We start from the raw sequence: 288,358 nt of genomic DNA, 5'->3' as shown, positions 1-288,358 counted from the left end.
CTCCCCACAAACTGACTGAACCACCCACACCTCCCCACACACTGACTGAACCACCCACACCTCCCCATACACTGACTGACCCACACACACCTCCTCACACATTGACTGGCCCACCCACACCTCCCCACACACTGACTGACCCACCCACACCTCCCCACACACTGACTGACCCACCCACACCTCTCCACACACTGACAGACCCCCCCCACACACTGACAGACCCCCCCACACTGACTGACCAACCCACACACTGACTGACCCACCCACACACTGACTGACCCACCCAGACCCCCCACACACACTGACTGACCCACCCACACCCCCCCCCAAACACTGACTGACCCACCCACACACCCCCCACACACTGTCTGACCCACCCACACCCTGCCCCCACACACTGACTGACCCACCCACACCACCCCCACACACTGACTGACCCACCCACACCTCCCCACACACTGACTGACCCACCCACACCTCCCCACACACTGACTGACCCACCCACACCTCCCCACACACTGACTGACCCACCCACACCTCCCCGCACACTGACTGACCCACCCACACCTCCCCACACACTGACTGACCCACCCACACCTCCCCACACACTGACTGACCCACCCACACCTCCCCACACACTGACTGACTCACCCACACCTCCCCACACACTGACTGACCCACCCACACCTCTCCACACACTGACTGAACACACAGACTGACCCACCCACACCTCCACACACACTGACTGACCTACCCACACCTCCCCACACACTAACTGACCCACCCACACCTCCCCACACACTGACTGACCCACCCACACCTCCCCACACACTGACTGACCCACCCACACCTCCCCACACACTGACTGACCCACCCACACACCCCCACACACTGACTGACCCACCCACACACCCCCACACACTGACTGACCCACCCACATACACACATTGACTGACCCACCCACACCCCCCACACACTGACTGACCCACCCACACACCCCCCACACACTGACTGACCCACCCACACCCCCACCCCACACACTGACTGACCTACCCACACCCCCCCACACACTGACTGACCCACCCACACCCCCCCACACACACTGACTGACACACCCACACACCCCCACACACTGACTGACCCACCCACACCCCCCCACACACTGACTGACCCACCCACACCCCCCACACACTGACTGACCCACCCACACACCCCCGCACACTGACTGATACACACTATGAATGACCCACCCACACCCGCCCACACACTGACTGACCCACCCACACCCCCACACACTGACTGACCCACCCACACCTCCACACACACCCCCACACACTGAATGACCCACCCACACACCCCCACACACTGACTGACCCACCCACACCCCCACACACACTGACTGACCCACCCCCACACACACTGACTGACCCACCCACACACCCCCACACACTGACTGACCCACCCACACCCCCCCACACACTGACTGACCCACCCACAACCCCCACACACTGACTGACCCACCCACACACCCCCGCACACTGACTGAGCCACCCACCCCCCCCCCGCACACTGAATGACCCACCCACACCCCCCCACACACTGACTGACCCACCCACACCCCCACACACTGACTGACCCACCCACACTTCCACACACCCCCCACACACTGACTGACCCACCCACACACCCCCACACACTGATTGACCCACCCACACCCCCACACACACTGACTGACCCACCCACACCCCCACACACACTGACCCACCCCCACCCCCACACACACTGACTGACCCACCCCCACACACACTGACTGACCCACCCACCCCCCCCACACACTGACTGACCCACCCCCACACACACTGACTGACCCACCCACACCCCCACACACACTGACTGACCCACCCCCACACACACTGACTGACCCACCCACACCCCCCACACACTGACTGACCCACCCACACCCCCACACACACTGACTGACCCACCCACACACCCCCGACACTGACTGACCCACCCACCCACACACCCCCACACACTGACTGACCCCCCACCCCCCCGCACACTGACTGACCCACCCACAACCCCACGCACACTGACTGACCCCCCCACACCCCTCCCGCACACTTACTGACCCACCCACACCCCCCCCCGCACACTGACTGACCCACCCCCACACCCCCACCCACACCCCCCCCCACACACACACCCCCCACACACACCACACACATCCCCCCCACACACACACTGACTCACATACACACACACACTGACCCACCCTGACTGACACACACACACACACACACACACACACACTGATTGACACACACACACACACACACACACACACACACACGCGCGCACTGACTGACACACTTACACACACTGACTCCCATATACACACTGACTGAAACACTGACTGACACACATACACACACTGACTGACACACATACACATACACACACACACACACACACACACACACACACACACACACACACACACACACACACACACACACACTGACACACATACACACACACACACTGACTGACACACATACACACACACACACACACACACACACATACACACACACACTGACTGACACACACACACACACACACACTGACTGACACACACACACACACACACACACACACACTGACTGACACACACACGGACTTACACATACACACTGACTTACACATACACACTGACTGACACAGATACACACACACACTGACTGACACACATACACACACACTGACTGACACACACACACACACTGATACACACACTGACTGACACACATACACACAAGGAATTCACACTTAGTGCAGATAGCTAATACAGGGGATGTGTGCCGAGCACGCGCATTATAAGTCAAATTTATTTGCGTTTTGTCAATGAAATTGTATTTTGATTTTAAATTAAAACATCACCAATACAAATACAATTTCTGTGACAAAGGTCAAAGAAGTTTCACTTACTATGCACGTGCACAGCACACACAGCTTTTGTTTTATTACTCTTTAAACAATATGTAGATTCTAAAATGTAAAATAACATTTCAAAGTTAAAGAATGAAGACATAAAACATCATGATGATGGCACATGGCCAAATGATACTCCTTTGTACAGGGTACTTTTACATTACATATTTTGATCATTCCCATTTAAGTTAGATGATATATTTGACTGAGACAGAAAAACTGCTAATTTCATAGGCCCCGTCAAGCTGTTCCTAGAAAGGTGTTAGAGGTAATTAACTGCTACAATATTTTCTCAGTAATTCAGAGTCTGCAATTAATCAGGAAGCAGAACTTGAATGATTGTAGAAAACAGTAACACTTAGTTTATTATGTAGCACATTCTCATTCTGGTTGTTTCTTACTACAGAACTGATTTATTAAAAAAAAACACACATGCAGGATATTGACTGAACTGCAGCTTTAATCTCTGTGTCTGAACAGCCTTGCTTTCTTTCTGACTGTCCCTTTTGCTCTATCTGGCTATCTCTTAGGCCTGCACTCTAGCTCTGGTAGTTCCTCTTTCTCTGTACTCCCTCTCTCCATTTTGTTGGCTGTTTCCAACTTTCTCTCTCTTTTACAATTTCTATATTTCTCTTGCTCAGACTCTCCCTTTCTTTTTCATGGAAGCTCTCTCTACCCCGCCCTTTGGTACAACCCCATGTAGGTGATGTATGCAGAGGTTTAAAGCAAAAGACGGATTTAGGGGCGGAAAATATATAGGCTTTTTATTAGCTGTTCTTTTTATCAACAAAAATACATCTTGTATGTTCGCATACAAAAAGGAGCAGCCAAAAGAAACATACCTACCTTTAGCTCCATGTGGAGAGCTTAGTTACTATCTGTGGGTCGTGGATCTTAGCTCTTTACGAACAATAATACAAAGTTCAGTATGGGCCAAAGTTTACCTTCAGGGGCCCCAAGCTTCCTCCTGCCTGTAAAGACTGTTTAACCTGCATGAGCACATAACAGGGAATCCGCCCTTCTACACCCCTCACTAACCCCCTCTGGGTTTTCCATGATAATGGGCTGTAATGGGAAGCTCTCTCTGCCCCATCTTGGTACAACCCTCCTCAATCACCTCAACACCTTGCGACTGCCTGGTTGGTGGTGATGAATTGTACTGGGAGGTCCCAACGGCCCCCCCACTTCTGTATAATCCCGGTCAGTCACCCTAACCCAGTCCCCAGTGTGAATGAGTAAACTGGAATTGTACAGTGGGTTCCTCAGCTTGTTGGGTCACAACGGTCTCTAATTGGGTAATCATTTTTCCAAGATCATTACCTAACAACACATTAGCAGTAATTTCATCAATTATTCCCACCTTCCACACATTCTGTCCTGTACCCAAACATACTTTAGGTAACTGGTATACTTGAAGTTAACAGATCAGGAGAAAATGGAAATATATTCATTTTTAACAGGCTTACAAAAAAGTAAAATTGTTACATTATGGGAGAATTGAGTGTTTCTAAGGAAGTTGGCTACACTGATGCATTTAAATTGGTCTTAACTGCTAACATAGAACTGTCCCTTTAAATGTGCTTATTTGCTTGATAATGCCCAGAATCTTATCTGCTGTTGAAGGCCACCGTCCAACTTAAAGAGCAATCATATTACCAAATATCATTGCACACATTCTGTTACTGTATGTTCTCACCTGTCTAGGAAGCTATATTTAAATGTACAGTCATCAAATATACAAATCAGACAAAGGCACAGTAGTGCCATTCTCTGTCTGCTCATGGCAAATTGACACATTTAAAAAAATGAAAGTGTATGAATACTTCTGAGAAAAATATCATTCAGTTTAATACCTTTCCAAAACTTTCTATGATATGACAAGACTAATTCTTAATTCGATTGTTTCTTGGCAGGAGTCGATATATAGATGATAAACTGAATTTAGTGTTCTGTTTCTTAGTGAAAAGTTAAGAAAAATGTCTGTGACATCAAATTTCTGTTTAGCATTTCACACCTATTTATGGTGCAAAATAAATGAATACATACCTTTTTTTTATTTGGATTAACAATTGATATTTTAGGACAAGTTTTCCAGAGTTCTACTCTTTGTGGTTAGAATAATTTCCCAAGCGCAAACTATTTTTCATACTAAAATGTTCAAACATTGTATATTTTAAAAAACAACCTTGATTAAAAAAAAAAAAATTATGTCCATTTTGCTATTGTTTTACGAATGAGAAAGCATAATTGAAACAAACTACTTCTCAACTAATATCCTGATGTAATTTTGAGTTTAAGACTAAGTATTTCAAGACTAAGTATTTGACTCTGTAACTCGTTCATTTAGAGGGGCGCATTCTTTGGATGTAAAGAACATTGCAAGCTGTATTTATTAAAGATGTTTTTCTCAGTATACTTCATGACTAGGAATAAATCATGTACTGTAGCTCAGTGCCAGAGGGAACTTTGAACTGTAACTCAAGGCTGGAATTTTTCAAACGTGTCCTTGGAGAGTCGGCAAACCCTGGAAAAATGATTTTCTATATTGAATGAAAGGCTTTCAGTCATTTGGCTCCAATGGCTTTATTCATTAAGATATCAAATCATTCACTGATTGTTAAAAGTGGCAGCAAACGAACTGATTTTGGAGTTTGGTGAATAGTCCCAAATCTGTCAACAATGTAAGTTTCATATTTACTGTTAGGTATGATTTAAAAATGATGTCTGGGAAGAAAGTATTACTGAGTTCTGTCAGTTAACTTTGGGGAAAATACTATATATTACAAATAACGAAAACAGAAGAACAGCCAGTTCATGAAAAGTAATTTCAACTTCCCAAAACCAATGTGCAAAAAAAAACAAACAACCAAATTAAGTTATTGTAATAAATTCTCAAAAAATAATGTAATAAAACATCACTATACCAACAGGTTTATTCAATTGTTATACAAAGTTACATATTCATACTGTATATCACACAATTCATGGATACAATTAGAAGTAAACAACAATTTATCACAACATTAAATATATAATAAATCGTTCCATAAACAAACAACCATCATGTACAAGACTGCAACAGCAGATATTACAGCCTACAGTAAACTTAAGAAATTATTACTAGTACTGTATGTGAGGTAAACACATGTCCACAACCATGTTTGTCCATCCTCTAATTGGAATTCACTTCTAAACTATTCAAATTGTGCATAGAAGTAATAAAACTAAATTTCAAAGCAGATAGTCATCCATCCGTAGGTGCATAAAGCTGCTGTTTCCAAGGAAAACATTATTGTATTCAAAGGCTCACCTGATTACGATAGCACTTCTCTGTTTTCTGCTCATGTTGGTCGCATTGTGTATCCTCACTACTGCACCGACACACTTTATTCGAGCAAATACCCGGTATGTACCTGGCAGATACCTGGAATGCGCCGCTCCTCACCTCTGACAAGCCCCGTTGCGTTTGCCTTCCCAGCCTGGGTTCATGCCTGGCTGACGGGCGGCTGATCTGTTAAATGATAATGATTAGGATTTAATAGGCTGCAATGCTTCGCGTGTCTACCAGATGGCATAAATTCATGAATTGTAATGCAGTATATATATATATACTGTGCAGTATTGCAGCCAGCGGGAATAAAATGCTTCAATCCCTGCTTGGAAAATAACCCAATGCACTCGGTCAGAAAACAGACACAAACCTCAATACACCCGGGTATACCCGAATTCGTGGGACTAGCCAAGCTCGAATAAAGTGTGTCGCCAGTGTAGCTCCACCTCCTCCTCCTGTGTCTTAATGTTCTCAATAGCATGCTCAGAGTAAAGAAGAGAAAATTGCCCCAAAGGTAGAGCCCGGAATAAAATCATAAATCACATAATCTGCAAGAGACTATAGCCATTAATAAGCAACCTTTGCACCATCTGTTTCCCTCCCCTAGCACATGGGCTTCTTCCATGCTACTCACATCACATCCTTTTGCAGCCTATAGATATAAAACACTGGAAATATTTTGTGAAGCTAATAAATTATTTTTTGCACATTGGTTTTGGGGGATTAGAGTACCTTCTATGAACTTCCTACAGTTCTTATTTTTGTGATTTTTTTTTATTGTATAGTCAGAAGTTTATCTCCACCTCACAAAGATTTGATCCCTTAATAATTTAGTCTGGAGGAGATATTTTCAATATTTAAATTCTTTAGGTTATTTAGCTGTTGAGGCAAAACATGGGGCAGTGAATATAATGAGATGATTTTGGTTCATGGCACATTTGACTCCCTGTAGGCTAGTTAACCAAACTTTTGTGCACGCTGGAAACAAACCAGAAATAGGATTAAAGAAGGAGATTGTTGCAGGGTATATGCAACTACCCACGCAGGTTCTTTGGATAAGGCTTATTTATTTAGCCTTACTTTATACAGCACACAAAACAAAAATAGCTTTTCATCAGAAAACAAAAGAAAAATGTATTTTTCTTCAGCAGACAAAACAGTTTCTCTTTAGCAGACAGAGTCAAAATAAGGCAGCTACTCTTTTCTATGCAGGAGACAGACAGTTCATAAACCATGTACTTTGCTAACAGACCTTGTATCAAGCTGTTCTCTCTCCAGAGTTTCAGGGAATTTTCCTGTTTCAGATAGCATACAATAGACAGACCTTCTATCAGTAATCTCCTCTCTCCTGAACAGCCACCACCCATGTGTCTACAGCCTGGGGTTTTAACACACCTTGATTAGGCAGCAGGGATCCAACTAATTGTCCTGAGGTTCCCAGCTGAAGTAAACCTAGTCACTGCTGCACCGCAGACTAAACATAGGTCTGGCAGGCATATAGCTGGTGGCTTTTATTTACCCTGTCACATTCCTCCCCTGTTAGTGTGTGGCTGGGGCAACGCACGGCTGAAGCCCGACCATCCACCCCTTCTCTAGAAAAGAAGTCAGCATTTGCGTTCTCTTTTCCCGGCCTGTGCTGAATCTCAAATGAGAATGGTTGGAGGGCCATATACCACCTAGTCAATCTAGTATTGGAATCCTTCATACTATTTAACCACTTCAGTGGAGCATGGTCCGTCACCAAAATAAAATGGACTCCTGCCAGGTAATGCCTCAAAGCCTCGATTGCCCACTTTACTGCGAGGCACTCCTTCTCAACCACTGAGTAGTTTTTTTCACTCTGGAACAATTTCCTACTCAGGAAAAGGATAGGGTGTTCAACTCCCTCAAACTGTTGTGACAACACTGCACCTAGCCCTATCTCTGATGCATATGTTTGCACTATAAAAGGGCTGTTGAAGTCTGGGCTTCTAAGGATGGGACCCTCTGATAGACACCTTTTTATGTTCTCAAAGGCTCTCTGACAATCCCTTGACCATACCACTTGTGTAGGGGCACACTTTTTTGTGAGGTCCGTTAAAGGGGCTGCCACTTCCGAATAGTTGGGGATGAACGCCGGTAGCTAAACCCAGCAGAGAGCATACCTGCGTTTTTGTTTGGGGGGTCGGAACTTCCTTCAGGGCAACTACCTTGTCGGCTAGTGGTCTTACTTTTCCACCTCCCACTGCATACCCTAAGTATTTGGTTTCTGCCTTACCCAAGGCACATTTCTTAGGGTTGGCTGTGAGCCCTGCCTCTCTTAGAGATTTGAGGACCGCTTTCAGCCTATTTAGATGGGCCCGCCAGTGTTTACTATAAATGACAATGTCATCTAGGTAGGTTGCGGCATAAGTCCTATGGGGTCTCAGTACCTTATCCATAAGTCTCTGAAATGTGGCTGGGGCTCCATGCAGTACAAATGGCATTGTCACAAACTGGTATAAACCCATGGGAGTGGCAAAGGCTGTTTTGCATTTGGACTTTTCCTCCAAGGGTATTTGCCAGTATCCTTTTGTCAAGTCCAGCATGGATATATATTCCACGTTACCAAGGGCATCAATTAATTCATCCACCCTTGGCATCGGATATGCATCAAACTTGGATACCGCATTGACCTTTAGGAGGTCCACGCAAAATCTTACCTTCCCATCGAGTTTAGGGACCATAACTAGTGGACTACACCACTCACTGCATGATTCCTCAATCACTCCTAAGTGTAAAATTTCTTGTACCTCCTTCTCTACCAGAGCCCTATGACTTACAGGCAACCTATAAGGATGGGAACGTACTTTTACCCCAGGTGCTGTCTCAATTGCATGTGAAATTAAGTTAGTTTGTCCTGGTAAATCAGAAAAAACATCATGGAACTGTGTATTTATTGCTAACAAATCATCTTTTTGTTCAGAGGACAACTGTTTACCCATTGGGATTTTATCGTCACTCACGATGTTCTCCCGTGGAGGCTGAGGACCCAAGTCCGTTTCCTCCTCCACCGGGTGGATGAATAGAGACCGCTGCATCTTCCAGGGTTTCAGCAAATTCACATGGTGTATTTGTTTACCCTTCCTGGACCCTGGTTGAGCGATCTCGTAATCCACCTCACCCGTACGGCGGAGTACTTCGAATGGGCCCTGCCATTTGGCCAGGAGTTTACTCTCGCAACTGGGTAACAATAACATCACCTGGTCTCCTGGGTGAAACACTCTCATGCGAGCATTCTGATTGTAATGTCTCTCCTGACTGTCCTGGGCTGATCTAAGATTCTCCCTGCAAAATGGGCGACCACATCTAGGCGCTTCCTAAGGTCTAGTACATAATGCAGGGTATTCTTAGAAGGGGACCGCTGTTCCTCCCATGACTCCTTTAGGAGGTCTAGGATACCCCGGGCTTGGCGGCCATAGAGCAATTCAAATGGAGAGAATCCCGTGGAGGCCTGGGGAACTTCCCGCACTGCAAACAGCAGATAAGGGAGAAGTTCATCCTAGGCTCTCTTCTCTGAATCTACAAATTTCCTCAGTATCCCTTTTAGAGTTCAGTTAAATCTTTCCACCAATCCGTCAGTCTGTGGATGGTAGACCGATGTCCGAACAGACTTGACCTCTAGTAACTTTAAAACATCCTGCATCAGTTTAGCCATGAAATTTGTACCTTGGTCTGTCAACATAACCTGGGGGAGTCCAACCCGTGAGAACAGTTCCAACAACTTGTTGGCTACTTGCTTCGCCGTTGCTGTTCTCAGGGGGAACGCCTCAGGATATCTTGTTGCATAATCAACTATTACAAGGATAAATCTGTGTCCTTTCGCAGAAGGTTCTAGAGGTCCTACCAAGTCTACCCCAATCCTCTCAAAGGGAACTGACACCAAAGGTAGAGGAACCAAAGGGGCTGGTTTTTGTCCTTTTGGACTAGATAGCTGGCACTCTGGACATGCCGCACATAGCTTAGCAATATCACTATGCATCCCTGGCCAATAGAATCAGGATGAAATATGGTCCAATGTTTTTTCCCTGCCCCGGTGACCACACCCAAGGGACAGTATGGACTAGAGTGAACACAGATTTAACAAACGCCTTGGGAACCAATATCTGTCTGGTGACCTCCCCTGTTTGTGTCTGCCTATTCACCCTATACAGGATATCATTTGATAGTTCAAAATGGGGGAATACTATCACCCCCTGTGCATTTAAAATTTGCTCATCAATATTCACCACCTTGTCATACTGTCGAGCAAGGTCAGGGAGGTACAGGTCTGGTAAATCTCCAGGGCCCATATCCCCCTCCTTCTGGCCATCGCCAGCCATCACTTGTGACCTCTGACTACTCGATTGTCCCGTTGAGACCCAGATTTTTGCAACCAGTCCTGTTTGTCAGAGCGTCTTTGCTTCCGAGTCTTTTGAACCCGGTGTCTACTGGGAAAAGGTCTGCCGAGAAGGGGCACAGTTTGCCGGGGTTCTCCTGAGCCATAGAATGAGACTCCTCGTGAGAGATTGGAGCCATTAGGTCCGAAAACAAAGGCCAGTCCCGGCCGAGCACAACGGGGGCAGGGAGCCAAGGAGCAACTCCTACTTCAAGGTAAGCCTCCTGACCTTTTACCTGTAGCCGGATTTTGGCCATCGGATAGCGTTTTACATCGCCGTGTAAAAATTCTATGCTCCATGGGGAGTCAAAAGAACACGTTAGGCGGTAACAGTTCCTGGAGGAACAGAGTTTTCCCAGAGCCCGAATCTACAAGGGCCTGGACGGTTTTTCCCCCAATCAGGGATGGAAGTAGCCAGGGCTTGTAATTTTCTCCAGTGAAGGCCGAGGCGATGGTCCTGCTGAATGAACAATCCATCAGTGGACAATCCACATGTAGAGGGTTCCCTCGCAGGAGGGGGCTGTGGATAGTGCTCCGCTGGACCGGATACTAGAGACCAAGCATCTGGTGGGTCCTGTGGGCGACGTCCTCGGAAGTTCCTCTCATTTTGCGACGAGCCGACATCAGGAAGAAGATGAGGGTCTCGTCGGGGACAAGCATTTTTACTCCGCCATTGCTGGAACGACTGTTCCTTCTGTTGGACTTGGCGGTTGCGTGTGGACGGGCCGTAGGTTCCCCGTTGATCCGAGCTCCCTCTTTGGGTGTCCGCCGGTGCTGGTGGAGTCGGATCCATCGGGTTCAGGACACTCGCCTGTTCCTCAGCCCCAAGGAATTTCTCCACGAGTCGGACCGCCAAAGCTAGGGTTTCAGCCGTGTGGCGTTTTACCCACGAGCGTGCGGAAAGGGGTATTATTTGTAGGAATTGTTCCAAAACCACCTGCTTAAGAATTTCCTCCTTAGTGCACTCCTCAGTTTGTATCCAGCGCGTAAACAAGTCCAATAACCGCTGAGCGAGAACCCGGGGTCTCATCTTAGCGGTGTACTTCATGTTCCGGAACTGCTGCCGATAGGTCTCTGGGGTCAGACCTAAGCGATCCAGTATGGCGGCTTTCACTTGTTGGTAGTCCATTGCCTGATCTGCAGGGAGGCCCTGATATGAGGCCTGGGCTTCTCCTATGAGGAGCGGGGCCAAAGCAGTTGCCCAGCAATCTGCAGCCCAGCCCTGAGCTTCAGCGACTCTTTCAAATGTCAGTAAAAAAGCCTCTGGATCCTCGTTCGGAGCCATTTTACTCAGGAGTATCGGGGGTCTTCTTGCAAGTTCTGCACTGGCAGACCCTTGGAATTTGGTCAGCAGCTTGGCAATCCGCTCATCCTGTGCTGCTTGTAGTTTTTCATCTCCCTCGGCTTGCAGCCGGGCCTGCTCCTGCATTAACTGTCCCTGCTGTCTGGTCTGCTCGCACAGAAACTCTTTCAAAAGTTCTTCCATTCTTGTGTGTGTGTGTGTGGCCCTTTAACTGCAGGAGCCTTTTGAAAATCCCAGGACTTCTAACACCATATGTTGCAGGGTATATGCATCTACACACGCAGGTTCTTTGGATAAGGCTTATTTATTTAGCCTTACTTTATACAGCACACAAAACAAAAATAGCTTTTCATCAGCAAACAAAAGAAAAATGTCTTTTTCTTCAGCAGACAAAACAGTTTCTCTTTAGCAGACAGAGTCAAAATAAGGCAGCTACTCTTTTCTATGCAGGAGACAGACAGTTCATAAACCATGTACTTTGCTAACAGACCTTGTATCAAGCTGCTCTCTCTCCAGAGTTTCAGGGGATTTTCCTGTTTCAGATTGCATACAATAGACAGACCTTCTATCAGTAATCTCCTCTCTCCTGAACAGCCACCACCCATGTTTCTACAGCCTGGGGTTTTAACACACCTTGATTAGACAGCTGGGATCCAACTAATTGTCCTGAGGTTCCCAGCTGAAGTTAACCTAGTCACTGCTGCACTGCAGACTAAACATAGGTCTGGCAGGCATATAGCTGGTGGCTCTTATTTACCCTGTCACAGAGATAATGGGTGTGCCAATAGTGACAGGATATAATATTAAATAGTAATATCCAATATAGACAGACCAAAAAAAAAAAACACGCAATAGTGGAGTGGGTAATAAAGTGAAGATACGTGAGAAGTCTTATAACTATAATGAACCCTCCTGAAGGTAGCAGTCAGTATTGGCATCCCATACTGTTGCAGCCTCATTGGTGGTATGACAATGATAGTTTTGAATAAGACAACATAACTAACATGTTTCCTTCTTGAATGTGTCCTTTGGAGTATATGAACCCTCTCCTTGAGTTTTTTTGATGTCCTTGTGTGGCGTGACCAGCTTTAGGTAAATAGATCCATACAGGTAATGCAAAAAAAAATCAGCAGCGCACAGCCAAGGGAGCCAGGTTAGAATAGTTATAAAAATAGTTTATTTTGGGAGGCGCATGCGCAAAGGACACGGGTATGGTAGCCTAAGTGACTAGCTCCGTGCCTCGCTCACAGTAAATAGTAATAAAAACTCCCGAAAAGTGCGAAATCTACAACAAAAAGATAAGAGACCCTACATAAATACACAAGGATGGCTCCGAAAAAACCAGTCAGCCAAAAGAAGCAGAAATTGGCAGATGTCAGGGCTTACTTCGGAGGAGCTGGCTCGAGTGGGGGCACAGAGGATATGGCGCCGGCCTCAAATCCCGATACAGACACTGAGATAGAAGGAGAGGAGGAAGGCCTCAGCAGTCAGTCATTGCTACCAGTCAGGCGGTGTGATTTTGAAAGACTATAAACCGACCTAAAGTCGCTTCTACAGGCCGAGATCAGGGAGGTGAAAAGGGAAGTCGTGAAGCTGGGATCAAGAACAGATGACTTAGAAAAAAAAAGTCGATCAAACCATCAAAGTATTTAAAAAAACGGAAAAAAAAACAGGGGACTTACAGCGACAAATAGATGAGCTGCGAGAAAGGCAAGAGGACGCAGAGAACCGAGACAGATGGAACAATGTCCGAATCCGGGGGGTCTCTGAAGAGATTGGTGACTGTGAGGAGTTTATCAAGAGGTGGCTGGAGTCCCTGTTCCCTGACTGCGGAAAGGAAGCTCTGGCCATGGATCGATGTCACAGAGCCCTCCGCTCACGTCCGGTGCAAAATGAGCAGCCACGGGACATTATCATTAGGCTGCACTACTATACTACCAGGGAGGCAATTCTGCGTCAAACGAGGCCCCTACCAACGGTGGAATTTGAGGGCAGCTGAATGCTCATTTTTCAGGATCTATCCCCTGTCACGTTGCTCAGACGCCGCAACTTGCTCCCAATAACGAAGGTCCTACCCACAGTGGCTCATAGTTGTTTTAAAAAGTTTTACAGTTTGGTTTGCAGATACAAAATGCCTGCCTGTCGTGCCGGGGAGCCCTCCGGGACAAGCTGCTGGTTCACCTACAATGCCTTTGCCTGGAGAATATCAAGTTAAAGAAGCTCACAGGCAAGCTGCAGAGGTCCTCCACCTGTCTAGAGGCCCGGCGAGAGCTCCTGTTGAAAGATGAGAGCTGGACATACTTTTGCCTCCAGGCCGGGATATATGGAGAAGATGGCGGTCGAGATGGAGCTCTTCGGGATCCAGCTTGAGGCGCAGAACCCGGAAGAGCCGTAAAGGCGGGAGGAGAGCACGCGCTCCATCCTCCTCGAGGCAGAGATGAAACCAAGATGGCGGCCGCCGGAAACCGGATGCTGTCATCACGAAGAGCCGACAAGAGAGACGCCATCTTGGATGGGGCAGACGGGACCGTCAGGAGAGGAAGACTCATAAGGAAGCGTCGCACGGGTCCGGAAGGCCCCATGCAGACACTAACTAAACTACAGGGCATGAAGCAGGCGGCAAAGGGGGGGGAAATAAGGGGGCGACGGATCTTAGATGGGATAGGAAGGGGGGGGAGATGTGGATGAGGGGGGGGGAGATGTGGATGAGGGGGGGGAGTTGTGGATGAGAGGGGGGAGATGTGGATGAGGGGGGGGATGTGGATGAGGGGGGGATGTGGATGAGGGGGGGGATGTGGATGAGGGGGGGATGTGGATGAGGGGGGGGTGTGGATGTAGGGGGGGGAGGAGGATAGGGGGGGATGTGGATGTGGGGGGGGTGTGGATGAGGGGGGGAGATGTGGATGAGGGGGGGGTGAGGATGAAGGGGAGGGGATGAGGATTGGGGGGGGGGATGTGGAAGGAGGGGTAAGTATGAGGAAGGACCGAAGGCTAAGTAAGAGAGAAGTCCGGGGAACAGATAGAGGAGGGCAGTATAGAAGGTAAGGGGAAAGGAGACAGGAGACAGACCGAGGAGAGGCGCAGGAAAAATGTTTGGGTGGAGACTGGTAATATGGAGAAGCAACAGGAGACAGTGGGAGCAGAGGGGGAGGAGGAGAGTGAGAGGGTGAACAGCCTCCATAGTGATACCAAAGGTGGACTTCCAGGAAACCAAGCTGAGCATGCTATAAGGCCACATAGGCAGGAGAAGTCAGTGACGTGCAAGTGGGCAAGTTGGGTCACGGACGGTTTAAAGTTAAAGTTGTAGATTTAGAATAGTTGAAGTAGAGGGGTGAAAAGAGAGCGGGACACGGGGTGGGAGCGGAGTGGAATACCCCGGGGTCGGCATGAGTCTCAGTTGGGCCCGGGAGAGGGGGGTCCCCCCGGAACCTGATGAAGTCCTTTGGGGATATATATGGGTCGTGGACGGGGTTCCACGAGAACCATCACCCCAAAGGCGCTGTACTTGGCTACAGGACAGGGAGGTCCTGGAGCCGACGACAAATTGTTTTTTGTATACATGTATTCATGTTGTGTTTTCTTTTGTGTCTCCCCTCCTGTTTGTCCCTTATGTGTCACTCCCCCCCACCCCACACCCATCCCCCCCTTCGGTGCAAGTGAGGAGGACAACAACAAAGCCGGTGAAGATGGAGGCGGGATCATCACGCCGTCTGACGGAGGCAGAATGGCCCAGGAGCACATCGACGGAATCAGGTCACAATTAAAGCAAAATGAGTAACGAGGTCCGGTGTATTTCTCATAATGTTAAAGGCTTCAATAGCCCTGCAAAGCGTAAATTGGCCCTTAAGGATTACAAACGACATAAGGTTGACATTCTCTTTCTTCAAGAGACCCACTTCTCCAGGGATAGCTTCCCAAAATTTATAGACAAGGACTTTAAAACAATACACTTAGCTTCCGCTCAGGTGAAAAAAAGGGGTGTAGAAATAGCAATCCATAATAGGATATCTTTTACATTAGAGAAGAAGGTGGCAGATAGAGAAGGTAGATTCCTTATCTTGGTGGGATCTATTCAGGGTCAGCCCCTCACACTGGCATCAATATACGCACCATGCGAACCAGCTGCAGACTTCTTTTCCCTTTTCTTCCGGAAATTGCACAAGGAAGCCAAGGGAAACATGATTATAGCGGGAGACCTAAACAGGACACTGAACCCCAAGATGGACCGATGCACAGCATCTAGCCTCCCCCCCAAACTGGACGTTCAACAGACTACACATGGTCTACGGGACTGCCAGTTAGTGGATATCTGGAGGGAGCAGCACCCTCAGAGTAGAGACTACACCTTTTTCTCCCACCCGCACAACCGCTACAGTCGGTTGGACTACTTCCTGGTATCTAATAGACTAGTTCCAGTGGTCTCCCACTCGGGGATACACGACATTTCGTTGTCAGACAACGCACCCATCGAGCTGCGGTGCACACTAAATTTACTAGACAGGCCGGGAGCAAATTGGATATTAAACGAGTTGTTACTAAAAATTCCAGAAATCAAGAGGGAAATTGGAGAGAAGATCGTGGAATATTTCTCTGAGAACGAGGGTAGTGTGACATCACACGCCACATTGTGGGAGGCCCATAAGGCTTCCCTCAGGGGATCTCTTATGTGCCTAGCAGCTGGACGCAGAAGAGAACAGGAACGTCAGACAAAAATACTTCAGGAGAAATTGCCATCCCTTACGGCAGCTCACTAAAGTTGCAAAAATGACGTTACCCTGAGAGAAATCTTAGACACCAAACAGCAATTAAACATCCGACTGGCCTCCCAGGCTGAAAAGGAAATTAGAAACTTATGGTGTACCCCCGCTTCAGCTTGGGTATGTTACAGAGGGAGTGGTGCTGCAAGGGGCATGTAACTTAGTACACACAAATAGACAGACAGAGCCCCTGGTGGTAGCACTCTATTCCAAAATGATATGGTGATTCTTTAAAATAACTTTATTAATGACAATAACGTTAAAATATTGGGGTCTAAAACAAAGATTAAATATACCAAGTGTGTGCGTCTCTATTGGATAGATGTGTCCAGAAGAGTGTACATAATTGGGTTAATGTCCAGTGTTTGGGTAGTTCACTGGCCCTAGTGTTCCTCGTGTAGAGTGAATTGACTAGAGTACTATTGGATTGTCAGCAGTTTGGGCCACACATGCAGTGCCCCAGTAAAATATACTAGTTGGTGCTCTTAAGTATGGGACCTATGCTGTGCTATTGCGTGATGGCAGCTAAAGCATATTAAAGTTGTTGTATTGAACAAAACTTGGTCAAAGTGCACCTATTATATGTTCCCGTCACCTCCCTATACAATAGATGGTATGTTGAATAGGGTGTATGGTGCTTGGTACATAAACATCTATAGCTGTTGATGTCTGAGGTAGCTGTATACTAGTATTGATGAAACTTGTACTGGTGTATAATATGGCACTGCTATAACTCTGTTCTAGATAGATACCAAGTTAATAGCTGAGTAGTGTACCTTTTGGGGTTGTATATCGGTCAATTGACAGACCTGTCCCCATTTGGCACAGTGCTTAGCATGTGTGGTTGTATTCTGGCACTCTAGAGGTTAAATGCTGGTTTGGTTTGCCTATTGCTAAATCGTATTGTACCCTATGAGCTGCTCGCTGTATCAGGGAATTAGCATTGTGGCTTCCTTACATAATAGATAATACAATGTTGTGCCAGATTTAATGGTTACCTTTATTTGTATGTGACTAGTGAGTCCATTGGGACCCTAATAGTCCTTTAATGTGCACTGGAGGCGCCACGCTGACTCTCTCAATATCGTTGAGTCAGTGTATATGAACTCGAGCACCTCCGCGTGCACGTGGTCACGTGCTTGCCGACGCGCGCGTTTCGCGAATGCTTTCTCAAGGCTGAATAGTCAGTTTTAAAGAATCACCATATCATTTTGGAATAGAGTGCTACCACCAGGGGCTCTGTCTGTCTATTTGTGTGTGAAAAGGAAATTAGTTGGTCTAGGCGCAGGTTCTTTGAGAAGGCGAACAAGCCGGACACCCTACTAGCCAATAGACTTCGAAACAAAATTCCAAACTATCACATACAAGCCATTCGCACGCAGGGGGGAGAACTTACCTCAAATCCTAAGCGGATCGTAGCGGAATTCAAAAGCTATTACGAGATGCTCTACGATCGAGGCAAGGTCATACACAATCAGAGAATGAGGGACAATCTCTGGGAATTCTTAAAAGGGGCAAAGCTGCCGACATTGAGCCGGACGGAGGGGGAAGCGTTACAAAATGACTTCTCTTTAGAAGAGTTAACGGAAGTTGTAAAGTCTCTTAAACCTGCCAAGGCGCCCGGCCCAGATAGCTTCTCAAATCTATATTACAAAAAATATTTGAAAATTCTAGCCCCACATTTGTTAAAATTATTTAATTCGGTCATGCAACGGGCCTCGTTTCCAGCACAGATGCTTCAGGTGTCCATCTCCCTGATCCATAAATCTGGTAAGGACCCGGCAGACAGTAAGAGCTACCGGCCCATCTCGTTAATAAACACGGATATAATTTTTTTTTCCAAACTTATAGCTAATAGAGTGGGTACAGTTCTTCCCAGATTGGTTCATCCAGATCAGGTAGGGTTCATCGGAGGAAGGCAAGCGGCAGACAATACCAGACGAATAATCGATTTGATTGATTTGGCACAAAAGCAGAATATTCCGTCAATGGTACTGAGTCTGGACGCCGAAAAAGCCTTTGATAGGATCGATTGGCCCTATCTGAGAGGGACGCTAGAGGCGTTTGGCTTCAAGGGACGTCTCTTGGGAGCCATTATGGCACTATACGAGGGGCCAGCGGCAAGGGTACGACAACAAGGGTTCCCATCAGATCAGTTTCAAATTCGGAGTGGCACAAGACAAGGTTGCCCGCTGTCTCCCTTGCTGTTCGCCCTGTGTGTAGAACCCTTGGCGGCACATTTGAGAAACAACCCAGATATTATGGTAATATCTATAAAAGAGCAGTCACACAAAGTGGCGTTATACGCGGATGATGTGATCCTGACATTATCCAATACCCTTACCTCCCTGCCCAACGTCTTTTCAATTCTGGGGACCTTTAAACAAATTTCAGGGTTCAAAATTAATCAGGCCAAATCGGAAGCCCTCAACATAAATTTACCTAAACCTGTAGAAAAACTAATTGGACTAAATTTAAACTTTAAGTGGCAACCCTCCATGATTAAATACCTAGGGGTATATATCACGAAGGAGTATAAAGCTTTATATAAAGCAAATTATCCCAGGTTGTTTAAGACTCTGCGAGAGGATCTCAGGAGATGGGCGGAGTGTGGCATCTCGTGGATTGGTCGAATTCATAGTGTGAAAATGAATCTCCTCCCACGGCTGCTATACCTTTTCCAAGCCCTCCCGATCCCTCTACTAAAAGACGACATCCTCGCGTTACAGTCTTTAATAACGAAGTTTATCTGGAATAAAAAAGGCCCACGAATTAAAAAAGAAATCTTGAGGAGGCCGACTTCGAGAGGAGGGTTGGGGGTGCCCTGCTTGTTCGCCTATTACGAAGCAGCCCAATTGAGCCAGATTCTACAGTGGCACGCAGATCCGAACCTTCGGAGATGGGTGGCGTTAGAAAAAGAATGCTGCGCACCCATAGAAATACAGAACCTAATTTGGTTGCCCAAAAAGAGTAGGTCCACAATGCGGACACCGCTGCAGGCCATGGTCAGTTCCTTGAAGATTTGGGAGGCTGTCAAATTCAGATGTTCTCTCACAACACCGAACTCTTTGATGACCCCCATTTGGGGGAACCCAGACTTTGCTCCTGGAATGGATAGCTATAATTTCTCAAATTGGATTCGAGCAGGGTATCTCCGACTAAAAGATCTGGAAGGTAGAAATTATGTTAAAACCTTTGATCATATCAAAGAGGAAAAGAAGATTCCTAACGCAGAATTCTTTACATACCTCCAGATCAGGGCATTTTATAACGAAGCCCCTATTCGGCCCCGGAGAACAAATTTTGAGCAGCTCTGTTCAAGAGGAACAGACACGAGGGGACTAACCTCTAGGATGTACAGGGAAGTGGTCTGCCCAGAGACGGATGACGAACCCAGACTTAGTTATATGAGACAGTGGGAAGCCGACCTAGGGGAGACGTTAGAGGACGAAGACTGGGACAGGATCCTACAGGCAGCAGCCAAAAGCTCTATCTGTACCACGTTAAAGGAGAACGCATACAAAGTCCTGATGCGTTGGTACTATACCCCTACTAAATTATCCAAATTTGTCAAAGGCTATTCTCCGCTCTGCCCCAAGCAGTGCGGACTTATGTCACATGCTGTGGTCTTGCACGAGGGTGGCTCCGATTTGGGCGGAAATTAGGGAGTGGCTGCAACGATTGCTCGACGTGGAGATCCCCCTGGACCCGTGGCTGTTCCTGTTGGGCAGGCGGGTCAGAGGGCTCTCGAACGCATCACACAAACTGATCACACATTTTGCAACTGCCACCAGTTGCGAGATCGCAGCATTATGGAAGCAACCAGATATTCCAATTATCCCCAAGATCAGGAACAACATTTGGTTTGTTTGCCGGATGGAACAGTTGACAAGTCTAGTCAACGACACCGGTTCCAATTTTCTAAAAGTCTGGTCCCCTTGGCTGACACAGACGGACATCCCGGGAGTGGATAGTACCACAATATTGCAATGATAGTTAAAAATGCGTTCTCCGGTGACAAAACGGATCCATGACCACATAGCGACAGTAGGATGGGGGAGTAGGTAGGAACCCTAAAGGTGAGGGACGTCCCAAGAGGAAGAGCTAAGGAGGATCACAGGCAATAAGAGAAAGATAAACACACACATAAACAACTCTATATCTTGAAAAGGAGAACAACCGGCTGGACAGCAGGGGGCCCGAGCAGATGCCCTCCCTTTACCAAGGATGTCGATTCCTCCACGCACCCCCCCCTCCCCTTCTTACCCTATGGTCACGTCTCCCTGTTTGTCCTGTGTGTCCGGTGTGTCAATTTTGTGGAGTAAGGTTAAGAAAAGAGGTGATTATACTGAAGCCAATGGGTTGTGTTACCATGTATGTAATATTTCACCTAAAAATCAAAGTTATAACAAAAAAAAAATAGTTTATTTATTTTGCAGGGGATAAGCAGCATACATTTAAAGCAGTCCTATAATTAAAGCAGCACTTTTTTAAGTAGCATGTAGTGTGGAGTTTAAAAGGGAGTTGGGAAGACTATTGAATTACTGATCACCCTTTTCTTCTCTTCTCAGGTAAAAGCATATTTTGAATTGTCAGTCTCCAAATCATCCCCTCTTGTGTCTGTTTTAGTTGTAACAGCTAGGTAAACCCATATTTTGAATTGTCTGTCTCCAAATCATCCATTGATGAGTCTCTTAATTAAATTCAACTTGTAACACCTAGGCAGGACAGCTAGCAAGGTAGCACTTTTTTTAAGTAGCATGCAGTGTGGGAGTTCAAAAGGAGTGAACAAGTGGACAACACAACACCTACTGGCCCCAATTCCTGAATTTGAACTACGCTGCAAAGGAGGATATTATCTATCCCAGACTGCGCATCTCAGCACTACAATATTGCTGTCATGCTGCCCTTACTATTTATATTTGCTGTGACCTCACTTCTTCTCAAAATACATACTTCTTTCTACCAGCCTCATTATATCTCCAACCCTATTCATATATCTCCATCCTTCATCACTTCTCAGTTCACATGAACTCCTTTCTTACCTGCACCCTCTGTCACTACACAGCTATACCCCCTGCACCAAAACACACTCCTATAAATCATCCTCACATTCTCTTTCTATCCATGCTTCTCCTCCTTGCTTCTGGGGATATATCTCCCAATCCTGTTCCCTGTCTTATTTCTACTTGCTCTTATCCTCGCCTCCCACATACAACTTCTAGTCCTTCTAGTGTCAACCCCTATAACCTCATACCCATCCTCTGCCACCCTCCCCTCTCCCATTCTCCTATGCTCCTTTGGAATGCTCTCCCCCTTTCTAACAATTTCCTCTCTGTTGTAACGATGCGCGGAACATGCCCCCTGCGGCGTGTTCCTTTCTTACCTGTTTACTTCTGATCGCTGCCCTAGCTGCGAGTCAAGATCCTGTGTCTTTAAGGATTCTGAAGCAAGCAACGCCATCTTGCTTTCTGGCAAACCCTGCCCTCTTCCTCCTGACAGGAAGTAAGCCTCTCTTTGACTTTCTCTTTGCATTTAGTCTTTTGCTGCCTGCCCTGGTGCCTGCTAGTATTCATTGCATACTGTTCCTGTCTGGACCTCCTTAGGACCTTTACTTATCTCCTGTGGATTCCGGAAGACTGGGGCAGTCACTCTTATACTACTGAGGTTAGTTTACCGTCGTGTAGTGTAGGTACCTGCTTAGTAGGGTTCACCTTGACGTGGTAGCAGGCTTATAATTCCTTGGCCAATGGATTAGACTAAGAACCCTTATGTTGTGTCTAGTTTCGCTGCACCTTGCTGTTTCTGTCACTATGCCTTTAAGAAGTCTGGACGTTCTCCAAGAAGCAGTCCTTCTCTGGATGTTACCTTGTGCTCTGGACTCCATGTTCCATGTTTCCTGGTTTCCGTTTCCAGACTCCTGTGCTGAAGCATTGGCTTCCCCCAAACCCCTTGTTGGTGCCTGAGAGCGCGCGCACTCCCGCTCTGCTGTCAGAGCGTGCGCGCGTATGCAGCTGGATCACTCGTGTCTCTGAGCTTGGCTCCGCACCTCCGGACGCGTCGCGCATTCTCATGCGCGTGGTGCGGTCACATGACTACGTGCGCCGATCCCCAGCTGCGCTGCAACTTACTCCCTTCGTATCCCCTGTGGCGTCTCCACCTCGATAACGGGTCCATTCCCTTTTTTTCCCTGCGCTTGTGAGGAGAGCACAAGCGTGACATCTGTGCATGACTTCTTTATCTCTCACTCTCTGCTTCTCTTTGCTATAACTGAGACTTGGTTCACTCAGTCTGACTCTGCTCTGGAAGCTGACCTTATGGTGGCCTTTCTTTCTCCCACACTCCATGTCCTGATGGCAGGGGTGGAGGCGTTGGGCTTCTCCTCTCCTCTCTTAGCCATTACTGAACCCTTCCTATTCCTCCCTCTCTTGCTTTTCCCTCCTTTGATGCTCACACTGTCCAGACTATCTCTCCTTTCCCTGTCCACATGGCGGTCATCTATCACCCACATACCTCTACTCATCCCCCTTCTGTCTTTATCTCTCACTTTGAATCCTGGCTCTCTTTCTTCCTCTCCTCAGACTCCCCTGTTCTTCTCCTTGGGGACTTCAACTGCCACATTGATGACCCCTCTCTTCCTTGGGCCTCCCGCTTTCTCTCTCTAACCTCTTCTTTTGGCCTTCAACAGTGGACTGCAGCCAGCACCCACAAGAATGGCCACTACCTAGACCTAGTTTTCACAAAAAACTTTTCTCTCTCTGATTTCTCAATTTCCCCTTTTCCTCTCTCTGACCAACACTCATCTCATTTTCTCTCTCGCTTCTCCCCTTCTCCATCTACCCTTGGTCTCTGCAGAGACCTGCACTCTATTAACCTACCAGCTTTTAATTCCACTTTGCTCTCCTCCCTCTCCTCTCTCAGTTCTGCTCCAGACCCTGACAACCTAGTCAACAATGACAACTTTGCCCTATTATCCTCTCTTGATCTACATGCCCCAATCTCTCTCTGCCATTCTCGCCTTTCTAACCCCAGACCCTGGCTAAATTCCCACATGCGCATGCTGCATTCCTGCACTTGTTCCTCTGAATGCCTCTGGAGGAAATCTCACACTCTCGCAGACTTCCTTCACTACAAATTTATGCTATTCTGTTTCAACTCTGCCCTCTCTCAGGCTAAACAAACCTACTTTTCTTCACTAATACACATGCACAAGTCAAACCCATGCTGACTCTTCTCTGTCTTTGATTCCCTACTCAGACCACCCTCAGCTGCCTCTTCTTCTTCCTCCATCTCACCTCAGGATTTTGCTGACTATTTGGAGGAAAATGTGTAATCCATACAGTATGTTAGGACATCCCCTTTGTTTCCTTCTCCCATCCTACATCTTTTCCTAACTCTCCTCCTGCCTTCCATGACTCTTTTCCGCTGTCACAGAGGAGGATGTGTCACTGCTGATCTCCTCTTCTCCCTCTACCGCTTGCCCTCTTGGCCCCATTCCTCCAATCTCCTAAAACCTCTTGCTCCTACTATAATCCCTATGCGCACACATATTTTTAACTCCTCCCTCTACTCTAGTACCTTTCCCTCCTCCTTCAAACGTGCAAAAGTTATACCATTACTCAAAAACAGCAAGCTTTTACCTACCTGTCTTTGTAACTATCGGCCTGTTTCCCTCCTGTCTTTTGTCTCTAAACTCGTTGAGCGTCTTGTATTCTCTCGCTTGCTCCATTTTCTCACCACCTATTCTCTCCTAGACCCTCTACAATCTGGCTTCCACACTGCTCACTCCACTGAAACAGCCCTCACTAAAATAACTAATGACCTCCATGCTGCCAAAGACAGAGGTCATTACACTCTGTTCATATAACTGGACCTCCCTGCAACATTTGATACTGTGGACCACCCTCATCTCCTTCACATTCTCCATACTCTTTGTATTCGTAACAGAGCTCTAGCCTGGATCTCCTCTTACCTCTCCCATTGTACATTCAGTGTCTCTTCTGCTAACACCTCCTCCTCTATCAATCTATCTGTGGGGGTACCTGTAAAGATCCAGGAGTCACGCTGCCCTCGGCGTGCTCACCACTCACCTGCAGCTCCGCCGGGTCCCCCCGCGGCACGCAGGCAGCCTCCCTCCAGAATGCCGATCGCAGCTCCACGTGGGTGCGCACGCGCACGCCAATGCTCTTCTTCTACTGTTGGGCCGGCGGGAATGCCCGGTTACGCGCCCGCAAGCGCCGCTACATGGAGGCGTGGCCACACGGAGGCGCACCAACCCCTTAAAGGCACAGCACCCCAAACTATTGCTGCAATCAAATGCAGCCTTACTACTGGGCTTTATTGCTCCTCCCCTGGGACTCATGCTGGACCTATCCCTGCCGTAGCCTGGCCCTTCCACACACCCCCACCTTGCTGCGCTGCCATTGGACCCTCTCTCCTATATATACCCTACAGTTTCACTGACTCGTTGGCTGAGCATAGAACCAGTTGTTCTCATCACTCTCTGCCTCCCTAGTCCTGCCTTGTCTTGTTTTGCAGTCTTCCTCGTGTACCGAACCGGCTTCCTCTACGACTATCCGCACCTCTGGCATCCCGAACTTGGCATACGGCAATACGACAATCCGCACCTCTGGCATCCCGAACTTGGCATACGGCAATACGTCTCTCCGCACCTCTGGCACCCCGAACCCGGCAAACGGTAAACGATTACGTCTCTCTCTCTAACCCCGGACTTGGCTAACAGCACCCTCTACCATCCGTACCTCTCCTGTCCCGGCTCGGACTCCCAGACCACTCTACTCTCAAGACGTGCCCTCGTGGCTGTGGGTGGCGTTATATCTTATCCCACCTCAGCACCGCGGTCCCGCCTCGTTTGTGGTGAGCTCGTCCTGACATTATGTTCAGCCCTACAAACATGGACCCCGCTTAGGTGTAGCGTACTTTAAATTCTCACACGAATCTCTTCACCAGGTTAGAGAATTAGCTGGAACAAAATGATAGGCGGATGGATTTGCTTCAGCAGAGCCTTAATTCCCTTACCGTTCAAGCCCGAGCTTCCAGTCTGGGACCTTCACCCATGGCCTCTACAGCCTCCGCAACAGTCTTTGCATCACCTCCGTCTGCTATGGAACCCCGTATTCCTGCTCCCAAATGCTATGCTGGGGATCCCCAAGGATGTAGGGGTTTCCTTAATCAATGTTTCATCCAATTCCGACTCTCGCCCTCTCGTTTTGTTTCTTCCATTTCTAAGGTCGGCTATATCGTGGCTCTTCTCACCGACGAGGCGCTGGCCTGGGCCTCTCCCATCTGGGAACAACAAGGGCCCATCACACAGGACATCGGGACTCATGAGTTCCGAAGAGGCTTCGACACCCCTGCACGGCAATTAACGGCAGCTTCCACTCTCCATCACATAACCCAGGCAGATCGTTCCGTCGCCCGGTACGCTGTGGAGTTCCGCACCCTTGCTGCTGAGACGGGATGGAACAATGAAGCACTATCTTTGGCATTTTGGCAGGGCCTGTCAGAATCCCTAAAGGATGAGCTCGCGGCGCGGGAATGTCCCACAGACCTAGAGGATTTGATCGGCCTGTGCATTCGGGTAGACCAGCGTCTGCAGGAGCGGAGGACTGAACGGGTTTCAAGGTCTCTTGCCCCATCGTTTGTGCCTCCAACACCTCCATCTTTGGACGTTCTGGAACCAATGCAATTGGGAGGTAATAAGCTGTCTTCTGCCGAGAAACAACGCCGGCGCAGTGCCGGTCTCTGCATGTACTGTGGCAATTCCGGTCACTTAGTGCTCCAGTGACCCCACAAGCCGGGAAACGCCAAGTCCCAATGAGATCCCGGAGAGTCTCGTTGGGAACACTGCCCCTCTCTCTCATCATCAAAGACGTCCTTCCCACCAGGATACTGTTGCCAGTGACGCTGTCTGGATAGGGGTTTCATACTCAAGCACGGCATTCGTAGACTCCGGTTCCGCAGGCAATTTCATCGATCAAACCTTTGCCAGACGGAACAATATTCAACTTATCAGCAAGAGGATACCAATGGGTCTGGAGGCCATTGACGGTCGACCTCTACAGCAGGCATTCATCACGCTACAGACGGTGCCTCTCCTACTGCAGTTCGTCGACGCTGATACGGAGATCATTACCCTCGATGTTATCCACACTCCCTCCGTTGAGTTGATTCTGGGTCTTCCTTTGCTCCAAGTCCACAATCCTCGCATCGACTGGACCAATCGGGAACCCATCCAGTGGGGTGCTCAATGTGCCAAGACCTGTACCAGGATATTCCAGAAGGTTTGTGGTTTGTGTACCTTGCCAGAGAAGGTCGACGCCTTGCCTTCTGTATATTTGGAATTCCGCGACGTGTTCGACAAAGAAAGATCCGAGGTGTTACCTCCGCACCGACCTTTCGACTGTCCGATTGACCTGCTGCCCGGGGCAGCTCTTCCCAGGGGACGATCCTACCCACTCTCTCTCCCAGAGACCAAAGCCATGAACACTTACATTGCAGAGAATTTAGAGAGGGGTTTCATCCGAAAGTCCTCCTCCCCAGTCGGAGCGGGCTTCTTTTTCGTAAAGAAGAAGGACGGGTCTCTTCGTCCATGCATCGATTACCGGGGTTTGAATAACATCACGCGCAAAAACCGCTACCCGCTACCCTTGATATCGGAACTCTTCGACCGCCTTCAAGGAGCTACTGTTTTTTCTAAACTGGACCGAAGAGGCGCCTACAATTTAGTAAGGATACATGAGGGGGACGAGTGGAAGACTGCTTTTAACACCCATGACGGCCACTATGAATACCTGGTCATGCCGTTTGGTCTGTGCAACGCACCAGCAGTCTTTCAGGACTTTGTCAACAAGATTTTCCGGGACATTCTTAACAAATTCCTTATCGTTTACTTAGACAACATCCTAATCTTTTCTAAATCCACCCAAGAACACATCAAACACGTTCAACAGGTGCTGTTACGCCTCCGGGAAAACCATCTCTTTGCAAAGTTGGAGAAATGCCAGTTCCATCTGACGTCCGTAGCATTCTTGGGATACATTATCTCGGACTCTGGCATCAATATGGATCCAGCGAAACTAAAGGCCATTCTGGACTGGCCCCGTCCGACCACCCTCAAAGCCGTGCAACGCTTTCTAGGTTTTGCAAACTATTACCGTCGATTCATTCGTAATTTTTCCACCACGGTATCTCCCATCACCGCTCTAACCAAGAAAGGTACAGATCCCTCATCATGGTCCGAACCCGCCATGCGGGCATTTAATCTTCTCAAAAAGACTTTTGTGTCTGCCCCTATCCTCACACACCCAGACCCTAAACTTCCATTTACTCTGGAAGTGGATGCCTCTGACGTCGGGGCTGGCGCTGTCCTGTCTCAAAGGACTTCCCCCTTAGCCAGATTACACCCATGTGCCTACTTTTCGAAGAAATTTTCTTCCGCAGAACGGAATTACGATGTCGGTAACCGGGAGCTCTTGGCAATCAAGTTGGCATTAGAGGAATGGAGACACCTCTTAGAAGGCACGGAGACACCCATAACCATCCTTACAGACCATAAGAACCTCCTCTACTTAGAAGGGGCACGTTGATTGAGCGCTCAACAAGCCCGCTGGGCACTAATCTTCTCACGGTTCAATTACCTCATCTCCTTCATTCCTGGCTCCAAAAACTTGAAGGCGGATGCCCTGTCTCAACAGTTCCTTGCTGAGGATAGGTCTGAAGAGCAGCTAGAGACGATAATTCCCTCTAAATTTATTGTGTCCGCCAACTCCTTTGATATCATGGACAAGATTCGATCCGAGCAATCACAGGCTCCTATGGGGTTCAAGGTTCCGGAGGGAAGACTCTACACGGCACTGCAACATCGCAAGAGAGTTCTCGAGTGGTGCCATTCCTCTAAATCGGCAGGACACCCAGGGATACGGAAAACAAACGACCTTGTCCAGCGAACCTTCTGGTGGCCAGAGAGGTCTAAAGATGTGGAGGAGTTTGTAAAAGCATGTGGCACATGTGCTCGCAACAAAGTACCCCGGGTCAGACCAGCAGGTCTTCTCCTTCCTTTACCCATCCCAGACCGGCCTTGGAACCATATTTCTATGGATTTTATCGTAGAGCTCCCAACCTCCAAAGGGATGAATACTATTCTTGTGGTAATTGATCGTTTTTCCAAACAGACGCACCTTGTTCCCTTGAGGGGTCTTCCGAATTCCTCCAGCTTGCGGATGTTTTCATCCAGGAAATCTTTCGTCTCCATGGAGTGCCCTCAACCATCGTTTCTGACCGAGGGTCTCAATTTGTGTCAAGATTTTGGCGAGCCTTTTCTCGAAAATTGGGTATTTCATTACAATTCTCCTCTGGATACCACCCACAGACCAATGGCAGACGGAGAGGGCCAACCAAAACCTGGAACAATACCTTCGATGTTTTATAACCGATACACAGGATGACTGGGTGGATCTGCTTCCTTGGGCCGAGTTTGCTCTCAACTCCCTTCGTAATGACTCCACTCAAGAATCTCCCTTCTTTATAAATTTCGGTTTTCATCCTTCCCGCTTACCCTTCTCACCCCTATCCTCTGGAGTACCAGCGGTTGACAAGCGTATCTCCCGGCTGAAAGACTTATGGAGGAGGATTCAGGAGAACTTAAAGGTGGCTACTGGGAGACAGAAACTCCAGGCAGATCGCCTCCGATGCCAAGTTCCAGAATTTGCTCCAGGGGACAGGGCTTTCGTCCAGGAATATACGACTAAAGGTTCCTACTATGAAGCTGGCACCCAAGTTCCTCGGTCCCTTTTCCGTGGTTAGGAGGATTAATCCTGTGACTTATCGCCTGCACCTTCCACCCTGTATGAGGATTTCTCCGGTCTTTCATATATCCTTGCTAAAACCAGCATTTCAGAGTCCTCGTTTTTCCAAGACCACTTCTCCTCCACTCCCTTTGCTGATCCAAGGCCAACAAGAGTACGAGGTCCAGTTTATCCTGGATTCTAGGATCTCCAGAGGAGGAGTACAGTACCTGGTCCACTGGAGGGGGTTCGGACCTGAGGAATACTCGTGGGTTCCCCACCGAGATCTCCACGCTCCTCGACTCGTCCAGGCTTTCCACAGTAGGAATCCCTCCAAGCAATATCATGGACGCCTGGAGGTCGCCCCTGAAGGGGGGGGGGTACTGTAAAGATCCGGGAGTCACGCCACCCTCGGCGTGCTCCCCACTCACCTGCAGCTCCGCCGGGTCCCCCGCGTCACGCAGGCAGCCTCCCTCCAGAACGCCGATTGCAGCTCCACGTGGGCGCGCGCGTGCACGCCAATGCTCCTCTTCTACTGTTGGGCCGGCGGGAATGCCCGGTCACGCGAACGCAAGCGCAGCTACACGGAGGCGTGGCCACACAGAGGCGCACCAACCCCTTAAAGGCACAGCACCTCAAACTATTGCTGCAATCAAATGCAGCCTTACTACTGGGCTTTATTGCTCCTCCCCTGGGACTCATGCTGGACCTATCCCTGCCGTAGCCTGGCCCTTCCACACACCCCCACCTTGCTGCCCTGCCATTTGACCCTCTCTCCTATATATACCGTACAGTTTCACTGACTCATTGGCTGAGCAAAGAACCAGTTGTTCTCATCACTCTCTGCCTCCTTATGTCCTGTCCTGTCTTGTCCTGTCTTGTTTTGCAGTCTTCCTCGTGTACCGAACCGGCTTCCTCTACGACTATCCGCACCTCTGGCATCCCGAACTTGGCATACGGCAATACGACTATCCGCATCTCTGGCATCCCGAACTTGGCATACGGCAATACGTCTCTCCGCACCTCTGGCACCCCGAACCCGGCAAACGGTAAACGATTACGTCTCCCTCTCTAACCCCGGACTTGGCTAACAGCACCCTCTACCATCCGTACCTCTCCTGCCCAGACTCGGACTCCCAGACCACTCTACTCTCAAGACGTGCCCTCGTGGCTGTGGTTGGCGTTATATCCTATCCCACCTCAGCACCGCGGTCCCGCCTCGTTTGTGGTGAGCTCGTCCTGACAGTACCCCAGTACTCCTTCCTGGCACCTCTCCTCTTTTCTCTGTACACACTCTCTCTAGGTGACCTAATCATATCTCTTGAGTTCAAATATCACCTCTATAATGATGACACACAACAAACTTATTTTTCAACCCCTGACCTTACACCTCCTGTATAGACCAAAGTTTCTGAATGTCTCTCTGCGATATCATCCTGGATGGCTCTCCGTGGACTAAACTTGTCAAAAACAGAGCTCCTCATATTTCATCCCAAACCTGGCCCCACTACCTCCTTCCACATTACTGTTGGAAGTTCTGTCATATACCCAGTAGCGCATGCACGCTGCCTAGGGGTCACACTTGACTCCTCTCTCACATTCTCCTTTCACATTCAAAACGTATCTAAAACCTGTCACTTTTTCCTCTGCAATATTACAAAGATACGCCCTTTCCTCTGTTGCTCGACTGCTAAAACTTTGACACATGCCCTCATTCTCTCTCGTCTCGATTACTGTAACCTCCTGCTGTCCAGCCTCCCTGCCTCTCACCTGTCTCCCCTACAATCTATCCTAAATGCTGCTGCCAGAATCACTCTACTCTTTCCTAAATCTGTCTCAGTGTCTCCCCTGCTGAAATCACTCTTCTGGCTTCCTATCAAATCCCGCATCTCACACTCCATTCTTCTCCTCACTTTTAAAGCTTTACACTCTTCTGCCCCTCCTTACATCTCAGTCCTAATTTCTCACTATGCACCATCCAGACTCTTGCATATTGCTCAAGGATGTCTTCTCTCTACCCTCTTTGTATCTAAAGCCCTCTCCTGCCTTAAACCTTTCTCACTGTGCCCCACACCTTTGGAATGCCCTTCCCCTCAATACCCGACGAGCACCCTCTCTATCCACCTTTAAGACCCACCTTAAAACACACCTGCTTAACGAAGCATACGAGTAGCTCGGTGGCTAATACTATAGACCTGATACATAAAGCTTGGCCCCTTGCAGACGCACTTACCAGAATGCCCTCCTACTTTCTCTGTACTTCCTTCCTACCTACCAATTAGATTGTAAGCTCTTTGGAGCAGGGATTCCTTTTCCTAAATGTTACATTTGAAGCACTTATTCCCATGATCTGTTTGTTATTTGCCATGTGTATTACTAGTACTGTAAAGCGCTACAGTGTGTGCATTTATGGCGACAAATAAATAAAGACACATACATAAATACATATTTAACCATTAGACATCACCAGAGGAGGTTTAACAAACCTCCTAAATGTTTTACACCTTGCATTGCTTTATCACTGCAAGGTGTGTACATGTAAGAGGTTTCTTACACCTCTTCTGGTGATGTCTAATTGTTAAATAATCTATTTTTATTACTATTCTAACCTGGCTCCCTTGGCTGTGTGCTGCTGATTTTTTTTGTATTACCTGCTCAAAAATATGATTAAAGTGTTAATGCTCAACTAACTGTGTGAATTGACTGCTCTATCCCACGTGCCAATATACAGGTAAGTATTAGTTTAAACTAGACATTTGTACACATATAGTGAGAAAAGAATTCTCACTTAAGAATCCCTATAGTTGCACTCTAAGTACATTTATTATTAGAGGAGATATAATAATCTCAGAGAATGTAATTATTCTCGCATAGAATGTGATTAATCACATTGTAAATAGTTAAACACAGCAACAAAGATTTTTTGTAATAAAACTTTATTGTTTTCTTGTATTATCAGTGGTACTAAGAGAACCATTACATCATAATAGTGTTCTCAATGCAAGAATAATTACATTCTCGGAGATTATTATATCTCCTATAATAATAAATGTACTCAGAGTGCAACTATAGGGATTCTTAAGTGAGAATTCTTTTCTCACTATATGTGTACAAATAAAATGTTAATGCCTCAGATTGTATTCTTGCCCGGTACTGTCTTGTGAACATAAAAATAATCTGGGGATGGGACATTTAGGTCCTTGTTCTATATCTGCCAAAGCAGTTGCTCGACCTGTTTGAAGTCTATGGGGATTTTCCCCCCAACGGTCATTTTGGTAGATAAAGAATTACCCCCTTAACTTTATTTTCTCTCCTAAAGTTTTGGTTGGTGTTGAATACACAGGAGTAGCCACTTATTCTCATTCTGTGTGAGTCACGTTGGGGTATATTTATGAAAATATGCTACAACGTTTATATAGCAGTTTAAACAATCCACCCTCTAATTCCAGATGAACGAAGACTCAATCTTGTGTTGCATGCTCTTTGGTTTGGGGAAAAACTCCATGTACAATATTATATATAGAGACTCGAGTTAAACGTGATGTAAAATGACCTGCACTGTTGGGGCTAGAACAGGAGGAGGAAAAAGAGAGACCTACAGTAATAAGTCTGCCGGAACTCACACTCCCTGATTTCAGGTCAAGACAGAGGGAGGACAAAGCTCTGGCTAAACAGTACAAAAAGGTGGTAATATGTAATGAACAAATAATTTATGAGTTTTGGGCATTTTATGATAAAAGATATCTTGTTCCAGGTGACCAAGGGTACACAAACAGGGGAGATCACCCGACAAATTCTGGTCCCCAAAATATTAATAAAAACGGTATTCAAATTAGCCCATACTGTACCTTGGAGAGGACACTTGGGGTGGGACAAAACTTCAGACCGTATTCTGTCCCAGTTTTTCTGGCCTGCGGTACACCCGGATATTACTAAATTCTGTTCAAGCTGTTCAGAGTGCCAACTGACTAGTCAGAAGAATCAGAAACCGGGCTTGTATATTCCCTTACTCTTGGTAGACATTCCATTTGAGAGGGTGGGAATGGATTTTGTATGTCAGTTAGAGCCCCCAGCGAAGTGATATAGATTTATCCTGGTGGTGGTAGTGGATTACGTCACCTGATATCCGGAGGCTTTTTCCTTGAGAATCGCTACGGCCAAGAATGTGACCAATAAGTTAATAGAATTGTTCTTTAGGGTAGGGCTTCCCAAAGTGATCTTGACAGATCAAAGAACCAACTTCGTGTCCAACTGATGCGGAATGTCCTGAAGTTATTGGATGTTAAGTCATTAGGAACTTCAGTTAGTGGGTCACTTTACAAGGGATAATGTACAGAACTCACAGCATGCTCAGGAGAGAAACTACAACCGGTATATCTGCATAAGTGTATTTCTTTTTTTTTTTAATTTCAATCTTTTATATTGGTTTTGCAGGGTTTTACAATTTTTATTTTCCACATTACATTGGTCATCAGATTTTCACAGCAAGATATTTCTTATATTATACAGAAAACTTGTACTGGACGAGGATCACATTACATTTTGTGATTCTTTCTTACATATAGAGAATATCCTACTTATCTTTTGTAATCATGTGGTTGACAACTGTTTTTCAAATCCCTTTAAAAGATTGAGAAAGGACGGAAAGAGGCAAGAGAGAAAGAAGGGGGAGGAGGTATTGGGTAGGCAAGAACGGGGGGAGGGATTGAGCTGCTCATGTTAGTTGAGGTAGAGAGCAGGACAGGGGGGGAGAAGGGTGGAGATGAACCAGGACACCCCCCCCCATGGAGCCCCCACCCAAGCCCGCCAGCATCACCCACACTCCTGAGGTCCAACTCTCTTGCTCTTGCACCAGAATTCTCTTATCTTCTTCTTATTTCAAGACTTTTCTAGATCTGGAGCCTTGGCTCCCAAATTTTATAGAATTGTTCCATAGTTTGTTTTAGCTGGGCTGACAGTTTCTCCATGACCATGACCTCGTTTACTCTTTTGATAACAGTGCGTCTAGATGGGGTGTTTATTTTATTTCCAAGCGCGGCTATAGAGCAGCGTGCCGTGGTTAGAATAAAAGAGACCAGCCGTCCCATGGGAGCCGTAGGTTTTCTATGGGTTTAGCCAGCAAAAGGTCAGCGGGTCCAGCGGGACTCTCAGTTCTGTAACCTCTTGGATCATGTTTTGGACCATGGTCAGAAGTTCTGAATCAGTGGGCAAGTCTACCATATATGGGGCATATCTCCTCTCAGGCCACACCCTCTCCAGCATAGATCGGGTGTCCCAGGGAAGATTTGGCTCAGCCTACTGGGAGTTAAGTACCATTGAAATAGAATTTTATATATATTTTCTTTAATTGTCGTGCAAATTGAGGTTTTAGCTGCCGATTCCCAGATATCCTCTTAGTCGTCTCTATCTATCTCTACATTAAGATCATCCGCCATTTTCAACATATAGTTATGATTTTGGGCAGCCGCTGATGATGCTTTTCCTGTGTATATTCCCGATATCAGGCCCCTCTGGTTGGTGCCCTTTTTGCACAACTTTTCAAATTTTGTTAAGATTAGGGAAACTTGCTTTCTGTGAGATTGCGAACAGAAAGTGTCTAACCTGGAGAAAGGTAAAAAGCTGCAGATCCTGTGTTTGGTGTTTCTTTTGGAGTCCCTGGAAGAACAAGATCTTCCCCTTCTCCACCAGGTCAGCTGCTATTTCAATATTCAAATTCTTAAACTGTGTGAAATATTTTTGTGAGCATCTAGGGGGGAACTCTGAGTTTTTAAATATAGGGGTTAACAGAGACGGAGATGAGGCTAATGAATATTTCCTCTTGTTTTTGGACCATATATTTCACGTGCACCTCATCGATCCAAGGTCAAACCTTTCTGTTAGCATCTCCTGTCCCTTTGGGTCCATAGAGCCGCTATGAGAGATTGAGGACTCACATAAAAAGTTTCAATCCCCAGTCAGCAGTAAATTGCTGGATCATTATTCCAAATCACTACTTGTTTTAGTTGGGCCGCTTGATAATGTTTAATGATATCCGGAACCCTCATGCCTCCGCTTGCTCTTGGGGCTAACATTACCGATCTCGCCACTCTCGGTCTTTTGTCATTCCATATGAATTGAAAACCCCGATATTGAATATTTTTAAGCTCAGGAAGGTGGTATGATTATCGGGAGGGTTTGGAAGTGATATAGAAGTTTTGGGAGGATGTTCATTTTGACTGTGGCAATTCTTCCCAGCCATAATATCTGGTATTTGTTCCAAGTCTGCAGATCTTTTTTGATTTTCTCAAAGAGGGGCGGATAGTTACTCTGCTAAAGGGAATTATATGAGCTCGCTATCTTAATTCCTAGATATTTGATATATGTGGAACTCCATTTATAATTAAAATTTGCTTGAAGAAGCTTAATTTCTGGGGCTGGAATCGATAAATTTAAAGCTTGCGATTTGTTGTTGTTGATTTTATAACCTGAGACTTTTACAAATTAGTCTAGTCTAGAAGGGACGTCAGTGGGTTAGCTAGCATTAATATATAATCGGCAAACAAGGAAATTTTATAATTTGTCCCCCCAATTGGAATTCCCTGTATGTTGACTTCTTCTCTTATTGTTGCCGCCAGGGGCTCGATTGACAGTGCGAAGCGGAGCGGGGACAGGGGACAGCCCTGCCTGGTTGAATTTTTAATTTTTATGGGGTTCGTGTCACCTCCAGGAAGCTTGACATACGCTGTGGGTGTCCTGTCAAGGGCTCTAATGCCTTCCAGGAACAGGCCTGAAAATCCAAATTTTAACATAGTTTGATCCAAGAATGCCCACTTTATTCTATCAAATGCTTTTTCGGTGTCTCAGCTCAATAGAATAGCCTTCATACCGGTCAGGTGCACATGGTCAATGATATTTATGATCTTTTGGGTGTTGTCTGAGGCTTGTCTGCCCGAGACAAAGCCTACTTGATCTATATGAATCAGTCTTGGAAGAATCAGGTTCAACCTGTTCGCCAGAATCTTACTATACATTTTTAGATCCGAATTGAGCAGAGATATTGGCCTATAATTTCCACCCTGGAGAGGGTCTCTGACCTCCTTGTGGATGATGGCCAAGTTGACCATGGACATTGAGGTAGGAGTAGTTGCGCCTTCCAGGAAAGCGTTGAATGTTTCGGCCTGGTGTTTAATCTATTTTTAGAGATTTGATCGCATCTAATAGCTCTTCCTGTGTAATTTTCTTATGTAATGCTTGGGAGTCTTTCTCCTTTAGAACAATTGTTTTGTCTTTTTATAGGTTCTCTATTCTTAGTATTAAATAGCACCAGCTTTTTTCAGCTATTCTGTGTTATGTGAGTGTGTGGTTGTGAGTTGCTGTGGTCATTTTTTGTTTTATTGTTATATACCAGTGTTGCACTATGATTTTTCTTTGTGTTTATTTCCACATGTCATGAGACATCAATCAAGATCTATCTGGACATTGATTGGACACTAAGGACTGGTCTGATATTTGGTCTGAGATCACCTTAGGTGTTGTATGGCTTTATTAATCTAGGCGCCAGTTATATTGTGTTTTTTATATGTTTATGTTGACTTGTATCGGTCATAGTTTCTAGGCAGCCTAGTCCTTTTATATAGAGGTTTTTGAAATCACTTTAGTATTAGATTTCACTATATTCGTTTAAGCATTAGCGCTGTATACACTTCTCTTTTTTTAGAACAGGCAAGTTACACTGTTTTAGATATTCAGATATTGATTCGGACCCTGTATGACGACCATTTACCGAATCTAAAGGATATAATTTTGCATAAAAGTTTGAGAATTCCTGAGCTATCTCTTTCTCATTATATGTGGTTAATCCTGATTTAGTTTGAATAGTGGGGATTTGAGATTTAACTCTCAAACCTCTAAATTTGTTAGCTAATAACCGATCTACTTTATTGCCCTTATCATAGTAACGTTGGTTTGTCCATTTTAGCGCTCTCTCCACTTCATCGAGTTGGAGCTGTTTAAGTTCAGTCCTGGTTTTGTTTAGAAGTTTGAAAAGTTTTTTTTGAGGGGTTATTTTTGTGTTGTTGTTCTAGTGAGACAAGTTTGTCAGATATTTTTTTATATTGTTTTTGTTTGGCTTTTTTCCTGTAAGACGCTATGGATGTAAGATCTCCTCTAATTGATTCATTGTGAGCTTCCCACAACATTGCTGGGGAAGATGCAGAGCCCTTATTTATTGTGAAATAATCTATACGTTTTTGCTTGATTGTGCTCTCTATATCCGGCGAATTCAATAGAGAGTCGTTTAGTTTCCAATTGTATCGATTATTTTTGCCGAAGGGGAGAGAGAGAACCAACTCGATAGGGACGTGGTTCGACCAGGATATTGGGTCTATGTTCGACTGGTGCATAAGTGTATTTCAACCCAGGGACAGAGTAAAGTTGCTACTTCCCAGTAGTGAGAGTAAACTTTTGGTGAAGTGGCAAGGACACTTTGGAGGTTGTATGTTGCACAGGTGAGGCGAACTATGAGATTGCTCAGCAATGTTCCAGGAAGGTTAAGCAAATGTACTATGTGAACCACCCGATACCCTGGAATACTGAGGAATCCTTGTTCTTCTATCCGGTCGACATGAGTACTGATTTATGTCCCCAGCTTCCTGTAGAAGGGAAGACAGTCATAGATCAGGATCCAATGGGAAAACAGTCAACCACAGAATGACAGGAGCTATTAGAGTTCGTTGTCCAGTTTAAGGATGTTTTTTCAGAAAGGGCGGGAAAAATTAATTTGATTTCCCATAAAATCATTAGTGAGCCTGGGGTGAGAGTTCGGTTTCACCCATACAGGCTACCTGAGAGCAGGAAGGACATAGTCACGAAAGACGTCCAGGATTTTTTTTAAGACTACGGGTTATGGAAGAATCCCATAGTCACTGGTGCAGTCCCCTTTTTTCTAGTACCCTAGGCAGATGGGGAAAGTATGGTTCTGTGCAAACCTAAGGAAAGTTAATGCTTTCTCAAAGTTTGATGCGTACCATATGCCAATAATGGATGAGCTACTTAACCCCTTAGGAGGCGGACTACATAACAACTATGGATTTGAGGAAACGTTATTGGAAAAATTCCTTTGGAAAAGAGTCCAGACCTAAAACCGCTTTCACCCCTCCTATGGGTGTTTACATTTGTGAACAGGCTGTATGGCTTACACAGGACACCAGCAACATTGCAGAGGTTGATGGACAGGGTGTTGGGTCCTCACCGGGGCTATGTAAAAACACAGGATCTCTTTATTTGGGTTCGTTTTTCAGCAGTCACAGATCACAGAAGCTCTTAGGGTGTCCACCCTCAGGATGTCCCTGAATCCACTCCCAGCCAAGGGCACCGAGAGCGGTGCTTGCTCTTCCCCTATCCCCTGGTGGAATAGGAGGTATGGTTAACCCACACTCCCTGGAGGGAGGGCCTCAAGCCTGCCAGAGCCCTGACAGCTTAGTACGGTTAACCTGTCTCTCTCAAAGGTAGAGACTAACTGCTAAATCAGGAAGTGCAATGCAATAAGTAGCCTCCAGTAGGAACCACCCCTGTGCCTCTGATTGGGCAGAAGGCCTGATTACACTACTTTCCTTTACTCACTGCACGAAGTGGGGAAAACCCATGATTGCTCCTGGAGCAGATGACGTCACTTCCGGTTTCCGGTCAGGGTGAGACGCACCGGTGACACGCACGCCTGCCGAGGCAGAGGGGGGACAGAGAACAGCTCATTCATTGCTGAGATCCAACCTGTGTGATCTAAACGCTTGTTACCTTTTAAAACCATGTGAGTGTATTGCACATATACTTACTTTTAAAGATATTTTGTACAGTCTGCACTATGTCCGTTTTATTATTCACTTAAGGTCTCCAGCACTTACCATTCCACTTACCTGTCTGACGGTCCAACGGGCTGACACACATAAAGAAACCTTTATGGGAACATTGCTCACTCTACACTTGTGAGTATCCAGCACACTGCACCTTGATATTTATCACATATCAATCACAATACTGCACCATCAGGGAATTTTCTTCTGTTTTTTGCATGACATTGCGCTTCCTGATGATCTTCACTTCTTTCCTGGCAAACCTGCCCTTACTAGGTATTACCGCCAGGAGTAGGGCAGACCTATAGCCCAAAATTACCCAGGGCTCAATACAGATAAAAGGAGTATCATCTTTTCAGTCAGTGAAAGATCTTCATTGGTTTTATCAGCCTGGCTGATACAATCTCACTTTCTGTAACTAAAATATTGGCATTTCTTGTCTGTACTGTACAAGAAATATGTGAGTTAAAAAAAAAAAAAGATGTTTTGGTCTACATTCTCAATTATTATGGAACCTACAATATTATGTAGCCAGGGTCCCTCCGGTCCCCCGGTTCCTTTCCCCCTTATGAGTGCTGCTGCAGGGGCGAGCGCGTCACCGGGGGCTCCCAGCGACATCAGTGGCAGAGCGCCGCCATCTTTATTGTGTCCGCGGATGCGCGGAGGCTCGCGCATGCACAGAAGTGACATGGCGGCCATCTTGAGGTTGGCGATAGACTTGTACATGCGCAGACGCGATGCGGCGGCCATTACAGGGAGTGAGAAGTGGGAGAAGAGGCGCTCCATAGTCAGGGACATCCCCCAGTTTGCACATGCGCAGTTAGCAATGGCGGTGGCCATTACAGATCGCGCACGCGGCCCCAATGATAGAAAGCTCTATGTGGAACTACAACACCTATCAGCCTCTGGGGACTGCCCTATGATCCCTGTCACATGCAGCCAGACAGATAATAGGGCTTGCAGCTTCTCCTGCTGGAAAAAGATACATTGTTGCGCACAGACCATGCGAGTCAGTTGGTACTGGGATAAGGTAATGGTAAGCAGTGTGTGTAGGGAGCAGTGCTCCTACACTAGGCCAGGTTACCTCCTAGGCCCAACTCACCTTCAGTTTGTGCTGCTGTAGGGACGGCCCCTTAGGTAGGGACCCTGCCCTTAGCAGAGTGTAAGTTTAGTCAGGGACACAGCTGCAGTGCTGAGTGCTCTGACAAGAAGGGTCAGTGGTGCAGTGAATCATTCTCTGCAGAGCACAGACAGTCTGAGCGGTGAGCTCGCTCAGAAGGAGACCATCCACCAGGAGGAGGACACCATCGCTGAGGCTTCGGCGCTGGACAGATGGGTCCTCTTCCATTTTTCTGCAGTACCCGGGTGCAGGAGCACCGGGCAGGTACTATCCAAACAGTCATCAAGTGCACCACCTATACACCTCATCTTAGTGGGCAGCGCTGTTCCACACTTGGGTGGGGTTGTGGGACACTTGGGACTTTTGGGTACAAGGTGTTTGCGATTGGGGTGTGGGGTACAAAGCCCTGCGAGGTGACCAGGTAGTTGTGCCTATGAGTGTCATAGAAGGACACTGTCAACATCATGTTGTTGATGTATGTTGTGTTTTGTTATTTGCCCATATAGTAAACCTGTTTTATATGTAACACCTTTCCCCCCCCCCCCTATCGCAGATGGGGACCATGTGGGGAAATCTACATTTATGTTACCTGGTGTGGTGCGTTACCTGATAGGCTCACAGAAGACCTGAACCTCCGCCACTGGGAGCCTGGGGTTACCTGATTCGTCGTACACAGCGCCTCCACCTGTAAGGGTTCCCACCTGAGTGGGATGGTCCTCTTACAAGAACCACAATAATAAGACACGCACACAGTGTATGCTAATAACTGTTTACTATTGCTAATACTAATAACTTCGGTACCTGTACCACACAGAATAATGCATATAGCCGTACACATAGAAGTGCACCGGGTGCACACATCAACATAAGTATTCCCCAGAATACCTTATGTCCAAACCCACCCACGTGTGATGGAGATAGCGCTATCCCTGGACGTGTTGGTGCACTATTTATAGATACCTGCCCGGGGCTCCAGCTCGCGGGTACCGCTATACAACCGGTATGGATCCGTCTGATCTGATGTGATGTCCTCCTACGCGTGGGGTGACTTCCAGCGTGGATAATATCACCACAGCTCCACACCGTCTGTACCTTGACGGGGATCCACCTGTAGCCGGCAGGCCACAGTCACTGCTTGGCTGGGCCTCCACGAAGATAGTCTCTATGTAACTGAGGGGTCTGAGCCCAGACCCAGCAATCAGGCTGCTCGACAATGAGGGTGTCCTAACTTAACCAAATAGCTAAAGGGGCAGATCTCCTTACGTAGGGCCTGTCCCTGAAGCAACCACAAACTGGGGAATGGTAACTTATCTGGGACCTCTGGGGGTAACTAGGCCTAGTGCTAGGGGCTACTGCTCCCTGCACACACACCCTATCCCCCCCAACTCCCAGCTTCATCTGCTAACTCTTTTTTTAAAAGCTGTCTAAACTGTCATCTCTCACAGCTTCACTGGTTGCCTAGCAACATGTAACTGCAGCCTCTCTTACTTGTCCCTATTCAGAACTGCCAGCGCAGGCTCCCTTGCACTGAAAATGCCTTAATTGCAAATGCAGCCGCCCTACTGACTAAGCCGCAGCATGTGACAATCCCCTGAGGGATACGGGGGCTATATACTCCCCCTGGTAAAATCCAATGGCCTCGCTTGGGTAGCAGACATATAACAGAGAGTTATATAATGAAAAATGCATTGCATAGGATACACAACAAATCATGTTGATACCCGAGGCCAGCTGAGTCTCATAGTGGGGTACCCCTAACTGATTGAGTGATTGACTCCTGGGAGTCTTTTTTGGAGCTCATGATCGGGGGCTAGTGTCTCTGATCCCAAACCATCTCCTCCCCCTGGTAGAAGGAATAGTAAGGGGTCTTGGTGCCAAACTTTTACCCAGCCATCCGCGACATGGACGAGATGGGCAAGGAGATCTTGCCCTTTGCCTCGGTCCACCACATGGTGAATGAAGCGCTCCAGCGTGCGCATGAAGGAGGCAATAATTACCAGAGCGGTCACAGCACAGTCTTTGTTCACTCCAGCAATCTCTTTAGTGGTGACATCTTCTGGGGACATCTACATGCAGGTCCTTGTCTTGAGACGAGAAGGATTGAAGGTTCCTCTTGTAGGTGTAAGTGCCGCGCATAGCCACTGTACTGGATACCTTGACGGGGTCAAATTGGTTCTCTGGTCTTCAGAGATCTTCTAGGGGAGACACCTCCACCAGGACGCGATGACGGGGTGAGCCCATCGCCCGGGTGACCCTACCTTTGGAGCCACCATGCTCCACGATCACCGGAGAGATCACACCCGACACCCCTGGGGCAGTCAACTCACCCCTGTCGTCATTGGCAGGTACTGATCCCAAGCTTGGGACCGATGGTACGATCGTTTAAGGCCGGACAGGCCGTGGCAGGGCCCACGGGCCCACAGCAGAGTCCGCAGTAGGTGAGTCAATCAGCCCGTTGTCTTCAGCGTCACTTGAGTGGTCCGCCGGCAGGTGCATAACCACGGCTGATTGGATACTGTTGTCAGTAGAAGAGAATGGGTGTAGGAACACCTTACCCTTCGTTGGTTCGAACATCTGTGGTTCCGTCATTGGAACCGAATCTGGAGTTGAGTCTGGAACCGCTGATAGGGCGCACGGGCCCTCCAAAACCTCTGCTCTTGAGGTAGGTAGACTAGCAGCATTGACCGACCCAGTAGAGGGGTCTGTCGCATCTTTCTCTGCGGTTTCCGTGGGCCGCAGCAGCATGGGTTGCAGGAACTGTGCTCCGCAGCATGCACTCTTGGGTCCCCAAGTCAGTTCTCCATCTGGAAAATCACATTTGCTGCAGAAACATCGTACGCACCCCTGCCTGTCCACTTTTGCCACCAGAAGTTCTACTGGTAGGTGATAAGGGTCAAAGTCCATACCGCCATACTTATTCAACTCCTTTTGTAAGCACGGCACACAAGATAGGGTGCTTTCACTCCTTTTACTCGCCAACCTCTGTATAACTGAGGGTGCAGTTCGCTGCATCCTGTTTCTCCCTGCCGGGGAACAGAAGTGGTGGACTGAGACTCACTTACGTCACGGGGGTGGAGCTCTGGTTCTCGCGCCAGACCCGGGCTGGTTACTGTAACGCATTGTGGTGCAGCCTGCCCGCCATTAGCACGTGCGCTCTCCTGACTTGGCGGGAGACGCCATTTTAGGTGGGACTCATGATTAGCCTCCCCAGATGAGGGAGCCAAAGAAACTGCTAGGTAAGGGTAGATAATTGGGCACCCATTGGTCGGACCCTCAGGCAGAGTTAGGAATTGGGGACCGTCTTCCTCGCATATGGCATGGCCTACCCTTAGTATCATGGCACTCCATTGACGGAGGGAATCAAACTTTCGCCCTATGACCCATGCTTGTGCCAGTCCAGGGAGTTTGCGAACATGCGCCTGGATGTCTGACGCGAATGCGCATGCAGGAACTCCGCCCACAACGACCAGGCAGTTCGGGGTCAGCTAAGTTTTGTGGCCCATGCGTGGACCTCCTGCCTTGAGGGCACCCACATAGTGGAAAAGTAAATTGGACAATTTGCATGAAAAATAGGACAGGGCACCCCAGGTCTGAGATCTCAGCAGCTGCCTCCAAATGTAACACCTTTCCACCCCCCCTATCGCAGATGGGGACCTCTATGTAACTGAGGGGTCTGAGCCCAGACCCAGCAATCAGGCTGCTCGACACTGAGGGTGTCCTAACTTAACCAAATAGCTAAAGGGGCAGATCTCCTTACGTAGGGCCTGTCCCTGAAGCAACCACAAACTGGGGAATGGTAACTTATCTGGGACCTCTGGGGGTAACTAGGCCTAGTGCTAGGGGCTACTGCTCCCTGCACACACCCTAACTCCCCCAGCTCCAACTGCTAACTCTTTTTTAAAAGCTGTCTAAACTGTCATCTCTCACAGCTTCATTGGTTGCCTAGCAACATGTAACTGCAGCCTCTCTTACTTGTCCCTATTCAGAACTGCCAGCGCAGGCTCCCTTTCACTGAAAAGACCTTAATTGCAAATGCAGCCGCCCTGTTGACTAAGCCGCAGCATGTGACAATCCCCTGAGGGATACGGGGGCTATATATATATACACATACCCCGGTGTATTGGTTATTATATGTGGGTCCTGTGTAAGGGCTCATTCTACACCTATAATCCTACACAGGTGGAGGCGCTGTTAAGTAAGATCGTTCCACAGGATACACCCCAGGCTCTCACTAGCAGAGGTTCAGGCCTCCTGTGAATCTGATACACATTACAATTAATAAAGGAGAATGGGTCAATTTATAACCAGCACAAATGATGCAACAAAGGGAAGTAATTTATTTAGACTCAATTCAGTTTCATTTTTGCTGTTTGAAATTCGGACTTTTCCCATTACAACTTTGTAATAATTTGGACTATACTTGCTTAGGTTGTGGCAGCTCAGTCAGTATGAGAACTTAACATTTTATTTTTCTTGCATCGCCCAGAACAAAAGCAACATCTTGTGACAGACGTATGTGCAACACACTTGAATGCATCAATGTTAGCACTGATACTGCTTTACATGTAGACCTTTTTTTGTGTCCGTGTATAACGACTGTAAATGAGTGAGAAGCTCATATCAAGAGATTTGTATAAGAAAAAAAATATATATATTTAAATATAATTTGGGACGTTAACAATCTAGCCGTCGTGCTCCAGTTTGCAGCATTGCACTAGGCAAACGTTGCCTCACTCACCACTCACTGCTCAAGCCCAATCTGATCCACTGCTCTAACCTAGCTCAACCACAGACACGTTGATGGAGGTGACGTGTCACCGATGTAATCACCCATTGGTTGCCTTCCCGGAAGTCCGCGTTGACCTCGCCGTGCGTTTCATTGGAAGCTCTGTCTGCGTTGCACTGTAGAGATAGAAAGAAAAAAGAAAATAGGGGATTTGCAGCGGAGGCGAGATGGCTGATGTGGAGGTGACCGGCAATACCGCTTCCCAGAGCACCAACCCACTGTCCAGAAAACTCAACAAGATCTTGGAGACCCGGCTGGATAATGACAAGGTGAGACCGCTGCTGCTGAGCTTTATTGCTGTATGAAGCAGGGACAGGAAGTATGTGATGCTGGAGAGAGCTGATCTCCACAACACACACAAACCCCATATACACTTAACAGAACAAGTTGGGGCCATGCATTGGCTATATAATCCATTCTCTGTAATACACTGAGGAGCTGGGTTACATTTGTGTTCACAAAGTTTGGGGCAGGGCTGGCTAAGGTTGTTGCAGTCATGTAAAGGGTGTATGATATTGTCTATCAGCAAAGGAGGAAATATTGATGTTGCTGGCTTATATATCATTGTCATGTGAGAGTGGTAGATTGCACTGACACACACACACGCACTGACACGCATACGCACTGACGCACACGTACTGACACACGCACACGCACTGACACACACGGAATTCACAGCTACAATAAATATAGACGTGCATATAGCTAAAACACGAGTTCTAAGTCAAACGTTTTGGCACTGAAATTGTGTTTTAATTAAAAACATCATGGTCACAAATACAATTTCAATGACAAAAGACAGAAGTTTCACTTAAAATGTGCGTGTTCGGCACACACACTTCCCCCCCCCCCCCACGTGCAGCAAACAGTAACATTTTGCTTATAAATTTCAACGTTTGTCTCAGTAATTATTTGTTTTCCATAGTCAAACAAAATGGATACTGAATGACATAAACCCCATTTACAAATCCAAAGTGGCTGCAAAGTAACATAATGGATTCTGAGTCACATTTACACTACTCTTTTTTTTTTTTTTGTAATAAATCAAACAAATATGCACAAGATTTCTGCAAGCCTATCTTTCTAATAATATTAGCTGTGTGCACGTTCTGTGGTTTTCATGCCCTTTCTAGTCTAAAGCAGGGGTGTGCAAAGTTTTTTTTTTTTTTTTTTTAACTTGCAACCTGCCTCGCCTCCTTACCTTATGCCTCGCCTCCTTACCTTATGCCTCGCCTCCTTACCTTATGCCTCACGCCCACTCTCCTCCTCGGTTCCGGCATCAAATGAGGTCACGGGATCATGTGACGTGATGTTACCATGGCCACGTGACCCTGCAATGTCATTTAACGCCGGTTACAATGGCGACACATCGCTGAAGATCAGGTAAGGCTGCGGTCCCAGTCATCACTGTGACACGCCCGGTCGGGGGTCGTCGCGTGCACAGCGCTAACTGCGATCTGCGGTCTTCAGGAGAGAGGGAGAGGTTGCGACAGGAGGGAGCGTGGTCGGGTTTTTGCGGGGGCGTGGCCATGACCTCACGCGGCTGGTTCGCCCTCATTGGCTGAACCGCCGGCGGGGGCGTGGCCACGGTTCCGTCACAAGTTTCACGCACAATTTTTTTGAGTGTGTGGAATCTTGTAGTACAGCGCGGCTGCTGAATGTGCGCCGACGCATGTACTCGGCCCTGAGTGACTGGGGTGCCGGTGCTTGTTCGCACAGTGCACGCCGAGGCAGTCACTGGGACCTCAGCCTAAGTGAAGCTGCAGAGGCCTCACATGGTCCCCCCGACATTTAATTTAAGTGCCTTGGGGGAAAGCGCGGGACCTCTGTAGCTGCCGCGCCCCCCCTGGAAATTCTCCCGCCCCTCACTTTGCGCACCGCTGGTCTAAAGTATACTAGGTGTAAGAATGCTTTTGAGATGTGGGCAAAGCATTACTAGATGTTAGAAATAAACCAACATAAAAAGATTGAATCTATCACTCTTGAAGCCCAAAATAAGTCACAGCTAGAGTCTAGTCACCCACTTAATAAATAATTTCACCACTTATGATCTCTTAAAGGTATGTGATACATGCATATACAGTATGCACTTTGCGCATACAAAATCATTTAAATTATTTTTACCGCTGGAAATTCTCAACATTGAAATAAAATAAACATACAAAGCAGCATATCTGGGATGTTTTTCATTATTTGTTACGTTCTATGTGTTTGCTTTATCTTTACAGGAAATGTTGGAAGCCCTTAAAGCCCTCTCCACTTTCTTTGCCGAAAACAGTTTGCGAAGCCGGAGAAATCTACGTGGGGATATAGAGCGGCGCAGTTTATCTATAAACGAAGAATTTGTGGGCATTTTCAAAAATGTTAAAGAGGTAGGCCTTTCTTTTGAGGTTAAACATACACCATCTATGCAAGCTCAAAACCCAGACCCACAATATTATACAGATAAGCAAAAATAGAACAAAGTCCCAAATACCAGTGCTTCCGAATCTCAAGTGGAGCAAATGGCAATATAATGTAAGCCAAATAAATTGTATTTCTCCTTGTATCAAATAATATTGGCACCTGTGAGAGAGAGTGTGTCACAATTTATTGTAATGGCTCATAGATTGGGTAGTGCAATAAGTATCGATCCTCTGTGACAGGGAGAAAAATTGGATACTGTGTATATACAGCCCCCACTAACTCTGCTGTCTAAGTAGATACACTCCCTAGAGCTTAGTAGTACACTGTCTGTGTACAAATGTGACAATGAAGCATGATTGAAACAACTCACGATTGCGGTGCCATTTAAGATATGAAGCGTGCCTCACATAGAGAGTATCAAGCAGGATTCCATGGGTAGTAACAACGGAGCACAGCAGGCAGGAATATAGATATAGATTATATTTGTATCAATTGAAGTATCACTGGGAAAGAGACCAATTATACTACAAATAAACAAAGAAGCCCTGATGCACATCCAATTGACAAATAATTGAGTACATTACTATATGTTTTTCTATATATTGTTTTCATCATATGTATGGGTAATTTAGGGCAATCCTTTGGCCAAACATTTTTTTCAAGCCTGCAACCTCTTCACGGTAAATCCATTTTCTTTTGAGGATCCAGGTTGTTTTCTCGGCTTTTTAGCCCTTGAACCCTGACCGAGGGAGCGTGTCATCCATGTAAGAGCTCTGTAATGTGTAGTTGCTTTCAGTTGTAGATGAAAATTTGTCCCATTGTCTTGACTACTTGTCTTGTGCTACAAAATAAGCATGTTACAGTATGTATTGTATTGTATTGTATGTCTTTATTTATATAGCGGAAGTAGAAAGATCCAGGGCAACTTTTGGATTTGTTTAGAAAAATTTATTCAGCACAAAAACACAACGTTTCATCCCTCCTAGGGGACTTTATCAAGTGACTGGCTTGCAGAGACTACAAAAAATGTCCAGTATAAATACTCACAAACACCCAGATGAAAACACTTAAAACACCACCAATTACCTCCCAGTAGTCACATGATTGTAAGCAGGCTTGATCCTCCATGCGATGTGTTCTCCGGTCCGGTCGCGCTGACGTCATCAGTTGGTTCCTACGCGTTGACGTCATCTGCAGGGCCCTCTGCGTGGTGTGTTCCGGCTGCCTGAACAGGCATAAGGTCTTGCTGACGTGCTCCCTCTGCTCCTCCTCTGAATGTTGTCCCTCGTAGTCTCGCGATATTTCGGGATTGCGGTGATGTCATCAATGACAAGCATAGGTCTTCTCTGTCTCCCTTGCTGGTGATGCCGTTTCTTCACACATGCGCAGTGCATCCGCATTTCAGTGAGGCTTTAATACCAGGGGGGAAAAGAGCTTAATCTAGCTCGTGGATAGAACATCAGATCTGGGTGGAATAATGAAGAGAGGAGAGAGTTCAATGTGAATACATCAATAAAGTGCCACTATACCCTAGAATAAAAGATTTAAAATATGGATCATATCTTTCTTGATTTTTGGTTGTTCAAAAAACAGCAGCAGCAAGAGTAAGTATCTACTGTGGAAGAGAAATTCACAAAATATTAGCGACTATTGAGGAAACAACTAAGGGACAAATAGTCATTAAGTCCCCTGGGGGAGATTGTATCAAGTGTATACGTCCAGAAAGCTTCTCTCTGAAGTAATTCTATGTCCCTCTCTGAACCTGGAGTAGATGTAACTACTGATTCTATCCCCATAACCTTCAAAGACGCTACTGTATATTTATGATCTGTACAATGTGTAATCAATACAGTCTCTTCCTTCTTACTGTTAATTTTACTGCGATGCTCTATGAACCTTGTCTTAAGCATGCGGCTCGTCTTTCCTACATAAAGCAACCCACAAGGACACTTAATGACGTAAATGATGTTCGTGGAATTCTACTGTGAATCTTGTATTTTTGGCCACTCCGTGGGTGACAAAAAGTATCTCCTGTAGTGAGGCTATTACAGACTGAGAATCCAAAGCACTTATAGCAACCTGATTTTTGTACACTCAGAAAATGTGGTGCTGCAAGATATTTATCATCATTTGCTTTTATGAGCATGTCTTTTAGGTTTTGCCCTCTCTGATACGCAAATCGTGGGGGCTCACTGCATAAAGGGCCTATTAGGGCATCAGTTTGAAGAACCCTCCAATGTTTACAAATACTGTTTTTGATTTGTTTACTAGCTGTAGTATACTTGCTGACTATATTGATCCTTTCTGTTACTGTATCACGTTTCACCGCTTGAACCTCCTTGCTTAGTGCTTTGTCAATATCAGATGATTTGTGCCCTCGTGAGACAAACCTCTGTTTAATGTCTGTTAAGGTCTCTTTTAAATTTTCAGGCCTACTGACAATCTAGGTAGCCTTTTTTTTTGAGAGAATGGCAACATTGCCTTAAGAGGTTCTGGATGGAAGCTTGATGCGTGAAGTGTTGCATTGCGATCTGTAGGTTTTCGATAGAGGTCTGAATTAAGACCGTGCCCATCATAAGTGATGAGTACACCTAAGAATGATATCTGGGTGGGACTCCAGTTATTGGTGAACCGAACTGGGGTCTGGAGCCTATCTAGGTATGTAAAAAAAATCTATAAGCTGTTCATCCGTTCCATCCCAGATAAAAAACAGATCATCTATGTAACGACAGTAAAAGATCATTTTGTCAGAGTAAACGGTGTTAAAAATGTATTTAGCCTCAAAATCAGCCATGTATAGATTTGCATATGAAGTGGCAACATTGCTACCCATGGCAGTACCCATGATTTGAAGATAGAATTTCTTCTCATATTTAAAATAATTTTTATGCAGAATGAAATGCAACAAAAAAAGAATGAAATCTATGGGTGGCTGTGTAGTGTGTTCATTTTCCAGCGCCTGTCTCACTGCATTCACACCTTGCTCGTGGGGAATAATAGTGTATAAACTGGTCACATCCATGGTGACCAGCAGAATGTTTTTATCCTGTAATGGTAGTGCTCTGAGTTTGCTCAAAAAATCATATGTATCTTTTTATATATGATTTGCCCTTTGTTACAAGTGGTTGTAAAAATTGGTCTACAAAGATAGCCAATGGCTGATTAATAGAGCGGGTTGCCGAAATAATGGGCCTTCCAGGGGGGTTGTGAAGACTCTTATGGACTTTTGGTAATAAGTATAGCACAGGACGTCTCGGATTGACCATTGTAATAAACTCTAATTCTGATTTCAAGATCCATGCATTACGAAGTCCCATATTTAGAATCTCCACAATATCTCTTTGATAGGAGATAGTCAGATCCCTATCCAATAGCGTATAGCAATTGGTGTCCTCAAGTTGCCTAAGGGCCTCCATTCTATAATTAGCATAATTCTGTAGCACCAGTGCTTCCCCCTTATCAGCTCTTTTGATTATGATGCTAGGGTTATTCGCCAGATTAGTAATACACTCCTTTTCTTTTAAAGTCAGGTTGTGGTATGTATGATGTTTTTTCCGAAAGATGTTATCAACATCTGCTTTAACCAGATTCATAAAAGCCTGTACACTGTGGTTACGTGACGGCGGAATGAATTTGGATTTAAATTTACATACCTGCATATCCGTTGTTGATACCTGAGTGTTTTGTGGCTGCTGTTGCTGCTGCTGTTGAAACTGCAATCCAGAGGCCCTGTTAGAGAAAAAAGATTTCAATTTGTTTCCTCTCTAATTTGAATAATTCTACTTCAACCTTAAATCTTTTGGGTATAGTAGTCGGCACAAATGAGGGACCTTTTGCTAGAACCTTCAGCTCCATCTCTGAAAGAGGATAATCTGAAAGATTAATAACTATATTTGTGATCTCGTTATCGGCGGTGTCCTTGGAATGACTTCTCCCCTCCTGGTCTTTTGTCTTTTCCTCTGGCTCCCGTCCCTTTGCCTCTCCCTAAAAAGGCTTGGATGTCCCTGGATTTTGTGATGAAGCACCGTCTGCAGAAGAACTAGCTTCTGATTCACTTGTATTATTGTCTCCTCTGCGTTGGTTTTTCTTGCTCTTTGTCTGGTATCTCGTACTCCGTTCTGGTTTGGTCCAAAGATATACAATATTATCTTTATAGTCTGAGAACTTTTTTTTGAATTTTTGTTTCTTGAAATGAATGAGGTCACCTTTATATTTTTGCAGACGTGTTTTTAATTCGTTTAACAGGTTAACCGTTATCTCACTCTGATGTGTATGCGCTATGGTTATTTCCAATTTTAGGATGTCATGTCTCATTTTGGACAACTGTGTCCCGACTTCTATTACAAGTACTATAAGATCCAGTGAGGCCTTATTCAGTATCTTACACCAATTATCACAAAAGTCAGTGTTATCAATTCCAATAGTGGGATGATTTTTTAATCCTAAAACCTCTGGGAATGAGGCGTTGTTTGTAATATTCGGTTAGTGTGTTGCCATGGGAAAATAGCTCTATTTCTTTGCGTTTCAGTTTTTCCAAGTCCTTAATATAATCTGTGGGCCTGTCTGGACCAAAGGCCTCCTCAGGAGTAGATTTAAACAAAATATGACTTATCTCATCATCATTAAATGTCTTAGTTTCGGCTTTATTGAGCAAGCATATAGATAAATTAGCAAGTCCTTCCATATGGGTTTAAAAAAAGCACAGTATATCACCTGAACCAATTCCCAAATGATGGGGCAATATGAGGTAAGTAATAGTCTTCCTCTTAGGTCAAAAACAGAACTCTAGTGTGTGCAGAAAAATGCATAAGCAATCTGCAACTAAATGCACAAGCCAAAAGGCTTACAGCTTATAGATGTTTTTACATACCTAAATAGGCTCCCGACTCCAGTTCGGTTCACCAATAACTGGAGTCCCACCCAGATATCATTCTTAGATGTACTCATCACTTATGATGGGCACAGTCTTAATACAGACCTCTATCGAAAACCTACAGATCGCAATGCAACACTTCACGCATTAAGCTTCCATCCAGAACCTCTTAAGGCAATTTTGCTGTTCTCTCAAAAAATAAGGGCTACTAAGATTGTCAGTAGGCCTGAAAAATTAAAAGAGACCTTAACAGACATTAAACAGAGGTTTGTCTCACGAGGGCACAAACCATCTGATATTGACAAAGCACTAAGCAAGGAGGTTCAAGCGGTTAAACGTGATACAGGAACAGAAAGGATCAATATAGTCAGCAAGTATACTACAGCTAGTAAACAAATCAAAAACAGTATTTGTTAACATTGGAGGTTTCTTCAAACTGATGTCCTTATAGGCCCTTTATGCAGTGAGCCCCCACGATTTGCGTATCAGAGAGGGCAAAACCTAAAAGACATGCTCATAAAAGCAAATGATGATAAATATCTTGCAGCACCACATTTTCTGAGTGTACAAAAATCAGGTTGCTATAAGTGCTTTGGATGCTCTGTCTGTAATAGACTCACTACAGGAGATACTTTTTGTCACCCACGGAGTGGCCAAAAATACAAGATTCACAGTAGAATTACGTGTGTTTCCACGAACATCATTTACGTCATTAAGTGTCCTTGTGGGTTGCTTTATGTAGGAAAGACGAGCCGCATGCTTAAGACAAGGTTCATAGAGCATCGCAGTAAAATTAACAGTAAGAAGGAAGAGACTGTATTGATTACACATTGTACAGATCATAAATATACAGTAGCGTCTTTGAAGGTTATGGGGATAGAATCAGTAGTTATGGGGATAGAATCAGTAGTTACATCTACTCCAGGTTCAGAGAGGGACATAGAATTACTTCAGAGAGAAGCTTTCTGGACGTATACACTTGATACAGTCTCCCCCAGGGGACTTAATGACTATTTGTCCCTTGGTTGTTTCCTCAATAGTCGCTAATATTTTGTGAATTTCTCTTCCACAGTAGATACTTACTCTTGCTGCTGCTGCTGTTTTTTGAACAACCAAAAATCAAGAAAGATATGATCCATATTTTAAATCTTTTATTCTAGGGTATAGTTGCACTTTATTGATGTATTCACATTGAACTCTCTCCTCTCTTCATTATTCCACCCAGATCTGATGTTCTATCCACGAGCTAGATTAAGCTCTTTTCCCCCTGGTATTAAAGCCTCACTGAAATGCGGATGCACTGCGCATGTGTAGAAACGGCATCACCAGCAAGGGAGACAGAGAAGACCTATGCTTGTCATTGATGACATCACCGCAATCCCGAAATATCGCGAGACTACGAGGGACAACATTCAGAGGAGGAGCAGAGGGAGCACGTCAGCAAGACCTTATGCCTGTTCAGGCAGCCGGAACGCACCACGCAGAGGAACCTGCTGATGACGTCAACGCGTAGGAACCAACTGATGACGTCAGCGCGACCGGACCTGGAGCACACATCGCATGGAGGATCAAGCCTGCTTACAATCATGTGACTACTGGGGGATAATTGGTGGTGTTTTAAGTGTTTTCATCTGGGTGTTTGTGGGTATTTATACTGGACATTTTTTGTAGTCTCTGCAAGCCAGTCACTTGATAAAGTCCCCTAGGAGGGATGAAACGTTGTGTTTTTGTGCTGAATAAATTTTTCTAAACAAATCCAAAAGTTGCCCTGGATCTTTCTACTTTCTCCAATGCTGGATGTTCTAGGCAGATATCCCTGAACCAGGAGCACCGGTATCAGCAAGTATTTTATTTGTTTTTTTTGTGGTGTGCAGCTTCTTTTGTGATATTGCATTTATTTATATAGTGCCATTGGCGCTTCACAGTAGTAATACGCAACAATCATATAAATAACAAATAATATAAATAACAGGCCATGGGAATAAGTGCTTCAGACATAAAAGTAACATTTAGGAAGAGGAGTCCCTGCCCCGAGGAGCTTACAGTCTAATTGGTAGGTAGGAAGAACGTACAGAGACAGTGGGAGAGCATTCAGGTAAGTGCATCTGCAGGGGGCCAATCTTGATGTATCGTGTATAGTATTAGCCACGGTACTACTCATGCTTCTTTAAGCAAGTGTGTCTTAAGGTGGGTCTTAAAGGTGGATAGAGAGGGTGCTAGTCGGGTATTGAGGGGAAAGGCATTCCAGAGGTGCGGGGCAGTCAGTGAGAAAGGTTTAAGGCGGGAGAGGGCTTTAGATACAAAGGGGGTAGAAAGAAGACATCCTTGAGAAGAACGCAAGAGTCGGGATGGTGCATAGCGAGAAATTAGGGCTGAGATGTAAGGAGGGGCAGAAGAATGTAAAGCTTTAAAAGTGAGGAGGACAATTGAGTGCGAGATGCAGGATTTGATCGGAAGCCAGGAGAGGGATTTTCGCAGGGGAGACGCTGAGACAGATTTAGGAAAGGGTGGAGTAATTCTTGCAGCAGCGTTTAGGATAGATTGTAGGGGGGATAGGTGAGAGGCAGGAAGGCCGGACAGCAGGAGGTTACAGTAATCGCGACGGGAGAGAATGAGGGCCTGAGTCAGAGTTTTAGCAGTCGAGCAACAGAGGAAAAGGGCATATCTTTGTAATGTGCTTCAGTTCTACCTTTTTATTAAATGTGGAGTCCCAAGTACTCGGGCAGATTTTTTTTTTTTTTTTTACATATTCGAATATAAAAGACCTAGATTTTCTTTTTGTAAAACTTTTTTTTTTTTTTTTTTTTAAATAGCATGGTCACCGGATTACTTCTGGTTTTGTGAAGCTTTGAATTAATCTGTTTTGAGAATAGCTAAATATGTTTATAGTGCTGACTGGGTGTCCCTGTGGTTTGTGGCGACCTACCTTACTTGGTTCATTTACGATGCAGCAAGCGTGCTTAATACAGGCAATCTGCATTTATTTGAACTTACTGGGACATGCAGTGATGCAGATTTAGCCCACATTATTGCACCAGTTATCGTGGGGTATAGAGCCCGCACATCCATCGTATGGAGTTGCAAGTCAGGAAAAAAAATGCAATATGAAGTTGTTGTTTTGATCACTGATATTAAATGAATTGTGTTCACTTCGCAGGATCTGGAAAGTATAAATGAGGATGTGCAAGCGATGAGCAGCTGCTGCCAGGACATGACCAGTCGTTTGAAGGTAAGAATGACTTATCTGGCACCTCGAACAACATTTTGACATCACTTGTATTATTAGCGTTTGTTCTAGCACTTGTATTTGGTTCTCTTGAGAGATGCAAATGATCAAATGTTACGAGGCGTATTATACACTTCTCTGGGAGGAACGCCACAGGTGTAAGATAGATGGTACTGTGCAGTGAGAGTGTGCTGTGCAGTGAGAGTGTGCTGTGCAGTGAGAGTGTGTGCTGTGCAGTGAGAGTGTGTGCTGTGCAGTGAGAGTGTGTGCTGTGCAGTGAGAGTGTGTGCTGTGCAGTGAGAGTGTGTGCTGTGCAGTGAGAGTGTGTGCTGTGCAGTGAGAGTGTGTGCTGTGCAGTGAGAGTGTGTGCTGTGCAGTGAGAGTGTGTGCATTGTGCAGAATTTTTTTTTTTTTTAAACGGGAGCCACGTGAAAACCGCGTTATAGGAAAAAATACAAATAATTTTAGCTTAAATTCTGTATAATTCTCACCACATACGGCACACCTGTGAGTATGTGATCTGTATATGGAACAAGGGTTAAATCACCGCTATCTAGCTGACCCACTTTTTTCACCTTCCTCAAAGGTCCATCTAATGAACAATATCTCCCCTCACTCCGTCCTAATGTACCATCTGTCACGGACAGCACTTGTGATCATGTGACATATATGCAACCAGAGATAATGCACACGACTACACTGGCCGACTCGCCTTCGCAAAGTACTTCAAATGAGTAATATTTACCCTTACTCGGTTGCAGTCTATCAATCCGCTGCTGCCATCACCAAAGATAAACACACCAAAATGTATTTCTGCAGGGTCTTCGGACCCTGTTTACTAAAGAAAAATTATACACACCACACACCACACACACACACATTATAGCAAAATGTGTCTGAAAAATGTAATTTACTTTCTCCAAACGTGCAACAGTTTAATCAGAGCCCAAAGTATTACTTATTACAAGTAGACTTTAATATACAAATAGACAGGGTTTATGTCACAGAAAAGTGATTATTACAAGAACATACAATTACAATAAATGCAGGCAGTTTCTTAAAATAAAAAGATAAACATTCAAGAATCCCATGTCATACAGTAGGTTCTTCCCAGAGCACTGGCAGAGAAAAAAAAATACAAATTTACGTGTTCTATCCCAGAACACACCTCTGTTGAATTTTGATTTTCATAAACCTTTGATAAGACCTAATATACCGTATTTGCCCATTGAGACCAACATAAGCCCCGCCCCTGTCGTAAATTAGCGCTTGTTGCCATTTTTTACTTAAAAGGAAAAAAAAAAGTCTTGGTGACTTAAATTTGCTTTAATATATAAAAGGCTTCAGACCTTTGTTTCCATAATACTTAGACACATGCCATCTTCGCTGTCGCGTCTGTGTACTTAATATGCACGTTTGCATACAAAATATAATCATATAACTTGTATTTTTGCATGAGAAACAAATACCTGTGTTTGGCACCTCCTTAATCAGGAAGTGTTTGGTATCATGTAATTCATCTCATTGCAACGGTTACAGATATCTATTTGTTATTCCTGTCAGGCCCAGAATTACATATGGCAGAAAACACAAAGACAAGGGGAGCGCGGATGAATAAATAGTAAATCGTATGTAGAATTAGGTTGCTGGTTAAACATACAGCCAGACTGATAAAGCCTCACCTCAGTGCACAAGGGTTCAGCCCGAACCACAGTCAATGCACATGGGGGAAACTTATAACGGGGATGGTATAGATGTAAAATAAAAGTGATAATAAAAAGATACTCACACGGGCTTATGTGAGTATATATGCATCAAGGGGTCTTTGTCCTGGTGTGTGGGGAAAGTCACTCCTCCTCCACCCAAAACGTTCCTATAGGGTCTTCGATTCGTCTCTGGTCACCGGGTCAGCCTTCTCCTTACAGCGTAGTATTTAGGCTCCTTTTGATGGGTCACCTTTTTCAATCAAAATTCACCTCACAGGGAAAGTGGAGTGGAGATAGTGAGAATGCAGTTTATGTAACCAACTTCTGGGGTTAAAGTACAGCCCAGAATTACATATGTCATATTTTTTAACGGTAGGGCTAGTCACGCTCCTTGACATTCTGTGGAACCCTTCCAGGAATGCTTTTCAAGGGGTAGTTAAAAGGGTCTATTTATTCTGTGTCGGCAAACCATATTTTAATCCCATCTCTGGCAAAGCAGATTCTGATTTGCGGTAACCTCAGTCCTATACAATACAGCCCTGGCTTGACAGGCCATAAAAACAATTATTGTAGTTTTTTTTAGACAATTTGAAACCAACATTAACCCCATGTGCGACAGATTGATTGATTTAAAATACCCAATATCTTCTGCCATGTACGATACAATAAATATGAGGCTACATTTTGAAAAGGATTGGCTCCTAAATACTGCCAGCCTACCTCCCTCCTTATCGTCCTGACATGTCTGAAAAGTCAGCTTTTATGAAGCATTTCCAAAGCACTGTAATATAACCACATGATCCAGGGCATCGACACTTACGTGCTTGTCCCTGCCCTTTTACATTTTCTCTTACATATACCCTTTTCCCTCAACATTCCCTGATCACTCGAAAACAGTCACTCGCGACTCTTAGCGGTGGATCACTCGGCTTGTGCGTTGATGAAGGAACGCAGCTAGCTGCGATAATTTAAACGTATGCATTCTGCGCTAAGTTTTATTCTTCCCTGTATCATGCCTTGATTTCCTCAATATCCAGGGTTGCCACCTTCTACTGAAGGCCAACCCAGAGAAAAATAAAAAAAATTAATTCCTTACTTTGTGCGGCCGTGTCTCCCGGTATCCTGCTGTAACTCCCCTCCACCTGCAGTGAACATGGCTGTGCGGCGTCAAATGATGGCGCGTTGCAATGACAACGGCAGGCTACGCTGCGCCACGTTGCCATGATAACGTGACGCCACATAGTGTCATGATATCACGTAGCGTCCCATTGTCCTGGCAACGCAACGTCATTTGATGCCGCACAGCTATGTTCACAGCAGCTGGAGGAAGATTTGCAGGAGAATGCCGGAGATGCCGCTACCATCTGGAGATTGACAGGCTGAATCCGTAGCCCGGAGGTAAGTGCCCGAAACCCGGAGTCTCTGGGTCAAACCCGGAGTCTCTGGGTCAAACCCGGAGAGGTGGCAACCCTGTCAATATCTCCTGTTATGTCCTGCATACATGGTTTGGTGCAATATGCATAAAAATACATTATACCATATATTATGAATAATATTATTAACCTTTTCTCTGCTGAAAATCTATGCAACACAGGAAATATTTTGGGACTGGGGAATCACCGCTGCTTACATACCACACACTCCTTTTATTTGAGACACTTTTGATGTCTCTCGATCCAGTCTTGGTTTCATGGCAAAGAGCCAAGGCAAGTGTTGCATGTGTGCAGAACACGGAAAAAGACAATAAAAAAAGCCTGCACATCTATTTGGGAATTAAGAGGGGCTTGCAGAAATTCCGTTTGACAAATCCCTTTATGCTAGAAAGTTGGCAGCTATTAGTTAGGGCACAGTTTGTAGCTAGGGTGAATAACAGTAAAGCATTGTGGTGTGCTAATGTTCTCATTGTGCATTCATTTATACCTTTAGTTATGTAAGCTATTTTTAGGGTATTGCAAATGAGAAAGTGAAAAAACCTCACATGGCTGAAATTGGAACATAAGTTCGTTGCCTGGGGCTTTTTTATTTTGGCAAGTTGGGAAAGTCCTCTTAATTTCACAGGCAATTACTCCATAATTCTCTGGAATCTCATTTACTATTGTGTGTTCCCTGGCCTTATTACATAGGCATACTTGCTTAGCTATGCTAAAGTGTCCTTTTTTTTTTTAACAGCTAAAAGGAATAAACTGCTTTTGCTTCAAAATACCTTTAGTGACATGGAGCCCAGTAATGACTTGGGCATCATTCATTCCCCTTGCGTTAATGTGCTTTGTTCATTAAGGCAATACTCCTCTGCTACTAAAAAAAAATGCAGAAAGAAAATAAAAACATTTAAAAAAAAAAGTCAAACTTGTATTCCAAATTTAAAAGAGAGCCTGTGGATGGATGTTTAAAGAATTGAATACTCGGAAGCAATAGTTGTCGTCATAGCTGTGAAAAATAATGTGAGAAATGTATCAGGGACTGTTCTATAAAAATAACCAACATTCTTTTGTGTAGCTGTGATTTCTGTTGTAGCATCTTTATTTTCTGGTCAAGTTTAGTTTTATTAAACATTTTCAAATACTCACTTTACTATATATTAAAAAAAATACATAAAGTATAGGAGGCAGTACAGACATCCAATATTTCAAGAACGGGGGACTGTTACTACACACAAGCATAAAAAAGTGTAATACTGTATAATGACGAACATAAATACATTCATTACATTTATGAGCAGGTGAGGCCAGAGACATGAGTTTGTTTGACCTTCTGAACAAATGGGCATCAATAGCTGTTGGCATAACATACAGCAAACATGGTGAATGCATCGGCACATTGAATAGTTAGTGGTTTTTGTGTAGGTTTACCTTTTGCAGGCGTTGCTGCCATATTAGATCAATGGTAGTTAATAATTTGGTAGTTCCAAATTGATGGTTTTTCAAAATGAATATTTTTTTATGATGTTCTTCAATGGTAGTTTACAATGTTTTCTTTAAAATGGGCACACACAGGATTATCTACATCTTAAACGATCCAAGAAATATGCAAAAAAAATGCACTAAGCAGCGCACTGCCCAGGGACACAGGTGTACAAAAATAAATAAATTTATTGTCAGTCAGACATGACAAACAAGGAGGTAAAACAACCTTTACTCTCCTATATTGAATTATCTACATCTTATTTATTATTAATAATTTTAGTTTCTTTCTCGATCTTTGTAATGCCTTGCATACAGTACTGTGTTCAGTTCTGGTGACTTTATGTGCCGCAGGACATAAATATGTTAGTAATATTGTGCAGAGAAGGGTTACCAATATGGTTCATGGTCGTCTACATAAAACATTTTAGGAAAGTCTGAAGAACTTGGGGATGGGAAAGGAAATGGGGAATATGACAAACTTTGAAATATACTATCCCCCTGAACCTTGTACCTTGTTAAACCCACTACTATGTTTGAGAGAGCGAGAGTAGTGCAAGAACTAAAGGTCATTGTAGGGTGGCAGGTTCTGGGGAGATGTGAGAGTACTATATTGCAGATAGGGTTGTGGAATAGTCTCCTAACAGAGGGGGTAGAGGCCAATACAGCAAGGTAATTAGAAAATGCTTGGAATAGACATAAGGCGTTTGTAAATATAACGGAAAGCCAAAGGATGAAATTTGAGGCCAAGGTTTTAATACGGATCGGAACATGGGCTGTCTAGGTGGACCCAGTGGTTCTGATCTGTCATAATATTCGAAGTTTCTATGATCAATCCTCTAATTAAAAAAATCATGGATTATATATTCTGTGAAACTTGATATTGTATTTTTCACAGTAGACTTTTGGCCTTCATTTGCAAAACACTATATAATTGTGCAACAAATATTAAAATAGTTGATAAAATGTTAAATGTTTTCACTTTATTGCTGCTTTAATGTGTGAATAATTGAATTGTGCATCTAAGATATCATAAAACGATGCTAAGAACCTAAGCAATGAGCGGTTATTGATTTTAAATGTTGCATATATTTACTATGTGAAGGGTCTGTAAGAGGTGTTAAGTCTTTGGAACAGATCTTATGGCTTAGCACCACTTGGTAAATATGGCCTTATGTCTTTCTCACGTCAAAAATGAATTGCTGCTTTAATTAGTTTTTATACCGGAAATTTCCTGTAATTAATTAAAAAAAAAAAAAAAAATGTATCCTTTCTACTAAGAATCTTAACTGTATTCTGTATATTTTCTAGGTTGTTTTCATTTCAGTATTAATAATAAAAATAAAAATAGAGCAACAGGGTCGTCACCTTTTTTTTAAAGAGACTTTTTGCAATTAAATGTACATTTAAAAAAAAAAAATATGTATTTATATATTTAGTTCTCTTACCTTCTCCGGCGGCGACATCTCCTCCTGCAAGGTCCCGTCAACGTGGCTCAGCAACGCCAAATGGTGCCGTGTTGTCATGACAGTGTGACGCCTCATGGCACAGCAGCGTCACGTGACGCCCCATTGTCATGGCAGCGCAACACCATTTGATGTTGCGGAGCCATGTTGATGGGATACTGCAGGGGGAGATGTTGCCGGATGTCGCTGCTGCCGGAGAAGGTAAGAGCCGAGGCCCTGGAGATTTCACAGGTAAACCCGTGACCCGGAGAGACGTGGCCGAAACCTGTAGTCTTCGGGGAATTAGAATAAAAAAGTTCATATATCTAATCTAACCATAATTTAAGAAACTTAAAAGTGAAATTCTGTAACTTCTGTCATTTATTAAAATCTAGGTGGAAACAAGAATGATTATTCATCTGATAAAAGGACACCTTGAGTACGTAAACTTTAGCCCACACTTAAAAACCAGTCCTTGGTGAAGCTTTCTTGAATTAACCCTCAATGTGTTAAAGTTAGTCCAACGAATCTCAGTAAATTACAATGCAATTTCAAATGGACAAACAGGGAGAAAAAAAAGAAGAAACAGAAAAAATGCATATAGTGCAGTAGTTTTTTTTTTTTTCTAAAATGTAAGAACGTGCTATCATATTGCACTAACAAAATTACTCGACCGTTAACTTATCGCTACATACGTGTATACCCGAGGCTAGTATAGTGCGCTGTAAAATGCTTTTAGTGCCTCCTAACGTGTTCGCCTTTCCAACAGACTATCAGTGGATGAACATAGTCCACTGACTATATTTATAGATGTATTGACTGTATGTGTTCCGAAAGTGGAGCCCCAGTGGGGCGGATCCGGTGATAAAAGTTCAAATTAATCAGAGAGTCTCTGTATACTCACTCCGTGCTGGTAATGGATAGTCTTCCCGTTCATCTATGTCAACCACACAAGGTTTCAATCAGACGGGCGTGGGGACTCAGAACTTCAGGCGATAATCACCTCCGCTGTGAGTATTGTGAACCGTCTGAAGTAAACTGGGAAACTGGACCGCTGGGAAACTTGACCGCAATGCGGTAGTTAGCCGTGCACTGACTCTGTGCATAAGATCACTGTGGTAACTTACCACGGATGCGTGATGACCGATCTAGTTATTGGAAACAGTCAAGTCCCAACGCGTTTCGTCACAACCCATTGCTTACAGGCATACCCCGGTTTAAGGACACTCACTTTAATACACTCACGAGTAAGGACATATCGCCTAATAGGCAAATGGCAGCTCACGCATGCGCCTGTCAGCACGTCCTGAACAGCAATACCGTCTCCCAACCTGTGCCGAAGCTGTGCACAAGCGGGGAGACTATAGAGCCTGTTACAAATGCGTTATTTACATCAGTTATGCCGTATATGACGATTGCAGTACAGTACATGCATCGATAAGTGGGGAAAAAGGCAGTGCTTCACTTTAAGTAAATTTTCGCTTTACATACATGCTCCGGTCCCATTGCGTACGTTAATGCGGGGTATGCCTGTATATAGGCTAAACATCATAAGGCAATTGGTAACCATAACATCAATCGAGTCAAAAAGTATACAAATAGCATTCTAACGTAACACCTATGGAGCCCATAAAGGATTTTACTAAATAAACCTTGAGCGAGATTGACGCAATAGATACAAATGGCAAACAATATAACATGAAAAGCTATAACATGTAATTAGGACATAAGATAAATACGCCTAAAAGATGTGATGAACTTGGTATAGTATATGACATGAAGATGAACATATTGTGAAGCGTAGCTATGCACCCTAATAGAAGAAGTTCAGGCTTGCAAATTCCCAAACATTGACAGAATTTAATATCTATTATAAGTACAGACCAGTAAAAAAAAAAATTCATTTGGAACAGTACACCTGGGATATAACAAAGGATACTGGAGCAAAGATGCATTAATCATTAAACAATAGTACTGGTATATCTGGTTCCTGAAGCACAGGTGCAAAATTAAAAACCGAATGTTAACTCTCTGTATTCTGTGTTTTTATTTTGAAAGGTTAAAAAAAAAAAAAACCCAGAAGGTCTCAAACTGATGGGATTGGAGCATGTACCCCCATCAATTGTGGGTTGGAGCAGGTTAAAATACTTTGTAAACAAGAAACATACTGGATTTTTTAATTTAAAATGTATTCCCTAATGGTTTAAATGAAAATATTAATACCAGTACTATTATTTAATGATTTAATGCATCTTTGCTACAGTATCCTTTGTTATATCTCAGGTGTACTGTTCAAAATCCTTTTTTTTTTAATTACATTTTTTTACATATCTGTACTTTTAATAGATATTACATTCTGTCAATGTTTGGGGATATACTAACCTGAACTTCTATTAGGGTGCATAGGTACACTTACCAACATGGTCACTGTTATGCTATATACCAAGTTCTGTTCATTAGACTTTCTCATTGGTTTACATGATTGTCACATCTTTTAGGTGTATCTATTTTACGATCTAATTACATATTTATAGCTTTTCTTTTTATACTGTTTGCTATTTTTATCTATTGCCTCAATCTCTCTCTCTCGGTTTATTTGTAAAATACTTTATGGCTCCATAGGTGTTACGTTATAATGCCATTTGTATACTTTTTGAATCAATTTTATTGATATGGTTCCTAATTGTCTTATGATGTTTAGCTTATATAAGCTATGGGTTTGGAGCCCTAAATCACACCAACACTGATGAAGTCACCACATCTGGTGACGAAACATGTTGGGACACATGACTTTGTTTCCAGTAACTAGGTCTGTCATCACACATCCTTGGTGAGTTGCCACAGTGAAGTTACGCACACAGTCAGTGAACAGCTACCTAACGCATTGGAACACTCATCAGCTGTCCAGTTTCCCAATTTACTCCAGACGGTTAATACTCACAGCTGAGTTGATTATCTCCTGAAGTTCTGAGTCCCCACGTCTATCTGATTGAGACCTTGAGTGGTTGACCTATATGAACGAGAAGACTATCCATTACCAACGCGGAGTGAGTATACAGAGACTCTATCATTAATGTGGACGTCTTATCACCGACGGCCCCACTGAGGCTCCACTTTCTGGATTTTTATACAGTCAATAAGTCTACTGCTTGGTAAAGCTTGCTTTTGTGGCCTTATTCCCTAAAAAACTATTACACAGTGGCACCTCTTGATATATTCATTTGATGTGAGATTATCCATTACATACCTGTTACTTCTTGACATCATGTATGGATACACTTTTTTTAATACTATTTTTGTCTTTAGTGAGACTATTGTCTCTTTATGGAATAAAAATTAGATTTTTGTTGTATTTTTACCTTGAGTGTGCGCTTCTTCTTTTTATTTTTATCTATCTTTGGATGTGGTTCATCCCAAGGCTGCGGCATCGCGTGTGGCTCTAACAAAATGCAGTAGATCAATGAGACCGGCCATAGTGCAAGGAAGCGCGACGGGGCGGGAGATTTTTCTAAAGACAAACTATTTTATTGTTTTGGGCGAAGGCTGCGTCACGTGAGCGGTTCAGCCAATGAGGGCGAACCAGCCTCGTGATGTCACAGCCATGCTTCCCCAACCCTGTCGCGAGTGATCTGAAGTCCACAGATCGATCAGGCGACAGGCACCCACCTGCACTATATCCGAGGCCTAAGAAGCAGCCCTAGACTCCGCTTCAAGTATTTGAACTGTCCTACAGATGCAAATAATTTTTTACATTTATTATTTGCACGTTTTTCAGTACACACATTTTATTTTCTCTTCGTGAGATTTTCTTTTTAATATTCACATTATATAAAAACATTTTTTCACATTGTTGGCATTTTCAGTACAGTATTTGCTTATATTTAATAGACACTTTTTACACTAATTGAAAAATGTATTCAATTATTTTATATGTATTTTCACAGTTATTGCAACACATTGATCCTACTGTCTGTGGGATAATTACAATACACACATCAGGTGGACCCTTATTGCTATTATAGAATCACATTGGGATATTTTATTTTATGGTAAAACCATTAGTGTGAGCGCCAACCTTTTTTCCCTCTTTCTTTCTTTGTGTATACTAGCTGAGAGACCCGGCGTTGCCCGGGATGTAATGTTCCTGCTCTCCTCTCTCTCCTCCCCCCTCTCTCTCTCTCTCTTTCCCTGTCTCCCCCCTCCCTCTCCCTGTCTCCCCCCTCCCTCTCCCTGTCTCCCCCCTCCCTCTCCCCTCTCTCTCTCTTCCCCTGTCTCCCCAACCTCTCTTTCTCTCTCCTCCTCCCTCTCACCCCTCTCTCTTCCCCTGTCTCCCCCCTCTCTGTTTGTGCCCCGTTCCCATCAATCCAGCTCCCCCCCCCCCCTTTACAGGTCCGGTCCCTCCCCCCCCATTTACCGGTCCGGTCCCCTGACCCCTTTCCAGCTCCGTTCCCCCCTCCTTTACAGCTTCATGCAGTGTGTGCGCATCAGTCAGTGTGTGTGTGCGCGTCAGTCAGTGTGTGTGTGTGTGTGCGCGTCAGTCAGTGTGTGTGTGCGCGTCAGTCAGTGTGTGTGTGTGCGCGTCAGTCAGTGTGTGTGTGTGCGTCAGTCAGTGTGTGTGCGTCAGTCAGTGTGTGTGCGTCAGTCAGTGTGTGTGTGTGTGTGTGTGTGTGTGTGCGCGCGCGTCAGTCAGTCGGTGTGTGCACGTCAGTCAGTGGGTGGGTGTGTGTGTGAGCGCCAGTCTGTGTGCGCGTCAGTCAATGTGTGTTTGCATCAGTCAGTCAGTGTGTGTGCGTCAGTCAGTGTGTGTGCGTCAGTCAGTGGGTGGGTGTGTGCGTCAGTCTGTGGGTGTGTGTGCGCGCACATCCGGCTGTGTCTGTGTGTGCGTCAGTCAGTGGGTGTGTGTGCGCGTCAGTCTGTGGGTGTGTGTGCACGCGCTCGCCAGTCTGTGTGTGCGCGTCAGTGTGTGTGTTTGTGTGTGTTTGTCAGTCTGTGTTTGTTTGTCAGTCTGTGTTTGTGTGTCAGTCAGTGTGTGTGTGTGTGTTTCAGACAGGCAGTTCGTGTGTCAGTCAGTCAGTTTGTTGTTGTTGTTGTTGTTGTGTGTGCCCCCCTTCCCCCCCCCTCTGCTTTTTCCTCTGCCCTGTCGCGAAGGGGGTGTGGGGGGTGGTTGTTGATACCTGCTCGCGCTCCCGGCTTCCCGGCCTGGCCGCTGGTCCGGGCGGGGGGGTCGATACCTGCTGGCGCCACCTCGGCCGTGGGGGGGGGGTGGTTGTGGGGTGGTGATAGCTGCTGGCGCCACCCGGCTTCCCTGCCCGGTCGCGGGGGGGGTGGATGATGAGATACCTGGCAACTTGTGAGAGGCGGCGGCGTCAGTTACGGCTTCCCGGCCCGGCCACGTGCGGGGGGGATGATGAGGTACCTGGCAACGTGTGAGAGGCGTCGGTTACTCGGTGGGAGGCGGTGTGTCGAGAGGTGAGGTGGAGGAGGGGGGGTGTTTGAGGTGAGGCTGTGGCGCCGAGGAGCGGGCGCCGCTGGCCCCACGGTGCAGAGACTGGGGTTTGGTGTGGGGAATGTGGGGAGAGGTGAGGCTGTGGCGCAGAGGAGCGTGCGCCGCTGGCCGTGGGTAGCGGTGCAGAGGCTGGGGTTTGCTGTGGGGGGGGGGGGGGGGAATGTGGGGAGAGGAGAGGTGAGGCGGCGGCACCGAGGAGCGGGCAGCGTGGGTGAGTGTGACCAATGAGGCGTGCGCGGCGGGGCCAGAGGGTGAGTGACAGACTGATTGGCCTTATCAGATTGGCCTTTGGAACAGACATACAACGTTTTGAAAAATATATAGATAGATTATACATTACATACATACATACATACATACAAATCTTTGATATCACACTTAGATTTGAGTGCAAAATATATTTTAAGGGAAGATGTTTATGAATGGAATGATGAAAATGTAGAGACCTTGTGGATAGAAGTTAGCAGTGGAGGTAAAAGTATAAAGAAAATGTTTGTGGGAATATGCTATAAACCACCAAATATCTGTGAGATTGAGGAAGCCAAAATACTTTTGCAAATGGAGAAGGCATCAAAACTAGGTCATGTTTTTCTAATGGTTGATTTTAATTATAGAGACCAACTGGGGCAATGAGATTAGCATTATAACAAAAGGAAACAGGTTTTTGGGGGTGCTTAAAGACAATTATACGACCCAAATTTTTGAGGAACAAACCAATAGAGGGGCAATACTGAATTTGGTAATATCAAACAATGTAGAAGTAATAACAAGTATTCAAGTCCAGGAATATTTGGGTAACAGTGATCATAGACCATGTGAATGCGTAATGCTAAAGACCACAACAGTGAGATAGGTAAATGAGTAAATAACCAGATATTCATGGGGGGACCCCTACATGTAAGCTTGATAGGAGACAGGTACTGGGTTGCAAATCCTGGATAATGAGCTCACTAATAAGTGACGCTGATATAAACAGTAACACCAGGAGCAATATATATAATCACACCCTAAGGCCGAGTCCATGCTACCTGCTTGCTCGCTGAGGCGCGCTGAGGCTCAGGGAAAGCGGGTGCTTTCCCTGGCCTTGCGGTTGCTTACCGCACGCGCTCTCAGGAGGCCGTCAGGGGGCCTGCCCCCGGGCCAGTGACGTCACGGAGCTGGTTCGCCCTCATTGGGCGAACCGCTCACGTGACCGGCCTGTCTTGCCGGCAAGCGGGGGAATTTTAAATTCCCCTAAGACCTGCGCTTCCACAAGCACGCGGAAGCGCAGGTAAGCCCCTACTAAAGCCGCTGTAATTGCGGCTGTAGGGGCTCAGTGCTGAGTGGGAGCGCGCGTCAGCACGCTTCCGCAAGCAAGCAGCAAACATGGCCGAGGCCTTAGATGTACCAAATGTCTTAATAAAGTCCTGAGCAGGAAAACATGTAGCAAGCGGTTAACTCACTCTGAGTGCTGCAACGTCCATGCGATCCGCAGGTAAGGGGTCTCAGTGACATGTGCACTTAGGGCATCATGATGACGCACCTCCCCCGCGTCCCGCGGCCTCCATTGACATAGAGGACTTTCCCTTAGTTGATTACTGCGCAAGCGCGTACCACTGGGGGCTGTCAGACCTCATATGCCTCCGGATTGGTAGCTAGGGGCGGAGCTAGTCGTCGTCAGCCCTGTGCACGGACACAGGATATATGCATACACCAGGAGAGTATTAGCAATTAGAGAGGGTGGGCCACACTGAGGCTGTGAATATTGGTTGATTATGTTATCTTGTACATATATATATGTTAATAAAGTTGTGATATGTATACCTTGAGAAAGCGCTCTGAGAAGCGTGAAACGTTGGTGGGGCTCTCCTTTGCCCTTTTTTCCATGACCAATAAATAACTTTTTTATGGGATACGCACCCTCCTCTTTACTTTTTTCTGGATATCTATAGTAGTGCTCTGCCAGTTCTCTTCCTCTCTAACAGTGATCATAACATGGTCTCATTTTAAATAAATTATCAAAAACAGATGACTGTTTTCCATACAGGATTTGGTAGGAAGCCATGAGAGTGATTTCAGCAGGAGACGCGCTGAGAAGGATTTAGGAGAGAGTAAAGGGATTCTAGCAGCAGTATGGTTTAGGATTGATTGAAGCGGAGGAAGGCCGGACAGCAGAAGATTACAATAGTCGAGACGGGATAGAATGAGGGCCTACATTAAGGTTTTAGCAGTAGAGCAACACAGGAAAGGGCGTATCTGTGCAGTTACAGAGGGAAAAAAACAAGCGATTTTAGCTATATTGTGAATGAGAGGAGAATGTGAGAGAGGAGTCAAATGTGACACCTAACCAGCGTGCTAGGGATACTGGGTGTATGATAGTGTTAGTAACAGTAATGTAGAAGGGGGTAGTAGGGCCAGGCTTTGGAGGAAGTATGAAGAGCTCCGTTTTTGACATGTTAAGTTTGTCGATGGAGGGCCATCCATGACGATATAGCGGAGAGACATTCAGAGAGTTTGGTCTGTGTAGTGATTGCAAGGTCAGGGGTTGTGTGTCACCAACATAAAGGTGGTATTTGAACCCAAGAGAAAAGGTCCCAGGACAGAGCCGTAGGGTACCCCCACAGAGAGATCATCAGATGAGGAGGTGTTGGCAAACAAGGGACTGAAGGTTCGGTGGGAGAGGTAAGAGGAAATCCAGGATAGACAGTGGCGAATTTAAAATTTTGCTACCAATAAACTCCATCCTGGGTTGCTCTCCCTCAGAATAAGTGGGGAAGAGAGCGAGGCCTCTGTACAGGCATACCCCGTTTTACATACACCCACTTTACGTACACTCGCAAGTACGTACATTTTTTTTTAGTTACACCATACCCCTGTGTACGTACACGTGCTTCGCGAGTACGGACACCAGGGGGCGGCGTGCGTGCGCACCTCCAATACAGCAACCTCCTTCATTGTGGTCCCTAACTGAGTGGGAGTGCAGTTAAAGGGTAACGGGGAACGGGGCCGGATGGCAGGGGGAAGGGGGAGATCGGGCGCGCCATCAATCAGCTGCTATAGCAGTGATTCCGCCCGCACTGCAGCTCCTGGCTTTTCTCCCTCCGTTCTCCTCCTCCCTCCTCCCTCCTCCCTCCTCAGATCTCGCTCTAGTCTCCTGCTGCTGCAGCAGAACGGAACTTTGCATGTGAGTTACAGGCTACGGGGGAGGAGGAGGTCCTCTTCTACTGCATTCTGTGCTTGTGTGTGTGTGTGTGTGTGTGTGTGTGTTTGTCTGAGTGTGTGTGTGTCTGCCTGAGAGTGTGTGTGTGTGTGTGTGTGTCTGTCTGTCTGAGTGTGTGTGTGTGTGTGTGTGTGTGTGTCTGAGTGTGTGTGTGTGTCTGAGTGTGTGTGTCTGTCTGAGTGTGTGTGTCTGTCTGAGTGTGTGTGTGTCTGTCTGAGTGTGTGTGTGTCTGTCTGAGTGTGTGTGTGTCTGTCTGAGTGTGTGTGTGTGTCTGTCTGAGTGTGTGTCTGTCTGTCTGAGTGTGTGTGTGTGTGTGTGTCTGTCTGTCTGAGTGTGTGTGTCTGTCTGAGTGTGTGTGTGTGTGTGTCTGAGTGTGTGTGTGTGTGTCTGAGTGTGTCTGTCTGAGTGTGTCTGTCTGAGTGTGTCTGTCTGAGTGTGTCTGCGTGTGTGTCTGCGTGTGTGTCTGCGGGTGTGTGCGTGTGTCTGCGTGTGTCTGCGTGTGCGTGACTGAGTGCGTCTGCGTGTGCGTGACTGAGTGCGTCTGCGTGTGCGTGACTGAGTGCGTCTGCGTGACTGAGTGCGTGTGCGTGACTAAGTGCGTGTGCGTGCGTGATTGTGTGACTGAGGGAGTGCGTGCGTGATTGTGTGACTGAGGGAGTGCGTGAGAGATTGTGTGACTGAGGGAGTGCGTGAGAGATTGTGTGACTGAGGGAGTGCGTGAGAGATTGTGTGACTGAGGGAGTGCGTGTGTGACTGAGGGAGTGCGTGCGTGTAAGCCAAGCTGATCAAGGACCTGAGTAAGGCCGTGCGTATAGTGCCGGCGATGCCGCCCAAAAACAGACACATTGCCGCCGCCGCGTGCGCTTATAGTAAGCGCGAGAGCGGCAATGCGACGGAGCGGACTTTGGAAGCTGGGAATATTTGATTTTCAAGGGCTGTCACCTCATGTGACAGCCCCTGAACAAATCAAATGCCCGGGAGTCTGCAATGCCGCCGCAAAGCGAAATATAACTTTCGCTAGCGGGGATGGGTGACGTCGCCGGTCGCGGGCACTATACGCGCGGCCTACGGAAGCACAGCATTGTAAAACACTGTACTGTACAGTATTGTACTGTACTGTTTTCACCAAAGTCACAAAATATAAGTCCCAAAAATATATCAGTCAGTCAAATAAATGCACCTCACCTTCCTGCCCTTTCAGTAAAAATACTGTACAGTAGAAGATATGCCCTCTCCTTCATCCTTCCTACATATTTTTAAAATAATTTTCCATTCATCCATGTTGTATCTGTCAGCACATAAGAAAAATCAGCTGACATTAAAGATTTTATTTCAATAAAGCCTACTGTATTTATTTTGGTTACAAATGCGTTATTACATCAGTAATGCACATATATGATGTTTACAGTACAGTACATGCATTGTAAAGTGGAAAAAAGGTAGTGCTTCACTTTAAGTACATTTTCACTTTACATACATGCTCCGGTCCCATTGCGTATGTTAAAGCGGGGTATGCCTGTATATGGTGGGGAGAAAAAACAGAAAATGTGCTACCTCAAAATTTTTTGCCGTCCGAGGCCCAGACTAATGGGAAACCTGCCACTGATAATATAGCTTTCTTATGAATACCAAGAGTATGGAAAATGTGAAGAGGGTGGTCCACAGTATCAAAGGCTGCAGAGAGGTCGAGCAATATGAGCAGAGTATAAAGACAATTTGTCTTTGGCAGCATTGCGCTCATTATTTATCTTAGTGAGGGCTGTTTTGGTGGAGTGAGCAGTGCGGAAGCCAGATTGTGGAGGGTATAGGAGAGCATTGGATCAAGCGTGCTGTTTTAATGGTATACTGTAACTGTTGCGTGTTTTGAAGGAGGAGGGAAAGGTACCAGAGTAGAGGGAGGAGTTGAAAATATGTGTAAGCATAGGGATTAGAATAGGAGCAAGAGGTTTGGGGAGATGATAGGGAATGAGTCAAGAGGGCAATTCAGAGAGGGAGAAGAGGAGATCAGTAGTGACACATCCTCCTTTGTGACAGCGGAAAAAAAGTTGAGGTAGGCAGCAGTAGTTAGGAAGAGGTGTAGAATATGAGAAGGATACAGAGGGTAAGTCTTGATGAATGGAATCCACCTTTCTCTTGAAATAGTCCGCAAAGCCCTGAGGTGAAATGGAGGACGAAAAACAGGTGACAGAGAAGAGTTGGCGTGGGTTTTACTTGTGCGTGTTGCTTAGTGAAGATATATACAAGATAATATAGCAGACGTGCTATAATTAATGTAAAATGAAGCAACAATAAAATTATGAAAAGAACAGGATCTAAATGTGTGTAATATGAGATATACATATATATTAAATAAAAAATCGAAATATAAATCTGGTGATTAGTGATGAGGTAAGCAATAAAAATAATTGTTTTATATACCCACAGTAGTTGAAGTGGTTACATAAGCTGTCTGTGGGGTTAGCACATGGCCGCAGAAGTGGCTAGAAGCGTTCTTTTTAGATTAAAAGAGCCAGTCGTACTGTATGTGTTTACTGCTGCTTTTCAGGGTGGTCCAGTAACCAAGAGGAATGTGTAAATATCTAGAGAGGGAATAAAAAAGTGCAATGCAGCCCCTACTAGTGCATTACATGATTAATTTATTAGCTGTGTAAAAAAAATAAAAGTGCACAATCACAGATGTGTGGCTTATTCAAGCCTTGATAACGTCTCCTTCTTCAGCATCCAATTGTGGCTTACTTTGCCTGCTGCGGCGACTCTCTCCTCACAGGGTCCCATGGGGAGTGGATAGTGCTAAATTTTTTCATGCACTGGTAGCGGCTGCTTTGCACTCCCCCCACACACCCCTCTTTTCTTGCACATACTATATACATGAAAAAGGGGTGGTGTAAAGAAAAAAGTCTCATGTGGTATAGGATTTATAGGATACCAAAAAACTTACCATGAAAACATTAAAGTATTTCAACATATCCAGTCTGGAAGAAATAACATAGTGCCTTGTTAATGTGGCAGGAGATAATATTGTAATATTATACTGCTATATTTTTCCGTAATTATGTAATGGTTCATCGAAGTCGAGACATGCTGTTCATGTTTTCAAAGTCTGATCCGCAAGTATGTGTTTTTGGTTGGATAAACTGATGGGATTTATTTTCTTGCCTTGATTTGATAAACACCTTTTCTATGTAATTATGCTCAAAACATTTTAAAATGTTCCAAGCCTCTCTGAATAAACTCCAACTAATCAAGACTTCTTTTTTTGTTCTTCCTAGGCAGCAAAAGAACAGACCCAGGATCTGATTGTGAAAACAACAAAACTTCAAGCAGAGAAGTATGTACTGTATACATAGACACACAGTGAATCTTCATTGATTGTTTTCTTTTGGCAGAGTGTGTAGCGGCTCTGATGGAAATAATCACTGATATATTATTACAAATAAAACTCAAAGGAGATTCGCTAACCTCCAATTCGGGTGTCACATCACAGGGTATCTCGCTGCCAAAGGTCCCCAATCTGTGCCCTGATGGGTCACTATCTGCTGCCACCATAGCCTGTAGGGTAACCTCACACATTCACCCAGCTTTTCCCCTAGGTGAGGCTTCCCCGAGACAGAAGTCACTAGTCAGACACATGGCGCTAATAAGTTTTAGGATTTGTTAGGAAACATACAGCAACAAGTACCGCAACACCCCAATTCAAGACAATATACACAGACGAACACTCACAAACAGAGCTGGTCACTTTCCTTCAGGATGGTGATAAAGCTTGGCGATCCTGGGCACTACAGTCAAAGTAGGATTGCTCCAGTGAGCCCAAAGTTATGTCCACGATAACAAAAATGGGTCTTCCAGCCTCTTCCCAAACTTCAAGGGAACAATGACCAATGTAGCTAGTAGTCACTTGTCTACCTAGCCCTGTGGAGTGGGGACCACCAACCACCGAATGCTAGATGCCACAAGCAGAAGAACCCCTCCCCCCCACTCAGAAAGTCCCTCTGATGGCTGCTTGGGCTTGGTTCTCCAGGTAACCCACCTCTTTGGCAGGGGATGAAGTCTCCAGAAAATAGAACTCCATCTGCTATTGGTCTCTGGTCCCGAGACGCAGCACCTGCCGTATGAAATGCGTTGGGGATTGTTCAAGCCTTTTCAGTTACGTAATTTCCAGTTTTTGCTGGCTGAGCCTCATGGACTGTATGCAGCTGCAGTGGCGTCCATTACTCTATCTGCCATCTGAGATTTGCACTTGGCTATGTTGCAATGAGTGAGCCGATTTGTTTTCTGAATTGTAAATTCAGATATTCTCCCTCTTTGTACATAAACCTGATATTTTACTTACTCGGTCTCCTTTGTTCCCTACTTTGTTTCCAAGCATGTGGAGTGGATCACTTCACCGGAGGCGAGCAGCAAGAGGAAGTACAGCTACGTTTGATAATTTGGATCTAAAAGATTTGATAAGAGCTGACTTGCGCAGAGGCACTTATTTGTCCTGAGGCCGGCATGCAAAAGTTGCGTAAATCTAGGTGTAAAGATGCACTCCTGCGGGGTCTGCACACCCAGACCGCAGGCTCCTTGCACTATTATTCACGGGGGTCTCTCTCTGATGAAACTTGCTCCCAACTGATCCTGTGCTCGGATGGGTTCCAGCGGGGCCTGCATACCCAAACCGCAGACTCCCCACACTGAGGATTGACCCCGAGAGCTCTCTACTAACTTCCGGTATTCTGCTCTGGCTCTCAAGCATGCAGCACCGCCGAGTGCATCAGACCCTTGCACCAGGTCCCCTTAAGATTCTGTGCCGAGTTCTTACAACTCCTGATCAGCCAGGCAGGTATAGCCTCCCTATTTAAAATTATGGAAGGTGTGGCCTCCGACATTCAGGCGTGTCCCTTTTAAACTTTCCATAAATTAGGAACAAGATGGGAGGCTATGGGAGGCCAGTCACATTGGGGGGTGGGGAGGAGGATGTGTCTACAGTTGAAAACCTGCCAGGTGGGAGTGTCACAGGGGGGAGGAAAATACAAATATGACCAATCCGGTGAGTGTTGTTTCGGACCCTTCTCAACCGCAACAAGCCAGTTGAGGGCTCTGTCTTTGACGCCATACACACATTGTCACAATCTCCTAAACAGAGCGGTATCACTGCTTTTACAGTCCACAAACCATCCAAAGTTACCTAGGCATTTCCCATGTGCCCAACATTAACCTTTGCTAACTGTAATATTGACAAGAATGAGCAGATCAGGGCTTCACCTTTTTATTTTGGGAGTTGTGCTGCCCATTTTGTCTCAATGGCACATTGCACCCTTACAATCCCATATAAACTGCTATTCAATTCAATGGCGGTTAATGCAAGATCGCGATGACTCTTATCGGAGGCTAGTGAATCCTCACTCGATTTGCAGATTAGGTCTAGCTGACCCATAACGCAACTGTCCAATTCCTACAACATAAGATAGGAAATCACAGGAAAAAAAAAACAGTGAAATATTTATTGATAAGTCCGATGGCCAACATTTGGAAGTAACAACCGATTTAGAAGGAAACTTAGTAAGTGACGGTAAAGTCAATGTAAAAGGTTAAGGCAACTTTTCTTTTAGTGTGGTTTGTAAGCAGTCAAACTAACAGATTGACCAAGTGAATTCTGGGGGAAAAAATGACTTGATAAAATTAAAGTACAGGATTATTTCACAATATTTTATTGTCCAGTCTGCAACACTTCAATGTACTGCAACAAATGTAATCATCTGGAGGATTTACAACATTTTGACCAACAGGAAGACCACATCTTGCATTGTTATTCTAAACTACAATCAACAGTGAAACTACATTTCTAAATGTTTAGTAATATGTTCAAAGGAAGTTTCAAATTATGGAGGGTCACAAAAAGGAAAAACGCTGACAACGATTGTGTATAATATAACAGTGAAATATTGTCCATCACTTTAAAAATGTAACTTTGCAGTCCTACTATAACCATAAAGAGATACATTTCCTTAAATAAACCTGTACAAACATCCTTTTGTGTTAGCTGGTTAGGGATATCGGAGAAAACTATCTATTGTGAGATTTGACTCCCTGTGAAGTGTAATGTTGGAGGGGTTTAGCTTACCTCCTGTTTAGTGAATCTTCTGTGAGTATTAATTTTGAGATTGTGTTCCTTCACATGTATGATTGGTGTCTTCAACTTCCCAAGAAACCAGACATTTGCAGTGAAACAGTCATTTATCTGTTTAGTTACTCTAGCGTACATGTACATGAAACTGCATCGTGTAAAGCACTTACAGTATGAGGAAGTTTGAGTAACTTATCCCCTTAAAATATTATGAATATTTGTGTCTAGTTGGCTTTATCCTGATGATTAAATTAACATCTTTCTGTTTTTTTTTTGTTCCATCTGTACTTGCTTTCTGATTTATATTGGCTATATCAGATATCAGTGTGGGTATTTGTATAGAAATTAAAATGATTACAAATGTAAAACCTAACAATCTGAATAAGGGTAACAAGCGTGAGTAATGACATTATCTTGGTTGAATGTCCTCTACAGCAGTATTAACAGGATCAATAGGTTTGAAACAACAGCCCGTTCTCCTAGTTGAGAAGAATTGCCATATCTCAGCCTGACTGCTCAGTGCAATTCCAATAGTTTGTTGAGCTCTTAAAATGTATTTATCTCACTAACGGCATATGTGCCATTCATTTTCTCATTTTTATTTGCAGTAGTATTCATGTTTTATGGTTCACATGAAAGTATCGTTCATCTAGCTCATGTAATATACCCTCAAATAGTTGTACTTGCTGTTGGCTTGTAGAAGTCTTGAGTAACAAATGAATTCTAGACATTTGACAGTATGGCCATAATTGAGATTTAAGAACAGCCCGGTTTGCTCAAATGTGCTATAGCCATGATAAAGCGGTTCTAACAGTGGCCAACTTTCTACGACCCCAGAGGTTGTACCAACATTTTCTTAACTGACAGTTTATAATACACACAACTGAAGTTTTATGTTTCATTTGTAAAAGTAACTTGTATAGGTGGCTTTTCTGTTACATTAGTCTCCATAATAGTTATTTAAAAAAAAAAATGGAACTGCCATTTGTCATTTTAGTCACTTTGGGAATGGCATAATTGCTTAGGATGGCTCATTAAGCTTGATTTATACTTACTTTTTTTTGTAATTAGGGCATATCATTCACTTGCTGTAACTACAGTTCATGTTACCAGAATGAAGTTGTAGGCTGTTAGGAAGGTGCACTTTCTGTGCTTCATTCCAGGTATTCCTATTTGTAACAAAGTACTACAGCAGCCACTCCGGCAGGAAACACAACTATAAGGGTTATGTATAAAAAGGTAAAGTTGTTTTCACCTTGTGTATCAAGGCACTTTCACGAAATTGCAAGCTGATTCACAGACTGCAAATTTGGTGTCAATAGTAGAACCGGGAGGAGTTGGTTTACATGAAGCATATACAGGCATACCCCGGTTTAAGGACACTCACTTTAAGTACACTCGCGAGTAAGTACATATCGCTCAATAGGCAAATGGCAGCTCACGCATGCGCCTGTCAGCACGTCCTGAACAGCAATATTGGCTCCCTACCTGTACCGAAGCTGTGCGCAAGCGGGGAGACTATAGAGCCTGTTACACATGTGTTATTTACATCAGTTATGCACTTATATGACGATTGCAGTACAGTACATGCATCGATAAGTGGGAAAAGGAGTGCTTCACTTTAAGTACATTTTCGCTTTACATACATGCTCCGGTCCCATTGCGTATGTTAATGCGGGGTATGCCTGTATTGGGCCATCTTTGCTAAGCAGTGCCGGCACATAAGACACCTTGCATGACATCTGCTTGAATAGACAATAAGGTGTCTTCTGGTATTGCACCCCTTAATAAATATGGGCCATTAGGCAAATAACATTCTGCGTTCCTGATGGTACAAAATGACAATTTTTTTACTAGTGTAAATAAAATTCCCCAGGTTTGAGGTTGCATGTACTGGATTACCTTCTGCATGTAATAAAGGCAACTCCTTATTTTTTTAAGTACACTTGACACAAATATCCTACAGGGCATCATTCATACGTGTGCCTCATTGCATTATAGAAGGGCTTTATATAAATGATGCCTGTTGGGACTGTATACCTTAATGATTTCGGCATTTTGGAAACTACAGGGAATTCCATTCATGCGCTCTTTTTATTTTCGGGTATTTATCTTGTATAGTGACACATGGTTTTAATTGAGGATCAGAAAAAAAGATTCTTAAAGAATCATATCTAGGTTCACGCTTTATTTTATTTGGTAATGGAACCAATTTTAATTGAATATTTTTATCCTAATACCATATTTCTAAAGAATAATATTTTGTTAGAACGACAAACACCGTTTCAGTTGCTGTTTTTTTTTTTTTTTTAATACAACGTTCAAAATTATTTCTTCACTAATTAGCAGTTGAATTCTAAATGTGTGGAATATTCAGCAGTTATGTTCACAGATCCGCAGGGAGCAATTGTTTCTGCATAAGGAATCAGATAGGATGTACTGAGACACAGACTTGTCGACCTCCAATTGTATAGTTGTCCCATTCTTAAATTGACATGGTAAGAAAGGAATTGCTGAATTATGTAAATGCACTCGACCTCTAAGTCAGATTGTCACGCTAGCGGCAAGTCGATGTGCACCCAAGTAAATTGAGGTCAGACTGCTGCATACCCTAAAACTGAAACATTAGGCGAGTTAACTTTTCCTCTTACTGGGAAAAAATGTAAATGTTTTATCCCCTCCAGTCCCAGAGGCCCATAATGGCAGTGAAGGGAATGTGTAATATAACATACATGATGTCTCCCAAAGATTACTAATTAAAAATAAAAACAGAATTCAAAAGAATTGCAATTCTTTAATGTTAAGTCTCTTGTTTCTGGCCCTTGGTATTGAAAGAGTTACATTTCATATTTGGGACTCCCTGAAAATTATATTGCTACTTTTATAAAAGTATCTATCTATACCTACACATATAATCTACGAATCCTAAGAAGAGTTGTAGATCGTATTCCTTACTTTGGGAAATCACTTCTTGTATGACTTGGGTGTGGTCCTTTGTGTTATATCCACTGTTGAATCCCGTTCTTGTTCTGTATGCTGGGCCAAGTCCAGGGTCTGCTGCTGATTAGCGAGGATCTTCGTTAAAATCTTGTAAGTGATTGGATAAAGGCTGATAGTCTCTATTCTTATGAATAAGGATAACTATGGCATTTCTCCATTGTTCTGGAATTTACCTGTTCTTGAAACTGCATGTAAAGAGTTTTGCACCTATCTCCTCTACTTATTCCCAAGCTTCTCTAAAGATTTTAGCCATAAATTCATCTTCCATGGGGGTCTTCCCATTCTTCATGGATTTTATTGCTTTTGCCACTTCTTCTGGAATGATGCATGGTACATCATTGGGGGTTTCTTTTTGCTCTTCCTCTGCTGGATTATGTCCTGTGTTATGTGTTCTTGTACAATTTGATGTAGAAGTCCTCAAGTCTCTTTATGATAAATACAGTCTCTTATTGTTGATCCATAGTCTTGTTTGAGTGCAATGATTTGCTTCTCCCTAAGAAGTCACTGCTTTATCTCCTTTAAGTATTAGTTATCTTCGATAATCTTCTTCGCTATTTTTTTTTTAAATTCCAGCCTTCTAGCCATCAACAACCATGTAATATCATTGAGGAGGATATTACCCTGGCAAATCCCACTGTCATTGCAAATGCATTCAATGAATACTTTGTGGGGTATGCTGCTAACTTATAAACAAAATGCAACCCGAACTACATACATGAGCCTCATTTTGGAAGTACCTCTATAGCCCAACCCTCTCCCCACATTGCCCACAGTTTTGATTGTCCCAGTATCTGAAGAGGAGATTACACAAGCGCTCCTCAAATTAAAACTCAGCAGCCAATGTGCACCTGACCTACTGCAATCTAAGTTCCTACGACTTGGTGGCCCAGCCATTGTTAAACCGCTTGCTTCCCTAATCAACTCCACCTTGTCTTCAAGCCATATCCCTAAGATATGGAAAACTGCCAGAGTTGTCCCAATCTTCAAAATTGGGGACAAAAACACTGTCTCAAACTACAGGCCAATCTCCCTTCTCCCAATCCTATCCAAAGTCATGGAAAATGTGTTCACTCCCAATTAAGCGATTTTATACCAACACCAATTTCCCTAGCCAATTCCAATCTGGCTTTCGCCCCAAACACTCCACCGTAACTACCCAGCTAAAAGTTTGCAATGAAATCCAGTGTGGAATGGAATGGAGACAACTCACTGGTGCAATATTCCTAGATTTTGCAAAAGCTTTTGATTCTGTTGATCATGTTTTCTTGCTTAACAAACTCCAGTGCTCGGGAATAGGGAAGCATGCTTTAAACTGGTTTCATTCCTACATATCAGGTAGATCCCAATATGTCTATCTCAGGCTCTAACGCCAACCCCTTTGATATCACCTCTGGTGTCCCGCAAGGCTCTCTTCTGGGGTCCCTACTCTTCTCAGTGTTCAATATATTAAGTTCTTGTGTCTTGGGATGTCTTCATTTGTTGTTGTTTCCTCAGTAACTGCTTTGTCTCATCTGATACAGTATTTTTTTAATCCTGTTTTTTGTTAGCGATTCCTCCAGTTTTTCTGCGCTTTCAAGTACAATCTTCATAAGTGCTTCTTAACTCTGTTATAGTGCCCCATAGATTTTGAGCAAGCTGAAGCGATCCTTCAGTTCTAGTTGAAATTCTCTGCTGTTATTCTTGATGTATTTCATGTTGATTTTGTTTTTGTCTTTTAATCTGTTTTCTTTGCATTCAGATGTAATTTGCAGCGGACCAATCGGTGATCGTTCCTTGTGTCAAAATGATTAAGGACTGTGCAGTCTTCAATCACGTATTTCTTGTTAGCTAGGATACACTCAATTTAACGTGACTTAATTGGGTCCATTCCATGTCCACTTTCCATTTAGATTTTTCTTGAAGAATTAATTTACAGTATGTTGTAGAAGTTTTCACGTTCTTCAAATTCTAGTAATCTGTCTCCACGTTCATTCCGGTTGCCGTAACCATATTTACCAACTGATGCTTCGTCTTTCTGCTGGGCACCAATCTTTGCATTGAAATCTCCCATAATTATCTTGAGGTGACAATTTCCTTTGTTTAGTTGGTTGATTTGATGGTAGAAGTCTCCACTTCATTGCTTATGTGTGACTTGGGTTAATTGAAGCCTGTATCTCTTTGTCAGTTTAATGACCACTCTTGCTGCTCTTTCCGATGAGCTTTCATACTCCACTATGGTGTCTCTCTCGGTGTCTCGGTGTCTCTCTCGGTGAATCTCTTAGATTCAGAGTAGGTTATGATACCTTTTACTGACTCGGCATTAGACTTTTTTTTTCATTTATTTTAATTTTTTTCAAGTGAACGCCTGAAGAAAAAACCTATCAGGTTTTGAAATCTCTGTACACTTTAACTTTATCAGGGAAAAATTGTAATGTTGGTTCACTAAAAGGTATTACAATCTACATTAAATCTAGTACTGGATAAGAGAGCATTAGGGTTGGCAGCACAGAAAATCAACGTGACTGATCTTAAAAGGGTTGTCTGTTCATTTACTTGTTGAACTGCAGCATATTTGAATTGTGGAAATATTGTCCTATGAAACAGGAGGTTTTACTTTAACCCTTTGGGTGCCAGAGTTGCCGTGGCACCAGAGTGCCAATCCAGCAAGTAGTGATTCATATTACAGCGGCACCCCTTAGCCCGGGAAGGTAGTGGACGTGGCCTTATCTACCATTTTCCTACAGTTTTGATTACGTCGAAGCGCAGGACACAATCTCCCCTACAAAAACGAGCACTCTGCAGGCATGACGTAGCCTCTACGTCATGGAGCCCCTGGTGTACCAGACCCCATGACATATTGGCTTAATCTAGGTTCACCCAAGTGCTTAAAGGACACGAAGGGCACATTTCCAAATAGCTTTACATATTTTTGTAGCAGCTGTTTTTATCTTAACCAATGCCTGAGCAGTGAGCTGGATGTCATAAGCTAGTGGTTAACTTGTGCTCCTTGGAATCCTCGTATTCCAGAGACTTTACGAAAATAAACTTGGCCAACACAACTACTTTTCAAGGCAACTGTAATTATTTTTTTCCATTTTTTTTTTGCTTATTAAATATTGCTACTAAGGATGTTGTACTGCAATGTTCTAAACTATATACAATACAGCAATATATTTTCTTAAAAAAAAATTGGGAAATATGTAGTCCCCTTTCCCTGTGACTAAGGGAAACTACCCATGCTGCTGTTATCTGCGGTGCTTTCTGGAGGCCTAAGCCTCCGCCATTAGGAGCCTGGGGTGGTCTCGCTTCTCCAGTTGCAGCGCCTCCACCTGCAAGGAATCCTAGCATAGTTGGATAACCCCTCACATGAACAAATTCAGTAAATACACAAAGTGTGTGTGTGTGTGTGTGTGTGTGTATCTCTATCTCTCTATCTAGATATATCTAGATAGAGAGATATATCTCTATATAGATATTGTGCAAGGCAGGAAACACTGTAATTCTCTATATGGGGTTTATTTACAGGGATTAAATCATACACCAACAGGCCCGCCGTCCCTTTAAATCAAAACAACACATAAAAATAACACCTATTCCCTTTAGGGAAAGCTAACTACACCGTAGCTTTAGCCCTTACTAACTGGATGGCCAGCTAAGCGGGTTCCCACCCAAAAATAGGTAGTATTATATTTAACATATATTACAGTCATTATATTGTATTCACGATTTAATATATTTTTTTATTTACTGTTTGAATAGCACAGCACGTCCTTTGTTCACGATTATATTTAACATACATAGTCTCTGTACACAGCAATAAAGGGGTTTGCTTATCTGTAAGTCCAGGTTTTGAGAAGACGTCCCCGCTTCAGTGCGGCCTTGCTTCCTTTTTTCCTAGAGGAACTCAGCCCCACGTGAGCTCAGAGAAACTCTCCTCTGTAAATGCCAAGGACCGGACATCCCCGCTTCAGCAGTCTGCCATCCTTCTTCTTCCCTCTGGGATTCAAACCCAAGCAGTCCCAGCAGACTGCGACAACTGTTCAGTTGGTCTAAGGAACTGTGCCAGCCTCTTCAGCTGGGGAGCACTGTCTATCTCCCCCCCCCCCTTCTCTGGGGAAAACAGTCTCTCTGGCAGAATGGCAGATTTGCTGCAGTAACTTCCTGACTATTAAAAACTCCATGAGTAATCAGGAGTTCAGCCTTCTCAATTGGGCATCAGCTGAACTAGCTTCTTCTAAGGAGGATTAACTCTCTGTGAGCTGGAAAGCACACTTACTGAACTGTTCCAGCACCTAGAGATACCTGGTGTGTGTGTGTGTGTGTGTGTGGAATCCATTCCGTGTTGAACCGCGGAGGAGCAGGGGGAACAAGCAGCACGCAGCACGATCCCATAAAGAACAGAGGTAGGAAATTTTCAGCATCTGTCCTATTCAATTATATTCTTCTGCTGTATTTGGCTGCCAGTTAGTGGGTTTGTGATTTGTCTGAAGTCACATGTCAAACTTCCCAAACTCCAGGTAAAAGATTCTCTGCTGTGGAGACCTTTGCATTGAATTCAACTTTGTTTTTATTGATTTTTTTTTTTTAATTGATTTGTGGCACTATTATAGGGCTACAGTGAGTGAATGTACTAGAGTACAGAGAGAACACATCTCCTTTGTGGGGTTGTGGTAATTTACTAGGTTTTGCTACAATGTCGGTCTGTTGCCTGATACAAACCAAAATGGTAACATGTAGGAATGCACTTCCTATTGATGAATTATAGAATTATGTTACAATGAAGCCAAGCCTCAGTGTATTGCTTCAATGAATGAAGTAGTCTTGACTCCTCTAGTGGCTACTACTACTGAGTTCATGTATAGTGTACTACTGTACCTCTTAATCTTATGCAGGTATACTGACAAAATTACCCTAGCAGCAAAGCCTTTATTAATGTTTTGCCCCTAGTTTTGCCCCACTTTTTAGGTATATGGAGTATTGTAGACCTAAAGATTAGGTATATTTGTTCCTTTGTCTGGATCCAGAGTAAGTGTATTCAACCCTAAATGGGTAAGGGGGTTAGGGCTGGCAGAAAAATACTGTATCTGTGTATTCTGTTTAGCACATTCTGCAATTATTGTGTGTGTGTGTGTGTGTGTGTGTGTGTGTGTGTGTATGTGTGTGGCTGGATCCTGGAAATTTGCTATAACGGGGTTGAGCTGTATTTACTAAACACACACACTATCACAGTACAACACAGTAACAATACAGGGTATATAACACCAGTGTACTTGGGGTGCGGCGGCACCAATATCCCAGGTGTCCTTCTCCAGTGTCAAGCCCACCCAAGTGTAGGGAGTAGCGCTACCCCTGGGGACCGCTGGTGCACGTTACCTCACTGGGCACTCCTGTACCCAGGTAACGCTGAATTAACCGAAGGATCCGTCTGTCCCAATCTTGAGGGAGCTCCAGCCGGAGCGTCTCCCTTAATGTCTCTTTTTAAGTAACCTCAGGCCGCAACTCGCAGAGTAGTCGTCTGCCACTGATACAAGGCCTGTCACTTCAATGAGCTAATAGGGAGCGTCCCTATCTGGGGGCCTTCCCTACAGCACCACAAGCTGACAGTCAGGGGCCTAGCTGGGACCTAGGGGGGTGCCTGGCCTAGTCTGGGAGCCAAATGTACCCAGGCACTACCTTACCCCTGGCTGATTTACCATTTTTATACAATTAAATCAGCTACATTTAACTACAGAACATGCCATTGTCATTGGTTCACTAGGGTCCTTGGAGCAACTGCCCTTCTAAAATGATTTGTGCTCCTCAAATTAAAAAAAGACGGTGGTCCATGATTTATATATTGTACTGTAGGTGGAGAGAAATATGTGAGTATGTTGGCAGGGAGTCATCCCTGGAACTAGTTAACAGTTAGTCAATTTGCTTAATGAACTATAGTGAACGAGCCGCAACACTATAATAAGACGTTTTTGTGAATTATAGTACTTGTCTGTGATTTGCTGTGTAAGATCTCTCCACACCCCAATAGCATGCATTGCTCAGATGTTCCTGCACTTTACATATTACTTGTGGAATAACAGCTGACGTATCCAATCCTATGCAAAGTAGCATTTACAGTAACAATAAATTAAAATCTGCCTTTTGTATGCATAGGTACAGGGAATAAACTGCACTGCAGAAGATCAAAAGAAACAAAGGCAGTGGGTCTCTGACTGGATTTTCCTAGTGCATTTCTTATCCAGTATGACCTTGTTACATTTATCTGCCTGTAGACAATGCAGTCTGCCTTTCTTACATACATTTGTCTGCTATTTCTGTGTTAACTATTTAGTTGCTAACTACAGTATACAGTTAGTGTGAATACAGACAATATGGCATCTCTGTTCTTCAGGCTTGAAATTGTCTGATCTTCAGTATTGAGCACCCAGCCAAGCAGATGTTGTTGGAGTGCGTCTGTCTGTCTTTCTGTCCCTCTTTCTCTCGATCATATATATATGCAAAACACTTGTCGTTACCTTCCATTGATTACAAGATCAGAAAACATTTCAATGTGCAATACTTGCATATGTTGGCATTGTGATAACATGAAACTATTCAGTTATGGTATAGACTTCTTTCCGCATTTCCTTACCAACTCAAGAGGGCTGATTAAAGCTTGTACATTGCTTGATTATGCAATAATCTGATTCTTGGTTTCTTGTATGAGTTTCAACTTCCGCCATTGCCACCCCTCAGAAGACAGATGACGTGTCACAAATCCTGAGTTCTTTGGTACTTTGGACTCTCACCTTTTATATCATACATTAGCAAACCAATGTATTTATTACTAAAATTTGTTTCAGTAATTGTAGTTATGGAAGATCTGTGCAAATTACTGATATGATGATATCACAATGATAAAAAAATGATGTTGATATTGACTTTTTAAAAAAAATTATTATTATTATTGAGATACCACTGGCAGGCAACCATGAGCCGTTGATATTTAGTGACATACAGTTTGACACAGCAGCCTCCATGTTCCCCTGCTTCAAACTCAGTGCTAGTCAGTGTCTTTACTTACTGAGCCACTCGTTCTCCCAAATCGAAACCAATGGAGGCCTATGCGCATGTGCATAGTGTGCGCCGAGGTGACCAATGCATGGCGAGACAAAAATGTTTGTTTCTACCGCGCGACGGCCAGGTCACGTGAACGGTTCGCCCAATGAGGGCAAACCAGCTCCGTGACATCACGGCCACTCCCTCGACACGCCTCCTCATCGCCCACGTCTGAGTTTTGAATGCAGTCCGTCAATTGCCGGAGAGGTAAGCTGGTGGGAGAAAAGACGTGCACTTACCATGGACAAGGTTTTAGTCCCTGCTTCAGCACCGGTAGCTGTAAGTCAAATACTGAGCTGAAGCAGGGATATCCTTAAAATCTGACCCTTTGTAGGGTCTTGAGGACTGGAGTTGAGAACCCCTGCTGTAGAGAGAGGGATTCCTATGAAGCCGTTTGTCAGCACTAACACAAGATGGGGAAGCTTGCTCTGCCCTGTTCCATTGGCTACAACTGGTTGTTTGATTTAGAAGATGTGTGATCATTTTGGTATTGAACAACTTGCTCTTGTCAGGTATTTTTTGTAAGCTTGAGACCATGTGTGAAGAATTGTCATGATGGTCTTTTAAAAGGCATCCCAATTGATATCAAATCAGTAGTTTACAGCGACAAGGTACAGGTCATGGTGAACCGTGTAGATATACATGCCTAATGGCTCTTCCTGTATGTGACTCTATGAATATTTGTTACTATTATTATTATTGTGCACATCCTAAATGTCATGGACTTTGCTGTGTGACTGGTGCTGTGTTTAATTAATTTTCCCCCTTTCCTCCTTGCTGGGCACCTAGCACTAAATATTTGTTTGATGGTTGCATTTGCAAACAGATTCCTTGGTTTTTAATTGCTCTCTAAAGCATGCAGCCATGCCCTGAGCGGGTGCATTCATTAATACTGCCGGGAAACAAGATGAAACACTGGGTGTTAAGACCTTTTTCACTTTTGCTGGAATTGTATTATTTGCTGCTGGTGAAGATTGCTTCACGCGGAAAGTATTTATTGCCTTAAACCAGAGAAAAAGCAGGTTTGGAAAGTATGCATGTGAAGGAAAGCTGAAACTTGCTTATTTCATCTAAACTTTCATTCACTTGATTACTTGAGAGCTATTGGAAAGTAAAATGAGGCAGAGGTGAGAACACAGTATAATGACTCTAAAAATGTGTTTTTTTTTGTATATATTGCTGTGCCAAACCTGAAAAGGGGACCTGTGCACGTAACTAATTCAATTCTGAAGAACACTGAAAACCGTTCCTTGTTATCAGTGTTTCCACTTTCAAATTACAGATTTCCTCGTCAAAACCTTCCATTTCCATTTTTTTCCTGATCTAGAGATCAAATTTCCTGGTCCAAAAATGTGCTTAAACACAGATTAAGTAGATTTAACAGCTGTTTTTACTTCTAGGAGGACAAGAGATGCCTCTCGGTGTGATTTACTTCTCTCTGTGTGGTGTTCTGCAGTGTGTGTGTGTGTGTGTGTGTGTGTGTGTGTGTGTGTGTGTGTGTGTGTGTGTGTGTGTGGTCTGCAGAGTGTGTGTGTGTGTGTGTGTGTGTGTGTGTGTGTGTGTGTGGTCTGCAGAGTGTGTGTGTGTGGTGTGCAGTTATTAAACCTGCTGCAGTCAGTGAGCTAGTGTCTGTGTCTCCCCTGTGGGCTGGCTAACTTTAAAGAGGCAATCCAAGCGGGCAATCGTTTTTTTTAAACAGGATAAAAACAGGGGGTCTCCTGAGCTGAACCCCATTCATTTGAGCTCCGGGGACCCCCTGCTTTCGGAGATAGATCCTGTAGGGAGTGCCGGTAGCTGCTCAGCTAGCAGGGAACATGTAATGGCGGAGTTTCAAAGCTCTGCACGCCAGAGACACCCTGGTTCAAAGTTATGTTAAATAATAAAAAAAAAGGATCATGAATTGCTCTATTAAAGGGAGCTGACATGTAAGTGCAGCCCCATCATCATGGTGATGTATCCTGGGGCGTAGCCAGGACAGTGGAGCATTTTGATGTGGTGGTGCAGTACTAATTATGCGCCACAAGAACAAGTTAGGACCGCAAAAAGCGCTCCGTGCCACAGAGGTGACCAGGCTGTATTGGTGTAATGCCAGATTGTATTCCGTGTATATAACCAGAGCGCACTACACAATGACCCAGAGTATATACTGTAACCAGACCCCACTACACACCAGCACATAGTATAAACTTACACAGAATACAAGTCTAAAGGAGGGGCAGAGGGGGTGACACGAGGGGGAGAACAGGGGGTCACGCATGGGGCAGTTGGGGATTGATGGGCGGATAACTGGGGCTGTGGGGAACAAGTGGGATGATGGGGGCAGGAGGAAATAGGGGGGCAGTTGGGTGATTGTCCCAACCTTGGTCTGCAGTCCATAGCAGCACCATGTGAGCTCCGCAGGGTTTACACGTACCTTGCTTGAGAGCCAACCAGTGGTTGCTGGTCTATAGGAGCTGCTAGGGGGTGCTCTGGCCTCTCCTCTTCTTTCTCTATGGTTCTTCTGCCTCAGCCAGCCAGGAGTTCACTTTTTTTCTTCTTCTCACAGTTCTGATTTTCCGGTATGTCCCGATTTCCCGGTGTTTCAAATTTGATCCCTGTCAGTGGTAAAATTTCTCGGGAATCGGGAAATTTCCCGGGAAGTGGAAACACTGCTTGTAATGCATTGCAGGACTATTCTACATTTGAAGGGGTTACATTGTAAAGATTTGCAGATCACTTGTCGTTATATTTTGTTAGTAGCCTGGTCAATGATTCTGTAACACAGAGAATGGATAAGTCAGATCTCACTCACAAGCGTTTTGCATAAATAACATTGTTCATTGTCAGGCAACCTCACCTATTCCCAGCAAAAGTAGCACCATAGAGACCTCCAGTACTTTGTGTCTGTCGTCTTCCTACTTTTTCACCTTGGCAACTTTTACTTTTGTTTGGTTCAGTAGTTTTTCCAAAATGTTCTCCCAGCATGCAAACAAATGTTACCGTTCTGCATAGGACAGTGGTTTTCAACCTTTTTTCTATCGGGGAAGCCCTAACCACAGTGCTTAGTTGCTGAGGCACCCCTACAACAGGACAGGGTCACAGAAAACACAGGACAGAGAGAAAGAGAGACAGAGGGAGCAGAAAGTCACATAAAACACACAACAGGACAAAGACACACAGCTTCACCCATCTACTGCCCATGCTGCTTCCTCCTCCTGCTTGGCCACACCCCACAGGCTCCTGACACCTCCTCCTGATTGGCTGCATTACCCAGTATCAGCCAAATCAGGATAGGAAACTGTCCTGCGCTCCCTGCTCTGGGAGATCGGGGAAATCCCGCAGCACCCTTTTAATGCTCTCACGGAACCCCAGGGTGCTGGGTTGCTGGTTGGGAAACACTGGCATAGGATATAACTGGCCTCTTGTTACCTGAATACAAAACTAAGACATAAGAGGCTATTATCAAATATGTATATATGATATGTAGTCAATCAAGAAGCATTATATTTAGCCATATTAATTGCTGCAGTCTGTCCATAAGTACTTGCCAGATTTAAGGACTTTATTCACTATGATGTAAGGAGGCCTTCATCCCTCGTGCTGGAGTGCAGTTCCATTCAAACTATTGGGACTTAAATCATTAGTAACACATGCACAAATTGCAGATTACAGATGTCTTGTCTGTCTTCAGTAAAACTTCCATAACGTGCTTAGTGTTTTTTTGTGTCGAGGGTACCTGAAGGAATTATCCCACAAACTTTAGTATATTCAATTTGGTATTGGTACATGCTTTACTGTAAGTTATTTTGTAGGTGGTGATACATTTTTTTTAATGGACCAACTTATCTTAAGGATGTCTTGTGCATAAGGTTTCAAGACTGCATAGTTCTCTTCGTTAGAGACTTATTCTGAAGTAACGTCTGCAGTCTCAAGCTTATGCACAAGACGACCTTGAATTATTTATTTGTTGGTCCATTAAAAGGTATCACACCCTACAAGGTATCTTACGGTTTCTGGGACCAGTACGACTACTAGTGTTTCTTCAATAGATATTACTTTGATATATATGGTGCTGCTTACTGTGTCTGAGTAGGTGGCTTTGCTGTTATATATTTATGTGATAGGCTAGATTCACTTTCTAGTTCGATAGTACTAAAACTTCAGAGATTGGAGTGGTATAAGCACAAAGTACATTGTAAATATGTAAGCTACAAAATAGTGCAAAAGATGGATTACCTCGTGTTTTTAGGACTTTTTTTAGAGGCCAGAGCTTCTTTGGGATAGGATAGCTCGGTAGTCATTGAAACCTCATTACGTTACCCTTTTTTTTTCTTGATCACATTGCAAAATCCATTAGCGGTTTTCAGTTTGGAAAAATACTGATAGAAAACAACAATGTAAGATACCTTGTAAGTCCTCTTACATGGTTACATAATTGATGAGGTTGGAAAAAGACATCCATCGAGTTCAACTTATGTTAAATTTACCGTATATTGAGTCAAAGGAAGGCCAAACAAACCCCCCCTGCAAAACATTATCCAATGATGTCTCATAAGGGGAAAAATTAATTCCGGACTTCAGTAATAGCTATCAGATTTCTTCTGGATCAACATCCTTACCATGTTTACTTATTTGGTATATCCCTGTATACCTTTTCCTTTTTCTAACAAGATGACAAACTTTTTTTTTTAACATATCTATTCTATCTGCCATCACAGTCTCCATGTGTAATGAATTCCACATTGTAACTGCCCTTGCTGTAAAGAACCTTTTCATTTGTAGTTGGTGAAACCTTAAGGTATGAACCAGTGTAGTTTGTACTGCCCTTGGGATGAATATTTCTTTTGAAAGTTCCCTGCATTGACCCTGAATATATTTGTATATAGTTATCATATCCTCTCTCATACTCCTGTTAATGCAAGATAAGATCTTATTCGCCTTATGGGCACTATGGCTAAGCCTGCTGTCTACAAGCACTCCTAAATCCTTCTCGATCAAGGATTGATGTAATGTTATACCATTTAACTTGTAAATTTCCAGTTTATTATTGTTTCCCAAATGCATAACCTTACATCTATCTGTATTACACCTCCTCTGCCATTTACCTGCCCAAGTTTTCAGTTTATCTAAGTCATTCTGGAGAGAAATTACGTACTGCTCTTGATTTTACTACCTTACACAATTTAGTGTAATCAACAAAGATGGAGACTTTGCTCTCTATGCCAACCTGAAGGTAATTAATAAAAAAGTTGAAAAGCAGGGGTCCCCGTACCGATCCCTGAGGTACTCCACTAACAACTTTAGCCCAACCTGAAAAAGTTTCATTTATGACAACTCTCTATTTATCCTTCAACCAAGCTTAAATCCAGGTGCAAATATTTTTACGATGAGAAATTTCCAATTTTTTTTTGTACACTAACCTCTTGTGTGGTATTTTAAAAGCTGCCTTGTTATTTAAATAACATAATTTGATGCTTTTGCTTCATTCTTTACTTAATCATCTTTGGGGCGGGGGGGAGTTTCAGCCTCTAATGAAACCATCATATTTGGTATATTCCATGATATTTGGTAATATTGTTTTTACAGCTTTTAGGATTAAATTCGCAAGCTATTAAATCCATATTTAATCGTCAAACACTTGATTTGTATGTTCTAGATATTTAACTTTATTACTATATATAATGTAATAAATATTCAATATATTTGACTGGAAGTTAAATGAACGACACCATTCCTCCCCTTTCATTGATGTTTCCAAACCTAACAGTACTAATAGCAAACATTTATTTTAGTCAAGTAAAGCAATCAGATTAAACAAATAACTATTCTAAAGGCTGGGTTCTCTCTGGATTTTTTATTTCTTTCTACAAAAAGGTATTACAAGAATCAAACTTTTCCAATAAAAGCTCTCTAGTTTGCTTTGAAATCTTCAGTTCTAGTTCTTCTAAAGCTATGATGAAAGAATAATCGTTTCCTTGGCAATGACCAGTAGTTTCACAACATGATGATATACCAATTTTTGGATCCACACCTCCTCAAACATTTTTGTTGATTTTCTATTTGTCAGACATAAGAATTACAGAAATAATCTTGTGATGCTGCCATTGTTATGATGAGCTAGGATTTGTTTTGTATCTATGTTTGCATTTTGCATCCTCACTCAACATTTGGCATCTGCTTTCCATTATGGATATTTAAGTGGCAAGTTTTACCCCTTCAAATTATATTAAAGCCCAGATTTACAAAACTCTGTTAAATCACTTAATCATTAATTTACACAACCCCTGTAAGCTCAGAACCCAAATCCACCAGTGTGTGTGTGTGTGTGTGTGTGTGTGTGTGTGTCAAAAGGAGTGCTACTGGGATTGTGACCTCGTGTATATAACAAAAGACAAAATGCTCCAGTGCTACATCCAATATGACAAATTATATAGTTTGATACTTATTTGTGAATGACTAGTCTAGGAAGATAGTTCTCCCTCCATTAGAGAGGTTAGGAGAGCTTTTTACAGTCTTAGGCGTGGCAGGGGCGTGGTGAACGCGTCACGAAGCTGGTTCGCCCTCATTTCCTGAACCAGCTCGGCTTCACACGACTGCAGCCCAAAATGACAAATTGATTTGTCTGGCCAAAACTTAGCAGTGTTGACACGCTACTTCGCCACCAGGGGCAGCGGGCACTTGAGGAACTGCAATAGGAAAACAGGTAAGAGTCCCGGACGTGCGCACGTAGCGACGACACCACCATGAGCTGAACGTCAAGTTTTTGGAAGATAACGCAGCCCTATACTACAATAACTTGAAGTAAAGCCTATTCAAATGCAAATGAGATATACTGTAGAACAGCCTTTCTTTTTGCATATACAGGTAGTTCACTTTGAAGATGCACGTTAACCTCCAGAAACAGGAATGTAATCTTTTTGTTGATCTAGTCTTAAATTTCCAAACGTAAGATTGTGCATTGTTATTGCATTTACATGCTACCTGATGAAGAGAATAATACCTCTTGTGACATTAAAGACAGCTTGTAAAATGTAATACATTAATCCAATCACCCCCAAAATGTCATTGCACGTGTTTAATCAGAATAACATATGTTTGATATGTTTCACTTCCATTTATCAACCTGTCAACATTGATTAAAAATTTCAGGCGAGAGAACAGTCTGTGTATTTTATCCTCTGTTATCCATCTGTTGCTCCTATTTCTTAACAGCCTTTCAATTCTACTCTTTAAAGTGCTGATGATTCTTTTTTTAACCTCCGGTCCTTAGGATAAAATAATTTACTTTCTGTCCAAAATGTGTCCCTGGTTTTCTGTTGCTTTTCTTTGTCGCTGGCATGGGCGTCCGCAGGGGGGGGCAAAGGGGGCGCTTGCACCCCCCTGGATCTTGCATTAACGTAATTAAATATGCTGGGCCGCGGTCCGGGATTGGATGGGAGGCCGGGGGCGGGGACTGCAGCAGTCACGCAGGGGTGGGGGCCGCCACGCTCTCCCGCGCTTTAACTCCCCATCCTGCACCTCGAACCATCTGCAGTCCCAGCCTCACCGTCCCTCCTGTCCGTCTGCTGAACCCGTGGCCGCCGCCCGCCGGCCTGAGGTAGGCAGCTACATACGGGAGGGACCCGTGGGACCAGGGAGAGATGGAGATGCGGGGGGAGAGATGGAGATGCGGGGGAGAGAGGGAGATTGGGGGGGCAAAGGAGATTGGGGGGGGGGCAAAGGAGATTGGGGGGGGGGGCAAAGGAGATTGGGGGGGGGGCAAAGGAGATTGGGGGGGGGGCAAAGAAGATTGGGGGGGGGGCAAAGGAGATTGGGGGGGGCGAGGGAGATTGGGGGGGAGGTTGGGGGGGCAGGGGTGGGGGCCGCCATGTGCCCTCCCGCTCTCCCACGCTTTAACTCCCCATCCGGCACCCAGACTCTCCCTCTGGCCCTCCCGCTCTCCCACGCTTTAACTCCCCATCCGGCACCCAGACTCTCCCTCTGGCCCTCCCTCCTGCACCCCGGCACCCCTAATCACTCTCACCGTGAGATGGGAGATGCAGGGGGGGGGGAGAGATGGGAGATGCAGAGGGGGGGGGGAGAGAGATGGGAGATGTAGGGGGGGGAGAGATGGGAGATGCAGAGGGGGGAGAGATGGGAGATGCAGGGGGGGAGAGATGGGAGATGCGGGGGGGGTAGAGATGGGAGATGCGGGGGGGGAGAGATGGGAGATGCAGAGGGGGGAGAGATGGGAGATGCAGAGGGGGGGAGAGAGATGGGAGATGCAGGGGGGGAGGGGGGAGAGATGGGAGATGCAGGGGGGGGGAGAGATGGGAGATGCGGGGGGGGGGGAGATGGGAGATGCAGAGGGGGGAGAGATGGGAGATGCAGGGGGGGAGAGATGGGAGATGCAGGGGGGGAGAGATGGGAGATGCGGGGAGGAGAGATGGGAGATGCGGGGGGGGAGAGATGGGAGATGCAGAGGGGGGAGAGATGGGAGATGCAGAGGGGGGAGAGATGGGAGATGCAGAGGGGGGGAGAGAGATGGGAGATGCAGGGGGGGGGGGATGGGAGATGCAGGGGGGGAGAGATGGGAGATGCGGGGGGGGAGAGATGGGAGATGCAGAAGGGGGAGAGATGGGAGATGCAGAGGGGGGGAGAGAGATGGGAGATGCAGGGGGGGGGGATGGGAGATGCAGGGGGGGAGAGATGGGAGATGCAGGGGGGGGAGAGATGGGAGATGCGGGGGGGGGGAGAGAGATGGGAGATGCAGGGGGGGAGAGAGATGGGAGATGCAGGGGGGGGAGAGATGGGAGATGCGGGGGGAGGGAGATGCGGGGGGGGGGGGAGAGATGGGAGATGCAGGGGGGGGGAGAGATGGGAGATGCAGAGGGGGGAGAGATGGGAGATGCAGGGGGGGGAGAGAGAGATGGGAGATGCAGGGGGTGGGAGAGATGGGAGATGCAGAGGGGGGAGAGATGGGAGATGCAGAGGGGGGAGAGATGGGAGATGCAGAGGGGGGAGAGAGATGGGAGATGCAGAGGGGGGAGAGAGATGGGAGATGCAGAGGGGGGAGAGAGATGGGAGATGCAGAGGGGGGAGAGAGATGGGAGATGCAGAGGGGGGAGAGATGGGAGATGGTCAGGCTCGCTCGCCACGGTGCACTCACCACCACTTTTACGCCGGGCACTAGCCGTTAAAATTATGCCCCCCCCCCCTGAAAAAATGTCTGCGGACGCCCATGGTCGCTGGTCTGCTGGTCTCAGGTTGTCCCCTGAATCGTCCTTACAGGTCTGAGCATAATGCCAGGTTTGGGCTTTGTGCTCTTACAGTTTAGTACTTAAACAGTAAATGTTGTCACGTGCCACTTATTCGTTTATAATTTCTTATTTTATTTCTTATTTTATCCATCTGCACTAAAGTAAGCTGAGTTGCAATTAAAGGGCAGGTCTGCCTAGAAGGAAAATGAACAAAGGACAGGGACATGTTTAGTAGGTTAAATGTAGCTCATGGAGACCTTAAACAATTAACAAGTATAGCCATGGCTGGTCCAGACTATCTTTCTGCCCTCCTGTCACATAAGTCCTTGTAGCTACAGGCAGTGACAGTCTATCCTGTTGGGTTTACCCCCCCCCCCCTCCAGACGCAGCCTCCCTGAGTGGATGGAAAGGTGGTGACAATGGGTCTGTGTTGCAGCCAATCATGGTGCAGACCTTGTGTCCTCCCCTTTTGTATTAGGGAGGATGCCTTCCAAATTATAGAGTGAGTGCCTTCCCACCCAGGGAAGGGTGTGGAGCTGAGCCCCTCCTGGGGCTGATTGAACCAAGATCTGTGCATAGCACAAGGCCTCAACATTATCTGCTGGCCAGCAACATCCAAGGGCCTGAAACCCATTCTCCACTATATGCAAACGCTGTTATACCATCTGCAGTGCCTGCATCAAATAAAGACCCTTTTATATACTTCTGGCTAAGTCTATTGGGCAGAAGTATAGGAGAAAAGAGCTGTCATGGTAGGGACTGCCTGCAGCTCTGCTGTAGCCTACAGTGACTGGAGGCGCTGTCACCAAATGAAAAGAACCTGAGGATCACCTAAAGCCTGTTCTGTTCCCCACAACATCGCGGAAGCTCATCTCTCCTGGACCCTCACAGGTAACAGGACACCACACGTACCAGTAGCCTGGGCAAAATCTCCCAGATGGGGGGGGGGGGGGGAAGCGGTGTTATATGGCAGGCATAAGCTTATAGGGGTCCCACGTTAAAATGGACCAGAAGCAAAAGGTGTCATTTGCGTGTCATTACCCAGAATCCCCGGCTGTAATGGAAGCATTCCCTGATAATGTGGAGAGACTGGATTGCAGAACTGTCTTGAGTAAGGTGACCATATTTGTCCTGGGAAAAAAATGGGCGGTAAGCAAGCGCCAATCGTGTATGCAGCAGGCAGACAGCGCCGATTAAAACTGGGACAGTGGTCAAAAAAGTCGGGACCCGGGATAAACGGCTAAAGAAAAACAATCAGTCTGGTCACCCTATGTTCTATGTCTGAGACTTGCAAATGTACTCACAAGTGGTATTTTTATTTATTATTCTTTGTTTGCAAAGTAATAAAGAAGACATCATTAGTCATACAGATAAACATACATAGCTGACATGTATAGTATTCCTGAAGAATCACAAAGCATATTCCTTTTTTTTTCTTCTGAAGTTATATAAGTAAACCAATTACTTTCTAAGGAATTCCGTTACACTGATCATTAAACTGCCCCTTAACTTTTTTAACTCTCCTGCAAAAATGATCTGCACTGTATCCTGTCTAGTTCTTTTTTTTTTTTTTTTTTTTAAGTAAAGCCGATGTGATTTAAAGCCATCTCAGATTGCCATGGCAACTAGCAATATGATCACTACACTTTACTTTTTGAGTTATCTTGATAAAAATATATATTTTCATTGATTGACAATAAATGAAAAATAATTTTTTTTTGTTAACTATAATTTTAAAATTCCCTCTTGTTTTGAGGCCCATCGTACATTTAGTTTCTCCTATAGATCCAAAATATTGCAGCTACATATTTTGCTTTTCTTATTTTAATTACAATAATTTGTGTAATTATTGTTGCACTTGGGAACAAGAGATTGGTATGTTTTTCAAAGATCTGTACACTCTTACATCTTTGAAGAACTTCTGTGGATTCTTTATAAGGTATTATAGCTTATGACCAGGTAAGATGTAAATATCAGCAAGAACAATTCTTTATTTCTATTATAGAAAATGAACGTTGATTTTAAAGCAGCAATCCCCTCTAACTATACTCCCATTATTTTACAATATGGGAACTGAGGGGCCCACTGCAGCTTAACTGTGCTATTTAAAAATATTTGTACTTCTTTTTTTTTTTTAGCTCCAAGGACCCCATTTGTTCCCGAAATACTTGCGGTAAAGTTACCAGCATTTCTTCCTGATATTTAGAGGCAATTTAATGGCTGTCCAATAGAAAGCCAGCACCTTTGATGTGGCTTCTTATAGGCCATTTTGTTTCAGCTGGAGGGAGATTTCAACCCAGTATCTTCATTAGTAGGTATCCCAGGAACCGGGGGATCCCTAGAGTTGAAAATAGTGGGGTTCAGCTTCTGGGGTCCGCTTGATTTGCTAGAGGTTAAGGAAATCATGATTTAAAAAAAAAAGGCTATGGTAAACATTTTTTGTTGAAAGTAGAACTTGCTTAGGAGCTAAGATACTAACAAACATTAATAATATCTATTGCATATAGCACTTTTTTCCAATTTCTTTTACTCAGCACTTCACAATTACTGTTTAATGCATGGTATGCAGCTGATGAGAATTTTACAGACACAGTTCCTGCCCAAATGAGCTTACAGTCTGTTTTTAAAGCTAATGGTAGCTTATTATATAAGCTAAAGTCATGTAGGCTTCTGAGTGGTATTTCTGCTTTAATAAAGAGTCCAACATTAGTGCTCTTTTGCTCCATTCCTTAAAAGGCTTAACTTAACATGGCAAAAACAGAGCTCCTTATACTTCCTCCCAAACCTGGCCCTACTACCTCCTTCCACATTGCTATTGGAAATATGATCATTCACCCAGTAGCCCAAGCACGCTGCCTAGGGGTTACACTTGATTCCTCTCTCTCATTCTCCTCTCATATTCAAAACGTTTCTAAAACTTGTCGCTTTTTCCTCCGCAATATCACAAAGATACGCCCTTTCCTCTGTTACTCAACTGCTAAAACTCTGGCACAGACCCTCATTCTCTCACGTCTCGATTACTGCAACCTCCTGCTGTCCGGCCTTCCTGCCTCTCACCTGTCTCCCCTACAATCTATCCTAAACGCTGCTGCCAGAATCACTCTACTCTTTCCTAAATCTGTCTCCGCATCTCCCCTCCTGAAATCCCTCTCCTGGCTTCCGATCAAATCCCGTATCTCACACTCAATTCTCCTGCTCACTTTTAAAGCTTTACACTCTTCTGCCCCTCCTTACATCTCAGCCCTAATTTCTCGTTATGCACCATCCCGACTCTTGCGTTCTTCTCAAGGATGTCTTCTTTCTACCCCCTTTGTATCTAAAGCTCTCTCCCGCCTTAAACATTTCTCACTTTCTGCCCCACACCTCTGGAATGCCCTTCCCCTCAATACCCGACTAGCACCCTCGCTATCCACCTTTAAGACCCACCTTAAGACACATCTGCTTAAAGAAGCATATGAATAGCACTGGATAATCATGGACACATGATACATAAAGCTTGGCCCCCCTGCAGACGCATTTACTAGAATTCCCTCCTACTGTCTCTGTACGTTCTCCCTACCTACCAATTAGATTGTAAGCTCCTCAGAGCAGGGACTCCTCTTCCTTAATGTTACTTTTATGTCTGAAGCACTTATTCCCATGATCTGTTATTTATATTATTTGTTATTTATTTGATATGTATTACTACTGTGAAGCGCTATGTACATTTATGGCGCTATATAAATAAAGACATACAATACAATACAAAAGCATCAAGGTTAATTAGTATAGGCTAATACTGCTGTCTGAGGAGGGAGGATTTAAAGTGTACATAATAGATCTGTAGAGAGTGAATATCCAAATGTGGACATTAAATAGAATATGAACTAGGGCTGTTATGTTTGAGATCTGCTAAAAGATATCTGAGTGAGCATGTAACCTAGAAGTCGATCCGTTTTGTGTCCTTAAAGTCCACCAATAAAGCCCAAAGTAGCAACCAGGATATCCTTCCTTCACAGAATGGTCATTCAAATGAATTCATGGAGTGTCACTGCAAACATTCTGATCTCTCTTGCAGAGGCGCTGCAAAGTCATTAGTCTGCTTGTTTACTCAGCTTGTACAGCTTAGCCTGGGAATGAAAGTTCAAATCTAACAAAGTAAGCTGCAGACAGCTGGTTTGCCATAACCCACTTCTGTGTTAGATGTTCAAAGCATCAAATATTCAAAAAATTGTGGCAGTGTTCACCACTGAAGGTGGGTTCAACTTCACGTGAAGAAAATATCATCTTCACTGTGAGCTCCTCTTTCAAATAAGGGCAAATAATAATATTAGTATTAAGCATTTTGTGGCAAGTCCCTCTAAATACTGTAACACTAAAAAGATCACAAATTGTATTGTATGTCTTTATTTATATAGCGCCATTAATGTACATAGCGCTTCACAGTAGTAATACATGTGTTAATCATATAAATAACAAATAATATAATATAAAAGGTCATGGGAATAAGTGCTTCAGACAAAAGTAACATTTAGGGAGAGGAGTCCCTGCTCTGAGGAGCTTACAATCTAAATTAACACACATCTACACATTGTCTAATCCACACTATCATAGTACTGTATTTGTGTTATACTATTTTGTACTTAACGCCTATCTTAAGTTAATTGTCAGCAGCAATAGATGGTAGAACAAAGAAAATACTCTGCTTCAGTGTTTTTTCTTTCTATGCCGCTTTAAAAGTAGAGAAACTTGAGGAGAAATGCAAAGATATCCAGGCAGCGTGTGTAATAAATAGTAAATTCAAGTAGTTGGGGTATCTGTATTGTACTGTTGTGCTCTGTTCAGGGAAAATTGGACCATCATTTTCCTAACAGCGTGAGTGCACTTCCAGAGGAGTCTGGTCTCCATGGAAACAAGTAGAATGGGGAATAGGCCTTTATTAGGGCCTTCCTGAGATCAGAAAGCGAGGCTGTGCAGTGAAACATTCCCATGATCTGTTAGCTTTGTCTTTCTATACCATGTCCAACTTTTCAATGGGACTTTTGTTTCCTGCATTCGGAAGGCCCTACTTTATACTCATATTTGAGTCAAAGTAATACATTTTAATATACTTCGCATCACAACAGGCAGTAGATCTAAATAAAGATGTGGTTTATTTAGAAAACACCCTTTATCTTTTCACAATTCTGATCTCCTAGCCTTTTAAAAGGAAATGTAAATGTTCTGTTGCCACTAAGAAAAATAAACATTGCTGTGAAACTCCAGATTCCCATTGTTTATTGGCTGCAGTTGCAATTGTTCATGTTTAATACTAAGCAATGACTGGACTTCAGAGGTTCATATCTCTCGAGCTAGTCCAGGCTTCTGGTGGCGAGAGAGAGTTGCTGCCTCAATGGTCTTTGCTGCAACACATTGTAATATGTTTCACTGGTCATCCCTTCTGTCGCAGCAGTAACAGGGACATTTTTAGGTTACTATTTCTAAATATCTTTTGTAGCAATCCACTATAATCAAGCTTTGCGGTCAGTGACCGACTCTTGGGGGGGGGGGGGGGGGAAGAAGTCTGTCAAATTGAATGGTGTTAGCATTGGACAAAATGGTTGTGCCAGTTGAAGTTTTGCTGCCACCTTCTGTCCGCAGAGCTATTTGCTTTACTCATTTGTTACACTGCAAATTCTTCCACAGCACAATATTATTATACATACATCAGCACTCTCTGGTTTGAGGTCACTTTTAAAACAAGTTGAATAATTACAGCTCGGTGTAACATACCCGAGGGGATGTTTGCATGATTATATAGCAGGTCGGGAAGCAATAAACGTTATAGGAGCTATTGACAGATCGATGGACCTTTGTGGATGATACAGTATATGCATAGACACATAATTAGAAGCGTGCATCTTGTATTACATGTAATAAAAACTTTTCACTTTCGAATGAAGACTTGACTGATGAAAAACCTGATTGATTATTTAATAACTGAAGCAGGATGTTTAGATTAAAATTGATAGATGCTACTGTGTCAGATATTGTTGGCTTTGGAAGTCACAGATAAGTTGATGTAAATAATGTCTAAGGCTAGCAATATCCAACATCTTTATTATAACATCCTGCTACGTTTATTAAATAATGACGTTTTTCAGCAGTAACGTTTTTTTTTGGGAAAAGGAATTTGTATTATTTAATGCAATGTGTAAAACACCTTGTGGTATCGTTCTCCCCACCACTATTTGTAATGTTTTTTTTTTATAGTCCATACAACACTATAATCTTGCCGTAAAAATACAAAAATAATTCTAATTTGTTGTACTATTGATGGGGCAATACAGAAATATTACTTTCTATAGACTTTCAGTACTTTTTATGATGCATGCTTAATTTTTACATACATTTAAACTACAAGTCGGTGATATCCACAAAAAAGCATTACATGGTTTAATAAATCTGAATTTTTACACAGAGTCTCAATAGCAATACTGCGTCAGCTCTATCACAAGTGGTAAAGCCACTCTTATCTTCAGTACAGTTACGCCTGTTTTGTCAAAAAGATCATGATATTAAAGTGGGCGAGTTATAAAATGTATATTCTGACAATGTTCCTATGTTTTTGAATGTAGTCAGCGATTGGAGGTACGAGCCCAAGTTGCAAATGCCTTCATAGCAAAATTCCAGCTGACTTCTGATGAAATGAACATCCTTCGAGGCACTCGGGAAGGACCCTTAACCGAGGTATGTCTGAAAAGCGGCTTCACCATCCTAAAAAATAAAAAAAAGCTGCAAGTGCTATCGAAGGATTATATTATTATTAATGTCATAGTTATGTTTATAATATTGATGTAGAAGTGAACAGATATTCTTAGCAGTAAATTAAGCAGATAAGCTTAGCAGGAAGCGGTGATACCACTTTATATTATACGTCACACTCCATGTCTAGTTACAGCTCCCACTTCTGGACATGGAAATACATTACAGTACCTTGACCTGTTACACCACCAATAAGAGATCGTTGTATATAGGAGTCTGACATGATATTTGTCCCCAAAGCAATAACATTCTATGCAGATGTTACATCTATAAAATACAGTATCTGATGATCTTGTGAACCTAACATAGTATGTCACATTTCCAAAAATAATTGTAGTATTTGTATTACAAAAATCCAAATTTCCCAAGAGTGTCCACCGCTGTCCTTTTTGTACTCAAAATTATACCCATAATATTTTTAACATCTTTGCCATCTACAGTATAGCTGTGTGATTTTTACTATTGCTTTTATTTATGATTTGTAGGATTTTTTTAAGGCATTGGGAAGAGTTAAACAAATCCACAATGATGTAAAGCTGCTTCTGCGTACAAACCAACAGACTGCAGGGTAAGTTGGTTCACCTCAATTTAACATGTCCTGTACATTCCATGTAAGTTATATTGCTAGCAGAACATACATAGGGTTTTTTCAATGAAGTGCGATCATGCCGATTCGGTGCTACTGCATGAAAAGACGGGAAGGGGAAACACAAAATGGAGATGCCCCCTAAAAGAATTCACTTAAATGCACACCACCCAGGTGTAAAAATTAGCTTTTAATAAATCCTTAAAACATATATTACCAAAGTAACGTGTGATGTGGATTAAAAATGTATTAAATCATAGCTATCAAGCAACCGTGTCATTGGTTATTCATACTATCCCAATACCAATAAATATGGTGGGATGTAGAAGACAGGGAATGCTATGAGTAGGGTATTAACCCCTCTGGGGCAACGATGAGACCAAGTGTAGAGTTGAATATAAATATATTCAGGTAGGTGGCCACAGGATTCAATATCCTATTGCTGCTAAATATAGCTCCCCTGCACATTTACATAGAGATTAGTCTAAATAATAATGCTGGCATGTGATGGAATAGTGGCTATACGATAGAACTTAGCTCCTTTGCTGGAGGGAAAATATTATTTGTCCCTGAAGAAGCTCCTTTGCTGGAGGGAAACGTGCGTTGGACGCGCAATGTTGTCAGTCTCCTACTTGGAGCTGTTTTTAATGTAGTGTTTGCAGTATCCTGGGTGTAACTGTGAAGACCATATGAGTTAACTATTTAATAATTCAATTCCTGGTCAGTGTGCCTGCTATCCTTGCACTTTATGTGAGGCGTCTTCACATCGCATCGCTGTGTATTCAAGCCAGCACTGCTGTGTTTGGAAGTTCTATGGTACAGCCACTATACCATCACATGCCAGCATTATTATTTAGACTAATCTCTATGTAAATGTGCAGGGGAGCTATATTTAGCAGCAATAGGATATTGAATCCTGTGGCCACCTACCTGAATATATTTATTTTCAACTCTACACTTGGTCTCATCGTTGCCCCAGAGGGGTTAATACCCTACTCATAGCATTCCCTGTCTTCTACATCCCACCATATTTATTGGTATTGGGATAGTATGAATAACCAATGACACGGTTGCTTGATAGCTATGATTTAATACATTTTTAATCCACATCACACGTTACTTTGGTAATATATGTTTTAAGGATTTATTAAAAGCTAATTTTTACACCTGGGTGGTGTGCATTTAAGTGAATTCTTTTAGGGGGCACATCCATTTTGTGTTTCCCCTTCCCTTTTTTCTGATTCACTTTCAGTTCACAGTTTGCACCCACCTTTTGATTACCTCACTTATGTACTTAAACACTTTATTCAATTAGTATGGTCCTGTGATCACTCCCTACTCTGTGTTGTCTCTGCATGAAAAGACCAATTTTAGTCAAGGGGACCTTCCATGCCGTAGCAGCGCAGTGTTGCTCTCGTAATTTAGTAAATACGGGCCATAATGTTTATAATTTTAAATAAAAGTAATCTGGTGGTTATAGATGTCAATGATAATTTTGTCTAGTACATTTGTTGTGTATGAGGGATAAAGGCCCAAAGTGTCAAGGTAAATGTGTAGGGCCGCTGTACCAGAGGTGTCCACCTTCAAGGATCAAGACCAGTGAGGCTGACTCCAGATCAGTGAGTGTTAACAAATCTGCTTTAGTTTCGTGTATAAACCCCTTTTTACTTTTTTGAAGAATAAGTAAAGGAGGTTGTAAAAGCGTCAGACAGCGCTCTTACCTTTTTAATAAAACCATGATGGATTCAGGCATATTTAACCCGAAATAAGTAGGAAACGGTACAAGTACACCCCACAACTACTAAAAAATACAGTGCAGCTATTTTCTTCAAAACAAACGGCTTGTTACCTGTCACCTATATAGGTACAGTCCCTTCTAGGACCAAACTGAATGAATGCTAGTGTGTTTAAGAAGTTACATATGGGTGAATGGTGTGTTTTTTTGTTTTTTGTTTTTTTAACCAAAATCTTACACCTTATAAAGGGGCAATCCAAGCAATCGCCTGTGTTTAAAAAAAAAAAAAAACAGTTCTGTAGTATTCGATAATACATAGTTGAAAAGTGAAAACTGTGCAAAAGCGCTAATGCATAAATTAATATAGTAATAATATTACTAAAAGTGATTACCAAAAAAATTAATTATAAAAAGGCTAGGCTGCCTAGGTGATTAGGATCGATACTGATCACTAACAAAATACACAAAAGAACACAATATACCGGCGCCTAGAAAAAACCCATAACCCTAAGGTGATCTCTGACCAGAAGATGATACAGTCCTTAGTGTCCAAACAATGTCCAAATGGATCTTGATTGAAGTCTCATGACATATGGAAATAAATAAAATGAAAGATCATGGTGCAACACTGACACAAAATAAAATAAAAAACTAACCACAAACACTACATAAAACAACATGAACCACAGAATAGCTAAAATAACCTGGTGCTATTTAATAAACACAACACAAACAAAACCAATGTCTAAAAAAAGGAACACAAGCTGAGGGAATCCAATCCGGATAATGTAAAATTGGAATCCTACTCACGACAATATATAAGTAAAATGGCGTGGTCTGCAGCTCAATCACTCCCTTGGTGCAAGATTCCAAGGAGGGCACTCCACGAGGTCCTTCCACGGCTCGGACGCCGCCACCACGTTCACTGCTGCCTAAATCCCAGACCCGCTGGTCTCGTCTCACTCTGAGGACATGCCTGGAACATGCGCCGTCAGCGGGAGTCCCAAGACTGCACCACGAACACGGAACCTGGCCTGAAGCCTCTCCAAGCTCCACAAATGTTCGATTTGCAAACTATAGAGGACACTATAAGAGGACAGCAGTGTGGACTTTGTGTAGTCTTATCCCCTATCGAACATTTGTGGAGCTTGGAGATATATATATGACACAGACACAGACACAGACACAGACACAGACACAGACACAGACACAGACACAGACACAGACACAGACACAGACACAGACACAGACACAGACACAGACACAGACACAGACACAGACACAGACACAGACACAGACACAGACACAGACACAATACCACAAAGGGAACTTACATCCAAGAGACGGGAGTTGCCGGAGGAACCTCCAAGGTCTAACACCACTAGAGAGGCGTGATGTCAGTCCGGAGCATACCCAGTGGAGCAGAGGCGCCGTGGCGACAAAACACGACGGGTCGGAGGATGAGTATTACTCATACAATGCTTTTTATATTTGGAAACTTGTGAGTTTTGAATCGTGATGTCCATGTTTTTATTAAATTTTATTTACGTTAATACACGAAGATTGGGCACTTTTTCTTCTTTTTTTCTGATATATATATATATATATGTATATATATACACACACACACACACACACACACACACACACACACACACACACACACACACACACACACACACACACACGTTGACAAATCACCAAAAAATCTACTCGCCACACAAAAAAATCTACTCGCCACACAAAAAAATCTACTCGCCGCCTAGTACCAAATGTGTGCTGCTTGGGCCAATATTTACTCGCCCGGGGGTTAAATCCACTCGCCCGGGGCGAGCAAATGTATAGGTTTGTTGAACACTGTAATATATATATATATATATATCTTTATATCTATAGATCGATAGATCGATATATATATTAGAGAGAGATATACATAGATATATATATAGAGAGATATATATATAGAGAGATATATATATAGAGAGATATATGTATATATATATAGAGATATATATATATATATATATATAGAGAGAGAGAGAGAGATATATAGAGAGAGATAGAGATAATTTTGGGGGTTTAAATGAGCTTCCTGGGTATCTGTGTGTTTGATAAGCCTCTAAGAAATAACATATGTAATTAGTTTCCAAAGCTACAAAAGCAGGCACATTTTTGCCTTTGGTTACATGTGTTTAATGAAGCCATTCTAATTAAATTGTTACATTATTTACAAATGCATGTAATACACAGTGTTAATAACTAAGATTTCAAATGTCTTGCTGCAATGCCATTTGATTTTTATTTATATCGTTTTTGCTATATCTAAACGGTCTATTTTTAGGTCTATTTTTTGCACAATGACATTATATGCTCATGACAACTGAACTAGTGGTACATACATTGTTTTGAAGGTGTTGTTATTAATTGAAATACTTAAATGTAGATTCATGTAGTGGAAAGATATAACACACACACACACACACACACACACACACACACACACACACACACACACACACACACACACACACACACACACACACACACACACACACACACACACACACACACACACACACACACACACACACACACACACACACACACACACACACACACACACACACACACACACACACACACACACCCTCTCTCCTCCCAAACCAGGCTACCTGTTCAACTGCAAAAGAAAATAAATTATAAGGTTATTCATACCAGTGCTTAGATCTATTACAAGATGTCACTGACCGAGTACTTATGACACATGTATTGAGATACAAGAGGAGGTTTATTATGAGTATCCTGTCATGGAGTATCATATTAAAAAGAACTGTCTTGTTTGAACACACATGCTATAGGGAAATACAACTTCCTCTTGTAACCTTGTATCATCAGTGGAGCTTTTTCACCTCTATATTTAGAAATGTGGTAGGAATTCTTGGTGCAAAATGTCCAGGGGCTTAATTTATTCACCTTGTAATTTAGTTATACGGTATGTACAACTAAACATGTCAAGTGCTGGAATAAGTAATGTAATTTGGAGGCTGCAAAAGTTATACTGTAGTGTCTGGAAGAATGGCCATTCCAGTAGAGCGCAATCTAAACAAACCCTTTGGGCTTCGCCAAATATGACAAAAGTTTGGAAATGCAGAATTACTGCTCTCTAATGCATAATCCGGACCCCCTTCTTTTTATGATTAAAGGGAAAATTGATATATTCCATATCATATTTTGAAATGTAATTCTTAATATTAAAATGTACATATTAACATCAGATGCTTTCAGTACAGAATTTTAGAAATAGTTTGCATAAAGTACTTAAAGTTATTTAAAATTGTAAAATTTTTAGGGTCTACACTGGAAACAGGATCATTTGGGGGCGTAAGTAAAGCAAGATAATTACAAAGGCATTAGGGATACAAAACCAATTAGTCATATTGCAGGGAAGAAAAAAATTGGAGACAGTTAACAAGAATTCATTACAAGCATTCCAGGTTCATAAACATTAATCAACTGTTAATCGTGCAGATAAGATGACTAATGGACAAGGTGTCATTGTCATACGCCATATGTTCCAGACTTTGTCAAATTTGGAAGTACTGTAGAGTTCTTAAGAAAATTGGCGATCCGCTTTATTTGCAAAATAAACCCCAGCTTTTGAAGAACCTTTGTCACGGGACGAGACGCGCTAATTTCTAGCTATAATGCATTTTGCCGTAACCATTATGTGCATAACTAGTCTGTCAGTCTCTAGGGGAATATTGTCTATTGACTTGTGTAACAAGGCTACCCATGAGTTCTAGGGCATGGATGTATTAAACGGTGTATATATATTTTTTCCAATATACTCTTATTCTGAAAAGAACCACCAGCTGAGAAGGGCAGTACTGGGAAATGCACAATTTTTTTTTCAACAATATGGAGAGGTTAATAAATATATTGCTTGCAACTGAATAAGCTTTAAGTACGTCCTTATCTCCAGTTCTAGTTCTGAACCCAACTTTGGCTCCCCATTTGCTATAAAAGCATGTATGATACCGATTTAAGGAAGAAGACGGTAAATGGTTTTCATTGCCCAATAGCTCTGTTTATATTGACCTTTATATGTATTCAGTATGTCATTTAATTTTCTTTAATTGGGATCAAATGTGCCTTTTTTTCAGGCTTGAAATTATGGAGCAGATGGCTTTACTCCAAGAAACTTCTTATGAACGGCTTTACCGATGGGCTCAAAGTATGTGCTGTTTTCTACTTCAAAACATAAAGCATAGCAAAAACTGTTTTCTGATGCAGCTATTTTTCAAGCATTTCAATATATTTCTTTGTGCTTGTTGTATATTAGCAGTTTTTTTTATCTGTGTGGATATGTGTATCTGAGTTTTTGTTGCACAAACTGGAATTGATGTTGTATTCTTTCTAGTTTGGTATGAGCAGTGTGTATTGTATATACTTTAATATGTCATTTTATTGTGCTTTTTCAATGAACCCCTTCACTGGTCAAGCAAGAAGCATCAAGGGTTTAAGCTTTTGGACCTAGCTTTGGAAAGCTTTCAAAAACCTTTAAATAGCACAGAAGTCATAAAGTGTCTCAATACTTCCCCTTTATTGCATGCCCTACATGCTGGCTCAACCAGGGCCGCAGACAGATTTCCTGGGGCCCAGGACTACAGTTACGACCAGACTACCCCCCCATGTTGGCAGTGCTGCGAGCCCCCTCTATTTCCCCCCTCTTCCCATGTATCTCCCTCCCTCTCTTCCTCACTCCCCCCACTCTCTCCTCTCACTCCCCCCACTCTCTCCTCTCACTCCCCTCACTCTCTCATCTCACTCCCCCCCCCCACTCCATCAATTACCCTACTCAATCCCTTACCACCCCTGTATGTATTTTTCTCCCTTCCGTCTCACTCTTGCTCCCTCTTTTCCTCACTCTCTCCTCTGACTCTCCCCTCTCCATCAAATAACTCCACTTTCACTCAATCCCCCCATCTCACACTCATTCCCTTTTCCCCGACATTCTTCCCCACAAAATACATATAAAAGAACCCACCTCCATCAATTATATATAAACCCCCCACCCCCAAATACATATAACCCCCACCACATATATATATATATACATATATATGTTTGTGTGTGTGTGTGTGTTTATATTTATATATACACATACACCCCCAAATACATTTATCTACCTTGGGGATGGTCAGGCTGGGACTTGTGGTTGCGGGGGGCCCGACAAACACTGCATGTTGGACCCGGTGAAGATTTGCTCATTAGATGGATGAAAATAAATGTTCCACCTTTCAATATATTTCAAATAGTCCACTGTCCAGTTCTTATTTCAATTTATTCAGAGACCATAGAAAAAATCTTTCACAGCATAATTTCAGTCGGTTACATCATTCAGGCATATAGAATGTAGTTATTGAGTGTAGAATCTTTAGCTTAGTTGTTCTTAGGCCTCGTCCAGGGTGGCGCTGAGCGGGCGGGCACGCTCACGCTGGCCGCGATGAAACATATTGCGGCAATGTGTGTGGCCAGTGTAAGCAAACGTCTGTGCCCGCTCGGCGCTTTGAGCAAGCAAATTTAATTTTGCCGCTCGCTAGCGCGTCACGTCAGCGGTTCGCCCAATGAGGGCAAACCAGCTCTGTGGCGTCGTGGCCGCGCCCCCAGACGAGCCCGCGCCTAGACGGCCACAAACCGCCTGGCCGCGCAGGGCACAAGCGCCAGCACGTCCGTTCCCTGCCTGGCCACAGCCTTAGCTTGGATGGTAAATGATTCTGATTTCTATCAATCCAGATACACTCTTTATAGATTTCAACAATACATGTTTCTCTTACTGTCAACCCAAATATTCTTAGTCAATCATCAACGTTAGAACACTGTTTCTTTCTTTAGCAATATTTACCCTGATTCAGAAATCCCTCATTGTTCTGTCACTAAGTAACTACAGTTAATCCTATGTTCCTTATCTTTTTATACCCGTCTTTTAACAATATTTAACAAACCTTTTATTTCAAACTCTTGACCATATACTATTCAACTCAGCAGTCATTAAACATACCAAGTTTCTAAAATCACATAAGCATTTCTACACCTGCCTGTCTTCAGACTGATTTATCTTCTTATCTTTGCAGAGGCAGCTTTCCAATATAATTTCTACCTTAATACTAAATTACTTATTTTAACCAGTTCCATGCTGAATATATATGTAAATAGAGAATATAGCATAATTACTATTTAGTCTTGAAATCATCTTCACACAGCTGCCGGTCCTATCGTCGCCAGGCCCTGGCTCTCCCCCAGCTGCGGGTCTCCCTCACTCTCACTCTGTCCAACACTGAGCTGCTGGCACACGCCTGGCCTCCCTCTCAAGCTAGTGCGCGCCGGAAGCTGAGCCCAGCTTGCTTTCGGCACGCATCGACGTCAGAGAGGCCGGTCGCAAACCAGCAGCTCGGAGTGGGAGTGAGGGAGGCCCGCAGCTGGAGGAGAGCCGGGACTCAGCGGCGAGAAGAACGGCAGCCGGCGGGCCCAACTTGCAGCACTGGCCGGCCGGGGTCAGCTGTACAGGCTCGCCCCCGCCTCCCCCCCAACCCCGTGGGCAGTCCTGGTCTCAACTAAGGAAAAGCAAACTATTCCACTGGACCTTGTATGAGAAGGGCTTGTCAGTCTTACATAGCAAAATATTGCTTGATGGGGAGTTTTTCGATCTAATTAACCATTGTTCATTTGATTTTTCTGACAGATGAGTGCAGGACACTGACTCAAGAATCTTGTGACATTTCTCCAATTCTTTCTCAGGCAATGGAGGCCCTGCAAGATAGACTCGTTTTATATAAGTCAGTACTATTTTATTTACTTTAATTTTCAATATGACCCGTGTAACAAACATTTAAAACTAATCTTGGCTTTATGGAGAAACCAATACATTGCTGGGTAATCTATTTTTCATACTCTTAGAAAATATTATTGTATATACAAAATGTGTCATCTCTACCCTATGAATGTTCTTTTCTTTTGGCTAACAGTGTAAATCACTCTTGGTTCATGTAACTGTCTTTTTTTTCGCGATGTTGCATCAGTTTTATTGTGAAGTGCATTTCATAGGAATAATGTAAAGCTGTTTTGTCATGTTTTACTCGAATATTTAAACAACGATTCAGCAAAGAAAACCATCATTATGTTTGATGCCTTTACAGTTAAACCAACTCTTCAGAAAATAATCGTTCTTTTATCTTGCAAATGTTATGTGCAACACAACTGTCCCATGGAAATATGGGAAATGATATCAATAACACTACTACATAGGCCCAACTTGTATCCATGTAATTTATATAATATAAAAATAAGTAAGTAATACTTTGACAATGCTAGCAATATTGTGTTCAATGCTTCACAATGTCCATATTATTTGTAAAAACCATAACCCTTAAATAAGTTTATGTATTAGCATTATATCCCATATTCTGCCCAAGTAATTGTGGCTGAAGGAGTGACTCGGTGAGTAAAGACACCGATGCTGATAACAATCCTAAGTTTGAAGCAGGGGAGTCTGGTTAAAATCCTGGTGATCTTGGGCAAGTCACTTATGGGGCAGGTACTCGTGCCTGCAAAAATATCTATGTACAGCTCTGCGTACACTATCTGTGCTATACAGTACCAAAAAACTATTAAATTATTGTTATTATGGTGAGGCAACAGATTATTGCCTGATGGTAATTATGATATATTTAGTATCTGGTTTAGTAATAGGGTGACCATTCGTACCGGTTTTACCGGGACAGTCCCGTTTTTTTGTGCCCTGTCCCGGTTTTAAGTCGTCCCGATTTTTGTCCCTGGTCCCGGTATTGCGGGGCAGCGGTGGTGAGGAGAATGCGGCGGCCGGTAAGTATTTTGTATGTACAATGTGTGTGTGAATGCTGCCGGGGGAACTGAATGAAGGAGAATGCCGGGGGCGGGACTTAGAATGCCGCCGGGCAGCAGGGGATTGGATGGAAGATGCGGGGGCGGGACTTTGAATACCGGGCCGCAGGGGATTGGCTTAAGGTAAAAGGATGCGGGGGCAGGACTTTGCCAAAAAAAGCAGGGGCGACCGTCTGTCTGCCCGCTCTCCCCGGCTCTCCCTCCCCCCCCCCCCCCCGGCACTCCAGCCCCTTCAGCCTTTCCCCGGCTCTCCCTCCCCCAAAACTCCAGCCCTCCCCCCAGCACTCCGGCCCTCGGTCACCGGTTCTCCCTTCGGTCCCGGCACTCCCCCTGGTCCCCGGCACTCCGGCCCTCCCCCTCGGTCCTCCTTCCCCCCCCGGCACTCCCCCCCCCGGACCCCAGCTCCCCGGCTCTCCCCCCCCGGTCCCCGGCTCTCCCTCTGGTCCCGGCACTCCCCCCGGTCCCTGGCTGTCCCTCCCTCGGTCCTCCTTCCGGTCCCGGCACTCCGGCCCTCCCCCGGCACTCCGGCCCTCCCCCCTGCTCTCCGGCCCTCCCCCCCCAGTCCCCGGCTCTCCCTCCCCGGTCCCCGGCTCTCCCCCCCCGGTCCCCGGCTCTCCGGCCCTCCCCCCCCGGTCCCCGGCTCTCCCTCCGGTCCCCGGCCCTCCCTCCAGACCGGCACCCCAGCCGCTCGCTAGCAGTGCGGCACCTCCGGTGCCTACTGTTAGTGAGCGCGTGCCAGAGCTTGCCGCCTCCTACCTGAACCCGCCTCCTACCTGAACCCGCCTCCGCAGCCACCTCCGCCGAACACCAGCCACCAGAGGTAGGCATATGGGGGAGATGCAGGGGGGGAGAGACATGGGAGACACATGGGAGATGCAGGGGTGGAGACACACATGGGAGATGCAGGGTGGGGGGAGATACACATGGGAGATAGGTGGGGGGAGATACACATGGGAGATAGGTGGGGGGAGATACACATGGGAGATGCAGGGTGGGGGGAGATACACATGGGAGATGCAGGGTGGGGGAAGATACACATGGGAGATGCAGGGTGGGGGGAGATACACATGGGAGATGCAGGGTGGGGGGAGATACACATGGGAGATGCAGGGTGGGGGGAGATACACATGGGAGATGCAGGGGGGGGGAGATACACATGGGAGATGCAGGGTGGGGGGAGATACACATGGGAGATGCAGGGGGGGGGAGACACATGGGAGATGCATGGGGGGGGAGACACATGGGAGATGCAGGGGAGGGGGACACATGGGAGATGCAGAGGAGGGGGACACATGGGAGATGCAGGGGAGGGGGACACATGGGAGATGCAGGGGAGGGGGACACATGGGAGATGCAGGGGAGGGGGACACATGGGAGATGCAGGGGAGGGGGAGAGAGAGATGGGAGATGCAGGGGGGGAGAGAGAGATGGAGATGCGGGGGGTGGGTATATGGGGATGATGATGATGATTTTACCTGTGCGGCCCAATTTTTTTTAAATATGTATGGGGGGTGGGGGTCTTTAAAAATGTATTGGGGCGTCGAGGGTCTTTTTAATATGTATTGGCGGGGCAGGTATTTTTATTATGTATTGCGGGGTTTTTGGTATGTATTTTGTGGGGGGATTGTGTGAGCAGAGTGTGGTAATTGATGTAAGGTAGGGGCAAGTGAGAGGGGGAGTAAGACACAGACGAGATAAATACATGCGAGGCGGGAGGGGGGGAGAGTGAGTGAGACGGAGGGGAGATAAATACATGCGAGGCGGGAGGGGGGGGCGAGTGAGTGTTACGGAGGGGAGATAAATACATGCGAGGCGGGAGGGGGGAGAGTGAGTGAGACGGAGGGGAGATAAATACATGCGAGGCGGGAGGGGTGGAGAGTGAGTGAGACGGAGGGGAGAGAGAAATTCATGGGTATAGTGTGGGAGATGGAGGGGGCTCATGAGGTGTGAAATGAACCTAAGGCCGCGCTTATAGTGCGCGCGACAGATGATGTCACCCGTCACCGCTAGCGAAAGTTGTAATTCGCTTTCCGGCGAGGTCGTGGGCGACCAGGTCTTTGATTGGTTTAGAGGCTGTTACATGTGGCGACAGCCTCTGAAAAATCAAATTTGGCTGGCTTCAGAAATTTGTGCCGCCAGCGTCGCGTCGCGCTTACTATAAGCACACGCGATGGCGGCAATACATTTGTTTTGCTGCGACGTCGCGTCGCCGGCACTATAAGCGCAGCCTAAGGCCGCGCTTATAGTGGTGACGTCATGCTGTGGTCACTGGAAAAATCAAACTGAAGTGACTTCCAGCGATTTCCAAGTTGACATGACAACGGGATGCATTATGGTGACGAGGCATCACTTGATGCCACATTGTCATGGCAACATGTCACCGCCTGACGTTGATGTCTCGTTGTCATGGCAACGGGGGGCGTGACGTTCATTGTTTTATTAATAATTTTTTTTAAGTGTCCCGGTTTTTCATTTTAAAAATCTGGTCACCCTATTTAGTAAGCTCACGTATACTTAATGATGCATAGAAGACTGCAGTTTGTGCAGCATTACAGATGCAGTGCTATCTAAGTTCCCTATGGCATGAGTGAGCTGCTTATGAACGAGGCCGACCCCGGCCTGATCGCAGCTCCCCCGCGCAGCTGGCTACCCTGTAGGGATGAACGCTGCAGGGGTCCCTGTTTCTGAATAGGACTCCCGCTGTGTTAATCCTACCGGGCCGCCACCAGTCTAAGAGCTGCGCAGAGAAAAGCAGTCCTTCCCGCTGCCTCCCTGCGCAATTCTTACAGTAGATCTCATTATTTTTATTATTGAAGTGAAACTTCTTTGGTGACACCTAGTGAATTTTGATGGGACATATCTCATTGATGGGGACGAAAATACATTATGGAAGTGACGTAATGGCATTGTGCTGGTCGCACATGTGCAGAAGCAGCAGTCGCCACGTGCGCATGCACAGAGGTGGCCGCTCATGTACGCATGCGCAGAGGTGGCCGCTCATGTACGCATGCGCAGAGGTAGACACACCTGTGGGCACATACACAAACGAACAAAAGGAACACTGTGATTAGAGGAATTCTTAGTGCAAATAGCAAAAATCTTAGAAATCTATCATTTATCATAAAAAACCCAGAAGTGGAAAAGATGCAAGGTGTGTAAACATTCAACACATTAATTGTATATAGATTAATATAAAATATAGAAACTGTAATGATTATAAAAAAAAAAGAAAAACAGGGTGTGTGCGCCGAGCAAGCGCATTCTAAGTCAAACTGCTTTGTTTTGTCACTGAAATTGTGTTTTGATTTTTATGATTTATATTGAATTAAAGGCTTGTGAGAGTAATGGCATTTAGATACTTTACAATCCAAAATGTATGTATCTTACTTTAATTATCATAAGTCAATTATATCATGTATTCCAAGTAACTCTGTGCCCAGGACATACTTGAAAACGAGGTTTTACTTCCTTGTAATTTTTTTTTTTATAAAATAAATAAGTGATCGTATGGAAATTTTGACACAAAAATAAATAAAATAATTTATACTATCAAATCTCTTTCATTGTATTTGTGATGGTGATGTTTTTAATTCAATTTCTGTGACAAACCCGTGACAAAACACAAGAAGTTTCACTTACAATGCGCATGCTCAGCACACGCAACTTTTTATTTTTAGTACATAGGATTGAAGCAGGGTGTCTCCAGAGCTGAACCGCATTCATTTCAGGTCTGGGGACCCTCTGCTTGCCGCATCACGGCCACGTGACCAGGACATTTAAAAAGCTCTAAGACAACGTCACCCTATACCGTGAGGCCTGTACCACAGGAAGAATATTTTCCTAACTTTTAAAGAGTTGACTTTCACCACAGGAGGGCAGTATCAGAATATAATTTGGAGAAGCCACCTAATAGGTTGTTCTTGCTTTGAAATCTGTACTGTGGAGCTGCAACAAATTGCAGCAATAAAGGGGCTAAGAGTACTATTAGTATGTGGTAAAATTAGTTTAGGCTTCCTAACGACAAAACAAACAGTAAAATCGCACACTTGCAAAACACATTGCTCAACTTATCAGTGCTATTTAATTCATGTAAAAATAGCCAAGGACGTTGGGTTATTTTCCAACTTTCACAAATTTTCCTGGAAGCTGCAGGACTTTTCTCAACGTTTGTAGATTGCACTAACCATGAGTCTATACAAGTTAACAATATTCTCTATTTATAGTCACGGGTAAGTAATAGAATTTCGATTGAATGTGACACAGACGTCGATTTAGACGAGCATTGAATAAGATTCTTGTTTTTCTTGTGTGAATGTTGCCATTTTTGTTACATTTTCACAGCATGCAAATATTTAATGTTCAGCACTTTTTGCAGGAATTTCTGTATGTTTACACCTCTCTATCATAACATTTCCCCAGACTTTGCAGACATCGGAACCAAGTATTTTCCCTTTTCTTTCGTTTTTTTAATTTTGCCGATTCTTATAAAACCTTGACCTTGCAAATAGTTAAGTAGAACAGGACCAGTAGTGATTAGTAGGGTAAATTGTGATAATACTTACAAATGAGGTCCAATTTAGGTCATACTTGTATACTTGTGTACATATTGTTAAAAACACAAAGATTTACTGATTCCAGGCAGATGCATTAAGTTCGTCGCAAAATGCAGCTCAAAACACTTGGTAGACCGTCCACCAGATGTTTTTGTTTGGTTAAGTAAAATTACTTTACCAATGATTACCGTACAGCTGTGCTTTGTTTGATTATGGGAGAGCATAATACAGTTAAATGAGGGGATGAAGCTCTTTGGATCTAATTTTTTAAAAACGTTTATGCTATATTAATGCTTTACTAACCAAAAATAGAGATTTAGTAACAAAAACATGTTCGACCTGATTTGCTGAATGACCCAGGAAGGAAGAGTCCTGTTGTTTTAGTTCTGTTCAGCATTCTTCAATTCCCTTACATTTCCGATCTCTCCACTTGCTGCTTATCTCAGTTGAAGATACTGCAAAACTGCTATAAGCTCTCCTTTACTGTGGTACTGTACAGGAAAGGTAGAAACATGCTGTCAGAAATGGAAACAAGTAAAATAAGCAGGAGCTGAATCATATACATTTGCCTGTTAAGTAACACTTATATATTCTTTTTCTTCCACAATAGTGTTCATATAACATTTGTGAGAATTGCTAATAAATGAAATGTCCTAAAAATACAAAAATATATAGAAATCTAGTTTTATAAAAGCCAAAAAAAACTTTGGTTGTCAATCTCCAAGAAAGATAGTGTCAATTGTTGCAGATATTTTAAAGGCTTGTTCTGGTCTGATGACTACGTAATATACACAGTGTAAAGAGAAAAGGGTAAATGTTTGTTCTCAGGAGAACTAAAGCTAAACATGCCGATAAGCTAAATGTTTTTGTACCACAAAGGTAAGGTCCCATGACCCTTCAGTTTATGGTGATTTACCTGGAAAAGAACAGGGGCTTACTGTTTTCAAAATAAAACATTGTCACTAAAATTTAAGTGACATACGATTTGTTCTTAACTTTTTAATGTAGGATATTACTTTAGTAAGTATTGCTTCTTCACACTTTGTAAGCATTGCAAGTGTCAAATGAATTTCACTTATGTTTAAAAGGTTTTAGCTTTCTTGATAGTACACATTTAAAAATGTAGTAAAGGCTAATAAAGATGATACCATATTTACAAAGCTGGGCTACTCAATATGGCGTCTTCTGGCGTCACAAAGGCGTCTTGCAGAGTAGGATCATATAATAAGTATGGTCCTAAATGTATTCTGTGCTCTCTGCAATATGTGTTTCTTATCTGCTCAAGGCGAGAGCAACTGTGTTATTATATTAATAGGATATATCGCGCTCTTCTTATATAACACAAAAAACGTTAACTGTTAAAATCGGGTGAAATCTTGACAAAAATGTGTTTGCACAGCCAGACCAAATTGTGGCCTAAAAGGCTGCTTTTGCACTATTTGGACATGCAAGAAGTTTTTGATGAATACGACAAGATGTATTCCAATGCGAAACTACATTTTTGCGTTGAAATGCCAGTCCTCCAGTTTAATGAATAGACTCCTATGTCTTGATGTCACTTGGTAAGAAAAAATGCTTTGGAAACAAAATAATTAGGGGAGCATTTGTTTTATAATTCCTCTCGGGTAGAGAAAGTTAAGTAACAGATAACATAAAAATGATTTAAAGAAATTAAAATAGCACTAACTTGAGAACGTAGTACTCTACCTTTCTTGATTGTAGCGTGTGGTAAACCAGAGATGGGCAATTATTTGGGCTGGAGGGCCACTTGGCAAGCTTTGCTAAGCGACAATGTAGATTCTACCGTACATTAAGAGTGTGGCCTGCAAAGCTTACCAAAGCTCCCTTCCTCACTCTCTCTGCCTCCCTTTCTCGCTCACTCTGTCTCACTGCCCGCCTCTCTCACTGCCCACCTCTCTCACTGCCCTCCTCTCTTGCTGCTCTCGCTGCCCTCGGCTCTCGCTGCCCTCTCCTCTCACCGCCCTCCTCTCTCACCGACCTTGTCTCTCCTCTCTCACCGACCTCGTCTCTCCTCTCTCACCGACCTAGTCTCTCCTCTCTCACCGACCTAGTCTCTCCTCTCTCACCGACCTAGTCTCTCCTCTCTCTCACCGACCTCGTCTCTCCTCTCTCTCACCGACCTCGTCTCTCCTCTCTCTCACTGACCTCGTCTCTCCTCTCTCTCACCGACCTAGTCTCTCCTCTCTCTCACCGACCTCGTCTCTCCTCTCTCTCACCGACCTCGTCTCTCCTCTCTCTCACCGACCTCGTCTCTCCTCTCTCTCACCGACCTCGTCTCTCCTCTCTCTCACCGACCTCGTCTCTCCTCTCTCTCACCGACCTCGTCTCTCCTCTCTCTCACCGACCTCGTCTCTCCTCTCTCTCACCGACCTCGTCTCTCCTCCCTCGCTGCCCTCCTCTCTCCTCCCTCGCTGCCCTCCTCTCCTCCCTCGCTGTCCTTCTCCCCTGGCCCCTACCTGTGGATTTAAGTATCTCCGGAAGCTGGGGTCCCCTAAGCTTAAATTAATGGGGGTTTGCTCCGGAGAACCCCCTTCTTCAATCCTTTATAAAAAGAAATTAATAAAAGAAAAACACCTTGGATTGCTCCTTTTAAAGCTTAAGAACAATACGACCCATAGTTCTGTTTAATGGTTTCCATTTTGGTGCCTTGAAAGGTATCAACGCCTACAAAATAATGTTCTGAAATTAGAATAGTAATAACATGTATATAGTGGCATCAGTTCGATACGTTCTGCCCTTTGCTCTTTATAAAGGTGTGGAGGACAATAGATACATAAGAGTTAAGAGATTTGATATCAGTAATTTAGCTTGTCCTTGTTTTATGATAAATGCACAAAATGGATTTATTGTCTCCTTTTATCTTTTCCCTTTGTCTCTCAAAACACAGAGACTGAAAATATTGTCTTTTTTTTGCCACTTTGTACAGTACATGGAGAGAGGATTTGCGACTCTTGAATCGATCGATACAAGTCAGAATCCAATGGCCTTTATATGCACTGTTTTAGTAAAAAGCTTTTCAAGGCCATTTCTTTTTAAATCTTCTTTTATCCAAAGTAATAAACTGCATTTGAGTACAATAGGTTAGCTGTATATTAAAACGAAGTACTGCAGTTAATGTAACCTCTAAAATGTTTATTAACTAAATGAAGTATGAAATATGGACATATAGTTGTTTTGCTTGTTTACTGGCTTTTTTTTTGGTTTGGTCTTGCGATGATACTGTACATTTGGTTTAACGTTAGTTATGTTTTACTATTAGATACACCCTGGATGAATTTGGAACAGCAAGGAGGAGTGCAGTGGTCCGTGGGTTTATTGATGCTTTAACCAGGGGGGGCCCAGGAGGTACCCCTCGGCCCATTGAAATGCATTCCCATGATCCTATGAGGTACTGCAAAGCCAAATATTTAGTTAACAGTGTATACTACAGTATGTTTTGTAAGAGATTGGAAGGGACTTTGACACTTTGCCTAGTATGTTGCTCCTGCATACTTCACATTCCTGTTCAGTTTTCACATTGGGCATTGACAAACTTTCTGGCCTTTTGCAAATCACTTTATTTCCATTTGCCTCAGTTTGCACACCTGGGATATTGTCCCATGCTACACTTCCTACTGCTCACTGCCCTTTTGAGGCAGCAGAGTACTGTGTAATACTGACATTGAGTTGCTGAAATTCTATCCCCTGGGTATCTTGAGATGTATCACTGTAAAATGAGAGCTGTTTTATTTTGTATTAGGTATGTTGGAGATATTCTGGCCTGGCTACATCAAGCAACGGCATCAGAGAAGGAGCACCTGGAAGCACTGTTAAAACTTGTAAATATTCAAGGTATGGTCAGAAGTACTTGCACACTTGAAGATTTGTTGTAGGTTGTGGATACCTTTACGGGATCAACATTAGGGTTCTTCATAGATTAAATTATACAATCAAGCTAAAGGTTTTGGATCTTGCCGCACTCCTTTTAGATGAATGTAGCGGGTGCACTTTTTCTTTGCAAGGTGCAGGCAGTTGAAGAGTGGCTGGGATCCCACTTCTGCCACAACGTTTCGGGGATCTCCTTCCCACAGGTGCAAGATTAAATTATACTGTACAGACCTTTTAAAAACTGTTTTCGTCAAGTGTTCAGTTGCAGCTCAGCGGAAAGTAAACACGCACATATGGAACACGAGAGAAAAGAAAGTCCTTATATGATGCACTCTGCCTCCAGTAAGAGTAAAAATAAATGTTATTTGGAGCATATAAAACCTCTATTGGCGCAAAATAGGTGGCAGTAAACCTATAGTAGGTTCAAGGAGGGGGAGGGGGAGGGGGAGAGGGAAACGGCATAGAACGCTATGATGTCATTGGCGTTTAGATGTTCTTAAGTATACCGAGAAGTACCGGACGTCCATATACTCCAGGGATCCAAGTACTGAACAGTCCCTGTTTAATAGCAGGCAGACTTAGGCCGAGTCCATACAAGGACAGGCCGTGCTGAGGCGTGCGGACGCTCAGCGCTGAGCCCCTGCATCCTCAATGAGGATGCCTTGAGAGGGGGCTCGCGCGAGCGTCCGCAGGCTTTGGAGTTTTCAGTCGAGCGCCAAACTGTTTTTCAGCGCGCTGTCGGCTGAAAACCTCCAATGAGAGTGGGGCTGCGTCAACGTCACGGCGCCGTGACGTCGGCACCGTGACGTCGACGTCAGTGCGTCGCGGGCGATTGGCCCAGCGACGTCACTGCCCCGCCTCCCTCAGTCTCCCCCCACCTCCGATCGCGGACGCTGGCTCGCCTGTATGTGCATGGAATCGCACAGCTTCTGCAGGCGAGCCTCAGCGTCAGCGCGGTGCAGCACGGCTCCCCCCTCTATGGCCCGGGCCTTAGTCCTGGTCTCTAAAATGTATAAACCTTTGTATTGAAGGGTAATGCCTACAGAGGTCTGCCAGACAAAAATTGTAGTAAGTACGTGCTCAGTGTAATATAATTTGAGCTTCAAGAAAAGTGTTAAAGCTGCAGTTTAAGAAATAAATACATTTCCCCATTCAATATGTGCATCACTACAATCTGCACACTGACAAGTGATTAGCTAAGTGCGGATTGATCCGTTCTCCTGTAATCAATCGCTTGCTCCGCGGTTTTTAATTCAGTTCTTGCACAGCAATTTGGGCAATGTAGTTCCTGGAATATGATTGACTGGGCAGTTACTAGATTCAATGGGTTCACTGCTAGAGAGAGGGCGGCGCTCAAGAGCTAGAGCCTATCAGAAGGGGAAGGGCTGTCACTTTGGAAATGCTTCCTACATTAGAAACATTAAAAATGTCTTTAAAACATTTTTAATTTTTTTTTCATTTAAATGCTACAAGTATTTTCTCATTAGTACAAAACTGATTTATTAAAAAAAACACATGTAGGATAATGCTTGAACTGCTGCTTTAATACCCATTGCAATGAAGAATGGTGTGATAAATTGCTATAGCCGCCCTCTCCCAAATGTATAGTTTAGAGCAGTGATTTTCAACCGGGGTTCTGCCGGCACCCCTTGGGTTCCGTGGCTGCCAAGGGAGGGGGGGGGGAGGGGAAGGAGACCTGGGACATCTGTCCAAGCGGCACCCTGTATAGAAGTGAACCGGTGACTGCCCAGCTTAGCCCGGTCAGGCACTCCATACAGCAGTGACTCGGTGACTGCCCAGCTCAGCTGCAGCCCGGTCACTGCTATCCTTCCTCTCTGTCCTCCTGTCATAGGGGGTGGGGTTATTGTGCGTGTTTCTATATATGGGGAGGTTATTGTATGTGTGTATATGGGGAGGGGTTGTTGTGTGTATGGGGGGTTGTCATGTGTACGGGGTTGGTTCTTTGTATGGGGGGTTGTGTGTGTGTGTGTGTGTGTGTGTGGGGGGGGGGTGGGGAGGAGAGAGAGAGTGTAAAAGGGGAAGAGGGGCAGAGTGTGTATGGGGGGAGGGAGTGTATAGGGGACGACAGGGGGAAGGAATGTATGGGGGACGACAGAGGGGGAGGAATGTATGGGGGACGACAGAGGGGGAGGGAGTGTATGGGGGGAAGAAAGAGAGGGGGTGGGATTGTAAGGAGGGGGCAGAGTGGGAGGGAGAGGAAGGGAATTTAAGGGGAGCACAGAGAGGGAGGAACTGTAAGGGGGGGGACAGAGGGAGGGGGGAAAAGAGACTGGGAGGGGAGAGACACACGGGGGTGAGGGTTGGAGTTCCCCAGAATTTTAAATTATATTTTTAGGGTTCCTTAACTAAAAAAAACTTACTTGTTGAGAGAGTATAAATAACTAACTAACCATAAATGGGAATTTTACATTCTGTATATCAAATTTCTTCCACAATTGATCAATTCCGTTACAGTGACATTCCGTATATTGAGGGAGGTGTACGTGCGTGCCGTGTTACCTTTGCAATTTTTTTTTAATGTTTTCTGTTCTGAATTAGGGTTGCCAGGTGTCCGGTATTGAACCGAGATTGGGGGAGGGGGGAGGACATTACAGTATGTAGAAGGGTAGTCTTTTATAAAATTACATGCAATGTACGTAAAACTTAAATGGTTTCACATTCAGTCATTTTAACCCAGTCCGTTTTACATTTTGTATTGTCCTAATTGAGTTTAGGACATAGACAGTAAAGTACAATATGGGGCCTATTTACTAAGTGGTGCTCTGCAACGAGACACCTACCGGCTCCAGTTCATTTTCTTGAATGGGCCATAAGATGTCTTTGGATGCTGCTACTGTAGACGTCTTGTGGAAGGGCACTGCTTATTAAATATAGGCCCATGTGGTGTATTCATTACAGTGTGATGTGTCTATATCACTTGAAAAAAGCCCTTGAAGTCAATAAAACTTGATGAATGATAATGGCTTTCACACTTTTGTGAATACAATCTTGCGTGTCAGATGCTACGCAACCTTACGTGTATTCGTTTCATTGCCCCTATATTGTAAGCCACATTTTGACAGAGCACGAAGTGGAGCTGGCACTTTCATTGTTGTTACAAAAGGTCTTGACACTAGGATTTGAAAATCATTAAACATCCGGCCTAACAGAACATTTATCACGGAAGCCAACGTGGCCTTGATGTAAAATATCTTGTTCTTTTAAAATAATTAGCCAGCCTTATCATTCATATAAAACATTGTGTGTTACCACATTGGAATGCCCAATATACAGATGTAGCGCATGATATTGTTTCCCCAGACAGCACAACCCTTACTGTTAGAACGCAGAATATCAGACATACCCTCGGATTCAATGGCAGTGTTAGTGCACAATATGACAACATATCCCCTCATGTCACACAGCGTAACTGTTTGTTCTGTAGAAGCGGGTGAACAAACAATGGCAACTCTATTTGTTTTAGATCCTGATACCTTACTAGTTCAACATGAGTTTTGCTCACTGTTGTTGTTGATATTCCATGATCATCAATACAAAGGGTAACAATAATTATCTTGGCGTTATTGCTATTAGCCACAAACATGCAAATCCTGCTGTGTAGGTCAAAGGACATATTATGACAAGTTGTCACTTGCTATGTGCCCTCTTATGTACTATAAGACAATACATGAATCTTTTTGATCACGCCTTCCAGGCTGCGGATTAATGCCCAGGTTGGTGTTATATCTGCAGGCTGCGCCATTACATAGACAGAAAGTTGATTCTAGAACAAAATAATTATTTAGTCACTCCATTTTTCATTGACTATTTGTTAATTTTTGCAAAGCAAACAAGTTTTGTGCTAATTATTAAAAAAAAATATGTGATGACAATTGAATAATGAAATTTAGTTCTCACTACATTAAGTATTTTGTCCAGGAATGGGCCGCTTGTCCATTTCGGCCAGTGTAGTATAAGCCCCTTGGTCAGTGGGGAATGTTTAGTGTCTGATACCAATCATTCACATTTTATTACATTGATTGTTAAACATGCTAGTGGAGTTTAGTGGATACTAAGGACAACATGTACATTTCCTCTGTAAAATACAGCTATTTGTGATTTAATAATGAGGAAGACAAGCAACTCGGCATATATTTTTTGTGTGTGTGTATATATATATATATATATATATATATATATATATATATATATATATATATACTCTGCTTGTTTTACTAGTTATAAATTATACATTCTTAATTTTACTAAATTTAGAGATAATTAAATGAGGGAACCTTTGCTTTGAGTCTCCATCCTAGTAATGTAAAGGAAAGCTTCCAAATCACAACATATATATATTTTTAGGCTAAATATTTTAAACATGGAAAAGTGAAATGATTTGGCAATAACATTTTAAAGGGACTGTCATCCCATGTTTATTCACAGGTGTGGAAGACAATATCCAGGAAGTAGTCGGTCACATTACTGAGGGCGTCTGCAGACCATTGAAGGTTAACTATCATTTAATTACTTTCTTTAATGCTTTTTGTTTTATTTTTTAATTTTTTTTTGTTTCAAATTTTCTTCAGAAAACATGAACGTTTATCATGGCTATTGTGTTACAGCGGTCTTCCTTTTTTACTTTATCATTTTAATTTTGTTGCTCAGCACACATACACTGAATTATCAATCACTTTTTTGTTTCCAGTCCAACAATAAGATCATAATTATTATATTGATAAAGATATAAGTGCATCAAACATATATACTTAGATTGATTAAATAGTACGATACCTGGAGGCCCATTTAATTTGGTTTCAAGGTATGCTAAGGCTCAGCGTCATTATGTAAAATTAGGCCTTAACCTCTTTTGTTCACTAACCCCATTGTTCTGTATTAGTTTGCTAGCCTTTCTCATAGGAAAAGCGATATTGTAGTTCATATATAATGATAGACTAAGCTTTTTGAATTCTGTGATAACAAGCACAGTATAATTATGCTTATACAGTATCTAAATTTACAGATTGGACAAGGTGCTGTTATTTGAAATGACTTGTGGGAAAGGCTAAGCACTTTTTGTGTGTGCGATTCTAAAAAGAGGATTCATTTGAAATGTTTTTGTTAGAGTTCCGGGAAGAAGGACACATTCTAATGTTATCATCATTAGTTTTAATTATGATTTGTGGTTATAAAAATCAGGAAAAAACACAAGTATAATCTAAAATTGTTTCAAGGTTGTATTTTTGCAGATCTATGTACATATATAAACATAAATGGTTATAACAAGAAAAACCCACATACAGAACAAACTTGCCAAAATGCGGACTAACCATTGTTGGTGAAGATAAAGTAGTATGGTAGGAGCATAGTCTTTGCTAGTAGGTCAGTAGAGCTGATTTTTTAGTAACTTTACCATCGTTTTGTGGTAAAATAATGAAACCTAATGAAACAGTTGATGTTTGTCAGTTTAACTCGTGGTTGTTGGGGTTAGGGTTGTTCTTTCTTGTTTAGCCTCAAAAAGCTCCATATAATTGAGAGGTTAACTCAGTTTGAAGTCGCATAATAAAAGAATGTGTATTTGTACCTTGTTTATAGCCACGATTAGCGTCACAATGCAAGGCCAATGGCTTTCCTCTCACTGATGAGGTCCAAAAGTTGTCCTGCCCATGCTTTTCTTTAGAACAGGCATTTTTGGGGCCGCGAATGGCAGTGGTCACGTGAGGCACTAGCTCCGCTCAATACAAACCTTAAGAGCCTAATGAAAAGCCCCTGTCATGGCACAAAAAAAAAACCAAACCCAGTAAATCCGCATCGGAACTCTCACAGACCAACCACCATGCCACCAAAAAGTAAAAACCAGGCAACCTCGAGTGACGCCACAGACTTCTTTAGGAAGCGGGTTCCGCAAGAAAATGGCGGCTCCTCACAAGAACAGGAGGCAGGCCAGGCCCAGGCTTCGGAGGAGGTATTCCAAACCACTAGAAATGCAGAGTTGAGTGAGATGTACCAAAATACTAAGGTACTATTTCAAGAAGCACTGAAGGAAACTAACAGAGAACTAAATGCTCTGGGTGAACGCACAGGTGCACTAGAGACCAAGGATGATGTCATGATAGAAGCACAGATAGCCATGCAGAGCGAACTATCAGAAGCTAAAGCTCTTGTCACAGAATTAAAGAGAGGATTTAGATAACAGATCCAGAAGAAACAATGTGAGGATAAGTGGAATTCCAGAGAGGGTGAATGACCTTGTGGCATACCTACACAAGCTGTTCCTTTTACCTGATCCCAAAATACAGAGCACGACATGTTCCATCCACAGAGCGTACAGGGCCCTACGTCCGATGCTAAGAGCAGGTTAGAAGCCGAGAGACGTGATCCTCAAATTCCACTACTTTAGAGTAAAGGAAGACCTGCTAAAAGATCCATATGGGACCTGAAACATTGTCTTTCCACTGTTCTTGGATGTCACATTAAATGGAGAACTTCATTATGAACTTTTGAGTAGAGCTCTACTTTGTATTTCTGTCTTAGAGGACACCTGCACATTGAAGTAATTTTTTGTCTATGTTGTTTTGGCTGCGCAAGCAGGACTCTCCTCGCCTGAAACTGTTTCCCGCACTTTGGAATTGTGCTAGAATAAACTATTGTCATGGGCGACCAGTGCTTTTAACACCTTTCCCTACTGGGATCATTCACTAGGCAAAACAAGGTAGTGGAATACAATGAAGTTTATTCTGATGAGACCAGCAGAGATACAAATGATACACAAAATACAGAGAATATACACTTACTGGGGGAGACACTAGTCTAACTAGGTGCAGGGCGTCTGCTTCAGAAGGCTTACCCTGTCCACTCCTGGTCCAGAAACTTCATTATCTTCAACTTCACCTCTGGGAAGATACCAGGCAATATCCACTAACCGCGAGCAAAGCGGAAAATAGAACGTGGCCGCAAAATACAGGACTTGGTGTCAGCTAGGCAGGCTTCTCCAGCTAAAAACAAAGACGGTTTTTCTGCTATTCGCAACAGAGCAACTTTGAAAAGCCCGCCAGCGCCTCACCGACCTACGCCCTGAACTCGTCTGGTTCTCTGATCAGCCAGTCCCCTTACATAGACCTCGGTGTTCTATGTCTAACATGCAGCAGTGGCTGACGACCAAATCAGAGAACAGATCGTAACTCCACCGGCCAATCAGAATGTGGACTCATCTGACTGCTGATGTCAGTGGAGGTGGTGTGTCGAGCCGACTCGAAAAGCCAGGTGAGCGGGAAATATGAATTGGCCAATGGGAATCGTGCCTACAAGCAGCGGCTTCCCCCAGCCAACCCATTGACTCTCGCTGGACAGCCACCACCAGGTCCGGCAGCTCAAATAACTTCCCCTGTGGGAAGCCCTTGTTCTCCGGACCCAGTACTCTGCCCTTCCCCACTCACCAAACTGTTCCAACACCTCTGGACTTCCCTTCTCCTCTTTGATCCATGATGTCTATGCAGAAATCCCAGCACCTATGTAGATGCCCGGGCTTACTGCATAGAGATTAATACAGACAGTATAAAACATAATACATGGTTTTGTTAAACTTCTAACTCTTGGGGAACCTTATACATATGGGGGAAATGGGTCTGGGATACTTGTGGTCGAAAACTAGGATTCTGGGGGACACTGTGTAGCCCCAGTGTAATTTACCTTGCGTACCTGCATATCCTGCCTGCACGCCGGTTAGAATTACAGAACTACCGGTAACTTTGTCCCCTGAACTCCTACACAAAATCTAGACACACTTTGACCCAAATATCCCCCTTGAAACTCCCAATCCTGAAATCCCGTGTTTATTGCATAAGGGAAAAAGGGATAACACATAATCAGGACAGGTTGTTGGTATACATACAGCGTCCCTGGCTTATGGTGCTATTTAGCTACCAGAGACCCACGGTTTTCAGGGATAACCAGTCGGGCTTCACCTTTATTATGAAGACTGGCTACCCCCTACCGTCACAACTATTACATACTTGGGGGAGAAACTGACTTTGGAATATAACAGGCTATACCGGGCTAACAACCCATACATGTTTAAAGCCTTAAAAAAAGACCTAGAAACATGGTCAAAATACCCAATTTCATAGACAGGGTAAATAGACTCCGTTAAAATGTCCCTGCTTCCAAAAATCCTCTACTTATTTAGAGCCCTTTCGATCATGGTTAAACAACAAAATATAGAAGACCTGAAAAAACAGGCTATGGAAATTTATATGGAAAATCATAAACCAAGAATGTGGAAGAGGATGGTCTTTCAACCTAAGAGAAAGGGTTTTTAGCAGTCCCAATTTTTCTGGATTACTTTAGGGCAGCAAAACTGGCCCAAACGGTCCTTTGGCATACCCCACCAAACCCACCCAACACCGTACGTTGTGATGATATAGAAAATAATTATACAGACCTAACAAAGAGATAATGTGGGTTTCCAAAAAAATGCAGAGTCAGAGGGGGACACATACTTACAACCACTTACCTTTCCCTTAAAATGTGGGACACCACAGGGGAGAAAAAAATGTTCATACAAACTAATCAGAACATGACCCCTATTTTCCGCAACCCGTGTTCGCACTAGGCCTGGAAAGGGATACCTTCATATGGTGGAGTGACCGGAGGATCACCAGAAGAAGAGACATGATTGGAGATTAAGACCTTCGACTACCTAAAAGAGACCCAAAGCATCCCAAATTTAGAGCTTTACCACTATATACAAATTAGGCACTTTGCGCAGAGCACACTACATAAGGGTCTTCTGGACTCCAACACATATTTGGAACAGGTGTGCAGATGTGTCCCACATTCCAAGGGCTTGTTTTCCAACATATATCAGGGCTTGTTCCCGGAAGGAAATGGACTGGAGAAAGTGTATATTAGACAATGGGAGGTGAACTTATGGATGCCCAGAGACCCAGGAACATTTGGGAAGCCACATCGTTAGTATCCATGAATATGATTATTAAAGAGAACCGCTAGAAGCTGCTGTGCAGGTGGTATCTGACCCCTTCCAAATTGAACAAAATCTGTGGTTGGGTGTCTCCCTTGTGCTTTAGTGGGTGTGGGTAGATTGGCACATTCCTGCATTCTTGGTGAACCTGCATACAGGTGGAAAAAAGAGTGTTTGTGCCGAACACTCGCATTTTAAGTGAAACTTCTTTGCTTTTGTCACTGTTTTGTCACAGAAATTGTATTTGTGTTTGTGATGTTTTTAATTAAAAATCAAAATACAATTTCACTCACAAAATGCAAAGAAGGCCCCCCCCCCCGTATTAGCTATTTGCACTAACTGTGAATTCCTCCTGTGTGTGGGATAGTGTGTGTGTCTGTGTGTATGCGATACATAGTGTGTGTGTGTGTGTCTCAGTGTATGTGTGTGTGGGTGGTCTCGTCTCCATGTCTTCTTCCCATGGTGTTGCTGCTACCTATGCAGAACGCGCTTTTGCTTTGGGCTAGCTCCAGAGCCCTCTTGAGTGCCGGCCAGACTATTCTTCTGTACATGCGCCAAGGCCCGAGGACTGTTATGTGCTCTGCGCATGCGCTTGATCGCGGCAATTGCCACATATGCGTATGTGTGAGCCAATATTGTTGTGACGGAAGCTTCTGCGCATGTGCGACCCGACGGCCTCATCTGCCAGCAGATGCCCTTGATCGCGACGGTGGCCGGATCTGCGCATGTGCAAGCCGACAGTGTTGTAAGGGCAGCTTCTGCGCATGCGCGACCCGACGACCTCATCTGCCAGCAGTGATGTCACTTCCATAACCTACTTCCGTCTCAAGAAAAAGAGATTTGGTCCCAGCAAAGAAGTTTCACTTAAAAAACAATGGACCCATGTCCTCCAAATATTGAACAGGGTTTTAGGAACCTCGGCGACACCAGATCCGTGGGTGGCATTACTTAATAACCCAATCGAGAACAAACCTAATAGAGAGAGAAAACTCTCCCTCCATATTCTGTCAACCACAAGATGCTGCTTAGCGGCCACCTGGAAAAAACCTGCCCTAAGTCTTCAGAGGGCAAAGTATGGCGAACTCATTGCTATTAAAAAATGACAGTGATTCTTAATGATACCGTAGAGAGGTACTTGGCAGTCTGAGAACCCTGGGCGAACGTGATGAGAGGAACAGGAATTGACACGAGACTTTGAACTATATTGATGCTGTTTATCACTTTTAAAGCTTTACACTCTTCTGCCCCTCCTTACATCTCAGCCCTAATTTCTCGTTATGCACCATCCCGACTCTTGCGTTCTTCTCAAGGATGTCTTCTTTCTACCCCCTTTGTATCTGAAGCCCTCTCCCGCCTTAAACCCTTTTCACTGACTGCCCCACACCTCTAGAATGCCCTTCCCCTCAGAACCCGACTAGCACCTTTAAGACCCACCTTAAGACACACTTGCTTTAAGAAGCATATGAATAGCACTGTGGATATTCTGAACACATGATACATAAAGCTTGGCCCTCTGCAGACGCACTTACCAGAACTCTCTCCTACTGTCTCTGTACGTTCTCCCTACCTACCAATTAGACTGTAAGCTCCTCGGGGCAGTGACTCCTCTTCCTTAATGTTACTTTTATGTCTGAAGCACTTATTCCCATGATCTGTTATTTATATTATCTGTTATTTATTTGATTACCATATGTATTACTACTGTGAAGCGCTATGTACTTTAATGGCGCTATGTACATTAATGGCGCTATATAAATAAAGACATACAATACAACTGCTGTGTTAATAATGTTACAGCGTGATACTGTTGTACTGATCAGGGAGTGGGAGTGGCTCAGTGAGTAAAGACTGAGTGGCTTTGGTAACTGACTGGCACTGAGAAGTTTGAAGCAGGGGAGCCTGGTTCAATTCCCAGTGTCTGCTCCTTGTGACCTTGGGCAAGTCACTTTAACTCCCTGTGCCTCAGGCACCAAAAACATAGATTGTAAGCTCCACGGGGCAGGGACCTGTAAAATGTCTCTGTTTTGTGCTACGTAAAACTAGCAGCGCTATACAAGAACATGTTATTGTTTATTATTATTATTATTATAATGATGCAATGCGATTTTCTATATGCTGTAAGTGGTATCCATCCCCACTTTACTTTCTGTACCCCATTTCTATATATGCAAATAAAAAATATTAAAAAAAACAAAAAACCCATAGGCGTTGTGGGAAAACTTGGCAATGCAGCAGGCATATGCTTTAAGGCAGGGGTGCGGGATTTTTCTGGGGGGGCGTGGGTGGTGGCAGAGGCCCTGCACGCTTCCCTGAGGCATTTAAATTAAATGCCAGGGGACCGCGCGAGGCCTCTGCAACCTCAACTTACCAGGATTCAGCCGGCTTCATGACAACGCGACGTCAAATGACGCTGCGGGGTAATGTCATGTGACGCGTCAAATGACGCTGCAGGGTGTCATTTGGTGTCATTTGACGCCGGGTCACTCGAGAGTGGGGGGTTGGGGGGGTCGCGTGAGCGCAGGTACTGGAACACAGGGGGGCGTAGCAAAAAATACTTGGTGCACCCCTGCTTTAAGGGATTCATGTAAGGTGGATAAGTAGCATAAAGTGACGCAATATGAGTGGACGGTTGCATGTCATTTCCTAGAATGCCAAGCTGCAATACTGTGTACTGTAGGATTATGGGGTAAAGCAGGATTGGGGACCTGTGAGGCATGTGTAGGTGTTCATAAGTGGTCTTTATCATTGCTGTACTGTGGAGGGTCAACACTTTTTTACTCGCCATAACTTTTGTGGGGTTTTCTTTATTGTAATGTTTGTAGAGGATGACGCACCAGTAAACAACTGCCATTTTCTTATATATCAATAGTAAGCATTTAAGCATAATAGTAAGCATATATCAATAGTAAGCATCTATTCTCTGCATATGAAGATATTGTTGCTACTGACATTTCTGACTTGTCATCCAATTAAACGTGAATGTTTGTTTTGTTTTGCCCATACGAGATCTGCTTTGTCCATAATTTAAAGCCGCAATCTGGCCCATACGGATACATTGTTTAAACTATATATTTTTTTTTTTACATAATTGGAACCAGGAGGTCCGCCAGATCTAAATTATTTTCAGCTCCAGGGATTCCCGGCCCCAAGATATTTACCAGTGTACTCACTTCTGGGAAAACGATTTGGCCACCACTCTCTAGTCACACTGGCCAAGGAAGCCACAATGTTATCTGTAGCAGCTTCCTAATGGTCGATAGCGGTGGCCATGTGAAATTCTCCAGGATGAGCACGGAAAACTGTAATTATCTTGGGAATGGGCGGTGGAGGAAGGTTTCTCAGAGCTGAAAATGACACATTTCAGGTCCAGAAGCTCCCCCCCCCGTTCCAATTATGTAAAACAACCATTTAAAAATGTGCCAGGATTTAAACATTACTGTCAATTTAATATCTGCTTCTCGGTTTTAAACATTTACTTGAGGTTCATACCAAAAATGTCTTTAGTACTTTTTCTTCTGTGTAATCAATAACCCTTACATAAAAATAACAATATCTGTTCCATGTTAATTGTGAACCGGAGGAAAATAACAAACATAATGTTCGTATGTTTTGATTAACGGAATCTACTTGTATTACTAACAGGTTCGTATTGAGCAAGTTATCATTGCCGAGCCAGGCGCAGTTTTATTGTACAAGATTTCCAATCTTCTGAAATTCTACCACCACACGATAAGGTAACCACATTAATTTCAAGGCTTGACCCCCAGGTCAAAGATCATGAATTTGGGGTTTTCTATATTGTTTTGATGAATAATTATGATTTAAATAAATCACTTGAGGGACCAAAGAGTGTGTTTTTTGTTATATTGTTACATATACTGTATTGAATGCCAGTGGATTGGTTGCCAGCTCGCATAACTAGTCAAGTAACTCCCTACAATATCTTTTATCCCCAGTATGTGGTCTTGTAATATTTTTTTTTATTTATAACAGTTGGTTAATCAACCATTGTTGGTAGAATTGTAATATTTATAGATATTGAAATCTATCCTTTCTATCTTTAACATGTTGGTGTCCCCTAATGAATGCAAAAAAAAGCTAATCTATTTTATAACCTTTTTCTTTTTAGTGCAATTGTTGGCAACAGTGCATCTACTTTGCTGACTACAATTGAAGAAATGCACTTGTTAAGCAAAAAGATATTCTTTAATAGCCTGAGCCTACATGCAAGTAAATTGATGGACAAGGTATATACTAAACATAAATTACTGTCATGCTATGTTTATCTTGTTAATTTGATTGCACAGTTACAATCTCAATACACCTATTGCATATTATCCAGCAGGTGGCAATGCATAGATCTAAAAGGGATACACCCAGCTTTTGATCTTGGTAATACAACAGTTACCATTGTACAAAATGCATAAAAACGCTGTGCCTCTCCTTCCTCCTGTGCTTTTTGATCTCCAAGCCCAATGGAAAGAAGGATGACTTGGGTTGTCTTGAGTTTTAAATGGTGACGGACGACACTACCCTTGAATTTCTTTACATTGTTAACACTTTTATCCCTGGGTCCTCCTGCCCCTGAAGCAGGAGGTTTGTGGGTGTTTTCATTCAGTTTTCAGCTATAGGGATCTTGAGGTTCTGCCTCCACTCCCCCTACCTGGAAGCTCTGCCCCCTTGGGTGCAAAGGGGACAGAATGATCAGCTGCAGAGGTGAAGGCGGCACAGTCTGCAGACCGGTCTGACTGAATGCAAGGTGCCGGGAGTGCATCCACTCTAGCCCTCAGGAGCCAGAGAAGGTCTTAAAGTTGCAGGAGAGCGTCCCACAACCCAGCAACCTCTGATTCCCTCTCCTTGCATGGAGTGGGGTAATCAAAGGGAAGAGGGAGTAGGAGAGAAATAACTCCTCTAGGATTTTTTTATATATATTTTCTTAAGCAGTCTTGAGCCCAGAGGAGCGAATATAGCCGGTATAGGCACAATCAGAACTCCAGCCGCTGCAATAGGGTGTAAAAACCCTGACCGTGTTCAACAATATTATAAGAGCAATTTAGATATTGATGAACATCCTAAGAGCAGTGAAATGGTTAACAAAGAGTGGGGTACCTGTTCATTTACTAAACGGGTGTATGGAGAGTACCACATCTTATGGTTATCACCTTTTTGTTTTTAACTAAAGAAACATAAGTACTTATGGTAGTGGTATGGCTCCACAAGATGTGCTTCAGAAGATGTTTAATGCTAAAGCGTGACATTGCTTTCTATATGGCAATGAGCTCTTTATGAAAGGTACAGTATCATATGAAATACATATTTATTGCCGGAGCTATAAGACGTCTTCCAGAGCACCTGCACTGACTAGGTCATTTGGACTAGTAAGAAAAAATTTAATCTGTAGTCTCACCTATAAGCAAAATAAAATAATCACACAGCTTTGATTAATAGCTGAAATCTGGCGTATTGTTGGTTACTGTTACGATATTAAAGAAGTATGTAAATAACATTCACATTATAATATGAATGCTAGATTGATGTAGATTAGTTAACATGAAAGTATGAAATGAAAAAATGAAATCCAAAACAGCTTTGAAAAAAATAGAGACTAGCAATTGTTTTTGCAATGTTTTCCTCACCTCTATTGAAGTGATGGTTTAATAACTTCATTTTGAGCTCACTTTTTGTTTTGGTAAATTTCCTGCTGCGTATGAAAGTGACGTCTTTTCACAATAAACACTTCCATTGTCAGGAAGTTGACCTATGTGCCTGGTGCTGCACCAGCAAATCTTATCGCATTGTACGTGTATTTCCATAACTCATGGTTTTGATTGCATTAAGAAACTGTTGTAAATACAGCGGTGTAGCATGTAGAATGCCACACCACTCCATATGACACCTTCTCCATATGACACCTTTCAGATCACTGTGTTTGCCTACATCTTTGTCATAGTGTCCAAAATTTGTCACACGGTTAAACACGGCCAGTTGTGAACAAGGCAAAGTCCATGACTGATTTGAATAAGATGAGTCTTTGAGGAGATTGTTGATTCTTTTTCCTCAAGCCAGGCTAAATCTATAGGAAAATCAATGGCAACACAAGAAAGAAATGAAACACACCCAGAATCTGTATTTCTGCCATGTAAAGAAAGTGTGACTGAATAATATGTGCGAACCTGGAGCAGGCCTGGAGAGGACCATTGATGGGCATGTGTGAAGTTGTTGTGCATTGTTTGTTATTAAAGGTGTTTTTATTTATTTAGGTTTTTTTTTTTAAAGCAAAGATTTTGTTAAACTTTTTTTTTTTTAACCTTTTTCTTCACTAACAATTTTGAAGTTTTGCAAGAAAATAATTGTGTAGTTATTATTTTTTTTTTCTTATATGAACATTTACATCATTGTCCAGCTTCACTAAAACTGACGTGAAGGGTCCATATTCACCACATCGCAAAACTTGCGCAAACATGTCACCCCTCTCTAATTAATTTAATCAGGGTCATCAAGGAGTCAACAGTTTTGTAATAATTGCATTATTTTTGTAGGTTTACTTTGGTGTACCCAACTTTCAGATGAATTATTGCTTACTCACTGTGGCCAGGTGATGGTCAGTTGGACGCTTTACTTGCTGTTACTAATTTGACAGTTGATGTATTATTTCATTTTGAGCCATCTAATTTGACATCTGGATTTAATATTGCATGTTTCCCCACATACCTAACATATCAAAACAATTATCTGAAACATGAGATGATGTGGAGAGCCCCTAATACAATCATCTTGCATGGCATCATATATTACAAGACTATATCAAGGTATAAAATAACATCATTATATCATAAGTTTTGAATATCACAAGAAATGTAGTATAGGGGGTGGGGGTGCGAGGAAGAAACATATTTTGGTTGTTGAGTAAACATTTAATAGTAACATAGTAATATTAGCTGGGCCAAATAGTTATGCTGTCAAATTCTAGCGCAATCATTTTGAACCAGGGTTTACCCATCAGGGGTTCCACAGCTGGTGGGGGGGAGGAGGAAGAGCTGGGATAACTATCCCAGCTGTTCTAGACCCAGCTGCACCCCATGCAGCAGCTGGGGCTCGGCGGCTCCCTAGCTCAGCAGCAGCATAGCCGCCTGATCACTGTGATCATTCCTCTCCCTGCTCCTGTCTGCGCCGAGGGAGAGGAAGGGAGGGAGCTGTGGAATGGCCCAACGGTGTGTGTATAAGAGAGAGGGGGAGAATGTAAGGGGAAAAGAGCAAGGGGGGAGAGTGGAAGGGGAGAACAGAGCGAGGGAGTTTGAGGGGGAGAGAGCATATAAGAAAGAGGAAGGGGGGATTAGCGAGAGGGGGCAGTGTAAGATGGGGGAAGAGCGATGGGTAGGGAAGGCAAAAATGGATGGGGGGAGGGATAGGGTTGGGGTTCCCCAGAATTTCACAATCTAATTCTAGGGTTCCTTTACCAAAAAAAGTTGAATATCACTGTTTTAGACCGCTTGTCAGGTGAAAAGACCAGCTGTAATTAAGTTATCAAATTGGTCATATAAAGCAGAAAATATACAAGAACTTGCTCTTTTACACGATCATGTAATAATATTTAAGTGCACTTTTTACATCAGAAGTGCAAAATCATTTATATGCCAATTTAACTGTAGATCATTCATATACTACTGTACAGTAGCAAGTCCCTATTTGTATATCGGGAAAGTTTATTTTTTTACTGCAACCACGTAATCATGTTGAAACAACTCTAAATCACCCCCCCTGAAAGTTGTATTTCAATACCTAGCACAAGGTAAATGGTAATTTTAAATTCAAATTGCACTTATGCTTACTATTATCTATATTTAAACATTTTGACTTGGTCTGCATATAGTAAATGATACTTGCATTATAGCGCTTTATATTATAACGTACTTCTCATATGCTGCGTAATGAGTTTGCCTGCAAGCTGTCCTCGCTATCTGTCGTTTCACTTTACGTCGAACGGCATATCCGACGCGGTACATTCTAATGGGCCATTTTCCGTTGCCGAAACGCCTTATCTGCTGCTCAACAAATGGGGTTCGATTTACGCCGTTTTCACTATCCGAACGCTAGTTTCAGGAACACAATCTGTCGGATAACAGAGGATCGTCTGTATTTCTTTGCTTCTTATTCATTTTGACTGTATCGAGATTCCATGAGGGTGTCCCCCTGTTGTTAATGGCGTCCCCCTGTTGTTAATGGCGTCTGCATTGGAGTTGTGCTTCAATGTTTAGTCTGTTTGGATTTCTGCAGAATTGAGACTCTGCATTTTGCCATTGCATTTACGCCCATCCATTTTTCTTTTATGTCTTATTTTTATCCTTACCGTGGAAAGTAGTGCAGTACCGTCCAATCCATGGGAAACAAAATGGTGGTTTAAATCTCCTGCGTCACACGGGCTTCTAAGAACCTGCAGCATCACATGCTGCAATATCCTAGTGGCCCACGTAACGAGAAGTAGTTAAATAAACAGGAAGTACTGATATTATGTTTCCCGGTACGTATTTCGGGAGACAGCGGGCCTCCAGAACTAAATTGTATTTAGTTTACAGATTCAGTCGGCCTTACTGTTCCCGGTGCCGTGGTCCCGTGACTGTGCCAATTGTGACCTGATAGTATTGCCACTGCAATGTACCCCATTCAAAGTAATGGACCCCCCACAGCGCCATCGCGGCGTCCACCTCCGCCTTTTATGAGCGTTACTGTCACAGTGCCAGAAACATTAAGGCTGACTACATCTGCAGCTTCCCACCCGTGTCAAAGCCGTGTACAGTATATGAAGCCGTTCTATTTTCAGCCTCACAACCATGATTTGCTGCACATTATACATTGCTACGCACCTTTCACAAGTGCTACAATCCTGAACTGTTATTGTTACTACAATACTATAATGCTTAATGTATACTCCTGTGTTATTTTGAAATGTTAGGTTTTTTTTTTACATGTTGAACAAGATTGATATTGGGATTTTATTGCTTGTTTCTTCCTTGTTCCTGGTTTTGGAAAGATGAATTACTTTCATTTATGTATTCTGACAAGATTTGTATCAGTATGTAATGTAAACACATTTTCTTTTGTTCCTTTACTCCGTTGCTTAAGCAGTTAATAGTGATTTTTAGAGATGTCTCCTGTCACATCTGAAGTGATGAGAATGAAGCTAAAATGTAAGCTGCACAAGTCATTTTTTATGACAGCAAATATTGTTGTGGAATACTAAAAAATGTTTAGGTATATAATATATGGCATAGATTCAGTTTTAGCAACGTCGGTGTCTCTGCTTTCTTTGTAGCGTAAAAATATAAATCCTTCTTGTGGTATAGTCTGACTCTGTGCTAGTGGGTTGGATAATGCATAGCATGGAATGAGCTTCTTCTTGGGTGGTTATTACAGTAGTATTGATTTGCGCTCCGAACAACCTGTTCTTAGTTCTAAACTGTGCCGTGTTCAGGGATATTTTGGCTTTAATTTGAACCTGAAGTGTGTTTTGATGTTTTCACGTCTAAATTGCACGATGCTCATATCAGACGTACTTTCTAGTTTTGCTTCTCTTGTATTTCTGTTTCACTTTTACTTCCACTTGAGGAAATCCTGCCAGTAAGGAATACATTTTGATATGAAGTTAAGTTCTGCAATTAGACAAATGACGACTGATTGGTATCCAAGTTTATATTTATTTAGCCTTTTAGGGATCATGGAACGGTGCTGATAATATACACAAATAGCATATCACTTTTCTGTTATGATGTACTAAGAATAGACCTATAGACATTACAAATAAATATAATTGAATTTCACTGGTTTTTTTTGTTTATTGTTCAAGTGATGCTCAGTCTCTATTTACCTTTTCGGGGTGCTGACATCCGTGCGTGCAGGGGTTATAAGCAGTGATGATAAAGGATGGGCACCAGGAACTTTTCTTTCTCAAACATATATACTTTATTTATAGTTGGCATCATAAATACTTCATTTTTGGGTGCATGTGCATCCCCAAAGAGGCTCTTTCCTTCTAATCAATGCTATAATGCTTATTCTGGATATCCCTTGTATAGAGGGGTTCTCCTTCCGCCGGGGCCCTGCGGCACCCTCTTGGGGATCAGCGTCCCGTCACCCTGTGCATATCCCTCCTGGTCCCCTACCTAGTGGATCGGATGTAGCTATGCTTACAGACCTGTTGCTAAAGCAGCTCCCATCCTGTAGTCAGAAGCCCATGTTTGAGGGACTTCATCTTTAGTAAATGGCACGTCCCCCCTGTATTTTGCATTTACCAGACTTGGCCCCAAACATGGCTCTATCTCTAAGAAGGGGCACATTCCCAATATGTCAAAATAATAAAGTGACAATTCCTTTACAACTCTGTTAACTATACACAGTGAGATACCCCATCTCTTACTCTCCTCCTGGGAACCTGAATCTAGAATCTTCTTCTCTCGGTGTATACCTACTATGGACATCACAGGTCACCATGCCTACAGGGAGTGTGGCTTGGATTATGCTTGGTATCCTGTACCAGATGACAGGCTAGACACCACCTAGAAGGTGGGCGTGGCTAGGTTTCTGGCTAGTCACCCTGTATTATGTGATGGGAGAGGGTCGTTACAATGTCTAAACACAGTGTTAACCCTTTAAGGCCATCTCAAACAATCCAGGGGGAGCATAAAAGGAAAAAAAGACAAAGCAACCAATTTAAGTGCAGATGTAAGTATATATATGAGATAAGGCACTCTATATATTCTTGGCTCGTCGAAGTGGCTGACGTCATTTTCGCTGGGGGAAACGCGTTTAGTGGCTTTTTGGACCTCAAGAAGATCCGTATCCAATTATTCCCACAGCGAAAGTGACGTCAGACGCTCCGACGGACGCGACGGAGCAGAGACGGTCTCCGCAAGCATCCCACGAGTGGTGGGAGAAAGCAGACTGAAGGGAGGCGGTGAGCGGTGCGGTGATCCATCTAGTCACTATTGTAGTGATCTATGCCTGTATTTTATCTGCACATTGCGAGTGCGCATTTTTATATTTTTTACATAAAGACACAGTTTATCATACTGATCTGTACTATGTAGTCTTTCTATCTCTTCCTACACTCCTCTCCACCAACGTCTGTGCCATTCATGGGAACCCTTGTCAGCACCTAACCATCACACCCCACGGGTAGCAGCCCTTCTTGCGAGGGCCTTTAATTCATCTGTATCCTGTGAGTAGGCTGCACATACGAGCCAATAATATATAGAGTGCCTTATCTCCTATATACTTACATCTGCACTTAAATTGGTTGCTTTGTTTGTCTTTTTTTCCTTTTATGCTCCCCCTGGATTGTTTGAGAGATATCCATACACCTTGGAAACCATGAAGACAGGTCCCACCAGAGGGTTTGAGCAGGGATATTAGACATATATATATATATATATATATGAGAAAAAGAGAGGAGAGAGCGCACGCCCCATAGCGTAAAATAGTAAATTTAATGAGGGGAGGGGGAGAGGGGGGATAAAAATGCACTTACAAAAGTACAAATAAAACAGGCATTGCGTGATATAATCACCACCATCCGGTTACTTGTCTCTGTCCTTATGGTGAAATCCGCTCTCAATGCAGGATGGGCAACGTCCCTGCAGAAGTCTCCAGCAGATTTCCAGGGCCAGTAGAAGTGAATCGTTGATTTGAGAGTCCAAGAAGGTTAACTCCGAAATGCCAGGCCTCTGTAACACCAGCGCATGGATCGGTCCACCAAATAGAAGAGAATGCAGCGCACCACGATCCAAAGAGAAGAACAGGTCTGGCCAAAAAATATTCTTTATTGAAGAGTCATAAAAATAAGGGATGCAGCCCTTCTACGCGTTTCGTGTCTAGCACTTTATCAAGAAATGCTAGACACGAAACGCGTAGAAGGGCTGCATCCCTTGTTTTTATGACTCTTCAATAAAGAATATTTTTTGGCCAGACCTGTTCTTCTCTTTGGATCGTGGTGCGCTGCATTCTCTTCTATTTGCTGGACTTCATCTCTCTTCAGCAGCACGCGATGGAGGGGAGACTCTGGTTGCTGAGTGAATACTGTGAGTACTCAGGGCCAACCCAATGAGGTAGGGGAGGCTGTTTCTGGACAACCTACCCCAACCTTCAGGGTATCTAGTGCCCCATTGCTTTATGCCCAGTATATACACTAATCAATGCATTGATATCCAGAGTGTGCTCCCCTCCTCCCTATATATAGTACACTTTGAGCACCTTACTTCACCAAACATGGATCGGTCCACACCTGCGCTCTATGATGACGTAGTGTCAATGCATCCTACGTAATGACGCTTCCCTGACGCGTTTCGTCACTCTCGGGCAACTTTCTCAAAGGGCAGTATGGAGAGGAGGTGCGGCTTGCATTTAAATACACAATCTGATGCTATTGATTGAAAAGCACGCCTCTCCTCACCTGGAAGGTGCTAAGCGCTGATTGTAATGTTATTCACAGTTAAATATAAAAAACAAAATATGCCTTGTTGTAATATTAACCACTTGAATTGGAGAAGATAGAATAAAAGGATTAAACCATAGATACTGAGGATACTCAACCTTGGAAAAGTTATAAACATCTTATAAATTAATTGAATTAATTGTAATAATGACTCTATAAGCTAAAAATATATAAAAAAAAAATATGCAGACAAACCCATTAACCCTAATATATCACATATAAAACATATTACATGTATAAATGAAGATATACATTAAACATTTACAGATATATTAAGTGTTACATGAAACCTAAATAGTCTAAATAAAGAAATGAATAAATGAACATTAAATCTAAGTGATATACTAATCGATCTGTATTAGATGATGAATATGTCAGATGGGGTATGAAGAGTATAATTATACATGAACAAGTCATATAAATTGGGAGTGACCATGCCACGAACAAAGCAAAGTGTCAGGAGGGGAGTGTGTTGATATCCACATGAACCTTGATGTTGAATAAATGTAAAGTGATAATAACACCTGTGATATGATAATGGTCTACTGTTGCTCTGTCAGGCAGAACAGATCCTAGATGGGGGTCACACTTGAGGATGGGCCAGTGATCATTGAGAATTTTATTAATAGATCCATGAGACTGGTTGTAAGTAGTTATAAACCTCACTTTGCACCCATCAGATATTGTAGATTCCACAGGAGTGTCATAACTCAAGCGTACTCGCTGATTCCCTTTCTTTTTAGATTTAGTTAATAGGACCGACCTGTCAAAGGAGCTTACCTTGCTGAGGGCTTTGGAAATCAAATCAGGATCATAGCCTTTGGATATGAACTTGGTACCCAATAACTCAGATTGGCTTTCAAATTCTATATCCCTTGTGCAGTTCCTACGTAATCTATGGAACTGCCCCAAAGGGATATTGTCGAGCCATTGCTTGTGGTGGTTGCTGGACGCATGAACATAGCTATTAACAGACACAGATTTAAAATGTGTGGTGGTGATAATATTAAAGTCTGTGTCTGTACTAAGGACCAAATCAAGAAAGACAGTGGACACCGCATCAATTTCGAATGTGAATTTCAATCCAAGCAGATTATCGTTGAAGGAACTCAAGATACCAGATAGAACAGACTCTTCACCATCCCAAATAATAAGGATATCATCTATGAAACGACCAAAGTATACGAGACCCGCCCCAAATTTTATATATATATATATATATATATATATATATATATATATATATATATATATATATATACACACACACACACACACACACACACACACACACACACACACACACACACACAACACAGCAGCTCTACACACACAACACAGCAGCTCTACACACATACAACACAACACACACTGCTACTGCTATACCCATAAACACTGCTACTGACACACACACACACACACACAATCAAAAATGCAGCCACTTACTAAACTTTGCAGACACTCTCCCCCCCCCCCCCCCCCCCCAATTCAACAGAATCTGCTCAGAAAATCTGTCAGCTTGGGAGGGGGATGAGTCAACCCGTGGCTGATACGTCCTGACCAATCCCCCACCCTGTCTCAGAGCTGTTACTTCATTCAGACGAATCCCCTGCCCTGTCTCAGCTGTTCTGAAAGCTAATTGGCTGGAAATAAACACATTGAAAACTACACATTGCAATCTGCTTAAATTCCGGGCATTACTGATTGGTTAAAATTCCGGGCATTATCCAATCAGAGAGCAGGGTTTTCAATAATGCCTGGAATTTTACTGCTTTAGCCTATAATACTGTATAAACCACTAAATATCCATTAGAGAGGAAGCCAGAATACTTTTGCAAATGGAGAAAGCATCACACCTAGTTCATGTTTGCATTATGGTTGATTTGAATTATCCAATCAGACTGTGGGGCAATGAGATCAGCACTACTATGAAAGGAAACATGTTTTGGGGGTGCTTAAAGACAATTACTTGACCCAAATTATTGAGGAACCAACCAGGAAAGGGGTAATACTGTACTTGGTAATATCAAACAATGAAGAAGTAATAACAAATATTCAAGTCTGGGAACATTTGAGTAACAGTGATCATAACATGGTCTCATTTTAAATAAATTACCAAAAACCATATTATACGGGTTCAACAAAGACTTAAAATTTAAGAAAGGCAGATTTTAATTCACGGAGTACTAATCTAAAAGAAATAAATTGGGATGACGTTTTTGCTGGGAAAATGTGGAAGATAAATGAGCAGTACTTAAAACATTGTTAGAAATGCACACTTATCAGTGTATAGCCTTGGGTAATAAGTATAAAATAAACAAGTCTAAACCAATGTGGCTAAATAAACAAGTTGGGGAGGAAATGGAAAAGAAGAGGCAGGAATTTAGATTCTTGAAGTCAGAAGGGGTGGCGGAATCATATCAGAATTATAAGAAATGTAACAGAAGTTGCAAAAGGACAATCAAATTGGCAAAACTGGATAATTAAAAAAGAATTACAATAGAAAGTAAGATCAACCCTAAAAAGTTATTTACCTTTATAACAACAAAATAGAAAAGAAAATATAGGACCCTTTCATTGTGAGATTAGCAGGCAAATTAATGGAGATAAGGAAAAAGTAGAGGTATTACACAAATTATTTGCCTCTGTATTTATCAGGGAAGAATCAAGTGCAATAATAAAATACCTGTTGGACTGGACTTGGCACACCCCTGACTTAGTGATGTGCTAGTTAGCTTATTAACCTCCAAAAAGTTAAGAATGAAAAAACAGTCATTCAGTTCATAAAACATAATGAATATTAAAGAATTTTGTGTATAAAATAAAGGAAATTTGGCTCGGTAAAAAATATTTGCACCTGAATTGAAAACTGGTTGAAGGATAGACAAAAGAGTTGTAATAAATGGAACTTTTTCAGGTTGGGCTAAAGTTTGAGTGGAGTACGTCAAAGATCGGTACTGTGACCCCTGCTTTTTAACTTGTTTATTAATCACCTTCATGTTGGCATCGAGAGCAAAGTCTCCATCTTTGCTGGAGACACTAAAATGTGTAAGGTAGTAGAATCAGAGCAGGATGTAATTTCTCTCTAGAAGGATTTGGATAGACTGGAAACTTGGGCAGGTAAATGGAAGATACGGAATTAATACAGATAAATGTAAGGTTATGCATTTGGGAAACAAGAATAAACAGGCAACTTACGAATTAAATGTGGATAAATAAGGAGAAACCTAAATTGATAATGATTTATGAGTGCTTGTAGCCAGCAGGCTTAGCAATACTGCCCAAAGTCATTTAGTACTGTAGCTGCAAAGGCAAACAAGATTTTATGTTGCATTAAACTGGCAATGGATGGAAGGGAAGTAAATATAATTATGCCCCTTTATAAAGCATTATTAAGACCACCCCTTGAATATGGAGTCCAATTTTGGGCACCACTCCATAGAAAAGACATTATAGAACTAGAGAGTGCCGGGACGAGTCACCAAATTAATAAAGGGGTTGGATAATCTGATTTGAGGAGAGGCAAACTAAATTAGATTTGTTTACATTAGAAAAGAGGCGTCTAATAGGGTATATGATAACTATATATACAACTATTTTCAGGGACAATACAAGGAGTATTGAACCCATGAATACATTTTATATAATACACACGCAGGAATCTAACCCATGACCCATCATATGCTGGTAGCGATTCTCTAGCTGGTGTGATGAATCTGACTCTCTGAAGAAACTTAACATCTCCCTGGACTGTATTGTGCAGTAGAAGTTAAGTTTCTTTTTAGAGTCCGATTCATCACACCAACCCTGTGGTGTAGCCGCTAGAGAATCGCTACCAGCATATAAAGGGTCATTGTCACGGTAACTTATGACAAGATATAATTTACACCAAAATACCTGGGTTGAACTGAACGAGGCTTAGATATGATAAAATATAATTTATTCCTTGAAAAAGGTGAACACACGAGATATTCAAATAACAGACAAAATATAGACACTTACTTAAGATGGAATGATGAAACAGTCAAATCTGGACTGGCAGTTCATACAGCAATCTTGAAAATCACAAAGACAATAGCCATAGGCTGAGCCTGGTTTATATACAATTATTTCCCATTGAACACAACCTAAACCCAGCCCCTCTCATAAATCAGTGGTGAGGTTGACAGTCTTCCCCAGAGTAAAACTCCTCCCACCCAAAGACGTTGAAAAACTGCTTTTCCTATCTAAATAACTTCATAACTTCAGTTCAGTAGTACTTACTGGCACGTGAGACATATTAATACATTCCGGCACGCGAGACATATTAATACATTCCGGCACGCATGACGCTCCTGATAAGACTAAATATTACCGTGTAATACTAAAATTAAGAGAGATATTAATATCTGTCTCTTAGTACCTGCTAGATATCATGTGTCTGTAATCATTATTCGCGGCTCGGTCCCACGGATACACATATGTAATTTTTAGCATGTTCAGCCGAAGACATCTCATAATATTCTTATATTTAATAAGGTCACTCATTCTGATATCTCCTTCTGTAGCCGCACCCCTGGCCCCCATAAACCCCTTGTCAAGAAATCATTTGAAGCTGGGCCTCCTGGTTAGAGAACGTTTGTCACAGGTGCTATATTTCACACCCAATGCTCCAGACCTGGGTCCTAGCTGTCTCTGCCAGCAATATACCCTTGGCCTGCAAATTAGGTATTAACATATTGTACACTGAACCCCCTCTGTACTTTTCACACCCAGCTTCAATCAAGCCTTTTGAAGCCCAGATATTTCTGAAAAGACACCACACATATTTGTATTTTCCTAAAACTGTAGCTCATTAACCCCTTAAGCCTCCCCCATCAACCCCAGTGTATGTGTTGGTGCAAACACTGGGATGAGACAATACATTTTTACAGGGGAATATACATTAGGATGCTGAAGCAAGGTAAAACACATTACTGGACCACGGTCCAGTTAACCCCTTGCTTCCCAGGTGAGAGTAGGGGGTGGCCAAATGGGGTGTAACCCCTTTAATCCCGGGCCAAACCCCCTCTCCCATGACAGTCATTCACTGTTGGGCTGTCATTGGTCAGAAAATGGTTATGTGACCCTTCTCTGCGCTAGAAAGGTACGTGCGTGGATGCAGACTGGTGATGCAATTAGAGGAGATAGCTGCAGAAAGGAGAGAGCCGAGGTAAGTCCTCGCGCAGCGGCCGTTTATAACATGATCCCGGTTATAACACAGTCTCATAATGTGGACCCCGAGCACCACTTTATAACGGGTTCAGCTGTATTCATCCCAAGGGCAGTACAAATGATACTGGGTCATCCCTTAAGGTTGGAAGAACAGAGATTTCACCAGCAACAAAGGAAAGGGTTCATTACAGTAAGGGGAGTTAAAATGTGGAATTCATTACCCATGGAGACAGTGATGGCAGATACAATAGATATTTTCGAAAAAAAGGTTGGATATCTTTTTAGAAAGGAACGGTATACAGGGATATACCAAATAAGTAAACATGGGACGGATGTTGATCCAGTGTGAAAAAATCTGCCAATATTTGGAATCGGGAAGGAATTTATTTTTCCCTTTTAGGAGATATCATTAGATTATACTTCACTGGGTTCTTTTTTTTTTTTGCCTACCTCTAGTTCAATATATTGTAAGTACAAGTGTAGGATAACGTATCTGTTGTCTAAATTTAATATAGGTTGAACTTGATGAATGTGTCTTATTTCATCCTCATAAACTATGTAACTATCACAATGCTGCACTGAAATCTTTAAAACCAACAATTTTTCACGTTGTCTTCCTCTGTTACCCATAGTATTTACAAGGTTGAAGACTCCTACTGGTCTGTATTTACTAAACTACTTTTCTTTTTGATGCATTCAAGTGTATGGGCTGCAAGGTGTTTTCCAGCGCTTGTGTCCTATGGAATTGCACTGCTTAGTCAATATTGCCCATTAAGGTCTGATTATATCAACTACCCTATTTCCTCGATTGTAAGACGCCATCAAGTCTAAGACGCACCCTTGATTTAATAAAAAAAATTGGGGAAAAAAAATATCTCACTGTATTAAATGTGCAGAATTTTTTTGTTTGTTTTTTTAACTAGCAGGGTCACATGACACTTCAATAACTAATGGGGAGAGAGAGGCAGACAGAATGGGGAGCGACAGGCAGAATCAGGGGGGAGAGAATGGGTGGGGGGGAGAAGGGGAGGGGGGGAAGAGAATGGGTGGGGGGGGGGAGAGAATGGGTGGGGGGGGGGGAGGAGAATGGGTGGGGGGAAGAGAATGGGGGGGAGGAAGAGAATGGGGGGGAGGAAGAGAATGGGGGGGGGAGAACACAGACCAGAGAGAGCGAGAGATATGGCAGTGGCAGTGTGGGGGGGATTTTAGCTATTTACATTTAGTGGCCCCTTTTTATGATGTTACCAAGTACCTTTTTATTCCTGTACTCATTGCTTTCCTTAAAGTAAAAAGAACATGTTCTTTTTAATCTCCTCTCTTGCTTTTGATAGCAGAGAGAGAGACACAGACACAGAGAGAGACATACACACACTCAGACAGAGAGAGACACACACAGAGAGACACACACACACACACACACAGAGTGACAAACACATACACACACACAGTGACAAACACATACAGTACACACACACAGAGACAAACACATACAGAAACACATCCAGAGAGACACAGCTACCTCTGCACTTCCTGCATTTCACACACGGATTCAGGGCAATGTTGATGTGCCCTGGCAGGCATTTCCGATCTCTGTGCACCTCATGGGAAAGGAAGGGGAGGGGGCTGATCGCAGCCATGTGGTTTTCATGCACATTGTGAATATCCCAGCCGGCATCCGCAGCAGCGCCCCCTAGCTGATTTTTTTTTAACACATCGATTCTAGAACGCAGACCTATTTTAGCAATGTGAAAATAGGAAAAAAAGTGCGTCCTAGAATCGAGGAAATACGGTAGATCATACTAGACACGAATATATTAGACATTATAGGAATGAAATATGCATAAGAATTAGGTAGGATGTCCTCATGCCAGATCATTTGTATGGGTGTAATGGCCATTTCAAGTCAAGTATGGTGTCGGGTTACTTTAAATCACTGCTGCAGATTTTTCTCTGGCCTCTTTATAAACTCAGCATTAAAGTGAACTGGGTGGCAGCCAGGAAGCACAGGAAACTCAACTGCTCCACTCCTGATTTGAATGGTATTATATTGAAGGTTAGATGAGCATTTGTACTTTGCTATTGCATGTACTGATGACATCCAATCACACTTAAGTTAATAAAATTATGTTTGAAAGTATTGTATATGTGGATTGAGTTTTTCATGATGTTGGTTTCAGCTCTACTTCCACTAAGTCAGGCGTGGCCAACTCCAGTCCTCAAGGGCCACCAACAGGTTAGGGGTCAGATTTTCAGGATATCCCAGCTTTAACACGTGGCTCAGTCGAAGGATGAGCCACCTGTGCTGAAGCAGGGATATCCTGAAAAACTGACCTATTGGACTGGACTTGGCCACGCCTGACTTAGTGATGTGCTAGTTAGCAAAAAGATACAAATGAAAAAACAGTCATTCAGTTCATAAAACATAATGAATATTAAAAATGACATGTAGGCACTACATATATTTTTGAGTAGTGATATATATATATATGCTGCTGCTTTAAGGAAGTTTATGTTCCTGTTTCATTGAAATAGAGCAGGGGTGTGCGAACTGCGAGATTTTCTGGGGGGGGGGGGGGCGGGAGGGGCGCGGCAGTTATAGGTAGGTCCTGCACTCTCTCCCAAGGCATTTAAATGAAATGCCAGGGGACCACGCGAGGCCTCTGTAACTAACTTACCTTGGCTTCCAGCGATGCATCGTCATGGTAACCAGGCATCAAATGCCGCAGCGGGGGTCATGTGACGTTGCATTGCCATGGCGACGTGACTTCACATGAACCCACAGAATCATTTGACGCTGGAGCCGAGCAGGGGGTGGGGGGGCAAGCGGGGGAGGGGCACGAGCAGGGGAGGAGAGCAGGCAGGGGGGCACAGGGAAAAGATTGCGCATCGCTGAAATAGAGGAACAATTAGATGAATTACATGATTCATAATTCATAATTAGAATTACATGAATTAGATCTCTCCTGGCTCATGTAATATCATAACTGAAAGTTCAGTTCTTTGGAAAGATTGCAGAATACAGAATACATTTTGAATGGAAAGGGAATGCTTACTGTGTTCCGACATCAATAACCCACTTGTATTTTTAATTAAGTTGTTTCCTAAAATTAAGCTTGTATATTTTACTGACATTGTTGCATTTCCTATTTGTTTTGAAATAAGGGTGCAAATAATAATTGCATTGTATAACAGTGTATGGCAATGTATAAGTTACAGTGACATCAATAGGGAAACATGCTTTAAACTGGTTTCATTCCTACCTATCAGGTAGATCCCAACATGTGTCCATCTCGGGCATTAACTACAACCCCTTGGATTGTGTCCCGGAAGGCTCTGTTCTGGAACCCCTGCTCTACTCAGTCTTCATCAATGATCTTCCTATAGCTTGTAAGGGAGCTTCAATACACATATATGCGGATGACACAATCCTATAGGCACACAGCTCTTGCTTCTCTGACCTTTAACATATACTTTCATCTGATTTTTTTGAGACTTCAAAATTGGATTTCCCAAAACAAACTGTTTTTTTTTTTTTTTCCTTTCACCTTTATCCCTCCAATTTTTATTATTTACGGATGAGACAAAATTGCATACAGATTAGCCTTCTTTTAGCAAACACATCTGTTTTCCTAATGTGCCAATTCACCCGACACTAAAAATGTGTATTGATCAAAAATAAAATCCTGTCCAGATGTCATATAGTTCATTGCACATGGACCCAACATTCTGCCAAGTAATGAAAGACGAGTTGTTCCAGATATAAAACGGGAAGCATTCTGTGCTTGATTCACCCTCAGAAATGGTGTTACCCTCATCCGCCAGCTCTGCTACTCAGCTGCTCCTCTTCCTAGGAGCTCTGAGCCTGACTGATGGGGGGAAGCTGCTGGTAGTCCCCATGTATGGCAGTCCCTGGCTCAGCATGCGCCTAGTGGTGGAGAGGGTGGCACAGAATGGACACCAGGTTGTGGTGGTGATTCCTGAATGCAGCTTGGACATGTATAGGTCTAAACTCTATACTACAAAGACATATCCCGTTCCTTACAGCAAGGATGAAATCCACCATGCGCTACTCAAATTTGCAGGTGATCATTTCATAAAACAGTCCGTCCCGGGAGTCATCCTCACCATGTACACAAGTATGGGCGATGTATTCCAACTCCTCTATTCCATGTCTAAGAGCTTTTTTTTTTTTTTTTTTTCAAAAGTTTTTTATTAGGCATTGCTCAGAATACGTTGTATACAAAATAGACATCAAGTTGCCTAATACAGATTTTCTTATTTTAAAGACAGAGAGAAGGAAAGACTCAACGCGCCCCCGACCTTCAAACGTGGGTCGGTAGGGTTGGTGTGAGGGTGGAAACAGAATGTGGGGGGTGGGGGAGGAAGGGAGAGAGGAAGGGGATGGTGGGGGGGGGAGGGAGATCCTTCCCCCTTGGTCCATTACACGTTGCCCATCCAACATCGTTGTTTTCTATAATATGAGAAAACAAACTGTTTTTAAACACTAACAAATTAAAAAAAAAAAAAAAAAAAAAAGCTTTTTAACACTGGCTAAATTTCTAAAGCTGCCAATGATGGTGCTTCAGATCATGGTCCTAAGGTTCAGCAAAGTATCCGGCTGCTCCTCCTTCTCTTACCGTGCACCCCAAACTGGAACAATCTACCGGAGACCCTCACAGCCACCACCAGTCTTAAGTTCAAAACTTTAACTGTCTCACATTTTAATCTGGTCTGTAATTGTTACATATGCCTATAATATATATTATCCCTGTTCACTTATGTAACTGCATTTGTAACCATGTATTATTTGTCATCTTAACTCTAAGCCCTGGACATACTTGAAAACGAGAGGTAACTCTCAATGTATTACTTCCTGGTAAAGCATTTTATAAATAAATAAGATCAGAACCAGCACTAATATTATCATAGCCCTTGTTACTAGTTTTAAATATCTGGGTATATGGTTTGAATCCCACTTAACATTTGGGTTGTACATTGATACCCTGACATCCTAAACCTCTGCCAAACCTAGGTGTACTTTATAGGAACAAATTATCCATAAACCCGCTGGTCAGAAAGAGTATCGCACAGCAGATGCTAATGCCTATTATAGACTATGGGGAAATAGTACTGTATATGGTACAGCATCCCAAACTCACCTTGGCAAACTACACACACTCTACAATTCAATATGCCGCTTTGTCCTCCAATGTAACTACAACACACATCACTGCGAAATGCTCAAATAACTAGATTGGTCATCACTTGAGTCTAGGCGCAAAGTTCATCTTTCCTGTCTTGCCTTTAATTACGGTCTGGGCAAGCTACCCGTCTATCTGAACAATCTCTTTGCCCTTACCACACGCAGCACTTATCATCTGAGGTCTGTCTCTAAATGATTGTTCGCGGTCCCAAGGTTTAACAAAGTATCTGGCCGCTCCTCCTTCTCTTACAGAATACCTCACACCTGGGACAATCTACCTGAGACTCTCACAATATTGATAGCAGGCCATAAAAAGATTAGGTCATTGTTGAATAAGACTGACTATCTTAACCGTGCACTTCCAAAATAAAATACAAATGACCAATGGTTTAGTTTGATTGCCCTAATTTTTGTAGTTGCCAAAAAAGTTTTGAAAGCATTATCAGTTGTAATTCTCTCTAGGTGGAGTTACCCCCTCCGGATCTTGGGCCGAGTTCTGCATTAAATCAAACCCTTACGTTATTACGTGATGTTCTCGTTTCCCATGACTCCTCTGTTGTTCCACTTGATGCTCGCCAAGCTGATTTTGTTCAGGTACAGATGAAATATCTCTTCATACAATTCTGCTGTGTATCTTCTATCTAATTATTATGTATGTTTGTTTTATTAAAGCCCTACATGTTTCCACCTATGTGTCATTTAATAATAACTACAATATTGCTATTATATTTATTTTTTTCCTAATTTTTGCTCCCTTTTCTTATGCCAAAGTAAAAGAGAACCTCTGTGTTTTTATATTATGTCTGCATCCAGTCTTCCTTTAAATTACATGCATATAGTGGGAGGCATGAAACTAACCTTTATGTTCTTTACTTTGCTAATTGTGGTTTTAGGTTCTTTCTTGTGTGCTGGATCCATTGCTGCAGATCTGCACTGTGTCTGCCAGTAATTTAGGCACAGCTGACATGGCCACGTACATGGTCAATTCTCTCTACATGATGAAGACAACGCTGGCTCTATTTGAGTTTACTGACAAGCGACTGGAGATGTTACAATTCCAGGCAAGTCTTATCACTTATCAATAGAGGAATTAGTTTAGGTAACATCTGCTATTAGTTAAGTATTACTCTACATATAAGTATTATCCTTTCATCAATAAATAAGAGGACTGATAAAATGTTAATCCCAAGAGTTAATTTCAGTCTAAATTGCAGATGACAATTAATAGCATCTACCCAAAGTCATAATTGTTGATTCATACATTATAGTTGAGATGTAGAGATCAGTTGTGAATAGTTTGAAAATAGCAGAGGCTGTTCAGTGCTGTTAGGACCAAAATAAACCATTTATTATTTTTTTTTTTATAAAATATTTGACCAGAAAATAATACATTGAATTACGTCTCATTTTCTAGTATGTCTTAAGCTATGTTGAGAATAGATTAAAATGTGAGATAGCTGAAGTCTTGAAAGAACTTAGCCTGGAGGCGTCTTTGAGAGTCTCTCGTAGGTTGTTCCAGTCGTGTGAGCCACGGTAAGAGGAGGAGCGACTAGATTCTTTTTTTAAACCGTGGGACAGTGAACAGTCTTTTGATGTCAGATCTCAGGTGATAAGTGCTACGTCTAATAGGGGTGACGAGTTTGTTCCGAAAGTATTTTAAGGCAAGACCGGAAAAATGTACTTTGCGTCTGGACTCAATGGATAGAAAATCTATTTCTTGGAGCAATATGTAGTGATGTGTGTTGTAGTTACATTGTAGGACAAAGCGTCATATTGAGTTGTAGAGGGTGTCTAGTTTGCTAAGGTGAGTTTGGGGTGTTATACCATATACTATGTCTATAATTGGCATTAGCACCTGCTGTACGATGCACTTTCTGACTAGTGGGCTTGGGAAGGATTTGTTCCTCTAAAGTACACCTAGTTTGGCATAGGTTTTGGATGTCACAGTATCAATGTGCAGTCCAAATGTTAAATGGGAGTGAAGCCATATGCCCAGATATTTAAAACTACGGACCAGGTCTAGGATGTTGTTGGAGTTGCTTCTGATCTGTAGGTCTGTAGTTGGTAGCTTTAGAAATGTAGGCTTCATCCCAAATACCACCATAGTTGCAGTTTTGACAGTGTTTCAACCATTTGGCCAAAGTGTCTTAAGCCTGCTAGCTACTTCAAGGCATGACCGTTAGCAGGTCCTAACACTCACCAAGTTAAAATTCTTATTTACCTCTATAATTAGGGGAAGAATGATCAGCATTGGATCTGTCGTAACCCAGCAAAATGAACGGTCATGCCTTGAAGTGGCTAGCAGGCTTAAAACGCTTTGGCCAAAGGGTTGAACTAAATGACCCTTTTTCAAGAGAATATATAGGTATTGCACTGTGTATTTTTGTCACATTGGAAGTAGCTTTGGGCATCTTAGTTTGTTTTTTGTTGTATAAGCTGTAGATAGATCATTAATGAAGACTGTAAAGAGTAGGGGCCCCAGAACAGAGCATTGTGGGACCCCACAGGGGACATCCAAGGGGTTTGAGTTAGAGCCCAAGAGTCACATGTTGGGATCTGCCTGATAGGTTGCAGTGAAACAAGTTTAAAGCATGTTCCCCTATTCCAGAGCACTGAAGCTTGTAGCACAAGATAACATGGTCAACAGTATCAAAAGCCTTTGCATAATCTAGGGAAAATAAAAATATAACAAAATTAATTAAAAGCACATATATAGTACACATAAAATTGCCCCCAGGGATAGAAATTCAATATCTATAGGCATTAAAAAAAAAAAAAAAAAAAAGACGCTTATTTGTAAACATGGTGGGACGTGGTAGGAGTTTAATGCTATTCTTGGTACTTGCTTTTATGTGAAGTCAATGTGTGTTTATTAATAGTTTGCAAGGCAAAGTCTCTCATATCTCTCTTTACCTTCCTTTTGTTGCCTTGCTGTTAAGGACAAGGTGGGGAGACCATTTAATTGACGGTCTCCCTTTCAGAAGCCCCAAAAGAAGAATCTTTTGTGCTTATTTTCCAAAAAATCAAAAGCACCAAAGAAACTTTGTTTAAGGAAGCCAGATATTCTTGTTAAATTGTTTACTAAATCTTTTTTTGCTCAGCTTCTAGGGATTGCACCTTTAAAAAATTATTGAAAGTCTGCGTGAGCCCTTCGATTCTGAGAGGGCCTGCAACACACTTCTGTGTATTTGAGTTTAAATATTTGTACTATTTAAACATTATAGCTCTTTGCAGACTATTGATACCATTTTTGCACCGTCTCTTTTTGCAAATCTTATTCTCTCTTTCTCACTTGTAGTTGCTTCACTCTTTTTCCTTTATTTTGTTGGTGCATTTCAGGGGCTTTAGCATAAATAAGGATCACAAACTTATGAGCTATTAGAAGACTGCTTAGCAGTAAAAGTATAGGCATGATTACCAGGTGCTTCGGTTGTGTGGATTGTATTCAATACATTTCATAAGATATTGCCTTTTTTCACTTGTTGCTGTTTTTATTCTGAAGCCATACCCCTCCTAGGTGTGAAGCACGGGGAGCTGAACCGTGTTAATTTCAGCTCTGGGAACCCCCTGCTCCCTGAGATACTCACCTCCATAGTGGGTGCCGGTAGCAGCAGGTTTAAATGTCCCGGTCACACGAGCCAAAAGGAAGCCGCAAGAGATGACGTCACGACTTCTTGTTTGCCAGCGTGACGTGGGACATTTAAACTGCCATTATGATAGCCCCAACTAGCCCAGCCGTAGCTGCTACCGGCACCCCCTACGACAGTAAGTATCTCAGGAAAGCCGGGGTCCCCGGAGCTAAAATTCAGCTCCGAGAACCCTGCTTCAATCCTGTTTAATAAAAATCACACATCAAACCAGGAGTCTTGCTTTCAAAAATAAAAGGATGAAAAACAAATTTGGAATGGGACAGCTTTAAAGATTTTTCCTGAACTACCAGTCACGGGATAGAGATGTAAATGCAAACCAACAAAAATGAGATAATAGATACGGTTAGGGAAGCAAATTCAAGTATATGTATTGTGAAAATTGCTTATGTTGTCTGTACAGCTAGATTTGAATCCTCAGTAGAAACACTTGAATGTATTGACTGTAGAGTGAGCTCTCTGTGCTGCCAAACAACAACAAAGAAAGAAATGTTCAAATGTTTGCATTGAAGTCATCACTTACAGTGGCGAGAAAAAGTTTGTGAACCCCAATGATAATTACGTACATTCCATAGTTTTCCCATGATAACCTTCTTGAATCAAAACCAGTCTTTTCTTAAATAGCCAATAGGGTTTATATTAACCAATTCCATGTCTTTTGTAACAAAATCATGTATGAATTAGACAAACAATGAGTAATTAAGAGTCCGGGTATGTGCAAAAGCAAGTGCAACCCTGGATTTATCAGCTAAATTAAAGGGGATAATTAGGTGTTTAAATAATTAGGTAGATCTTCAGGTGTGAGTTTGGGAGGCCCTACCCTATATAAAGATCAGAATCTTTGTGAGTTTGGTCTTCACCATACAGGTATGTGTAAACCCGACATTCCACGATCAAAAGAAATCTCTTAGGACCTCAGAAAAGCAGTTATTAATGCTCATCAGTCTAGGACTACAAAACCATTTCTAAGGATTTGGGGCTCCACCAATCCACTGTCAGACAGTCTAGAAATTGAGAAAGTTCAAAACCACAGACACTCTACCCAGGAGTGGTCATCCTACCACAATCTCTTCAAGACAAAAATGGCACATCATCCAGGAGGTCACAAAGAACCCTAGAGTAGCATCCAAGGATATGCATACCACTCTAACCTTGGCTAATGTGAGGGTTCATGACTTAACTATCAGAAAAAGACTGAACAAGAATGGTGTTCATGGAAGGATAGCCAGGATCAAACCACTGCTCTCTAAAAAATAAAATTGTTGCCTGCCTGAAGTTCACCAAAGAGCACATAGATGATCCACAAGACTTCTGGAACAATGTTTTATGGACAGACAAGTCAAAGGTAGAACCTTTTGGACTCAATCAGAAACGTTATGTTTGGCGAAAACCAAACACTACAGTACGTTCGAACAGAAGTACCCCATTCCAACCGTCAAGCATGGTGATGGGAGTGTGATGGTTTGGTGCTGCTTTACTGAATCAAGACCTGAACAGCTTACCATCATTGACACGGCCATGAATTCTGCATTGTATCAGAAGATTGTAGAAGAGAATGTCAGGCCAATCTGCCGGTGAGTTGAAGCTGAAACAAAAGTGAGTCATGCAGTAAGACAATGATCCTAAACATACAAGCAGATCTACAAAATAATGGCTGCAGAAGAAATTCCGTGTTTTAGAATGGCCTAGTCTAAGTCCGGACCTAAACTCCATCAAAATGTTGGACCTGAATCGAGCTGTCCATGCAAGGAAGCCCTCAAATGTCACTGAATTGAAGCAGTTCTGTAAGTTCCACAAAACTAATATGAGAGACTGACCAGCAGTTAGAGGAAACGCTTAGTTGAAGTCATTGCTGCTCAAAGGGGTGCCACCAGGTACTGAATCTAAAGGTTCAAATACTTTTTCATGTATGTATGTATATCTTTATTTATATAGCGCCAAAAGTGTACTCAGCGCTTCACAAAGAATGCAGTACAGGGAATTATAATAATACAATAAGCGCAGCAAAATCAGACAATAGGAAAGGAAATCCCTGCCCCGAAGAGGTTACAATCTTAAGTGGTATGATGGGAGACTTACAGAGACAGCAGGTGAGGGGGAAAGGTGTTTAGACAGGTGTGGCAGTGCTTGGCCACAATGGATGGTAGGGGTGACTGTGGGTGCGGGACAATAGCCATGAGTGCAGGCTATTGGGATGCTTGATTTGTGGGGCGAGTTTTAAGGTTAGTCAGTATTGAATCAGAAGGTTAACATCATTTGCAAGGGAAGAGATGGCAGGGAGGCGTGGGTGAGAGCAGGTGGGTTTATGTCTGGATTCAGGATTAAGAGAGATCCCCAGCAACAGGAAGGAGTAGATAAAGGGTGTGAATAGAGGATTTGTGTGGGTGCTTTTTATTGAGGGGTGAAGAAGTTGTTGGGAAAGAGGTGTATACATAATTGTGCAGTGTATGGGCCCATGCATAGGTGGAGGGGAGGGGAAGAGAGATGAAGAAATGTGGATAGGAGGGGAGTGGGGAAGTTGGAGAGAACAGAAACGTTCACAAAGGAGTGAGGAAACAGCAAATAGAAAAAGCAATAGGGAGGGTCAAGTGAGATGCAGAAGGAGAGACTTCCCAGAGCAGCGGTCTGCAAACTGGGGGGTGCGAGACTGACTGCGAGGGGCGCGGAGTTTACAGAGGCCCCGCGCGCTTCCCAAAGGCACTTAAATCAAGTGCCGGGGGAGCGGCAAAGGCCTCTGTGAACCTTACTTACCTTGGCACCGGCTGCTTCTTAGTCGTGTCGCCATGGCAACGCGGCGAGGTCATGTGACGTCACGTTGCTATGGCAACATGACGCCGGAGCCCAGGTAAGCGGCGGAAGGGGCGCGGAGAGAACGGAACTGCCGGCAGGGGGGCGCAGGGAATAAGTTTGCGCCCCCCTGTATTAGAGTATATAAAGAGTACAAATAATCACAGCATTTAGAAAGTCAAGTTCTCACAGTTGCAGAGTTGTTGTAGTACAGAGTCCAGATTTTCTTGTAGTATTCACCTCCAATTTCAACTCCAAAATGAACTCCACAGACACTTTATATGTGACACTTTTGATATTACACACAGCCATAATGGATATTGAATGTTGAGTGTCATTTGTGGATAAATAAATATTTTAAAAAGTATCATATTTTTGTGTAATTTGTTTGATCAGGTTATCTTTAGCTATTATTAGGACTTCGATTGAAATATGTGAAAATCCTAAGGGATTTACAAACTTTTTCTCGTCACTGTATTTGATTTTAAAATCTGCATTTATATTTATATCTGCTTGAAAGAAGGTTGTTGCCATTTCCAAACCTCTTCTTTCCCTCTTGATTTGCAGATTGAAGCACATTTGGATACACTTGTAAATGAACAGGCCTCTTACGTGTTAACAAGAGCTGGATTAAGTCAAATATACAGCTGTGTGCAGCAACACAAATCAGAACAGGTGAGATCTTAGTAGGGAACATACTACAGTACTATAATACATCATATATTTTTCTTGTATAGCATAAACAATGTTCACAGAGCTGTATGTAGAATTTGTCAGGCTCAGTGTATCACTGTCCTGCAGAGCTTGCAATTGAACAAGTCACTTTATCAGGCACCAACAATTCAAAGTCACAGGGAGATCGGACATTGGAATTGGGACTGGGTTCAGCTGCATTGAAGGCATTGTTCTGACCGTTCCCTTATAAATCTAGTAAAAGAAAATCGAAAAAAATGTAGTACAGTAATAAGCTTCCCATGCTTATTGCTACAGCAAAGGTCGTCACCACCTCTCTCCTGGGGAAGAAATCTCTCCATAGATTACTCATTCATACGTGTGCACTTGGACCTGTGTATTAAATAGAAGTGGGATGTGTGCGCTTAAACCAGGGCTGCACAACACGCGGCCCGCGGGCCGCATGCGGCCCGCCTGGCCTCTCTGTGTGGCCCTCGATGAGATTTAAAAAAAAAAAAAAAAAACTTTGAAAAAAAAAAATTTTTGAAAAAAAAATGGCGCCAATTCCCTGCGGTCCCGGCGCGCATGCGCTAGGCCCGCTCCGTCCCCCCCCCCTTCCCTGCTCCCAACGCGGGGCGGAAGGGGAAGCAACATGCAGCTCCTCTGCGGGCCCGCTCCCCCCCTTGCTCCCAACGTGGGCCGGAGGGGGAAGCAACACGCAGCTCCTCTGCGGGCTCGCTCCCCTCCCCCTTCCTTGCTCCCAACGCGGGGCGGAAGGGGAAGCAACACGCAGCTCCTCTGCGGGCCCGCTCCCCTCCCCCTCCCCCTTCCCTGCTCCCAACGCGGGGCGGAAGGGGAAGTAATAATTAAATAATTCAGCTCCTCCAGCGGCCTGCTTCTCACCGCTTCCCTCCGCGGCCAGCTTCTCGCGTCCCCCACGAGCTCACCTCCCGTGCCCTCCTCCCCCCCCTTCCCCCAACCCGCGCCCCCAAGCCCACCTCCCGTCCCAGGCAGCTGCCGCAGGGATATCGGGGGCAGGAGGAGCAAGCGTCCGGCGGCAACCTGCACCCACCCGGGTCAAGGTAAGTCACTGTCAGTCACTGTCACCCAAGTCACTGTCACCCAAGTCACTGTCACCCACCCACCCAGTCACTGTCAAGTCACTGTCACCCACCCAGTCACTGTCACCTACCCACCCACTGTCACCCACCCACCCAGTCACTGTCACCCAGTCACTGTCAAGTCACTGTCACCCACCCAGTCACTGTCACCCACCCAGTCACTGTCACCCACCCAGTCACTGTCACCCTGTCACCGTCACCCACCCACCCAGTCACTGTCACCCACCCACCCACTGTCACTGTCACTGTCACCCACCCACCCAGTCACCCACCCACCCACCCAGTCACTGTCCCACCCTGTCACTGTGTCCCACCCTGTCACTCTTCCCACCCAGTCACTGTGTCCCACCCCGTCACTGTCACCCACCCAGTCACTGTCACCCACCCAGTCACTGTCACCCACCCAGTCACTGTCATAGTCACTGTCACCCACCCAGTCACTGTCACCCACCCAGTCACTGTCACCCACCCAGTCACTGTCACCCACCCAGTCACTGTCACCCACCTATCCACCCAGTCACTGTCACCCACCCAGTCACTGTCACCCACCCAGTCACTATCACCCACCCACCCAGTCACTGTCAAGTCACTGTCACCCACCCACCCAGTCACTGTCATAGTCACTGTCACCCACCCAGTCACTGTCACCCACCCAGTCACTGTCACCCACCCAGTCACTGTCACCCACCCAGTCACTGTCACCCACCTATCCACCCAGTCACTGTCACCCACCCAGTCACTGTCACCCACCCAGTCACTGTCACCCACCCACCCAGTCACTGTCACCCACCCAGTCACTGTGTCCCACCCAGTCACTGTCACCCAGTCACTGTCACCCACCCAAGGGGGAGAGTGATGTGAGGTGCAAGGGGGGGAGAGTGATGTGAGGTGCAAGGGGGGGAGAGGGATGTGAGGTGCAAGGGGGGGAGAGGGATGTGAGGTGCAAGGGGGGGAGAGTGATGTGAGGTGCAAGGGGGGGGAGAGGGATGTGAGGTGCAAGGGGGAGAGGGATGTGAGGTTCAGGGGGGAGAGGGATGTGAGGTTCAAGGGGGGAGAGGGATGTGAGGTGCAAGGGGGAGAGGGATGTGAGGTGCAAGGGGGGAGAGGGATGTGAGGTGCAAGGGGGGAGAGGGATGTGAGGTTCAGGGGGGGAGAGGGATGTGAGGTGCAAGGGGGGAGAGGGATGTGAGGTTCAGGGGGGGAGAGGGATGTGAGGTGCAAGTGGGGAGAGGGATGTGAGGTGCAAGGGGGGAGAGGGATGTGAGGTGCAAGGGGGGAGAGGGATGTGAGGTGCAAGGGGGGAGAGGGATGTGAGGTGCAAGGGGGCAGAGGGATGTGAGCTGCAGGGGGGAGGGATGTGAGGTGCAAGGGGGCAGAGGGATGTGAGGTGCAAGGGGGCAGAGGGATGTGAGCTGCAGGGGGGAGGGATGTGAGCTGCAGGGGGGAGGGATGTGAGCTGCAGGGGGTGGTGGGGTGTAGGGGGGTATTGTGTGTTTGATGTGGAGGGGGGTATTGTGTGTTTGATGTGGAGGGGTGTATTGTGTGTGGGTGAGGGGGAGAGATGGGGGTATGAGAGATAGATGGGGAGTATCGCAATGGTTGATAGTGTTGGGTTCTGGGGGAGATATGAGGATGATGATGGGTGCTGGAGGAGAGATGATGATGATGATGATGATGATGATGATGATGATGATTTTACCCGTGCGGCCCAATTTATTTTTCCTTGGAGCAGTTCGGCCCTTCGCACTTTACGAGTTGTGCAGGCCTGGCTTAAACTAATAAGGAGGGGTCACAGACCTCCCAAACAATTTACAATTAGACAAACGGTTTGAGCTGGCTATGGTTGTGTATGTCTAATAAGTCAGAGTGTTTTTTTGTTTACTAGGATTGCCACTTTAAAGCGGCAGTCATTGCTGATCACCACTGTTTATTGCATGTTATGTATATTAAAGCAGCAGAACATGTGTTTTTTCTTAATTGAGGGGTGGAGGGGTGTCTGGAGCTGAACGGTGTTAATTTCACCTCTGGGGACCCCTTTCTTCCTAAAATACTTACCTCCGTAGTGGGTACCGGTTGCAGCTCTGAAGATTTAATGGTCCTGGTTACGCGGGCCAAAAGGAAGCCGCAAGGGATGACATGACGGCTTCCTATAGACCCGTGTAACGCGGGAGCTTTAAATCTGCCTGTCAGAGCTTCTACCAGCGCCTCCTATTGAGGTAAATATCTTGGAAGCAGGGTGTCCCCTGGGCTGAAATTAGCGTTGTTCAGCCCCAGACACCCCCTGCTTTAAACATATAACTATAAAACAGTTAAAAAGCAGGATTTGCTGCTTTAACAAATACCTTCTTTCCCTTTCCAATGCTTTATTTATTTATTTATTTTTTTAAACCTGATGCTTTGTGAGGGAGATAGGTGTTTGAAAGTGTTGAGAGGTTAAAATGGAGCTCGCCCAGTGCAGTGTAAAGGTTACCATGGTAGTATCAGGCGCTTGGGATTAGGGAAATCACAGATTTTGTTACACGCTCTTTATAAAAAAATTTTTTTTAAAGAGCAGGACATGCCGGGTTCAAGATACTAACATTCTACCGTAAGAGTAAAACTCATCTCAGCTTCTGGTGGGGCAGGGAGCTGCTGTTTCAACTGACCCCTTAAAAAAAAACAAAAGCAGCACGTGTTCTATTTTCTGTAGCGTATAATGCAGGGGTGGGCAAAGCCAGCTCAAGGGCCACCAACAGGCCAAGTTTTAGGGATATCCCTGCTTCAGAAACAGGTGGCTCAATCAGTGGCTCAGTCGTTGATTGAGCCACCTGTCCTGATGCAGGGATATCCTTAAAACCTGGCCTGTTGGTGGCCCTTGAGGACTGGAGTTGCCCAACCCTTTTCTAGAGATAAGAGTTTAGGGGTTAATCTTTTTGGCCAACTCGAAAATGTATTAAACGGATTTTAGCCATTGAAAGTTACAGAATTATTAGAATTGATGCGCAAGAGCTTTCATCTTCTTGCAAATGTGATGTGTTCCTAAGTGGGACTAGAGCATTAAAAGGCAATCCAATACGTAATTAACAGAGAGCAATTGAGATGTATTCCCAAAAAAAAACCATACACATGATTGTTCTAAAGCTTTTTATTTTTATCTTCCTTTCGCAGGGCCCATTAGCCAATTTACCCAGCATGGATTCGGTTTCACTGAAGGCTGCAATGGTACACTCTTTATTTTCCTTTCAGCTTGTGTACTTTTATCTGTTACACAAGGTTTAATTGGTTTAATCTAATCTTAGGTTTTTGAAATATCTTGCTGAAGGTCGTAATGGGAAATGTCTTCATTTGTATCATAATGTTAACCATCTGACTACACTTTGTATTTTAAATGCTTTTTGTGTAGTTTACATTATAATTACAGAATATTGCAACTATATTTTATAGCGCAGGTGAATTGTAATTGCATATCTATATTCTAGGAATTGACCGGTAGTTAAGGTATTTACAGTATAATTATATAGATGACCAGCAAACAATGAGAAACTGTGTTATAAGAAGCTTCTCGCTTATGTAGTTGCATCTATGCAATCTTAATGTGTTAGTAGATCATAGAATAAAGAATTCATCAGGATAATACTCCTTCTACTTAGCTCAAGTTTGCAATTTACTGTGGCCTCATGGAAATGTTACTCTATGCACTTTACTTTTCAACCCCTGACCTTACACCTGCTGCACAGACAAGAGTTTCTGAATGTCTCTCTGCGATATCATCCTGGATGGCCATCCACCGACTTAAACTTAACATGGCAAAAACAGAGCTCATCATACTTCCTCCCAAACCTGGCCCTACTACCTCCTTCCACATTACTGTTGGAAGTACTATCATTCACCCAGTAGCCCAAGCACTATGGGTCACACTCGACTCTTCTCATATTCAAAACATATCTAAAATCTGTCGCTTTTTTCTCCGGAAAATTTCTCTGTTGCACGACTGCTAAAACTCTGACTCATGCCCTCATTCTCTCCCGTCTCGATTTACTGAACCTCCTGCTGTCCGGCCTTCCTGCCTCTCACCTGTCTCCTCAACAATCTATCCTAAACGCTGCTGCCAGAATCCCTCTACTCTTTCCTACAGTATATCTGTCTCAGCGTTTCCCCTGCTGAAATCACTCTCCTGGCTTCCTATCAAATCCCAATCTCGCACTCAATTCTCCTCCTTACTTTTAAAGCTTTACACTCTTCTGCCCCTCCCTACATCTCAGCCCTAATTTCTCGCTATGCACCATCCCGACTCTTGCGTTCTGCTCAAGGATGTCTTCTCTCTACCCCCTTTGTATCTAAAGCCCTCTCCTGCCTTAAACCTTTCTCACTGACTGCCCAACACCTCTGGAATGCCCTTCCCCTCAATAACCGACTAGCACCCTCTCTATCCACCTTTTAAGACCCACCTTAAAACCCACCTCCTTAACAAAGCATATGAATAGCTCCGTGGCTGATACTATACACCTCATACATCGACGTGGCCCCTTGCAGATGCACTTACTAGAACGCCTATGTACGTTCTTCCTACTTATCAACTAGATTGTAAGCTCTTCGGGGCAGGGACTCCTTTTCCTAAATGTTACTTTAATATCTGAAGAACTTCTTCCCATTATGTGTTATTTGTATTATTTGTTATTTATATGATTGTCACGTGTATTACTGCTGTGAAGCACTATGTACATTAATGGCGCTATATAAATAAAGACATACAATACATACAAATGAATGTTCAATGTCCTTAGGGCAGAGTGAGAGCATGTTCATTGCATTCAGTCTGTTCTCTCATTATTAGGTGCAGTTTGACCGTTACCTGTCTGCTCCTGACAACCTGCTGATGCCACAGCTACATTTGTTTCTAAGTGCTGCAGTAAAGTAAGTTTTCTGTTGTTGTAAATAACCAACTTTGTTATACCTCTACACAGCAATGATCTGCAGATGTTTCTTGAACATGACAGCCAGACATTGCAGTACGTCATTAGAACATCAAACAGATATATTTACATTTGGGATATAATGTGCGCAGTGTCAAAAATACAGGTAAATGTGAGGATGAAAGGAAGTTTTTGCCCGCTTGACTGCTATTTTGGGATATTCGATGATACAGTAGGGATAATCGAAAGTTCAGTGGTTAATAGCACAGAGTGTTTGCATTGTTAACTGTAGTTCTGATTTAAAGGTGCAATCCCATGTAGCCGGCGAAAAAACAACCCTTTAAAAACAATTTACCAATCTGATTCCCTTTCTTCCACTAATCTAACCATGCTAAATGTAAATATTTGATTTCGCTGGAAATTAATTAATTGTTTCCATAGAACCCCTAATTAGCAATGTAATATCATGGTCCTCTTTTGTTGTGTGAAACTCCTACTCATTTAACCTATACAGTATGTGTAAGAACTGTATTATCAGTTGATGAGAGTTCCCATTTTTTGTTATACAGTATTTGGGTGTGTTAAATGTTATCTAATTTATTTTTCTTGTAGTAAAAACATATATTGGCCCTTTCATTTTAGTAGGACTCTGGGACATAGATGAATATCATTACTATAGAAGATTAACAAATTCCAAAGAACATTCAAAATGTTAACCTAATGCACACTCCTAGAAATGAATACCTAAAACAAAAAAAACACAAAGCACAGATATATTGTAAAAACTTCATTGGGGTGCTTTAGGAATCCAAGCTCATATCAGTAAATCGCTGTACAAAGCACTGCCAATAACAAAGATTAAATAGACACGCAGCAGAATAATAGTTACATAATGTCAATGACGTAATGGCATGCCGAGGAACAAGCTGTTGTGGTTATAAGACGTTTGCCCCTCCACATCAAACCCAAGGAAGATCCATTGGGACAGAAAGGATGGCAATTTAAAGGCACTTAAAATTAAATATGTATTATTCTGCTCATATGAAGTGCTCTTGTTTGATCCTGATTTTGGTACCACAATAGATAACTACTTTCTCTAAGCACAGTTGTGAAGTAGCAATAACGTTTATGATTTGCTGAGACTAATGTGTTTGAGGACTCTATTTGGTGGTTACATTTAGTGTTGTAATTCACCAAAGTGCAGCATGTAACAATAGTCTAGATCAACAAAAGGATCATAATGTGACGTTACCCCAAGCAGGAAAGGGCATTATGATATTCTCAAAGCTTATTATATGCAGAAACACGTCCGAACGACATCTCATTCAAATAGGCTTAATGTCACATTATTGTAGTACAGTAGGGCCCGCTTTACGGTGTTCCGCTCATACAGCAGTACTGGTAAAGGGGACGCCATGTCTGCACATGTGCAGAGCGGTGGCTGACCAGGTCGCGCATGCGCAGAACGGGGGGTGCAGAAGTTGCGCAGAAGGGGAAATTGCCGGTGTGCTCATGCACAGAGGCCAAAAATCGCTGGTTCCGCTTTTCGGCGATTTTCGCTTTACAGCGGGAACATAGAACGGAACCTGCCGCATTACTGAGGCCCGCCTGTATAATATTGTGTTGTGTTCCAGCAACTGGAAGTTAAGTATATCTTAGTGTTACTCCTGTCGAAACCTTGAAATAGGCAATTAACTCATGTTGAGAAAAAGTAGAGGGAAATCATGCCATGTTAGTTACATCATATTGTATTTAGCTTTGGTGTTATACTCATACATATCCTGCAAAAGCTCTATTTCAGGGAGTGGTCAGGATTAACGCCAGGTTTAGGTATGACCTAACGTAAAATTCAGTCCCTGTGATAACCTTAATGTACTATTTTGGCTATGCAATGTTGTGATGATGCCTTATTTGTATATCATTTGCATTTCATTATCACTAACGTCCATTATACTGTAGTTATTGCTATAGTCTTTATGGGAGGAAACACAGCCTAACATTATCTTATTGTCCTTTGAAGATGCACTGTTCAATTTAACGTGACGTTGGGTTAATGTCACGTTAAGTGACTTAAGTGTTCATGAAATATGTCACATGGGCAAATAGCCTTTCCATTGTCAGTCATTAGGGTCCAACAGTAAACATTGACTACAGCTGCAATATTTACTTTGTATAATAGACACAAAAATAAAATGTTGCGGTGCCCAAGCTTTTAATTTTTTTCCAGTAGATGTTGGGCACATCTGTACAAGATGACAAGTAGTTGCCTCTTTAGTGGAAACCTTTAGGACAAATGTCACGGGAGACCAGAACTTAACTCGGGCATGAAGACACTAGACACGTCAAAGCATTTGAAAAAACAATTTTTTTCCAGCCGGAAGCAGCAAGCACTACACAAAAACACGAATCAGAGCTGTACTCAGTTAAACAGGGACATACGGGGGAATCCTAGCTGGCTAGGTACTGAGTGCCACATTGAAGGCTTACCCACGGTTTCCTTCCACACACTGAGGGGTAGGGACTGGCCAGACCTCTCTGGTGCAATTCGCAGCAGAGCTATTTCAAATCTGCTGCTTAAAAGTCCGGCTCTCCTTTTCTCCAGCACAGCTACAGTCCAGTAGCATAAAGCACATTTACATTTCCCACAGACCAGTGTCTCTGTGTCGTTTTCGGGTATCTCTGGTAAAGCCTCGGAGCACAACGCTTAGTCCGTCTGCACGTCAGGATCCGAATCAGCTGTGCAGCGCTGATCGGGTTCCCCTTTTTATATATGTTCCCTGCTTCCATAGGAAAACATGGTAGAGGGGCTGGTGACCAATCACAGTATGAATGCTACTAACGGACCAATAAGGATGTGAGGACTTTCCTGCATTGACCAATCGGGGCTGGGGTGGGGTTAGAGAGTTATAGGGCTTGTGGAGGGAAACACAAAGTGGCCCACTAGAATGTTAATGAGCCAAGAATACAAATAACTTTGTATTAACAGCTGCATTGAATCTCAACCACCCAGTGTACATCTGTGTTGCCCGAAAGGCAGACAGCTTTTGGCGCAGTCGAAGGGCAGCTAAAGGGTGTGAGCCGTTTGCTGCCGTTCCCTAATGTTTGGTGATGTTAAAGCTGCTCTATTTCAATCTGAAACTCAGCAGCCCTTTATCCCTTGTATACAACATTCCAACTCTATCTGTCCATGAAATGTTTGTGAAGTGACTGTATAACCCTGTTCTTTTAATGTAATCATGTGTTTTTATATCTCTGTGCCCAGGACATACTTGAAAACGAGGGGTAACTCTCAATGTATTACTTCCTGGTAAAACATTTGTATAAATAAAAATATGAATAAATAAAAATCGGAGCAGTGCTTACCAAAGGGACTCGGCAACTGCTTCCCCCGGCCAACAGTATCTCCTGCTGGGCTGGCGCTGCTCTGGCTGAAGCAACCATTTGCGCTGCTTTTTTGGTGGATGGCCCCCTGGTCCGATCTCCACCCCTGGACCTCTCCTCACCCTCCAGTCTCCGCAGCAGCTATTTCCTCTGGACATGTGGGCTGCACAAAGGGTTTCTTAGCCCTGCATATCCAGAGACCCTGGCTCTGCTTTATGGTTGCACAGAACACATTTTTATACTTTCAATACACTTTCACAACAGTCATATTAGAATCACAGTTACAGGGCTACACAGTATACATTAAAAACAAGTAGATCCGGGATCTGGTGGCCAGATGAGTCCCAGTGAAGGACGGACAGAGCTTAACCTTTTATTTAACAAATTTCCTAGCTGCTAAAATGGATTGAGTGAGCACAGCTTAATGTGTGCATTATTCAGCAATAGCATTAGTGAGAAATGGAGACCACGGGCACTGTGTCCAAGTATGTGTTCTAAAAGCAATGTGATGGTGAGTAGGAATTGGTCATTACATTTTTTCTCGTGGTTATGGGAACTTAACCTTTTAATCGCTAACTATGATGACATTTGCGTTCTGGATTAAACATAAATATACAGTTATACCCTTAGTTTCTGCACTCCGTGTTAAATAGTTTTTGTATGTAGCCAGGTCCCCCAGACTCACCCATATATCTATGTATGCGGGGAGAATAGGGAAGGTTACAGCGAGTGCAGGGAGCGCTCCGGTGTACCGGAGGCTCCGCAGTGATCCGAGCGATCAGGGCGCCGCCATGTTGGATGTTCGCGCAAGCGCGGCGGGCCGTGGAGGTGGCGATGGAGCAGAGGTTGCGCATGCGCAGTCCGAGGTTGCAAAGCCCGCGAAAGAGGAGCGGCTCCTATAGGGTGGAGCGCACGGGACTACGAGTCCCAGCAGGCATAGCGAGACCAGGTGACGCCAGGGAGCCAATAGAGCAGCCAGGAATCGGTAGGAGGTGGTTAGAAGGTTGCGCAGGGGAGCACGGAGTCAGAGCCGAACCCTGCACTAGGCCCCATACCCCGGCCCAGTTAGGCCCTGAGTCCCGTTGAGTGGAGCGGAAGTAGGGACCGGCCCTCCGATAGGTTACAGTTCCCCTTAGTGTTCACCGGAGAGGTATAGCCCACAGAGACCGTTGCAATATCCAGCTGGAGGTTTGGGCTCAGACCTCAACAGCCGCAGCAGCAGCCGACCGGGTGGGATCGCCCCGGAAGGTAGTCCTGGACTTCATCCGTCGACTGATCCTTTGTGAAGTTCCTTGGCAGGCCCGGGCGTTGGAGCACCCGGCAGGTAACACCATCAAGTTCACCAACTATACAATATATCTACATCAGGACATAGTGGCTGCGCAGTCACATACACATATCTCACTTGAGGGTGGGGGAACACTGAGTGTGGGTACTGGACACGGTGTGGGAGTACACGGTGAAGGGGTCGCGTCCTGCGAGACGCAGTAGTATAGTGTCTCCTCTAGGGAGGGACACCCGTTGATTATATGCAAGGTTATGGTTGCGGTAGTAAAGTCATTGGTTATTTTACATGCTGTGTGTGTGGAGTTATATATATATATATATATATATATATATATATATATATATATATATATATATATATATATATATATATATATATATATATATATTAGTGTCCTGTGAGGAACAACTCCCACTCTGTTGGGAGCCATCGCAGGTGGAGGCGCTGCACCAAGTAAAGGTTATCACTATTCGTACGTGTTGCCCCAGGCTCTTCGTGGCAGAGGCTTAGGCCCTGCGAGCCTTCAGGTACACAGCATTGGTAGCGTACTGCATTCACTAGGAAGCAGGGCTACATATACAATAAGTATAAATTCTAAGAACTTTGAGAGAAAAAATAAGGCATTTGTTTCTAGATTTCTTACCACACTTGAGTTGGCACTACTGAGAAATGTACTATTTACTATTTTTAATTGAATGATGTACATTCATTTCTGAAAATGTTCAAACGTTAAAGTGTAGTAAAGGTATTTTGCTCTAATTATACTCATCATGTGTTTGTATCAAATGAATTCATATTATTCGTGTAAAACGATGTCATTAAAAATAGAAGACAAGCAATCTCCTGGATGTTCAGTTGCTGATCTTGTGTAAAAACTGGAATGGGTAGTTCTTCTTACAAAATAATCAAAGCTAATAAGTCCCAATAACACTAGGTTTGAAAAGAATAACAAGTATTTCAATTTATAAAATGAAAGGTTGCGCCACTGTTCTCTAAGGCTGGGTTCCTCAGCTCTTCAGGTCCCCACCATGGACCCCCACATAAACAAGAAGACAAAAGGACAAGCGCAAGCTTTCCTTCGTAAGAGATCAGTATATTAAAGCTGCAGTTCAAGCTGTCGTTTAAAAATAATAATAATAATAATTTGTTCATTCAATATGTGCAGCATACAATCTACACACTGACAAGTGATTAGCTAAGTTGCTGATAGATCCGTTCTCCTGTAATCAATAGCTGAAATTCAGCTGGGGGTTCACTAATGCATCTTGGGTAATCTTCTGCTGCACTGACAGCCAAAGTTCTGTGAAGAAGATCATGTGACCAGGCAGGCACTACATTCAATTGGTTCACTGCTAGAGAGAGGGCAGGGCTCAAAAAGGTGATGCTGTTTCAGAAGGGGAAGGAGATGTGACTTTGTATATGGTTGCTAAAGAAACAAAAATGCCTGTTACATTAGAATACATTAAAAATGTCTTTAAAATAGTTTTTTCTTTTTCTCATAGTGCAGAACTGATTTATTAAACAAAACACATGTAGGCTATTGCTTGAACTGCAGCTTTGAAAGCCACAATAATCCCCAATCTCACTTAAATCTAAGGTAAGAAAAATATACACAGCAGAGGGTATTTTCACCGCTAGCCAGACACACAGTCTATGGAGCACGGATGGCACATCGGAGTTTTTTTTCTCCGTTTCAGTCCCATTACAGCTGTCACATCGGGTACCTTTGGTGTCCGTGTGTTGCCTGTTCTCTTCCTCAGATCACTTCTGCCTCTTGCTTAAACAGATGACTGTTTGCTCTGTACATTTTTCTTACCTTCGATGTAAGTGCGATGTTTAGGTTATTGTGGCTTTAAATATACTGATCTGTTACTAAGAAAAGGTTGTGCTTGCCCACCTTTTGTCTTTTTTTGGTAGTTCTTCTTATCAGATGGAATGTAGCTGACCTCGAATACAGTACAAAGCTATTTGGCTTAAAACAGTTTACTGGCGGCAATTTATTATTATTTTTTTAAAATATATGCAGCATTTAATTAACTTTAATAATGAAAACTGATTACCTAAGCTGCCGATCGATCCGTTCTCCTGTGATCGATCCGCGAATATCTCGCTTTCTGGGTTCACGTAATGACCAACACTAAAGTAATCAGTGGAATGCCTCAAATACAATGTAACATTATATTACTAAGGTAACATGGTCTATTGTTGCAGCTCAAACAGTCTCCTGCTGGGAACACTGCAACTTTCCTGATTGTGATCATTTGTTGCCAAATATCTTCACTGCTGGGGAGGTGGGCTAAAATCTGCTATAGCAACCAAAGGATACTCAGTTAGAACGCATTAAAAATGGCATTGAGTTGATTTTTGTTTTTTTTTAAATAAAAATGCAGTAAGTATTTTCTGATACTACAGAACCTTTTGCTGCTTTAAGACCAAAATCACTTCTACTAGAAACAGCAAAATTAGTGCTTTTCATTGCATTGTGTTTTGGTTTGCATCAAGCTTTTTAGAGAACGTTTTTTCCGTTAAGGAAGCTACTTGAATGATCTCAAGCAGACTTGAGCAAGATATGTTTATAACCAAATATAGCAACTTTTCTATTGTTTGTGATCTCTCATTAATGGACTAACAATATTTTTACATTGACAAATTATAGTCAGTGCAAACTGACTTTCAAGAAGGATTTCAATTCCCCCCTCCCCCGGTGTTTTAGATCAGTCCGGAGTAAAGCTCAGATCCACAATTCTCCATTAAAGCTGCAGTTCAGTCAATATCCTGCATGTGTGTTTTTTTTAATAAATCAGTTCTGTAGTAAGAAAAAATACTTTTAGCATTTTCTGTTTTTAAAAAAACAACATTGAAAGACCAATTTTCTTGTATTCTATTTTAACAACCATTTGCTAAGGCACTGCCCCTTCATGTCCTGTCACAAGCCCTGGCACACCCCTTTGTCAGCCCTGCCCTCCCTCTAGCACATGTCAGTGCAGGAGTGCTCATGAATATTCATGAGTTTCCACTGAGAGACAGAAGCAGAAGAAAAACAGATCCCTTCACTAATTATGTCACCAAATTTCGCAGATCAATACATGGAGAACGAATTGACCTGCAGCTATACAGTTCTTTAGGTAATTAGAGATTGCACACATGAAACTATTGAAGTAAAAAAATAAATAAAAAAAAAAAAAAAAGACTGAACTGCAGCTTTAAGTCAGGGCTCATAATGGATCATAAATTTTACCTAAAACCGGAAGGATGTTATGTTACCTGACTTCACATGGTATCCTCAAAACAAATTGTCCAACAACAACAGCTATACTACCTCCCATGTGCATAGGCTTAACGTTGCTTTACGGTAGCATAACGTTGTTATCTTCCAATAATCTGATGGTATGCTAGTCTTGGTGTTACAACTATTGAGATACCGAAAGAGAAGAGGGGAATAATGCTGGGAATAAACGCTGTTATTTTAATTTACTGTAGTGTTACACCCATCCAGACACCGCAAAATCCCTAAGTCATGTTCTGGATGGGAATAACGGCAAGTTTAGGTATGACCTAATTTACGTAACACTAAATCCCCGCATTAACCTTTAGGCCTGGGTCCCGCTGTAACCGGCGGCGCGCGCAGCCGCGTGCGCGCCACTCACCAGCTCCTGATGTCCTCCCGAGTCGGCCCCAGTCCCTCCTCAATGCGCACTGTGACGCGTCAGCCGGCAGGGGATGCAAGAGGTTTGTAATCCAGAGCTGCGACGCGTCACGTGAGAGCCAATGAGGAGGGAGCTGTCTGGAGCTACGGGGGGGGGGTGGCTTGGGAGGGAGGTCTGTGTGTATGGCAGCCTTGCTGGGGCTCTGTGATGTGAGGTGAGTGTGCCCAGCATATATACCCTGCACTGTACCCTGTCTTGTATTTGTGTATAATAACACTCCAAGCTGTTTCTGTGCTTAAGATGGATATCCTGCCTGTGACATGACTTGTCCGCTGCCCAGCGCGCTCTGCTCAGCATTGTTACCCCAGGAGCAGATAACAGACTGACTGCTGTTTCTCCCTTACGCCCACCCTCAGCATAGACAGGACAGGCAAGAACAGGAGATCTGCAGCCAGGGCACAGATCTAAGCAGGAACTAGTCTGGGTGCGGGCAACACATAAACCTCTGTGTGCTGTTATTTTATTTTTTTTGCCTGGCGTCGTGTCCCCGCCCCCCATGTCATGACCACGCCCACCCGACCCATTTTTCCACGCTTCCCCCCCACCCACCGCGGCAAAAACCATTGCTCGCAGTGCAGTGACTTGCACGCGGCGCCGGCAAGCAAGCCAGCCGTGCGGGCGCCTACAGCGGGGTCTTAGCCTTACGGACTAGAGTAGCTATGCAAAGGTAGGACTGCCTTATTTTCTGATCATTTGCATGTCATTGTTACTAATGACTGTTACAGTTAGCACTATGCTATTTACTGAAAAGAAACAAACATGGCTTAATGGAAGGTTATTGTCTTTTTTGAAGATATACCGTTTGTGTTAACTTGACATTAAGTTAGTTTAAAGTCACAATAATTAACTTAACATATCGGGCCTGGATCTGGGCCAAAGAATTCTACAGACACAAGAGAAAAGCTGGGAGGTCCCGCAAGACAAGACCTACAGAAATTCCAATCTGGGGCACTCTTTAAAGTGGGTACAAAATAATTATTTTATTAGATAAACAATGGCCGAGGAAAAATACTGACAAACAAGTATAAAAACACTAAAAAAAACATTTATTGGACCGTCACTGGCACAATATAGACCCGATGGTACAAGTAAAATAAATGTGGGTAAGTAGAATAGTAACATGTAAATATGTCTAATATCTGCCCACAATATGGCTGCACTAACTATCATCAAAGATAGACCGCACAGTAATAACAGATATCAAAACACTCCCACCCAGCTGCAAGCACAGCTAGTAATAAGAATAATGGGCAGCAGAAAATTGAAACATGGGAAGTGTGGTATAAGCAAATAGCTGCATGCCACGCAAAACAAATGCCTACATAAAAGTGAGACAATGAAGAGTCAAACATATGCAAGAGACCTATAATAAAATCTCTGACTTGCAACAGAATCGTGGCTCTATACCCAAAGCAAGCTAACTGTGGTTTCACGTTACACTTCACTAGTATAGCTACAAATGAGCTGAGGGTGGATAGAAGAGGAGCGGTGAGTGAATTGGAATCCTAAAATGCTACATAATAGTAACCAAGTGGAAACACACATTTCAGACTCCAAAAGATACAAGTAGCTAGATGCAAAGTCATGGAGAGTGACTAAATGCTACATCAATGCTCAGTGTGTAATGGCAATGAGCAACTACACATCTAATGAGATACAGAAAAAGTGTTAACCCCACTGCTGCCATGTCTCAATTTGAAAGGCAAAACATATCATAAATAAGGACCTAAGCTCAAAGTATGTGTCCTTACACTGATGCATATCAGTGTGCCAGTGTGGGGGAAGGGTTTGGAATATACTGCAGTCCTGCATATGTTACCGCAATAGTCCCTGTCACTGCTGGTTAGAGCTGTCCATAGTAAATGTGTGATTGCTGCTGTTCTCCATGCTGTGCCAAGAACAAAGTGTCCAAAGTGAAGCTGGATGCCTGAGTGCAGTGGTCAGTGTCAAAAGACGATCGTAAAGGAAACCCTATGCTGCGTTTCGCCGGAAGTGGCTTCGTCAGGGGCGTCAATTTTCTGCTGCCCATTATTCTTATTGCTAGCTGTGCCTGCAGCTGGGTGGGAGTGTTTTGATATCTGTTATTACTGTGCGGTCTATCTTTGATGGTAGTTAGTTCAGCCATATTGTGGGCAGATATTAGACATATTTACATGTCACTATTCTACTTACCCACATTTATTTTACTTGTACCATCGGGTCTATATTGTGCCAGTGACAGTCCACTAAATCTTTTTTTAGTGTTTTTTATACTTGTTTGTCAGTATTTTTCCTCGGCCATTGTTTATCTAATAAAATAATTATTTTGTACCCACTTTAAAGAGTGCCCCAGATTGGAATTTCTGTAGGTCTTGTCTTGCGAGACCTACCAGCTTTTCTCATGTGTCTATAGTGTTTACTCTTACTCCAGGGAGCAGCGCCTAGTATTTTACGGGTGCATATTGTGGTTACTATTAGAGTGGTAGTAGTGCTTTTTCAGACCCTTTGTGTTAGTCGTCCAAAGAATTGTACGTGTGGAAGTTGAAGGGGAGCGCAACTCATTCAGTGGTGGATATGCAAAACGAGAAAAAACACAATATAGTGCAACAAAGTCTCTCTAGGTATATCTCCAGATTCAGTAGACTTCTATAAATTCAGAACTCACATTTTCTCTGAAATAAACGAGCATGTAACCCAAACTCAGGTGGGTAATGATGATGGGATATAATTGTGTAGATCCTCCCTCTCTCTGTGTCCTAAGATTCTTGGGGATGTCTGGATGTCACTCAGAATGATACGATGGCAGTCATGTATAGATGAAAAAACGAAAAGCCAAACATAGTGTGTACCAATAAAACGTAACAATTTAATCACTAAAACCATAAAGATGTATGCTTACATCAATAAAAACATATACTGAGCACATAGGAAAAGCGAACACTGCTTCCAGATTCTCACCCCCTCCGCACGAATCTCCTGTCGCGTCACTTCCGATGGACTCCTGACGAAGCGACACCTGCGAAATGCGTAGAGTCGGAAGCGCCCTGCTGACGCCACTCACCTGCACCTGCCTGCACCTGGGATCCCCTCAATTTGGTGAAGTTCACCCGCGCCGCGATACCGGAAATGAAACGCCGGTAAACCGGAAGTGACGCGACAGGAGATTCGTGCGGAGGGGGTGAGAATCTGGAAGCAGTGTTCGCTTTTCCTATGTGCCCAGTATATGTTTTTATTGATGTAAGCATACATCTTTATGGTTTTAGTGATTAAATTGTTACGTTTTATTGGTACACACTATGTTTGGCTTTTCGTTTTTTCATCTATACACGACTGCCATCGTATCATTCTGAGTGACATCCAGACATCCCCAAGGATCTTAGGACACAGAGAGAGGGAGGATCTACACAATTATATCCCATCATCATTACCCACCTGAGTTTGGGTTACATGCTCGTTTATTTCAGAGAAAATGTGAGTTCTGAATTTATAGAAGTCTACTGAATCTGGAGATATACCTAGAGAGACTTGGTTGCACTATATTGTGTTTTTTCTCATTTTGCATATCCACCACTGAATGAGTTGCGCTCCCCTTCAACTTCCACACGTTTCAGCAAGAGGGATTCCTGTGGACCATCCTTCCAAGGGTTTTGAGCAGCATTTCTTTGTTTTTCACTTATTTGCACGATATTGTATATATATTGTTTATCTACAGTCACCTTTGAAGTCACATTATATATCCATCACTGTTTATAATCTCCTTAGAGCGCTGTTAGAGGTTTTTTCTCAAAGAATTCTACGTCTGATCACTGACCAAGTGTTTGTTTTGCTCCTGCTATGTGACTGTAACGCTTGCGATCACCACGAACAAGGCGGGGCCCCGGTACTGAGGTGGGAAAGTACAAGACTGCTCACCCACAGCAGCGGGAACACGCCTGGAGGGTGGATAGTCAGCGTAGCCGGGTCTGGGTTGGAGAGAGTGGGTTAGTATGAGTACTTGCAAAAGTCCAGGGGTGGAGCCAGTGGGGTGGTCAGTGTCCATTGTTCCATGGTCTAGGGTAGGAGCCAGGAGAGTGGTAGATTGTCCATAAGCCGAGGTCGGGGATGGAGAGGTGCAGGTAGTCAAGTACAAGCCGGGGTCTTGATCCAAAGGAGGTCCAATAGTCAAACCAGGTCGGTACAGAGGAAAGCAACAGAGAACACCGCAAGGCACAAGCAAAGCAAGGCAAGGCAAAACAAACGCAGGAACACAAGGTCACAAGAGTTATGCTCGGCAATCAGAAAGTGAAAGTATAAAGTAGCACACAGGAACCAATGATACTGGGTGTGGAACGGAGGCGCGGCCTCCGGAGTTCAGGATAGGCTGCAGGAGACAAGGGGCACTCAGGATACTTGCCACGCAGCTGGGGAGCGGTGCACGGCGTCACGTGAGCGCGCAGCTCGAGAGAAGCCTGGTGCATCCGGGGGGCGGAGCTAAACTCCATGGCACGGGTAGAAGAGCTGCGTGCGCGTGCTCTGTAAACAGAGCGGGGATGCACGCACAAACAGCAACCAGCGCAGAGGGCTGTTAAGAAGCAGGTAAGGAGGGAACACTTCACAAAGGACGTGTTCCCTGATTCCTTACAGTGACGGATACATTGATGCTTGTATAAATTCAAATAAACGTTTTTTTTTTATAGATTGGAGGATGAATTATGCAGATCCAAAGGAGGAGTTGCTTAATACACATTGCATATATTCATTACTCCATCTTTTATAGTTCTATTTTGGCTTTTTGTGCACAAGAAAGGCTAGGACTGAGCTGAACAGATCTATATCGAATGTGAGAGACTTCATTAACAAGTTTCTTTCATTTGACAAGGATGTTATTGAGTGTTGCAGTATAAAAAAAACAAACACTTTACACACTGTTAAGTGATATATATATATATATATATATATATATACACACACATATATACACATATATATATATATATATATATATATATACAGTGTTCGACAAACCTATACATTTGCAATGCCCCGGGCGAGTGGATTTAACATCGTGGCGAGCTCCTATTGGCCCAAGCAGCACACGTGTGGTACTAGGTGGCGAGTAGATTTTTGTGTTCGGCGAGTAGATTTTTTGGTGATTTGTCGACCACTGTATGTGTATATATGTATATATATATATATATATATATATATATATATATATATATATATATATATACACCACACCACACTTATTAAGGGTATGGTTGGTAAAAAAAAGTGACAAAAACTCTCCAGAGTAAAGCATATAGCTAATAGAAATATTACTGTATGTTCATTTGCATGTCTTAGACAGGTCTGCAACTATATATATATATATATATATATATATATATATATATATATATACAGACATACCCCGGTTTAAGGACACTCACTTTAAGTACACTCGCGAGTAAGTACATCTTGCTCAATAGGCAAACGGCAGTTCACGCATGCGCCTGTCAGCACGTCCTGAACAGCAATACTGTCTCCCTACCTGTACCAAAGCTGTGAGCAAGCGGGGAGACTATAGAGCCTGTTACACATGCGTTATTTACATCAGTTATGCACGAATATGACGATTGCAGTACAGTACATGCATCAATAAGTGGGGAAAAGGCAGTGCTTCACTTTAAGTACATTTTCGCTTTACATACATGCTCCGGTCCCATTGCGTATGTTAATGCGGGGTGTGCCTGTATATATATATATATATATATATATATATACATATACACATACACACACACACACACTCACTCACACCTGCATACCACGTCGAGGTATAACCAAAATTAATGCAGGTCCTACACTACACTGGGAACACTTCCCTTTACTTTTGTATGAGGGGAAGCAACCATAGTAGATCCTGTTCTTTGCAGCAAAGTGAAAAGACCTCCCAAGTTAAAAAGGTGAGGAGGAGTGAGCTCTGGGGGGAGGTGCCACCTACCTCCATTACAACTGTTACCAGTCAGAAATACACACACACACACACACACACACACACACACACACACACACACACACACACTTCATTCACAGATTCACTTCTTAAATATTGTAGCTTTAGTAAAACCTTTTTGTTTGCAGGACCATGCATTAGTTTTAATTCGGTATTTAATCAGCGTAATTAGAGAGAATATGGGCTAATTTAGTGCATTCTATTTTGCACACAGGTTTTATTTTCTATTTTACGGACTTCATTAACTGAAGAATATATATCCATCATATGCAAAAAACGTTTTCATTAAAGTATTTAAACACATTTTTCTGACTTTTTAAAGGCACTGTAGACATCTGTAATGATATATGAAACTTCCTTCTCTCATTTATCATTAAGTTACCAGACATGTATAATTTTGTGGCATTATAATGTGGGAGATGCAGAGTGGAATCAAAAGGAAGGAGGAGAAAGCATTGAGTGTATATTTATAATTTGGAATGGATGAAATAACATAAGCTGTAACTAGTATAAACAGTATGTACTCTCTCTTTAAGTATAGCATTTATCCTGAAATAGAAACCAGCTTGCATGTTGAGTAAACCTCTGGGTATAAATAGAAGCATTTATTTTCATCACTGAAACATTGATCCAAAGAAAATATTTTGGAGCTACTTTAACAATTTTGTGTGGCCTAAGCAGAAAGCAGCTTTCGGGGCTTTATGGAGGCATTCCTTACAAAGAATAACCTACTTACTTTAGGCCACAATTTAGCGCATTGGATTCCTTCTGCAACAACATAGCGATCATTTGGGCAGTACGGAGATTTGACATGTTCCTGCCATATATTTTTTCATGGTGCACTAATGTACAGTCCGTACTACTGTAGCTTACTGATTTTACTCTTCTGTCTTAACAATATCTTCAAAGTGCAGGTCTCCTCTAAGGCCTCGGCCATGTTAACCGCTTGCTGGCGGAAGCGTGCTGAGGCGCGCTCCCGCTCAGCACTGAGCCCCTACAGCCGCAATTAGAGCGGCTTTAGTAGGGGCTCACCTGCGCTTCCGCGCTTGCGGAAGCGCAGGTCTTAGGGGAATTTAAAATTCCCCCGCTTGCCGGCGCGACAGGCCGGTCACGCGAGCGGTTCGCCCAATGAGGGCGAACCAGCTCCATGACGTCACTGGCCCACCCCCGGCCAGTGACACGCCCGCCCACCGGCCGGCCCGCTGACGGTGCGTGCGGTAAGCAACCGCAAGGCCAGGGAAAGCACCTGCTATCCCGGAGCCTCAGCGCGCCTCAGCGAGCAAGCAGGGAGCATGGACTCAGCCTTAGAGAGATACAAAGTAAATCTTTACTCACAAGTTCATAATGAAGTTCTCCATTTAATGTGACAACCAAGAACAGTGGAATAACCATATGGGACCTGAAACTTTGCCTTTCCACTGTTCTTGACTGTCATATTAAATGGAGAACTTCATTATGAACTTGTGAGTAGAGCTTAAGGCTATGGCCCCGCTCCCTCCGTCAGCGCGCCAGCACTGCAGACAGGCGGGGCGCTGACAGACACAGACCGCGATATGCGGTCTGTAGGGAGCGGGAGCCGGGGCTGGAGTGGGAGGGAGGGGGGCATGGTTTAAGAGAGGGGCGTGGTTTAAGCGGAGGGACCCGCTACTCTGGGAGAGGGACACTGTATCCGGCTGCAGCAGGAGACACGCTGACACTCATGCACTCACACACAAACACACACACACACACAGGCAGGCACACACATACACAAACACAGACATGCACACACACACACACAGGCAGGCACACACATACACAAACACAGACAGGCACACACATACACACACACACACAGGCACAGACAGGCTCTCACGCTGCTTTCTCTCCACACTTTCCTCCCCGCTCCCCGAAGCCTCCCCTCCTCCCGAAGCCTCCCCTCCTCATTGGCTCCCAGCCACACCACGTGACGCGTCGACGCTAGGAATTACAATTCTCTTGAATCCCGTAGCGGCTGACGCGTCACAGCGTGTAGTGAGCTGTGCAGCCAGGGGGGACCGGGACCGGCTCGGGAGGATTCCCCTGCTGGTGGGGAAAGCTCGTGCAGCCGCCCGCGCCGCCGGGCGCAGCGGTTCCCAGGCCTTACTTTGTATCTCTGTCTTAGAGGAGACCTGCAATTTGAAGGAATAGTTTGTCTGTGTTGTGTTGGCTGCACAAGCAGGATTCTCCTCGCCTGAAACTGTTTCCCCGCACTTTGGAATTGTACTCTTCTGTCTTACCCATGGGTTATTATGAGGGGTTTTGTCAATCTTGAGGCAGACTGTAACAAGTTATTCGATCAATGCCATGCAAAGATGGTATTAATGTGTCAACAGGTTGTGCCCTTGTATGCAGGTTTCTGATGTCAATGGGTACCATAGAATATTGTATAAAAAGACTAATATAAATCCTTGTTGTCTTGGTAGTAATATAATCCTTTGTACTCTGTTCCAGCGATGTGAATCTGTTTACCTGCTCACACCATCCTTCTTCTTTTTTTTTTTTCTTCTGCACCCTCAGGCCCAACGTACCCACAAAATGCTATTGTATGCAATAAACTTTAAAATGTAAAAACAGTTCTACAAAATAATGTACAGGATAAGATTGGTTCTATGAGAATTTGGTTGATGTTCAGTAGCTAATATTCATGTGGGAGGGTGCATCAAATATATAGCTGTATAAGTAATGCAACAAGAATATTATCATAGGACTATAAACAGTAATACAACTGACAAGGGACACAACAATTAAGGCTTGACATAAAAAAGGTACCTAGAATACCCAATAGAAATGTTTATATGTAATAGAAATCCCAAAATAATGTCACCACATTCTCAACATACTTACACTGAATAATATTGTTGACCACTACAACTAGGCATTTTGGCACAGATTCACTAAATTCTATTAAATCGGTGATAATATTTTGTTACATTTAATAAAATGTAGCGTTTTTGGGGAAGTGGAGATGCACACCAACAAAGGAAAAAAACGTGCTGGGTGCTGGGTGCACAAACCTCCCAGTTCCTGCTTCTGCTTACTGTACATTAGCCAAATGTCAGAAATCGGACAACACACCAGTCTTCCATAAACAAAATATATAAAATGTATTGTGTAGTCAATGTTTCAGTGTGTAAAAACACCTTCATCAGGACCAAAAAAAAGAAATGAAAAAATACAGTGTAATTGCCAATATATAGTGGCAAGAAACCCAGAAACACTCTGTCAAACCCCACCCGTCCAGGGCACGGGAATTTTTTTTCAATTTAACTCTGTATTCATAAAGAATTATATATGCATATATTCCTGTGCGTTAATAAACTTATTTGCATATAGCATTTCGGCAGTAATTCAGAACTGAGATGGTCACTATCACAATTTCCGTAATAATGCTAATAATCCACATGGAAATATCACTTTTTTTCTACCATACAGACTTTTCCCCACACATTTTTATTTTTGGGTGCCCAGTGTCCCAGGGCAATAAGACCACGGACCTCCTTGCCAACCTGCTCCTGGCATTAGCCAAGCTGGCCATATATAAGACCAGGAAGCAGTGCTTGGAAGGGGAGGTCCCAATGAACATCGTGGAGATGTTCCAGGCACTGGTGCACTCCCGTATTCGGGCAGAGTATGCTCATGCTGAGTCCACTGGGACGGTGTCAGAATTTGCCTCTCAGTGGGCAGTAGATGGAGTGCTCTGTTCGGTATTCCCTAATTTGGATTTATTGAAACTCGCCTCCCTAATTTAGTGCACTTTATTTATTTTACAGTGCACTTTGACGAGGTTTTTTTTATATTTGTAATGGGATTTATTAGGAAAGCCTATGGCAGAAAATAAATTAACCCCTTTGATATCTAAAGCTTCCAATGCAATACAGATGCACTAAAGGGGTTAACATACACTTCAAATAAATAACACAACTGGAAACATATATACAGTATTGTATGTCTTTATTTATATAGTGTAATTAATGTACATAGCGCTTCACAGCAGTAAAACACGTGACAATCATATAGATAACAAATAATATAAATAACACATAAAGGAGAGAAGTGCTTCAGACATAACAGTAACATTTTGGAAAGGGAGTCCCTGTTCCGAAGAGCTTACAATCTAATTGGTTGGCAGGAAGAACGTACAGAGTTAGTAGAAGGGCATTCTGGTAAGTGCGTCTGCAAGGGGCCACGCTTTATTTATACAGTATAAAACAATCACTCATAGAGCTACTCCTATGGTTCCTTAAGCAGGTGTGTTTTGAGTTGGGTCTTAAAGGTTAATAATAAAACCATGAGCGACACATGGCTGGCTGGCCAGTACATGCTGCCCAGGTGTTAATAGATACAACTTGACTAACTGCCCCCTCTTGCACAGCAAAAAAGCAAGCAAGGCATTGTTTGGCAATGCTTTACTAACCCCATGGGGCAAACAAGAGATTAACCCACATTCTCCTCTCTTTGAAGACTTAACCATCACCCCCCACCCACCCCATTGCCCCCATCCAAATAAACCAAACACCCCATCTATATGAAAACCTTAAATCCCTAATGGGATTCTGTAAGCCATTATACAAACATAGACGGGGGAAGGAAATTCCTGCTACAGCTAGGGTGTAAAATATAATATATTGTAATCGCTTCCTTGCTAGGGTGTAGAGGTGTGCGTGTGCGTGCGTACGCGTGCGTGTGTGATCATGTGACCAAAAACACAAGAGGAAAACTTCTATGTAAACTGTACTAAAACCCTAAAATTATGCAGGTAGTATATGGTATATAGGTTCAGTGTAGCCGACACATTCTGAGAGTTCTGTGTGAGTGCCAGGCGGGTATACTGTGCTGTGTAGTTCCTCAAAGAGGGAGGTGACCCAGTAGAAAGTGATCCCAGCACAACAGAGGATCCAAATAATGGGTGATTTAAAATAACATTACTAGAATAGGTGCTAATAGCAAAAATGAAATACATAGTACTAGTGGTGAGGAGACGCAAACAGACAGACAACCTTCAATAACGCATAATAAAATATATACATACACAAAGATCCAATGGGTGAGGTGTGGATATAAATATTAACACCTCTCTCAAAAATCCCATGGTCCCTTGGGGATCCCCTGGTATGTATGCCCAGGTGGATTATCATACAAACACCATGGGCAGTGAATGGAAGCTGGGTAAAAAAAAAAAAAACATTCTCACTGCTTTACTATTGACAACATGACTTGAGTGAAAAGACCATTAAAAAAAATGCCTTTGAAAAACGATAAAGTTAATTTTCCATTTATCGACTTTTACTGAGTCTAAAGTGTGATGGTGAAGAGGTAGCCAGGCTCACTAATAAAGCCTGTTTGGTTACCACTGATCCATGTTTTGTGGTTCAGGAGTATCAGCTCTTTGACCATCCTAACATCTCAGCCCTATTTTCTCACTATACGCCGTCCCCAGTCTTGCTTTCTGCTTAAGGTTGTCTTCTCTCTATCCCTTTCGAATATAAAGCCCTCTCCCACCTAAAATCTTTCTCGCGCACTGCCCCGCAAATCTGGAATGCCCTTCCTCCCAACATCTGACAAGCACCATCTCTAACCACGTTTAAGACCCATTTAAAAACACACGTCTTTAACGAAACATATTGGTAGTTCCGTGGCTGATACTATGCACCTCATACGTAGACCTTGGCCGCTTGCAAACTCACTTGTCTACCGTTCTTCCTACTTACCATTTAGATTGTAAGCTCTTCGGGGCAGGGACTCCTTTTCCTAATGTTACTTTTATGTCTGAAACGCTTATTCCCATTGTGCTATATTTATTATGCCACATGTAATACTGCTGTGAAGCGCTATGTACAGTGGAGAGGAAACGTTAGTGAACCCCTTAAGATTTTCACATATTTCAAACCTAAAATGTTATTAGATCTTAATCCATGTCCTAAAAATAGATAAAGATAACCTGATCAAATAAATGACAAAAAAAAGATACCTTTTCAACATTTATTTATCCACAAATGGTTCAACATTCAATATATATGTTTGAAAAGGTATGTGAACCTTTAGATTCCGTACTGTACATGGTGGCACCCCCTTGAGCGGCAATGACTTCAACTAAGTGTTTTCTGTAATTGCTGGTCAGTATCTCACATTGGTTTTGAGGTATTTTGGCCTCCTTACAGAACTGCTTCAGGTCACTGATATGTGAGGACTTCCTTGCATGGACAGCTCATTTCAGGTCCTGCCACAACGTTTCAATGGGGTTTAGGTCCGGACTTTAACTAGGCCATTCTAAAAGGCGGAATTTCTTCTTTTGCAGCCATCCCTTTGTAGATCTGCTTGTATGTTTAGGATCATTGTCTTGCTGCATGACTCACTTTCACTGAGGTTAACAGGAGGATGGCCTGACATTCTCCTCTAGAATCTTCTGATACAATGCAATAAATTCATGGTTTTGTCAATGATGGCAAGCTGTCCAGGTCCTGAGGCATCAAAGCAGCACTTATTTTCCTTTTAGAGAACAGGGTTTTCCTCCTGGCTATCCTTCCATGAACACCATTCTTGTTCAGAATATTTCTTATAGTTACAGTGGTGTGAAAAAGAAAGTACACCCTCTTTGAATTCTATGGTTTTACATAACAGGACATAATAACAATCATCTGTTCCTTAGCAGGTCTTAAAATTAGGTAAATACAACCTCAGATGAACAACAACACATGACATACAGTATTACACTGTCATGATTTATTTAACAAAAATAAAGCCAAAATGTAGAAGCTATGTGTGAAAAACTAAGTACACCCTTACTGCTTCCATAGGAATTAAGAGGCTAAGTAGCAGGCAGGTGCTGCTAATCAAATGCCCTTGATTAAGTGATCATCAATGGATTTGATTCAAGAAGGTTATCATGGAAAAAATATGGAATTGATGTAATTCTGATTGGGGTTCACAAACTTTTTCTTGCCTCCGTAAATAGGTGTGTGAGTGTGTGTATATATATATATATATATATATATATATATATCTATATATAGATATAGATATAGATATAGATATATATATATATATACATATACATATACATATACATATATATATATATATATATATATATATATATATATATTAACACAGATACCCAGCAAGCTCAAACTCCCACACCCACCACAAAGTGAATATATATTTATGTCAACCAGAGAGCTACTGAGCGTGGCAATTGTATATAACAAGAGACAGGGGGTGCCCAATGCTGCATCCAATTGACAAAACATATAAAGTAAAATACTTCAATAATAATAATTGGTTATTTAGTTAACCCTTTGGCCAAAGGCGTCATAAGCCTGCATACCAACGTCAAGGTATAACCAAAATCATGCAGGTCCTACACTACACTGTGAACCCTTCCTTTTACCTCTGTGAGAGGGGAAAAAACCATAATGGGTCTTGTTCCTGCAGCAAGTGAAATGACCTTCCAAGTTAAAAGGGTGAAGGAGGAGGAGTGAGCTCTGGGGTTATACCTTGACGTTGGTATGCAGGCTTATGACGCCTTTGGCCAAAGGGTTAACTAAATAACCAATTATTATTATTGAAGTATTTTACTTTATATGTTTTGTCAATTGGATGCAGCATTGGGCACCCCCTGTCTCTTGTTGTATATATATATATATATATATGCATATATATGTGTGTGTGTGTATATATATATATATATATATATATATATATATATATATATATATATATATACATATATATATATATATATATATGTATGTGTGTGTATATATGTATGTGTACATATACACACACATATTATTTACGTTATGGTGGGTGAAAAGTGACTAAAAGCCCTCCACCATGGATCATATAAAAATATTACTTGTGAGCACATTCACAGGCCTTAGACAGGTCTGCAACCCTGCTTTTCGCCGTTATCACCTAGCATACAGTGCTCCCACTGTAGCAAGGGATTCTGGGAAATGACATGCAAATGAGCACACAGTGCCACCTTTTGTCTCAAGACCACATTACTTGGAAAACCCTTAAACCAATGCATTCTGCTATAAACACAGGTTTTAAACATAGCCTGGGATGAAATGCAAAGCCAATAAATTGACCCAGCAGGCACACACAGACAGGAAAGGTAATGAGGGCCCTGATTATGAGATTTTACAATCTAGAAATTATGATGGTTTATCTATATTTTCTTTGTTTCTTTTTCCTCTTAAAGTGGCAATCCAAGTGCTGGGTTTCTTTTTGTTTTGTTTTTTCCCCCCATCGGATTGAAGCAGGGGGTCTCCGGAGCTGAACCCCATTAATTTAAGCTCCAGGGACCACCTGCTTGCAAAGATTCCTACCTCCATAGGGGGTGCCGGCATCCCACCTCTGTTTAAAGGTCCTAGTCATGCGGGTCAATAAGAAGCCGCACTGGATGACGATATGAAGTATCTTGGTAAGCATGGCATCCCTGCATCTGAAATTAAAGGGGTTCAGCGCCGGAGACCCCCTGCTTTAAACCCATGTAAAAAAGAAAACTGTGCTTGGACTGCCTTTTTAAGGACCGCGAAATACTGTACAGCAAGAATCACGTTTTATGGTCTTGTGACAATGGCCTTTAGTCAAATGTAATTTTGCAGATTTCAATGTGCTTCAATGCTCTACTATTGTGTGCTACCTGCGGAATCCAAGTTGAACTGCTACGCTCTCTATTCAGTTTCCATGCTGAAAAGCCATGAGCAGAAGAGCATATTCATTACAATCACATACACAAGGCCCCTGATTTGCCTATAACAAAGAGCTCCCCTCACAGAAGTGTGAAACAGGTGAAGGTGCCAGGCTTTCAATTCATCAATTTGAAAGCTTACGGTATGTAACGAGCTGTGCATTATATATTGGCTCAGTGAGTGGCTCACTGAGTACAGACACTGACTGGCACTGAGTTTGAACCTGGTTCAATTCCTGGTGTCGGCTCCTTGTGAAGTCACTTTATCTCCCTGTGCCTCAGGCACCAAAAACATAGATTGGAAGCTCCACAGGGCAGGGACCTGTGCCTGCAAAATGTCTCTGTAAAGTGCTACGTAAAACTAGCAGCACTATAAAAGAACATGCTATTGAGAGGCGCATGCGCGACGACAAGGAGCATGGACGCATAGGTTAAGTGCTCCGTGCCCCGCTCTGTAACTACAACGGATTAAAACCAATAAAAACGAGAATGTACATGCACAAAACACCCTAATAAGGAAACTAAACACACAGGATGTCTCGGAGAGGAGCGAAAACAACTAAGAAGAAGGGGCTGCCGGAGTATTTCGGGAGAGCCAGCCTGAGTGGAGCGGGAGCAGAAATGGAGCCCAGTTCAAATGCTGGCTCTGTGACGGAGCTGGATGGAGAAGAGGAGGACCTGGACAGCCAAGCGCAGATGCCTGTACGGCAATGTGATTTTTCAAGGCTGTATAAAGACTTGCGAACACTGCTACAAGCAGAAATAAAATAATTAAAAAAGGAAGTAACAGGGCTGGGAGAGGGAACAGGAGTCCTAGAGACCAAAGTGGATCAGTCCATTAAAGCGATAAAACGATAGGACAGACGGTCAGCGGACCTGCAAGAGCAAGTGAATAAACTGCGAGAAAGGCAGGAGGACGCTGAAAACCGGGACAGGCATAACAATATACGGATCAGGGGAGTCCCAGAAGCAATCATGGACTGCGATGAATATATATCCCGGTGGACAGAGAGCATGCTACCTGACACACCGAAAGAGTATCTTTCAATGGACAGATGTCACAAGGCCCTAAGGGCTAAGCCTCTCCAGACGGAACAACCTCGGAACATTGTTGTGCAAATGCACCCCTACCGGACAAAGGAAGCAGTGTTGCAAAAAAACAAGGCCACTACCAGCGGTAGAATTTGAAGGAGCCCGGTTGCTGATTTTTCAAGACCTAGCACCGGCCACTCTAGCAAGGAGACAAAGCCTGCTGCCATACACCAAAACCCCAAGAGACAATGGAGTCCGGTACAGATGGACTTTTCCCTTTGGCCTAATGGTGACTCGTGGTGGGAGATCGGTTACAATGAGGGAGCCTGAGGAGGGACCCTCCTTCCTGCACAAACTAGGGCTGGGGGAAGCTCCCACTGGTGCGGAGCCCGTGGAGACACCTCCAGATCCCATATGGGTACAAAACCCCAAGTCACCCAAAACACAAAGAGCCAAGAGCTAAATATATGTGGACGATTAAACATTAAAGTTTCAAGTTAAGGCGTTAACAAGTTTCCTCAGTGAAAAAGTTGAGATAAAATTTCAGCAGTTCCAGGAATTCCAAAATAAAAGCCACAAGCACCTAAGGTGAAGCAGAAGGCTCAGCATTGGGCTAGCAGCCACGACTTGCCAGAAAAGGAAATAAAGACTCTATCCGCTATTGAGGATTCACCTTACCTTGGCCTGAAAGCATGGTCAAGCAAAGAAGATGGCGGCAGCAATGGAATACTCCTAGATCCAAGGTGAAACGCAGAAGCCGGAAGGTACAGGGTGGCGAGAAGCTGGAGCGAGGACGCGGACCTCCACCACGACTCAAAGGGTGATCCAAGATGGCGGCGGACCGGAATGACGTCATCCTATGGAGACGATCTGACGGACGCCATCTTGGAGGTGGCAAAATCAAAGAGGCCACACGGATGACGTCAGCAAAAGAAGCGCGTCAGGCAGAAGACCACAGAGGCGGTCTAACAGCACAGGAAGACACGCAGGGGAAGGGTAGGGGGAGGTAATAAGACAGAGGGACGGAGCACAGTTGGGTATACAGGGTAAGTAGTGCAGGGAATAATATCCGGAAGGAGAAAGTAAGCGGAAGTGACAGAAGAGGGAGCATAAGCAAGTAGAAAGAGGGAAAGAGGAAGAAATAAAAAGGTATGAGGTAGGAGGTGGTGCTGGGACAATGAGTGGATACACAGGAAGAAGAGGGTTAGGGAAGTGATGGAAGAAGACAAAGAGGCAAGTGAAAGAGATAGGGGAGGAATGAGACAAGAAGAGGAGAAAGATAACAGAAGCACAGAAAAGACTAGGATGAGGAAAGGAAAGATATGATAGAAGAGAAGGCAGGGGGGGAGAGAAGTAGTAGGTTAGGTGAGGAGGGAGACCAGGACGAATTTAAGTGGAAGGAGCACAGACTAGGTAGGCAGAGAAGGGAGCGGAGAGAGTAGTAGAGACTCGCAGAGCGGATGTCTAAGGGAAGCCTTAGTTGCAGATACGCAGGAAAATACGCAAGCTATCACAGAAGGAGAAGAAACGGGGGGTGGGGGAGATCGCAGTAGAGGGGCTGAGCAATAGGGCACAAATGAAGTGGCACAAAGGGAAAATACACGCGAGAAGGAATTCAGTTTAATAGAGAAAAAGTTCAATGGTTTTAAGTTTAAAGACACTAGAAGAGTGGGGCAGGAGCTCAGGGGGGAGACCAGCTCCAAAGTTCGTATGGGCCAGAGGCTGGGAGTGGAGAGACGGGCTCTTCAGTTCACCAGCGAAGTCCTTTGGGCATAAATAAAGGGAGTGAGATCCGTACACTCCAAGATGGGAGATGAAGTCCAACGCGGATGGAGAGAGCCCAAAGGCAATGGACTCGTGCCAGAGGAGGAGTAGGAAGGCGCCGAGAACTGTTATTTTCTGTTATGCAGTGTTTTGAGTATGTTCGTTCTGTGTTTGTGTACCCCCAGGTTTTCCCTTGTGTGTACCCCCTCCCCTCTGTACCCTCAGGTAGTCAAGGAAAGAGCGGGCGTAGAAAGAAGAGGGATAAAGTAGCAGGTAGCGGCTCCAAGATCGGACAAACACCTCAGCAAATCAGCAGGACTTGGCAGGAAAAAAGACACAAATTCAACAATGAGTAAGGACATAGTATTAATCTCACACAACGTTAAGGGATTCAACAGCCCAGCAAAAAGAAGGGTTGCCTTTAAGGATTACAAGAGAAAGGGTGCAGAAATCCTATTTCTGCAAGAGACACACTTCTCACAAAACAACTGCCCCAAGTACTTTGACAAAGATTTCAGGTTAAGCTTCTTGTCCTCGGCACGGGTCTAAAAAAGAGGCGTGGCCATCTTAATACACAACAGAATACCTTTCCTAACTGACAAAATACATATTGACAAAGAGGGTAGATACATTATAGTAACAGGAACTATACGTGACCACCAGATCACACTAGCAGCAATATATGCCCCATGTGAAAATGCTGCAGACTTCTTTAACAGATTCTTCAGCAAACTACGAAAAGTAGCAAAAGGAAACATTATACTAGCCGGAGATCTGAATAGGGCACTAAACACTGACTTAGACAGATGTACTACTATTAACAGAGCCCACAGACAGTACTTACTAACAATAACAAACGGGTTAAAAGACTGTCAACTACTAGACATCTGACGGGAGCAACATTAGGGAGTGAAGGAATACACTTTCTTCTCGCACCCCCACAATACATACAGCAGAATAGATTACTTCCTTGTATCCAATAGACTGGTCCCGGGGGTCACTCGCTCAGAGATCCATGATATTTCATGGTCTGACCACGCATCCATAGAGCTGCGATGCACTTTAATACCTCTAGACAGACCTAGAGCGAATTGGAAGCTAAATGAGATTTTATTGAAAATACCGGATTTGGAGAGGGCGGTGGGGGAAAAAATTAAAGAATATTTTGAGGGGAGTGTAGCTACACACTCCACGCTATGGGAAGCTCATAAAGCAACTCTCAGGGGGATATTAATGAATCTGGCTGCCGAAAGAGAGAAAAAGATCAGAGATCTAGAACAACAGTTAGCAGACTTCTCATCCCTCCATAAAGCAAATAAACAGGATCATATTCTGAAACAGCTATTAGACACCAAAACAAAACTCAATCTCCTCCTTTCCTCCCAAGCCGAGAAGGAAATGACTTGGTCTAAGCATAAATTTTATGAAAAAGCGAACAAGCCAGATACCCTACTTGCCAATAAGCTAAAAAACAAGCTTCCAAATTCCCACATTCACGCTATTCGTACAAGGAGTGGAGACCTCACATCCATTCCTGGGAAAATAGTAGAAGAATTTAAAGCCTTACTATGAAAAATTATATATTGGAGATAAGGTCATCCACAACCTAAAAACGAAAGAGATGTTAAAAACATTTCTGAAAGAGGCAAAATTACCCACCTTGAAAAGGGGTGAGAGAGAAGCACTACAGACAGACTTCACTCTAGAAGAGTTATCAGAGGTAATCAAGACATTAAAACCAGCCAAAGCGCCAGGGCCAGATGGCTTCTCAAATTTATATTACAAAAAATACCTCAAATTACTAGCTCCCCATATGTTAAAATGATTTAACGAGATTCTAGCGGGGGCTCCTTCCCAACACAAATGCTACAAGCTTCAATCTCTTTGATCCATAAACCTGGAAAGGACCCGGCAGACTGCAAGAGCTACCGCCCCATTTCACTGATCAATTCAGATGTTAAAATTTACTCCAAACTAATAGCAAACAGGGTGGGTGTCATATTCTCTAGCCTGCTGTACCCATGCTTGGCCACCGGGACTGCTGCCACTCTCAATGTCTTGTTCTAGCCTGCAGTACCTATACTTGTCCACCGGGATTGCTGCTGCTAAACTAAGGAACATTCCAGACTCTGATACCTGACACCTCTGCACCTGTGCTCCACCTCCCAGCCTGCCTATATAAACCTCCCATTCCTGTTCCTCCCTTGCCTCTGTTCCAAGTCAGACTCCTATGCACATGCCTCTGATCCTGATCTGTTCCTGTACCTGTATTTGAGTCTGTTCGCAGTAAGGCCCTTGCTGGTAATCTGGCTTGTCCCTGTTTGTTCCCGTTCTCAGTCCCTGCTCCCAGACCTTTCCCTGCTCGCCTGTCCTGTTCCAGTCTCCTCGTTGCCGACCTCTGCTTGTTACCTGACTTCGCTACCTGCCGCCTGCCTCGGACCCCTGCTTGTTATCTGACATCGCTATCTGCCGCCTGCCTCTGATCTCTGCTTGTGACCCCTACTACGCTCCTGCTGTTCCGGCCACCGAGATCCTACCCGCCACAGGAGTCTCCCGTGACAGAAAACAGAGGCCACTTCTGGATCTCGCTGGAACAGATTCTCTGCCTTCCTGCTTCAGCAGACCCCATCCGCTTGGAGGAAGATAAGTACTTTTTTTGTTTTTGTTTTTTGAAATCCCAGTTGGGATCCTGAAGATTTTGTTGCTGCAAAGGTTTCTGCAGGGTTTTTTGTGCCACTTTCTCCCTGAGAAGAATTCCCTTTTACAAAAAAAAAACCCCTCCCTGCAGTACCTGTTTTTGCTATTTTCAGACTTTCATTACCTGGACAAGAATTGTCTCTGCATTGTGGGTGGGCCACTGCAGATTTTCAGACTCACATTTCTATTTAAGACACATTTCCTCTTTACTGGTTTCTTGGGAAGTGTGGTTTCCCCATGTCTGAAATTATGGCTCCCACTGAAAAAACAGTCTTGAGCAGTAAATGTGAACACAGTACCACTGATTCTTCAGAACTTCTCAAAGCAAGGAAGAAGAGGAAAAAGAAGGGAGGTATTACTGTGGAAGTTGAAATTAAGGATGAACCTTTAACCACAGAGCCTGCATTTGATGAAAGGGATATGCTGCAGTTTAAGGCAACTCACAGACTTATCCCAAGAATAGTGGAAGAAAAGAACGATGTATTTAATCCAGGAAAAGATGCCCTAACTCAGACACTTCAATCTGCGCGAAAAGAGATTGATTGTCTTCATGGACGTTTAGATAAAGCGCAAGAAGCCAAGGCTGCACTACAGAGCTGTCTATCCTCAGCAATTGCTAAGTGTGTTATCCAGGAAAAAGAAAAGCACCAGTTGGAGAGTGACCTGGATGTCATGTCAGGTGAGCTGGAGAGGGCATATGCTGATGCTGCTGAGGATCAGCGCCTCGCTTCTAAAAGTAACGAATTCCTGGAAATCTCTATGAAGGAAATTGAAAGGCTTAATACAGAGCTTAAAGTCTCCCAGGAGGAGATTTGCTACTTCAAAAAAGAGATGGAAGTCGTTCGGGAGGAGAGATGCTACTTGAAAACAGATACGTTCTATGAGAGACGCCTCCGAAGAGTTAAATAGTAGGTTTGAAACTATAAACCAAATGAGTAAGAACTTCTCTGTCCAAGCCAGTGAAGGAGATAAAAGACTCCATGAATCAGAAGAGGAGAAGAGACTATTGATTGAAGAAAAGTCAAGGATGCAATTAGCACTGGAAAAAGCAGAGGGTGACTGGGAAAAATAAAAATATCAGTTGGAGAATGACAGGGTGATCTTGTCAAGTAAGCTGGAGAAGGCCTACGCTGATTCTGCCCAGTACCAGACTTTCATGGCTCAAGTTGACGCAGCACTGGAAGCATCTCAGAAAGAGATTCACAAGCTTACTACAGAGCTGGAAGCCTCTAAGGAGAAGAGTTGCCACTTCAATACAGAACTATGTTCATTGAGAGAAATTTTCGTAGGGTTAAATATCAGTTTTGAAACTGTAACCCAAGAGTGCAAGAATCTCTATGTCCAAGTCAGTGAAGGAGATAAGAAACTCCATGAATTAGGAGAGGAGAAGAAACAGTTGGCCCGGGAAAAAATAGATGTGCAGACAGCACTGCAGGATGCAGAGAGAGTGCTGCAAGAAGAACGTGTCTCCCTGGAGCAGCGCACACAAGCAGAAAATATGCTACAGAGTCAGCTGCAAGAACTGCATACACATCTGCAGGACACGAAAGAGAAATGGGTGAATGCTGAGGAAAAGCAGCGAATTCTGCAGGAAGAAAGTTTCCAGACTGCCTACAAGATAAAAATGCTGCAACAGTATCTGAGTACCCAGTGTGTCCCCAAATAGCAGCATGAGGAGCTGAAGGCCACACTGAGCATAACCAGAGCCTCTCTGGAGGAGGAGCTTAGAGCCCAGGTAACCCTGTTTGAGAGGGAGCACAAGGCGGTCCAGAAACTGAAGCAAGACTTAGAGGAGCAGAGACACTGCTCCATCCCTAACAGCCAGTACACCCAAGAGAAAGAGACCTGGAAAAGACAAGCTGCTGAGATCATAGCAAAGGAATTTGCAGAGCTCCAAGACGTGATGAGGGATGCATGGAAACTAGTTCAAAATGATCTCAGTGAAGAGATGAAAGTCCTGAGAAGAGAATTGCAGTATGCACTTAACCAGGGATCTCTCACTGAGGAGTGGAAATTGCAACAATACCTTAAAAAGGAAGAGCTAAAGCTGACAGCTGAACACACATCACAGCATCTCACAGCGCTGCTGATCGATGAGCTCAAGACACAGCTTGCCAAAAAAGAGAGGGAGGAGGGGTCCGTCAGTCAACTGGTTGGCCTGACACTGCGCTATCAGGTCAAGATGGCTGAGGCCTGCAAAGTGTTGAATCACACAGCCCATGAGAAGGCCCGGCTGCAGCTGGAGCTGGACAAGGTCTGGGAGGAGTACCGGCAGCTACAGGTCAGAAATAAAGAAAACGAAATACATTTAAGCCTTGTTCTAAGTCAGCTGGGAGATATGGAGTTGCGACTCAACTCCAAAGAAGCTGAACTGACAACTGCTTTGAGTGGGAAAAGAAGTGCAGAAGGACAGCTTCAAGAGCCGAAAACTCAAATAGCTGTTCTTTCATTCGGTGATGCCACGAAACGGCAGTCGCAAGAGGAGACCATGGAGAGCGAACTCTGTGTCCCCATTGACTCATGTGGAAAGGCTGCACCCGTCCTTGATGCCCACGTTCCTGATGTCTCTGCCCCTGCTTTTGGGTTGAGCGCACCCATTCGGAGGTTCCCTACAGCACCCAATGTACCTGTGGAGTACCCTCTGCCCGCTGACAAACCACCAGAGGTGGGTCACCTTGAGTCCACTTTTCATCAAGGGCTCCGGGAAGAGCCTGGAGGATCGTCCGGAGAACGCTCTTGGGAGGGGGGAGTAATGTCATATTCTCTAGCCTGCTGTACCCATGCTTGGCCACCGGGACTGCTGCCACTCTCAATGTCTTGTTCTAGCCTGCAGTACCTATACTTGTCCACCCGGATTGCTGCTGCTAAACTAAGGAACATTCCAGACTCTGATACCTGACATCTCTGCACCTGTGCTCCACCTCCCAGCCTGCCTATATAAACCTCCCATTCCTGTTCCTCCCTTGCCTCTGTTCCAAGTCAGACTCCTATGCACATGCCTCTGATCCTGATCTGTTCCTGTACCTGTATTTGAGTCTGTTCGTAGTAAGGCCCTTGCTGGTAATCTGGCTTGTCCCTGTTTGTTCCCGTTCTCAGTCCCTGCTGCCAGACCTGTCCCTGCTCGCATGTCCTGTTCCAGTCTCCTCGTTGCCGACCTCTGCTTGTTACCTGACTTCGCTACCTGCCGCCTGCCTCGGACCCCTGCTTGTTACCTGACATCGCTATCTGCCGCCTGCCTCTGATCTCTGCTTGTGACCCCTACTACGCTCCTGCTGTTCCGGCCACCGAGATCCTACCCGCCACAGGAGTCTCCCGTGACAGTGGGTAGTGTTCTTCCCAGGTTAATTCACACGGATCGAGTAGGGTTTATCGGAGGTAGACAAGCGGCAGACACCAGGAGAATAATTGATTTAATTGATTTGGCTAAAAAGAAAAACATACACTCCAGGATGTTAAGTCTGGATGCTGAGAAAGCCTTCGATAGAATAGTCTGGCCCTACCTAAAAGAAACATTGGGAGAATTTGGTTTCGAAGGACGCCTGTTAAAAGCCATTCTTGCGCTATACGAGGGCCCGACAGCAAGAGTGCGACACCAGGGCTTCCCCTCAGATCAATTTAATATACGAAGCGGAACAAGACAGGATTGCCCGTTGTCCCCAGTGCTGTTTGCCCTCTGTATCGAGACATAGCCCCGACATAACAGGAATCTCAATTGATAACCAGATGCATAAAGCAGCCTTGTATACTGATGACGTCATATTAACATTGTCAAAACCTCTCACATCCCTGCCCAATGTTTTTGGGATTTTAAGTAAATTTAACCAAATTTCGGGGGTTTAAAATCAATCAGACCAAATCGGAAGCCCTCAATATAAATTTACCCAAAGAAGTGGAAAAACTGATAGAAATAAACTTTAATTTTAAATGGCAAACCTTCACTATCAAATATTTAGGGGTATATATCACAAGGGACTACAAAACATTATACAAAGCCAATTTTCCCAGGCTGATTAAGATGTTGGGGGAGGATCTCAGGACATGGATGAAAGGTGGCATCTCATGGATTGGGAGGATACATAGCGTGAAAATGAATCTCCTCCCAAAGATACTATATTTATTCCAGAGTCTACCTATACCTATAGTAAATGCGGATATCTTCTCCCTACAGTCACAAATTATGAAATGTATTTGGAATAAGAAAAACCCAAGAATTGCAAAGGGTATCTTGAAGAGACCCACCATAAAAGGAGGACTAGCGGTACCTTGCTTGTTAGCTTACTACAAAGCGGCCCAATTAAGTCAAATTATCCAATGGCACACGGACCCAAGCTTAAGGAGATGGGTAGAATTAGAGAAAAGCTGTTGTGCACCAATTGAACTACACAATTTGATTTGGCTACCCAAGAAAGGGTTTATTAGGATGGGAATGCCGCTCCAGACCATAGTCAATTCAATAAGGGTATGGGAGGCCACTAAATACGGCTGTAATCTAACCTCCAAGGACTCACTTATGACACCGATCATTGGTAAGCCAGATTTCGCTTCAGTGATGAATAGAAATAATTTGTTAGTTTGGATACAGTCGGGTATGATCTGGACGGAAGAAAATATATAAAAACATTTGAACAAATTAAGTCCACAAAGGATATACCAAACAAGGAATTTTTTAGATACCTCCAGATCAGAGATTTCTATAACAAAACCCCAATCAGACCTGTAAGAACGAATTTTGAGCAGCTGTGTTCTAGAGGAACGGACACAAGGGGACTCACATCTAGAATGTACAGGAAAGAGATCTGTCCTGAGACCCCTAATGAATCAAGACTTAGTTACATCAGACAGTGGGAATCTGACTTAGGAGAGACTTTAGAGGACGAGGAATGGGACAAGATCCTACAGGCAGCAGCAAAAAGTTCAATATGCACCACATTAAAGGAGAACGCATATAAAGTCCTTATGCGATGGTACTAAACCCCATCAAGATTAGCTAAATTTGTCAGGGGCTACTCCTCGCTCTGCCCAAAGCGGTAGGGAGGTGGCGGATTTGCAACACATGCTGTGGTCCTGCACAAAAGTGGTCCCGGTTACAAAGGATACTCAATTTGGAGATCCCCCTGGACCCGTGGGTGTTCATTCTGGGCAGGCGGATCCAGGGTCTATCAAATGCGACACATAAATTAATCGCGTATTTTGCAACAGCCACAAGATGCGAGATCGCAGCATTATGGAAGCAAAATGAACTACCAATCATCCCTAAAATCAGAAACAGGATTTGTCATGTCTGCCGGATGGAACAATTAACGTGTCTAGTTAATGACACCGGCCTAAATTTTCTAAAAGTCTGGACGCCTTGGCTGGCCCAGACAGATATCCCAGGGGTGGAAGCTGCCGTAATACTTCAATGATAGCCACAAATGCGTTCTCCTTTGAAGGTAAGAGATCCGACACCACATAGCGACGGACAGGTAGGTTTGACACTGACGACAGCCCCGAGTACACGAGGGCAAGAGTAGAGCAGGGAATAGGATGAAAGTCCCTTGGAGAATTATAAAACAAAACGATTCAGGAACTAAAGGTGGAACCAAAATCCAAGCAAAAGATGCACCGGTTCCCCCTCGCTCCACTACCCCTCCTCCCCCTCAAACCCCCCCCCCCATGTCTGTTGTCTGGTATGTCTTGTAAGTCACGTCCATTGTTGTAGGTAGTCCCTAATATATGTCATGTACGAATATTGTAATTGTATTTGTTGTTGATAAAAAAGAGAAAGAGATGGTGTACATCACAATGGTTTGTGGCAAATTGTATGTATAAGAAACACCAATAAAATTGAAGTTGAAAAAAAAAAAAAGAACATGCTATTATTATTATTATATATTCTTTTGAAAATCTAATCATCTTTGTTTGTACAGTATTTTGTTGCAACACTGCTAGATTTCTTAGGGTTAATTTGACATTGATTCATGCTTAATGTTAGGAACACGGTTTCATACAATCTTCTATTCACATCCCTATCATGTAATGGTTAATTGTAGAGAACCGAAGGTCATAGTCTTTACTTTTATTAAACTGTAACTACTACACAATTTACAGTATGCAAATCACGTGAATGTTTCTACTTTAAGATGATGCAGTAGTTATCAGTCTGTGGCAGTTTTAAAGACTGCTGTTATAATCAATAAAATCTAATTCTTCAGGAAGCAATATTTTTTTTAATTGCTTCTGTTTTGTCCGTCTGTCAAATCAGAGTACATGTTGTTTAAAGGGGCAGTACCCCTGCATCATCAATCAATGGCAATATAGCAAAAAAAAACACTTTTTAATAGTTTGTCAAATTCATGACCCAAAGCACAACAAATGTTACTCAACATAAAGTAGGGGTTATGCCTCCAAGGATGCAATCCAGGGATGCAAATCATTTCTTTGATGCTTGGAGAGAGGCATTTTGAATTTTTATTAACATCAGTGTGTCAAGGCCGTTTTTTCAAATATTTTCCTTTCTTTGCATTAGCTATTGCTTTGAGTAGTGCTTGTAGAAGTAGCTCCCTGATAATGGGATATGATTCAGGTTAATGCAATGCTTTTTTCCCTTTTATAAACGACAGTATGCCACGTACTGTATGACTTCCTCTGGCTAGAAAGAGTGTGAGATGTAGCCTCACTATGTATTTGGAGGCTATTTATCAGTCAACCCAGGCTAAAACAGATCACCAGTTTTATTAAGAAAGCCCTTTAATTGAAACCAATTAAACATTCTTGTTTGATACATTTGGGGCAGTATTTTTGCACCCGTTTTTTGTCTTGGTTTTGCAGCAGTGAGCCTTTTATATATAACCTCCCTTGCTTTCTAAAGAGGCTAGTTAAGAGGGAATTGAACTTAAAGTCCAAAATCCCGCAGCTGATTTCAAGAAGCGCAGACAAAAAACATATTGCATCTGTATTTCTCCAAATCTGAAACAAATGCACGATTGTACAGTATTAAATGTTATGGGGAAAAAAGCAGAACATGTTGAAATGAAAGATAAAAGGAGAAACACAATAACAGTGGTTGGATTGACCAAACACATTCAGAGCTGAGAAGGGTTGTAGACGACAGACCTCAATGAGACGCTAACAGCCCAATAGAAGGAACAGTGTACTGTAGAGCTACAGACTGAAATGGAGAGTGATGTAAAGCATATTATAGTGAGAAACTACAAATGACAAGAGCTAAAACAGAGTATTGGTTTATAATCTTGTGTTTTGTGCATTTAAAACTTTTTTTTTCTTTTCTTACGTCGATATTGATTTCTAAACCTAATTGAAAAAAAAAAAAACACTTGTGGAAAGAAGCTGTTTGTTGAGGTTATTGCAAGTTGTTATGGAAACAGTTGGAGACAATGCCTGACACAGAAATTGTGTAATAGGCTAATTCAGGGTGAAAAAGATTTAAGTGGCACTGTGGAGCCTGTATAGTGTTGACTTTTTTGTTGTCTGGCTTGTAACCAAAAGTTAATTATCCCTGTGGTGTTCAAGGCCGTCGCCTCCCTCGTGGTATTAGAATGATTGCCTTGCTGTTTTACTGGACCTGTAAGTCTTACCACATCTTGCGCACCCAGCTAAGAATTGCCATCAAAACTATACTGCTTGAATTTACCAACCAAAAACTATTAAGGACATATTAGGTATCCCCAGGCAACATCACAAGGGTTTACAAATGCAAGTTATTAATCTGCCTGAAACATTTTATCTTTAAACATCCCCCCCGTGTGTAACAGCGTGTTATCTGCCGAATACATGCAACAGCTCCTTTAAGGCAGCAGTCCGTGCAGATCACCATTTTTCCCCCCCACATTACATTTTTTTACTTTAAAAGATCTTCTCTTGCCCTTTCCAGAGCTGTTTTTATTTTTTTAAACTTCGTTCAGGAGATATAAACGTTTTGAAATATTAATTATCCTCGAGAACAAAATGAAGCTCGCCGCATAGCGTATTGCAGTCTAACTTCAGAAGCTAGAGTTTAAAAATCATGTTTGTTAACACTAGAAAAACCTGTTTTATTTATTTTTAAAGAGCAGGGCATGATCCGGGGGCACGATACTAACATTATGTAAGTTGAACTAAGATAGGCTTCTGGGAGGGATTGCTGCTTTAAATCAGGACATTGATGTGTAAAGTATTATTTGCTCCAATCAAATAAGCATTGCTTAGTTAAAGCAGCACTACATGCTGCATTGTTGTTATATTTATTTTTATTACAGGATTGAAGCAGGGCGTCTCCGGAGCTTAACTGTGTTAATTTCAGCTCTTGGGCCCCCTGCTTCCTGAGGTACTTACCTCTGTAGGGGGTGCCAGTATCCCTGAGCAGTTTAAATGTCCCGGTCACTCTGGCCAATAGGAAGCCACAACTGATGATGTCGCAGCTTCCTATTGGCCCAAAGGATGCAGGACATTTAAAGCCGCCATTTCATTAGGCACACAGTTCCCTGGCTGCAGAGATACCAGCACCCCCTACGGAGGTAAGTATCTCTGGAAGCAAGGGGCCCCCGGAGCAAAAATGAACACAGTTTAGCTCCGGAGACTCCCTGCTTCAAACTTGTAATTTAAAAAAAAAAAAAATATGTAATTAAAAAATGCAATGCAACATGTAGTGCTGCTTTACGTTTTTAGGATGAGGAAAATATGTAAATAAGGATTTTGTAAAAAATATATCCATCTCTACATTCACACATCTTGACTAGAACCTTACGACTAAACTACATTAATTCTTGTCTCAATTTTTTTCCCCCAGAGAACAGATAATTAAGCAGTCCACTGAGCTTATTTGCAGAGCTTATAGTGAACTGCATGAGGCAGTTATGAATCCAGAAAACGGATACAAGGATCCCTCGAGCATTCTCCATAGATCTCCACAGCAAGTTGAAACGCTACTGTCATAAGCATTATCTGGCACGACAGATTTCCTGGAAATGTTTCTGTAAAATATGTGACATGATGGAATAAATGTGATTATACTTATAAAGACTGTGGTTACATCTAGACTTATTGTATTGTGTATGTCAGAATTTTGAATGTTTCAAAGTAAGGTGTTCATTTTGTTTGACAAGATGTACATTTCAAAACTTTGTATCCACATTTGTATAGAGTTACTTGTTGACTTTATCACAGTTCTGTTTTATTCTTTTAGATATTCATTGGCGATCTTGGCTGAAAATATTTGTGACGTGATGATAGTGGTTACAGCAAAGTATTCCAGCCTCATTCCCCATTAACTGGGATACGATTAGCTCAGACGAGCAGCCTCCACCTTATTTCTTTCAGCAAGAATACAAACAATGTAAATACATGGTTGTGGGGTTATACCCTGTGTACTAGTATCGGCACATACAAGTATTAGCAGTAACACATTAAAAGGGAATGCCTGTTCCAAGCAGCAGACCTCTCAATCTCACATTTCCTTCCAATCTCCCTGCAGCTAAATTCAAGTCTATACTTTCAGTTCAGTATCTCTCAGCTGCTCCTCTTTCAGTTTCTAAACTTCAAGTCTATTTTCTTTCTAACCCCTGGTATCTACCTTTAACTTTTCCAGAATTACTTTTCTAATTTTCACAATCAATTTTGTATTTGCTCAGCACTAATATGTTGTGTTACCCTTATAGTCGGGCACATCTATGCTCCTTTCAAGCTCTTCACTGCAGGACTGCTTTGTTTTTTTGTTTGTTTTTTTATCATTTGTATTGGTAATGTATTTTGATCTAAAGACTACTAGTGATATTTCAATATTTAACAAAAAATATAACTAGCGTTATGACTTACAATTACTTGAAAACATTTTTCAATATTTATTAATAAGATGATGCTGTCCTTTGTTCACTTCCCACTTTTTACTATATACCGGTCCCTTTTGAAGACCAGTCTCTTGCTAACTGTACAAGCTGGAGAAATACAGTATCTGCTGAACTTTCCTTTCTACCGCAACACTTCTTACACTTTATATGCATGTATATGCTTATTTAATCCAACCCATAACAAATATTATTTGATTACTCTGCAAATGTTTACTTTGGATAATGTTTAACTTTGATAATAAACATCTTGCAAAGAGTCCATTTTTCTCCAGGAGTCAACTGCTATAACTTTAAACATGCTGTAAGCCAGTGTTTTAAATAGGGGCTTCTAGGAACACATGGGTTCCCCTGGCATCTCTAAAGGGTTCCCTGCAATCTTCAGATCATTTGAAAATTAACCAAATACAGAAGAATTTACAATGCATCCGGATCTCAGACTCGCTATTAGCGAGGGTTGGGGTTCCTTACAATGCATCTGATCTTAGACACGCTATTAGAAAGGGTTTGTATTCTTTGCAATGCATCTGATCTCAGACGCACTATTAGATAGGTTTAGGGCTTTGTACAATGCATCTGATCTCAGATGTACTATTAGAGCGGAATTAAACATTTGGTTGCGGCCAACCTGCCATGGCCAACTCCCCGCCGGTGTGTAGCCTTTGGGGGACCCTCTTCCGCAGCCACTCTGTACGGGATTCATTTTACGTTTTGGGTAGGCTGTTAGTTTTAGGGTGGGGGTTAACTGAAGGGGTTTTAGTGGTTAGGGTAGGGGGTTAACTTTAGGGGTTTAGCAGTTAGGGTAGGGTGTTAATGTAAGAGGTTTTAGTGGCTGGGGTAAGGGCTTAGGGTACAGGGTTTTAGGTAACGGGTAGCGTTAGTATTAGGAGTTAGCTGGGTTTTAGGGTAAGGGGTAAGTTTAGTCACTTACCTTAGAAGTGAAGCAGCCGGTAGCAGTGTCCCGGTGGCGGGGTGAGTCACGGCGAGTGACCAAATGTCCTAGACTGCTTTAGAGAGGGTTGGGGCTCCTAAGAATTTCACAATCTAATTATAGCGTTCCTTGACAAAAAAAGGTTAAAAAACTGCTGTGAGCCAAAGTAACAATATATATTGCTATTTCATTTTAAATTGTACAAGCCATGCTTTACAATTCATTCACATTAATCATTTGAAATATATGAAGTGATGCAGTATGAAAATGAAAGTGCCAGACATGAAAGTAAAACGAAGGAATTGTTTGCTAAATGGGCTTGCAATGTAAGTAACATAAGTACGATTAAGCATACGCAAATTAGACAAGTGTTCTTGGTGGAATCTGTTCACATATTGAATTGTTATTGTCATAAGGAGACCCTTTCATTTGTGGTTTGATGATAAAATGCCCCTTAACTAAACTAAAAAGAAGAATAATGAAAGAGGGAGAAAGGTGAAAGTTAATTAGATGGAATTCATGAGATGTGACTTGCAAAGAAAAGCTTTAGGTGTGAGACAAAAGCAGCACATACGGCAGGAAAGGAGAAGGCCTTGAAAAACCCCACACGTTCAGTACTGTAGTGCTTCTCCAAGTTCAATTACGGTTATATATATTGATAGCAAAAACTATTTGGTCCACCTTGCTCACCTAGTTACTGTATATTAAAAGTTTCTGTTAAAGGGGCAATTCAACTTAGTAGTTCACATTTATTTTGTTTTTAACATTTCTCAATGTATTTAGCGTCCTGAGAAAGATTGAATTCCGTGACTAGAGATGGCGAGTCTGTCGGATTCCGCTCCTCTGATTTTTCACGGTCTTTTTAGGGGTCCGTTCCTCGTAATGAAATCCGGAGTTGGATTGCGTCATCTTAAATCTGAGCAGGATCCTCGGAATCCGCAAGCGGGCTCCGGCTGCGGCACTTCTGCAGAATCCATGGTCGGATACAAAAATATTTTGGTAGTAGAACGAGAGATTAGAAAGAAAAAATGTACTAGATTTTTGTTTTTTAAACAATATTTTTATTATGAGTGGTTGCAGCCAGAGCTCTGCCGTTGCTCCTACTGTGAGACTGAGGAGGAATGTTTCTGGCCCAGTTGGTAGTAAGGGCTGAACAGCAAGATCGTCGATCAGCGTACCAGTAGATTTTCTTGCTGGTACCAGCTGTCGGTGTAGCTGTAGTACTATTGCTACTGCAACCCCACTTGTGCATGTGCCTCAGCAACCTGCTGTTTAGCCTATCTCAGAGGAACAGTTTGTGTTGGCAAGTAGCTTTGTCTTAGAGGAAACAGGACAAAAGATTTGTAAGCTATTACAATGCCTATATGTGGAAAGTGAGTTTCTATCAGGACCACCTTTGTCACCAGCTACTTCCTCTGTCATTGACCTCACGTGATTATGTCTGTTTACTGACAGACTGATCATTCTTTCTGTGCCCTGGCCTAGCAGTTGTTTTAACAGGTGTGCGAGCAGGACATGCAGCAACATGTGTTGTGTATGCAAGCATGTCATACCGGTGTCAGAATGCATAAGCAGGGCCCAGTTCTAGCCTGTCGTGGTCCGCCATGACGGATTTTGAATCAGTGTCCCTGGAACTGGTTTCAGCTGCACCTTCTGAGTCTGCTGCGCCCAGCGCTTATACTGCGGCTTCAGCTTCGGCACAGGAAGCGTCATCAGGGGTGGGTTCAGGAGGTGGAACCACAGGTAGGAGTGAGTAGGGTAGCAGGGAGCGTTACAAGCAGTGAAGTCGCAAATGTTGTAAGCAGGTCTGATCCATGGAGTGGGTGAGGGTGACATTGGTGGTAATGGTGGCTCTTCTGATGAGCTTAGCGAGGAGATTCTGAAGAAGGTGAGGCGTAGTCCCCAGGTTGGCCTTCATGGTATTCCAGCCTCCTCCCTTAGCTCGCAGGCATCACATTCATGCAAGGCAATACTTCGGTCCCTGGAGTTCTGCCTCTTCAATACGTAATGATAGAGATACTTCATCCTCTCCATCGTCGCCCTGAATGCAATTGGCTCTGTCCCAATTTAATTTCTCAAACCTACTTTTTCTTACTCTCATTCCTTGACGTTGTCCTTTCCTGTTGGGGTCTGACACTGTACAGAACATGGAATATTTGATAGTCATCATGACACAAATGCGTACTAGTATGGACACTGGCAGTCTTGGCCATTTTTTACATTTGGGGTTGTGTTGTGGTGCACTATCATTGATTTTTCATGATGGTATTTGATGTTATACAATTCCTTACTATTATTCTCATCTCAACAATCAAATCCTCATTCTATTTGTTTTGTCTGCTTCCTACATGGCCTCTTCCTCTGACATGGTTTTTCTAACACTGCTGTTCTGCAGTGTTGCTGTTACTGAACCTACCCTCCTCATTTATTTTAATAAAACATGTATGTTTTTTTTTATAAAATACAGAACAGAAAAAACATTTAAATCAATACTCCACATCACTGACTGCAGTAGCAGCAGCTTTCACTTGTCTCAGTCTCACTCTTTCATCACTACTCGCTACTATTTTTCATACAATGAAGTAGTTGTCAATATGAATTTTAAAGCTAACAGGAAAAATGCCTTAAATGATGAAGCATTTTTCATCATAAGGTATAAAAGGTGTATGTCCTGGCCTGGTGAACATTTGCTCATTAGATGGGTGCAAGTAAATGTCCCACCTTTCAATATACAGTATATGAAATAGTCCATGGTCCGGTTCTTTTCTCAATTTATTCAGAGTCAATAGAAAACATCTTTCACAGCATTATTTCAGTCAGTCAGTTACATCATTCAGGCATATAGAATTTAGTTATAGAGTGGAGAATCATTAGCTTGATTTGTTCTTAGCTTGGTGGTAAATGATTCTGAATTCTATCAATCCAAATGCAACCTTTATACATTTTTCCTTAGCCATTCTAAACATAGCAATTCCTGCTTTTCTCAGTGTCAGCCAAAATCTTCTTAAGGCTGTTCTATAGTGGGCGCGCTTGCTGCACCGTGCGCGCGAGCGGCAGTTATAGTTGGCTGAGGTTAGTCAGCCGTTCTATAATGGTGCCGCGCGCACGGGAGTGTGCGTGGAACCGGTCGACAGGGGGGAAGATGAGGAAAAGAAATAATTGGCGTAGTTACCGCCGCTGAAATATGTGTGTGTATATGTATATATATGTGTGTGTGTGGACAATGTTAATAAATATTTTATTCACCAACGTGTCTTTTTTTAATAATAATAAATTACACACACACACACCACCTGTCGCTCCCGGCAGCACAGATCACCATTCACACAAAAAGTGTGCGTCACATGCATGCGCATTCGCACAGGCACACGCGCGCACACACCATATTACTGGCCTTAGTCACTCATCAATATTAGAAATTCACTTTGATTTGAAAGAATCTTTTTGTTCCGTCACTAAGTTAATATAGTTAATTCTCTATTCCTTATCTTTTAAGACCCATCACTATTGTATTGTCTTTTACTACTACAGTAACTATCTATTTTACTAACCTTTAGTTCAAACTCTTGCAACTCAGTAGACAAACATTTCTACACATCCTATCTTTAGACTAATTTATCTTATTCTTGCAGAGGCAGCTTATCATTTTCCAATATAATCTCTAATGTAATACTAAATGACTTATTTTAACTAGTTACATGCTGAATATATATAATATATGTATATAGAGAATATTTATTTATAATTAATATTTAGGCTTGAAATCGTCCTATCTTCACCCGGGGCCTCCCTCCCACCTGTGCATTACTGAGAGATGGAACAGTAACTGTGGTTTAGGACAACAAGCCAAGCACTGTGCTAATGCCAACCTGGATGTTACATAATTGGTGGCTGGTGCTGGTGGCCTGCCTACAGTGCCAGTTGCCAAATCCAAACTAGATTTTATGGTGTGCCACTGTCTAGCCTATCACTGCCGTTTTGGTGCCAGCTTGTTTGGACCGCCATTAGATGGTTAGTCCCAAATAAATGCAACAGTCTAATTGTTGATGTCACATTTTTAACCGTTTTGCTTTCAAAATGAAAATGCAATAAATATTTATGAAGGTTGTTGCATTGGTGGTGGTTTGAACACACAAGCCACTGACAGTAGTGACAGTGGCAAGAAGCCAGTTTGTGGCCAATTATGCAGCCGCAAAACTTACAGAAGTGTATTTTACATCAGACCGTCAGATAGTGAATGAACTTTACTAATCAATAATATACTTTAAGTATTCGGTAACTCAATGCTACGCATACTAAAGACAGTAGAGTGGACAATACAATGATTCATACAGATTTAAAACTCTGAGTGCTGACTGTGTTCACAAATGTAATTATTTTGTGAGCATAATCCAAATAAAAATAAAAGGAGTTTAGCCTTGGTCCCCCCCTCCCACCTGTGCGTTACTGAGAGATCGAACAGTAATATTGGTTTAGGATACTGTTCATTCACGAAACACATTAACAAGCCAAGCACTGTGCTAATGCCAACCTGGATGTCATGTAATTGGTGGCTGGCCATCCTGCATTTTTAGGTGCCAATTGACAATACTGACAGATGTTAGGAACGGGTGTAGCACTGCTTGCCTGGCATAGCATGGAAATTTGCTTGCTGACTTGTTTCGGCTCCCACTACATGGTCAAAATAAAATATAAGAAAGAACAATAACAGGAATGTCCAATACAGTGCTATAGAGCCTGTGAAGAGCAGTGTCAGTGTTATTGCCAATGTAAAAAACACTCTGTAAGGAAAGATCTTCTGGAGAATATTATCTGCACACACACCAGCGACTGGAGATTCCATAATACAGTACACTCCTATGTGTGGGTCTATAGCCCTGGGGAAGGTATGAGGAAACCGCTTGCAACCTGACTGGTGAGAATAGATGGAAGCGGATCCCCTCCCCTCTTGTCAAACGAGCCAGCCCTGGAGGAAAGGATCTGTGTGACCGTCGGTCAATTCAGTTCTTGTGGTAAATCCAGTGAGCCGATCAGGCAAAAAGAGAAAAGTACTAACGGCTTGGTTGTGCAGAACTCCAGCGTCCTGCTAAGGTGATCGTGGTAATCTTGAGAAAAAGTTATTGCAGTGCACTGCGGAAATTCCACTTTTGATACTTTTTCTTAAAATATAAGAAATATGATGCCATATTTGCAAGTTTTGGTTTTGCTAATAAGGTGATGGTAGATGAACAACACACAACAAGTTATGGACACAACAGCAGGCATGCAGTGACACTGACAGACTGTCTGTCAGACTGGCAGACATGTCAGTCTCAGATTGTGACCAATTATGTGGCCGTTAAGCTTAGAAATGTTTTGTTTATCTCGGTCAGACTCTATGACCAGTTGTGTTAATTAATTATTGTTGTTGTTACTCAATTACTCAACTCAATCAGAATCATACAGTCACTCAATGCTACTAGACGTGTGGCAATTGAGTGGACAATGCATTTTTTCACACAGGTATAACATTTGAGTGCTTACTTAGTTTTCTCAGGTTATTACTGATCATTGTTATGAGCAAAATGTATCAAAAAAGGTGTATGTTATTGTTTGTAGGGCCCTCCCAGCCGTGTGTTACTGAGAGAGAGAACAGTAACTTATTTAGGAGTTGGACATACATATATTAATAAACACAAGCAGCCAAGTGCTGTGACTATGCCACACATTGCCAGCGCCACCACTGGTCGAAGTTGTCCTAATTTACATGTCTGCCATAGTCAGTGATACTAGAGATGGGCAGACATCTATTGTTCCATGGTCTTTTTGAAGAGCTATAGTAGTGGTTGTGGCACTGGTAGTGTTGTAATAATCTTAGTAATAATTAGCCTCCTCCTGAACCTGTTGAATGCTGGGAGCAAGGGCCATATATTTCTGAAGAATCAGGTGTTGATTCATCTTTATAAAAGTGAGCCTTTCTATCGCAAATACGAGGCCATCGGAGGTAATATGGAAACTCTCAAAATACAAGACTGGAATAAGTAAAAACTGATAGTGTTTAATGTTCACACCAAAGTGAAAACAAATGGAATCTTCAAAATCTGCAGAGCCACTTATCTAACTATAGGCACTTGATGTGAGACTGAGAGGAAGAAAGCGGTGATAATAACCACTGTGTTGTTGTCGGTTTCTGTGTACAATGTATGCCCACTGAGTCTCTCTCTGAGAACTTTCACTGACCTCCTTCTTTGACTATACTTTTTCAACACTGCCTGGTCACAATCAATTAGATTTTCCTTGCAAATTGGCCACAGTCTTTGTGACTCTCCCTCTTCTTCATCTGACTGTTTTAACAGCTATTCAGAGTCTTGTGCTATGAATGCCAGAGATTGTTTGGCATTTAGGAATATTTTTGAATGTGACAAGAAGGATGTGCCTTTTTCAGATGACTTAATAGTGGGCATGACAGCAGCAACAGCATCAGCTGGAATAGCCTTTATATAATGAAAAATCCTTTTTTTTTTTTTTTTTTTTTTTTAAAGCTCAACGTTTCGGTCCATTCTTAGACCTTTGTCAAAATATATAGTGGTGGGGTGGGGCTGACTTATCCTTAGAACTGACCGTTTCATGAACATTTTCAATCTGCTTCTCCACATTAGCAATTTTCGTTTCAGAAGTACTGCTAGTACCAGTATCTGGGACCCTTGGCAAACTTGAATTTCCATTCCCATTTTAAATCTCTTAACGGGAGGATCAAGGTCTATGCAAGGGGTGGGCGGGTGGACCTTCTGCAATTAAATTGGGATTCCGTAACATTATAATTGTCCTGCCACTTATACTTGCTATGAGTAGTAGGTGTACCAGCAGCACCCCTTTCACTGATTTAACTATACGATTCACCACCACGACCAAAACAATGTCCAACTCTTCTTGTCCCACCACGTCTACTTGAAAAACATTTCTTCAAACCACTAAAACTGGGATTTTTGAGTAGAGATGTTACTGGTTAACTTCATTTGTTATATATACTAGTGCTTTACTGGGCTTTCTATTGATGCTTGCTAGCCTAGGGTTAGATAGACTCCGATGATCAACTGATAAATACTGCCTGGCAGGTGGTGGCAGCAGCAGCACACAATTCTCCCCTTCACCCATACTCCTCCCAAGTCTCCAAATCAAAAGAGAATATTTGATGTTATAAAACAGATGGTAAAGACCTTTGTGGTAAACTGTTGAGTTATGCCACTGTTAATCTCCCACAACATCATCAAGCTGACAATGATGCTTTTATTTTCAGCATAATTCTCAGACTTGGTAATGTGTCATTTTCAGGAATGACTTCTCGTCAGAATGACCGCTCATTTTTAGAGTTTCAATTTAGAAGACTGTTAATAGAAATTGCATAAATAGGCCTAATCTGCCGAATATACTGTAACTTGGTTCATGATTGATCACAGTGGCCTCTGTTGTACGTTTTTAAGTGAAACAAAGGGATATCTGTTTTCATTGAATACAATTAACATTAAAGTTACTTGTTTGCTAATGAGAAGGTTTTATAAAAGGTGGTTTAATGTGTTATACAATACATAATATATTTTTACTTCGTGTAAATGGAGTCATGTATATCTCTCAGTGGGGTTTTTTATTAAAGCACTGGCCTGCAAAACTGTTACAACAGTACTGTACATTTCCCTCTATAAATGGTGTGCAGTTTGCTCATGGTTTGCAGCTGGAAGACTTTTATATATTTCCTCCAGTGTGTATAATAAACTAGCTCTCTGAATGTATACCCACTGGGATTTATCCAACTGAGCTAATTCTCACATGAAAAACACTATAATACAACAGGATTCAGCAAATCTTACTGGTCTACAGATAAGTGCTACGGAGCTGAAGGTGAAAACATGGCAGTGGCCACCTCTTGCAGTGACCTGCTCCAAACGTGGCACTGAGCAGAGTAGTGGGGGGTACAGCAAAACAGCCGCAAGTATAATGTACTGTAGGTCTCTTCTACCTGAACTTTATTGTAGCAAAGGTGACGATTATATCTACTGTACACACCTTTCTTCATGATGATGATGTTTTCTTTTTTTACATACAGTATAGTACATATTTTTGGGATGGACTATGACATTTTTATTTTACAAAGAAATAAAATTACTTTATAGTCATTAATACATGCGTAAGTGTGATCACTATTTTTCTTGTTTTGATACTTGTTGCTATCTCTAACAAGCTTCAAATGACCTGAATACAAATAATATTAGGCTCACCTAAATTTCATTAATATGCCAACAAGGCAGTATCTCGCCCCAACCCAAGCCCAACCACGTTACCTGGCTCCTATTCTGAAACCCAACTGTATACCATACAAATATTTGAGTGCTCTTTTTGCTGACCCATTATCCATACAGTAAGGGGGATTTCCTGGCATAATACTCTTACATTAAAAACCAAACAATAGTTGAGGCCTAATGTAGGTTTTGTAGCGCTAATAGATCCGGCGCCCAGTCCTTTTTTTCCCCTCTAACGAAGGCCCAGATGGGCTGCCTAATTTAGAAAAAGAACGATTTCTGCACTCCTACCAATTAGGCTAAAAATCACTATTTTATTTTTAGCCTAATTGGTAGGAGAGCAGGAATCGTTCTTTTTGTTTTTCTATGTAGCCGTGACCCCTGATTCACCCAAAAGACGGGAGGTTGCGCTTGCAAAGAGTAGTTGCAAAAGCCCGCGAAGGAGGAGAGTGCATTTGGCGGGAGAGAAGCAGTCCCTTGACCCAGCAGCCCTGCGGGGAGGGTCAGGTGAGAGCGTCTAGCCTATGGGCGGAGGAGTTGCCAGAGATATAGGCAGTGGTTGCGCGCACGTGGAGTAGAGCTGATTGGAGAGGCGAGGAGACGGAGAGACTGCAAGGGAGAGGTTGTACCACCCCGGCGCAGGCCAGGTGCCCCAGGCCCAGCTGGCCCTGAGTCACCTTAGAGACAAGCTGAGCTAGGGACCGCCTTAGTAAGGTTCCTGCCCCCGTACTGTTAGTTTTGCCCGGGACTATTCTGTCGAGAGGGAGGTCTGGGCTCAGACCCGTTGTGAGTTGCCAGAGTCCGAGAGGGAGCGCCCCGGACCCTAGGGAGAAAAGAGAGAGATAGAGCGGTGTCGACACACAGAGACCCTTTTCGAAGATCGTGGCAGTTCCGAGCACCGGAGTGCTCGGCAGGTATTTCATCAAGTGCACCAACTGTATCTTTCATTCACCCGAGACATAGTGGCTGCGCAGTCACCCATACACACACATAGGGCCGGTTGTGAGCGGGAGGACTGAGTAGTAGAATTGGACACGGGGTGGGCTCACCCGGTGGCGGGATTGGGGGATTGTTGTTGGCGTCCGCTGAGGCGCAAGTTATTGTTGGGGTCCGCCGAGGCGCAAGTGATGGTGACGTCCGCCGTGGCGTGTTATATAATGTGTACCTGTATACTGGAATTTCATGGCATGTAATGTACTGTGAGTTTGACCTGCCAGTAAAAGAGATTGGTTTTAGAACTTGGCTGTGTAAGTGTAATTCTTGCATATACGTCCTGTGAAGACACACTCCCCCTTTGGCGGGATCTGTCGCAGGTGGAGGCGCTGTACTTGATATATATATTGCGCGCACCCCAGGCTCTCCATGGCAGAGACTTAGGCGCTGTGAGCCAGCAGGTAACACAGCACATAGTAGCAGCTTGCTAGTGATAGGAAGCAGGGCTACATTTGGAGGCGCTGCTGAGATTTCAGACCTGGGGTGCCCCTCGAACCTAAATTGTGATCACCATGGCTTTGCCCACCCGCCACGAGATACGAGACTGAGCCCGTCAAGTACACATGTTTACGCGTCGCGCCTTGGCGCTGGCCCGAGTGCCCATGGCCTTACCCTTAGAGACTTTACAGACGGCCTTGCGACAACTCCCGGGTTTTGCCAAAGCTCGTCTGGTAGATGTAATGGTAGACCACGACTCCAAGTGGAATACCTTACTTGTGGACTGTCGGCGTAACCTGTTAGTGCTCGAACCTGCCGTCCCGCAATCCCTGGTTTTGCCTGATGCACCGCCCGGCGGTAGTCCTTTCGTTTACCCCCTCCGAGATCCCCTCGTACGTCCGTTGGATGAGGATGACCCCACCCTCCCGTTGATCCACTATGCCGAGAGTGAGGTCGGTAGCTGCCGCTCCATGTTCAGTGACCCGGAATCCAGCGCATCCATGGAGGCTGGAGTGAGTAGTAATATGCTAAAAAAAACTAAATGACAAAATAGACCTGCTATCTAGCACCCCCAGTTTGCCGCCGCTAGTCGAAGCGCTTACCTTAGCTACCCACGCCCAGAACTACCGGAAGCTAAAAGCCTTCTCGGGAACCCTCCCTGTACCTACCGGGGAAGATGGGGTAGAAACGTGGAAAGAGCACACTCGGGAAGTGATGGAAGAGTGGTCGTGCACCGATGTAGTAAAAAGACAGAGACTCATGGAGTGCCGGCGGCCACTCTGATCGGACTACACCACGAACAGTACCCGATCTAACCTCTCGCTTGATGATAGAGTTCCTGGCCGAAGTCTATAGCGCGAAAGAGGATGACGGGGCCTTGTGGGCCAAGTACTATGCCGTAAACCAGAAGGAGGGGGAAGAGCTATACGCCTATATACACCGTGTGCAAATATCTCTCGGACCGCTGCTGCATTATAAATATGTACTACCCTCCCAGATGAATGAGTATCTCCGGAAGCAGTACCTCAGCGGATCCAGTCCTTCTCACCCAATAGCCAGCATGATTCGTGATCACCTCACCCGGGGCCCCCCGCCTTCGTTCATCCAACTACTGCAACAGGTGAAGGAACACGAGACGCATCTAATGCTTCACTACCCTCAGAGGCCGAAAGTTAGCGGTAGTGCTAAATCCAGAGGAAGTACAGAGAAGAAAGAGGAACCACCGGACCAGCCTGGCTCCGAGAAACCGCCTTTCGCGGGACGGTCGTCCCCTCCGCCTGATCGCCGGGCTACCCCCAGAGATATGTCCTGCTACAAGTGCGGGAAGCGGGGGCATCTATCCTACGATTGCCGCCTGGGCACTTCTTGACCCCGGAGCCCCTCACCCCCGAAGTTCCCGTCCCAGGCTATGGTCTGCGGGGTGTATGCGACGGATGCAGATACAGACGGAACCCCGTCCGGAGGGGCCGAATCGGTAGAAGATGGTAGTCGAGTGGGACCGGTAGCGTTGATCCGAGTTTTAGTGGATGGAATCTACTCTTCTGCACTACTAGACACCGGATCCCAAGTCACCATCATATACAGAGGGTTCTATGATCGTCATCTTCAGAAGCGTCCGCTGTGACCGGCGGACCACATCAAGGTATGCGGGCTGAGCAACGACGACTACCCCATCGACGGGTTAGTGACAGTGGATCTGGAAATACAACAGCTCAACACGGGAAAATCTCACCCCATGAAGGTGGATGCCTTTGTGTGTCCGGAACCCAGAGACACCCCCAAGTACCCTATTATCCTCGGCACCAATGCCGATATTGTACAAGCGGTCATCCGGGCCTATCTACACGAAACTAAAGAGTTCCCCATGTCCAGTCTACAGCTGCAATTGGTTCAATCTGACCCAGCCCAGCCTTCCTCTCCTCCAGATGACTACGGACTATTGTTCTGTGGACAAAAGGGGTGGACAAAGCTTTTTCCCGGAAAAACGCAAAGAATTTCCGCTTGGTGTGCTTATGCGGAGCGTCTAGCCGAAGATCAGCAATTCTCACTCGAGAGTACTCCCGGAGAGGATGTGAGGCGAGGGTATCGGCTCGTACCCGAATTCCGCTATTGACAGGGCGCCATTCCTAGACGGATTGATGTGATGGTGCAGAATCTATCACCCTTCTCCCTGGTCATCGATGTGGGGCAGCAGATAGGAAGAATCTATCCTGTTAGTTCAGTGGAAGATGGCCCTGGACTTCGATTTCGGCTCGGCCGAATTGCCTGGAACCTGGAAGGACCAGTTACGGGTGCAACTAGAAAAGAGATGATCCGTATTCTCTACCGGGGAGATGGATGTGGGGTGTAGCCGCAACGCTCAGCACACCATTCGCATGATGGATGAGAAGCCCTTCAGAGAATGTTCTCGCCGATTTGCTCCCCGGGATGTGGAGGACGTGAGGGCCGCTATCCATGACATGGAGACCGCAGGGATTGTCACTGAGTCCCGAAGCCCCTACGCCTCCCCTATAGTGGTGGTTAGAAAGAAAAATGGAACTGTGAGGCTGTGTGTAGATTATTGGATGATGAACAATCGGACATGCCGTATCAGTATAACCTCCCTCGTATAGAAGAGATCCTCGATGCCCTACACGGGAGCCAGTGGTTCAGCATACTGGATCTACGGTCTGGGTACTATCAAGTCCCAATGAGCCCAGAGGATCAAGAAAAGACAGCCTACGTCTGCCCCCTGGGGTTTCATCAGTTCACCCGCATGCCCCAAGGCATATGCGGGGCGCCCGCCACCTTCCAGCGATTAATGGAGAAGACGTTGGGTGACCTCAACCCCCGAGAATGCCTGGTGTACCTAGATGACATCATTGTCTTCGGGAAAACCCTGGAGGAGCATGAGAATCGTCTCTTGAAGGTACTGGATAGGCTGTCCGCAGAAGGCCTCAAACTCTCTCTGGACCAATGTCGGTTCTGCCGGACCTCAGTAACGTATGTAGGGCACATAGTGTCCGGCGCCGGAATCGCCACTGATTCCGCTAAGATAGAAGCTGTCGTTAACTGGCCTCGCCCCGAGAATGTGGGGGAGCTACGCTCATTCCTGGGTTTCTGCGGCTACTATCGGCGATTTGTGGAGGGGTATTCACGTAGGGTCAAAGCCCTCAACAGTCTGCTCCGCATATACCTGTCTGAAACGGGCCAAAAGACCCACTCTGCCAAACAGCACTTCGGGGATAAATGGACCCCGAGTGTGACCAAGCCTTCCACGACCTGAAGCAGAACCTGATGGCTGCTCCGGTCTTGGCCTATGCCAATCCCGACCAACCCTACATCCTACACGTGGATGCCAGCCTGAGCGGCCTAGGAGCCGTGTTGCATCAAAAATATCCCGAGGGGTTGCGACCCGTAGCATATATCAGCCGCAGTCTCTCAGCCAGTGAACAGAACTATCCAATTCAGAAGCTCGAATTCTTGGCCCTTAAGTGGGCCATAGTGGATAAACTTCGGGACTATCTGTACGGGGTGTCGTTCGAAGTACGCACCGACAATAATCCTCTAACCTACATCATGACCTCAGCCAAACTTGATGTGACCGGACATCGCTGGTTGGCCGCGCTCTTCAATTACAACTTCACCTTGAAATACAAACCTGGGCCATTAAATATTGGAGCTGACGCCCTGTCGAGGCGACCGGGGTTGATCCCTACCACCGACGAAGATCAGTGGGAGGAGATCCCCGGGCCCGGAATAAGAGCCCTCTGTGGCACGGCAGCCATCATAGATGAGCAAGTAGCCTTTTCGGAATTACGAGTGGCTGACTCCCTAGGGTGCACCCCTACCGCTATACCTGAAGCCTATCGTGACCCGAGTGGGATGCATGTTACCCCCGATCAGATCATTGCTTGGGAGGACATGGTACGTTACCAAGAACAAGATCCGGTCGCAGGGACTATCCGGGATGCCATTTGACAAAAGTGACGGGGCCTGCTTCACCAGACTCCGGGGGATGTTGGAGGTATACTAATGCGGGAGGCAGACAAATTTGGAATCCAAGATCGGCTGTTGTACCGAGTGGTGAAGTTTCATGACCTTCCGGGTCGCCGCCAACTAGTGTTGCCAAAACGACTACAATACTTAGTGTTGAAAGCTCTCCATGATGGACACGGACATCTGGGGGTAGACAAGACTTTCGGACTAGTAAGAGATAGATTTTTCTGGCCAAAAATTAGAGAATCCGTAGAGCATCACTGTCGTAGGTGTGTGCGGTGTATCCAACGCAAGACTCTACCCACCCAAGCTGCCCCCATGGGCCATCTAAAGAGTACGGGACCTATGGATTTAGTCTGCATGGACTTCTTGTGCATCGAACCCGACACCCATGGTATAGGGAACGTGCTGGTCATCACTGATCATTATACCCGCTATACCCAGGCCTTTCCGACCAAAGATCAAAAAGCTATTACGGTGGCTAAGGTTCTCTGGGAGAAGTATTTCATGCATTATGGGCTACCTCAACGTCTGCACTCCGACCAGGGACGGGACTTTGAAAGTCAACTAATAAAAGAATTGCTGAACCTCTTGCACATTAAAAAGGTCCCGTACTGCTCCTTACCACCCAGAAGGGGATGCTTTGCCCGAACGTTACAATCGCACTCTGCTGGACATGCTGGGCACGCTAACAGGTGTAGAGAAGACTAAGTGGAGTCGCCATGTGGAAACTCTAGTCCATGCTTATAATTGCACCAGACACAAGTCTACCGGGTTCTCGCCCTACTTTCTTATGTTTGGCCGTGAAGCCCGTCTACCAGTGGATATACAATTAAGAGTCTCCACCGATAGGGTGCACAATTCCACCCATTTTCGCTATGTACAAAGATTGCAAGAGAATCTACAGAAGGCCTATGGGCAAGCCGAGAGATCCACCGAAAAATTGAATGCAGGGAACAAAAGGCGCTATAATCACAAAGTAAAACATAAAGACATTAAAACTGGCGATGCCGTACTGCTCCACAACCTGGGAGTACCAGGAAAACATAAGTTGGCTGACCGTTGGCGGGAGGGGTGTACGAAGTAGTTTCTCAAATGCCTGGCCTTCCAGTCTACCGGATTAAAGACTCAGAGGGCCGGATAAAGACGTGGCATCGAAATCATCTGCTCCCTATTCCCCAAATAGAAGAAGGAGAATTAGAGTGGCCTACATCTCCCCTGAGTGGGGAACTGTCATCAGGACAGGAAAGTCTGGACGATTCATAGGAAGTAACCTCTCAAAGGGGCCTTCCGGCCACGGGGGCATCTCCCAGAGGAGCCACAGGCAAAGAGCCCCTTGGCCCCAGGACAGAGAAACTGACTCCAGTGAGTCCGCAGCTAGATCCCCAGAGCCCGTGCTTTGTGCCACAAAGAGACTGTACTGACATACCCCACCCCTCAAGGGCCGAGTTGTAAATACCCGATGAGAATTGCTACTCTCCCAAAGAGGTAGCAGAAGAGCCAATTCGCAGAAGCCAAAGAGCTGGCCAACCTCCCACGAGGTTGGCTTATGATGAGTTCGGGGCACCCCATTATGAGTCTCAGCAGTGGGCTCGCAGCCGGGTTCAATCAGTGATTATCATGTTCAGTGAAATGTACAAGTTGATAGAGAAACCAATGTATTAGTGTTTTTCATTATATAAATGGTTGTGCTATTATCATTTTCCAAGCAGGGACGTTGGAATCCACAGGGGGGAGGATGTAGCCGTTACCCCTGATTCACCCAAAAGACGGGAGGTTGCGCTTGCAAAGAGTAGTTGCAAAAGCCCGCGAAGGAGGAGAGTGCATTTGGCAGGAGAGAAGCAGTCCCTTGACCCAGCAGCCCTGCGGGGAGGGTCAGGTGAGAGCGTCTAGCCTATGGGCGAAGGAGTTGCCAGAGATATAGGCAGTGGTTGCGCGCACGTGGAGTAGAGCTGATTGGAGAGGCGAGGAGACGGAGAGACTGCGAGGGGAGGTTGTACCACCCCGGCGCAGGCCAGGTGCCCCAGGCCCAGCTAGCCCTGAGTCACCTTAGAGACAAACTGAGCTAGGGACCGCCTTAGTAAGGTTCCTGCCCCCGTACTGTTAGTTTTGCCCGAGACTATTCTGTCGAGAGGGAGGTCTGGGCTCAGACCCGTTGTGAGTTGCCAGAGTCCGAGAGGGAGTGCCCCGAACCCTAGGGAGAAAAGAGAGAGATAGAGCGGTGTCGACACACAGAGACCCTTTTCGAAGATCGTGGCAGTTCCGAGCACCGGAGTGCTCGGCAGGTATTTCATCAAATGCACCAACTGTATCTTTCATTCACCCGAGACATAGTGGCTGCGCAGTCACCCATACACACACATAGAGCTGGTTGTGAGCGGGAGGACTGAGTAGTAGAATTGGACATGGGGTGGGCTCACCCGGTGGCGGGATTGTTGTTGGCGTCCGCCGAGGCGCAAGTTATTGTTGGCGTCCGCCGAGGCGCAAGTGATGGTGACGTCCGCCGTGGCGTGTTATATAATGTGTACCTGTATACCGGAATGTCATGGCATGTAATGTACCGTGAGTTTGACCTGCCAGTAAAAGAGATTGGTTTTAGAACTTGGCTGTGTAAGTGTAATTCTTGCATATACGTCCTGCGAAGACTCACTCCCCCTTTGGCGGCATCTGTCGCAGGTGGAGGCGCTGCACTTGATATATATATTGCGCGCACCCCAGGCTCTCCGTGGCAGAGACTTAGGCCTTGTGAGCCAGCAGGTAACACAGCACATAGTAGCAGCTTGCTAGTGATAGGAAGCAGGGCTACATCTATATGTAAGTCCTATCTTTTTACCAGCAGCAAAATTATATAGGGAGGAGCGCAGTAATATGTACAGGCTGCTTTCGATCTATGCCTGTGCCTGGTCCACTCTTTTGATCTTGTTGGCGTCCCTTATCATAGGATACGCTCTGTAATGACAAGGAATAATTTTACAGTTACAGTAAAACCACACTTTTCCCTACTTTGTCACAGTAAGACACTTACTTTACATGTCCATATTACCATCCCAATTTGCGTCTCATCTGCCTGATGCTGGTCTCAGATGCTCTTAAATTGTGGGTTTTCTCCAGAGCGTTCTTGACACTTGCTGCACACCATCATTTTCTTCACTTATTTGGTCCACCAGAAGCGTTGTCGTCCTACAGTGTAAAGGAAAACAGAACAATTTGTTACAGTAGGCCCCACATTTTCTATAAAATAAATTTAATACTGACTAACTTTAAAACTTACCCAACAAATCAAGCATCCCAATAGCCTGCATAGATGGTACTGTCCCACACTCAGTCACTCCTACCACCCATTGTGACCAAGCACTGACATCTACAGCACTTATTCCCTTTTATAACCTATGGATTGTAAGCTCTTCAGGGCAGGGATTTCCTTTCCTACTATCTGTTTTTGCTGCACTTATTGCTTATTTGCTGCACTTGTATTATTATACTGTAATTCCATGTACTGTATTCTTTGTGAAGCGCTGAGTACACTTTTGGTGCTTTATAAATAAAGACGTACAATACAATATGCAATGCAGCCTGAAAAAGAATGAGAATATGTGAATGTCTTGTATCGCTCAGGTGGAGGTGTTGATAAGCTGTTGAATGTCCTTCTGCTACAGTATGCTTTTTGAGGGGGGAAGGTGCACCTTTGCCAGTACGAGTGTGCAGGATAATACACTGTACAGTAGTTCAAAGACATAATTTGAACAGTTTTACAATAAAGGTTCACTGCAGTAAATGCTGTAAATAACCCCCCACAAAAAAATTAGACTATGCCACCTCATACAGTACATGTACAGTATACAGTCGAAATAAAAAGTAAGTGATTTAAAAATTGATAAAATATTATAAACATGCATCAAAATGTTATTAGAGTAATAGGACAATTATTTTTCTCTGAAATAATTGCTAGGAAAAAAGTACTGTAAAACACTAATACATTTTACCAGTAATAGTGTAATTACAGTACATACTGTACAGAAAAGAAAACAAAAATACTTACTCTGTAGTGACTTTAGGATTCCGCTTTACATTTTTTTGCCTTACCATGGGCATGATAACTGACTGCGCTTGTTGTTAAATCGAGCTCCGAAGCAACTAGCCAGCGTTGGATCTGTAAAATTCCGTATCCATTCTTGTACATATCCTGTATTCTCATGCTTAGATCCTTTGAAATCTTTTTCCTCGTCATCGCTGCTTTTAGAAAAAAAATGAAGCACAGAGGAATCTGTATTGAATGTGTATTAGATGTATATTCAATGTGCATTGAATAAACAAAATGGATGGTGTATTTATACTTTAATGGGCCTCAGCCTCGCTCGACAGGTTTAGTACACAGTATGCCCACTTTTAACACATACAGCTCGTGTCCATGCCCGCAAAAAAATTCAAATAGGGACACAGTGTATAAAAGGTGACACAAATTGCATAGCCTCCCACACGCTGATCTCTATCTGAATTTGCTCTTGTCCAGATACTGCATTCTTCCATCTGTTTCTATGGATCTCTTTCACGATCAAATTGGCTGTCTGATCTGCTGAAGGGAGATTCTGTGTGGCAATGAAGTGAGCCATTTTTGTAAGTCTGTTCTCTACTACCAGAATTGTATTATGTCCGCTTGATCTGGGTAGGTCAACAATAATATCCATTGACATGGACCCCCAAGGATGAGAAGGAATCAGAAGAGACTGCAGCAGACCCATATGGGATGCTCGAGGAGTCTTGGTCTTAGCACAGGTCTCACAGGAGAGGACATAGTCTTTAACATCTTGTGCTAATTTGGGCAATCAGAAAGAGCGGGACAACAGTTCCTGTGTCTTGAGGATACCTGGGTGTCGTGCATTAATTAGAGCACCTGTAACCTTACCTTCTTGTGGACGAACAGATGGTCTTTACAGTTCCACAAGCCATCACATAGAAATAGTTCAGCATCTGGTGGAGGTTTATTAAAAAAAGCCGTTTGAGTAGGTTCCCTTAATTCATGTTAGGAGATCGGCAGAAAACGTAGCACCCAGAATATTTTTCTTTGGAAGAATAGTTTATTCTTACTCTTTATCTGAACTAGGATTAGACAATAACCATAACAAGGCATCAGCTGTCCCATTCTTGGAGCCGTGGCGGTATGAGATGTGGAACTGAAATCTTGCAAAGAGAGCCCACCTGGCTTCTCGCACAGACAGTCTCTTTGCGGATCGAATTAATTCTAAGTTCCTGTGATTCGTAAAGACGGTAACAGGGTGATTGGCCCCCTCAAGTAAATGTCTCCCCTCTGAGAATGCGGCTTTTATAGCCAAAAGTTCTTTGTTTCCGGTCATAATTTCTTTCAGCTGTTGACATTTGGTACGAATAGAAAGCGCATAGATGAAGGAGCATCTTGGATCCAATTCTTTGTGACAGAATGGCACCAACAGCGGAATCTGATGCATCCAATTACATGACAAATGGTAGTTAGGGATTCGGATGGATGAGGATAGGGGCAGTACATTTTCTTGGGACGACGAAATCTTATGTATTCTCACACACTCTGGTATAGGAGTTTTAGGTAGGCAGGCTAGCTGCCAGTGCTCCGATGGAAACGTGAGTGTCTTGGTCTTCCAGTGAATTAGTGAGTTGTTGATCATGAGCCATGGAATTCCCAGAATCACTGGAAGCAAAGGTGAAGGAATGAGACTAAATTAATCTTCTGGTGATTGGGCTCTACGATTTGTGTTAAGTTACTTGTTTCATGGGTAACAGGTCCAGAGCTCAAAAGAGAACCGTCAATGACTTCCATTTTTTCTGGCGATTCTTGGCTATAAAAGGTACCAAATGGTTCTTGCCGAATTCTATGTCCATAAAATTCCCTACCGCCCCTGAGTCGACAATTACTGTGGTTGAAAAACGATCTGTTCCCTCCTCGATTTATAATAGGGTGTAACGGAGTGCTCACCACAAATAAGCCGTGACTGCGAGGCCGAGCTGGAGATAGATATATAACGCCACCCACAGCCGCAGGGTGCGTCTGGAGTGTAGATTAGTCAAGGTTGCTGGGTTGGGTTTGGAGAAGTGAGGAGTTCTGGGTTGGAGAGGTGTGGATCGTTGCAGGTATTTTAGACATGGTCAGGATTAGAGAGATGCGGATCATTGTGGTACTTTGCCGAGGTCGGGGTTGGAGAGGTGCGGATAGTCGTTGGTAGCCAGTGTCAGGAGTATAGAAGATCGGAGTCCAGAGAGAGAGGACCGAGGTCAAGAACAGAGAGCTACTGTAGGAACCGAAGGGCAAGACAAGACTGTGGAGGCAAGAGTTGCAGTGAACACATCAAAACAACAAAGGTTTATGCTCAGCCAATTTGCCAGTGGGCCGGCTAAGCATATGTAGGGAGCAATGACCAATGAGAACTGCAGGCTGTGAGGAGACACATCAGTAAGGCTGTCTGTAGTAGGCTTTTCAGATGCAGGAGACAGGTGTGGGGAGAATCCCTGATGAGGACAGCTGATGCGGTGCTTGCGCGCGTTGAACACGCACCACGTGTGCACGCTGCGTGCCAGTGACATCACCGTGTGGCCGCAACCTGGAGGTAGGACCAGAAGAGTCAGTATTTACCTCTGTGAAGAATGCGCTCGCCCGTAGTACAGTTGACGTTCCGAACAGAGTCTTTCTGTACTCAGGGCCCAGTATGCTCATTCACTTGGTCCCTTGGTAATTTCCCGAGGCAGGTTGAGAGTGGATGAGCTACTTCACTACCTGAGGTAGATTCTATGTGTTCCAGAAAATGACTGGCATTGTGTCCTTCCCCACATCTATAGCAGACATCTGTTTTTTGGATCAGGATTTCTCCTCGACTTCCTCCCCCACCTGGGGGTTTGCTCTTTATGGGGTGACCACTTCTCCCTGGCGTTTCTCTCTACTATACACACTAGCCAGTTCTCCCATTTGCTTGGTGATCAACCATTTTGCCACCTCTTCTATGTGCTCACCTGTTTGGCCCGTGCTCAGTCACACCTCACAGTGCCCGCGTCGGTCCTTCCTCAAGGGCCAAACACAGCTGTATTATCTCCTGATCCCCATTGGCTAGCTGCTGCTATGCTCTTAACTGACCGCCTGCAGCAGGGCGGAACGCCATCTGTTCTTCCTCATCCCATATTTCTCATAATATCTCTGGAAACTTTGAAGGAGACTCTTTCTGTTATCGGAGTCACAAATAGAGGGTCATTACATCTCCGGATAGTACCCCCCTGATCAATTGTTCTACACATGTGATCCACCCAATCACGGGTAAACCCCTTCTTCCTTAACATCTTAAATAAGGCCATCTCCAGTCTGCACAAAAATTCAGATAGTTTCCCACCTTCATGCTGGTAAACTCCATGGAATCTAAAATACAATTCCTCCCAACTTTCAGTGGCACAAAATTTATTTTCTAACGCCCTCCGGTTAGGGGTTAGGGGTGCTTACTGCATTTCCTTTTCTAACAGCCCTTAAAATGGCTAATGCTTCCCTTTTTAGGCTTTCCATAACCTCGACCTTCTTGTCTTGGTCCGAGACCCCTATCCCTGCACCATCTGTGTGGCCTTCCCTATCCAACTTTCAAAGTCTTCCTCACTATGGGGAGTTGGGCTTACTTCTGAGAAGATTCGTAGCCTGCTATAGTAATTTTGCATAAATTGTATGGATTTCTCCACTAACTGTCCCATCGCTGTGATAAGGGGCTGTGGGCAAGTGGAGGCATGCCCTGTAGAGGAAGTGGGTACCTAAGGGTACATCTCATTATGTAACTCTTCCATTGTGACCCCTTCTTTATCTAGGAACTCTCTGACCTTATGTACAATAGTGTGTGAATGTTTCAAACAATCCAGGAGGAGCAAAATATGGGGAAATAAGGAAACAATAAACAGTGCAGATTTAAGTGCAGACGTTGAGACTAAAATCCAATATGATGTCAGTGTCTTGGCTCTACTAGTTAATCTACTCACAAGATGTTAGTGGTATATAAGCAGTTGGCAGATTGGGCTGCCACCCCAGGTAAATGCTGTATACTGTGTGACTCCCTCGAGGCTCGTCTCATCAGAATGGTAGATACACATGCAGAGGAAGAAACAGAACTACATAGCGCGATCTGTCTTTGAATTGACTTTATAAAAGGTATTAGGCATATAAAATGTGCACTTACACTGTGCCAAAATTAAAATCGCATTTTTCACATATATAGTGAAACTAGGGGGTACTCCGCCGTTCTCACCGCCTCCTCTCTGGCTCTGGATCTCCTCCGTCTGCAACCTGGGACTCTGGGACTCAGACGGAGGAGATCCAGAGCCAGAGAGGAGGCGGTGAGAACGGCGGAGTACCCCCTAGACAAAAACTGACAGTACAGTCAGTAAACTAAGTGAACTTAAAGTGATTTGTTACCGGCGCTAACCACACCCAATCTGTGATAAAATAGTGCACAAAATTCAAAATAAAATGTGTGTCATGGGTTTTTGGGAGGACCAAAACATCTGGCCCAATGGCATGCTGGGGGAGGGTGTTGTCCTATGGCGGCGCTACATTGACGACATTATATTAATTTGGCAGGGTGACCAAACAGACCTAGACGACTATATAGCAGGTCTGAATAACAATACCATGAATTTACAATTCACCTCGACTTCAAGTAAGTCTTCGATCAATTATTTAGATCTGGTGATATATATTGAAGAGGGTCTTCTTAAAACGAAATCGTTTTTTAAAAACGTTGACAGCAACAATTATATTTTGCGTTCAAGTTGCCATCATCACCAGTGGATGGATAATGTCCCCTATAGCCAATTTAGAAGAATACGTAGGAATTGCACGGAAGAAACTGTATTTGAAGAACAGTGCAAAACTTTGGAGTCACGCTTTAAACAAAAGAACTATAAGAAAGAAATTTTAGACACTGCATTCAATAAAGCGAAAAACCTGGATAGAAAAGATTTATTGGAACCTAAAAAAGAAATAACACCATTAGTAAAAAACAATGTATTTGACACAGCTTTTCTGACAACTTACAATAAAGATGCCAGCAATATTGGTAAAATTATTCGAAAACATTGGCATGTTTTAAAGAGTGACCCAATTTTAAATAGCACACTCCCAGAGAACCCAAAAATAATTTAAAAAAAAGCACAAAATCTTGGAGGAGGCGGAGCTACACCGAGGTGAATGGAGTCCTGATCCCAGAGCTCCTCACCCGTCGGCATTCTTAAACATAATAAAAGCGGCAATTTCAATCACTCCCCGGCTCACTATACAGCAAAAGTTTTATAAACGTGCAGAGATGGCCTCAGGCAGAACTGCCCGCACCAAAAGCCAGCCAGTTTCTACATATTTTAAGCGGAAAGCAGTGCCCCCAGCAGATAAGCAGAATAAAATGGTGTCTCCCCCCCACCCTGCTATGGATGACCCGGAGGCAGATCCCTTCACGGAAGATGAAGGAGATGAAGAAGTGGTCCGCAGAAAGGACTTAAGAAAGGACTTAAAAGAATTCTGTTCACATATGAAAAAGTTTTTCAAATCTGAACTTTGGGCCCTCAGGAAAGACATTGATGCCCTGGGTGAAAGAACTGACACTCTTGAAACAAAGGCTGATGAATCAATGGCTGCCATCTCCCATACACAAGAACAAATATCCTCTCTGACTGACAAAGTTAAGTTCCTGGAGGATAAAGCAGAAGACGCAGAGAATCGTGACAGGAGATGCAACATTAGATTACGTGGAGTGCCAGAAAGCATCAATAACCCAGAAGATTTCACCCTCAGGTGGCTAGAGCACCTCTTCCCGGACAAACAGGAGGCAGAGTTAAGGCTAGACCGCTGCCACAGAGCTCTCCGTGGGAAACCGCAGAGCGGGGACCCCCCCCAGGGATATTGTCACCAGATTTCACCACTTCCGCACAAAGGAAGAAGTGTGCAGAATTGCCCGAGAGGCCAGGTCACTGGAGTTTGAAGGAGTTAAGCTTCAGGTATACCAAGACCTAGCCCCAGCTACCCTTTTGAAGAGAAAAGCCCTGGCCCCCACCACACGTGTAATGAGAGACAACAACATTAAATATAGGTGGCTGTTTCCCTGTGCCCTTCTTAGCATCAAGAACGGAGTAGCCCATACACTAAAGAATCCGGAGGATGGGGAGAGTTTCCTAACCAAATTAGGCATCCCCAGAACCACCCGAAGCACACCGGGTTCCCCATTACCAAACCCCCCTTCCACATCTACCAGCCCCTCCTGGTCCAAAGTGGGAACCAACAAACCTAAGGGGATGACTGCCCCTGAGGCATCAGGATCAGAATAAACCAGCTTCCCTGATTCCTGATACAAATAATGAACTGTTGGCGCAGAATACCCCTCCCCGCCGCTGTCCCGACCTACCTACGCTCTCAAAACCCTGATCGCCGCCTGGAGCTGAGCCGCACACCACTTTCGAGCGGCAGCCATCTTTCCCTGATCCTCCCTGGTCCGGCGCGGGAGCTGCAGTGAGGATGGCGCGAAGCCAGGTATGACGTCGCCGTCGCGCTGCTCCCTCTCGCGGGATCAGGGTTCCCTTGAGTGATCAGACGCCACCACCAAGATGGCTGCCGCTGGATGCCGCTGACGTCACCGAGGACTCGCGAGATTGGAGTCTCCTTAAGGGATCCGACGCCACCACCAAGATGGCTGCCGCTGACGTCATCGAGGTCTCGCGAGATCGGAGTTTCCTTAAGGGATCCGACGCCACCACCAAGATGGCTGCCGCTGGATGCCGCTGACGTCATCGAGGACCCGGATGCAGGAAGAGCCCAAGCTGAAAGGAGGAAGCCGGATGCCAGACGAACAGAGAGAAGAAGAAATTCAACATAGCAGCATTCTCCCCAGTATCCACCTCACTCACACCTACACTGTACACCACACACTAACAAACTAATAAACTAATAATCTAATACATTACATAGTTATATACATATGAGTGTATATGGGTGTATGTATATATGCGTTCGTATATAAGTATGAGTGCGTGGGTATGTATGCATTTGTACATATGTATGTATATGTATATGTATGAGTATATATGTTTATATATATGTGCGTATGTATGTATGTATGTGTGCACGTGTATGTTTATGCATATGTATATATGTGTGTATATATGAGTATGTGTGTTTGTATATATGTGCGTGTGTATGTATATGTGCACATATGTGTTTATATGTATGTGTGAGTATATATATATGTGTGTATATGTGCATGTATAGATATGTATATATATATGTATGTACATGAGCGTATATATGCGTTTATATGTCTGTATATGTATGTATGTGTGAGTATATATGTATATGTGTAGGTGTGCCTATGTATGAATATATATGTACAGATGTATGTATATATGTGTGAGTTTGTATGTTCGGGGATATGTGTGATGTGTGTGATGTATATATGTGGATACGTATGTACGTATGTATGTGTGCATGTAAGAGTGCATTTATGCACATATATATGTATAGATATATACTTTGATTCTGGCTCATCACCACAATATAGCCGAAACATCTGGCTTCTACCTAGCAGGGAGAGATCCGAGGAGGCACACTCTCTCTTCGACTGCATCGCAGATGGGTTGGGAATCTCTTCATGAACTATACTCCCCAAGGCTTCCAAAATATATAATCCAATCCTTAACTCATTACTTACACAATAACTAAATTTTCTATTGCAGGAAATTTTACTATCTATACTGATCCCACAATAAGCAGCTATCACTATATTCAGTCCTTAGGTGTCCTCCCTCACGTTCGTTCCCCCATACTTTAGTATGTATACACATGCTTGTTTATCCAGCGGTAGGTTTATGTATACTTAGGCGGAGCCAGATGACAGACAATATACTTTAATACATTCTCCAGTTACCTAGGCTACTCTCCCAATCGGGATTAATCATAGCTGTAGGAGGTCTGGGCTCAAAGACTCTGGCGGGATCTGGGCGGTTTTCGCAATACGCTTTATACTCACCTACAGAAAGAGCCAAAATTCTGTACTTACAGTTCACAGTTTAGGGTATATAATCTGTTTAATACCTGTTTAATATGTTCGAGCTATTTGCCGCAAGTTTGATTTGTTTTCCCAATAGAGGAGTGCCGGCGGGCCCAGCCTCGTCGTGGCATATGCCTTCTCTAACCTGGTCCCCTAGTTTACGGGACCAACCTCAAGACCTAGGGAGATCTGACTCCATTTTTGGAGGCAGGCTCATCCAGGTGATGAGACCTGAAGTCCCTCCCTCTAGGCGCAGGAGCCGTCCTCGGGGGCCCCCGAGGCGAGCTCTTGTCTTCCCTTTTTTCCCCTACCTTTTTTTACTTTGCATATGTTGCACATTACTTAATTTATTTTGCTCTTTCCCCCATGTAGCTTTCCCAGTATGTTCAACCTCTCCCCCCCCCCTCCCCCCCCCAACCACACTCCTAAGACTCAAGGATCCAAGGGTCACGCTCCAGACGCGGGCAGAAAAAGACAAAGCTAAGACCACTTCGGGCATTGATAACAGTAAGTACCCATCATACGACACATCGTACCTCCTCCCTATTGCACAATGGCATTAAACTTAATCTCACACAACGTTAAAGGCTTTAATAGCCCAATTAAAAGAAGATTAGCCTTCTCTGATTATAGACGAAAACAGGCTGAAATATTGCTCCTCCAGGAGACACACTTTAGTAAAAACAATACACCTAAATTCCTAGACAAGGGCTTCTCCCAGTTCTATACAGCTTCGGCGCCCACCAAAAAAGGCGGTGTAGCTATACTCTTTAGCAATAAAACTCCATTCGTAGCCAAAACAGTGAAAAAAGACGCGGAAGGACGTTTTCTAATCCTTGTAGGTACTATACACGAACAACATATCACCTTAGCATCCTTATATGCCCCATGTGTACAAGATGCTGCATTCTTCAATAAATTTTTCCGAATTCTGCGCTCAATATCCCAAGGCAGCATAATCCTCGCAGGTGATTTCAATATAGTAATACAAGCTTCCCTAGATAGATCAGGGGGAAAGGACTCAGACAACAAAAAAGCTCACTCCTCCCTACTTAAAAACCTAAAAGATAACCAATTAGTGGACATTTGGAGAGAGACACATCCGACGAGTAAGGATTATACTTTTTACTCCCATCCACACACAACATATAGCAGAATCGACTACTTCTTCATTTCGGGTCAACTGGTCCCTATGGTCGCTCGTTCTGAGATCCATGATATTTCATGGTCCGACCATGCACCTATAGAGCTACGGTGCACTAAAATTCAGGCCTTTAGACCAGGGGCGAACTGGAAACTAAATGAATCAATCCTAAAGATACCCGCACTCTGTGATGCTATAGGTCAAGATATTGATCAATTCTTTAAACTTAACACAGGCTCTGTGGAATCCCATATTACTCTTTGGGAAGCTCACAAAGCTACACTGAGGGGTCTACTAATCAGCATCACCGCTAAAAGAAAACGGGAGAGAGACGCTAAAATTATTATTCTCCAAGACAAACTCCACTCTCTACTAGTATCTCACAAGTCTCACCCAAACAAACAAACACTTCAGACATTAAAAGATACCAAAATTGAACTAAACATGTTATTAACTTCCAGGGCCGACAACTCACTAAGCTGGTCAAAGAGGAAGTTTTATGAAAAAGCTAACAGGCCGGATACGATGCTAGCCCGCGCGCTAAAAGATAGACAATCTAAGTTTAATATCCAAGCTTTACGCTTAAAATCTGACATCCACACATCCAACCCCCAAAAGATAGTAGAAGAATTTGGCTCTTTCTATGGCTCCTTATATGATGGGAAGAAAGTGGCACATAACAGCAAAACGAGCAAGGCTCTAAGAGATTTCTTAGCCAGCTCAAAACTAGAGAGATTAACAGAGAGCGAAAGCAACAAGCTGTGTACTGACTTCACATTGGAAGAAGTGTCACAGGCTATCAAAGAACTCAAATCTTCAAAGGCACCAGGTCCGGATGGCTTTTCAGGGCTCTACTATAAGAAATTCTCAGAATTACTTGCCCCAAGGCTGCTCCACATGTTCAACGCTATCTTAGCGGGAGCCCCAATCCCCGGAGATATGCTGCGGGCGTCTATATCTCTCATACATAAGCCTGGGAAAGATCCGTTGCATTGTACAAGTTATAGACCTATATCATTAATCAATACGGATATCAAATTATTCGCTAAACTCCTGGCCAACAGATTGAGTACAATCCTACCCAGACTAATACACCCAGATCAAGTCGGCTTCATAAAAGGAAGGCAGGCAGCGGATAATACCCGACGATTTATTGATCTGCTAGAATTGGCAAATAAAAATAACACCCAAAGTATGCTATTAAGTCTGGATGCAGAAAAAGCCTTTGATAGGATTGACTGGCCATATCTTAAGGAAACGCTCGCAGCATTTGGATTCGGGGATCAGGTGAGCAGAGCAATTATGTCTCTATACTCAGGCCCAACAGCCAAGGTTATACATCAGGGTTTCCCCTCTCTCCCATTCCAGATTCAGAGCGGCACGAGACAGGGGTGCCCTTTATCCCCTCTCCTGTTTGCCCTATGTATTGAACCTCTGGCGGCACACATCCGAGACAACCCAGATATCTCAGGGTTAAACGTATATTCACAAACTCATAAGGCGGCCCTGTACGCAGATGATATCTTATTAATAATTTCAAAGCCCCTCACTTCCCTCCCAAACCTATTTGACCTACTTGACAGATTTTCCAAAGTCTCTGGATTCAAAATCAACCAATCCAAATCAGAAGCTCTAAACATTAATCTCCCTAGTCACACCGAGAAATTGTTAAAGCTCAACTTCCAGTTTAATTGGCAAAAGAAATCCATAAAATACCTAGGTATTCAAATTACAAAAAACGCTAAAAATATCTATTCCGCAAATTATCCCAACCTAATTCGTTCCTTAAAAAAAGACCTCTCCAGATGGGCCTCCAAGCAAATTTCATGGATAGGTAGGATACATAGCATCAAAATGAACCTACTACCCCGTATCCTATACCTCTTCCAAACCCTGCCAGTGCCACTCAGACTGAAGGATATACTCTCACTTCAGTCTGAAATATCCAAATTCATCTGGAAGGGGAAAAAACCGAGAGTCAATAAAATAAATATGAAAAGATCTGTGTTAGCGGGAGGCTTGGCGGTACCCTGCCTGTTATCGTATTATAAAGCGGCTCAATTAAGTCATATTATACATTGGCACTCCGACCCTAAATTGAAAAGATGGGTGGAGTTGGAAGGTGCTGCTAGTTCCCCATTGGACCTTAGCAGTTTAATTTGGCTACCTAAAAACTCAAGAAAACACATAAATCTGCCACTCACCTCAATGACTAACTCGTTGTCGATCTGGGAAGCTTCCAAAATTAAGAACTCTCTTACATCAGTTAATTCCCTAATGTCCCCCATATGGAATAATCCGAGGTTCGCACCTGGTCTAATAGGCAGTAATTGTTCAGTATGGAGATCAAAAGGATACAATAGGATCAAGGACCTAGAGGGTTTTGATCTTAAAATTAAAACATTCGAACACATCAGATCAGAACAAAATATCCCCCACTCAGAATTCTTTAAATATCTCCAGATAAGAGCATTCTACAACAAATTGGCCCCATACCCCCCCCTGACTAAATTCGAAAAGCTCTGTCGGGCAGAAACCGACACTAAGGGACTTATATCAACGATATATAAAGAAGTAGTCGATCTCTCAGCATCACACCAACACACCCCTGCTTTTAGAAACCAATGGGAGACGGACCTAGGAGAGATTCTAGAGGAGGACGATTGGAACACCATATTTTTAGCCACAGCCAAAAGCTCTATTTGCACCACACTAAAGGAGAACGCATATAAAGTACTCATGAGGTGGTACCTCACCCCACTCAAATTATCTAAGTTCGTGCCAGGTTCCTCCCCCCTATGCCCCAAACAGTGCGGAGGAACGGCCGACTTGTTACATATGCTGTGGTCTTGCCCACGAATAGCCCAAATATGGGACAAGATTAGAAATTGGATACAGAGGATTTTTGACCTCACTATTCCCCCAGATCCTTGGCTGTTCCTCCTGAACAGACCTCTAAAAGATCTAACAAAATCCCAAAATAAATTAATTTCTCATTTTGCAATTGCAACGAGGTGTGAGATCGCAGCACTATGGAAACGCCCCGACATACCAAACATCCCAAAGATTCGGAATCGATTATGGTTTATCTGCCAGATGGAAAAGTTAACGAGTCTGGTTAACGACACTGGTGACAATTATCTAAACGTCTGGCTGCCTTGGTTAGCACAGACAGACATCCCCGGGGTTGAGCGTAACACAATTTGGCATTGATAATGGTAGATGCGTTCTCCTGTAGGAGTGAGCGATTTCAAAGATCCCGTTCTATCTTATATACTTCAACACTCAGGCACCAGCTTACTCATTCTACGACTGACAACTGGAGTATCTCTCGTGACCCGGCGATACCAACATCTAGTAATCAATTACCTCCTTTCCCTATCCCCCCTGCCATTTCCTAACCCTCCTCCCCCTTCCCCACCTCCCCCCCCCCCCTTTTTTTTTTTTCCCCCTCAACCCCGGTTCAACCCCATTTTCCACGGCTCAGTAGGGCGCGAAAAGTCGTGGAACCCCCACTTTATATACAGCACAATGTTTCAAAGATTGTATTTATTTTACTACGATGCACAAAGTAACTATGTAATGTATGTTTTATTGTATTTCTTACGCAAAAAAATATTTCAATAAAATACAAGTTATAAAAAAAAAAAAAAAAGCACAAAATCTGAAGAGTATTGTCGCTCCAAGTGCCCTAAAAAAGATAGAAACAACAAATAAAGGATGGTTTCAGAATCTGGAGGGCTTCTTTGGTTGCACAATGTGCAAGGCATGTGAACATAAACAGACAGACAAAAAGAACTTTATGTGTAATGTAACCAAAGAACACCTTAAAATAAAGCAATATATGAATTGTTATAGTGACTATGTCATATACCTATTAGAATGCCCCTGTGGACTACAATACGTGGGAAAAACTAAAAGAGCCATCAGAACACGTATTGTAGAACACCTCAGCAATATTAGGAGAAGCATACTAACGCATAGTGTGTCCAAACATTTTGCTAAGTACCACAATTCCAATACTAAAGGACTAAAATTCACTGCCATTGAGCATGTGCGACAACACTGGAGGGGTCGCAGCAGAGATGTAGATCTGAGCAGACGTGAGATGTATTGGATACACAAATTAAAAACATTAATGCCAAATGGGCTTAATGCAGAATTTGAGATTATCCCATTTCTTATCTAATGCACGGTCTGCTCGGGCCCCTTATCTCTGTATATCCTTTCTGCGACCTCTCCCACTGACATTAGCTATATGTCAGGTGCCTTTTATTATCAATATTGGGTCACTTACTAAATGAACAAAGGTTTTTTTATATTTTTATATATATTTTATGTATATTTATATTTTTATCACTTTTGATACATATAAGTGTATATTTTAATCAATCTTAATATGTTACTAATATGTTACTAATTCACTCTTATATTCTTCTCCCCTCTCTCTCCCTCGTTTTTGCTCTGTGAGTACATAAGAACCAATTAGTTATGGCTCCCTATAAACACCTAGAATATTATCATGATTAGATCCTGAATTTTATTTACTTAGATATTTTATTTACTTAGATGTTGTTTTAAATGCCTATTTGTATTAACACTGCGCCGTTTTTTGAACACTGAGTTATGTACCTATTTATTGGAGAACCAGTGTATCTTTTAAATTTTAAATTATATAATTGTTATATTAAATTGGTTAATTGCTTATTTGTTCAATTGTTTAGTATATATAAACCCACAACTCATTTGAGAATTATTCATTGCTCCTGAGGAAGTTGTCTAGTACGACGAAACGCGTAGAGCCACTTTCATTGCTGCAGCTGCTCTTTCTACTGAAGGCTTCAGAGTTGCTGAGTTCCCCCACCGTTTGCCTCCAAGACCGGATGCCGTCACCCCAACAGCGGATGTGACGTCAGACGCCATCTCCCACCCGGTCTGTTGTGAGTCTAAGGAGAAGATCCCCGGTGAGCTGCTCCACACTGAACCAGCACTCCATTTGCCTCAAGTAAAGCCTTATGTGAACCATGATTATGTACACAATGTGAGTACAATTCCTAAAATTTGTTGTTTGTTTATATAAATTTTATGCACGATCGACACTATGGTCTGCCTTTCTTTTGCATGTCTCTGATCCACTCACATCTACTGACGTCTGAGCTGAGGTGCTGATTTCTTATGCTGTAAACCTGGGCTGTTGTTCCTGAAGATCCTGACACCTTTCTACCTGCTGTGTAGATCAATGCTTTTTACCTTTTGACCTGCTGTAAGTAGGCATTGCTATAGAGCCAAGACATACATGTTTTATCCAGATTGAAAAGAACTTATTACACTATTGTATGCATTTATTTTTTATTTTTCATGGTGTATCCCTGCTATCTTCGCTCCCTTCCCATCCCGGACAAGCTAGTACAGTCAGTAACACATCATGAAGAAAAAAATGATGCCGTATAGAGCCTTCCCTCTGGAACCTTGAACCCCATAGGAGCCTGTGATTGCTCGGATCGAATTTTGTCCATGATATCGAAAGAGTTGGCGGATACAATAAATTTAGAGGGAATTATCGTCTCTAGCTGCTCTTCAGACCTATCCTCTGCAAGGAACTGTCGAGACAGGGCATCCGCCTTCAGGTTTTTGGAGCCTGGAAAGAAGGAGATGAAGTAATTGAACCGTGAGAAGAATAATGCCCAGCGGGCTTGTCGCGCGCTCAATCGACGTGCCCCTTCTAAGTAGAGGAGGTTCTTATGGTCTGTGAGGATGGTTATGGGAGTTTCCGTGCCTTCTAAGAAGTGTCTCCATTCCTCTAATGCCAACTTGATTGCCAAAGCTCCCGGTTACCGACATCATAATTCCGTTCTGCGGAAGAAAATTTCTTCGAAAAGAAGGCACATGGGTGTAGTCTGGTTAAGGGGGACGTCCTTTGGGACAGGACAGCGCCAGCCCCGACGTCAGAGGTATCCACTTCCAGGGTAAATGGGAGTTTAGGATCTGGGTGGGTGAGGATGGGAGCAGACACGAAAGCCTTTTTGAGAAGATTAAACGCCAGCATGGCGGATTCGGACCATGACGAGGGATTTGCACCTTTCTTGGTTAGAGCGGTGATGGGAGATACCGTGGTGGAAAAATTGCGAATGAAGCGACGGTAGTAGTCCGCAAAACCTAGAAAGCGTTGTACGGCTTTAAGGGTGGTCGGACGGGGCCAGTCCAGAATGGCCTTAAGTTTCGCTGGATCCATATTGAACCAGAGATAATGTATCCCAGGAAGGCTACGGACGTCAGATGGAACTGGCATTTCTCCAATTTTGCAAAGAGATGGTTCTCCCGGAGGCGTAACAGCACCTGTTGAATGTGTTTGATGTGTTCTTGGGTGGATTTAGAAAAGATTAGGATGTCGTCTAAGTAAACGATAAGGAATTTGTTAAGAATGTCCCGGCAAATTTCATTGACAAAGTCCTGAAAGACTGCTGGCGCGTTGCACAGGCCAAACGGCATGACCAGGTATTCATAATGGCCGTCATGGGTGTTAAAAGAAGTCTTCCACTCGTCCCACTCGCGTATCCTTACCAAATTGTAGGCGCCCCTTAGGTCCAGTTTAGAAAAAACAGTTGCTCCTTGAAGGCGGTCGAAGAGCTCCGAAATCAAAGGTAGCGGTTAGCGTTTTATGCGCGTGATGTTATTCAAACCCCGGTAATCGATGCATGGACGAAGAGAACCGTCCTTCTTTTTTACAAAAAAGAAGCCCGCTCCGACTGGGGAAGAGGACTTTCGGATGAAACCCCTCTCTAAATTCTCTGCAATGTAAGTGTTCATGGCTTTAGTCTCTGGGAGAGAGAGTGGGTAGGATCGTCCCCTGGGAAGAATTGCCCCGGGCAGCAAGTCAATTGGACAGTCGAAAGGTCGGTGCGGAGGTAGAACCTCGGATCGGGCTTTGTCGAACACATCGCGGAATTCCAAATATACAGTAGGCAAGGGGTCGACCTTCTCTGGCAGGGTACACAAACCACCAATCTTCTGGAACAGCCTGGTACAGGTCTTGGCACATTGAGCACCCCACTGGATGGGTTCCCGGTTTGTCCAGTCGATATGAGGATTGTTGACTTGGAGCCAAGGAAGACCCAGAATCAACTCAGCGGAGGGAGTGTGGATGACATCGAGGGTAATGATCTCCGTATGAGCGTCGACGAACTGCAGTAGGAGAGGCACCGTCTGTAGCGTGATGAATGCCGGCTGTAGAGGTCGACCATCAATGGCCTCCAGACCCACTGGCATCCTCTTGCTGATAAGTTGAATATTGTTCCGTCTAGCAAAGGTTTGATCGATGAAATTGCCTGCTGAACCGGAGTCCACGAATGCCAGTGCTTGAGTATGAAACCCCTCTCCAGACAGCGTCACTGGCAGCAGGATCCTGGTTGGAAGAACGTCCTCGATGATGGGGGAGAGAGGCAATGTTCCCAACGAGACACTCCGGGATCTCATTGGGATTTGGCATTTCCCGGCTTGTGAGGACACTGGAGCACTAAGTGCCCGGAATTGCCACAGTACATACAGAGACCTGCACTGCGCCGGCGTTGTTTCTCGGCAGAGGACAGCTTATTCCCTCCCAATTGCATTGGTTCCGGGACGTCCAAAGATGGGGGTGTTGGAGACACGAACGATGGAGCGAGAGACCTTGAAACCCGTTGACGGTAACGAGAACGTTCAGTCCTCCGCTCCTGCAGACGCTGGTCCACCCGGATGCACAGGGCGATCAAATCCTCTAGGTTAGTAGGACGTTCCCGCGCCGCGAGCACATCCTTTAGGGATTCTGACAGACCCTGCCAAAACGCCGAAGATAGTGCTTCATTGTTCCATCCCGTCTCAGCAGCAAGGGTGCGGAACTCCACAGCGTACCGGGCGACGGAACGATCTGCCTGGGTTATGTGGTGGAGAGAGGAAGCTGCCGTTAATTGCCATGCAGGTGTGTCGAAGACCCTTCGGAACTCATGGGCGAAGAGGTCGATGTCCTGTGTGATGGGCGCTTGTTGTTCCCAAATGGGAGAGGCCCAGGCCAGCGCCTCGTCGGAGAGAAGAGCCACGATATAGCCGACCTTAGAAATGGAGGAAACAAAACGAGAGGGTGAGAGTTGGAATTGGATGAAACATTGATTAAGGAAACCCCTACATCCTTGGGGATCCCCAGCATAGCGGTTAGGGGCAGGAATACGGGGTTCCATAGCAGACGGAGGAGATGCAAAGACTGTTGCGGAGGCTGTAGAGGCCATGGGTGAAGGTCCCAGACTGGAAGCTCGGGCTTGAACGGTAAGGGAATGAAGGCTCTGCTGAAGCAAATCCATCCGCCTATCATTTTGTTCCAGATAAGTCTCTAGCCTGGTAAAGAGATTCGTGTGAGAATTTAAAGTACGCTCCACCTCAGCGGGGTCCATGTTTGTTGGGCTGAGCATAATGTCAGGACGAGCTCACCACAAACGAGGCGGGACCGCGGTGCTGAGGTGTGATAGGATATAACGACAGCCACAGCCACGAGGGCACGTCTTGAGAGTAGAATTGTCTGGGAGTCCGAGTCGGGGCAGGAGAGGTACGGATGGTGGAGGGTGCTGTTAGCCAAGTCCGGGGTTAGAGAGAGAGACGTAATCGTTTACCGTTTGCCGGGTTCAGGGTGCCAGAGGTGCGGAGAGTCGTATTGCCGTAAGCCAAGTTCGGGATGCCAGAGATGCGGAATGTCGTATTGCCGTAAGCCAAGTTCGGGATGCCAGAGATGCGGAGAGTCGTATTGGAAGCCGGTTCAGTACATAAGGAAGACTGCAAAACAAGACAGGACAGGACTAGGGAGGCAGAGAGTGATGAGAACAACTGGTTCTATGCTCAGCCGACGAGTTAGTGAAACTGTAGGGTATATATGGGAGAGAGGGCCCAATGGCAGCGCAGCAAGGTGAGGGTGTGTGGAAGGGCCAGGCTACGGCAGGGATAGGTCCAGCATGAGTCCCAGGGGAGGAGCAATAAAGCCCAGTAGTAAGGCTGCATTTAATTGCAGCAATGGTTAGAGGTGCTGTGCCTTTAAGGGGTTGGCGCGCTTCCGTGTGGCCACGCCTCTGTGTAGCTGCGCTTGCGGGCGCGTGACCGGGCATACCCGCAGGACCAACACTAGAAGAGGAGCATTGGCGTGCACGCGCGCGCCCACGTGGAGCTGCGATCGGCGTCCTGGAGGAAGGCTGCCTGCGTGCCGCGGGAGGACCCGGCGGAGCTGCAGGTGAGTGGGGAGCACGCCGAGGGCAGCGTGACTCCCGGATCATTACAGTGCAGCAGCATTGCTAGAGCCTGCAGCAGGTTTACACACCACATCTCCTGGTCCCTCCCCACAATGCTATCGGACACCTTGGTAGCGTTAATATTTTCCTCACAAATACACAATATATATGCAGTCTTAGCATTGTAGCATAAATTTTTGCCCTGAATTCGGGCCTGTCCCAAGGGGGGGGGGTCTGCACCGAGTACTCCATTGAGACTCACATCCTCAGTTATATCTGGGCCCATTAGAAGTAGCACCTTATCACAATCTAAGCCACAACGTTTGCCCCAATCACTTAAAATGGTCACACTCATTGTGAGGTAGGATAAAATGTCATCAGAGGCGCTATGGGGCGACCGTCTTAACTTCTGTAATCATGCCAATGTCTGACCATATAACTAGGGAACTTATAGTGTGAACCACACTAGTAAAATTCGAAAACCTAGATCTCATCAACGCCTCCAATGTATCCCTCTACTTTTAGCTCTCAGACTTACAACTGTAGCTGAGGCTGGGGCCTGAATCCCTGTTTATAACTTACTGGGCCATATGTGGCATATGATTAGACCGCAGGAAGAATATAGACACAGTATGGGTGATATAACTAGTTTACTTATTTTTTACCAACTCGGGTACCTTGTGATCCTCATAATTAGAATCACTACATACAGTATACAGGTAACGACACAATCCCCAATAACGCTGCGTGCGTGTGAATCGGTGTCAGTGGTGTAGTAGCCACCGGATACTGGGTTTGTTAGCTTGTGAAGGTGCCGGCACACCGTGGGAGCTTGTTGTGTACTGAACCTGTTGCAGGCCTGTTCTTCGGAAAGGGTGTTTCGGTACTTCTGTGATTTTATAGCTGTTAAGGGTCTGCTCTGGCGGTGCTTGATCTCTCGTTCACATTTAACTTTAGCTCTCTTTGTCCTGCTGCCACTCGTGCACTCTCAGCAGACCTTGACCGGACCTGATAGCACTCAGGTTCGTGCAGCTCTCATGCAACATGGCCGGCCTCTTTTTAAAGACTCCTCTTCCATAGCCATTATTATTGACTGCTCTCATGTCCATAACAGTCACATGTCCAGAGCACATTGGAGAGCGCCCCTGAGGAAGACGAGAAGACTCCTGGAAATGCGTAGGGCTGAGCTGCGTCTCTAGTGACATTCAGTCTGTCATCTCCTGCTATCACACTTGCTGCAAGCCGTGCCTAGTTCTCCATGAGTACGAGCATTGTTATGCTCTTAGCCAATCCCTAAGCTACGGGAACAACACGCTACGGACTAACGTCACTACCCATGTGACGTGGATGCGAAAGTAGGATTGATACGATCATGGAGAGAAGGGTACTGGAGCTGATGGTGCATACAGGGGAAAAGGATTGCGGCTGCGGTTGGTGGTAAAGTGGGACAGTACAGACGATTTGTTATCCTTTTCGTGCACACTTATGGCGGATGTCTGAGTGTTTTTAACCGTTTTTATTGTCCAATTAAACTTACATGGTATACTGTGTTTTGCACTCTCTCTTCTTTCTTTTTTCCTTGCACATTGGAGAGGAACCTGCCAGGAGGTAGGGGAAGCTCATCACACAGATGGTTACATTAATATAAATGAATTAAAAGACTTCAGAGTTGAATGTTCAGTATAGACACAACCCCATATGCGTGCAGAATCAGTGGCTATATATAGAGAGTGCAGCTCTGACAGGCTGCTGTATTCTTTGCGGGTATGTGACTTGCTAGCCTCAATGGTTTCATATAGTCCCCGCAGACCAACAACTCTTCCTCTCAGTACTAGAACATTAACAGAATCTGCACTAGTGGTAATGGGAGCTGAAGAGGCATCACTCAAACAGTCTGATGTAGTGTAGATAAAACCTGCCAGTGCTAAAAAAGATATGCAGCTCTAATAGGCTGCCTACTAGCTCCAAAGGTAATACAATTACTATTACAGTCTATGGCTGTTCTTAATAAGTGGCTGATCGATGGAGCTCTACCCTCAGCACTCAAATTAACTCTTAGCCAACACTTCCTGGAGGGATGTCAATATGTCCTACGCATTTCACTCCTAACAGAGCTTTGTCAGTGGCAGGCAAATAGAGAGAGCCTAGTGCCCTGCTCTAAATAGCATTGTCACTGCCATGGTGACTGATGACGGTACAACAAGCTACCAATCGGAGGCAGATCATGGTGTGGTTATGTGCTGTATAAGCTCATAACATTGCTAAATCCCCTGTTTGAAATAATGTTGAAACAATTAAAAGATCAAATCACTTAGATCTCAGGAAAATGCCGTTATTTTGAGTATATTATGTATGCGCAGGACAAGGAGAAAAGCCCGCGAAGGAGGAGAGCTCGGATAGGAGGGAGGTTAGGGAACTACGGGTCCCAGCAGCCCCGCGGGTTCACGTGATGTGTGAGGACCAATCAGGTGCGAGGAGGGGAGGAAAAGGAAGCAGGGACGTGCACATTGGTTCAGAGCTGGCTGTAGGAGGAAGGAGAAGGAGCTTCGGTGTAGGGAGGCAGTCCCCCCCTACCTAGGCCTCATGCCCTAGGCCCAGTTAGGCCCTGAGCCTCAGTAGTGTGAAGCGGAGCTAGGGACTGGCCATAGACAGGTTCCCGGATTCCCTTAGTTGTTGCGTGATCGCACCGGGACAATTCTAAGTCGGCGAGAGTTCTGGGCTCAGACCCCGCCATCAAGTTGCTGCGTGTCAGGGTGGGATCGCCCCAGACACCTACGGGTGACGTCATCTAGGCCCACGCCGATCCTTTGTGAAGACTGTTGCAGGACCGGGTACTGGAGTGCCCGGCAGGTAAACGTCAAGTGCACCAACGGTACCATCACTCACTCAGGACACGGTGGCTGCGCAGTCACATACATATACATTTACTGTCTCACTTGAGGGTGGGGGATTGATTACCAGAGGGAACTGGACACGGGGTGGGATCACCCGGTGAAGGGAAGGGGAGAGCAAGTGTTCGGCAAGATGCTGAGTATAGTGTCCCCTCAAAGAGGGACACCGGTTTATGATAGAATAAGAGAGAGGTTGTGTCATTGAGTTCGTGCCAGTAAAGTTAATTGGTTAAGGTATATTGCTATGTGTGTGTTCATGTACATAAGTTCCTGCGAAGAACCACTTCCCCTCGGGCAGAAGCTGTCGCAGGTGGAGGCGCTGCACCAAGTTATAAGTATTGTACGTACCCCAGGCTCTCTGTGGCAGAGGCTCGGGCCCTGTGAGCCTACAGGTTATACAGCATATGGTAGTGGTCTGTGTTCGGTAGGAACCAGGGCTACACACTCATATATTTTTGTTGTGGATCCAAAGATAAATGTTACTTGGGAATACAACACCACACTATATGAAGGGGGTATATGTGAATCCTTCATTGAGTGCATAGGGGCTCAATGTTTTCACAAGGTAGATCCATTCAGACTCTTCTCAATAGTCTGTTGTCAATATCTCTTCCTCTGATGTTACTTTTTAAATGGTCAATGAAAGTAAAAGACAAATAGCTTCCTGTGAATATGCGTTGAGGTGTTTCACATCTGTTTTGCATATCATTAGAACTAATGGCCATTAAAGTTAATTGCTTAGATATAAGACAGATTTTAATGCAAATTTGGGGAGTTTTGAAGATCCTCACTAGAACTTAACAAGGCATTAACTTCAGTTAGTGCATCTGTAACCCTCCCTGCCCAGCTCCTAGGAAGTTTACATCAGTGTCTTTATAAGTGGCTACTGAGAAGGCATTACCTTATTCCGGGTGCAGGCTCTGTGCGGCTGGGCAATGAATTAGCAAAGATAGAAATTAGGGGCAGTAATTTTTCTGGATTAGGTTAGTGCCTCAGCCCATATGGGACTGAGCACATGTCTCACTCCCAGCCGGGAGGATAGCTCAGAGCTCCTACCCCATGAAGGGATAGTTTGGAACCCCAATCATTAACCAAAGGACCCACCCCTAAAGGCTGAACTTCATATTATAATTTAGGCACTTCCTTCCTGTAGCTCAAAGAGGGAGGGCCCAATATATGCACCACCATTCCAGTCACTCAGGAAGTCAGCATGAGGAGGGGGAAAACCCCATAGGGCAGCCTGTTACTGTCTGTGTCTTACTAGAATTTACATGACAGGGAAGGTAGAGAGATAGCTGGATCAGCCGTCGCTATATATTTCTTTATTTAGGTGATGTCATTTCACTTTAGGTGATTCATTTATTATTTCTTGTCACTCAGTCTATATACTGATTTCTATGCTGGTATTTTAATCTGTTAGATTCAGTGAGATCTCAATAAATATTCTTTATTTATTGACCCTTTTACTAGGGCGCTCTTTATATCCATACGCAGTACACATTAGTATAGGTGTCAGCAGTTTCATATGGCTTATCTGTACTCTTGACAGTCACATTCCCAGGCGCCCTCACTTAACACCTTGTAGAGGTGCAGACACTTGACTGAATTCGACTTAATTGACCTGTCCCCATTCTGCATAACATCCGTTATGCTCTATCAATAGGGTCTGCTTCTTGCGTCTTGGCCGGCTGAATATAAATAGGGGATCTACACCCCACTCCTGTCTCACAACTTCCACTTCTAGACAAACTGTAACTAAGGCGTATGTGAATCTGCCTGTAGAGCTAACCCTATGGCACCCAGGCATCCCCCTCATGTGGACCTCTGTAGCATGCATGCCTTCTCTTCCTATGAACAGCTGGTTCACCTTGGCCATCTCTTGGGACCCAATCTGAGAGGGCACCTACCCTACTGTAACTAGAACATAATAAGCGGGGACTGGTCAGTCCTATATACTCAGGAACATACTTCTTAACTATACACCGAGGCTCCTTCACTCTTACCTTTCCAGGAACCCAACCTCTAGAACATTTTCGTTCCTATTTACACGCCCTCTGCATCCTTAGCACCAGGCAACAAATGGTTAGAGTTTGGGATTTGCACACTCATCCCCAATAATAATTGGGTAATAGGAAAATTATCACTCTCTATGTTGGTCTGCACCATTAACGCCTGAAAGCCCATGGTAATTCCATAAAGGGGAGAGGGTGGTGGGGGGGGGGGGGGGGGGCATCTGCTTTGTGGCACACATTGTTAAATTAATAATGGATCTGCGCCTTAATTTGTAAGTTTCGGGAGAAAACTGTTGTATTTTTAACATTCTTACAATTATAATCAGTTGTTATTCCAGTACTGATGATTGCAGTGATCACACTATAAAAAGTGTATATTATCAGTGTTAAAGATATAACCCTAATAATAATAATAGTACTAGTAACAGTCAATCAATGTTAATGTCATAACTATGCAACATTTTATGGCAATCCATTGCAAATGCAGTCCGTGTTTGTTTCACTTTTTTCAGCTAAGCATTGCATAGTAATATGACTGTATATAATTCCTTTATTGTTGTGTAACTAAACATTGCAGTGTGAAATTACTTGGAATGTCTGTTATTAAAATGATAATTACATATGCAGATAAAAACGGTGAGAGTATATTCTATGTGACCTGCATTTTTTGTTGTTGTATTAGACATATTACTGAGTAATCAATGGAAAGAGCCTAAATACTACATGTGGGCAGTGAAAACAAAGCCTGAGAAAATGAATGCATTCTTTAGAAGAACAGTCTGGCAGAATAACAATGTACTTGAAGTCACAATAAATGTGTTTGAAAAGAATTCCAAGGCAGAGGCTACAGAAGTAGTAAGATTTAAAATTTTCGGTGCTGCTGTCACACGTGGCAATGTGGCCATGGCGGTTACAGCGCTAAAGGATTAATGCTGCCCTGGGTCCTATTCACAAGCATGGACCCCTGCAGCTCCATCGTGGCAGACACTGTCTCCGGCACCACTGTCTTTGGCTTGTTCTTCCATGCAGTGGGCAGCAAGTCTTGCTACAGGTGTACAGTATGTGCTGCATTGGTCTTTTCTGTGTACAGTATATTATACTTTCAAATGCACAAGTCTTTCAACCCAGATTTGCCCAATAGTCAGATCTGTCTTAATAGAGAGATAAGAAAAATAACAAGTGGAAAGTACACAAATCAACGTATGTATACAGTAGTTCAATCAGTAAAAACACGTTGCTTATCTGCCATGCAAATATGAAGTATTGTGAAGTAATGTGACAAAATGAATGAGCCATAGGAATGATTCCATGCATGTCAGAGGTCTGTTACGACGCATTGTGACGTTGTGATAATATCATGGTTAATTACACAGGTTACATTCATTTGTGTGGAGCATACTGTATCTCTTAGAATCAGTCATACTGTTAAACAGATTTCATATACAGACATAAACTAATGTATAGTGTTTGTCTTACTTAATTGAGTAATGTTTACAATTTTGGTAGCAAATCACAATTCTTTCATTCTTTAATGAATGGATGAGTGGACAAAGCAATGTGCAGTTAATCCATCATCCTGCATCTCTGAAGCAAACTGTGTGATAAATCCTGTCAGAAATATTAAAAATAGTGCATAGGTCAAGGTACAAATAATGGAACATAAATAAGACTGAAGGGCTCTTTTCACTCTTCTGTTATGTAATTTCATATGACCCCGGCATCACTTTTCAACCAATAGTTACAGTTCAACTTGAAGGAGATAAGAGAGCTAGATAAAAGACCCAAACATCCATATTAGTCAGATATTATATAAGCCAGGTTTGCAGTCAATCATGTGAAGTGCTCTTATCTACAAGACAACAGGATTACCAAACTCACATATTAAGAGGGAGCCTTACAGACAACAATCCAGGAAATTAGAACTATGCAGTTTGCATGATTTTGCTTCCACTCCTATATGAGACTTATTTTATGAAGTTTACAGATAATTTCACAAAATAAAAACATATCTAGTTTATCAATTATAATATCTGTGAATTGTGGATAAATAGAAATTAGCAAAAATGTATTTTAACAGCTGGGGGAGTCCAGCATATTATCTATCTATCTATCTATCTATCTATCTATCTATCTATCTATCTATCTATCTATCTATCTATCTATCTATCTATCTATCTATCTTTATTAAGGTTATGGTGGGTAAAAAAGTGACAAAAACCCTCCACAGTATAGCATATAGCAACTATAAATATTCCTGTATATTCATTTGCATGTCTTAGACAGGTATGCAACCCTGTCTTTCACCATTAGCGCCCAGCACACAGCACTTCCACTGCAGCAAGGGATTCTGGGAAATGACATGCAATTGAGCACACAGTGCCACCTTTTATCTCAAGCTCACATTACATGAACAACCCTTAGCCAATGCATGCTGCTTTAAACACAGCTTTTAAGCAAGGACTTGGGAGATGCAAAGTCAGTTAACCCACTCACAGACATGTTTCAACCTTTATGGGTATCATCAGTGTGAGGTTAGTTTCTGACATTTGCTCATTTGAGATTAAAGAGTAGGTAATCACCACATTTATTAAGGTTATGGTGGGTAAAAAAAGTGACAAAAACCCTCCACAGTATAGCATATAGCAACTGTAAATATTCCTGTATGTTCATTTGCATGTCTTAGACAGGTCTGTAACCCTGTCTTTCACCATTATCACCCAGCACACAGCACTTCCACTGCAGCAAGGGATTCTGGGAAATGACATGCAAATGACATATCTATCTATAAATATATATGGCTTAGGTATGTTTCTGCACAAAGGTTCATCTGTTACAGGGTTGCTAAGTGACGACAGCAAGGAGGGGAGAGGAGAGAGAGAAACGGCAGGGAGAGGAGGAGACAGATGGATGAGGAGGAGGGAATGTAGAGCAGTGTGCACATGGGGCAGGAGTGAGTGCAAAGAGTGGAAGAGAGACAGCAAGGTGAGTAGGAGGAGGAGACAGATGAGATGTGTAGTAGAGGAGCGAGTGTAGTGTGCACAGAGAGGAGCAGGCACAGTAAGGCAGGGAGTGCAAAGAGAGGAGAGAGTTCAAAGAGGTGCAGGGCATGACGGAGTAGCGTGTAAGGTGGGAAAGAGGGGACAAGAAACAGCAAGGCATTACCAGGAGGAATGAAAACAAAGAGTAATGTTTAAATACTGTAATAACCTTTAAGATTTGCTAGATCAGCATATCTAATGCCGGGTACAGCTAGTATGAATGAGTAGTATGAAAAGGAAGGATCCAGCGCTCCACAGATTTTGCAAAAGTTCAAATTTATTGCGCCATACACAACGACCGTTTCGACCTTTTAGTAGGTCTTTCTCAAGTGAAAAGGCATAATGACAAAGACAAAGACAAGAGTATATATATATACCCCCCACAATCAATAATAAAGTGATAAACGCCAAACAGCTGAACAAATAGCAAACAAATAGCAATCAACACATAAAATTAAAATTAACAGTCTAATCTTAGGCTTCCGATTGGCTGTAACATCATCCCTCGGCTGTTTCCTAAAATCCCCACTGCTGCTTCTGATTCTCATTGATTCTGGATGATACCGGAAGTGCGTCACGCACATGCGCTGTCGTGCGTTCCACGCATCCATTTCCGCACTCCAGCGTCGTCACCCCTCATCCGGTTTGGTCCTTCAGCCGAAATCCCGCGAGGTTACGGCCCTCCTTCCCATCCTGGTATCTTTTGCATTTGCATGCCGATCTTCACAGGTCTGTCCTCCACAGGGGCTGTCATCTTTATAAATCCGTCGCCATCCTCTTCTTAATGTAGCCAGGGTCCCTGCGGTCCCCCTGACTCCCGGTTCTCTTCCCCCTTGCCTCCAGCTTTGCGGGGGCTCCCGGTGGCAGCTGCGGCAGGACATCGCCATGTTTAATGTTTCCGCGCATGCGCGACGGGTCGCACATGCGCAGAGCAGCCACGGTTGCCATGTTAAGGTTGGCGCGGGAGTTTGCGCCTGTGCAGTGCAATGCGCAGGGGTTGGCAAGGGTAGTGGTGGCCATTACAAGTGTGCAGGAGCTATGGAAGTTGCGCATGCTCAGTTAAGAGTAGCGGCGGCCATTACAGCATCAGACATGCGCTGTAGAGATCGCACGCGGCCCCCATAGCAAAGAGGTCTCCAAGGGACTACAACTCCCAGCAGCCCCAGAGGCTGGAGCATAGGTGACTCATTACATCCAATAGGGCTCTAGGATTCTCTGCAGCAGGGAATTGATACATTGTTGTGTGCAGCGTCAGTGAGGAGTTGGAGCTGGGAGTGAGACAGGGGGGGTTGTGTGTGCAGGGGTCAGGGACCCAGTGCACTAGGCCCGTAATCCCCTAAACCCCCAGCTAGTCCCTGAGACATTGTAGGAGTTTGTTGCTGCTGTAGGGAAAGCCCTTGTAGTTAGTGACCTTGCGCTTTAAGCAGTGAGATATAGTCAGGGACATAGCTGTGTGCACGGGGCCTTGCAAGTTTGGTCTGGAACCACTCCTTTCAGTGATAGAGACTGTCTTCATGGTGGGATCGTCCGGTGAGACATCAACCCACGCGGAGGTGCATTCATCGTGGGATCGGCGGATCCTTTGCGAAGAGATCAGCGGGTATCGTAGCCAAGTGCACCAACAAAATACATACACATTGTGGGCAGCGCTGCCTCTTATACCAGGGAGGTATATTCAAGCACATATACTATATTTTTCCTCTTGACTTATCAGTTTTAGTGTTGTCCCTTATGCAAGGGGTACAATGTTTTGTCAGGGGGTTGCTTGCATTGAATGTTTATTATTATTTTATAGTCTTTAATGCTAGGTAACTGATTTCATCGACTTTCTGTCATGTGTTAAAGTTTTTAACCTCAATAGCATCATTACAGCCGGAGTGTTAGTGTTTTTTATATTTTGTGTTAATAAAGTTTTGTTATTGTTGCTCTCAGTCTTGACGTCACAGCTCCCGCGTCAGTTTTGACGCTTCAGGAAAGAGACGGGATTGGAGACGACTACCCGGTGAGTAATATTTTCTTCACCTTTATAAAGAGCTTAGCCTCGAAACGCGTAGGTGCGGGCTCCTTGCCCTGATATGCTGCTTTTTTAAATGATCCAATAAATTTGATATTTTTTCTATCATGGGTACACTTTCTGCCCGACTAATTTTCACTTGCTTGGAAGTAGTGCTCAGTTTTCTTCGTCTCTTCTTCGTGTATGCTGTGAAAACGGAAGCAGACCACATACCCCTGGACAAAGGTATTCATTCATCAGGACGCTGCACCCAACCTGAGTACTTGGTTTCTATTTTATTCACCATTTAAAATACTCATCCAAATCGATGTTTATATGTCTGGACACTAGAGTGTGTTGATTCCCTTCTACAGTGCCAGCTGGGATCTCTAACTAATTTGAATATTTGTGGGACTATGATGTTACTTGCTGGGGTCTGGATTGGAGAGGTACGGATCGTTGCAGGTATTATTAGCCGAGGTCAGGGTTGGAGAGATAAGAATCATTGTGGTACGTATGCCGAGGTCAGGGTTGGAGAGATGCAGATTGTCGTTGGTAGCCGGGATAGCCAGGGTCAGGAGTACAGAAGAGCGGAGTCCATGAGATAGCCGGGTCAGAAACAGAGATCAAGGAACAGGAGCGCAAGGCAGCAGAAACAAGGAGAGTGGTGAACACTTTGAAATGACAAAGGTTTATGCTCAGCCGATGAACCAGTGGGCCGGCTGAGCATATAACAGGGAGGAGTGCCAATGAGTGAGGAGCAGAGCGGAGGCACGCCGTCAGTGCAGGCTGTGATTAGTTGCAGTCACGCAGGAGACAGGTGAGAGGTGAGAGCCATAAAGCAGTTGTGGGTGGATGATTCGGAGCAGTCACTTGTTGAGTGCGTGTTATGTGCGTGCGCGGCGCGCTGATGACACCTCTGCGCAGGCTCAACCTAGAGGCGGGACAAGGAGACTCTGTATTTGTCTGCGCATGACGCATGTGCTCGTAGTCCGGTGGCTGGAGGAGGTTGGATCTGGTAGTGCACGGCAGGGAGAGGGAGCAGCAGAGCACCCGATCGCAGAGCAAGGCAGGCAGGAAGCGTGCCGAGGGTGGCGAGTCTCACGGATCCTCACAATAACTCACCAGATTTTTGGGAAGTTTCTAGACGGTACAATGGCTATCGATGGGTACCTTTGGAGCTTTGAGAAACAGTGCCGGCGGTACTCTCTCCCCCCAGCCGAACGGGTAAAGTTCCTATCCCTGCAGCTGAGCGGATGGGCACAGGAGGCATAAGAGGCAATCAACTTCGAGGAGGATGAGAACTATGAGTACTTGAAAGATGGTCTGCTGAGGTGGTATGGGATCAATCCCGAGACCTATCGGGAGTGGTTCAGGTCTGAGGACAAGACCGCCGAGACAACCACACGGACTTCATGGAACGGATAATTCACTGGGATACTCGGTGGGTAGAGGGGTGCTAAGCCAATACCCACAAAGAATTGCTTGACCTCATCTCATCCAGGACATACTTGAAAACGAGAGGTAACTCTCAATGTATTACTTCCTGATAAAACATTTCATAAATAAATCTTTTGGGAGCAATTTTATCAGAGATGTCTGCCAGAGGTCGGGACTGGGTCATTGACCACAAGTCGACAAACTGCAAGGAGGCAGCCGCCTTGGCAGATGAGTTTGTGACCACCTGTCCCCAGCATAGGAAGTGTGTGGCACCACAGGTGGTAATCCCTGCCAGTCGGGCAGGTAAACCCGCAGAGGCTTCATCTGCAGTCCAAAAATGGAGGACAAAGTCTTCCACTGGAGGAGGTGCAGCCAAACCCTTAGGGTTTTCCCATGAACCACGGTGCTACCAGTGCATCAGATCTGGGCATCTGATGCCCGATTGCCCTGACTTGCATCATACCAGCAACCCTATCCGGTGACCTGTCGATGAAGATAAGGCGGTCTTTTCAAAGTTGCTCTGTTGCGAATGACAGAGCAACCAGCTTAGTTTTGAAGCTAGGAAAGTCTGCCTGGCAGAGACTAAGTCCCGTCTTTTGCGGCCAAGTTCTACAAATCAAACGTAGTGGTCATGCCTGGGTTTACCCGAATAAACAGCTGTGTCGTTTGCCAGCAGACACACCCTCTTTCTCCTCTCCTGCCTTTCCTCATTAGCATATACAGCCGCTATCATTGGCTGAAGGAAGTATATAGTGCGCATGGACAGTGCCTCACGTGACCCACCTGATGAAGTACGTTGTTATGAAATGCATCGTGGTCACGTGAGGCTGTCTCAGCATGCTTGTCTTTGGCTAAGGACAGCTACCAGGAAGTACCAGCGGTGATTCTACTCCACCGTAGAGAAGATGCAGTCCGGAATGTTTTTATAGCACCTTCCTCGGCATTGTCATGGGAGAGGGGGTTTGGCCCAGGATTAAAGGGGTTACACCCCATTTGGCCACCCCTTGCTCTCACTTGGGAAGAGGTTAAGGTTAAAGGGAAGGTTAACTGGACTGCGGTCCAGTAATGTGTTTTTACCCTGCTTCCGAATCCAAATGTATGTTCCCCTGTAAAAATGTATTGTTTCTATTCCAGTGTTTGCACCAACACACACACTAGGATTGATGCGGGAGGGAAAGGGTTAAGGTTAACTTAGTGTTTATAGCCCTTTGTCCCATTTTCCCGCCTTTTCAGGCTCCAGTTTGCAGCCTCCCATAGGTCGCCATTGCAGCTCCATTCATTCCAATGGCAGATCTGGCGGTTTTGGACCTGTTTCCAGCGAAGACCAGCAGGTGGCCTCCGAGAGGAGGAGCGGCGGTTTCCCATTGTAAGTCAATGGGGCCATTGACTTCAATGGGGATTCCTCGACGCCGACCTCCAGGAACAGGTTGGCAGCCATCCAAGCCGCAGACCGCAAGAGCGGAAACATTTTCTAAAAGAGAGCTTTGATCACTGTTAGTTCAAGTTCAACGACAAGTGGCGTGGGAAACTCAGGTTCTAGGGCACCCAGAAATAAAATTCTTGTTGCCCCTAGCCCCTAGGAGCCCTCACACACGACCCCCATCGGGTCCGGGAATGAGGGGCCCCCGTAAAGGGGCGCGCTCATGAAGAGGGTCGCGCCATTTACTTCAATGGCGGAGCGGAGGTCCCATTGAATCCAATGGCGGCGCTCGCCTATGCATTTCCTATGGCGGTGTCGGCAATTGATTCCAATGGGAGAAAACCGCGTGGCGTGAAAACGGCTAAGTCCGAAACAGTAAAAAGTGTGAGTCCATATCTCCGGTTCTGCGAGGACCAGAGGGCTGGGAGTTGGGTCGCATGTAGCCACGGTTCCGGCATAAATGCATAACCATTTCCAGCCCTCTCCGAACAACCAGACGGAGTATGGACAACTGTAAGATTGGTGATTTTCCCATAGCCGTCAATGGCGGCGTTTCCCCATTGAAATGCTATGGCGGAGAAGTCCCATAGACGGCAATGGCGGAGTTTCCCCATTGAAAGTCTATGGCGGCGGAACCCATTTACTTCAACGGTGGAGTTGCTCCATTGAACGCCTATGGCGGCGGAGCCCGTTGATTTCAATGGGGAAAAAGTGAAAAGCAGAGATTCATTTTTAAAGGGAAGAATCCTGTATTTAAAAAGTGTTTTAACCTGCATTGGTGTATCTCCAGTTCTGGGGGTCACAGGGAGCTGAAACTTGGCCACTATGTAGAACCCGCTCCGGCATGAGGGATTGGCACGTATCGGCCCACTGGGCCCAACGGAACCGATTATTTTAATATGTGTAGATATTAAACTATGAATTGTATTTTGGGTCTGGTATGAAAACTCAGAGCCCATCTGCTATGTTAATGTTCCGGATGGCTGGCAAATGGCCGAACATAAAACTCCTGGTCAAAGACTCCCCCACCCTGCTTGTGTATGCACGCACAACCGTAGGCAGGACATGAGTACTTGAGATTAAGTGTGGTAATTCACACCTTGGACAAAGGGCATCCTGGCCAAAGCCAGACTTGAAGACGCCAGGCTTGTGGGAGGGGGACTGAGGTAATTGTTCTCCAATGGCCTACACTCAATAGTAAGGTATAGACTGGAGATTGCCTATAAACCAGTGTCCAGCCTATCCTCAGTTGTCTTCATGTATTTTCGTGATGTCTACATCTGAGCCTGTATTGTGGAGGAAATTTCCAATCCTGTATCCTGATGGCTTTCTTGTCCAAACCCCTTAAGTAAGTGTATATTTTGCCTGTTATTTGTATATCTTGTGTGTTCACCTTTTTCAAGGCATAAATTATATTTTATCATATCTCAGTTGCGTTCAGTTCAACCCAGGTATTTTGGTGTATATTATATCTTGTCGTAAGTTACCATTACAGGCATCCCGTCTGCCACTTCATGGGTTAGTATTGTCCTCTCCCTCTGTGCTCCCCCCCTCCCTTTTCCCCCCATTTTTATTCTTTCAGTTGTTTTTATGATTGCAGTTATTTTCTGGTATTTTTTGCCTTTTTCATTGTGGTCACTTTAGTACAGCTCAACCCCGTTATAATGCGACCCGTTACAACGCGAATCTGCTTATAACGCGATGAATGTGTGGCTCCCAATTTTCGTATCTATGAATACTTTACAACACGATTAAATATTTTATTGTACAATGCATACAATTGTACATTATTTCTAACGCGATCCGCTTATAGCACAATGTGATTCTTTGGACCCCAAGCACAGCGGTATAAGGGGGTTGAGCTGTAGTTATATACACATAGGAGGTAAGGATTGGAGAAAACCTTTCCACCACAAGAAGCCCTCAACCCTGTGTGGGAATTAAGAAAATCTTCTCACATATACGAGTACTCCCCATTTTTTAGTCATATTCCACTGCCGTAATTTTAAACTTTCCTTGTATATTACACCCTGTGATTTTTGTAGATAACTATTAAAGGTTTATTATTTTTGCTTTTTCCACTCACTATGACTGGCAGTATAGGATAATGTGTATCCTGGATCAATGTTATCCTCCATTTGAGTACTACACATGAATGCAATTTTTGAGGGCTTCTTGTGGTGGAAGGGTTTTCTCCAATCCTTACCTCCTATGTGTATATAGATTCAATATATTCCCTTATGCACCTTGTGACTTTTCATTATAAATATCTAAGTATTAGGTGAGCGGTAGACCTCCCTTTATCTATTACACTTTAGTAGTTACACTGTGTACCCTTATCACTGCACTTGAATGCACTTCACTTGCATTTTATTGTCAGTATTGCACTTTATAGGCTTACAGTGAGTTTATAACCTCTGGGCCATCTTACATGTATCTAGTATTTGTTTCACCTTAGCTGATCTTTCTGGGTATTCATATTGCACTTGTTTATGCACTGTATATGTTTACATTGTTCAATTTATACTAACAGTTAATCACTTCAAAGGGTTATTATTCTGTTTGTATTTGTAGCACATGTCCCCCCCCCCCTGGGAGATCTTGTCATGGCTATTGCTAGGTGTAGTGCTGGGTACCTGTGAGGTACGGGAGAGCTGAGGTACCCACAATGGTGTGGGGGTACAGGGCAGACTTTTGGGGATTCCTCTGGTTTTTTCTTCTTGGTGTCAGTGCCTCCAGACATAGGGGGCTTCAGCAAGGCTGAAGGCGGTCCCCGCTATGACAGTCCTTACTTTTAATACCTCCCTCCACACAGACCGCCGTGGAGCCAGAAGTATAAAGGAGGATAGTCTTTATTACAGCAGCCACTGCTGGTGTTGGTACAGCGTATGCTCCAGTTGATAAGGTAATCCCTGGCTTCTGGATGGTGCTGGTAACTGTGAGGTCTCTGGATTAGGTTAGTGCCTCAGCCCATGAGGGACTGAGCACATGTCTCACTCCCAGCCGGGAGGACAGCTCAGAGCTCCTACTCCATGAAGGGATAGTCTGGAACCCCAATCACTAACCGAAGGACCCACCCCTAAAGGCTGAACTTCATATTATAATTTAGGCACTTCCTTCCTGTAGCTCAAAGAGGGAGGGCCCAATATATGCACCACCATTCCAGTAACTCAGAAAGTCAGCATGAGGAGGGGGAAAACCCCATAGGACAGCCTGTCACTATCTGTGTTTTACTAGAATTTACATGACAGGGAAGGTAGAGAGATAGCTGGATATAGCTATATGTTTCTTTATTTAGGTGATGTAATTTCACTTTAGGTGATTAATTTATTATTTCTTGTCACTCAGTCTTTATACTGATTTCTATGCTGGTATTTTCATCCGTTAGATTCAGTGAGATCTCAATAAATATTCTTTATTTATTGACCCTTTTACTAGGGCTCTTTATATCCATACGCAGTACACATTAGTATAGGTGTCAGCAGTTTCATATGGCTTATCTGTACTCTTGATGGTCACATTCCCAGGTGCCCTCACAACACCTTGTAGAGGTGCGCACACTTGACTGGATTCAACTTAATTGACCTGTCCCCATTCTGCATAACACCCGTTATGCTCTATCAATAGGGTCTGCTTCTTGCGTCCTGGCCGGCTGAATATAGATTGGTGATCTACACCCCACTCCTGTCTCACAACTTCCACTTCTAGACAGACTGTAACTAAGGCGTATGTGAATCTGCCTGTAGAGCTAACCTTATGGCACCCTGGGATCCCCCTCATGTGGACCTCTGTAGCATGCGTGCCTTCTCTTCCTGTGAACAGCTGGGTTCACCTTGGCCATCTCTTGGGACCCTATCTAAAAGGGCACCTACCCTAACTAGAACATAATAAACGAGGACTGGTCTGTCCTATATGCTCAGGAACATACTTCTTAACTATATACACCGAGGCTCCTCCACTCTCACCCCTCCAGGAACCCAACCTCTAGAACATTTTCGTTCCTATTTACACTCCCTCTGCATCCTTATCTCCAGGCAACAAGTGGTTAGAGTTTGGTATTTGCACACTCACCCCCAATAATAATTGTGTAATAGGAAAAGTATCACTCTCTATGTTGGTCTGCACCATTAACGCCTGAAAGGCCATGGTAATCCCATAAGGGGGAGTGGGGTTGGCACACATTGTTAAATTAATAATGGATCTGAGCCTTAATATGTAAGTTTAGGGAGAAAACAGGAAATAAATGATCTAGGGCACAGCCAAATAGAGTGGGTCCCAAACCAGATGGATAAAAAATAATCTTTATTGGTCCATGTAAAAAAACGGAGGTAAGTACCCTCCTATGCGTTTTGTACCGCAATTGATAAAGTACCATTGCGGTACAAAACGCGTAGGAGGGTACTTACCTCTGTTTTTTTACATGGACTAATAAAGATTATTTTTTTATCCATCTGGTTTGGGACCCACTCTTTGGCTGTGCGCTGGATCATTTCTTTTCTGGATTTCCACCACTTCTCCTGGCTGCACGCCTACCAAGACACACTGGACGGGGGCACATCTATGTGAGTACACTGAGTACACTGATTCAATTGTGAGTCTAGGATTTTCCCAATGAGGCTCTTGTCTGAGTTAATCTGTACCCAGCCCTGACCTTCAGGGATTTATGTGTCCTTTCATTTACTCTACTTCTATCAAGAATCATTGCTTATTGCTGACATATCTCACTAGCCCCATTAGTATCTATCTGTGTCTATATCATCGCATTTTCCCTATGAAGGACAAGAATCTAGCGTTGGAGCGCATGTATCAGTGATTTGTTTTAGGGAGAAAACAGTTGTATTTTTACACAGTTTATTTTTTAACATTCTTACAATTATAATCAGTTGGTATTCCAGTACTGATGATTACAGTGATCACACTATAAAAAGTGTATATTATCAGTGTTAAAGATATAACCCTAATAATAGTACTAGTAACAATCAATCAATGTTAATTTCATAACTATGCAACATTTTATGGCAATCCATTGCAAATGCAGTCCGTGTTTGTTTCACTTTTTTCAGCTAAGCATTGCATAGTAATATGACTGTATATAATTCCTTTATTGTTGTGTAACTAAACATTGCAGTGTGAAATTACTTGGAATGTCTGTTATTAAAATGATAATTACATATGCAGATAAAAACAGTGAGAATATATTCTATGTGACCTGCATTTTTTGTTGTTGTATAAGACATATTACTGAGTAATCAATGGAAAGAGCCTAAATACTACATGTGGGCAGTGAAAACAAAGCCTGAGAAAATGAATGCATTCTTTAGAAGAACAGTCTGGCAGAATAACAATGTACTTGAAGTCACAATAAATGTGTGTGAAAAGAATTCCAAGGCAGAGGCTACAGAAGTAGTAAGAGTTAAAATCTTCGGTGTTGCTGTCACACGTGGCAATGCGGCCGTGGCGGTTACAGCGCTAAAGGATTAATGCTGCCCTGGGTCCCATTCACAAGCATGGACCCCTGCAGCTCCATCGTGGCAGACACTGTCTCCAACACCGCTGTCTTTGGCTTGTTCTTTCATGCAGTGGGCAGCAAGTCTTACTACAGCTCAACAGTATGTGCTGCATTGGTCTTTTCTGTGTACAGTATATTACACTTTCAAATGCACAAGTCTTTGAACCCAGATTCGCCCAATAGTCAGATCTGTCTTAATAGAGAGACAAGAAAAATAACAAGTGGAAAGTACACAAATCAACGTATGTATACAGTAGTTCAATCAGTAAAAACACGTGGCTTATCTGCCATGCAAATATGAAGTATTGTGAAGTAATGTGACAAAATGAATGAGCCTTAGGAATGATTCCATGCATGTCAGAGGTCTGTTATGACGCATTGTGACGTTGTGATAATATCATGGTTAATTACACAGGTTACATTAATTTGTGTGGAGCATACTGTATCTCTTAGAATCAGTCATACTGTTAAACAGATTTCATATACAGACATACACTAATGTATAGTGTTTGTCTTACTTAATTGAGTAATGTTTACAATTTTGGTAGCAAATCACAATTATTTCATTCTTTAATGAATGGATGGGTGGACAAAGCAATGTGCAGTTAATCCATCATCCTGCATCTCTGAAGCAAACTGTGTGATAAATCCTGTCAGAAATATTAAAAATAGTGCATAGGTCAAGGTACAAATAATGGAACATAAATAAGACTGAAGGGCTCTTTTCACTCTTCTGGTTATGTAATTTCATATGACCCCGGCATCACTTTTCAACCAATAGTTACAGTTCAACTTGAAGGAGATAAGAGAGCTAGATAAAAGACCCAAACATTCATATTAGTCAGATATTATATAAGCCAGGTTTGCAGTCAATCATGTGATGTGCTCTTATCTACAAGACACCGCAGCCGCGGTGGCCATGTTAAGGTTGGTGCGGGAGTTCGCGCCTGTGCAGTGCAATGCGCAGGGGTTGGCAAGGGTAGCGGTGGCCATTACAAGTGTGCAGGAGCTTTTGGAAGTTGCGCATGCTCAGTTAAGAGTAGCGGCGGCCATTACAGCATCAGACATGCGCTGTAGAGATCGCGCACGTGGCCCCCATAGCAAAGAGCTCTCCAAGGGACTACAACTCCCAGCAGCCCCAGAGGCTGGAGCACAGGTGACTCATTACATCCAATAGGGCTCTAGGATTCTCTGCAGCAGGGAATTGATACATTGTTGTGTGCAGTCAGTTGGAGCTGGGAGTGAGACAGGGGAGGTTGTGTGTGCAGGGGTCAGGGACCCAGTGCACTAGGCCTGTAATCCCCTAGGCACCCAGCTGGGCCCTGAGACATTGTAGAAGTTTGTTGCTGCTGTAGGGAAGGCCCTTGCAGTTAGAGACCTTGCCCTTTAAGCAGTGAAATATAGTCAGGGACACAGCTGTGTGCACGTGGCCTTTCAAGTTTGGTCTGGGACCAGACCTCTTCAGTGATAGAGACTGTTTTCACGGTGGGATCGTCCGGTGAGACATCAACCCACTCGGAGGTGCATTCATCGTGGGATCGGCGGATCCTTTGCGAAGAGATCAGCGGGCCCAGGTGCTGGCGCACTGGGCGGGTATCGTAGCTAAGTGCACCAACAAAATACATACACATTGTGGGAAGCGCTGTCTCACATATCAGGGAGGTTGGGTGTGTGACTTTGGGGTTGCTGTGGACACGGTGTGGGGAATAAGGTGTGGGGTACAAAGCCCTGTGAGGTGTGTGGGTAGTTGTGTTTTTAGTGGGTAGAGTGATAAGATGTTACCATAGTCATTACATTAGAGCGTTAAGAGATGTTATGTTCAGTAAAGCCCTTTGCTATTTTACCAAGCTGTGTGGTTCATTGTAAGAGTGTCCTGTGAGGGGCTGCTCACACTCTGCTGGGATCTCTCACAGGTGGAGGCGCTGCACCATATAGTAGTAGTAAGAGTAATTCCCCCCAGACTTCCAGCGGTGAAGTCTTAGGCTCCTGCGAGCCAAACAGGTAAAAGGGCAGCACCGGTAGCTACTGCACCGACACACTTTATTCGAGCAAATACCCAGTATGTACCTGGCAGATACCTGGAATGCGCCGCTCCTCACCTCTGACAAGCCCCGTTGCGTTTGCCTTCCCAGCCTGGGTTCATGCCTAGCTGACGGGCGGCTGATCTGTTAAATGATAATGATTAGGATTTAATAGGCTGCAATGCTTCGCGTGTCTACCAGATGGCATAAATTCATGAATTGTAATGCAGTATATATATATACTGTGCAGTATTGCAGCCAGCGGGAATAAAATGCTTCAATCCCTGCCTGGAAAATACCTCAATGCACTCGGGCAGAAAACAGTCACAAACCTCAATACACCCGGGTATACCCGAATTCGTGGGACTAGCCGAGCTCGAATAAAGTGTGTCGCCAGTGTATTTACGGTCACCCCCTTTATCTCACTTAGGGGTGGGGGAAACAGGGCTACATTAATGAGTGGGGATTTTTTCAGAAACGGTCCATTTCTTTTATTCAAAGAAATTAAAAGCACAATCTCGTTCAGCCTTGGTGGAAAAAGAAATAAAGATGTCAAGAATATGCTGTTTCATGCTGATGATTACTCCCATGTGTAATAAAATCTTTAAAAATGGAATCCTTGAGCAAATATATATAAATGCATTTTTTACACATATTATATGTTAACAGAGATCAACTGGCAGCAACAACCACCACATGACACGACGAGTCACCTTTTAGACAAATAGCAACCAAATGAAATATAATCATTTAATCCCTTAGGATGTACTGTGTCTAACATGAACGTCCAAAAGGTTTCACATTGTAACAATAGAGTGTCCCTATCCTGACCTGTATTTGCTTTCTTAATGTGTTCAATGCCCATTATTCTCAATGATGAGGTAGTGTGTGTGCTCTATACATTGGGTAATCAATACCGTGTCATCCGACCTGTTCTTAATCCTACTTTTATGAGTAGCATGAAGCACATGTTCAGAAAGAAAAATAGGGCATCATGTTTTTATATATTTATTAGTTTCTTTCTCACTGTGCTTTATGGAAATCAATGAAGTGTTACAAGGTTTTTGAACTTTGGAGTTTCAATTTTAGAGCATGTGGTATTCCATAGATACTTTGGCAGACACTTTCATCTCTCTACCGCCCAGCTGAGATGCCAGATCTGAAGAGACGTTGCGAGCGGGCGTCCCTCTCTCAATCAGGTTCTCTGGAGTCTGCAGACAGGGAGAAAGACTGCAGATACCGCCAAAAAATGGAGCGCGAGTCCCCACTTTAAGAAAATCTCAAGCCTATTTTTATTGGCATTCTGTGCAATATGTTTTTTTGGTGCGTGTCATGATATTAAAACAGATTACACTACAGTATGTTGTTTTCTCTTTTATATTTCTGACAGGTCCACGATCATTCACTGGATATCCGTGTCAGCTGCTGGTGCCTGCTATTCGTGAGAGCACACCCTATGTTCACTGGCTCCATTGTTGTCTTTATTAATATTATTATTACCCTAAGGTTTCTTTGGAAGGATTTTTCATCTAGTTATTTCAAATGTTGCGCCTCTTCATTAATTCACTTTGACGGAATGGGAGGTCTTATTTGAGAGCAGCAGGTCTTATTTAAAGGTTTTTGACTTTTCCCATATTTACATACTATTGCTATATGTATTCACTGTAGATGTTTTGGTGCTTTTTTCTTGTACTTGTATTACATCACATTATGGAAATCAATGTCTTGTGCTTCTTTTATAAACAACAATTTGTATATTCTTCCTTTGGTGTCTTTTCTCAATGACACCTACTCAATATACCATGTCTTTTTGAATGGAGCTCAGAGCTTTCTTAACATGTAGAAGCAACTTCACAGCAGATAAAATATGTTCCAAGTTCCTATAGTATGGTATATGCCACTTAATACTGTTGGTTATTGTTGTATCAGACCTAATCCAGCTTTGTCTCCCTAGCAGTATCATCTAATGATTTCCCTGGGTTATGAGTTGGTTCAGTTGTTTTCCCTGTGTACTATTTTGAATTAAATTGTTTGTTATTCCCTGCAAAAGTATGTGGAAAGTGTTTGGTGCATCCAGAAAATTATGGTCTCCTGACATTGTAAAAGCACAATGTTGAGCTTTCAGAATTCATATAAAAGTAAAGATTTCCTGGTTATTCAAGAACTTATTTAAACACACAGGTATCTACTGCAGGGGGCAGTCTTGGACAATGTATGTTCACTAAAACAATAGAAAAGGATTGGGTATTCTGAATACAGTCAACAACTGAACACAGTTAAGCAAGAACTATATAGTTTAGTAGACTCAAGAACATGTTTATGAATAACTGTGTTAGTGAGGTGACTTCTGGAAGAACTACCACAAAAACGTAACGGGTGTGCTTACAGAAGTGATGGGTACAGTAAATAAAACCTATGCTCATCAACGTAGGTGCGAATGAGTTGTAATTAAGTGAAAACTACCAAGCAAGGTCCCTCTATTAAAACACCAAACAAGTATGTTATTCACTTTCATTAACCAAACAATTTTTGTAGACATTACAGAATTTCTGTCTACTGGTATTGTTTTCATTTAATTTGTACTTGATATTTCAAAGGGTAGTAGCTGGTAGACAAAAGAAGTAGAGAGAACACAATGGATAAAACCAGTAACAGAGAATATTTGAAGGAAAGGTTGAAAGGAGAGAAAAATGTATACTGGAAAGGTTGAAATAGGGGGAAAAAGGGGATTAGAAGACCTCTAGCTGGCCACTTATGGTCAATTATTATCTCACAGAGAAAAACATGGAATGATTACGATAGCAGTGATAAGAAAAAATAAGAAACAATTTACCCATTTAAGCAATTTCTGCTAGATTTTACAATTGGGTTGTGCAGAAGAGTCATAGGGGGTGATGCACAAAGCAGTGATAAGTGCTTTTAAGTGAGATAACTGCCTTTATAGCGTGATACTGCCTGCTGTGAGATTCACAAAGCAGTGATAACAGTGCAGTAACCTGCTATAATGGCTACTTAAAAGCACTTATCACTGCTTTGTGAATCTCACAGAAGGCAGTATCACGCTATAATGGCTTTTTATCTCACTTAAAAGCACTTATCACTGCCTAGTGCATAACCCCCATAGCTCCATATAGCAATGGTGTGCAAACTGGGGGGGGGGGCGCTGGATTTTTTTGGGGGAGCGCGGGCGGTTGCAGAGGTCCCGCGCTCTTCTCCAAAGCATTTAAATTAAATGCCGGGGGACCGCGTGGGGCCTCTGCAACTACACTTACCATGGCTCAGAAGCTTGGTGTCAGGCGTCGACATGGCAACGCGGCATCATGACAGCATGGTTGCGACGGCATCGTGACATCAAATGATGCCGCGGGTCATGTGACGTGACATGATGACACCGCGTGAGGTAAGGTGGGGGGCGCTCTAACTGAGGAGAGCAGACGGGGGGGCGCCGGAAATAAAGTTTGCGCGCCCCTGCCGTATAGTAAGGTACAGTTGAAAAATGAGGGCTAATTTAACAGTTAAGCAACACAATTTATTTGTAGATTGTAGATTTGCAGTATGTGTTATCGTCAGCAGAAGAAAAAAAAATTAATAAGTGGTGCACTTTACCATGTAACCCTTCTATTAAGAAATATTCTCCCATATATCTGACAAATGCAGCATAATGTGTACCAGTACACTCTGACGCTAAAGAGGTTAATAAGAGTTTCCAATATACTTTACTTTATGGTTACGAAGTTTTAATATTGGTTCACAAAATACCAATGTTTGCTGACAGTCCAACATTTGGCAAAATACAATACAGTTAGGAAAACGTCCGGTTTTCTGTGTTTATGAGACACCGGGGTTTACAAACAAGGAGGCAAACACTTCCTACGAATGCACCATAACACATGCAATGTATAATATGCAAAGATCATTTTCCTATTAAAACTTGTGTATTATTTCATTGTATATACACAAATAAAAACATAAAGAAGTGGTGATATCCCAAATGACCTGCTGATAATTTATTGAATCATACATTGATTTTCAAGAGGCTACAGTATTATGAGATGAAGGTTCTCAGTGTCAACTGAGAGTCAGTGCAGCGCTAATGGGCTCTCATACACAGACCGAAAAGGGTGCAGCAGCTACAGCTGATTTTAATAGGTACAGGACCTACTAAATAGGTTCAATTTGACGGTATGTTCTTGTAATGAATAGGCAGTGTGGGAATACTTATCTGAAAACAATGTGAAGACCTTACTTTTATTCTTTTTTTGGAGGTAGAAAAAATAGACCATGGACAAACGTTGGAGCGGAACTCCCAGGAAACATATAAGGGATAGATAAACAAAACAAAACCCCCCAAATAGTGCGCTATGTACAAAACTTGTAAGTAGAGAGGTTGAAAAACTAACAAAGTTGATGTAAAAATCAAGCTTATCAGTCAAACACAAGTCTTTTTAAAGATCTTAAATGAATGAGTTACAGCAGGAACATGGCATAATTCTGTATAAGAATGTTAATGTAGTAGAAAATAGATTGAATACACTCACAAACATCTTCTTTTGAAGAAGTGGAGGGAAGAAAAGGTCGGTCGTCAGTCCAAGCTGCAGCTTTTAACATATCCTGTTCTGGACGTTGAATGGCACAATGTTTTTCACAGGATACCTGCTTTTTTATTTTAGTTTTTACCTCTGTTTTAAACTCATGGAATTTGTTTTAGAAATTAGTGTAGGTCTGTTACTTTATTTCATTAAAAAGTTCTATGTGGAGGCGCATGCGCGACGGCTAAGGGGGTGGAGGGCTAGCTTATGGGCCCCACTATACCCCAAGGCACTTTAAAGCAAAACTAACCATAAATAAGCATTAAAAAAAGGAAGATTCCCCAATCTGAATATTTTAAGATGACAACGAGGGCTCAGAAGAAGCGGAGAGGCCTGAATCTAAAAGATTATTTTCAACAAAAGGGTTTGTGTACAAAGACAGAGCGGAGGAACCGGCATACAGTGACGATTCCGAAAACGACACGGTCATGAGCCAAAATTCTGACCTACTAAGCCAAACGGTCACTAAAAGTGACATGAAGAGTTTAATTGGAGATATGAAGGAATTCTTTCAGGGAGAAATGAAGAAGCTCCGAAAAGACATTGCCAGCATAGGGGAGCGGATGGATACCCAAGAAAACAAACTAGACACAACTATCAAGGCACTACAAAAAAATGAGAAACGAACAAATTACCTGAAAAAGCCGGCCTACGAGCTGGCAGAAATGCAGGAGGACTCTGAAAATAGAGATAGGAGAAATAATATTCAAATCAGAGGGGTCCCTGAATTGGTCACAGTGCCAGAAGACTTTGTCTCAAAATGGCTGAATATCATACGGCCTGAGAAGACAGAGGCAGAGCTGGGCCTAAATCACTGCCACAGTGCCCTACGAAGCAAACCGCAGTCAGGAGAACCTCCCCGGGATATAATTCTAAGGTTTCACTACTTTAAAACAAAAGATGCCTTACAGTACGTCAAATCACCCGAAATTCCGCTATAATCACCTACTGTATGAGGGAATACATTTACAAATTTACCAAGATTTATCCCCCTTAAGATTATAGCAAAAAGATACAAGCTACAAGAAGCCTGAGGCAAAATGGCGTGAAATATAGATGGGTATTCCCTTTTAGGCTCCTGGTAATTAAAGATGGAAAAGTCAACACCGTGAAGGAGCTAGAAGAAGGAGAAGAGTTCCTAAAGAAACTAGAGATAAAAACAAATGTTACTCACAAAGCAGATGGGGAAGAACTTTCTCTGGAGCGATGCGAGAGTCTCAGCCCGAAACAGGAAGGCAAGGGCGGGTAAGTGAAAACATTTAATCAATTAAGGATCTTGAATGTGGATGTAACACTGCTTCCTGGTGAACACAGACGCTACTAATGCTGTATTTTACCTGTGTGGCCCTCAGGAGCCTAAGCCCCCGCACGGGGAGCCTGGGGTACATATATATCGCAATACTCGTGGTACAACGCCTCCACCTGAGAGGGATCCCGGCAGAGCGGGAGGGGCCCCTCACAGGACACAACCCAATAACACACAATTGGTATGATAAAGCAAGAATGAACTTTACTGTACATATATATCTTATATTCTATAAGTCCCAACAGTCATTCACTCCCACTTGTGAGTGTATACTCCTTGCCCACCACCGTGTACCCCCACACCGTGTCCACAGTATAACCCTTGTCCCATGGTCAGCGCTGCCACTATGTGTGAGTACTCTGTAGTTGGTGCACGTGCGTAACAATACCTGCTCAGTGCGGCAGCACCTAGGCGTTAAAAGGATCTTCGAAAAGGATCTGACGACTTCCTGGGTGACGTCCACCTGAGTATAGTTCCGCTCTCTCTGCGGAGTAGGCCTGATCCCAAACCTTTTGGTAAGAAGCGCAGCGTCTGTCACTGCATACACTTATGGGGCAGGGTCCCTAACCTAGGGCCTGTCCCTGAAGCACCACAACCTTACTGTGTGGCCCAGGGCCTAACTGGGGCCTAGGGGCTGCTGGCCTAATGCAGTAATGCCTAATGGCCTAACTGCACCCTCACCCACATCCCTAGTCTCTTCTCAGTCTGACTGCCCGAGCGTGGACTGAGCGCGCCAAAGTCTATCTCCTAACAGGAGAATCCGGCCTTCCGATTGGCCCCCACGGTGTCAGGTGGTGTCCTAAGGCTCATGGGACTTGTAGTCCCTACCAAGAACCTTCTCCTGATTGGCCATTCATTTGCGCGTTCTTCTACTGTGCATGCGTCAAGTTATGTAATGGCCACCGCTGCAGGTGACATCTGCGCATGTGCAACCTCAAGAAGAAGATGGTGGCGCCCTCTGCGGGATCCGCCGGGACTCTCGGCGATGCACTGGCCCGCGCAACTACCGCCATCCCCCACACAGCTCCCAGCACCACCCGGACACCGCCAATTCTGCCACCGATGAAGCGTGCACAGCGCACACACGCGTCTGTACCTCGCGACCCCGCACCCCGACGGAGCACAGAGGTGGGTGGTTCCGACACCCAGAGGGGACCTGGCTACACGGACATAACACCAAGAAACTTAAAGGCACAGCACACCAAGAAGTTTTTTATTCTAACACCATAGACTCACCGACCGCTCTTGTCCTGGTCTCGTGGGTCAAGGAGGTTCAAGCTTGAAAGAAGAGATCCTTGCTGTGGAATGGGACCGGTTGATGGTCAAAGAAGAGGAATTACTACATGGAGTGTCCTGGTGCGGTCTGTACGGAAGTGGGGGAGAGGGGGGGAATGAAGGAGAAGAGCGGGCTCAGCAGAGAGAGACAGCCCAGGTAGCGAAGGCCATAGATGCAGTAGGTCACTTTCCTCCTACCTCTGATTGGGAGCTCCGGTTTGGGTCCATAGAACATTGACCCTGAAGAGATAGGAATAACCTGGAGCGTGTGGGCAAATGGAGGCTGGGGGAAGCAGGAGGCACATGGAGGATTATCTCTGCAACATACATTTGTTGAAGGCATCCTGAGTAGCCTTACAGTGTCTGCAACACTATTTGACCAACTACTCATTTAATGCACAGAAAATGATCTCTGGGCGCTCCAAATCAAAATGCTACAAAGCTACATAAAGGGAGCTATTTACAGTGAAAGAGGAACTGGAGAGCAGCAGTATGTTATAAAATTATTCAGTTTTTTGCTGAATTACACAAAATATAGATTTGGTAATTATCCATGTAGACTCCTTTTCCCGTGTCTAGGGTGACTACATGTGGTGCATTACCTGATAGGCTCACAGGAGGCCTAATCCTGCTCTGCAGCAGTGGAGCCACCGGAGCACTCCACTGCCTAGCCAGCGGTTCTCCCGCCCGGAGCGGAGGTCCAACGACCCTGCTTGGGAACGACATAACCACAACACAAGTTATATAATGCAAATGCAACAATTTCATATAACAACACAATGCATAACTTTACACAATGTTACACAACTCTGTGAGCATCACTATTACTGACATTAGCCTGCTACGAGACCACTGGTGAGACTCATAGTGGGGTGCCCCAAATGAATCATAGGCCACCCAATTTGGAGGGCACCTTACTCTTTGGCTTCCACGAAGTTCTTCATCCACATCTCCCTCTGAGGAGTAGTGGTCATGAGCTTGACACTCTGACGCTCTGATAGGGAGTAAACACAGAAATACCCAACAAGCTCTGAGAAACCCCTACCATTACCACATAATATATATGTATTTAAGTGTCACAAGGAGTGCTAGTGGGCGTGGCTAAATGTATTCAACAAAAAACAGACAAAGATGCCCAAAGCTACTTCCTGGTCTCAGCTGCTTTTGGGATGGTAGTGGCCCCTCCCCCCACAAGGTTTAAGCTTGCCCCTCCCCACTTTCCAAGTTGGCAATCAGTTTCATTTTGCCAGGTTACGACAGATCCAATGTGATCATTCTTCCTGTAATTATACAGGTTAATAAGAATTTTAACCCAGGGAGTGTTAGGACTTACTACGGTCATGCCTTGAAAGTAGCAGCAGGTATAAGATGCTTTGGCCAAAGGGTTTAACTAAATTACCCTTTTTTCAAGAGACTATATAGGTATTGCACTGTGTATTTTTGTCACATTGGAAGTAGCTTTGGGCATCTTTGTCTGTTTTTTGTTCTCTCATAGGGAGTGCCACATTGGCTAGTGGCTACTGGATTCTGTCACGATGCCCGCCGTCTCCATTTATTGTAGGACATCCATCATGTCCTCCACATCTCTGGGAGCGAGGCTTCGGGAACACTCCCAGAATGGCGCGGTGTCATTCAGCCGGATCGTGTGCTGGACACTTCCTGGCGTTCCTCCAACATGGCGCTTAGCCATTCCTTCCATTCAGCAAACAGGGCTGATTCCCCGAAGTCAAACGGCTGCCGACCGGCTGAATTTGCACAATGGCGGCGTTCACTTGAGCCATCGTCTCGACAGGAGTAACTGGGTATATTCTGCCCAGTCTTTGACCTTGGTCGATTGGCATGGTGTAAGGGGTGATGTTTTGGATGAACACCTGGATCTTCACAGGAATCTTGGATTTCCACTCTCTTACTTCCAGTACTATTTTGTACCCTCTATTTATGTCTTCCTCTGGCGTACTCTCTAGAGAGAAATACTGGTCGGCTTCGTCTCGGCCCGGATAACAGCATACCGCGTGCATGATCTAATAGTGGCTACTATGGCTACTAGTCTTCCCTCGCTGGCATGCAAGTCCTGGTAAGATCAGGCAGTGTCAGTACTAATTATGGGGTTTCCCTCACAGGCAGCTTTCCTGGAGTGACAGGGGAGGAGGTGGGACTAGGTCTGTGTTCTGCCCAATAATGAGTTCAGACCTAGTACCTTCCCCCTACTGTACTTAAGGGAGTTGCAACCCTAAATTCTTCAGTTGTCTCTACCGTGAGAGAGACAAGGTATCACACAGGACTGCTGTGCACTGGCAGGGCCTGGTCCTCTTCCCTAAGGGAGAGAGTGAGTGTAGACGAACGTTCACAGAGGTACACAATTGGAGACTTTATAAGGTGAAATTATAATGAGGCTTTATTGTGCCTTTTCCTTAACATCAGGAAACCATCCAAACAAGGGGGTAACACAGCTTCTATTCACTTGGGAGTGGTTCTAGTGAAATAATATGCCATTCACAACTCCCTTAGTTAAGCATGTCTCCCAGCCCCAAACACATAGCATGAAATGAACAGATATAAAAAGTCTTGTAATAAAAGTCTTATCTGTTCCTTGTAGTTTGGAGGGAAAATCTTCTCTGTCCCTGGTTGCTACCTTTTCTTCAGGGTTTGTCAGCATTCAGGTTTAGAAGTTCCCCTGTGTCTTGGAAGCAGCTCTGCTGTGTCTTCTGGCAGAGCTCAAGACCTGGTCAGCTCCAGAGATCTGTGTTCTCTTGGTCAGTCTCTCCTGGGAGACTCAAGAACCTCTGCTGTGTCTCCAAAGTTCAGCTCACACGTGAGCTAAGGAGTCAATTCCTGTCTCAACAGACAGGCTTTTGTAAGCAATCTAAATCAGGCAGGTGGTGTTTATTAATTGACCACCAGCAGTTAACCACCACACTGCTAGATTAAAGGCACATTACTTGAACAGGGATTACTCCCTTGTTACATACCTCTCCTGTTTGTTGGAAGCTCGGGCTTGCCACGGCCAAAGCCCATCTTTCCACTCTCATTCTAGATATCTCTGTGACTTGAATGAGAGTGGATGGAGGAAGAGAACCCTCAGTCCTGCTGGGATTGGAGCCCTTTCTCCAGTTTATTCATGTCTCCTCCTGAAGGTGCTTGAGATCAGCACCCCTCAGTCGCTCGAGGAGGACTTTTTTCAAGTATAGTCTTTTTGCTACGTGCGCGGTCATGAGATTTCCCTCGCGTCGGGTGCTCGTGTTATTGTAGGCATAATGTATGGCAGCAGTTGCAGAGCAGTTAAAAACAGCCCTTTGAGTTTTCCGCTCTTGAAGCTGTCTCTCTGCCCTTTTCCCACTCAATGGGTTGCTAGTTCAGCCTCTTTGAGTTGAAGTTGCAATTCCACACCCACTTCCAGAGAATGTCCCATCTTTTCAGCTTCATTAGCTAAGGATTCTTCTGGTTTTAATTCAGCACGTGTACCTTCTTTTGTTGCCTGCTGGGTGGCTGAAGGTTTTTCTAGTGCTTGTTTAGGTGGTTCAAATTTTGCAACCTTGTCTTTCAGATGAGCGGTATTCCCAGCTCTCACTGTACCCTTTTCTTCATGGGTTTTTGAGGCTGTGGGATACTGACGCTTAGTTAGGGTCAATACTTGTCTTTGTAGGACTGTAATCTCATCCGCGAGAGATCCCTGTTTTTTGAGTGCGTCTTGCAAGTCTCTTCTCAGGGAATTTATCTGCATGCTTTGCTTTCTCTGAGCTTGCTTCCACATTTTTATTGCATTGTGAAGCACTATGAACTTCTTTGCTTGGGCCACAGTTACTTGTTTCAGTTTCTGGACCTTCTTGTGCTCCCTTTTGTGCCGCGTCCCCTGCGTTCTAAGCTTGGCTTTTAGCGTTGCTTTGGTGATGCTCAGGGTAGCCTTCAGTTTCACATGCTGCTTTGCGGGGACATACTGGGTCATCAGACGTTCCTGCAGCACTTGCATTTCTTTAACAGCCTGCAGATTGTCATCCTGCAGAGTTCGCTGCTTCTCCTCTGCCTTCTCGAGGTGCGTACGCAGACCTTGCAGTTGGTTCTGCAGTCGGTGCTCTGCTTCAAACTTCTCACCTTCCAAAAGTCTATTTATTTCTTTAAGCTCGTGCAGCTTTTAATTTTTTTCCTTGACGTTGTTTGTCAAATTAAAATTTTATTCTTTGAGTTTTACGTTTTTTCTTTGTAATTTTAAATGTTCTCCTTTTTCAGTCTCTGTACTATTCAGGGCCTCTTTGCAGTCCTCCCTCCATTTATGCACATCTGCTTTGAGACTGACATTCTCCTTCTCTAGGTTGAGGGTCTGAAGCTCCTTCTGGGAGACTTGGAGATTTGTATTAAGATTGACAATCGTTTCTTTAGAAATGTCCAGCTCCTCAGTGAGACTGTGTAGTTCCTTTCTGGAAACTTCCAGGTCTGTGCGGCAGCTGTTGGTCTCATGATGTGAGGCATTCAGCTCTATGCGAAGTGTGAACCTCTTGCTGGAAGACTGTCATCTGCTTCAGTGCCTCCTCATACTTCCGCTTTAGCGTAGCCACCATTTTATCAGATTGGCTCTGCTTTTCATCCATGGCGAAAATAGTAGCATTTGCAGTATCTAGCTCAGTCTTGAGATCATCCAATTCTGTCCCAGATTCAGAGTACATTGCGAGCACCGTCACCTGTAACTCAGCATTATCTTCTCTCTCAAGTTTCAATTGTTCTCGAAGTAGATCACAGTCACGCCTGGCAATTTTCAGGGCGTCTTCAGGGCTGGTCAAGGGATCGTCACTCACTGGTTCTGGCTCTGCTTCCCTGGGATGACTGGTTGTGGGTTCCTCACTGTTGGCACCGGACAGACACTTCTTTGGGGTACACGATTTCTGCCTTGGGCCCTCTGGATCTTCGGTTATCCGCGGGACAAATTCTCCATTTTCTCTAGGCTGCAGGGCAACTCGGTCTCCCTTTTCCTCCACAGGATCTGCGGACGTGTCTGTTCCTTCCACGGTAAGTGAAGAACCACTTTTCTTTTTCTTTTTCCGCCTTTTTGTTTTGGATGTCTCCGTCCCATCAGGAATACTGGGGTCTCCTTTATTTGAAATTTTAGCAGCATCACTGGATCCACCCGGCTTTTCTTGCAACTGTAATAGCTGACGGAAATATTCGGTGATCCATTTCTCCCGCTCTGTCTCCTGCTGATCATATTTGTCATCAAAGGGAGCGGTCTTTTCTGTTCGTGCCGAGTTCAGGCACCCCCCCATTCTTGGGGTGTTTTGTGGGTGTGACTCGGTTCGGGTTCCCCGTAAGAGATGTCTTCCTCTTTATTGGACTGGAAGAGCCACTCTTCCGTGGGGTAGGGTTCATTACAGGAACGCTGCATCTTGTCCTCCATTTTTAGGCTATCAGGTGTAATTTTCTTCCTGACCTCAGGAGACGCTATTGCAGCTGTTGCCACTGTATTTGCTAGAACCCCCAATTGTGGTAGTCCTACAGGTGGGCATATTTTGCTTGTAGAGGTCGTAGCTCTCACAGGCATCTCTGTAGACTTTTCTTTCTTGGGTAATTTTTTTTTTACAATATCAGCAGTACTGTTTATGCATTTTCTCTTATCAGGTATACAAGATGTGCAGTTGCTAGGTAAAAACGTCTATTTGCTTTACACCATTTACTTGCTAGGTGTAAACTCTCATTAGGTATGCTGAATGTGTGGTTGCTAGGTAAAAACTTCTGGTTGCTTTACACCATTTACTTGCTAGGAGCAATCCCTCCGCTTCAGCAACAGAATTTGGTTTTCTGCTTGAGTTCAGTAATTTTCAGTCTCATCTTTGGGTATTATGGCATTCACACTTCACACTTTGGGTGTCTGTTTTGCTCCCAAGATATATATAGGCAGACTTTTTTACTTGCAGAAAAAAAAACATTCTTTGCAGTGGAATATTTCTTTCATTCCCGGCAGGGTGACTCAACACTCAGCAATTGGCTTTGAAATACCTTTTACACAGTTCAGCAATCCCTTTTTCCCCTCTAAGGCAATTTTACGCTCAGCATTTGTTTGCTAAAAATTCCCCTGCTTCAGCACCGTCTTGTATCAATTTTCACACTTTAATGCATATACTCCATTCACAGCTGGTAGCCCTATGCGGTGTGGCAACCTTCATTTGCAAAATAAGTACCGCTCGTGGGTCACCATCTGTATTCCCTGCTTCAGCGAAACTTTTGAAAACAACAAACACTTAACTCTTTTTAAGGGCTGACTCACTTCTTGAACCCTGACTATGGCTGGGAGGCAAAACCCCTATTTCAATGACCATATTACACTTTGTGATAGGCAAATAAGGTTTAGCTGCTTCAGCAGTCTGTCTCCTCTTGGGATTGGGGTTTCAGTGCAGTGGTGGGTATCACTTTAATTCTGGTCTCTGCTGCCTGAGAGTTTTTTTTTAAGTTGCTCAGACTGTTTGTAGACAAAAAGCATTAAAAAAAATTTCACATAAAAAATCTCCAGTCCTTTCTAACTTCAAAGACGACCTCTCGTCCCACTTCGGACACCATATGTAGATGAACGTTCACAGAGGTACACAATTGGAGACTTTATAAGGTGAAATTATAACGAGGCTTTATTGTGCCTTTTCCTTAACATCAGGAAACCATCCAAACAAGGGGGACACACAGCTTCTATTCACTTGGGAGTGGTTCTAGTGAAATAATATGCAATTCACAACTCCCTTAGTTAAGCATGTCTCCCAGCCCCAAACACATAGCATGAAATGAACAGATATAAAAAGTCTTGTAATAAAAGTCTTATCTGTTCCTTGTAGTTTGGAGGGAAAATCTTCTCTGTCCCTGGTTGCTACCTTTTCTTCAGGGTTTGTCAGCATTCAGGTTTAGAAGTTTCCCTGTGTCTTGGAAGCAGCTCTGCTGTGTCTTCTGGCAGAGCTCAAGACCTGTCAGCTCCAGGGATCTGTGTTCTCTTGGTCAGTCTCTCCTGGGAGACTCAAGAACCTCTGCTCTGTCTCCAAAGTTCAGCTCACACGTGAGCTAAGGAGTCTCACTTCCTGTCTCAACAGACAGGCTTTTGTAAGCAATCTAAATCAGGCATTTGGTGTTTATTAATTGACTACCAGGAGTTAACCACCACCCTGCTAGATTAAAGGCACATTACTTGAACAGGGATTACTCCCCTGTTACAGTGAGTGGTCACCTTTTCCCCTGGTCTGGCAAGTGAAGAACAGGGACTGCTGTGGGGGCCCTTGATCTGTAGTGAAGGTCCAGGGACCATCTTAAGTCTAGAGGCCAGAACAGTGACTGTATTGGGCAAGGTCTGCCTTGATACTGTGCGTGTACAGAAGAATAAAACCGGTTCCAGTTGAATATACCTCCGGCCTAGTGTGTGATCTTACCGTAGGAGATCGCCTCCATACATCTGGAGCTTACGGCAGATGGAGGCGCAGGCGTTGTGTACCATGGAGTAAATGTCAGGTACATACCCCAGAAGCCTGTCCTGCAGTCCCCACAACCATCGGCGGACAACTCGCCATTCTGTGAGCCAACATGCACCATTCACCTGGTAACCGTGGCATCTCCCAGAGGGTGGGGGAAACACTGTTACACTATTATATTATTATTATTGGATATTGTGGGATTCAAAGCATTTTCTAATTATGTATGTTTTTTCCTGCTTGCTACACATTCATCTTAGCAAGAAAGTACCTTTCAATGGTGACTTTTAGGCAATGCATTTATATAAACTGCACCAAAAAAACAGCTATTTGCCTAATGAAGGGAAGAGGAGAGATGATTAGCAACTCGATTCTTTTCTCATTTATAAAGGACTTTAAACTATGTTCTTCTTCCTGCTTTTTTTATTTTTCCGTGGAAAACATGATTAACTTACTGTGTTTGCCTGGAAACAGCACCTATACTAAATGTTTTGTAGTTTAATTGAGAGCCTTTTAGCAAATATTTTCTCAGAGCCTGAATGCTGGCGTTGGAAAAAAAAGAGATGTTTACAAACAGACGCTGACGTTTTTTATGACATGCATGGCTCAGATAACAGAAGCTTATCAGGATTCAGGGGCTAGCTGGAAGTAGTATTTGTAAATGAGTAATATGTGCGTTACAGAGCAATTTCCTGTAAATCAATGTACCCTGCTTTAGGTTTCAGACAAAAAACAAACCTGTCCTTAAAAACAAGGGACACCATTATTTATTTTGATTTCTAAATTAAACATACACGTGCCACTTGTTTATATATATATTTTTTTCTGCTGCAAGTAATGTAGACTGACGTTTCCTATTTGAACTAAAGCAAATAATATACCTGATACAGATATAACCCAATAAAGAACAGTCAATAGGGACTGAATATACAGTATACACTGTTGTAAATGTTTAACCTTTTTGGTGCCAAAATGTCTGTGGTACATATACTGTAGTTTATCTCCAGGTAATATGGTCTCTAGTATTGCAATCTCATAACCTTGACCTTCCCCAGCCAACTGTGACCATGGCTTTCAGAATCAGTTCAAGCTTTACATTTAGGGAACGTTATATGGGCCATGTAGGTGCGGAACATTGTGATGTTTCCTATATGTCTTAAAGGCACTGTAAACATAACGTACTTGTTTAAATACTGTATGTATCACCTATTTACAGCACCACAACCCTATAAATATGTTTGCAATTTCATTATGTCCTCTAATAGGGAAATAGTCACTAATGAAGTCTTAGTGAAACAAATGGCATTTGCCTACAATACTCAATATTTAAGATGTTCATTCCAGAGTTATTCCTAATATTTGCTGGGAAATTATAGTGTGTATAGTGTATAATGAACAGAGCTATGTAAACCTTTGTAGGTTTTTTTCTTCAAGTTTATGTTTGGTCCACAACCTTAAATAAATCTATATTTCTCCAGGATCAATACTAAAACTTTGAACAACAATTACCTTTATTTAACCTATTTATTATGCCAGCGCCACTAATTAATTTTTGTTTTAGGAGTGACTACCCCTATAATCCCCCCTAGGGGGATCTAAGTGAAATCTGAGGAACCCCCAACCATCTCAATTAGCAACTCTGTGATCAGATGCATTGTAAATTCTTCTGTATTTGATACAGTTTTCAAATGACCAGAAAATTGCAGGGTACCTTTTATGGATGAAACAAAAGGTGAAACTGGGGCGCTCCCTATCTTATATGGCGTATAGAAGTATAACGCCTGTGGACTAATGTAAAACCAAGGAAAAAAGGAAGTGTATACTAGCCCTTGTTGTGTTTCTGCGGCTGGACCAAAGAGAAGATGAAGCCAGGGATCTTCTTATAGCGACAATAGAGGTGGTGTAGTGGTCAGCGCAAGGTGTTGAACTCGGAAAATAAAAGATAGTGGAATACACAAAATCAATGCATGTATTAGATAGACATAGCTGGTCTTAAGGTAAAATGGGAGGAGGGGGAGGAGAAGGGGAAGGGAGGGTAATGGAAGAGAGGGGTGGAGAACAGAGGGTGGTATTGATATATTATAAAATATAGAAACAATAAACATAAGTTTCAATGACTCACACGGCCTAGTGTGAGACTAATCCCTCAGAGAAGAATGGAGTGGGTGGGATGTTACATATATCCTCTAAATGGAGGAATATTTAAAGAAGAAAAAACTCACACGGCCTTGTGTGAGCCCCTTCCCTCAGTGAATGGTGTTGTAAATCTGAAAGGAATCAGTCTCGTCCTCCTTTCAAATGCTCCCAATGGAGGCAATGCGTGAAGGGCTCCTCTCCCAGGTGCCCATGTACCAAGAAATCGGCAAAGCCTGGATTAGTAGCGATAAGGTTTATTACAGCAAGTAAAATGTATAAAAACTATGTAGCTCTCACACAAAACGCCATACCAATTTTGTGTACTGTAGATATAGATCAGCCATTCTGTATATGTACACCATCTGTACATAGTCCGTAAGAGGGAGTTATTGCCACACTACGTAAAGGCACTATTTACTGAAACAACTGACTTGCCAGAGTGCATTCTGTACCCACATCTTTTTCGTCCGTCTTTAGATGTTACCGCACTGAAGACAATAAAGCACACACGATAATTAGGATATTTTATTACATGTATTGTAACAGGTATAGCCTGGGTGGTCTATGTGTGCACTGCTGTTGTTACAGTACCCACCATAATTGTACTATCATATTCACGGACCATTCCCAGCCATTGTGCTTGTAGAGGGAGAAAGGGGGTGGCCCGGTATTAAAGGGGTTGCACCCCATTTGGCCACCCCTGACCGCATCAGGGAGACAAGGGGTTAACTGGACTGAGGTCCAGAAATGTGATTTAACCCTTGTTATGACCTGTAACTGTATTTTCCCCTGTTCCCCTGTTCCATTGTAATGTCTGTGTTAGTCAGTGTCTGCATCACACACACACTAGAATCCATCCGGGAGCACAAGGGTTAATAGTCCTTTAATGATTATAGCTCTTGGTGAAGTTTTCCCGCCTTTTCAGGCACCATTTTGCAGGTTCCCATAAGCCGCCATTAGGGCTCAATGTTTTTTTATGGTGAATCTTGCTGTGAAGTCCGGTTCCTGAGAAGACCAGCAGATGGCGTCCGAGAGGGAGAGCGGCGGTTTCCCATTGAAAGTCTATGGGCTCATTGACTTCAATGGAGAAACCCTCGAAAGAGCTTTTCAGGAATGAGTTGGCTGCCTTCCAAACCGCTTAACCGCAAAGCGGATACAATGTCCTTTAAAAGAGTTAAAATCACTTGAGTCAAGTTCAACGTTAATTGGCGTGGGAATAAACTGTTCTGGGGGCCCTAGAAATAAAATTATTTTTGCCCCTAGTTCCTAGGCTCCCCCCCACTCGACCACAACCGGGTCCCCGAATCCTGGACCCCCGATAAGGGTCGAACCAAATAGAGCGGGTCGCGACATAGGCTTTGCCGGCGGCGGCAGAAACGGCTCCGAAAAATGACTAAGTGTGAAATGCTGAATTTTAGGAATCCATATCTCCGGTTACGGAGGGACCAGAGGATCAAGGTTTGGGGTATCTGTAGTCACTGCTCCGGCATCACTGCAGAACCATCCTTGACCCTCTTGGACCAACCCGATGGAGTATGGACCCCCTTGAAAGTTCGGGGCTTTTACCATTGATTCTAATGAGGGAAAAGCCGCATGGTGAAAAAATGACTAAGTGTAAAATGTTGAAATGTGTAAGTCCATATCTCCGGTTCAGGAATGCCCAGAGGGATGGGATTTGGGTGACATGTAGCCAAGGTTCCGGCTTTAATGCATGCCCATTTCCAGCCCCCTCAGACCAACCAGACGGAGTATGGACGACTGTAAAGATTTGTGGATTTTCTCATAGACTTCAATGGCGGCGGTTCCCCATTGAAAGTCTATGGTAGGAAACCCCATTGACTACAACGGCGGAGTTGCTCCATTGAAACCCATGGCGGCGGAGCCCATTGCTTTCAATGGGGATTTAGTGAAAAGCTGAGATTTCTTTTAGCGGAGATTTTTGTATTAAAATGAAAAATGATTTAATGTGCATTTGTGTAACTCCGGCTCCATAGGTCGTAGCAAGTCGATTTTTGGATCATATGGTGCCCCAGTTCCGGCCATTAGAACTGGGAAGTTTGGTTCTGCTAGACCCAATGGAACCGGATATTTTAATACGTTTATGTTTTATGTTTGATACTGTGTCCCAAGGTAGGGACAAAGACTTAGGGGAAATTCCTTTGTCCACCAAGATAGCAGATGGCCCCAAGAGGCGCCCTAATGTCTAGGATTTGAGTGCTGTTCAAAGGGTCATGTCACCCTCCCTGTTTACCTAAGGGCGGAGGAGGCTCAAGCCAGAGCAGTCTTTAAGTGTCCCACTTCACACCTTTCAACAAAGGTTTTCCTGCCAGAACTCCAAATGATAGACTGGCTGGCATTCCTGATGCAAATGTGGGGCTTCAGAAATGAGACCCCAGAGTTCTACTGCGCATGTGCCAACCAGCAGGGTGGCATGGGTCAGAATGCTTTCCCACGTTAGTGAGTGGCTGGAGGTAATTGAAAACCAATCCCCTGTACTTAAGGTTATGGATAGGACCACAAAAGGTATATAATCTGTGGTCAAGCCCTTATCCATTGTTGTTCATGTTTTGCAAGTTCTTCAAGTGTTCAGTCTGTTCTATACCATCTTGATTGCTGAGAGAAACGCTATGCACTGTCTTCCTGCCAGAGGTCTTTTCATGTCTTTGGTGTCTTTATGACTATGAAGAGTACTGTATGAACTGCCAGTCCAGATATGACTGCTTCATCATTTCCATTTTAAGTAAGTGTCTATATTTTGCCTGTTATTTGTACATATCTGTTGTGTTCACCTTTATCAAGGAATAAATTATATTTTATCATATCTAAGTCTCGTCCCAGTTCAAACCCAGGTATATATATAGAACACACAAAAGGAGAAGTTGCTCAACACATAATATATTAGGTTAACTCAAGCCCTTTAATAAAACTAACTATAAGGGTAAAATAAAATATATACCCCAATTAAAGTCAGTATATAAATTAAATAGGACCTGATGGTGCTAGGGGATAGTGAAAACTATATAAGACACAGATGAAAAGAACATAGACAATCCCCTTAGTAGCACTCTAAATTACACCTAAACTAATCTATAAGATAAAGATGGTTAAAAAGAAACAGATGCTCCGCAAATTCAGAAAAAATGAACAAGATTTTATTAATTAAACAACAAGACACACTAACTTAAAAACATAAAAATACTAAAGACAGCCTATGAAAATATATATGTATCAAAAATATAAAGAGAGGACTACTAATCAAACACTTTCAGTATTACAAAGAGAAAAAAAAAAAAAAAAAAAATGTGTCTAAATAAAGTTTAAATAATGACAACAAAGTAGTTTAGTCTAACATAATAGGCAATACAAAATATATTCCCACTGACATATGCATGAAAGAATAATAAATCATTGCGTTGGAAAAAGTATATAGTCAATGACCCAGTATATAGCCAGGAAAAATTAGTATGTATACCAAAAACAGAGGGGGAAAAAAGAGATAAAGCAACCAGGGAAAAATAATATAACAATAATAATAGTTATACCCTGAACAGCATTTCCCCAAAATGAAATCAATGAGAACTGATGCAGCAAATAAAGAAAAATATGACTAATAAAGACATATTAGCAAACAGAGTCATACATATTGAAAACACCACAAAGTGCACTGCACTGCAAGGACTGGTAATGCCCAAACAGTAAGAGGAGGGTAATACTCAGCTGCAGCTAGATTATGTAGAGTTTGTGTCCAAATAGATTGTACATGATGTGTTTCCAAAGTCTGCTTATAACAGGAACAAAAAATAAAGTCCAAAATGCTGCATCAGATCCATCATAAGTCCCTCAGAATAGAAGATTACATAAAGGCTGTAGTAAAGTAAACACTCAACATGTTTCACCCGTGAGTGGGCTTCTTCCTGGAGTGGTATACTTCCAGGTATATATATATTTATATATAGTTTTGGTGTAAATTTCAGCCTGTCTCAAGCTACCGTGACAGTGCTGTTCACGGTTGTTCTTCTGTTGAGCTGGACATTGACGCTTACGCAGGCTTGTTGCTGCTGGCTCGCATCCTGCGCTGCTGTTGCGCACGTGGTGACGCTTGTTCCTGCGACACGCTGCCCGGTTCGTCTGCCCAGCGGAGGTCTGTGATGTTGAAGGAAAGGAGGGTCCCCCTCGGAAGCCCCTGCTGATCGTGTGAGACGTTTGGGAGCTGAAACCTGACATCACGAGAGGGGATACTCTCAGATTTAGCCACTGCCTTCTACTTTTCAATGTCTGGTAAGCGGCCAGCCTAGTTAGTGTTGGAGTGCACATGTGACCTATTCTTTTTAGTGTTTTAATTATATATATATTGATTTGTTGTATTAAATGTTTTTTTATTTAAAATCAGTCATTTGATTGTCTCAGCATTCATTGTCTTGTATGTGTTAGTGTTGTTGCATGTTTTTTAGTTACTGTATTACACTATGTTTGTTTTTATATTATTTTTTACATGATTGATCGTCTTCATGAGGAGAGCCCAAGTGGACACCATCTTTCATCCGGTTGTATACCCCCTTTTTTATATAATTACCTTAGGGCCAAGCGCCACAGATATAACCCTTTCTTGCTTGCTCTTTATCTGACCTAGTGTGTCAGAGTTATATCACAGGCTGCTGGCCATTTCTTAGTAGTTTTCTATTAGCGCTGCCTTTTTTGTTAGAACTAGATGGGTATCAATGGCGCTAGATACAAAGGAAAATAAATAAAAATAAATGATATATACATAATTATACAACCAGATGGGATGAAGAGATGATCTCAGCCGGCTTGATTCAACCATGGAAAAAGAAAAAGAAATACATAGTGTAATACTATTAAGACATAAACCAACAAACAAACAAAAATGGCAATGTTGCTGAACCACACACTGAACTAAAAATAATAAATTTAATACATATAAAAACATACAGTGCAATTAAGCACAAATGGACAAAATGTAGGACCCAATCGATAACCAGCTGAATTGCCCGCTTACCGAAGCCAAGATGTAAAATCGCAGTGGATACTTAAAGAGAGTATCCCATCTCACAGTTGCTGGCACAACTCCCCAATCAACCGGTCGATTCTCGGTGTTTGCCGCGTGTAGAATGGAGGACGCGTTCATCCACGCTGTGGCTGGGGCAGGAAATCACTGTCTGAAGTTTGAGCATGCGCAGTGGCGCCCGACGCTGTGTAGACTGTGCTTCCAAATCCCCTGCTTCTCGCGGTCGCGTATAGTCCAAAGGCGGCAAATTCAAAAGTGCTTTTGAGTCACAAAGCCTCACGGCAGGGATGGCGATGGGTCACGGCAGCTGGTGGCAACGCAGGGATATCGGGGACCACCCAACGCGTTTCGGAAGCTACTGCCTCCTTCCTCAGGGGTAAGCTGCCTTTTTTGTTGTTTACAGCACAGATAATGCAACAAAAAAGTGTATTTTTTTATATTCTGATGCTACCTAATCTTTTAAAATGTATATATAATAACCAAACTCACTCATGAGTCCAAATGTATACAACAATTGTACAGGCCCACTAATGCTGTACTTCCACATCCAAGGCTTAGCTGTACAAGCTGTGTAATACAGCAGGAAGTCTATGGGATAGCAAGCTGAGAATGAGCTTATTAACATGTCACATCCCAGAATTCTTGCCTGTAGCTTAATAGCTGTATGACGTGACAATTGGGTAATATAGCAGGTTTTGGTACCTGTGGAGGACATGCAGATACAATCATGTGTTCTTTATTTTACAGTAGTTGAACTTTATACAGTCAGATGTTTTTGTCACCTTTTTACCCACAACATTTATCTGTATCTAGTAGTCGCCAAATATTTAACTGTAAATGGGTCTTTAATCCATTTTTAGACTATCTATGAGAACAAATATAGTGTAAAGCTTTTTTCAGAGGTGAGTGATTAATAGTATACAAAATGGTTCTGTTACTGGTTTGCTTTATCCATTAATTCTCTTATAGTATTCTTAAATCCTTCGCCTTTTAACATCCTCTATATGCTCTTGTTTGCTTTACAATTCAGTTTTTCCCATTCCTTTGTCCTTATGTCATCTTTTCTCCATCTCCAGAAACATGTCTCTAATTCTTATTGTATTTTCATATAAATATTTTTTTCCAATTTTACCTAGCATACTGTATAATAACTTGAAGGGATAAAAGGAAACTATCACGTTTGTGGTAATAGGTTGTCTCTTTTATGGGATTCCTGGAAATCAGAATGGCTCATCTTTGACTTCCATTTTCACTTCGTAGAATCTTGTGCATGCGGTACCCTAATTACAGTACACTTAGCTGCTAATAGCCTAGAGTATTCATGACAATATAAAACAGGAAATTATCAAAGTCTATTTTTTAGGAATATAGAAATACAGTATAATAACAAATGTATTTGTTTATTATAGACACAGACCATATGTATATATTAATCCATTTATTTAGTGCTATATCAGGCGAGTTACCTTTACCTGTATGTATTGATCCATAGGCAGTTAGAAAAGGAAAGCGCTGCCCTTTCCCTTGCCAGGCAAACCTTTTCCTCACTCATTGTCACGATGGGCACAACTATTAACACATTTATATTTTGTGGATCCCAATTGAGCATACAAGTTGAGCAAAATAAATTGTTATTTATTTCCTTGATAGACAGACACATGACAACCTTAGAATACACTTAATAATTACACTTACTGAATAGAGAAACGGGATACAATGTCCAGAAAGGTGCAAAGCACCAGAAGATTGTCCTTTAAAATGCAGTCCTTTTGCAAGGGCGCAAATTGCCAGCCCAATTCTTCTGTGAAAGTGCAAAGTCTTTTCTGGTTCTTTGGAGTTCGTTCTGAAATCCCCAGGGCTAACGAAATCCTGAAGCAGGGCTAGTTTCCTTGTTGCAATGTTTTTAACCCCTTGCGTTCCGGAATCAAAGCCGCTGTACTTAGATCTTATCCGCTTGAAGAAATCAGGTAACAACAACAACACAGGAATGAGGGTTACAGGCCTCTTTAAGGACAGGGGCCCTTGGAGTTTACCATTACCCTCATCCCATTGGCAAGGAATTATCTTTCTCCTATCAGAGCCTGCCATGTCACGTGGGAAAATCCTACAGCCAGCCCAGGTAGCTCTGAGCATGCTCAGTAAGCAGGTTGGTAGCACTGCTGAGTAAAAAGGGGCCACTCATTTCTGGGGATGCAACGTCTGGAGTTTGGTCCCAAGGTGTGAAAAATCCAGGATGAGTAACAGGATCTGCTACTCAGAAACATCCCGGTTAAGTCACACTTTTAAGACTCTGGGGTCTTTCATCCCCCAGACCCATAGGCATCGCCTCAACAGGGGGCTCATGTATGCATAACATTTGTTCCTTAATGCATTACAAAGGCAGGCAGAAAAAATAGCATCCTGCCTGTACATTTTAAACCTGCAACAGAAAGGCACTTCATCAAAAATATGTTTCACTTATGACAAAGTTATATTTTTAATATGTGTGTGCTTGGGGGTTACACTGAGGCTGCAGACCAAAAATCAGGGTGCTGGCTCACTCCGTTCCTAAATTAGCAGTCTTAATGGAACGGCTCCTGTTATTCAACACTGCAGGTAGAGACTAGCCTGCAAAAAGGGGACAACAATGCATAGAGGAGAAAATGGTACATGGGAACAGCATATAAAATTAACCCCTTCATCCCCAATACGAAATAGGGGTAACCAGCTGAGCACACTGCCTTTATCCAGTCTAACACCCCCTAACATCCGCACCCCGAAACCTAAATGAGATCAGTTGTGCGACTGAACCATACGCCATCCTGAGTCATACTCGATACCACCAAAAGCAGCCACTTTACCATTTGTTTGAACATTGCCCTTTAGTCCAACATTGTAATCTCTCTGGAGCAAGGCCCTCATTACCATCTCTGTTTGCGCTTGTTTGTTCTTATTTGTATGTGTAACAGGGGAGTTATCCCTGTTCAGGTAACGTGCCTCTAATCCAGCAGTGTGGTGGTTAACTGCTGGTAGTCAATTAACAAACACCACCTGCCTGATTAGATTGCTTAGAAAAGCCTGTCTTTTGAGACAGGAAGGGAGATTGTGCTTGAAGTCTCACAACTTGTGAGACTGAATATGGGGACATTTGTTTTGAGCCTGCAAGAAGAAACAGCAGTGCTGCTTTCAAGACACATGGGAAACTTCTAAACCTGAATGCTGACAAACCCTGAGGAAAAGGGAGCAACCAGGGACAGAGAAAATTTTCCCTCCAAACCACTACAAACAGATAATACTTTCATTTATAAGACTTTTTATATCTTTTCATTTCATGCTATATGTTTGGGGCTGGGAGACATGCTTATCTAAAGGGAGTTGTGGACTGCATAGTATTTCACTAGAAATACTCCCAAGTGGATAGAAGCTTTGTTTACCCCTTGTTTGGATTGTTTCCTGATATTAAGGTAACACGCGCAATAAAAGCCTTATTTAATTTCACCATAACCAGTCTCCCTTGCATACCTCTGTGAGCGTCCGCCTACAGTATGTCATTCTTTTTATGTAATCTATATAACTCCGTACCTCCATTATACAGCGCTGCGCTTTGTACGAAGATAGCCAATCTCTTCTTAAATATGCCGATTGCATCTGCCATCATGACATGGAGTATAGCAGATTTTAAGTGTTTAATAGTGTTCTTTGCAGTAGCTGACATTTTCTTTTCTCTATTCCTTTATTTTACAGACATTGGGATGAAACATGTCCCTCAATATCTTTGTATTATCCCTAAACTGTTTATACATTATAATCATATTTTTTTTATACTAAAAATAAAACTTGAAATAATGTAATTGTAATATAAAATTGCTCTATATCAATATATTTTGTTTAGGATTATGACCATTTTTTCCCTTTTTGAGTGCTCTATAGACATTGCTGCTACATCATGCGGTCTGGCACTTTAGGGGCGCCATGACGTAGTTCTGTAGCCTGCGTGCTTTTGTAAGGGATATCGGAGGAATGCGTTCTATCAGGAAATGGAATGGAAGGAAGAGCACTCCTCCTCTTCTATTCCATCATAAGGGAAGGAGCAACAAAATGATTGTGTGTGCCGCAGCCCCTCCGGCATTCAAAGGATTAATACGTAGACATCTCTATTTCTCTACTATAGGTGTAGCACCCTTTCCCCCGTGTCTAGGGTGACTACATGTGGTACGCTGTTACCTGTAGGCTCACATGAGTCCTGATCCTCCACTGCAGGGAGCCTGGGGTGTACATGGTTCGTCCAGTGACACGCCTCTACCTGTGAAGGATCCTAGCACTGCTGGATACCCCTTCCACAGGACCCAATACAATACACAAACACACTTGTATGTATGTATGTATGTATATATACATAACAGGTTTACTGAACGCAGCCAAGAACATATATCAGAATAACATACACAAGGTAGGCTTCGCACAGCCGAAA

The 288,358-nt window shown here is 43.7% G+C and overlaps 1 protein-coding gene across 1 annotated transcript; it reads left to right on the top strand.

Annotated features, from left to right (window-relative positions):
• Positions 1 to 45,379: 45,379 nt before the first annotated feature.
• Positions 45,380 to 203,965, top strand: COG6 (component of oligomeric golgi complex 6). The gene is made up of 19 exons (XM_075592027.1): positions 45,380 to 45,589; positions 47,549 to 47,692; positions 55,757 to 55,828; positions 73,851 to 73,909; positions 102,576 to 102,687; positions 103,248 to 103,330; positions 109,247 to 109,317; positions 111,826 to 111,919; positions 120,837 to 120,965; positions 121,317 to 121,408; positions 125,891 to 125,955; positions 134,067 to 134,158; positions 134,554 to 134,671; positions 153,767 to 153,898; positions 154,198 to 154,365; positions 160,306 to 160,413; positions 164,679 to 164,732; positions 166,345 to 166,424; positions 203,735 to 203,965. The coding sequence occupies exons 1-19, from the start codon at positions 45,488 to 45,490 to the stop codon at positions 203,880 to 203,882; spliced, it is 1,923 nt and encodes a 640-aa protein (XP_075448142.1). The 5' UTR covers positions 45,380 to 45,487; the 3' UTR covers positions 203,883 to 203,965.
• The last annotated feature ends 84,393 nt before the right edge of the window (positions 203,966 to 288,358 follow it).

This window comes from Ascaphus truei, chromosome 3, assembly GCF_040206685.1.
Source record: "Ascaphus truei isolate aAscTru1 chromosome 3, aAscTru1.hap1, whole genome shotgun sequence".
NCBI lineage: Eukaryota > Metazoa > Chordata > Amphibia > Anura > Ascaphidae > Ascaphus > Ascaphus truei.
Note: the sequence above shows the minus strand (reverse complement) of the source record. Positions and strands in the feature narration are given on the sequence as shown.

What these genes read in the sequence shown, in the direction of transcription:
- COG6 (XM_075592027.1), top strand. Translation starts at nt 45,488, where the DNA reads ATGGCTGATGTGGAGGTGACCGGCAATACCGCTTCCCAGAGCACCAAC. An exon ending in GCTTTACCGATGGGCTCAAA is followed by an intron (nt 109,318 to 111,825) that starts GTATGTGCTGTT and finishes TTTTTCTGACAG; the next exon opens with ATGAGTGCAGGACACTGACT. An exon ending in AGCAACACAAATCAGAACAG is followed by an intron (nt 160,414 to 164,678) that starts GTGAGATCTTAG and finishes TTCCTTTCGCAG; the next exon opens with GGCCCATTAGCCAATTTACC.